Source organism: Sminthopsis crassicaudata, chromosome 1 (assembly GCF_048593235.1).
Source record: "Sminthopsis crassicaudata isolate SCR6 chromosome 1, ASM4859323v1, whole genome shotgun sequence".
In the NCBI taxonomy this organism is placed as follows: domain Eukaryota; kingdom Metazoa; phylum Chordata; class Mammalia; order Dasyuromorphia; family Dasyuridae; genus Sminthopsis; species Sminthopsis crassicaudata.
The window spans coordinates 350,540,486-350,828,843 of NC_133617.1; the positions used below are offsets into that span (position 1 = coordinate 350,540,486).

Sequence of the window (288,358 nt, forward strand, 5' to 3'; positions counted from 1 at the left end):
CTGACTCTAGCTTATTCTCCATTGTCCTAATATATTCTATATACTAAATACTTTCACTATATAGGGAAAGATACTATAATATGGCCAAAAAGACACATAGTATTGATGTGGATTAAGATTCCTTTCTGATTCCCAACCCCATGGAAGATATCGGGGCTCTCCCAGCCCCCAAAGGATCTGAGCTAACTTGGGCTGTCCCAGCCCCTATTTTAATGATCTGCTCAGGTTTCCCAACCCCCACCCCAAGCACAAACAGTTCCTTATCTAAAAACCCATTGAATTCTATTCAAATTCTAACCCTAGCTGAAATCCAGCCAGGAACCAATCTGGGACTTCACGCATGACCCCCTTCAAGATTATCAAAAGCCCCCCTTTATAAAACAGGGAAACTGGAGTCCACTCTTTGCAGGAACCCTAAATATGTCATCCTTACACCTTCTAACCTTACTTCCAAATCCCACAATAAACCTCTTTTATTAATCTAGATATTCCGGTCTGTAAATTCCTTTACAGGGGACTCTTGCACCGCTACTAGACCTCATTTAACTTTGTATCCTTGCGCTGAATCCAAAGGGATTGCAGGAGAGCTCTATCTGACTCCCTGTACCCCGAACCTGCCACTAGACCTCATTAAACCTAATTTTATTTAGATACTCCTTATCTAATTCTCATCAGTAACTAGAGTGACATTATATAGATGAGAATTACTTGAAGAAATTGAGTACCTCATATACAGATAGGATAAGCTTCCTACAAATTCAAAGCACATATCTGAAGTGGATTCAATAATTATGTGGATATTATAAGAAACAGAAGTACAATTAATAAAATGCTCATTTCTATTTTATTCATATATATGTATGTACATATATATTACATGTATAATTAAAGTAACATATACATAGATTAAAATTTATATGACTACATACATAAGTATATGATTATAGTCAAGATCTAAAGATGGCTGGGTTTGTATATGGCATAGTAAACTATCTTCTATGGGATCTAACCCATCATTCTCCAAAGGAGATTGGTTTGTGCCTTTGGAAGAAGAAGGCAGAAAGTCTTAGCTGGAAATATGCTCCTTCCTTAGTCTATCTCCAAGATGAGAATTAGGCTAGAATTATATTTACTTACCAAAAGGCAGCTATTTCTAATTTAGGAATACAATGATTTTAGGGGTCTCAGTCTCAACACTTCTATCCCTGGTTACTATTAAGGAGAAGATGGGACTTACATTGCATTGACCAGCTTTTTATTCCTTCCTACCAAATATTAGTTTCACCAGGAAAAAAAAAATTCTTGAATAGTATATACCTCTTTACCAAAATCAGCAATAAATAGGTTGGGTTAAGAAAGTTATAAAGATTTGGATAGACAGAGAATATACAAGAAATAGAAGGGAGCATCCAAGTAAATGATGTAAGCATAGATAGGAGTGAAAGGTGGACAATGGGCTGGACATGTGGGAAGAGAGAAGGGGAATGAATTATGAAGAAAGTTTCTAGAGAAGAAAAAAGAGGCTAGGATCAAGTAGAGGTATTATTAACTCCATTGAGGAGCAAGGATATTTCTTTTTTGGGGACTGAAGGGGAATGGACAATAAGTGATGATGCTAATGAATGTTGGAAGTAAGCAAGAAAACCTCAAGTTTTTTAGCTCACTCTTTGCAGGAAGTAATCTTAGAAACTATTAAGAGCTGACTTCCCTTAGGTAAGATTGTTTTCATTCCTCCTTTGAGTTGAGATCTCATCTCATTCTCAGCAGAAGAGCCCATTTATTCTTTTATGATGGATTGGTTGTTTGCTCTACTAGCCTTCTCACATTTTCAAAAGAACTCAAAGCTCTAGCAGCATAGTGAAGGACTGCCTAAGGTGAGTTCATAGGACATAATCAAGAATAATAAGGGATGGACAAGAATAGATGGGTTGCAATCTGTGGCATGGGAGGAAAGAGATAACATAGCCATTTGAGTGCTAAGTATCCTTCTTGACTTCTCTTAAGCATTTGACACTGTTGCCCAACCTTTTCTAACAGATATTTTCTCTTCTCTTGACTTAGAGATTCTATATTCATCTTGTTTTCTTCTTACTACTTTAACTACACCTTCCTTCCCACTTATGCCTCTAGAGTGGCAGCTCTCTTCTTTCTTTCTGGATACTATTCTCATTTAATGATGTCATCAGTTCCCGTGTGTTCACTGAAAAGTTTTATGCAAATAATATCTATATCTATATATTCAGAATGACCAATAGGAAATGGGCTATATGGAACTGGATATCTAGAAGGCATTTCAATTTCTTTTTTTTTTAATTTTATAATTATAAAATTTGTTTTAACAGTATATATGCATGAGTAAATTGTTTATAACATTATCCCTTGTATTCATTTTTCCAAATTTTCCCCTCCCTCCTTCTACTCCCTCCCCTAGGTGACAGGCAATCCCATACATTTTACATGTGCTACAGTATAACCTAGATATAATATATGTGTGTAAATCCAATTTTCTTGTTGCACGTTAAGTATTAGATTCTGAAGGTATAAGTAACCTGAGTAGATAGACAGTAGTGCTAACAATTTACATTCACTTCCCAGTGTTCCTTCTCTGGGTGTAGTTGTTTCTGTCCATCATTGATCAACTGGAAGTGAGTTGGATCTTCTTTATGTTGAAGATTTCCACTTCCATCAGAATACATCCTCATACAGTATTGTTGTTGAAGTGTATCGTGATCTTCTGGTTCTGCTCATTTCACTCAGCAACAGTTGATTTAAGTCTCTCCAAGCCTCTCTGTATTCCTCCTGCTGGTCATTTCTTACAGAGCAATAATATTCCATAACATTCATATACCACAATTTACCCAACCATTCTCCAACTGATGGACATCCATTCATCTTCCAGTTTCTAGCTACAACAAAAAGAGCTGCCACAAACATTTTGGCACATACAGGTCCCTTTCCGCTCTTTAGTATTTCTTTGGGATATAAACCCAATAGCAGCACTGCTGGATGAAAGGGTATGCACAGTTTGATAACTTTCTGGGCATAATTCCAAATTGCTCTCCAGAATCGCTGGATTCTTTCACAGCTCCACCAAGAATGTATTAGTGTCCCAGTTTTCCCACATCTCCTCCAACATTCATCATTATTTCTTCCTGTCATCTTAGCCAATCTGACAGGTGTGTAGTGGTATCTCAGAGTTGTCTTAATTTGCATTTCTCTGATCAGTAGTGATTTGGAACACTCTTTCATATGAGTGGATATAATTTCAATTTCATCATCTGAGAATTGTCTGTTCATATCCTTTGACCATTTATCAATTGGAGAATGGTTTGATTTCTTATAAATTAGAGTCAGTTGTCTATATATTTTGGAAATGAGACCTTTATCAGAGCCTTTAACTGTAAAAATATTTTCCCAATTTGTTACTTCCCTTCTAATCTTGTTTGCATTAGTATTGTTTGTACAGAAACTTTTAGTTTGATGTAATCAAAATCTTCTATTTTGTGATCAATAATGATCTCTAGTTCTCCTCTGGTCATAAATACCTTCCTCCTCCACAGGTCTGATAGGTAGACTATCCTCTGTTCCTCTAATCTATTTATTATCTCATTTTTTATGCCTAAGTCATGGACCCATTTTGATCTTATCTTGGTATACGGTGTTAAGTGTGGATCCATATCTAATTTATGCCATAGGCATTTCAATTTCAACATATCTAATACAAAACTCATCTTACCTTTAAAACTGGATTTACCTATACTGGTCTCCTTGATGTTTCTTAACTACAATACCTCCACTCTTCTTTTCATGTCTTTGTACCTATGTCTAGAATATACTGACTTCATCTCCATCCATATCCTTGGATTTCTTTGAGACTTGAGTCAAATGTCACCTTCTAAAGATGGCCTCTCCTGATTCTGGAGGTGGACAGAGTAATCAGGAAGGACTAGTACCTCTGGTGTGAGGGCTTTCTGAGTCTTTTTCAGAGCTGCTTATTCATCTTTGGTGTTTACCTAGAATTCAACTCATACCTGTGGCTCTAAGAAGAAGCTGTAGCATGAGCAACAGCCACATTCCAGTAAGAAACAAAGCAAAGCAAAACAAACATTTTGGCAGATGGGCTAAACCAGATTGAGGGTAACTGACAGGCTTCAAACCCTTCAATGGGTTAGAGGGATATTTACCCCACACATATGATGATTTCCCTCAGCAAAATGGGTGAATGATAACAATGTGTTCCAACTGTCATGAAGTTGACTAAAGCAGGTGCTATGAAGCACTAAGAGTTTGGTTAGACTTTGAAATCATCAAAGAAATCCATTGCATAACAGGCCATCATCACATCATCAATCATCTGGACTTTTGTTTTGTCAGTGGATTTCAATGAGACTGTTGACTTTATGAAACTCCAATTTATGAGCAAATCAAGATTTACCCTGTGGTGTCATTGATCCTCTTCTAAAATGAAGTGCCTTCCTCTCTAAGATTACTACTCACTTTGTATATGTATTTTGTACATACTTAATTATTCATATGGGTCTTCCCAAATTTAATTTAATTCCTCAATGGCAGGGCTATTGATTTTTTTGAGGGAGGAGGGTATTTTTGCCTTTCTTGATTGATTTTTTGCTTTATATACTTAGTACATAATAAAACCATATATCATAGATGCATGATTAATTATAGATGTGTTATTGTGAGTCTTTTCTAAAGGCCAACCTCTGCCCTTCTTGTTTCTCTTAAATTCCAAATCTCAAGTCCTAGCCTCTCTTTTGAGTTCTAGCTTTCTATAAGTGATGTTCCTCTAACACTGAAAAATCAACCAAAACCAGGCTTATCATATTTCCCACATACATATTTTCCTTATGATTTATTGGATTTTATCTGTGGTATTGTTATCTCCTATGTTTAAAACATTCATCTAATCTTTGGCCCTTCCTTCTCCTTCTCTCTTTATATCAATTAAAAACTTTTTTGTTTATTCTTTTCTTCCTTTTCATTCTAAATAAAATAATTTTCTACAGGCTCCTTTTATCATCACCTGATAGTTTTCTAATATGTATTCCCAAATACTTTCTCCTCCCTCCAATCTTTCATACTACTATGATGCTAATCTTCTTTATACTTAGAACATTTCAACCTTGTGGTAAAGAATAAAATCTGTAGTGGCTACCTATTAAATAAGAAGTAAAGTTGACATTCTTTTGTTTGGCATCTAGATCTTTTACTATCTCTGGTTTATCTCACTTTCCAGCTTTATCCAATATTACTTCCCTTCATGTATCTAAGAAACTATCTCTCCCCCAAATATACCATGTGCATTTTAGCTCCACACCTTTGTACATGATATCCCTCATGTCTCTTGTGCCTTTGGTCTCCCTCTTTGCCTGTTGAATTACTACCCATCCTTAAAAACCCAATTCAAATATTACCTCCTCCAGAACTCTTCTCAGATTAGTCATCAGAAAGACATTTCTCCTCAGACCTCACATAGCATTTTATTTTGCCTCTCTCTTATGAACTAATCATACAACTTTGTATATTCTAATTTTCCATGAATGTAAGGACTGTTTTGCCTAAACTTTGTATTTTCCCTGATGCTTAGGACAGTAGCACAGAGAAGATACATAATAAGTAATCCTCGAATAATTGAATAAGTATAAGATTCTATCTATGATAAGAAAGGGGAAATGACAAAACAATAATCGCATGACTACAAGAATTACTTCTTGTAGTCTGTCTTGTAGAGCTGTCTTCAGACCTCTAGAAATGGAATAGCGAATTTAAAATAAAAATTAAGATCCTGAGTTTAGTTAAAATGTCGCTAAGAGAAGGTCAGAGGGGACTGGACTTCAGAGCTGCAGCCCTTGAAATAAAGATAAGTGGAGGGGGGGGGGAGAATAAAAAAAAAGAAAAAAAAAACTTGTTGCCAAGGTTTGGAGAATGCTAAACATACTGTAGACTACTTGCCACTACTTGTTATCTAGCCCTTAAAAAAGAAGAGAGGCCATAAGTTAGTGGGTAAAGGGAACAATGATAAAGGCAGCTTTCTTCTTTATCTGATCAGGTGCTGCTAGGTAAGTTTTTCTTGGAGTTAGTAATGGGTATGTTGTTGAGGGTGGAAAGGATACTTCCAGCTATCTCTTACATTTTATAAGAAAAACCACTGCTGTAGACAGTGTTCCAAAGTCCCTTCTAACAAACTGAGGAATCTCTATTTTAGTACTGTCAAGGGTAATTCAGATAAGAGTTTAGATATGGGGGGATAGGAAGACAGACAGAGATGCAGATATCTTTAGCATAGTGCCTGGCACACAGTGGGCGCTTAATGAAGATGGTGAGAGAAGGGAAGAGAAGAGGAAGGGAATGAACATTCATTAAAGTTCGTATTTTGTGCCACGCTAAGAACTTTACAAATATTATTTCATTTGATTTTCACAACTCTGGGAGGTAGGTACTATTATTATCCCCATTTTAAAGTGGAAGAAATGGAGGCAATCAGAAGGTGTGACTTGCTGGGAGACAAGCTAGAAAGCCTTTTGACTTTATTGTGGGAGGAAAAAAGACAGAGACTATTAGAGATAGAGCTCTTTTCTCCTATTTTTGTTTATGTTTGAGAAGAAGAAAAGAGAGAGGGAGAAGAAACAAAGTGGTGTATGCAACCATGCTTTCATAAACTGTAAAAACTGGCGAGTTCAGCCACAGAGGAACACACTGATTTCTTAAACTTGTTTGCTTCCAAAGACCTAGGCTGGTGTGTGTGTGTGTGTGTGTGTGTGTGTGTGTGTGTGTGTGTGTGTGTGTGTGTGTGTGTGTGTGTGTGTGTGTGTGTGTGTGTGTGTGTGTGTGTGTGTGTGTGTGCGCGCGCGCGCGCGCGTCCCCCAGCAGCCCATCAGAGCTCAAGCTCAATATGGCTAAATCCTTCCTACTCCACCCCTATCCAAAGTCTCTTTATCAGAACCCCTCTTCTTCCAAATCTGCATCGAGAAGTCGGTCCTACTGCATCTTGCACACGGATTTTTTTTTTTCCCACGCTGCCTGTTGCATAAGGCTGCCTGCCCTTCAACCTTGCACACCTGAGAGAGGCCTGGGGGAGCGAAGCGTCCCTAGAGCTGCCAGCACAATGACATGCCAGACCGGCCCAGTCTTCCACCCGGGCCATTTAAGGGAGAGGCAGCGGTTGTGGCCGCCGGGCTCCGGGGGGCTGCAGGACTCTCCTTTTCGCTCCCCCTGCAGAGATTGAGCCGGGAAGAGGGCGGGGCTTCTTCGCCGCAGGGCGGAGTGGGGAACCGTTTGGTTCAATGAGGAAAGTGGGTGGGGGACCGAGGCGGTGGCCAGAGGCCAATAGGCGAGGGGGGGCGGGGCGGTGGCGGTGTTGAGGCGGGGCTCGGGCCCCGGTGGTGGCGGCTGGGCCACTGGGCTGAGTCGGGGAGCTGCAGCCGGGTCTGGTCTGGGGTGTCGGGTGGCCCCTGAGGACTAGGAGGAGGAGGCGGCGCCGCTGCTCCTGTAGCTGCTTTCCCCCGTGGGTAAGTGGGCACGGCGCGGCCTTCGAGGGAGGAGGCAGGTCCAGCCGGTGGTTGTTCTCCTCCGCTGGGAACGTCCCTTGGAGGAGACGAGACTGGGTGCTGTTTAGAGAGCTCTGCGGTTCTGTCCCGAAAGCCCCTCTTCGGGGCCCCCCTTTATGCATGGTGCTTGCACACCGTGCACCCGCTCTGCACCGAGCACCTCCTGCACCCTTCATCTTGGCACCTGCGCCAGCGCCAGGATGGTGCATCGGCCAAGTCTGCTGACTGAGCTGACGCTGCGTATTTGGGGGGGAAGGGGTGCTTCGGGGTCCCTCTTACCGCAGGAGGGGAGATTGGGGTGGGTGGGGGAAGAGTTGATGTGCGAAGTGTTTTTGCCGAACCTGGTCTGTCTGCATGGGCCTGAACGCTGCACCTGAACCTGTCTGCGCTCTGATTGCACCTTCATTACCCGCCCCCCCCCCAGGGGCTTGAGTACCCAGAAATGTAGGCGATGGCGTTATCGCCCTTCACCCTTTGGGAAGACATAGCTGAGACTCCTCCTATGATGAAGTCGTAGCTTCCCTGGCACAGCTGGACTGGTGCAGGCTTGGAAGGTCCAGATGCTGGGGGGTGCTACATCATTCCTTCTTCCCTTCTCTTCTTCACCTCCCCCACTCCAACCTGATCCAGAACCTCTTCCATCCTTCAAATTAAAATTCCAATGGGGACCCAGCTTTCCTTCCTTTTGAACCAGGGAAGCTGGTGATATAAACAGGATCTATAACAGCCAGATTGGGTGTTGGGAGTGGGGGGAGGGCAGAGTAAAGTGTGTGTGTGTGGAGAGACTGATACCCACTTTGGTGCCCCCTATAAAAAGCCAGTGTCTGGGGACTGGGGATGTCAGCAGTGAGAAAGCTTGAGGAAATTCTGGATTCCTGCAGGCCCTGGAGTCTGTTCTTGGGGAATTAAATAATTAAAAAGCAAATGAAGCTTCTTTCCTTTAAGCCTTCTAACATGTTCTATCTTTCTTCCAGCCTTTATGCAAATGCAGTTCTGTCTTGGTGTAGGTATAGGCACTTCCCTTTATTGCCCCTATCACATGAAATAATTCTGCTCATAAAAATTCTGCGGTAGCGGGTTATAATGGATTAGCAATAAAAGCGTCTTCTCCCGTTCCAGGCTATATTCCAAAGTTAAAACATAACTGCCAATCAATTAGCAAAAGTTGATTTAGTTTCCTCTCTAGTTAAGTAGCCTAAGGATTTAAGAGTCTAAAAATTCTTCTGAATTACAAAAAGGATTGGAGTTCTTGTAGGCTGGGGATGAATGGGGAGCTTTTGGGCTCTTTTGTGAGGGTTCCCTTTGTGAAAAGAGGCTTTCCACAAGCTTCGATGAATTTGCTCTAGTGCTAACTGCTTTCCCTTCCCACACCAGGATTATTAAGTGAATAACAATGTGTAGTTGAGAGATTTTATCATACACAAATCACCAAGTTTTTCTCAGAAGAAGTTTTTGCTTTATCTCAATTTATTTTTTCTACATGAATCTCTGAGCAAAATTTAGGTTGTATGCTATCCAAGAAAATTTTTTACAGGGCTTCCATAGCCAGAAGTTAAATTTGAGCATTTCTATATTATTAAAAGACTTCTCTCCTATACTGAAAATTGATGATAAAAAAAAAAAAAAAAAGCTAAAAACTCTGCATCCATCTTCAGTTATGTTCTAAAGCCTTTAAAATCTGGTCAAAGTACACTATTACATAACTTATGTTTGCATTTCCTTCCATTTTAATAGTCTTTTTGACATCCTCTTCTTTTGGTTAAAGGTCTTTCACAATGAGTTATGGCTGATATTCAGTTATTTAACATTTTCCTAGTGCCTGATGTGTCCAAGGCACGGTGCTAAGTGAGCACCATGGGGATACACAGAAAAATAACATATGGACCCCATTTTCAATGAGCTTGTAATACAGTGGAGAAAGATCTGTACACAGATAACTATAATATGAAGCAGTATGAGAAAGATGCCATAAGAGGAATTCTGGGGAGGGGAAAATCACATCCAGCTGATTGTATGGATTGGGAGTAATGAAAGGCTACATGGCATGGTTCATGGATCATGGAATACTTAATGTTTGACTAGGGTCTTGAAAGGGGCAGGATTTCAACAGCCAGTATGGGAAGGAATGCCATGAATGGATTAAAGGATAAAAATTACATATGAGGTGTGGTTTGTTGGTAATCTACAATCCTGTGACTGCTACTAAATCAATGAATGGTGTACCACTTTTGTCTTCTTAAAACCTGTGGGTTTTTCTGTGCATAATTACCAAAATCAATATTCATTGGAAGCTGGTCTGTGTCATCCAAAGAAATAATGCCAATTTCATTTTTTGTTGCTTCTTCTGTCAAAAGATAAAAATCTTGAATTCTTTGTATTCCCCCCCCCCCCTTTTCTTTTTGTTTTCAGGAAGGCTTTACTGCAGTAGCTACATTTGCCATGTAGGTACAGGTTTTCCTACATGCTGTGGCAATGTATTGTCCTCTACTGTCTTTAGAGCTGACAACACCCTTCTCTGGAAGAGACAATTAAAATGGAGAGCATCTTCAGGGCAGAGACTGTGGGACTTACAATTATACCTAATTATAACCAATGCTTTTGATGTATGACACAATATCGTCCCCAAGAGGCTCAGACTTAGATTTCACTGAGTCTATTCTAGATAGATTGAAATGTAGGTCTGGAGGACAGGCAGTATTGTTGCATTTTGATATGCTTAATTTGTGCCCTCACCCCGTCACCCTCTCCTCTCCTTTAATCTAGGTTTATATATACATATGTATATACATGTGTATATATATATATATATATATATATATATATACATATACACACGCATACACACACACACATTTACTATTTTACTACACCTGATAATAAATGATCCTGGACAGCTTTTCTTTACCATATTAACTTGAGGTATTACTGGGGAAGCTATATTGTTTTCCTAACAGCCCTGCAAACCCATCTTGTAAAATTGGCAAGACAACATTAGCCACCTGTGCCACCACCAGGGAGTGCCACCAATGAGAGCAAACAAGACCTATTGAGAAAGCCTGATTTAAGGAACTCTTTACTGGGCCTCTGAGCATCACTTGAGATGCATCTATTTATGTAGGGGAAAGGGTACATTCAGAAGATGATTAAAAATAGGAAAAGCAATTAAAATCAGTTTCAATTCAGTTTTATTAAAGATTCTAACATGTTGCAGAGAACAGTTCAGATACCAAGATGATAATACAAGGATGAAAAAATTAAATTTCCTGCCTGCAAGGAACTTGCATTTCTGGTGAATAAAACATATGCACAAATAAATAAATAACCAGTAATTTAAGAAGTAGAATAACTCTATTGGAAAAAAGGGGAAATTTAGAGAAAATCCATAGAGGGAAGTGGCAAATGAACTAAACCTTGAAAAAAGATGTAGCACAATTTTAAGAAACTACTACTATATGTAGAGTCAGGAAACCTGGGTTCTGACCCCAGTTCAATTGCTTTTTTTTGTTTTAATTTATGTAATCTTAAACAAGTTATTCAGTTTTTCTGAGAACCATTTTCCTCACTTGAATGATGTCTAAGGTATCTTCCAACTCTGATATTCTATGATTATAGAATCAAAAATAATAAAAAGATATATATATATATATAGTCAAATTACACTTGTGATAATTTAGCAATTTTTATATCTGACAACCAAGAACAAATCTATTATGTTAAAAACAATTGTCCTAAGTATATAAGAATTATCTAACAGGCTACCTGACTTCTTAGTTTCTCTATAAAATATTTCTGATTTCTTTCAAATGATTTCACATCCAATCCACGAAATGTTTATTGTACTAGGTACTTAAATTGTGCTAGCTCCTGGGTATACAAAGATAAAAGGAAGAACAATTCTTGCCTCCAAGTAGTTCACATTCTACTCCTATAATAAAATCAATCAAAAGACATCTAAAATCCTGGTTTCCTTGTCCTTAACAAGTTTACAATCCATTTGAGAAGAAAAGACAGAAACACACTGAAAAAAAAATAGCAATTTAGGATAGTGTGTCCTAAATACCAAGACAAGCATAGATAGTAAGAGTTCAGAGGGTCCTTAAAAAAATTTTTTTTGACACAATTGGGGTTAATTGACTTGCCTAGAGTCACACAGTTAGTAAATATCTGAGACCAGATTTTAATTCGGATTCTCCTGACTCCAGAGCTGGTGTTCTATCTACTATACTACCTATTTGTCTCAATTTCCTCAGATTATAATGACTACATAATTCATGGATTCTATTTTAGCTTCTAAAATTGATAACTATGACTGAAATAATAAATTATTGATATTAAATTTTTAAATGTTATGGGCATTTTTTGAGTCATACTATAACATATTTCAATATAATGAATATGAGGAGAGGAATAGAAAGGGGGAGGAAAATCTAGTTTTCATTATTCTACATATTTAGTTCTTGCTTGAGCTTTATATAACCTAAGTCTCTCTTTTTATATTGAACATTCTGGGACAAGATATTATAATCAATTTTGCATTAAAAAAAGCTAGATGGAGAAGAACTTAATCAAATTTTTTTACAAGTTTCTTTGGAAAAAATTAGATAGTTTTTCTGCTCTGATTCCATATTTTGGAATATATATATATATATATACATGCAAACTGATTATATGTATTCTTGAATTTATCAGGTTTTTTTTGAATGAAGGTAGCATCTTCCTTTATAAATCCTTTGCAATTAATTTGAGTATTTATTCAAAATTATTTAATCACTCAGTTATTCTTAAAACAATACTGCTGTTACTGTATACAATGTTTTCTGCTCTTCATTATTTTGGGTGATTTTTTACATGGAGTTCATCATTTCTTATAGCATAATAGTTTTCCATCATGATTATATACCACAGCTTGTCTTTTTAAAAGTAAATTATATCAAAGTGCATATGATCTAAATGGTTACTATAATAACAATTCCATTCAACTCTCATGTTTCACTTTATTCTGGGAATTTATTGATCTAAAGAAAAACAGGAACCAGGACCTCCACTTATATAGAAGCAAACAAAAATAGGTAAAGATTTATCTGGCCAGAAAATGTTTTTAAAAGAGCTTTACACATAAATAAAGTTAATACTAGAGGGTTACCATACAATCACATAACTGTTCCTTTTTCTTGCTTTATCATAAGGTGAGCATATGTATTCATAATACTGAGTCAGTCCCAATGAGGGCAAAGAAGTTCACATCTCCCAACTTAAATCAATAGGGTATATTTACATTGAATGATCCTTCAAGAATCAGCTCAGGTGCTGCTTTCTCTATGAAACTTTCCATGGTCTCTGCCCAAACAGAAATTATTCTCTCTGTTCTTGGATTTTTCTAGAGTATTTTATCTGGGTCTTTCCTTTGCTTCTATTGCACTTTACCTTATATTATACTTACCTAATGTCTTATTTCATTTAGCTCCCTAAGGACAGGGAAAGTAGTGCTTTTCATCTTTATATCCCCAGAACTTGGCATAATAGTGCACACTTGCATAGGGGAGACATTTTGAAGAATTAAATTGAATGACATGTTGAATTCCACACATTTTATTGACATGTCATAGCTATCTCTATGATATTTAGCATCTAGGTTTGGTTCTTAGGATGATTCAACTAGATTATCCCCTTTCTCTTCCCAAAGACTAACAGATATATTTTGTTGTTGGTATTAGTTGTGGTGGTGATGGTTCTTTCTGGAGGCAACTAGATGGCAGAGTGGAGAGAGCACTGGACCTGGAATCAGGAAGACTTAATTTCAACTCCTTTCTCAGACCTTTACTGTGTGACCTTAAGAAAGTCACTTAACCACTGTCTTCTTCAATTTCCTTACCTGTAAGGTAGAGATAATGATAATAGTACCTCCCTCTAAGGGTTTTTGCAAGGATAAAAATAAATAATATTTTAAAAACACTATCTACGTTAAGACATATAAATGCTAGACATTATGCAATACAATTTAATAAATATTAAGTACCTATTATGTGCCAGACACTATGCTAAGCACTAGAGATACAAATAAGGCAAAGAAAGACCATTCCTTCCTTCAAGTAGCTTATACTATAATAGGGGAGTTATAACCTATAAAAGAAAGCTGAAAAGCAAAGTTCACTGGACTTCTGAACTCTCTTTATATGAAAGGCTTTGGCAGGATTTTTGGCTCCTTCTCTCCATCCCTTCAATCAAAAGGGGTAAAAGCTACTGAGAATATTGATGAGATGTGAATTGTCAAAATTTAAGTGGATTTTCATGACAATGACTTTCCTGGTGAGAAACTTATTTTCTGGAAAGCAAAATGATGGTGTTATTATTTCTGATGTTATTTCAATTCATATCTAATAATTTTTGCTACCTAAGTCCATTCCATTTTCTGATGTTCAGAAATAAAATTTATCTCAAGTCATAATTTCTGACTACATTACTCACTGGAATGTACCCTCTTCACTAATCAAGGTATTAATGTGTTTGATATAAAGATATGTATAAACAATAACTCTTTTCAGTTCACTTATTATAGCAAAAAGAAAAAAAAAACAAAAGAGTTTTGCTATTAGAAGGAAGCAAAAATCAAGTTTTAGGAGCCAAAATATGTTTTAGTGTCAGTTTAATTTTGTCATAGAAAAACACTTTGGGCCCTCACTCTAAACTTAGTGACATTTCTTTTAGCTTAGGAAGCTATTCGTTTCCTAGCCCCTAGTGAATTAGAAATAGTAAATAAGAAACTGGATAATATTAAAAATAAAAAGGCTGAGCAATTTAAAGAAGAAATTAAAAATCAATAACTACCTAGGGACAGAGATAAATAGCCTTATACACCTGGATATACTGGAAGTATGATTTGTTAATAGCATCTAATTCAACTGCTCCATCCTCTATAACTTCCCTGGTTTATCTTACTCTTGCCAGAGTGACACCTCCTACTCCAAGGCCTATGACCTTTAGTGTGTATTACTCATGTAGCATTTAACATATTATTGGTAGTATCATCAGTATTGATACTTGGATATGGGTTATTTTCTCTATTAGATTACAAGTGTCTTGAGGACAGAGCTCAGATTTTATGTATATTTTTTCTCTTCCAGGATATATATCATGTGCAATATGTTTTAGTATATGTTATTCAAACGAATGCATCTTCATCCTATGGGGGCAACAGAGAAGGGGTTATAAATTGGAGATTGTGTTTTGGAACCATCATTTTTTACTTTAGACTGTTTATCTACCTCAGCCTCTAGTTTTTATATATAGCATAGAAGAATGAGCACCTGGGCTTAGGTGGTAGCCTCATGTAACCATGTTGTTCCTAGGGCTCTTGTACTGAATTTGCTTTCCTTGCACCTGGGAAGAACTGGGAAAGTTTTAAAATATATTCTGCTTAATGAGGAGAGATAAGCAAAAGAGATAATAGGTACTTTATTTAAAAAAAATAATTTATTAAAACAAACATTTTCATAACATAGTACAATAAAAAAGATGATTGTACGTGAAACTGCAATTTGCCATTCCTTTCAAATATACCACAAAATTATCATGTAAATTTTTTTATTTGCTTCCCTCTCCCTGAACCCTATAAATGGCCATTAGATGCAAATATATGTATGTAAATGTATATATCTGTGTGTAAAATTATTCTATACATGCTACTATTTACCAATTCTTTCTCTGCATATACATAGTGCTTTCTTCACATGTCTTTCACAATTAATTTGGATATTTACAATAGACAAAATAGTGATGAACTCAATGATTTTTAGAAAAACATGTAAGGACTTGCCCAAAGTAATGAAGAGTGAAATGAACAGAACCAAGAGAATTGTATATAATAATAGCAGTGATAGGCACTTTTAAAAGTTAATAAGCTGGCCTGGGACATTAACCAAGAGAAGTTACTTGTAGACTTTTCATCAAGTGTGCCAGAATTATAGTAAATTCTATCTCTAGGTGGTCTCAGTTCTTCATTTTTATTGACAGTTTTAGGGTATGTGCTTTGATATATTTCCATTTTGTCATTTGGGGCTAACCCCTTCTGGTACTGAGTGTTTTTTGCTACAGTAAGGGTGATGGATATGGCACTGGCATGCATGTGGGATTGGTATGAAGGCAAAGCCATAATTTCCATTCTTTCCCTTACTGCTTAATCCACCAAATAATAACTTTGCAAGGTAATGACTGAAAGTTATACTTTCCTCTTCCAAGATAAAGGCAGAATATCTTATTAAAGATAACTGAATAGCTAGGGGAAGAAAGAATGATATAGTATAATAGATGCAGCCTGACAAAGAAAATAGGTCATATTTGGCTTGGAGTGAAAAAGTCTGGTTCAAATAGCTCCTTAGACATTTACTTGTGTATGAGTATGGACAGTTACTTTATTTTTTATATTATTATTAGACTTTTATTAGACCTAATTGTCTCATATTTAAATTTTTTTAAAGTAATGCTTACATATGAATGCTTTGGAATACTATTGTGGTATTTTTTAAAAACTGAAGAGAATGCTTTAACGAATTCTAGAAGACTTGTATAAACTAATGCAGAGTAAAATGAGCAGAATAAGGAGAACAATTTATATAGTTAAACCTTTTAAAAATTCTTTGACACACTTAAGAACTCTGACCAATGAAATTATCAGCTACTATTCCAAAGGACTGATGAAATATACCTCCTGCCAGATAGGCGATGTACTCAAAGTACAGAACGATACATGCATTCTCAGACATAGCTAACACAGGAATTGGTTTTGCTTGTTTGTAACAAGCATTTATTTTTATTTTTGTTTTTCTTAATGGCCAAAGAAGAAAAATGGCAGAGAGAGGATATAATTATTAACCAAAAATATTTTTTAAAACACACAAATAAAGAAAAAATAAATATGTTGAACACTTACTTCACATGATTATTATGAGGCTCAAATGTGATTATGGACAAAAAGCATTTCATAAACCTTCAAGCCTTATGTAAATGTCAATTTAAAAAAGTACCAAGTACCTCAAACAAGGTGGACAAATGTTTACTTAAGAAGATGGAGTTATCAATTGAATAACTGAGTATGAATGTATACGGATGTAATGGAATACTGTTGTTCTATATGCTGATTTCAGAAAAGCCTGGAAAGATTTACATGAACCTGATGCTGAGTAAAGTAACAGAACCAGAAGAATATTGTACACAGCAAAATCACCATCATATGGATTATCAACTATGATATACTTAGCTCTTCTCAACAATACAATGTTCCAAAACAATTCCATTAGCCTTGGATGTCAGACACATCCAGAAAGAAGTATGGAGGCTGAATGTGCTGAAGACCATGTTTCTGGAAAAGGGGAATTAATGGAGAGGAGACACAAACACCTTTTTTGTTTCTTTGCTTTTTCTTTCTTGTGGTTTTCTCCCCCCTTTGGTCTGATTTTTCTTATACAAGATAACAAATATGGGAATGTGCTTAAAAGGATGTACATGTTTAATCTACAACAGATTTCTTGATGTCATGGGGAGGAAGGAGGTAAGGAAAAAAAGGAGGGGAAATAATTGAAACATAAAATCTTACAAAAATGAATATCAATGGACCCGCATGTGCAAAAATGTTTGTAACAGCCCTTTTGTAGTGGCAAAGAAGTGGAAACTGAGTGGATGCTCACCAGTTGGGGAACTTCTGAATATGTTATGGTATATGAATGTTATAGAATGTTATTGTTCTATAAAAAACAATCAGCAGGATGATTTCAGAAAGACATGTAAAGATTTTCATAAACTTTGCTAAGTGAAGTGAGTAGAATCAAGAGAAAATTGTACACAGCCACCACAAAATTATGTGATGATCAACTCTGATAGATCAAAAATAGGCTCTTTTCAATAATGAGGTGGTTTAGGCCAATTCCAATATACTTGTGATGGATAGAGCCATTTGCATCCAGAAAGAGGACTATAGGGACTGAATGTGGATCACAACATAATTTTTTCACCTTTTTTGATGTTGTTTACTTGCTTTTTTCCTTTCTTATTTTACCTCTTTTCATCTGATTTTTCTTGTGCAGCATGATAAATGTAGATATATGTTTAGAAGAATTGAACATATTTAACATATATTGAACTACTTGCTGTCTAGGAGAAAGGCTGTGGGGAAGGGAGGGAGAAAAATTTGGAACATAAGATTTTTCAAGAGTGAATGTCGAAAACTATCTTTGCATACATATATATATATACATATATATATATATATACATATATATATGTATATATATATATAAAGTTTTTATTTACCAGATATATGCATGGGTAATTTTACAGCATTGACAATTGCCAAAACTTTTGTTCTAATTTTTCCCCTTCTTACCTGCCCCCCCCAGATAGCAGGTTGACCAATACATATTAAATATGTTAAAGTATAAATTAAATACAATATATGTATATATGTCCAAACAGTTGTGGTTTTTTGCATATATTTCTAAAATAAAAAGCTATTAACAAAAATGAATGTTGAAAACTCTCTTTACATGTATTGGGAAAATAAGATACTATTGAAGAAAAAAATAGGAAAAAACAATTAACTATTTAAAAATCAGGAAAAGAAAAAATAAGATGGAGCTTCTGGAAGACAAGAGCCACTGAGACATCTGGCTATAAATGTATTAAGTGACAAAGGACAATGATAATAGTTGGCAATTAAAAGTATAAATTCCTTATGAGTAATGATTATTTTCTTTCTTTTGCTTGCATCCCAAGTGCTCTCATAGTACCTAGCACATAGTAGGACTTAAAAATACTTGTCCATTTATGTAGCTTTTAGTGATTTATAAACTGTTCTACATATATTATCTTACTTTTGCCACTTAGGTAGCGATTGAATAGGAGGATGAAGAACAGAGAAGAAAAACTTTGGGAGTCAAAAATGGCAGGAAGGGAAGAAAATTCAAAAAAGCAGAAAGTGTCTATAGAATGAGAAGAGAAGAAGCTGTACCAGTGAGAAAAGGTGGTCCTGAGAAATGGAACAGTGTAACTGGGGAGGAGAGGCAGAAAAAGGAAATGGGAGAGGTAGCACTGAGAGAAGCCACAGCATTGTTATCTTACCTGTCTGCCAGCTGAAACTCCTCCTAGAAATCCTCATGTCATTGTTGCTCTGGGTCAGGTTAGTTTTCATTCATTTTAGAATATTGTCTGGTTTCATGACAACTGATAAATATCTAAAACATATAACAAATATCCTACTTTGTTACCCATCCAGACCCATAAAAATAGATATGTTTCATGAAAATGGCATCCCTAAAGTAATGTATTGCCTTTATGAAAAATTTATTTTGGTGAATAACTTCATAATCAATGTAAGGTTAGATAAAATCATTGATTTAGGAATCAAAGGATCTGAATTTGAATCCTGGTTCCACCACTTAGAAGTTACACTATCTGGAACAAGTCATTTAAATGTTCTGAACCTTATTTTCCTCATCTGGAAAATGGGGATAATACTTATGCTACTCACTTCACCAAATTGTAACAAAAAATGTTTTGTAAACCCTTAAAATAATATATGAATGCAAACTTTTACTTACTGAAATCTACTTGAGGTACCCAGGGTGCTCTGATAGTAATCACTTTTGTAATGAATATATTAGTAGAATGCTGGTTGTTTCTTCCTTTTCTTTTCTTTTCTTTCTTTCTTTTTTTTTTTTTAAGATCAGAGATCTCAGAATTAGAAGAGGCCCTTTATTTTAAACAGTTTCTGAAAAAAGAATCCTCTCTATAGCATGCAGATAAACATATCCTTGTAAAGCCAAACCTAAGAAATTTTATTCATGGACAAACAAGAAGTATAAAGAATTTTGGGGGCAAACCTATAAGACTCAGTCTGGGGAAGTTACAATGGAAAGAGAAGAACAGGGCTGGACTGGAACTGAATGGGAAGAAGCAGCAGCAGTGCTATTTGGCAGCTTCCTTTCCTGTCTTTTCTTCTCTAACTAGGTTTCAAGGTCTCTCATTTTTGTGCTCTATGTGTCCTCTAAATTTGACACTCTGAACCAAATCCCCAGTTACCCCACCCTAGTTATATCCATGTGAAGTGAGAATGCTATTTTTTTCTTTCTGATATTTTTATATTAAGTTGTACTGGTGCCATTTCTGGAAGTCACCCTCACCAGACATACACCTAAAAGACACCATCACTCCTCCTCCTTATAACTGAGAATAACAGTTAATCAAGGGATGTGGCATCTGGCATTGTATCCACATTCTGCACCTCTAAATTCCCTGTCTCTCAATAAATTTTCTTTTTGCTACAGATAGGTCATTACAAACACTCAGCATTCAACTTTTTCTAGTGATCTTTTTTGTTTACATCTTTGTACTTATTTATGTTACCCATCTTTTAGAGTTCAGTTGGAAAGGCTTAGAAATGGAAGGAACAAAGAGTGGGGAGTGTGGGTTCCCTAAGCTCCAAGGGGATTTGGTGCTTGATGTAAAGGTAAACCACCTGGATTGCTTACGACCATAACTTTGGAAAAGGGTGATTAATGCAGAGGAGACATAAAGGTCAAGCCCAACAAGTGAAATATGTTGGACTAGTGATCTTGTTCTTGGAAGGCAGGTAGAAAACTGTAGATGTCAGAACCAAAACAACATCCCAGTCTATATGCGGTACCTTTCCAGCAAGGGTTAATGTGAGGATAGACAGGCTCTCCACTCCCTGATGACTTAGGTCAGCTGGGAGCTAGGGACAAACATTCCAGAGCCTGAGAGTAAACCTCTGAGATGCAGGAATGCTGTTGCTGGTTAGATCACCTCTGAGGTTTCCCAGTGACATTAACTCCCCGGTTATCTACCCATTCATTCCTTTGCTTTACTTATTACTTGATGGAAAAACAGATAGAGGAGGAGCCAGCTACTGCTGCCTCCCATCTTCCCTCTTGCAAAAATACATTGTGGCCATTAAAAAATGACTAAGTCAATACATTATATTGTTTTAAGTGTTTTTGCAATATACAATATGTATTAAATTCTTAAGTGACCATTCAAATCTTAGTCAATTCTCCTACCTGAATGCTATTAATGGGTCTGGAAACAGTGAGGACCAATCCAAAGGAAAGTGGAATTAATGTATCATAAACACAATTAAAAGTATCATAAACACAATTTAGATTTGTTAGTGCCAATTGGCTGGTGGTTTGGGCTACATAGTTACATAAGATTACAGAACATTAAAGAAAAAGAATAACATTTGAGGTTAGATTCTTACCAAGACATATACCAGCAAGAAGCTCTAGGCTACAAGTGGGCAAAGTGACTTTTAAGTAATTTTTGACATGCTGGATTTTTAAAAGAATCTTCTATCATGTGAGGGAGGAATTAACTAGAAGAAAGTCACACCTACATAGAGGAAGTAGAGAATTCTACACACACATACATTCTAAGTAAATGATAATATTTGTATAGAATTTATTGTATACTAGGCACTATGCAAAGCACTTTATAATTACTATCTCATTTGATTCTCCCAACAATGCTGAGAGATAGTTGCTATTATTATTTCCTTTCTATAGATGAGGAAACTGAGGTTAAGTGACCTGACCATCAGGTCACTTAGCTAGTAAGTATTTGAGAATGGATTTGAAACTACGAAGCTGACTCCAGGTTTGATTTCATATCCACCAAAGATACCTTAGCTTCCCTAGCTAGTCAACATTACCTGTTACTTGTAATGTAATGTATGTATATGCATATACAGGTATATATATGCATGTAGTCATTCTGATTCTGTTTTCTTCATTCCATATCCTATTACAATTTTTCCAATGTTTCCATGAACTATTAATATTTACCATTTCTTATAGCAGACTATTATTCCTTGATATTAATATACCATATTTTATTCAAACATTCTCTAATAGATGTGAGAATTGACTTTTTCTCACTTTTTTTTTTCAAATGAAAAGATTAATTTTGTTGTGTTGGTATTCAAAAGGCTTATCTCCACTTTGCATATGCTGCTCTTTCTGATTTCAATTCATAAGCTCATGACTTCTAAATTCATCTCCATGCTGCTAACTCAAACCTTGATTGATAGACACCACCTTCTTCAGCTTCCTTTCCTCTCTATTTGGAAGGATGGAGAGCAGAGTACCAAACTCCCCCTATTGTCTTCCTTTATAGAGGAAGAAACTGGACTTTCAGCTTGTTCCACTTGCATCTGCTGCTCTGCCTGCTTTCAATCCCATACAATAAGACATCTCTGAGTGTATTTCTCTCCTCCCACAAGCCTTTTCTTCTTCCTTTTGTATGTTGTCTCATCTTTAGATCATAAGCTTTTAGAAGGCAGACTTTGTCTTGTTCTTCATATTTTTTATTCTGAACTTAAGAAATAAAACAAGTATTTCCATAACAAAATGGAATAGAAAAACAGGATTGCACCTGAAATTTCAGATCCATTATGTACAAACTAGCTCTTCATTTAAAAGAAAAGTTATCATGTAATTTTTTTCCCTCTCCCAAATTTTGAGATCACTTCAATTTAGGCATAAATCTATATGTTTTTGTGTGTGTTTGCATATACACATATATACACACATGCACATATATTTCCAGATATATATTTATCAGTTCTTTTTCTAGATGCAAATAGCATCTTTATAAGATCTTTATAATTGATTTAGGTATTTATAATTGAATGACTCTATCATTTAAAAATTGTTCTTAACATATTACTATTGTTGCTATATATAATGTTCTCTTGATTCTGCTCCATTCAATCTTCATTATATTGAGGAGGTATTATTTCATCCTTTTATAAAATTATTGAGCTTATTATTTCTTATAGCAGAGTAATATTCCATCATGAATATATACTACAATTTGTTTAGCCATTTCCCAACTGACAGAAAACCTCTCAATTTCCAGTTCTTTGCCACCACAAAGAGAGGCGCACAAATTTTAGAACCTGTAGGTTTTTATTTTTCCTTTTTCCCTAATCTTATCTTAGGAAGCAGAACTAATAGTTGTATTGCTAGGTAAAAAAGAATATAAGTGGGACTGTTTTTTTTTAAATTGTATTCTCACTGCTTAGCATAGTGCCTAGCAAAAATAAATGTTATTGGATTGGATTGGATTGCCATTCTGTCTTTAATGTTCTTGTTGCATCTCTGTTGTATCTCTGATATGAATAATATAGTCACTTTTTTGTTTTATTTTAAATTGTTTTCCAGAATGGTTTCACTACTCCATAGTTCTACCAAAAAAAAAGTATATAATTGCATTTACCTCCCTCAGCCCTTTCAAAAATAAATATTTCCATCCTCTGATATTTTCACATTTTTCAAGGTTTGATGTAAAATCTTAGAGTTGTTGTACTTTTTATTTCTTTTATTAGCAATTTGAGTACTCTTTCATGTGTTATGGAATTACTATGGTTTTGAAAATGTTCATTTTGCTTGACTAATCACTTAGTGTTGTATATCTGTTTTATTTGTGACCTTTTTTTTTAGGAACTTGTGCGATATTGTTTAAGATGCTGGTCTAAGCTTATTTTCTGCTAAAATATGCAAATCTTGCATATGATTTTGCTATTCCTATCTAGAAATCTCATGATTTAGATGGATTTTGAAATTTGATGAGTCTTTTGAGTTTTTAAATTAAATTTCCATGTAATCTGCATAAGGGATAATTTTGCTTCCTTTTGTAAATCAGGGTTTATGATTTTAATTTCCTTTTTTTATCTTGCCTTTACTAAAATTTCCAGAGTTGTATCAAATAATGGGAAGAAGGGATATCCTTTTGCTTTACTTTCCTTTGTTCTGAAAGCTTTTACCAAAATATTGACTTGTTCATATATAGTTTTCTTTCTCACTATGATAAAAGGAGGAAGTTATGAATACGTAATTTCTAAGAGCTCTTATAATCTTAAATCTGTGATGCTTTAAAAGGTTATTATAATTTAAGTGGAAGAGAGATGATAAATGTATGTTAAAAATAAAGAAAACAAAGAAAAATAACATATGGATAGTAAAACATTTTTTGTGTCATCTGTTGGCCTTTGTGTGTTTACTCTTTTGCAAACTTCCAAAAAAATTCATTTTTAATTTCTTATGCCAACCCTCAATATACTGAAACCACAATGGGAAAAGTTACAATGTGGAAGGGTTAACTGTATTTCCCTCCATCTTATTTTTTTTTTTACTGTTTATTCTACTTTTGCTCTCCTCTCATCCTACTCAGTCTCAAAAGTATTTTTTGATTTTTATCTCCCCTAATTATTCTTCCTTCTATCAGTACCCCCTTCTCCAATCCATCTCCCCTTCTCCTTTCCTATATGGTAACATAGATTTCTAAACCTAACAGTGTATATATTATTCTTTTTTTTTTTTTTGAGCCAATTCCAATGAGAGTAAGATTCATATGTTCTCCCCTTCTCTAATACACCCAGGTTCTCTTTCACCACTGTAAAGGCTCTTTCATGCCTCAATGTAGCTAATTTACCCCATTTTATCTTTCTCTTCCCCTTTCTCCTAGTACATTATTTTTTTATCCTTTAGTTTTAATTTTTGTAGACTATCCTATCATATTCAATCTACACTTCTGCCCTCTGCCTATGTATATTCCTTCCAACTTCCCTAATAATGAGAAAGGTTTTAAGAGTTACAACTATTTTCTTCCCTACTGTAAGAATGTAAATAGTTTAACCTTATTTAATACTTTATGATTTATCTTTCTTACATCTTTTTATGCTTCTCTTGAGTCTCATGTTTGAACATCAGATTTTCTATTCAGTTCTGCTCTTTTCATTTGAAAGCCCTCTATTTCATTAAATGTTCACTGCCCCCCCCCCCCCAGAAGGATTATACTCAGTTTTGCTGGATAGGTGATTCTTGGTTATAATTCTAGCTTTTTTTTTAACATCCCAGAACATCTTATTATAAAGCCCTTCAATACCTTTAAATAGAAACTACTAATCTTTTGTTATCCTAACTATGGCTCCACAATATTCGAATTTTATTTTTTAATTGCTTGCCATTATTTCTCCTTGACTTGGGAACTCTAGAATTTGTTTTCAATATTCCTTGAAGTTTTCATTTTGGTATTTCTTTCAGGAGGTGAATTCTTTCAATTTCTATTTTCCCCTCTGGTCCTAGAATGTCAGGGCAGTTTTCCTTGAAAAAAAGATGCCTAAATTCTCTTTTTAAAAAAATCATAATAACTGTAGTTCAATAATTGTTAAATTATCTCTCTTAGTTCTAGTTTATAGATTGGTTGTTTTCCCCCCAGAGCAGATATTTAATATTTTTAAAAATTTCTTGATCTCATAAAGTCAGTAGCTTTCACTTGCCCAATTCTAATTTTTAAGGAATTATTATTTTCAATAAGCTTTTGTAGCTCCTTTTCCATTTGGCCAACCCTATTTTTAAGGTATTGTTCTTTTCAATGAATTTTTGTGTTTCTTTTTCCATTTGGCCAATTCTGTTTTCAAGACATTCTTCTCTTCATTGGATTTTTGTGCTTCTTTTGCCATTTAGCCTATTCTGTTTTGTAGTGGTATTATTTTTTTCAGTACTTTTTGTGTTTCCTTTACCAAGTTGTTGGCTTTTTCTTGATATTTTTTTAATCATCATTTCTCTTCTTAAATTTTCTCCTACTTCTCTTATTTGATTTTAAAGTATTTTTTATCTCTTCTATGGCCTGAGGCCAATTCATATTTTTATTTGAGACTTTAGATATAGGAGTTTTGATTTTTCTGTCTCCTGAGTTTGTGTTTTGATCTTCCCTGTCACCATAGCAACATACTTGTCAGTACTTTTTTCTGCTGTTTGTTCTTTTTTCCCAGCCTTTTAAGTTTCCCAGACTTCTAACTATATTCTAAAGTGGAGCTTTGCTTCCAGAGTGGAGGTGGCACACTGTTTTAAATTTCAGGGGTTTTGTGCAGCTATTTTAAGAGGTAATTCTTGGGACTTATGTGTTTTGTTGTTTTTCCAAGTTAGTATGATCTGGGGAAAGGTGTGTTTACTACTTTCCTATACTGTGCACTGTGAGAAATCATAGATTTTTCTTTTCTATCCTGGAACTGTGACCAGAATCTCAGTTTCCCTTTGGCCACAAGGTCTGGTATTCTAGGACTAAAATCTGGGACTCTCTCCTAAATCCAAGTTTGGGCAAAGCAACTGAAGTCTGTCCCTGATGCCAACTATGGGACTCTTGTATTCTCCTTCTGATCAGTTTTCTTACCCACTTAGGTCTATGGGTTGAGAGGTTCAGAGGACACTATATCTACCACTGATTTAGTAGCCCTCAGGATTTGCTGCTGATTTTCTAGAGCACAGCCTGCATTAAAACTCTCACCTGAATACAGTAGACCTTTCTTGCCAACCTTCCAAATTGCCTTGGACTGGAAAATTGTTTCACCCTGTACTTTTGTGGGTTCTACTGCTTCAGAATCTGTTTGGGGGCATTATATAAAATTGTTTGGAAGAGTTTTTAGAGGAGCTCAGGCAAATCCCTGTCATTTCTTCACCATCTTGACTTTGTCCCCCTCTTCCAAACCCTTTATTCTTATTTCTTACCTTAGTCTTGTCTGAAGAGCCCTAGGTGAATAACGTACTTCTCTAAGTGGCTCTAAAAGATCTCTTCCTTGGGCTACCTTAAATTGATATTACAATTTCCTTCTTAATTTTTTCTATAGGTATCTATGATTCCAGAGAATTCTTGTTCTCTGCTTTGAGCTATTTCTTTCTGAGTGGAATGGTTTGCCAGAAGAAGATATGTTAATACCTTGTCAAGAAAAATTCCATCACTTAAATAAAACCTAGGATCTTTAGTTATGGTCTGATTATATCTCATCTGGTTGAACTAGGCTGGTGGCTTTTCGTTAGCTCTTTCTAAACTTCAGTGACAGTCTCTTATTTCAAAGAGTGACTCCCATTGGTAGAACTTTTAAACAAAGTTCTAAAAAAGTTGCAACATAAAGTTGCAGTTCTCTGTACTGAGCAGCACTGTTGATTCTTAACTCATAGAATAGAGCATCCTACTGGCTAGTCACATCTTTCCCAGCACAGATTTTCAGCTTCATTCAACATCCAATTCTCTCTTCTGACACAGGCATGTGATGACTCTCACCCTACCTCTCCATAGAGTGACCTTTTTGCATTATTATCATTATACTTCTATAATAATATCAAAAATGTTTTAAGTATAATAATCAAGGGGCAGCTAGGTGGTGCAGTGGATAGAGCACCAGCCTTGAATTCAGGAGGACCAGAGTTCAAATCTGGTCTCAGACACTTAACACTTCCTAGTTGTGTGACCCTGGGCAAGTCACTTAACCCCAGCCTAAAAAAAAAAAAAGAAAAGAAAAAGAAAGTATAATAATCAATAACTTTTATTGGCAAGAGGAAAACTTGTAAGTCTAAGCAAAACAAGAAGATAAGGGGAAAGAAAATTAAATGAAATCTTTTAAAAATTTTATTATTTCCTACATAGTTCTACCATGGATATATACAGTGAAGTACTACACAAGATTATGCAATGTTTTGGGTCAAGGTGGGAGAGAAAATTTTATTAAAAGCACAAGGGAGTCAATAAGACCCCTAAAATATCCATAGTGACTGATGCTAGTACAAGGCCCTCATCTCCTAGATTTTGCATCCCTATCCCTGACTGCTTGTGATTCCACATCCCTCCTCTTTATTTTTGGAGCTACTATTTGGAATTAGGACATTCCAACATCTAGCATTTATTCCTGGCATTTGAAGTTGTTTTGTTAAATTTTTTTCCCAAGTAGAAAACTTAATTTATTCATTAACAAAATATTTATTGAAGACATATTGGGGAAGGCATTGTGCTAGGTGCTGGAGGATTATTTTTTCCATACCTATGATTTGCTTGGCATAAACAACTCATAATGAAGAAATTCTTCCTACAGGTGCAGAGCTGCAATCATTTTGCAACTTACTCTTAGATAGTTGCTTAGGGCTGAAAGGTCAACATGTCTTACCTGAAATCATATAGTCAGAACATGTCAAAGGCAAAATATGAGCTTGATTTTGGAATCATAGCATCTGGGATCACATCTTTTTACCACCTGTATAAGCTTGAGCAAGGTTTTTAACATCGCTGGATCCCCATTACCTCCATTCTAAAATGAAAAGAATAGAATAGATAGCCTTTAATGTCTCTTCCAGTTCTAAACCAATTCTGTTGCTCTAAATTCACCTTGCTGAGAGCCTTCTTGCTTTAAAACAAAAACTTTTCTAAGCCCTCTCTATTTTCTTGGTTGCTTCTTCTCTGCTCCTAGTCTCCTAATAGTCAAATAGGAAATTTATTCACAGTATCTTCTGAAAGCCCTCCTTATGAGGCATTTAAAATAAGAGAATCCAATTTTTTCCCTCACCCCTCCAAGGCTACTGTGTAGATGCTTCCTTTCAACAGCCTTGAAAAAATTGTATTCTGAATATTCATGCTGAGAGGGGGGACGGGAGGAAACATACCTATTTATGGAGAATTGTTGTGTATCCTTTGTTGTAGAAGAGACCATGACATCAGGGAGGTGATGTCATGAAGTGAAGGTGAATTGGATTTAAGTGAGGAAGGGCTGTGCAAGGTCATCTACCTTACTTTCTCTCCAATGGCCAGGTATAGACCAGATAGAAATAGTCCTAAATGCAGTGGGAGGTCTTGGTCTTTCTAAGCGAAGGTCTTCAGAGGTCTCAGTTTGACTGAGGCAATGCCCATTCAGTGAATAAGGCTAGGTAAGCAAAAAAAGGCCTCTTTCACCTATCTGAGAAATAAATAAATAAGTCTAGGAGGAGAAAACCCTCAAAGTTAATAGCCAAAACAGAAATGACTGCTGTTTACATTTGCCATGGTACCAACTTCCTTGGTGTCATGGTCCTCTTCTAGAACAAAAGAAAAACCTAACCTCTGTAAATAGAACTGCCCCAGTGGGGACCCAACTAGAATTGGTTAGTTCGGAAAGTCTCCTTCTTCTTTCTCTTTTCTCCCTTCCTTCCATCCTTTCTTCCTCCCTCTTTTCCTTCTTCCTTCCCTCTCTCTATCTCTCTTTCTTTCTCCTTCCCCCTTTCTCCTTTCATTTAAGGTATCATACCCTTATCTGCAGATATTCTTTAAAACTTTTTTAAAATTTTCTGAATCATCCCAAGATATCTTGTAATTTACTGCCTAGATTTTTTTCTTAAGAATCATGCCTCAAACTTAAATCTCTGACCTTCATAGATTGGTCAAAAATAGGTCCTAGGCCTAGTCCCAATTAGTCATTGTTTGGATCAAGATTTATTCCAGATGAAGGTAAATAGCAATCATTTCTGTTTTGGCTAGAAACCTTGAGAGTCTTCTCCTACTAGATTTATTTATTTATTGGACCAAGGGAAAGAGTTCATTCTGTGCCTAAATTTCTACCTAACTTACTGAATGTGTGATGTGGTCTCAATCAAACTGAGATCTATTAAAGACCTTAGCTGAACAAGGCCAAGGTGTCCCACTGCATCCAGAGCCATTTCTAATTGTCCTGATCTATATCTGGCCACTGGATCCAGATTGCTCTGTAGGAGAAAGTGAGGCAAGTGACCTTGCACAGCCCTCTCTCACTTCAATAGAGAAGAATTAATTTCACTACTGTTTTATTTGGAAATACAGCCCTCGCATTAAAAACACAAATCCACCTTTCTAAAAGACCGAATAGTCTGATACTTAAAAAATAATTCCAACTGATTAAATTTGCACCATTGAAAAAAGCCTGAACCAAAAGTGTTTCTTGGATTTAGGCTCAAGAATTTTTCTTCTTTTGTAGAACTGGATACATTTTGAGTATATTTAAGCTCCTGTCTCAGTTTTTATTCTTCTGAGACAGACAATACAATAGCTTTGTTTTTAAAGCTATAAAACATTTTACATTCATTATCTCATTTGAACCTGAGTACCAATCTGTGGGACAATGTCAGTACTCCAAATATTTTTATTTAAATTTAATAAATATTTCAAGATTCAAAAAGAGGGAAGCTATAAAAGCTATTGGAAAGTTAAGTGACACAGTACGTAGTGCACAGGGTCTAAAGTCAGGAAGATTCATCTTCCTGAGTTCAAATGTGACCTCAGACATACAGATCTGGGCAAGTCACTTAACCCTGGTTTCCTCAGTTTCCCCATCTGGGAAAAAACCTTATATAATTAAGCTTAATAAGGTAAAAATCAATCCCCTTTTGCACTCCTTTTCCCTTTCTCTATATTTTAAAAAAGTTTTATTATTGCTCTTTTTATGTTTTTTAAATCCCCTAGTTCCCATCCCTTTTCCTACAGGTTTAACAGAAAAATTAGCATCCTGATTTTACAGATGAGGTTTTGGAGGCTCAGAATTAGGAGGCCTTACCCACCATTACATAACATATAAATAATGAAGTCAATCCTGAAAACTTGGCCTTTTGACTCTGCTATAGCACAATAATCACAACAAGTTTAGCAATATTCTCTTTTTTATTTGAACTGTATTATCATCTGCTTTAAAAATATTCTCTAAGCTAGTTGATATTTTTAAGAAATATCTGTGGTTAAAAAAGAGTTGATATTTTATCATGTTTTACATTCAATGACCAACCTTTTATTTTCCAGTCTTACCTGTTTTCTTTCTGTTTCTCTCTTCTCTTGTTAGAAGAATTTTTCTCAATTAATTTACCTATCAACTTAGTCAGTAAGCAATTATTAAGCTGTTGTTACGTTCTAAGCTTTGTACTAAGAATTGAGATGCAAAAAAAAAAGGCAAAAACCATCCCTTCCCTCAAGGAGCCAATACAGTATGCAAATAAGTATGTATATACCAGATATATGTACACACATACATACATATATGCATACATAAAATTATAATAACTTAAGTTGATTAATCATGTTATGTAGTATGTATAAATATATATACACAGTGTAAATGGGAGTTAACGAAAGAAAAGGCTTGGGTTGGAGGGGAGGATATCAGGAAAAAACCACCAGGATATCAGTGGAATAGTTCTATGTAAAGAAAGCTAATATCTATATCTTTCCTTTTTAAGGCACTAGCTTTCATGTTCTACTTTGGGTTAAAGTTATTCATTTCATCTCCATGAGCAAAATGTGTCTTATTCATCTTTGTACTTCTCCTGGTACCTGGCATACTACTCTAAATCCATTAGATACTTAACAATGTTTGTTAAATTGCAATAAAAATAGATCTTTTTTTAAGAAAATCTTTCACAAGTGCTAGCATACTCAGCCTGGTCTTGATCCTGCTCAGCTCTTCCTATTGAGTTTTCTAATAACCTTTTCCTTGTGGCTAGAGTGTACACCCTCTACTGCTACCCTCCACTCTACTCAATTTTTAGTAATTGTAGTAGTAGCAATATGCTTTAATAATGAATGTGCTTATCCTATCGATCCTCCATCCCAAATGGCCATATTTCTTTTTGTGGCCATGTATAATCAGATGTTTATAATTTCCATTTTACCACATGCTATCCAGAAGAATCATTTCAAATTAAAAAATTCTCAAAGGTCATGAAAGGCTAACTCCAATGTTAAGCATGAATCCAGTCTATGATATATCTCATGAGAACTTACTTGGAGATTTCTAATAATACAAAACTAGGAGACATTCTACTTCATTTATGAATGGCTCTGAATATTATAAAGTCTTTTGATACTTGTATGAATGATCTCAGTCAAGTCACTTTACCACTATTGGATCCAACTTTCTCATCTATAAAAAGAGAGGTTTGGATTAGATAGCCTTTGAAGTCCCTGGACTTTTGTCAAATAAATAAACTTAATAGGGAACAAGATAGAAAGCATTTCATAACATTTAGAACTTACAAGAAAATTTAGAGATTATTCTAGTCCTTTTGTTTTATAAATAAGAAAAGTGAAGCTTAATATTACTTGTTTTGTTCCAGGTGATATCAAAATAGCAGCACTAAGAATTTGGAATTTAGCTCCTCTGATTCAAAATCCAGTGCTCTTTTTACTATACCATACATTTTCTCCCTGAATTAAACCTCAAATTTAGTATCTTCATTTTATTTCATTTCCCTGATTTTAAAATTATTTTTATTTTGATCTCTGGCCTTAATGTGTTACAGAAGCAGAATTTTGAAAGGGAAGCCTGGAGCTATCTACTTCTACTCATACTTGAAAAGCAATACCCTATTATACATTTTTAACCAGTCAGACTTGTACAACTTCAGCCGGGGTTTTCCCAGTTCTCTTTAAGCACATTGTGATCCCACTTCCACCACCACCACCACCATTCTCATTAGCTAAATAGAGGACCCAAGTACTCTTCTAGCAATCTATAGATCTGCTGACCATATGGATCTTGAGGAGGTAGTTGCAGATAGACTTTAATATTTGTTAAAGGAGTAACAAGCCTAGCATTCCCAGAAATGGTTCAGCTCTTTTTCCTTAGGAGATTGTGAAAGATCTTTGAATTATTATTTTGTTCTACTTTTTCCCATCCTCAGTTCTTCCCTATTATTCCTTCCCCAAACTTCTTTTGGTTTCCCATAATTAACGGTAAAGAATGCAACAAATATTCATAACAAGTTATCCTTTAGGTGTATGCTCAAAAATCTGAAAATAGTGCTTATAATGCTTCATTTGTGTATCCCCTAGTTTTCTAACGAGTACTGTTATCAGAATAGATCACCATGTAGAGCTATACCCATCTCCCTCTTGGTTAGGCAAATTGCATCAAATAATCCAATAGGAAAAAGGTTTTCTATTAATAAAAACAAGACAGTGGTGTCCTTTGGTCACTGCTTCTGAGTCAAAGAATAAAAGACAATATTTATCTCCATCATGAAGAGCAATTGTATGCTTTATGAAAATTTATTAGAAAGATGGATATGATGCTATTGATTTAATAACACCATCCAAATATCAGAAATGTCATCAGGGATTTAATCGCAGACCTAGATTATGGAAACATTGCCAAGTTTATTTGGTTCTTGTGAATGTCCTATTTTTGAGTGCTCCCTATTGGCAATTAGGTTGCTAGTAGACATTTCCCTAGTGTCTCACAGTGGCTAACTATTTGCTATGTGTGTATTGGTTCAGTAGCAGTAAACATAAATAGTACCTGTAGATTACAATCTAAACTTCTGATGGGGCCATAAGGAAAGAATGAGGACCTCGTCATAAAAAGATTTTGGGTGATTCTAAGAGTCCATAGGATCCTCAGTCAAAAACCTGTACTTTAGGTGTAGTCTCAGCCTTAGCTGACACCCAAGCAATGTCTGAAGGCCTTAGAAGGGGCTTATAAAATGAGGGTCCTCATAATAAATATCAAGGGCTTTTGACCAGGGGGTGAGAACGGTAAGAAAAGTATAGAGGGAGTCACTGTATAATATTATTCTTGAAGGACTATGACATAAAGATTGCCTATCAACATGTTTCCTTTTCCACCTAATACTCACATTTAGTCTTTCTCCTTAAAAGCTATCCTACTTAAATATCCCACTGAAATATCTATAATCATTCTGTGCTATTTTCCCATGAGAATCTCACATCCTACGAAAGTTTGTATCTATATCACTGTTTCCCAGTAAGTGTGTTGCAATGCTTTGTTGGGTCACAAATAAATCTTCAGTGATGTCAATCAACCAGATTTTTGTGGGTGTTCTATTTGTCAAAGAAAGAAATAGATGACAAGAATATAAATTTCTATCTGGGATTTGTTCCAAAAAATAGCTTCCAGGGGACATCCTGGGGCCAAAATGTTTTCAGCCCAATAACCTATACCTACAACCATGGGCAAGTTCAGAACAGTTAGAGGTACTGAAAGTTTCTGAATGGGGAAGAGAGATGCAACCATCTTTATTGTGTTGTATTGTATTTATTGAGGAAGAAAAGCATATCAGTACATTTTAGAAATGTTTTCAACAACAACAACAAAAATAGGAAGTAAAAAAGGATGCTCTAGCCCTCTTTCCTGGAAAAAGCAATAACCAGAATATTTCATATTCTAGCATTCTGATTAACTAAAATTTTGTGGGAGATATAGGGATGGGATAGACAAGACTTGACAAAAACTTGGATGTGATAGGAGGGAGAAAGTTTATCAAAAGAAAAGAATCAAAAATGACACTAAGCCTGAGAAGCTTGGTAGACTTGTGCCTTCAATAAAAAAGAGAGAAGTGTCTGAAGTAGTAGTAGGTATTTTAGGGATGGAATGAAAAGGGTGGGGGAGTAATAAGAAGGTCAGTTTTTCTGGAATGTAGAACATGTGAATGGGAGGGATGAGTCTGGAAAGGCAAACTGCCAAGCAGATTGTTAAGGAGTTGAGGAGACATGCACTGGGAGGCCAAGAGCTTGTATGGTGAAGCTCTTAAAAATCAAGACAGGAATTGGGGTAAAGAATAAAACTGAGCATTGAACTCGTTTGGAAAGGAGTAAAAATCGCTTAGAGAAAAAGAAGTTAGTCTAAGTGGCTAAGGGACTAAGTAATATAACTGAATGGTGTAAACCTCAAAGGAGAAGTGATTACTGAGTTGTGGTAGCAAAGGGGAAGTCTCTAATCGGTAAGAACTATGTCTTTTCTTTCTCCTGATGCAGTGTGAGAATGGTAGGGTAGGCGGGGACAGCAGGGAGAGGAAAATGAGCACCCAGTAGTATAGTGAATAGTCAAAAGTTTCAGTGTCTTCAGAAGGAATCCAGGTTTCTTTGAGCTGGTGATAAAAGTATGAGATCAATCAAAAAACATTTATTAAGCACCTACTATGTGCAAGATAGTGTACTAAGCATAGGATAAAATAGGTAGTAAAAGGGAGTTTTTAAATTATAAAGAAAGATTCCAGAGAAGAAATCCATGCTGAAGATTAAAAAAAAAAAAGTTTCTTAAAGTAAAGTGAATAGAGACAAGATTGCCAGAAAATACATAGCAAAGGGATAAAATGTAGATGATGATGGGGGAGGGGGGAGAAAGTAAATAAATGAATGAGAACACACATTTATTATTTCTATTTACTAAGTATTGTGCTGATCATTGAGAATTGAAAAGAAATAGTTCCTGCTCTCAAGGAACTTACATTTGGCTTGAGGGTAGGGAGGGGAAGGGGTGCTAACACATCCTTAAAGGATTCTAGTAGCTAAGTAATGATGTTTTAGTCTGCAAAGCTGCAGGATTTTAGATAAAACTCTAGAATATTCAATTAATACATTTAGAAGCAATGGTAATATTGATTTGATTTCAGTTCATAGAACAAAAGTAGAAAGTATATAATAGGGAGTAATGGCAGGTATACCTGATTAGAGGCATGAAAATGGTCAGAGTATGGTTGAATCTGGGGTCAGCTGTATCATAGTGAGATCTCACCTATCAGGACAGTCTCACCTCAGGGAAGAAGTAGGAATTTGCTAGTCATAGAAAGGGTACAGGAACCAACTGGTTAGATTCTCCTCCAGGATCCTGGTGAGAATAAGTGGTGGAATTAGTTTTTATAGTCCATCACTCTAATTAGTAGGGAGCGAGGGGTTTGAATGCTAGGTAGAGGCAGGAGAAAATCCCTTATAAGTATCTAGTCCCCTCAAATGAAGTAAATGTGTGCTGTTACCATCCCAAAATAGCAGAGGATGGGGCATCTTGCCTCAGAAGACACCTTGCATGATACTCAGGAATTTGATTCCCAATCAGCTTTACAGGAACAGTTGGGAAGAAGGTTATCCAAGATTGTATATAAGAAATCAATCCAGGTGATAGAAGACTCTCAAGAATGAAATTCAGAAAACAGAAAAACAATAAATTCAACAAAAAAAGATAAAGTAAAAGCTATCTAAAGAGATCATATGATCCCAAAGGGAAATAATCATCAACCAACATAGAAGCTAAAGAGACCTGTACAATCCATAGAAGCAAATGTGATTCTCTCTAATGGATGATTTATGAACATTTAGGGAATAAAAGAACCAATAGGAATCTATAAATAAAGTTTTGTTACAATAATCTCATTTCCTTTTGGACTAGGTGATTAGATTGGTTTTTCAAAGTAATGGTGAAGTCATAATATACTTGGATTTTAGTATTTTGGTTAAGTCTTTCATGACTTGTAGTTCTTTAAAAATATGTCTTTGTTGCCTTCTGTTTTGATATCACCATCATTTCTGGATATTTTCCTTACCTCTTTTTAAAACCTCCTTTGTAACAAAGAAAAACAAGTAAATGCAACTTTGAGACATTGAATCTGTTTCACAATATATGTACCCTTCTGCCTTTGTAGTCCTCCAGAAGAAAGAGATTCATTTAGTATCTTGGGATCATTGTTGGTTTTCATTATTGATTCATCTTTCTTTGATCTTTTCATTTATTTAGTCGAAGTTTACATATATGTTCTTCTAGTTCTGCTCATTTCACCCTTTATTGGGCTGTGCATATCTATCCATAGATATCTGAATTTTTCATTTTCATAATTTTACTTCATAATAATATTTCATTATATTTCCATACACAGTTTACTCAGCCATTCCCCAATCATTGGGGATGTATTTTATTTTCTCTTCTTTTTTGTCATATAATTAATTTTTTGGTACATGTAGGACCTTTCAGTTTTTAGCCTACATAAGACATTCTATTCACTTCAATACAGGGAGCATTTATCCCTTTGCACTAGATACTAGATAGTATAGATACAAAGACAAATTTCAGATCATTGGATCAAGTGAACAGGTTAGGCACTTGTCTTACATGCTTCCTATTTATTATCCAAACTGGTTGGAGCAAATCACCATTTCACCGATAGTATATATTTCTACCTTCTCTCCAAATCTACTCCCATTTTGGCATTTTTATAAGTATATAGTTCTACCTTCTCTCCAAATCTACTCCCATTTTGGCATTTTTATAATTTGCAAAGAGAAACATTTTTATCTTATTATTTTAAACATGATTTTATATGATTCTTTGTAGTTTACAATTATTCTTTTGAAAACTTTATTTTTAACTTTGCCTATTTATACATTGGAGAATAAATCTAAGAGCTATTGATTTTTAGCTGTAGTTTCTGAAAATAAACATTTATAAAGCTCCTACTATGTACCATGTACTATACTATATTATTTTTATAAATATTATCTCCTTTAATTTTTACAACAATCTTGTAAGGTAAGTGCTATTATCCCCAATTTACACCCTATGAAACTGAGGCAGAGAGAAGTTAAATGATTTATGGCCATAAAATTAATATCTGAGGCTAGATTTGAACACAACTCTTTCTGAATACTAGCCCAGTGCTCTAGCCACTATACCACTAGTTGCCTTGAAGCTGGCAAAAAGAAGAGATTTCATTTCATTAAGGGCCACTGCATCATTTTCTATAGGAGGAAACTGAGATCCAAAGAGATTGAGTGACTTGATGATGGTATTTGATTATTATATTATTATGGAGCAATATGGGGTAAATGATAAAACAGTTAAATGAATTCAGAGTTGGTTGGAAGATTGGACCCAAAGAGTATTCACTAATAGTTTTATAGAGAGAAGACAGCTAAATGACATTTTAATGAAGTGATTTCAGAACTGGTTGAATTGCTGGATTTTTTGTGTACATCAGCAGCTTTAATTGGTTTTATTTGTGTGTGTGGAGCACTGGAGTCTTGTGTGTTGGGTACTAGATGTGCCTTGTGAAAAGTTTAGCCAAAAAATATTTAGCCAAATAATTTTTCTAATTATGGAAACAGTTTTCTATTTTTAAAATTTTTTGGGGGGGAGGAGAAGTTTTCTATACATATACAACACAATTGACAACCAGTAGGTCACACAGATGCAAAGCTTATCTCATTTTTTTCAATAGTGTTTTATTTTTCCAAATACATGTAAAAATAGTTTTCAACATTCATCATTTCTGTAAAACTTTGTGTTCTGTTTTTCTTTCTCCCTAATCTTTCCCCTCCCCTAGATAGCAAGCTATCTAATATAGATTAAATATTGCAATTCTTTTAAATAAATTTCCATATTTGTCTTGTTTACAAGAAAAATCAAACTAAAATGAAGAAAAAACAAAAACAAAACACAAAGGTAAAAATACTGTGCTTCGATCCATCTTCCATCTCCATAGTTCTCTCTCTGGATGCAGATGGCGTTTTCCATCCCAATTATATTGGAATTGCCTTGAATCAATTTTGTTGAAAATCAACATTGTTGAAAAGAGCCAAGTCTATCAAATTTGGTCATCACATAATCTTGTTATTATGTTCTCTTGGTTCTACTCACTTAAATCAGCATCAATTCATAGTAAGTCTCTCCAGGCTTTTCTGAAATCAGGCTGCTCATCATTTCTTATAGAACAATAATATTCCATTACCTCCATATAGCTTACCTCATTTTTAATACCTACTTGAACTTTAAGTAAACCCTACAAATAATATGAGGTAGAGATAGGGGTTAGGGGAATTGTAGCCTAAACCAACAATAAAATTAATGTAGAAACCCTTTCCTTGTACAAATATATCTCTAATCACTATTCAATATATTGAACCAGAGAGTTTGAATTGAAAGGAAACTCATAGATCATTTGATCCAATTATCTCATTTTGTATGTGGAGAAACTGAGGCCCAGAGAAAATAAGGCATAGAAAGTTGTGATGGAACCAGGCTAGAAATTGTCTCCTGTATCCTAGGCCAGTTTTCATTGCACAGTACAATAGGTAAATCAGATGTGATGAAGGTCCTATTTTTATTGCATCATATTGTATCTGATCTCTTAGAGGTTAGAATGTGTACCGTGCTATTCTTGCTTAAACGTAAGACATTTTCAAAGATTACCACAGTACCTGGCACCCAGTAGATGCTTAATAAATGTTTATTGACTGACTGATCAACTGCCTTCCTCTTGTAAGGTCTTTGGAGGCTAAAGTTGGCTTTGTAAGTAGATAGAGTAAATAGTCATATGGTTAAGGAGGATCTCCTTTCCCAGTTAACCCAACAAGCATTTAAAGGGCTTACTCTGTGCTTTGAAAATGACCATCACACAGAGGAATGCAAAAAAGAGACTCATAGTAAGAGTGAGTGTAAGCAGACTGCAATATAAACCCCTGAGGAATTTAGTAAATGTATGATAGAGAGGGATGGTATACTGATCATGCTTCAGGGGATTGCAGGTAGAGAACAGCCCAGGTTTTCCATTGGCATCCTCTTGATATCAGGAGGAATCTATGAAAGGCCTCCAGAGTGTTACTTTTGCTTACCTTTCCCTATATCAGATTGTATAAGTCTTTACATGCATCTCTATGCTCATTCTATTCATTGTTTTTTATAATTTAATAATATTATTACATTTTCATACTGCAATTTGTTTATATATTCCCCAGTTGATGTTCATATCCTTTGATTATTATCTTTGGAGGAATGGATTGTGGTAATATGCATATGTGTGCATATTTTATATATATATATATATACATATATATATATATGTATATACATATATGTATATACATATATACTATGTTATATGCGATGCTATATATTTATACATATATTACATAGAGCATAGATATTATATGTAGTTTATTATATAGCATAAATGATATCGTATATGTATAATAATTTATATTATATAGTATATATGATATTATATATTGTGTTACATATAGTATATATACATGTAGCATATATATATATGTATATATATGTGGGTTCATGTATATGTATATAAATGTATGTGTGTGTATTTCCCAACTTCCATTTGTTCCTTTGAATGCAAGCATTCTTATATACCCTCTTGCATCCACTTCCATCTTGCTCTTTTCTTCCTCTCCCTATGCTTTTCTCTACCCCTTTGTTCTTTTCCTACTATTCCCTCTCAATGCCCACAGGCACTGCTAATGGGGTGTAATCAGGTCAGAATTGAGGAGAGAGATAAGTAAACCCATCAGGGCACTTCTCCCCCACACACACACACACTCTGCTGTAGAATACAGTGTACCATCTACTTCATTCAGGCTGCTGATTGTATAAAAGACAGAAGAACACTTTTCTGAAGAGCTCATAGCCTAAAGCCTGGCAAAACACAATGCCAAAAAATCTAAACTACAGGCAGAAAATGAAAAGAGTGTGACCATGATGGGATATGATTAACTGGTTCCTTTACTGGGCTCCAGATTGCTATGTAGCAGACCGAGACTGAATTCTTGGCCTTTTTTCTTTGGTGAGAATGTCCCAAGTGAGCAAAGCGGGTGTGCCCCTGAAGGCCAGATTTCATGTCTCTCCTTGTCCTGCAGCTACTCTCATGATAGATAATGTGAGAAATTATATTCTTCTGAGTTTTCAGAAGTGTGTGAATGGCCTTCCTGAAGCGTACCCATGGCTTCTGTTTATATTGCCTTGCAGTTAATAATAAATAGATACAATGGCTTACAAATAGACAAAGCTGGTGACTGAATAGTGTAGAAGGCTGAAAAACTTGGAAATTCCCAACAGATCTCTCAGGGGAGAGGGAGACATGGCTTCTGTGGAACCTAGCCAAAGTATGAAATTTGCTTCTTCCATAAGCAAATCTATCACAAAAAAAGTATATGTAGGCCTTGAAGAGTGGAATTATATGGCATCCAAAATACATATAGTTATAATGGTCATATTAAAAATGGTCATAAAAAGTTCATTAAAAAGATGATAAAAAATTAAAAACTCAGATGTCTATCTTGAGTACTCCCTTTTTAAAGGACCCTAAGTATGCTTACCTTGTTGGAGTTCTGCAGCAAAGTTTCATATTGGAGTTTTGCATTCATAACTACTTTGCAATCCTTTTCTCCAAATATGACTTATTTCCATGGATTTCTCTGAGATTTCTTTTTGTTATGGTTGTTATTGTTGTTATAGCCTCACCAGATTGCAAGCTGGCAAGGAATAGATTTTATTTATATTTGCATCTCCCCAGAATTTGGACAGAGTTCTGCCAGTCCTAAGAAAACAGTTAAGAAATACAAATTGAATCTGCCTCATTGAAATGGGCTGGTGTCCAGAGAGAGACCCAGTCTTTGTCATAGGGACCTGGGTCTGGGTCCTTCACAGAGAATTAGCCTCAAGAGCTTTTTGGAGGCTTGTTTGTCTTTAATCACTCAGCTTGACTTTGAAAGAATCCAAAATGAAAGTCTTCTCTTCATCTTCTTAAAAACATGGAAAATATTTGGGGAAAAAGACAGTTTTGAGGAGAGAGATGGAGTGGTCTGCCCTGGGATTTTCCAGGCGGCAGCTTTATTGCTAACCTGAATGAAATTTGATCTGGCTCTCACTCTCACTCCCACCCACATTTGACCCTTTTCCCTTTAAATGATGTTTGAGTCCAGGGTGGAACTAGGTCTCCTGGGAATGCAGTACACAAACACTGGAGAGTGCAGAGGAAGGTAAAGGGCCTTTATGCAGTCGGTGGCCTGATAGCTCTTGCTTCTCTTTTCTTAAGCAGTTCCTTGGGACTATAGGACCTTTTTGGAAAAAATGATTTGTTTTCTTCCTCCTCCTGGTTGAAAAGCAAAATGGGAGAGAAATGCAAGTAGGAAATAAGATGAGTCCTGTTATCCATGCTGGCAGCCTTTTGGTTCTTCCCTTTTTCCTCTGCCTGCTCTCGCTGCCCTAGAGACATGACAGGGGAAGCTGCCTGCCTCAGATGTTTCTGAGAGAGGCAGCAAGAGAGTAAGCAATTGATGGATAGCTGGCCAGGAGCTCCTTCTGCAACTGGCAAGGTCCCTACAGATACTGGAGAACATGCTCAATGCGTGGGTTCTGGGTCAAATTTAGACCTCATTAAAATTTGAGCAAAAAACATCAAAAATTTTGGTAATGTGCAACTAAAGAAACATTTAAAAAGCAAAGTTAAATAACAGCATGTCTGTTTGGAGGATGGTTGTATTGGGATTGGGATTCTCAATGAGGAATTCCCTCTACCAAAGGAGTTTGACCATTCCTTTGCAACTTAAATGACTTGTCCAAAATGACCAGTTCTCTAGCCATTAAACATGACCACCTCTCAACATATTAACCAGTGTAAATAAGAAATTAAGTTTAGAAAATACTTATTAGCTATATTTGTCCTCCAATAAAACTACTCATTCATATAAGCCTTGCTTATGTCTTTAAGTATAATGTTAACACCTAACACATTGGAACTACTTTGTTATGTTAGTTTTTTGAGAAAAGGGTCATTGGCCTCCATAGAACTAACAAGATGCCAAGGTTTTCTCTGAATGTACCATAGTGTGTTGTAAGAGCTCTTGGCTTGTGATTGTGTAGAGATTGGAGAAGGAGAGGAGGAGGAGGAGGAGGAGAAAGAGGAGGAGGAGGAGGAGGAGGAGGAGCAGCAGCAGCAGCAGCATGACTGGAATCTTCTTCTTCTGTTTGAAGAGTATTAATATGAAAGGAGGACTGGACCAGTTCTGCATAACCCCAGAGGGTAAAGTTTGGAGGACTGGGTGGAAGCTGCAGAGAGGCAACTTGAAGTTTAATTTACAGAACAATTTCCTAGCAAGCTGTCTAAAAATGGAAAGGGCTGCCTTCACAGATAATGAGTTCTCTGCCACTGAGATCAGATCTCCAAGTAGTTGCTGCATGTCTCTGGAATGTTAGAAAGGCATTGGGTGCCCCTGTGTGAGGCCTGAACCAGATTAAAAGTACTAAGAAATATTTAACAAAATAAATTAAAATACTACAAAATACAGATAATATTGTTATTCAGTTTGTGCCTAATTCTTGTGACCCATTTGGGGTTTTCTTAGCAAAGATATTAGACTGGTTTACCGTTTTCTTCTGCAATTCATTTTATAGATGAGGGAAACTTAGGCAATAGGGGTAAGTGATTTGCCGAGGGTGATACAGCTAATAAGTGTCTGAGACCAGATTTGAACTAAAGAAGATGAGTCTGCCCAACTTCAGGCTGGGCATTCTATTCCACTGCATTCACTTAATTGTCTCCTTTAAATAATGTTACATTTTAAAACTGTTAATATACAACCTTCAGAGAGCCTAATATACTTTAAAGGCCCCATTTCTATTTGAGTTTGACATCCCTACTTTAGCTGACAGTTGGCTAGATCCCTTCTGAGGTCCCGTCCTGCTTTGTAATCCTATGTATTATATATACAAATCCTTGAAAGAATGAGGCTTGTTCTAGGAAGTGTTAGTTATGCAATACCTCATTTATCCATGTCATTACAAAAGTAGTTGGTCCACATAAGAGAATTTACTGATCAACTAAAGTCCTTTTATTTGAATCATTTTTAGACACATTTCTAAAATATGCTCCTTTCTTTCCTGCTGTCCTAAATAGTGCAAATTAAACATAATTTGACGGTGTTTTTTGCCATTATTTACCTGTGTGACTTTAAGAAAAATCACTTGGCAGTGTCTAAGCAGTTCAATGGTATAGTGGATAGAACAATGGCCTTTGGAGTCAGGAAGGAAATCTGAGTTCAAATTCAAGCACTGACACTTTCTAGCTGTGTGGTAAGAACTTCTGTCTGTCTCAGTTTCCTCAACTGTAAAATGAGAATAATAGTAGCACCTACTCCAGACAGATTGATTGTGTGAGAATCAAATAAAATAATAATTGTAAAGCACTTGGCATCATACCTAGAATACTGTAGGTGCTTAACAAATGCTTGTTGCCTTCTAGGTATCAGTTTTGATTTGCAAAATGCAAGCAAGAGCAAGACTAGCTAATCTCTCTAAACTCCCTTTCAGGCTTAGTATTCTGTTATGAATATTTGACTCTAAAAGTCTATGATTCTGGGATCAATCTCACTGTGTTGTATGTAATACAGATGTCTTCAAGGGCCAATAAGGTAGATAGGATTCTTGATTTCCTCATCAGAAGCCAAGTCTGAGAGAGATCCACTCACTCAATTTATGAAATGGCTTTATTTTGAGCCCTGACTTGAACTATCTATCTTGGCTAGATCAAGTGCTAGAGACACTAAGCTGCACCTGTTGTGTTCTAACCAGTAGAAGTAATGAATGTGTGGTAGTGGTTGGTGCTTCCCAACCACCCTTTCCCTTTTTGGATGGCTAAAGAAGCCCTGTAGTAAGTAACTCTAGGGTAAACAAAAGGTAAACATTACTAGAAGCTCCTATTTCAGATAAAGAGGAGTGTCAGTGATAAAACTGGAAAGAGATTCTAGGGCTCTGATACCCGACCCAGTTCCTTTTCTACTTGCCCATATTGCTTTTAGAGATAATGGTCATGATAAAGACAGAGGCCATGGAAGGGAAATGGCCAACTACTGACTCCAAACAAGGAATGATTGATTTCTTCCCTTTAACTTGTTAGTCAGCAGAGGGAAAGGCACATACAAATCTTCTTTACTTTTGATTTTTCATATTCAAGAGTCTCTAGAATTCCAAAGGAGACATTAATAGCACTTCTCCATGGATGATTTAGTTTGAAAACACTTAATCATTGGTGAAAAATGGACAAACTTTATTGCATCCATGGAAGCTGCATAATACAGTGGGAAGAACAATGGATCTGGAAGTAGATGGTTCAGATCCTGCCTCCTGGGCAAGTCACTTAACCTTAATCCTAACTCTTAATTTTCAGCTATAAGGTGGAAGTATCTATTTCACAAGATAATTATGATGATAAAATTATAGATACACACATATTTATATGTATAATATTGCATGTGAGATTGTGCACATGTACATGTGCTTACACATAAGTGTATTTAGTTAGTAAACTTTAGCATTCTATAGAAATGCAAACTAATTATCTTGCTTCCCTATTTGGCTTAACCCTGGCCTTATTTCTAGAATATTGAGGCCAGAGTTAGCTTCAGAAAATAACCTACTCCAGAGAACAACTATCAATTTGTTTCCTGGGAAACCTGTATATTGCCTACTGTTTTAGGTAGGAAAGGGGACAGAGATGGTCTTTGTAAAATCTGATGACAGTGTCATAAGAACTTGCTCATTCTTTTTTAACAAAGAGTAATCTAATCTTACAGACAGCAAGCAAAAGATTGTCAGCATGCAAGATTCAATATTAAGGAATTAATAATAATAGCATTTACATAATACTTTAAGATTTACAAAGCACTTTACATATATTTGTTCCTTTCAAAAATCATATGAGGGAGGTATTATTATCCCTGTTTTATAGATGAGGAAACTGAGGCAGGAAGGTTAAGGGTCTTGCCCAAGGTACCACAGCTAGTGTCTGAGACATCTTTCTGATTTCAAATCTTGCTGCCCCATCTAGCTGTCTCAACAATTGATTAAATAATTGACATTTACCTGATATTTCCCATTTCTTTAAATGAATTCAGGTTTACAAAGTCCTTCCTTCCCAACAACTCTGTAAGGAAGTCATTCTAAGTGTCATTTTCCTAATGTTTCAGATGAAAAAAACAAGCTTGGAGAGAATTCTGACTGGATGTTCTTTCCAAGATATCATTATAACCTCCAGGAAACAAGTGCTTCATAGCTAAGAAAGCACTTCCCTTCAATTCAGGGAATGCAAATGGTATTGTCCCCTGTAGACCCGTTTTGCAACTAAAGCAATGGAGATATAGAGTTGGGTGACTTTGTCATAGTCATACAGTAGTTGTTAGAGCTGGTACTTGAATCCAGGTCTCCTAACTTTTAAGTCAGAGCATTATACCTAGAATTCTCTCCTTCCCCACCTTCACATCTTAGATCCCTAGTCTTAAGACTCATTTCAAGTACTATGTCCTTCAGAAAGCTTTTTCTCATTACTCCATTTAGTAGCTCCTACTGACATCACTTTGTATTTTTCTGTGGAATATATTCTTATCTTCTTAGTAAAATGTAAGCTGACTGTTGACAGGGAATGTTGTGTTTTTTTTTTCCTTTATATCTTCAACACCTAATAGAGAAGTTCAAGCAACATGAAAGGTGTTTAAAAATGCTTGTTGATTGTATCATTTTTTCACTGTTAACATAATGTGTACTCATTTTCTTTTGGTATTTGCAAATATCAGGAGTTTCAAGTTCTTGAGGTGAACAATCAATAAGCAGTTATATTGGGAAGTGAAGAGAGCTTTAACTTGGCACAGGCAACCCCAAATAAGTTTTTACATTGATTTAAAATAAGACTTAGGGTGCTTCTTTCTAACTGCCTCTAATTTACTTTCATGCTATTTATTTATCAGTAACATATTAGCACGTTAATCATATCAGATCATTTTTTCCTCAACAAAGCAACTGTAAAATTTTGAGTTTGGAGCCAGATGTTTTTGATTGGGAACATTCCCAAATTTCTCATCCTAGGACAAGGAAGACTCACTTTGTGGTTGGCAGTCAGTTGAGTAATCCATAAAAAGCCTCTTAGTCGTGAAGGCAAGTTAGTCCCTGCTGCTCAGTCTGAGTTAATGTCAAAATTCAAGTTTTCTGCTCTGTAACTGAGTTTTCCCTAGGTATGAGGAACTCAATGGTAGACATCAAGATAAGAAAATAGTGCTGTTCTTTGTTTTGACTACATGCCTAAAGATGGTAGGGATAATGATATATCTTTCGGTACCAAATAATGATCTGAGGATTCAGGAGTGCTCCAAAGGAAAGCCAAAAATACCTTTGTGGTCAAAAGAGCCTAGTATTTAGAACCATAACTGGTAATACTGGTGACTGGAACAATTTAGTTGAATAGGAAAGGAGGAGGAGGAGTCCCTGAGACACCTATTGATAGGGCAGATTTGGAAAGAAGGAGTGAAAAGAGGCCAGGTTGGGCCATAGAGAAGGAGGGAACATGTCATTTGGTAGTCAGGCCCCTCTAAAATAGGGTCCTAGAACTTGTTCTAGCCAATTTATAGCTCTGCTAATTCAACCTTGATAGACTTTTTGTCTGGTTATTTTCCCCATATATATGATCATTTTCATATCTTGGTTTCTTTAAATCACCATAATTTTCAAACTCTCCACTTACTCCATCTGACATATACCTCAACTGAGAACCTCAAATACTTATCTTTGTGGCAATGTCTTTGTTTCCAAGAATTTTCATTTGTTTTTCCTGAATCTTCCCCACCCTACCCCCACACCTACATAGATTAAAATCTAAATGACTGCTGGGCCATTCATCATTCCTAAATAATATTAAATATAAAAGTACACTGACATATTTGATTATGTCAATATACCTTTAATATTTAATATTATTTTCAAAATAACTCTGAGAGGTATCTGCAGATATACTTGTGTTCATTTGAATCACAACAATAGCTTACATTTATATAGCACTTTCGAATTGTAAATTTCTTGACAAATATTATCTCATTTGATCCATATAGCAACTGTACAATATAGATCCTAAGTATTTTCACCCCATTATATAGATAAGTAAAGTAAGGTTCAAAAAGATTAAATGTTTTTGTTGTTTTTCCCTTCCAAGGCTGCTTAACTAGTAGGGCCATAAATGATCCTTTGCCCAGTACTCTTTCTACTACATCAGATTGTATATACCTTGGCTTAAGCAGCCAAGCTCTTGGGTGGGCTTGGAACCCTGGCAATTTGGACTGGGAACAAATTAAGGGATGCAGAATATTTGTTTAAATCATTTGAAACAAATGTTAGATATTTGTCAAATGCAAACTCAGCCAAATCTGTCAGTCATCTGAACTGTTCTGGTTGTTCTGATTGGGTCAGAGGTATATAGGTCTGCCAAATAAGTTAACAGAGAAGTTCTCAGGCAAAGAGAGGCTTAAGAAAGATCGAAAGGCAAGGGAGTGGGGAATAGAGGGCCAGATTCCTGACTCAGGAAGAGCAGGGGTCAAATCTTACTTCTGATACATATTGGCGATGTGAATCCATTTAATTTCTTGGGACCCCAGGTACCTCTCTAGGATGGTGAGAAACAGAATAAGTCCCAGTCTGCATTGGTGCAGTAAGTTTCCTGACTAGGAATTCTCTTTTTTTAAAAAAATCTAATAATAGCTTTTTATTTTCAAAATACATGCAAAAACCTTGCAAAATTTTTTTCCTCTCTTTCCACACCCCCAGACAGCAAGTAATCTAATATAGGTTAAACATGTTCAATTCTTCTAAACATATTTCCACATTTATCTTGTTGCACAAGAAAAATCAGATCAAAAGGGGAAAAAATGAGAAAGAAAACAAAAACAAATAGCCATAAAAAAGTGAAAACATTATGCTGTGATCCACATTCAGTCCCCCCTAGTCCTCTCTCTGGATGCAGACAGCTCTCTTCATCACAAATCTATCCGAATCACCTCATCATTGAAAAGAGCCACATTCATCACAAGTTGATCATCACTTAGGGCTTCGGCTCTATACTCCTTGCTGCCATTCTGTTGAAACTAGGAGGGTATCACAACCTTCACTGAGCCTATTACAATGCATTTCTCATATCCCTTATAATGTTGTTGCTGTGCACAATGATCTCCTTGTTCTGTTCACTTCACTCAGCATCAGTTCATGTAAGTCTCTCCAGGCCTCTCTGAAATCATTCTGTTGGTCATTTCTTACAGAATAATATTATTCCAATACTATAACTTATTCAGCCATTCTCCAATTGATGGGCATCCACTCAGTTTCCAGTTCCTTGCCACTACAAAAAGAGCTGCCACAAACATCTTTGCACATGTGGGTCCTTTTCCTTTTTTTATGATCTCTTTCTGAGTAGGAATTCTCTTCTACTGATGAAATCATGGGCCTATACTAGAAAAGAGATGTTGGTGCCTGGGATGAGACTGACATGGGTATCTCCCATTATAGTCTTTTTAATATACAACTTTTCCCCTATAGAAGACAAAAAAAAAATAATAGAACTCTGGAATGTGCAATTTCCTCATCTATAAAGTGTGTGGGGTGAATTCCCACTTCCAGTTTTATTCCTATGATTCTGTTTATTGTTTCCTTGGTTAAATCTATGACTAGTAATTGTTAACAACTAAAGCTAACATTGGTTTACACCTTACTATGTGTTGGGCACTGAGCTAAGTGTTACAATTATTACCTCATTTGATTCTCACAGCTGTCTTGCAAGATAGGTGCTAATATTATCCCCATTTAACAGATGATGAAAGTGAGAGTACATGACTTACTCAGAGTCATATAGCTATTAAATGTCTGAGACTCAAGTCTTTCACAATGCTGCTCCTACTTTTCTCTTCCAGAGAAAGACTCAGAGCAGAGGAGACAATCTGGTGGCCCATGGAGGTGACGCTCCCTAAGAAGTCTGAGTCTTCTTTTGTTTGTTCCACATCCTGAATTACCTGCCATAGCATGTATAAGACCTCCCTACATCCTGTGAGCAGGCTAATCAAGAAAGTGGCCCTCAGGCACTTCCATATGGGAAAGATGCAACAGTAACTTCTCTCTTTCTCTTTTCTCCAGTAAAATGGCTGACAAAGCCAAGCCTGGCAAAGCTGCCAACAAGACTCCCCCCAAGTCTCCTGGAGATCCTGCCAAGGAGAAATCAGCTAAACGGCTCTCCTTGGAATCTGAGGGCACCAATGAGGGGGCAACCGCCCCAGAACTCAGTGCCCTGGAGGAGGCTTTTAGGAAATTTGCTATCCACGGAGACACCAGAGCCACGGGGAAAGAGATGCATGGAAAAAACTGGTCAAAACTCTGTAAAGACTGCCAAGTAATTGATGGGAAAAATGTGACAATCACCGATGTGGACATTGTCTTCAGCAAAATCAAGTAAGTCCCTGCCCCTGCTCACCATCTCCTTCTTTGGGTATAAAGTAGTTTATACTACTGTGACATAAAGATTTTAGCCATAGATCATAACTCATCCTTCTTTCCATATCCTCATAAGTAGATATGTGGATGCCCTTCTCTTTTAGGTAACTATTAAAATTCTTGGAATTCTTCTTTTAATCATCTAAAAAGAAAGCAGGTACTTCATTTTGTTCAGTGGTAACATCTTCTGAGAAGACTGACAGTGATAAGGGGGTTTGACTGTCTTTAGAATACTTGGATGAATTTGTTATTATTATTATTATTATTATTAAAAAGAGAAAAGAAGGGCTGATATGTCAGGGTCAGGAGATAATGAAGAATTATTCCTCTAGAAATTCAGTTTGAGTGTAGTCTGCCATGTTTTTTGTTTTTGTTTTTGTTTTTGTTTTTTGCTCCAGAATAGTGTCTCCTGGTATAAGAACTGAAGAATGTGGGGGAGGAAGGGATCTAGAAAAAAGAGAATGAAAAGCTTATGCAAATGCTTTTGTGTGATAGGGCTAGAATTCCTAATCCCTTGTTGAGATGTAGAATTACCAGAGAAAGCAGGTCTTGCAATACTAAATATAATTTTTTTAAGTGAGTAGGACTAAGCTTGTGATTTTACTGACATATGGAATTTCTAGGTGAGAAAACTATGAATATAGATGATTGCCTTCTTTGCATCTTAAAGTTAATACTCTTAAGAGTTGTCTAGGTCCTGATCATTGCTGGTTAACTAACTTACCTAGTGTCAAAATGTCAATTTATGCTAGAGCTGGGACTTGAACCCATCCTTTTCTATCTTTAAGGCCAAGTCTCTATCCTCTGTGCTATACCATCTCTCTAAATATCTGCTAAATCTTTATTTGCTATCATTTATTTTTACCTATCAAAACCTAGCATTTCTGATGTCCCCCATTATAAATATTCCCCGAGTTAACCAGAACAGTTGTTGAAGCAAGTCTGAATAAAAGGAGCCCAACACCAACATGAACAGTTCTTGGTGATGAGATCTGATCTGGGAGCCAAGCTTCATCATACTGACACGTAGAGTCAATGTCCTGTCCCATTTTTTCACAAGCACCTCTCTTTGGCTCTCCTTATCTGCTAAGCTTAAATAAAACAGCAGATGGATTCTTTTCAAACACCAAAGTTTATTTTTTAAGTAAAGTTTTATTTTCATTGTAATCCATCTCTGTATATTTAAGAATGTTGCAGAGTTTGGGAAATTCATACTGACTTTTGTTTCCCCAAGTGTTTTGCCTCTTATGGCTTTTCTTGTTCTCTTAATAGGATTTTTTCCCCTCAGTTATTTCACAACCATTCAATCAGCATCAAATACCAAGTACATGTGAGGCAAAGATTAGGAGGTGGAGGGGGGGAGTAACAAAGAAAAAGAATAAAACCATTCTTTCCTGTCCATGAAGAACTTACATTCTTTAAACAAACAAACAAACAAACAAACTTATTTTATTTATTGTCTTTGTTTTTGCGTTACTTTCACTAAAAATATAACTGAAAAAATATATAACTTTGTTATATAGTTAAAAGAAATAGCAAGTTATACATAATAAATATTCAGTTTCATTTGCAACCATCTTTTCATATTATACTATGTTATGGAAACTTTTATTTTATTCCATAAATTAAAAATTGAATAAATAAGTACATATGTACCTCATAAAGGGAATTTTGCAAGACAAATCAATACAGAATATGAGCTCTTTGAGAAAAAGTATGGTTTTGTTCATTTTTTTTCTTTTAATCTTCCAACATTGGCTTTTAATAATTGCTCATTGATTGATTGTTCCTGATAACATCTACAATATAAGGATTTGACTTTCCATTAGTAGATACTAGTGAGCATATAAGTAAATACAAAGTATATGGCGAGTCATGAAAAGCAAGTTCATCCTGGATTTAATGCTAACAATTGAGAAAATAAGAAGTTTATATTGTCCTTCAAATGATATTTTTTTAAATTTTGTGTTCCCACCCCTGAACTAGGGTGCACCTAGTCATATTGGGTGAAATTTGATGATCACAAGTCAAGAGTTGGAAGGGACTTTGGTGCCCATATGATCCAGCCCCCTCATTTTACAGCTAAGGAAGCTGAGGTCCAGAGAATTTAAGGACCAGCCATATTTATCTAGGTAGTAAGCATGAGGTAGTATCTAAACTCAGTCTCCAGGGGCACTAGTCTTTTCAATGCCTCCTTAAATTAATTAGCTCCTAGTTAACTTTGTTTCTTTTGATTACCTGGTATTTCCTTTCTATTCAACAAATATTGAGCACTTACTAGATGCAGAACCCTATTTTCAGAAATTGTGGGAGACTCCACATCATAGAGCCTATTTCTTAACCATCTAGATTACAAAAAACTTATAAATTCCATTAATTTGTCTTTTTGACCAATGGGGATTCATAAAAACCAACTACTAAGTTGTTCTTATTCAGTCATTTTTAGCCATGTCTGACTTTTCATGACCCTATTAGGGGTTTTCTTGGCAGAGCTACTAGAGTATTTTGCCATTTCCTCTCCACAATATTTTACAGATGAGGAAACTGAGACAAATTGGGTTAAGTGATTTGCTAGTGTCTGAGGACAGATCTGAACTCAGGAAAATGAATCTTCCTGATTGTAGGCCCAGCACCTCTATTTACTTGTCCCTTAAAACTTAGCACAAAACTTAACAAAACTAAGAACTTAACCTACAAACATATATAATAACATATTACAGAGACATGAGGATATCACAATTTTTCCTACCTGTTAATTTTCCTAAACCAATGGCAGGACTCTTTCCCACACTTAGTGAAATAGATGCTGAAATTGCATTCTTCCTTGGCAGGACATATCAAAAAAAAGGCAAACCTCCTGTGTGTTAGGACTGTACTCAGTTAAGTGTGTTCTGTTCACTGATTCTCTATTTTTAAGAGGCGTAGTCAGAACTTAGATCTGCCTTGACTTTTTGATCTGCTATTCTCATCTTGTAGATCTCCTACTAGTCTTTTTGCTTGTGTCTTGATTGAGATAAATCCATGATCCTATCCATCATGTGGCTTCTGGATTATAAAGTCCTAGAATATTCCAATATCTGCTACAATAATCTTCTTCTCTGTGATAGTCTCCCAACTCCCATTACTAATCACGATCCATTCCCTTGGACAGTCAGTTTCAGCAGAAATGATGGGATTTTCACCCATTGTTATGTGTAACAATTTCAGCCCTCTTTCGTTTCCCCTTTCTCTCACCTCACACCCTGGTAATGTTTGCCATCCTTCAGTATGCCGAAATACACTGAAAGCACATTAGAACATAGCTCATCTTGACATAGGTTTTTTTAAGTTATCTTGTCCTCCAAAACCGAGCAACTCCTTGTAATAAAGCCTTGATAGAACACAGGCTGTATTCATTTAAGTTATTTCTTTTTCCACTCCTTTTATGCCTTTTCCCCCTGAGGGGGTGTTTTGATGTGAACCTTTTTTAAAAAATAACTAGAGATTTTCTTTATGAATATCATGTGTTTCCTATAAAAATTTCATATGAATCAGTTATCTGTGTAATTTTTAGCTGTCTGAAATTTATATAAACAAAGAAAAATGAAAAGTGGAAAAATATTATTTGAGCTATTATAATTTGTTTCTTCCTCACTTCAAGTCCAAGTCCTTACATCCCAATGTCTCTTTTGGAATATGATTTTCTTAAAGGAGTCCAGGGCAGTATAAAATTATAAATGTTCAGAGCTGGAAAGAACTTTACAGATAGTCTATTCTAGCCTTTAGTAAGCACTGACTTACCAAATAATAAAATACTTTTTATTTATTTTAAATAAAAACCATTCTTAGCTCATGAACCACATGAAAACAAGCAGTGGACTGTTCTTGGCCTATGGGCCATGGTTTGCCAACTCCTGGTTGAGCTCAATTTTCTTATTTTATAGATGAGGCCCTTGAGGCTATAAAATGATGTAAATGAGGTCACAGAGCTATCAAATTAGTGGTAATCCTAGCACTAGAACTCATGTCTCCTGACTCCAAAGACATTGCTTTTGTTATTACATACCACATCACATTAGTCATTGTTAGCCATTTTCAGGTGGGACTTTGTAAATCTGAAAGCATCAAAGTTTTTACACATATATGCCTCTTTAGTTGGTGTATATATGTGCATCCATTTGAGTGTAGGTTTAAATGTGTTTCTACTTTTTTTTTTTTTTTCTCTCAACACACCGTCCTTTCCTGTGAAGAATTGAGTCATCACCTTGGTAACAGCCAAACTCTTTAGAAGAACAAGACACATTCCTCATATTCCAAAAGTACTTTGGTAGGGGGGCACTTCTCTAAATTATTGACTGAATTGTGTTTATGCCTAGGTGACTATCCATTGTTGCTTCCTATTGGTTTAAAAATAAATCAGGAAGGAAAAACAGAAACTAAACAGACTCTTATGAGACAGGGCAGGACACACCTTGTAGTAAATGTATTCCTGGGTATGATTTTAGGTTAATTATTGTAAACAACTTCTAACTTGGGTCAGCCAAACTTGGGAAAAACTAACTTCCCAAATACTCATCGTTCACAGACAAAATCAGTATAAACCCATAGCCAGAAGAATTGCGGCTTTGTCATGTATATATATACTGCTTCACTACTGTCCAATGTGGGCACGTTCTCTGCTGCTCCCAAACTAAGGGAAGGTAACTAGGTCAGCTATATTTAACTTATGCAGTTTGGGAGGAAGCAAATATATTCAAAACATCCTCATCCTCCAAAGGGATGTCACTAGAAGCTCAAATCAGTTCAGTTCTAGGGATATTTAAGTGCCCATCATGTGTAAGACACTATATTTATTGACCATGTGTACTAAGCCTGGAAAGCTTGGAAATTTAGGGTTTTTACCATGATTTGAGTCCCTTTGAAAAAGCAAGCTTAGGAAAGAGCCAAGACTTCAAAATCTAGCTTTTTTTCTTAATATTCATGTGAGCTTGGACAATTAAATCACCTAACCTCCTTGGGCCATAATTTCTAGATCTATAAATTGAGAGAACTGGACAAGAGAGCCTGTGACATCGTTTCAACTCTAGATCTTGGATCCTAGAATCCTGTTAATCCTCACTCAAGTATGTGTAGATGGTGTTTGGGGTAGGGGAAGCATGGAGGTAACTGTAGTGTAATGGAAACACTATGAGTGGCTTTAGTATAAGGTCTGCCATTATTTAGCATTTATATAACCGTGAGCAAACCAAGTGCCCTCTAGGTCTCTGCCAATATAGGGACAATGAGATACGGTATCTTAGGTCTCTTTTAGATCTAAAATTCTTTGATTCTGACACCTGGCATTTTTCAACAAGGTTGAGAGAGTTAACAAACCACAATTATAGTATCTTGGTAAGATAAGGACTAAATATTTTCACTATATTTACTTTCTTTAATAACTATTTTATTATTATCATTTATAAAATTATCTAGAAAGCCAAGATTAAATAATGAAGCATAATAATGGGCATATGTATATGCATAGATGTGTATACACATACATAAATATATGAATGTATGGTTTTATATATATATATGTATATATAATCATATAATTTTATATGCAGTTCTAGCTTTACATTATTTTGAATTTTGCAAATTCAACTCCTCAGCTAGCAGACATGTAGCTAGATCCCATGTTAGCCAGGGTACAGTTCCTGCCAGAAATCCAGAGCCACTTTGGCTGCAGGAGCATAGAGCCTTAGAGGGGTTGGGGCCCCAAAGAGCCCCACAAGGAGAAGGAGCAGTCTGCAGAAGGACCCACTTAGATAAGCAAGAACTGATTGTATATATAATATGGAGATATACTTGGTGCTGGAAGAGTTTAAAGTTTATTCTTCCTTTGTAAACTCTCTCAGACCAAAAAAATATGTAGTTCATGTTTGCTTTCCCCCCCCTTTTTTAAACCTCAATATCTTCTATATTTTCATGTAGTTATTTGTAACTTTTCATATTTGTCCCATGCTTTGTGGAGAATAATTTATCAGGTCATTCAACAACTATTGCAGAGAGGTGGTTACTAACTTTAAAAATGTCTCCATTTTATAAAGAGGAAAAAGGGATGCCAGGAGAAAGGTCATTATCTAATACATACATGCAGTTCAGTGTCAAGAAAAGAATATTTGGAATTAGAAAGCCTGAGTTCAAATCCCTGTTTTGTTACTTGCTTCCCTGCTGACCTTTAGGTAAATCCTTTCACCATCCTGGAGCTGATTTTTCTTTTCTGGAAAAAGACACTTGCTCTGAGTGAATTCTAAAATACCTCCTAATCATCTATAAAATTCAGGGAACAGAGGCGGTTGGACTCTCAAATCCCTTCTTTCTATAATATCTATGATGCTTGGTCAAAACCTCTGCCTAAACTTCTTAAGACTCACTGCTGATGGTGGGATAGTAAGTCACTTTCGCCATTTGGAGTGAAGATAATATGATAGGCTAAGTACCAGGAAAACAGTACAGTCCTACTTCTAATTCTGGTCCTCAGAGCCTGGCTCAATTCAGAAGAGGTTATTTGAACGCTGTGTGTCTTAGCGACCCAATATGTCAAAGGGGATGATGCTTAGTTGTTTATAACTGTAGCCATTAGCTTTTCAAATTGTCTATAAGTATCTATTCAAAGATGAAGGAATGATATGGATAAACTTTAAATTATAGATGGTACAAAAAAGTAAAATAAAGTACTAGCATTTATATAGAACTCTAGGGTTTACAAAAGGCTTTACAGATATTTTATTTGATCCTCACAACAACCTAGGAGGTTGGGGCTATTATTATCCTCATTTTATAGGAAGGAAACTGAGGGAGAATAATATGACATGACTTGCTCATAATTATGAAGTTAACAAGTGTCTAAGGCTACATCTGAACTCAGGTTTCTCTGATTCTAGACACATCCCTACATTGCCTGCAATTTTGCACTAGAGTTGTTATTTAGCATCTTCAATTCTTTTCCCCCACAATGTAGTATAGTTAAGATAGAATGTTGGACTTGGAGTCAAGGAAAACCAGAATTCAAATCCAGACTCAGATATTTACTACCAGCAAGACTTGAGGCAAGTCACTTCATCTCTCCCTTAATTTCCTTATCTATAAAATGGAGAGACAATAATGTCTCTGCCTCCCACAATTATTGTGAAGATCAAATGAGACAATGTATGTGAAGCACTTTAACAACTAAGTGTGATATAAATGCTAGCTATTATTTTGAGATCAGACCAATTCTGGGACATCTTTCTATTATTCTTTATCATCCCTCCTATTCTTTCCTCTTCTCTCCTCCATTTCTCTTTTCAATCTTATCTCTTCTTTGTCTTCCTGAACCTTTCTTTCCACATCAAAGCATTGTGGGGACAGGGTGTATGTGTGCCGATAAATGGAAATCATCTCAGTTCCTCTTTTTAGACCCTACCAGGTTTCCTTTGTTATGCCCTCTACAGTGTGACTCAGAGGAAGGACCCATTGGAAGAAACAGAGGCAAAGATTATTTTTAAGTAGTGGAAGCACCTCCATGCACCCTCCCACTTCTCTCTGTGTCTCTGACTCTCTGTCCCTGTTTCTGTCTCTCTCTCTGTGAATCTCTATCTATTGTCTCTTTGTCTCAGCATAGTGGAAACAAAATTCAATGGAACAAAATCTAAATAGCAGGGAATGTCCTTTGGACATCCAGCACAGCAGCAAAGTTGGGCTTTGGCAGATTTGAGGTGTGTGTGTGTGTGTGTGTGTGTGTGTGTGTGTGTGTGTGTGTGTGTGTGTGTTTACACATTTTGAAGAACAAAATATCCAAGAACAATTGTGTTCAATCTCTGTTTGACTAGCATTCCCACATGTTGCTTTGGGAACATAAATTTCTTGGTTTATTGGGGTCAGCAACTGCTCAGGGGAATTTGATACAGAAGATATGCCCTACACATGCTCCACTTGTTGGATACAGTTGATGTGGTAATAATAATAGCCCTGATAAAAATACCTTTGCTCTTATTTTAGGAGCATAAGCGTAGGGAACTCTACAAGGAAATTGTCTTAAGTACTGCCATAAAATTGCTAATTCTCTGACATTACTTGATAGAAAAAAAAAATCAAAATATTTCTGTTTATCCTGGCAGGTTACTATGGTTCCAGGCAGGCCTGGGTGACGTCATGTTTTGGATCTCTGTGAGCCTTTATTTAGGTAGTTGTCTCCATAGCAACATTTGTTTGTTTTGATGTAACTATGTGTTAAATTTTAAACAAATTTTTGTGGTTATATACTAGATTTTTATTGAAGACTACTGTTAAACTAGATAAATGCCACTCTTACCTCTCCTCCCCCACAAAGAATTAACAATATTTGAAGGGAATTAAAATCAATCAAAATTTAATATTCTGAAATTCCAGTAATCAGTATTGTTATCTGTCATCTTTGAATCGCCCCTGAAATGCAAAATGATAAAAAAAAAAAATCTCATGTGTGTGTGTGTGTGTGTGTGTGTGTGTGTATTCTTTGGAAATTTGCTAATTCTTCCTTAAGATTTTTGCAAGACAGGTGCCACTTAGCTATTTTTTTTCTTTCCCCTGTAGGAGCATAATTCTGGAGCTGGAGAAAGCAGTGCAACATTGCATCTAAAATGTTTTCTAAATCTTAGTAGATATTCATGATAGAATTATTTTCTCGTTTCTCACACAGTCTGTGGGAAGTGGGTCACTGACCATTTCCCACTTGGTATTAGGGAGGCCAACGTTTCAGAGGTGGTAAGAGTAATGTTGTGTGGTTGATGTGGTCAAGGTCAGGGAGGAAATAATAATGAAATCTAAGATTCTATGATTAAGCTCTTTTGGCCTCAAATTTTATGGCAAGTTGTATGTATTCCTATTCTGTATCTACTACTGGCATGAAGCAAGTTGCTGGACTTTTCTGGTCCTCAATTTCTCTATTTGTCAAAGGAGGGGAATAGCTTACTTGATCATTAAAGTCCCTCATGTTCTAAATCTAAAAGCTCATGATAGGACCCTGTTCAATTCACCTCTTTTAAAACAATTACTTCTCTAGTGATACTGATTTAAATCATTTAGATGGCTCTCCTCAGATCAATGCAGGGCTAAAGAAGCCTTCCCCTCACCAGATGTCTGCTGCCCACAATTGGAAGACTAGAGAACTGAACCAGATGTGTTCTACCACCACAGCTGCTTGATTGTGATTCCCTGGCAAGGATGAGGCTGGGTGCACTTCTCCCCCTTAGCCACCCGAACACAGCAGCAGTTGTTTTCTGTCTGTCTGGGGTAAATGCTAGGGATTGTTTACTTCAGACACCTGTGGGAGGGAAGGCACTTGGAAATGTGTACTCTTCCACAACAAAAGAAATCTGTCACACATGGGCTGTCACCACAAAAGCTTCCAACTTGGCCAGCCAAACTGGGGTGCTTTTGTAGGGAAAATTTACAAAAATAAAATAACTATATTGTGTCATGCAGGGAGATTTGTACACATCAACTCCCACAGGTAAATTAGTGGACAAATGGGGTTGTATAATTGAGCATGACTTCTTGACTGTTATATCTTGCTTTCTTTCAAAATAAGTTATGATTAATTTTTTTGAGAGCTGCCTATTTTCATGCCATTCACAGCAGTCAAGGTTGACCACAGGAAATGAATAGTAATTGGATTTAAAACTTTGTACCAAAATTGTCTATGCTGAGTAATTCTTGACTCTGAGAAATAACTGTCACTATATGTTGGCTAACTGAGGAAGCATAGCCACAGATTTATAGAACCTAGTAGGGAAACCAGTTCTACATTCTCATTTTACAGCTGAGAAGACTGAGACCCCAGAGTTTGTGTATACCAAGAAGATTTTCTAACAGCCTCTGGACAAAAAGCAACTAAGTTGCCACAATAGTAATTTCTTCAAGAGAGTGTTAAACATTTTTGGTCCTTGTGAAATGAAAAAAGTGCAAAGAAGGCCAGACTTTGTCAGTCTTGGAAAGAATAAGATTGGATGAAGAAGGGATAAGCAGATTTAGTGCAATTGAAGTAGAGAAACCTGTGGAATGTCATAGAGGACTATTCCTGGATGGAAAGTGAGGGAATTCATTTTTACCAGTTTTGAGTCACCTACCAGAAAAGGTGGTAATGCAGAAAGAGTGATAGATCCGTAGTGAGACCACCCACATAATGATCCCAGCTCTTCTGCTTGCTCACTTTATAAATTTAGGGCAAATCACTTCACCTCTAGCAAAATGAAGCAATGAGGCAGCTAGGCAGCTCAGTGGCTCAGTAGATAGTGCTCTGAGTCTGGAATCAGGAAGACCTGAGTTCAAATTCAGCTTCAATTACTTAATAGTTGGGTGACCCTGGGCATATCATTTAACCCTATTTGCCTCAGTTTGCTCATCTGTGAGATGATCTAAAGAAGGAAATAGCAAACCAGTCCAGTATCTCTCCCAAGAAACCCCAAAATAGTGTTACAAAGAGATGGACATGGCTGAAACAATTGAAGAACAAAATAAAATGATTGGACTAGGTCAGAATTTCTTAAAGCAGCATCTATAAACTTTAAATATATATATCGATATTTAGAATAATTGATTTTCTTTCTAAATTTATGTATTCTTTTTACATATTTAAAAACATTATCCTGGCATTGAACTGGGATCTGGGGAGGAATCCACAGAGGTTTCAGACTGCTGATCAAGAGATTCAGAGTGAAATGGTCCAGAGATGGACTAGCTCATCTCCAATATCTCTCCTATTCATGAGGCTAATAGCGTGCTTGACTAAGCAAGTGGGCTTTATAGTACCCATCCTCTCTGTGTTGTAAAATAAAGATAAAAGGACACCTTAAACTATTACACAAACATGAGACGATCTTATGGTGTCTTTCTTCTTTTTTGGTTGAAGAAGAGAGAGCCCTGAATGTAGCAGTTATCCCTTTTGAGCTCTATCAGCCAATGGGCATACATAATTCACAGTTAACCTGCCTTGCAGGCTTTAAAAGAAGCAAATATGACCAGTTCCTCTGGAATACTTCAATAATGAAAACTTCCATGCACATTTTTAGTCACTGTCAGTATAGCTTCCCCTCCCAATAAAGTACAAAACATTTGTTTCTAGGAAACAAATGTCTTTCCACAAATGTCTCATGAATCCTCATGACAGGAGGAAGGTCTGGCCACTGCCTAGTTACACAGTGACTGGAAAACCTTCTGCACATGCTTCTCCTTCCTGTCTCCTCCCCCATAAATCTGGGTCTGAGGTCCAGCCCCATCCCCACCTCTGATTTGGACTTCAGCACTTTTGAACTTGCCCGGGGCACTGCCTTACATGGGCAATGACTGGGAACTTTATGCTGCAGGTGGGCCCACTTCCCTCTCAGTTTTTCCCTGCTCCCCCCATCTTATTCATACTGCCATCCACTTGGATGGATTTGTTTGGAGCATGACTGAAAAACAAGTCCTTAGGCACCCAGTTATGTGCAAAGTCACATTTTGTACTTGGGGGTACAAAAATAAAAAATGACACTTTTCTTATCTCTAGGGAGCTTAAATTCGGTTGGGAAACTGATACCCAGCAGCATGTTGCTTATGCAGCTCATTATGTTGTATTTTTGTCACAAAAATGATGACTTGTGTGTATGCTTTGCAATACATGAATAATTTGTATAATACATGTATTTTTGTAATATATGCATAAATGTATGTAATATAATACATGTATAAATGTATATAGGAAGGCATAGAAGGAAAAATGAGGTGGTGTTTATTTACCTCTTTATTACTTAACATCTTTCTGGTCATTCTGTCTAGCTTTAAATAAATGTAAATAAATGTTAAATGACTGATAACAGTCACAAAATGAATGTTCACCAGGCTGTGTTGGAATTTTACTCTTCCTTCTGGCTGATTTTCTTTTTCCCATTGGACTAATATGTTTTTTCAATTCAATTTCTACTTGTTTTATTAATAATTTCCAAGGCATTCAGATACTTCTCTTAGCTTAATTAGGTCTTGACTGAGAAAATGTTGCACTTTTCTACTATGTGACACTTAAAAGACTTTTCTCTCTGGTTCTTTTATATTTTATTTCAAAGGGTATGTGGGCAGACTAGATTAAACTCTAGGGCAGTGACAAATTCCAAACTCTTCTACAGAATGCCAGGTTTCCAGACAATGACTGTTCTCCATTACTTCTTTGAAGGAAAATTGTAGTCATTTCAGATAAGTTTAAATTGTGTCTGGTTTATCATTGTTAGGCACTATTCTACCCCAACATGGCCTCAGGGTAGAAAACAAGCCAGAAAGATTTTTAAAATGTGAAAGCTCTGCTGTAAACTAATTTTAGTCTAGTATCAATTTAAAAAAAAAAAATTCTTTCATTCACTCCAATATTAACACCAAGAGTACCAAAAAATTAAGGTCTATGGATTCCAATGTCCTCTTTTATAGCTAAAGCCAATGTATAATGTGTTTCTTCTCCACTCATTAATTTCAAATAGGGGGGAGGGGGCAATCCTGGAGTGATCTCCTAGGTAGAAGGGATTTGAATTTATAGAACCCACCCTTGGAGATGGGTGTGTTATTCTATGATGCCCTCTAGTGGCAAACTTATAGCAATGGTAGGAGTTATATATTCTACTGAGGTGAGGTTATTGGCTATTTATTTGCTGTAGATCTTTAGATAGGAGCCAAGTTGGGAGGCTCCAAGTCAATGCTGAACAAAGATCTCACCCTTCTTTTTTACTCTCTTTCCATGTCTGTAATCATTTTTACCCAAAGTAATTTTGGTTAGTCATTTATCTGTAGTGAGATAGAGAGAAATTGAATGAGTTCATATATACAACTGGCAGGTTACCTACTCTCTCCCTCATTGTATAGAGAAGGAATCTGGCTTTGGGAGAGACTAAGTAATTGATCCAAAGTCATTTAATGATAGACCAGGGATTTGAACCCAAGTCCTCTAATCCAAATCTAGTGCCCCTTAGTATCTGGAGTTCATAACACTCTGAAACTGTAGCTATGCTTAAATGGAATTCAGTTTTATAGCCCATTCCATTGTAGAGCACATAACAAGCATGGCTGTAGATGGTGGGATTCTTAATTGGGACACCAGTGAAATTTTAGGTTGCACTTTAGAAAGGAGACTCCATTTTATCACAATTATATATTATTGAATAACTTTCCCTAGTCATAGATATAGATAGGTAGATAGATACATAAATAGGAAGATAGATGGATGATAAATACATGGATAGATAAGATGGAGAGATAGATTGATAAATAAGTAGGTAGATACATAGGAAGATTGATAGATACATAGGAAGATGATACATAGATAAAAAACATAGAAAGATAGATACATAAGTAGATAGGTATATAAAGGTAGGTAAAAAAGATACATAGGAAGAGAGGTAGGTAGATAGATGGGTGAGTATAGATATATGTATGTATGTTAAATATATACATACATATATGTAATTATATATGTATATATGCATACATGTTTATTCATTTTGCATAGTTCCTATGTTCAGTGGCATTTTTATGGTGACTCTAACATAGTTGAGGAGGCAGCTAAGTGACTCAGAGTGTTGGACCTAGAGTTAGGAAGACCTGAATTAAAAACTCCAATCTCAGACACTCACTAATTATGTGATACTGAGCAAGTTACTTAACCTCTGTTTGCCTTAATCTATTTGTTGAAGGAAATAGCAAATAACCCCCATATCTTTGGATAGCAGTAGTGTGCAAAGGTGCATGAGATCATGAAGAGTAAGACACAATTTGAAAGACTGAACAATAACAACCTAAAGAACTGGGTTTGTAGATAAACTAATCAGAAATTGGTGGATTGAAGGATGCTAGTGTAGGTGAATCTGTAAGCCATTCTAGTGGCTGCTTAATACTAAACATTTTTGTTTAATTATATGTACATATGGCTTTCCCTGACAGAATTATTTTCCTCAAAAGCAAAAACAGTTTTGATTTTTTCCTTCCTATCCCTGATACTTAATATAGTACTTCACACCTAATAGGCACTTAATAAATGCTTATTGATTGACTGATAGTTAAAAAAGGAAGTCAGGCCTTCCCTCCTAAATCTGATCCTCAGGAAGAAGTAGGACTGGTCCTACCTGACTAAAATAAAATATCTTTATAGCCAATGTAATAGCAGCAATTTAGGAATGCTGAGAAGATACCCTTAATCTTTTGAAGAAAGAAAAATTTAAATAAAAAGCAACTTATTGCTGCTGTCAGAGACAGCACTTGGGGTTGGATGAATTTTGGGGCAAACCCAGTAGGCAGCTGAGCAAAAGGTATGAAGCTGAGAGCCCACTCGTAATGAAGAACATAGGGTGTGGTACCTCACAAAGTACTCCTTTTCCTCAATATTAGAAAGCCAGTTAAACAAAGGACAATTCCAATATGAAACTGGAAAGATTTTAATAAAAGAATTTCCCCCCGTTTGGTGGTAATGAATGAATAAATATTTTGGAATATCAAATTTAGGAGAAAAAAATTTGACTTGCTATTAGTAACTCAATAAATGGCAAATGAGCTGAGAAGATAGCCCAGGTGTTTGGGTATGGAACTCTTGGCTTAGTTCTTGCCCTTGATACAGGTAAGGCTTTCTGGCTAGTAGAGCAAGGACCTGATTGTGATTTCTTGGCATTCAACCCTCATCTTTGGGCTCCAGTTCCTTTTACAGGTATGGATCCAACCCAAGTATTGTGCAGCCCATTTCTAAGCATAAGCAAAGACAAAGATAACAGTAGAGAGATTAATCCTCTTTTCATCAAAATCTGCAGCTAGAAGTAATACAAATAATAATAACTACTAATATTTATAGAGTGCTTCAGGTACTATGCTAAGTACTTTACAAATAGTGGTCCTAATAATATGGAAATATTTACATAATTGTACAAGTATAACCTATATTGGATTGCTTACTGTCTCAGGGAGAGTAAAGGAAAGGAAGGGATAGAATTTGAAGCTCAAAACTTTTTTTGGTGTTAAAAAATCTTTTAACAAGTAATTTGGGGAAAATAAAATATATTATAAAAATAAATAGAATCATAAAATGAATTTCAATATGACTTTCTCATGAAGGGAGAGAATGAGAAGAGGAGGAAGGTGATTATATAGTCATCGGTCAGGAGTTCTTAAATTTTTTCATGTCCTATCCTTTGGCAGTCTGATGAGAAGCTCATAGGTCCCTTCTCAGAACAGTGTTTTTAAATTAACAAAATAAAATGAGTAGGATTGCAAAGAAAACTGATTGCACTCAAATACAATTTTCTAAACATTAAAAGAGTAAATTACTGGAATCCCTTTAATTAAGCCTCCTTATTCTACAGATGAAAGTATTGAGGCCCAGGAAGCTAAATGTATTGCCCAACAAGACACATTTGCTTGTGGCAGAGCCAAAACTAAAGTTCAGGTCCCTTGACTACCATTCAGGTGCTAGTTCCTCTGTACCACACAATGCTTTAGTGCTTTCTCTCTTTCTCATTCTCTCTTTATTTTTCCTTCTTTTAATTGACCCACTTTATTTGCTAAGCATTTTGTCAAGCCAAATACAACTCCTTCTTTTATTTTTACTACTTTCTCTCAAAGCCTTCTAGACTGTGTGGTAGGTTTTGTTTCTATATGCTGGCCCAAGAGATGTTTCTGGGATTAAAGAGAAGGTTGCCCTTCCATCAGCCATAAATGCAATACGGCCTGACTAGTAAGCATTTTTGCCAGAAGATTCTCCTTTTAGGTAAGACTACTTTATAAATGAGGCCTTTGGGATTCTTCTATAGCTTGGCTGGATGGAACTTCATTGTCTTATTTTAGTTAAGCCATTCTAATTTATATACTATCCCAAGGCTCCTAAATTTAAGTGGACCATTTCTCCTCATCAGATTGTACTTCCTTTGTTCTGCAGGAAGTATTCCTAGTTACTGCAAGTACAAAAGACTTAACATGATCTGACTCTCCCCATTTCTTCAAACCCAGCTTGGCAGGTTAGCACATTCAGAGGTCTTAGTATATAAAATAAATAAATAAATAAATAACCACAGCTTGACCTTGAGCTAATATGTGGCTCTATTGTGTAAGTATCATGAGGACATTTTGTTTTCCTTTTACCCTTGCTCAAGGAATTTGCAGCACTATTGGGGCGACAATTAGGCTGGAGGACATTTTCATGCACATTATAAAGTATTTATCAAGCCAACTGATTCTCAGTTTCATTCTCAGGTTGCTTTGGAACAGAAATTTGGGAGTATGATTACAGGCTGGAATGGAAAAGTTCACTTGTAAATGCTAACTCTGCAGCACATGATCTGGCCTTTGAGATTGTGAAGCACATGATACAGTAGGTGAAGATTGGTCTTTAGCCAAATGAATCCCTAGTCTAACTAATTTCATTGGGAGATAGCACTATAAGAAGATAGTCACCTTTCTACATATTTTCATATCCTGACTTGGATCCTAATTGGTGAGATATAAGTCCATAAAGAACCCATTCTCTATTGCATGGGATTCAACAAACATGGGGTCCCTAAAACACCCATCTTTTTTATTACCAGAACCCAAGCCTCCTAAAAGACTTCGTATCTGTTAAAATAAAGTGAATTCTTTTTAAAGTCATCACAGGCAAAGAAGGTTGGAAACCAGTTTTGTATTTACAAATTTTGGTGACCTTTTAAAAATATATTGTTTAGGTAAGGAAAATGGGAAATTAGAGAAATGATCTGATACTCTCATATTGGAGTGAAATAGGATATTTTTAGAAAATGTATGATCTCTTTGCCCTTCAGCCACTGAAAGATATATTATAAATAGTAGAAGCTTACAAAGTGTTTATTAAGTGACTGAATATTACATCTTTTCCCATGCTTTCTCTTTCTTTCAATAAAGATCAGAAAGAATTAATGGGACCTGTATTTGAATCCTTCCTTTAGCTACAAATAGGCTAATCATTTGGCTCATGAGCCTTATTTTCTCCCATCAGTGAAATGGGAATAATATATACATATTTATTTCTATTTATACAATAATATATACATATTTATTGAAAGGAAAGTATTCTATAAAATCTTAAAGTATTATATAAAAACAAATTACAACTAGACTCAGTGGCCTGTGGGTTCAGGAAGTTACTTATTGTTATTTAATTTTTTGCTTATTTATTTATTTGTTTGTTTATTTATTGCTGAGGCAATTGGGGTTAAGTGACTTATCCAAGGTCACATAGTGGAAGTATTAAATGTCTGAGGCCAGATTAAACTCAAGTCTTCCTGACTTCAGGGCTGCTGCTCTATTCACTGTGTCATCTAACTGCCCCTTTTTATTTAATTTTTAATTTATGGAATAAAACTAGCATTTCCATAGCATAATATGGTAGAAAATGATTGCACAGGAAACTGCAAATCTAAAGTATAATTTGCTATTCATTTTAAATATACACTAAAATTACCATGTAAATTCCTTTTTTTCTTTCTTCTCCCCAAATTATTTGTAAATAAGAATTATGGATATGCTCCACAGAGATAGTACAGTCCTAGGAAAGTTACATGGGTTTCAAGAAAAAAAAAAACTTGATATATTTAATCAAATTATTTCACTTGTGCGGGCCTCAAGATTTCCTTAATCTGTAGAACAGAGGACTTAGAATACATGAAATCCAAGGTCTTTTCCATCTATGGTACCCTGAGCCTATGATTCTCAATCAGAATAATGTCTTTTTCATTAATATTTGATTTTTGCACTGGTTCTAATGACAAAGAGACCTAATAAAAACTTGTTGAAATTCACAGCAAGCTACCGGAATTTACTTGTTATAGATCTAGGTGGTATAGAGGATTAGGCTTCTTGACATCAAAGATTCATTCCTGAATCAGACTCTTGCTAGGTGAGTGACTTGAGAAAGTCATCTGTCTTTAAAATGTTTTCTCATCCATAAAATAGCATATACTTTGTAGGGTTGTTGTGAGAATCAAATGAGATAGTATTTGCAAAGTATTTTGCAAAACTTAAAGCATTATATAAATGTTAGTCGTTGTGGAAGTGTCTCATAAAGTTTAAATTTCAGTCAGCACTCATACTGATTGCATACCCAATGGAAACACATTAATTTCTATGTTTCCTGTATTGGGGTTGGGAGGTTCATTTATATCCTTGAGATATCACTGTAGCCTCAGTCAATCAATAGATATTTGCTAAATACTTATTATATGCAAAGGATTGTGCTAAATGCTGGGGATTCCAAGACATTCTTGATTAATATTCACAAATATTTCTTTGATATAGAAATTAGGCTATTTGGTGAGATGCAAAACTCTTCTTAGATTTATAAGTTTAGCTTTAATTTGGGGATACTGAATGATGATGCCATAAACATCTATTTTGAGAGTAGTCTGACCTCCATTATGGGCCTTCCTTTCCAGGTCAGTATAAAAGGAATATCTTTCTCTTGGATCAATATAAAGAACTATCAGGAAAAGAGAGAAAGTAGATTATAATTTTTTACACTGCAAGTCTGTTACAAAGTTATTGATTTTCTGTGAATTCCTGGGGAATTTTCCCACACAGATATGTTACTTATTCTATTTTAGATGATATTTACAAATGAGTTTTTAAAAGCCAGCATTGTTAATGAGCTTTTAGAAGCTGACTAGGAAAAGAAATTGTACAATAGTCAATGTGCTACGTTGATTCAAGTTTCACTCTGGGCAAAATCTTTTGTGTACAATTCCAAACAAAAATTATGGCAACATACTGACAAGGACTTAGTGTTAGAGGGAATGCAACAATTGTTTCATTTATTTAGGTCTCTCAGGTGAGTATCTTACCATGCAGACTAGACTTCTGATTTAATTTATGGGGGAAAAAAACCCACTTCATTCATGTATTCTATTGTTCTATGTCTCTGCTGTTCCTATTTCTTGGTAAATGCCATTAACACTTTTCAATTTTAAAAAAATCTTAACTGATTTAAGAATAAGATAAAGTACATAATGGTTTTTCCCTTTGGAACCATAGGATGACTTTTCAGAATTTGGTTTGTTATTTTATGTTTATGAAGAACCAATATATTATATATACAAAACTCCCCATCAAGTCAAGTTGGGAACCTGGAGACAGAATGGTACCAAGTCACACTTAGTGAGTAATTAGTAAGTAAATCCACTATAGACTTTTTTTTGGAGGGGAGAGGGGCAACAAGGAGTGGATGGAGATGCCTTCTTTGGAAGCCTAGGAAATGTTTTCTGGAAATAGCGAGTCTTGGAAAATTTGAAGAGGTGGAACAAATCAGAATAAAATTAGTGTAGCATTCTAGGAGAAAATAATATGAAATCCTAATGCAAGAAGGAATAGCCATACTCTTTTCACTAAGAACTCAAAGAAATCAAGTCTTAGAGGTTTTAGAAGTTTTTCTGTAGGCTGTAGATTTTGAGACTAAATAATGTACCACATGTAGAAGAAAGATTGCAATATCAAGGATTCTTATATAAATATGAAAAGACTAATGATTTTAACAAAAATGAATAATCACAGCACTGTGACATTTTCTGTTCATTCAGGATGATGATTGAGTTTTCCAAATACAATATGGTGATTGTTTATAAAATAGTCATTACTATTATTTTGAAAATAAAACTATATTTATATAATTTCCTAGGTTACAGATGCCATAATAAATGATGAGCACATAATGAATAAATCAAAGCCTTCTTCTAATTCACATTTAAGAGTAGCAGTTATTTCAAAAAACAAATGCAGTCACTATTTATATAGCTACTCTTCTTCTAACCAATTATTAGAGGTGGAAGGTAAAAGAAGTGTCATGTTTTTATAGTGAGAAATGCACTGATTCACCACAGCATCTGGTAAGAAACTCCTTTTCTCAAATGGACTTTGGATTACAGTCTGCTATGGAGTTGGTCTCCCCAGGTCCACCCTGAAACAGGTCCACCCATGCTGAGTTTGCTCTTGATCTAACTAAGCCTCCCTCAAATCCTTGGACTAGGGTTAAACAATATTTAGTTATGCTTGTTTTAAGTTATGTTGTTGGTTTGGGTTTTAAACCAGTCATTTCTCTTTAAATTTTTATCATACACCTTCTATTGAACCTTCCCTTGCAACAATGAAAATGTATAGCAAAACTAACTGAAACAATGATCATGTCTACTGTATACAGTATATCCCCAGTGTGATATGTCTGTGTCCATAACCCGCAACTTATCTACTTATAAAAAGAGGGATGTTTCACCATCAGTTCTTTAGATTCATGATTGTGTTGTTGTTCAGTTATTTCAGTCCTATCTGACCCCATTTGGGGTTGTAAATCCTGCAGTGCTTTGCCATTTCCTTCTCCAGTTCATTTTACAGATGAGAAAACTGAAGCAAATAGGGTTAAATGACTTGTTCAGGGTCACACAACTAGTAAGTGTCTCAAGCTAGATTTTGAAATTAGGTCCTCCTAACTATAGCCTGGCTCTCTATCTACTCTGTCACCTAGCGGGCATCATGAAAAAATAACCTTTTTTGGTGTTATCTTTCTATGACTATAATTATTGGATATATTGTTCTTCTGAATCTTCACTATATCAGTGCATGTAAATCTTCCTATATTATTCTAGATTCTTCATATTTAAGTTATATCTTACAGTATAATAATGTTCCATTATATTTGCATATTACAATTTGTTCATCCATTTCCTACTCAATACTCAACTTTCTTTCTAGTTGTTTTTGTTACAGTCAGATTTCTAGGAGGAAATTCCAAACTAGATAAGACTCTTCAAATCAATTTACATATGTATGAGCCTCTGGAATCATAAAGACCAATAAACAATTCATCTTGACATGTCAACAAAGGTACTATAAGATTTATGCTTTTCAGGGAAAAAATCTACTACTACTAAATCTACTCTAATCTCTACTCTTTTTGTTTGTCACAGCACTTTCTTAACTAGACCTCCAACCCTAACTCCCAATCCAGCTTTCCCAAGGTCAATCTGGGGAATCAGAGATTATATCTATTGGTAATACCATTTGGAATCAGCTGCTTTCACCAGACTTCCTAAATAAAAAAAAGATATTTCTGATTACCAATACTTTTGTGAGTATTTATTGTGAGTAATATGTTTGTAATTGATTAATGTGAAGCTAATTTATCTGAATTCATTCATCCTTTAGGATGGATTTCTTTTCCTTCCTTCCTTTCTCTCTTATTCTTCCCCATCAGGTGTATTTTGAGAGGATGGATGTAGGTTTTGATTGTAAAACTAATTTATATTAAAAAGTAGTAAAGAACACAACTGACCTTTAATTCCTGTGACATACTCAGCTGACATTTCTCAAAGGGCCAGTTACTTTCTCACTTAGGACTGGCCAAACTGAAGGAGTCCCCTTATTTCCCTGAAGTCATCTGGTAGATGCTACTGTTGCAACTCAGATTTATATATCAGTGGCCTTTGGTAGCCTAGGCCTAGAATATCCCACCTGGAATGTTCTCACATGTTTTTATACTACCACAAGTTAATAGTAAGCATAGATAATAGTGAAATCTAAACTAACTTAAGTCACTGTTGTGTGATCAATAACTGTACACACTCATATTTTTTACTATCTCTCTAGTGTGTATGTTTGTGTGTGTGTGTGTGTGTGTGTGTATGTGTCTGTTTGCCTGTCTATCTTTGTTTCTCTGTCTCTCTCTAGAATCCTGACCTTTTGAACAAAAATACTTGTCTTCAGAATAGGACCACAGGATAATGGTATGCATGCAGCTCTGGCTAAATGAGAAGAGAAAATAGGAGCAGGTTTCTAAAGTACCTGAGATGTTCATTGGGCTATGGTGAAAACACAAAAGTCCTAATGGATGTGAGGAGAATAATTCATTCTTGGCTCCCTAAAAGCAGAATCCAGCACAGGGATCAAACAACAATGCCTATATAAACATTTAAGAAATTAAAAGTTATTATACTTCTGGATCACCATAAACACTTCCCACAGCAGACTTTAGGGATGAATGATAGCACAGTTAATTTAGTCTTGAGGCCCTGGAATTGAGGGCTAAAGTTAAGCTTTAGAAGGCCTGATACTTTCTCCCCTTTGAAATGTTAATGCAATTTTGCTATTAATCTCAGCTTTTGATAACCTACCAGGTCATCAAAAATATAGAAAATAATATTCAGATATATAAAAATGATGTGGAAATATGTTTATTTGTTTTTTTAAATGAAGTTTAATAAAAAAAATTTAAATGAGAAAACTCAAGGATAGTTTTATTTACTGAGTTTAAAAGGATTAAGCTTACTTTAAATCTGAATTTGGTTTCTAATGAGGGAAACCCTTCTTGTCCCTTCAACTTCAGTTCTGGGACTGAGTCATACTGGGGCATGCAAGGACCTGGTAGTGCCTGGCACTGTGAATGGGAACCACTGTAAGCAGAAGGGTTTGTGTGCTCTGAACTGGTGCTGTGATGTTCTCTTAGTTTCCAGGCTTTACCCTTCAATACATTAGCCAGGAAAAGGACATGAATAGAGAAACAAGAATCTATTGAATATATTCTCATTACAGCTCCAGGAATAAATTATTTTCTAAAAAATATATTCTTGGTGCTTTTATAGTTCAGTAAATCACTATGCAGAAAGGAGAAGGAGTTGGGAGAAAAACTATTATTATTTCATTCCCTCCCAAGCACAACTAAAATACTAACTAGGCGTTATCATGCTTCCTACTTACCACCTTCTCCCCTCCCACTTTTGAGATAGATGCCATATGTTTCCCAAATCCTTATACAATGACAATATAGTATTGAAAAGAAAATGATGTTTTGGATTCAATCTGCAATTCAGCTCATATTCTGTCTCCAGCAATGTTAAGACAGGACAAATTGTGGGAGAGATGGTAGTCTTCCTGTTGGCAATCTCCAAAGTTAAAATTGCTTTCTAAATCTTTCTGGTTTGTTTTACAACATTCCATAATTTACCTAAATCCTTGTATCCATTCATATTTATTATCTGTGTTATATAGTAAAAATACTATAGCCTTCTATATAAGTCAATATCTTTTTTCTAAAACTCCCTCTTCTCAGCTGTAAGAAAATCATTCCCCTTCTAATTTCGATTTTCTTTTATGTGGTTAATTAAGTCCATACTCACCCAGTCCATATACTTCACAGATTTACAGTTTCCAAATTTGACCTACTCAACTCAAATGTCTAATTTGGAAATTCACTGGAGTCCAAAATCACAGAACTACATAACCACCAGGTGTGTGTGTGTGGGGGGGGTTGCTTTTTTTCTCTTAAGTTAGACTAGAATGTTTTTGGTTTCATTTCCAACATTCTTCTTGTTGTTGCATATCAAATGAGATCTGTGTGTAGAGTTAACAGTCTAAAACACTCTAAATCCCTTGCCTGGATCAAAGCTAATATCAGAGTTTAGTTTGAATTATTGTTCCCAAAATGTTTTATTTGCCCACATTGAAGTTTCTCTGGAAACTTGCACAGCTTTTTGAAATCTTCCTTGTTTTTCTCCATTGGCATTTTCCACTGACCAAAAGAAAAAAGCTTAATTTTTGTCTATTTTATTGCATTCTATCTCTTCTCATTCATAAATTACAATGTTCTATAAAACTGATCTCAATTCTGTTTCCAGAAGGATTCTGCTATTTCTATTTCTTTACCTACACTTAGGGAAATTAGAAATTCCTTTAGATAAATAAATGGAACGAGCAAGTACCCTTTATTTCCTGCTCTTATTTTTTTCTGTTTCAGTCTACAAATGGCAAAGCATTTTCCCCAAAACTCATAGTGACTCATTTCTTCAAAAAGCCTTTGGGGTGTCAAATTCACAGGTTCCTTCTATTTAAGTCTGTAACTACAGAAAAGAGAAACCAGAAAGATGAAAACTACCTTACTAAACCATAATTACAAAGGGTAATAGGCTCATTGAAGCTGATTTCATTATATCTGGGTCATTATAACACAGGATGAATGAGACTCTGGTTACTAACTGGGCAACTGAAAATAGAATTGACAGAGAGAACTGGGGCAGATGAGGGTGGCATTCACCCAATCAATGAGATTTCTTGCTTGTTGAATTGAAACCAGCTTCTTCCAATTTCCTTATCTATTTTTATAGTTTGTTGATATTCCACCACCACTGGCTTCCAACCAAACCCCCAATTTGCCTCTTCAAAAATAAACCAGATTGATTTGTTTTATTATTTCCCTTCAGAATCTGATTATTCATTCAGAAGATGGCATCACAGACCAACTGTCTGTGGAAAACGCTCTTCCTCTTGCACCATCTTTTCCTATGGTTTATTTATATAGTACATTTCCTGAAACCTGCTTTCTTTGGTTTTTCTCCCCATTCCTAGATACCAACAAATAAAAGAGAAGACTTGAATGAATCAGATTTTGCGATTATTCTAGATTAATAGAGTGCTAATTATTTCAATAAAAATGTTAAAGATTTCTTTAATAAGTTTGAAATTTCATGAGAGATAACTTTGCAATAGAGAGCTTGGTTTGGCTTTTTTTTCTTCTAAGATGATTAATAGGAACTTAATTTGTATTTTATTTTCAGCACTTTTATCAGATAAAAATATTTCATGCATTTGAATTTTTACATAATTTTCATCTCAGTTTTTATTGAGAACTGCCTTTTTATAGCTGCCCCTTAGCCAGATTTCTGATTGTGTTTATATTTTTGACATGATTTGTAGTGATGAACTATATCATATTGATAAGATTGTTGTCTTTTTTTTCTAATTTATCTCCTCATAATAATGTTGAAATTTACTTTTTAGAAGTTGTTCCCTCATTGAGACTTATACTTATCATGAAACCAGCTCATTTTCAGTTTATTTTTTTTGTATGTTCTGTCTTGTAAGGAATATTTTGAAATATTCATTTGTACACTCTTAAGTATTTTCTCCATGGATATAGACTATAATTCTTCTTCCTATTTTCATTCTTGCTGTAATTCTTATCTATGCTTTTAGGCGTAGTAACTGTAACTCTATAGAGAATCATCTGCCTGTGGTCATTCTCTCATTCTCTTAAAATTTCCCTTGCCCAGTATTTTTTACTCTCACCAATCTACATCTGTACTCCTTCTATGTAACTCCTGCATTGCCAGACTACTAAAATCTTTGCTTCAGGCTAAAGAAGCTTTCACCATTGGATTGGAGTTTAGAGAACCTTTACTTTCACTGCTTAAAAAATGCGGAGGAGAATAGAAATTCAAAAGTTTGGTGTTGATCCTTGGCAAATTTCTAGAATAGATTACTGAATAGATGATTTGTTAGCACTTTGAAAAGTCACTAGGACCATAGTATGTATATATTTACTAAGAAGTCATGTCAGACTAACCTCATTTCCTTTTTTGGAAAGGTTTATTAGATTAGTATCAGGCAAATGCTGTAGACATGGCAAAGCATTTAACAAAGCCTTATATGATCTCTGACCAGTTCATTGAATTCCTCTTATTTGTGAAGTATAGATACCAACCTGGCATTTGACCTCTAGTGATATCACAGTAATATAGCAGGTCTGCTAGAACCGAGTGGTAGTGTAAAGTTTGGGGGCAAGTGAACTGAAAGAGAACGAATTTTTATTAAGCATGCAGACAAACAGGTATCATAGGATAAGGAAGACTCATCTTCCTGACTTCAAGTCTTGGCTCAGACACTTAATAGCTATGTAACATTATGTAACAACTGTTAGCCTCAATTTCCTCATCTGTACAATGAACTGCAGAAGTAAATGGCAAACCATATTAGTAACTTTGCCAAGAAAATTCTAAATGGGGTCATGAAGAGCCAACTATGGTTGGAAAATGACTGAACTACATGTCAGGTACTACGCTAAGTACTTCAAAAAAATTTAATCCATTAGTCATATCTGACTCTTAGTGATCCAATTTGGGATTTTCTTACAAAAATACTAGAATGGTTTTCCATTTCCTTATCCAGCTCATTTTACAAATGAGAAAATGGAGGCAAATAAAATTAAATGACTTTCAAATTTTCAGACAAAGAAATTAAAACCATTTCTAGTCATATGGAAAAAATACCCTAAATCACTATTGATTATAGAAATGAAAATTAAGACTACTCTGAGGTATCACCACACACCTCTCAGATTGACTAAGATGACAGGAAAAGATAATGATGAATTTTGGAGAGGATGTGGGGAAACTGGGACACTAATATATTGTTGGTGGAGTTGTGAACTAATCCAACCATTATGGAGAGCATTTTAAAACTATGCACGGAGGGCTATCAAACTGTACATACCCTTTGATCCACTAGTGTCTTTACCAGGTCTCTATCCCAAAGAGATTATGATAAAGGGAAATTTTTTGTAGTAGCCCTCTTTGTAGTGGCAAGGAATTGGAAATTGAATGGATATCCATCAGTTGGGAAATGGCTGAAGAGGTTATAGTGTATGAATGTTATGGAATATTATTTTTCTATAAGAAGCAATCAGCAGGATAATTTCAGAAAGGCCTGGAGAGACTTAAGCAAACTGATGCTAAGTGAAGTGAACCAAAAGAACATTGTACATGGCAACAGCAAGAGTATATGATGATAAATTCTGATGAACTTGCCTTTTTTCAACAAAGAGGTGATTCAAGCCAATTCCAATAAACTTGTGATGGAGAGAGCCATCTGCATCTTGAAAGAGGACTTTGAGAAGTGAATATGGATCACAAAATAGTATTTTCACCTTTTTATTGTTGTTTGCCTTTTTTCTTTCTCACTTTTTTTCTTTTTGATCTGATTTTTTTGTGCAACATGATAAATGTAGAAATATGAATAGAAGAATTGTACATGGTTAATATATATTAGATTACTTACTGTCTAGGGGAGAGGAGTGGGAAGAAGGGAGGTAGAAAAATCTGTAATACAAGGTTTTATAACAGTGAATGTTGAAAACTCTCTTTGCATGTATTTTGAAAATAAAAAGCTATTATTTAAAAAAAAGTTGTGTAAGGTCACACAGGTAATAAATGTCTGAGGCTGGATTTGAACTCAGATCTTACTGATTTCAGGTCTGGTGCTTTATCCACTGAACCACTTAGTTATCGCTAAGATACTTCATCATCTTGAAAACTGTCTCCTCATAGTCCTGTTGAGGGCGGTAGCCCCTTTGGTATTCCTTGTTTGATCTACAACTTCCTTTGGGACTTGGACTTTGATACAAGATCTGGTCAAACTAGTCTGTGCTTGTACCCAGCCCCCCACTGGATCTAGCTGGCTTGGATAAAGCCCGCCAAAGATCTGGCCTTCTAGGAATTAACCTGAGCTCCGCCCATTACTTCTTCAAGCAGATAAGAAGAGCAAAGCTAGAACCATCTTTGGTTCAGAGATTTGAAAGATGCCAGCCAAGATGTTTGCATCAGAGCCGCTTTCGGCGTGTATCTTCCTCTATCTAATGCCTTTTACTAACCAGACCTTAACCTTGCTTCCAAACCCTGCAATAAACATCTTTTACCCATCTAGGTTTTCGGGCCTGTAAATTCATTTACAGGGGACTCTCGCCGCCACTAGACCTGATCTAACTTTGTATTCTTGCGTCGAATCCTAAGGGGGTTGCAGGGGAGCTCCATGTGACTCCTTGTACCCCGAATCCTGCCACTAGACCTCACTTAATCCTATTGAGGTATATACCTCATTATTAAGTATTTATCTCATGATTTGGTTCAAGTTACCTCATCATTTTGAGGTTCCCTATTACCTCATCAGTCCTAGACCATTTACATATCTATTGTTGTAATCTGTCCATCATTCTCAAAGAGAACCAATTTATCTATAAGGGAATAAGTTATGTTCTTGATTTTATCAAACACAACTGAGGAATGAATAAATGCAAAAGCATTTATTAAATCTTTACTACATGACAGGCATTGTGGTAAGCACTGAGGATACAAATATGAGCCAATAAGACATTCCCTGCCTTCAAGAAGCTCATCTTCTAATGGGCAACAACACAAATTAGGAGAAGGTCGATTTTACAAGATAAGAAGAAAGCTCACCAATCAGAGCCAGGGTCGCAAGGGTCAAAGTCAAAAGTCCTGAGAAAGAGACTATTGTTCAAGTGGTATAGTATGGAAATGAAGAGGAACTTGTTTGGTTATAGAGGATTGACTATTCTAGTGTTGATGATTGTTGCTTTATAAGATAATTTGAAATCTGGATGTCCTAACTCCCCTTCATTTCTACTTTTCCCTCCATTATTTCTTCTAAGAGTCTTTACCTTTTGTTCTTTTAGATCAGTTTTGCTATTATTATAAGTCCATAACATAATTCCATTGGTAATTCTTCTTTGATTCTGACCCTTCTTCTAACCCTTTTCAGATCCTCCATGATTTAGACCAGAAACTACAACTTAAGGACCAAATCCAGCCCTTCACCTATTTTCATTTAGCCACAGAATGATTTTTACATACTTGTAAGCCATTTTTAGTTTGAATCTGTACAAAAAAAAACCAAAACAAAACAAAACAAAAAACCAGACAGCTAGCAGATTTCGGCACTTGGGACATTGTTTGCCAAACCCTTATTTAGATGAAGAAATAAAAAGCAATAGAATCTTACAAAGGTCACAGTAGGCTGAACTCTATTTAACAAGAGAAAATTTAGGGAATAAATATAAATTTCTTCAATTGGATGCAAATAAGAAAAACTAAACAAATACTATAGATATAGCTGATACAACTAGACAGTTCCAGTGAAAAAAGAGTTTGGAAGTTTTAATAGATTGCAATAGATTTGTTGATAAAGCACTAATGTTATTTTACATGATATACATAGAAGTATAATGAGAAGAACATGGTGGGTTAGAGTCCCACTCTAGTCTAGTGTTGTCTAGTGATCAGGCAACATCTGAAGTATTGCTTTCAATTCTGAGCCACCATACTTTGAAGGGACACAGACAAACTTGAATGTTGTCTAGGGAAGAATAAGCAGCATTGCACAGGGACTCAAGATTGTCATATGAGGAACAGCTGAAGGAACTGAAAATTTTATCATAGAAAAGAGACTTAGGAGAACATGATAGGTGTCTATAAATATTTGTCACATGAAAGCAAGATAAGACTTATCCTGTGTAGTTCCAAAGAGCAGAAATAGGAGTGAGTAAAAGTTATAGGGAGATTGATTTTGTTTCAACATTTTTATACAATTTATTTTATAAGTCTAAGTATCTAAAAATAGAATGGACAACCTTGGAAGATGGTACCATTCCTGTCAGGTATAGTGATACCTGTTTAAGCAGAGTTTAGATTTTCCATTTAGGGATATTGTTGTGAGTATTTCTGAATGGGATAAAAGTCAGTGAGATGATCTCTATGGTCCCTTTCAACTCTTGTTTCTATGATTCATCTTATGCTTGGAAAGTTGTTCCTTTAAGAGCCTTTAAATTCATTCCCATTACAGTTTTTATTCCAATCTATTGAAAGTTCTTATTACAATGAAATTCTTTATCAAAAGAAAGGCCAAAATATGAGCTCAACACTAGATTTGAAATCATTGGGGTAGAGATTGTCCCCTAGTTCTGCTACTTACTACATAACTGTGGCCAATTCTCTTGACTTGGCTGGGTCTGTTCCTTTTAAAATCAAAGAGTTAGATTAGATGATCTTTAAGATCTCTTCCCACATCCAACCTCTATCCTTCACTATAACATAGAAGAATTTTTGTGAGTTTACACAGGAAAATAAGCCTGTTCAGTTAGGATAAAGGGAGCATAGGAGAGCATAGGAAAGACTATAGGGAACTCACAACACTACAATGAAAGTGAACATAAGTTCCTCTTTCTTGTCAATTACTTTACAATCATATTCCACATATATGTGTATTTTCAGTTCATTGTAGTAGGTGTGGATTGGTATGTACCCATAGTTCATCACTGTCTACATGTAAAACCATTTTTCCTGCTATATTTCTCCTCAATAGACAGCAATAATTCAGGTCAAAGGCAATTTAAAGCAAGGATTATTAACCTTGGACCCATAACTTGTTTTTTAAAATACTGTGTTAAATTTATTTTTATATAATTGGTTTCCATTGTAACCCTAAATATTTTATGTTATGCATTTAAAAACAGTATTCTGAGAAGAGGTCCATAGGCTTCATTATACTGTCAAAAGAATCCAAAACACAAAAGAGATTAAGAATCCCTGGTCTAAAGGGAAAACTAAGCATTCTATATCTCTGTATCTCTGTCTCTTGTCTGTCTGTCTGTCTCTTTCTCTCTCTCTCTTTCTCTCTCTCTCTCTCTCTCTCTCTCTCTCTCTCTCACACACACACACACACACACACATACACACACACACACACACACACACACACACACAGTCAGGCATAATGATGCCTAATAATTTAGCAAATCAAGATTATTAAAACACCACTGACCAGATGACTTACTGCATAGAAAAAATTTCCTGAAAGATTACACAGTTGTCAATCAAAGATGGGTTAGTCAGTTTATGAAAAGATTCAACATAGAGACACTTTTTTGCCTAGCAGCCATGTCTTGCTAAAGACCATATGTACATTAAAGAAGGAAGATAGGAAGACAGAAGCATTGGCCTGATCCTTTGAAGGTTACACTATTTCTCCTTGAAAAGTGAGGCCATAGAAATCACTATGGATGATTCAGGAGATTCTGATTTATCCAGTTTGGAGACTCATTCTAGTAAAATAACACATTGGTAGACTGTTCTTATGAAGCCCAAAAAAATAATTTATCATCTAGTAGTCAAACTTCTGATGATCAGAACAAAGGAGGGACTGATTTAATCTAGATGGAAGGCAATATAGAAATATCATTGATTTGGGACAGGGGTTTGTATCCTGGATCCGCTACTAAATCTATAATTCTAAGATCCAGAACACAGAGTCCAAAATAGGAGCTTTAACCTGAGATCAACCAATCAAAGGGTGGAAAGATGGGTTGCAACCTATCCTTTCATATTCAAGAATTGAGGATCTTTTCCCCAACATAGTCATGTCTACCTTCCTATCACTTCCTGTGATGTAAAAGTTTCCAGCTTGTGCTGCTTTTGAGCTTGGTATCATCTCCTTAGGGCAGACCATTAAGTCCTACCACCTGGGCACTTAAAGCAGTATCTGCACAGGAAATGCCACTGAGAAAATATCCTTCCACACATACCATATCCACCTTCCATCCTTTGCCCAATTAGTTTGTGATGGTACTAGATGCCCTGGGTATACCTTGAAAGCTGAGTTAAATGCTTAGGGTAGTGTCAGGTAAGTAATATTCCTGTTCCTCCCCACCCCTTTTCATTTTGGGTAAAGAAGGTTGTGAACAGACATGAATAGGTTGTGGTCTGCAACTTAGATCTCATGACATTGTTTTCTCTAAACCTACCTGCCCAGACATTCCCATTACAATTGAGGGCATTACCAAACTTAGAGTCAATCAGTTTTGATTGGGTTTACGAAGACAGCATCTTAGACAAAGGTGGAAAACTTCACCGAAATTTTCAATCCCAGTGTCATTCAGGAATATCTTCCAGCTATAAAGAAAAAGCATCCATCTTCAATATATAAATCATGAGGCACTTAGTTCCAAAGTATTGAGCAGAAAGGTAGGAGGAGGGAGCTAAATTAAATGTATATATATATTTTTTTTTCAATTATAACAGTAACTCTTATATTTGTATTTCACATGTACAATTTCAACTGTTATAAGACATATTTACAAAATTATTATTTTCCTTTATTTGGAGTCTACCTCCTCCAACAATCATCCATAAAATTGTAATAGTGGTTTTAATACATGTAAAACCTATCATAAATATTTTCAAATCTCATGAAGTTATTAATCTTTCACCAATAATGTCATAGCTGCCTTGTCTTGAATAGTAATTTATTAACATACATTTGAAAAAACTAATGTTCAGGATATTTTATTTATGCACAATTTAAATTCAAAAATATTCATGGTACATTCTTTTTTTTTTTATTCATTTTTCCAAATTATCCCCTCCCTCCCTCCACTCCCTCCCTCCGATGACAGGTAATCCCATACATTTTACATGTGTTACAATATAACCTATATACAATATATGTGTGTAAATACCATTTTCTTGTTGCAAAATGTATATTTTTAAAAAGGAAAAATTGAGAGACAATGCACACACACACACACACAAACACACACACACACACACACACACAAAACAACTTGGAAAACTGAAAGACCTTGGCAGTCATTTCTTCCAATATATATATTGGATGTGTGTGGTGTTTAAGGAGGACTAGTGTCCTTTGGTGTCCACCTGGCACTAAACTCTCATCTGTGGTTCTTAGAAGCTGTAACAGGACCAGTATCCACACCCTAATAACCATCTTTGCAGCTGGGCTAAACCCATTTTTGGGTAACCAACAAGGCTATTGGTGAGTTAAGGGAATGTCTATCCCAAATATGTAACGACTTTCCCTGTGGAAAAATATGAACAATTTATTCCTTTGGCCATGAAGATGGCTTAATTAGGCAATATGGAGCTCTTAGAGCTTGGTCAGATATCTAAGACACAAAGGTTATCTACTGAAGGATGGGCCATCACCAATTGTCTTAACTTTTTTCTTGCTACTGGACTTTGATGACTGGAAAAGAAAGTGAGGTTAAAAACCTAAATCCAACTCATTTATGAGTCAAGATATCACTCTATGCTGCCATTGATCCTGTTCAAAAATAAATGACAAACAATATTGGAGATATCATACATATATGTATGTGTATGTAAATATATATATATTATAGATATATGATATATTATATATACATAATATATATATACACATATATAAGATATAACTGTTATCCATTTGGATATTTTGGAATACCCAAAAGCAATTAATAATGTCACATGCCAAACAAGTAGTCATTCAACCTCTGCTTTAAAATCACCAAGGAGAAGGAACTCACTACCTCAAGAGACAGCCAATTCCATTTTAGGCAATTTTACATGTTAGGAAGTTTTTGAAACATTTTAGTGATATAATAGATAGGTCCCCAAAGCATAAAACCCTATGTAACTAGGTGTGCCAGCAGTCTAGAATGGGTTAGAAGTGTTTTGCAGGGGCTGATTGCATTGTTATTTAAACATCAAGCATACAGAAATCCTATTCATTTGGTCTGTCTAGAGATGAATTCAGTTTGAATGAACAAAAAAGGTCTGAATAATACAATATATCAAAAATAAATGCAAACTTTACTTTCAAGGACAAATATTAAATTTAAATTAATTTAAAGTAGTACTGTCAAATGGAATTTATTGGACTTGTTTTTCATAGATACTGTTTGAAAGTTCTGAAAGTTATTGAAATGAGTTGCTCTTTTGAGTAATAGATTTCTTATGCTCTTCTTTTACATAGTGAATATATTTTGCAAATCATTTTTTCCAGAGCTAAACATAAACTTCAGCCTAGATAGACTCTTAACAAAATTATCATCAATTCTACATTAGTGCATCAAAAGGAATGAAATTGCATTATATTTAAGAAAGACTGATGAAACAAATCAGTTTTTCTGCTTCTGGAATGGAATGGCACTAATCTCTATGAAGTACTTTGTTTTTAAATTGTATTTAATTTTGTATTTAATTTTTAATTGTTGACCTGATTATGACTGCTGATCTCATTCTTAAATTATCAGTTGAATATAAAACAGCTGTAGCTTTTATGACCTGAACAAGATTAGGTTTGCAGCAAAACAAATTGCCTTCCAGCCTAACACTTGAAATGCAACTAACATGTACAGAAAAGTCCTGGGAGGAAGGGAGGTCATGGAGGGAGAGTGGAAAATCCATCAACAAGAATTCTTCTGTGGGAACAAGGGACCTTCTTCTTGAAATAAGTCTAATTTAATTTTTAACTAGTGAGAAACTTTTTTTCTTGCTGCCTCACATTCATGAAACTGAAATGAGGGAGACACTCTGAGAATGCAATGTCTCATTAGTTTTTGAAGGTCAAGCCACCATTGTCACATTTTACTCATATGGACTAGTGTAAACATGGCATAGTGGGTATAAAGTTGCCCCTGAAGACAAAAAAAACCTAGGTTCACTCTCTCTTGATAGCTATATAACCCCAAACAAGTGCCCCAGGAAACTCTTTTGAGACTAGCAATGGAAGGATGGGTATTGACACCTTTAGAAGAGAAAGTTCCCAAAGAGGAAAATCACAGTATAAGGTTATCATCACACTGCTTTCCCCACTACATCCTCCCAAATTTAGGTCTAAGTTTAAGGACGAATATGGAGAGTTTCCTTCATTGGGGCTTTAAATGTTATAATTCATACTTCCCTTATTCAAGCATTGGAAATGCTCAGGGCCCACCAAGGACACAAAGGGACAACTATATAGCTCACAAGTCATTAGGAAGAAAAGAGCGCTCCAAAGTTTCACTATAGAAGCCCAGATGGAGTGGTGAAAATGGGCACTAAACTTCAGTGAGTATTTCTAAGTGTGTATATCAACATCCTCAGGCTATATAAAGACTACTCACTGAGACTCAAAAATAGTGAAGATGGCTTTGTATTATGTACATTGGGAGATATGGATAACTGAGGTAGGTATACACATTTGGCAGCATGACAGAATGCAAAGAATTGTTGGATTTGGAGTTAGGAACATCTGTGTTTAAATCTTTGGAAACTTACCAGTTGTGGGATCCTGAACAAGTTCTTTAACTTTCCTGACTCTCATTCTACTCATCTTTAAAATGTTGTTGTTTTTTTTTAAAGGCATCTAACTTTTAACTATTTTCAGGATCAAATAAATTAATTATTTAAATCTCTTTGCATAATGTAAATGAAGATAATATTGGTGGTAGTGGTGGTAGTGGTGGTGGTGGAGATTATTCAAGACCTAAATGTGCATGTATTCTCCTTTATTTTCTCACTAGTTTGAGCAAATTTACCCAGAATCTCTGTTTAGATAATTACTTTTCCTGCATTTTTGTGCATAGAGACAGATGAAGTACTGAATTCTGAAATAGAAAAAGGAAGGAGAAAAACTACATTTAATAACTCTGACTTAACAACCTCACTCAATTAGAAGCATAGATTTAGGTCTGCAAGAGACCTCAGAAATGGTCTAATCTGTCATCTTTATCTCACAAATAAATAAATTGAATATAATAATTAGTATTAATAATATTGATGTAATAATTTATATTCATTATAATAGCAGTACTAATAGCTACTATTTGAAGTATTGTCTCATTTTATTCTTATAACTACTCTTTAAAGTAGTTGCTATTATGATTTCAAGATCACAATAAGATAATAATAATGAGAATAAGTGACTGATTTAAACTAGGATATTGATGACTTCAAGTGCTCCATAATAAGTGGCAGAGCCAAGATTTGAAACTAAATTCAGTACAATACCATACTGGTTCCAAGCACAGTACACAGGAATTGCTTTGGTCAAGCTCCCCTATAAAGGAACTGTTTGCACTTCTAAGATGAAAATCTATGAAAGTCTGCAAAGAAGTATGCTAGTTGCACAATTGTTTGTGCCTGTATAAACTTTCTGCAATTTCCCTTGAGAATCCTTAGCATGAACTGAGAATTTGGACCTGGGGTCTTGTAAATAGCATAGGGGTTGACATCAAGAGATCTCTCACAAGGCTAGTTTAAGGTTTGAATGAGATAATGGATCCAAAATACTTGGCAATTTATATAAAGGCCCTTTCTGTGAGTCCCTACTATGGAATTTCTAACTATACAATCCTGGGCAAGGCTCTTAAATTTCATTGAGCTTCCACTGATCAATCATCAGAAATTTATTAAATATCTATTAACTGCCTAACTCTGGAGATTATAAAGACAAAAATAATACAGTTCTGTTAGGGGAAGAGCATGTATTTAAATAAAGCTGTAGCAAATATATATAACATATGTACAAAGTAATCTTAGGGGCAGCAGAGTGGTACTATGTATTATGGTACATATAGTGGAGTTAGGAAAATCATCTTCAAGTGTTCAAATCCAGGCTCAGATACACACTTCCCTGTGTGACCCTGAGCAAGCTACTTAGCCCTGTTTGCCTCAATTTTCTAATTTGTAAAATGAGCTAGAAAAGGAAGTGGAAAACCACTTTAGTATCTTTGCCAAGAAAACCCCAAATGGGATCACAAAGAATCAGATACAACTGAACAACAATAATAACAAAATGTCTGTTTGCTTTATATAACTTTTTGTCAGAGAAACATAATACAAAGATTTTCCCCCTATTTAACTGTTTTCCTTACTGATTTTTCTTTATTAATTTTGTTTGTATAAAAATTTTTAGGCAGCAAGGTGATGCAGTATCCAGAGTGCTGGGTTTTCAGTCAGGAAGACTCAGCTTCCTGAGTTCAAATGTGTTCTCAGACATTTACAAGCTATGTGATTCTGAATAAGTCACTTCACTCTGTTTGCCTCAGTTTCCTCATCAGCAAAATGAGCTAGAGCCAGTATCTCTGCCAAGAAAACCTCAAATAGGGTCTTGAAGAGCTAACTGAGAAATGATTGAACAATAACAAACAAATCTTGGGGTGGTAGTAATAGCTGTTGGGATCATAAAAAACATGATACAAGAGGCAGTTTTTGAGCTAGCTTTTAAAGGAAACCAAGGAACAAGGAATTCTAAGAGGAGGGGATGCTGAAGAATGAATTTGAGTCATGATGAACAGGTCATATAAAGGGATGGAGACCAAAAAGCAAGTGTCTTTGATAAATAACAGTGAGAAAAAGTCTGGCTGGAATATAGAATATGTGTAGAAAAGTGATGTATAATAAATTTCCCCACCTATAAAATAGCAATAAGATCACGTACCTCACTCACAAAAAAAATTTTTTGAGGTCAAGTGAGGTGATTACCTACATATCTATCTATCTTATCTATTTTAACTGTAAACTTTCAAGTGCCACAGAACTGGTGATAGGAACAATAATTAATCTCATTCTTATCTTTTTTGATGGGGTTCAGAAAGAAATGGTCCTGGGATAAGTAATTATCCTGTTATCATTCTTTTATACTTATTATTCTGCAAAAAATATTACACAAATGACTAAAATAACTGATTTTTGAAGTTGGATTAAAAATATTAGGCTGTGGGTCATCCTATTTTGACTCACTGAAAACATCCTTGGTATAGCTGTGGCAGTGGCCAAAACCCCAGGGAGGGCATGCATCTTCTGCTGCTCTGTTTGCTACATTTCTATGTTTTGAAAACTTTTCATTCTCTGTGGCTTGGAGATTGAGTACTTGGTATGTCAATCTCCATGACAAATATTGACCTTTATGGATCAGTCATGCTCAAGTAATTGTCTATACCAGTTATTCTATAATAATGGTCTGATTGCACTACAGTTTGCTTATGAAGTTCTGCAGGATATTTTGATGTGGGTATTTGCACTGTGAAGATCTGTTGTTTGTCAGTCCAGGAAAGACAGTGAACTTTTGATGTATAATTCTACTGATTGGGTTATATTCTCTAGGTAGTAAATTTTTACAATCTGCAATGATATATTGCTCAGTTTCTACTATTTTCTTGCAAAATCTACATTGATAATTAAGACTGGGACCCTTAAAGATCAACCTTCTGTAACTGACCTGACCCTGAATTGCTATCATAAGTAACAGCTTTTTCCACAAGTTATTAGATCCCAAATTCATGACTCCTCCACTAGTTTAATGCTTCTTTTTCAAGATAATAATGCTGGCTAATTTGCATCCAGAAAGAGGAGTGTGGGAACTGAGTGTGGATCACAACATAGTATTTTTACTTTTTTATTGTTGTTTGCTTGCTTTTTATTTTCTTTCTCATTTTTTTCTTTTTGATTTTATTTTCCTTGTATAGCATGATAATTGTGGAAATATGTATAGATGAATTGCACATCTTTAGCATATATTAGATTACTTTCTGTTCCAAGAGAGAGGGTGGGAGAAAGGAAGGATAAAAATTTGGAATACAAGGTTTTGCAAGGATGAATATTGAAAACTATATACATACATTTTGAAAATAAAAGCTAAAAAAAAAAAAAGCTAAGTATGTATGGGTGTTGTCTGGGTTAGACCCTTTGACTATTCTTGGATCTCAGCCATTTCATGGGTTCCATTATTTTTTTTTCACATTCAACAAATTCTATTGTATCGACCTGTCATCAGACTTGACTATTTTTCAGTGACTTAATATCTGCTTGTTCCAAACATATTTTTGTATGTTTTTTTAACCTATTCATCATGTGGTCTAAGAATTTCTATTAATCTTCTTCTTTGTATTTGATGGGGGTATTCATCTTTTTAAAAATGCCTTAGTACAATGAGCCCTGTGTTTTGTTGAACAAGTATTATTAACAATAATTAACAATATCAATAATTTTGCTAGGATGCATCCCAGATCTCTTAGGGTCTATTATACAATTCTAAAAGTATATGGTTTGCTATTACAAAGGTGCTAATTATCTTCTAAGATGGCTATTACAAAGGCATTAATTACTTTTTAAGGTAATTAAAAGTAATTAAAATTGTTCTTCCTCCAGTTCTGATTTAGAAATGACAGCAAATATCTTACTTATTTATTATTATTGTTATTATTGTTATTCCTGCTTTCCTGAAATAGTTATGGAAAGTGCATGTTCATACTGCTTACTGTCCAGGAGGGAAAAGAGAAATGGTCGTCTAACATTTTTCTGTCTCTTGACACTGGCCAGAAGAGCTGTCAGTAAGCAAGGAAGTTGGAATATTGCACACTTCTTTTCCTTTCCTTTCATTAACTTAATAAAATAAAGTCCCAGGAAGCAGTGAGAATAAAATATATCTGTTGCCTTTGTAGACAGCAGGACCAACAATATACCATGTAATCCAGACTATTGCCTAGCATCTATTTCTCTTGACATCTCATAAAGATGATTCCCTTGTTGCAAGGGAAATTTTCCAGAAGAATATGAGCTCAGTCAACTAGTAATATTGATTGAAATAGGAAATAGATTCTTTTCTTCTTTATAGATGAACAGATATGGGTTTTATGTATTCCACTTTTATTGAATGGTCCAATCAATACAAATCCTTGATTATCTGTGGTCTCTTATACTGTACGACTGATCAAAACTTGTTGAAAGTCCTATTTTCTCTCCCTTTCATTGCTATTATTATGTAGCCTTGACTGTACTTCCTTTGACCACTTAGCACTCTTTTTAGAATCATTGATCATAGTTTCCAAAAACAGACATAGACACCCCCATGATGAATGCAGGAGATATCTAGAATATGGTCAAACGGTCAAGAGGCAGACATAAAGGTTAGGAATAATAGAATATAATAATGGAATAGGTGAAATTTTGGTTAATCGATAGCTAGTTTAATAGTTTTGACAAAGCTGTTTCTGAGACTTTGCTGCCAGCTGGTTTACCACAACTATGTATGGGTTGTAATTCAAAATTGCTGTTCAGTTAAAATGGTGTTGATGAGTAAAAGGTTCTGGAAAGAATATAGAAAGGATAAATTGGCTCAGGTTGGGGAACTTAGTCTGGATCCATGCAAACCAGGGTTGAGTTAGTGAAATAGAGATTTACTGTAGACTGGGAGCCAAAGGCTACACTGATCCTTTGCTAGGCAATCCTTCACTCACTCATTTATTCATTCATTCAACCACCCAAGGTAAATTGAACACCCATTTTGTACCTCATAAACACTATGCTAGAGGACTGAGGCAGATAGAAAGTGCAGACAAGATGAAAAAAGCACTTGGTCTTTGGAACCCCTAGTCATTGTTTTCCATACAATTAACAGCCTCCTATCAATAGAATCACATTTTGACAAATGCCATGATAACATCTCAATCCATAAAATTCACAGTGGCCCAAAACCCATAACCACAGATTTTATGGATACAAAGAACTCCACTAGACAAAATTTCCACTAGATAAAAGTCATACACTAAAGTCCCTTCCCTTTTTTGTGTTATTGTAGCTTACTTATAGTAGTATAGCACTTTATGGTTTCTAAAGCATTTTCATATAGATAATAGTAATAGTAACAACTCATTGAAGGCTTACTTATAAGCACCTTCCTCATAATAATCCTGTTAGGTAATGTAAATATGATGCTCTCCATTTTATCAGAGGAGAAAACTGAGGCACAGAGGTAAAATGACTAGCACATGGTTACAGAACTAGGAAAGGAAGTGGAATTGGATCCCTCACTCTTAGGATGGTGCTCTTTGTATTATAAGATGCAGAAATTGTCATTTTAGTATAATAAAAGTATTTGAATACAGTGATCAAACAATATTTATTAAGCATCTACTATATTCCAGAAATAAATTATAATAAGCACTGGGAATTCAAAAACAAAAATGAAATTGGTACTGACCTCATGGAACTTATAATCTATTGAATCATTAGCATGTCTTTCAATTTGCCTTTTCAGTATTTAGAATATATACAGCATTTTTTAATTTTTTTCTTTCCGTCAAATATTTTCACTTGGAAGCCTCCCTTGCCTTTTAATGTCTATGATGAAGTCCTTCTACTGAGAACACATGGGACTTCGTGCTAATGATCACTTTGGAATCTACTTTTCTGACACTATCTCAGTACCTGATATGTAGTAGGTACTTAATAAATGGTTTCTTTCTTTCTTTTTTTCTATATTATTCCTAACCATCAATAAGGCCACAGCCTAGACTTCATCCTTGCTGAACCCACCAAAATCTAGAACTTAATTTCTCCCTCCCCACCATTACTAAAACATTCTTAATTGACAACTCTTGCTTATCCCTAGATCCATTAGACTAGCTCATCAGTCTCAGTGGCATTTCTGGTAAATTACTACTACATCACTCAGGTCATTGGATTCTGTGCCTTGCTTAGACACCCAAATGAGCTATTTTATATGCTACTTTCATAAATATTCCACACTTCTTCCTCCTTTTTTCCTTTTGCTTCCTCTTCCTCTTTCTCCTCTTCATCTTCCTACTTTTAACTTTTTTACATGTTCTGTATACTCACTGGGGATCACTCTTCCTTTCCTTTCCTCGTGCTTGATGGAACAAGAACATCATGAGACATCTCCAACCTGACCTACTACAAATCTCACTCTATGGATGCTAAGCACTCCTTTTATTCATTTCTTATGGATTTCCTTGCAGACAATTCCAACCTTTGTCTATCTTTCCACATGCCAACAATCTTGCCTGTGAACCTCGTTCTTCAGCTATCACCCTTTCTAAAAACTGGTTCCTTCCCTTTGCTTATATGTTCACCATACTCTTATCTTTAAAACTAGCAAACAAACAAATGTAAACAGAGGTAGCTTAGTAATATAAACCTCAGTGCAGTATATAAATTCTAGTTACCATCATCATCATTCTTATTATTATATAAACAAAAGCTTGATCCTTATGTCCCCATGTCTAGCCCTGCTTTCATTTTCAAATATTTTTAAGTGATTAGTCTATACTCATTCCCTCAAATCCTGTTGCATCTCAACTTCATGTCATTTGATTTAGTTTCACTGCTCTACTGAAACTTCTTGCTCTGAGACCATCATTGATCTCCAAATTAACATATTCAAAGGTGTTTTTTTCCTAATTCCTCCTTCCCCTAGATCCTTATGAATCAATTAAGATTACTGACTATCTTCATTTTGAAACCTTTTCCTGGGTTTTTCATGATAACATGTTTTCCTTCATTCCTCACTCTGTCTCTCACTCCTTCTCATTTGGGGTATTCCACAATATTCAGTCCTTAGCCTTATGTTTTTCTCCTTCAACATATTCTCTTTTAGAGAATTTATCTACATTTTAACCATTATCTCTACAGAGATGACTCCCAAATGTGGAGATAACTCCAATCAATTACCAAATCTTGTTGGGTTTTGCTTATTTTCTTTAACATCTATCCTTTGATTTCCAGTCTTTTGGGCACCACTTTATTATATCTTCCATCATGCCTCAATTATTACAAAGCCTTCCAAATGATTGATGTTTCTGATTCTAGCTCTTTTCTATCCACTCCTACTTTATCCCCCTCTTCAGAGATATTTTCTTAAATCTGTATAGTCCATGTAGGGGCCAAGTTGTCTAAGGATGGTTTTCCTTCATCATTGTCAGTATTGAGCATATATTCAAAACAATTACTTTCTATGGCTCCTTATTGCTTTCAAGATAAAGTTTCTATGCTTACCACAAAGGCCCTTCACAATCTGACCCGAGTATATATTTACTACTTTATCTCTCACTCTTCCCTTACAAGAATTCATCATTCATGCAAAACTGGACCTCTTACCTGAACCTAGCTTGCACACATCTAACCCTGACCCAAAGATGAAAAGGAGCTTTTCTCAGATAGAAAGCAAAGGCCTTTGCTAAAAGAAAGTTAATTTTCAGAAATTTACCAGTTAGTACAAAAAGAGATTTAAAATTCAAGCTTATTAATTATCAAAATTCTTTCCTTGATAACTCATTAAATCTACTAATATAGCTGATAGAACATTTATAAATGTTGTTTCAAACAGGTTTCAAACCCAAACTTTTGTCTACTTGGCAGGCTTGTCTAAAAATGTCTTGACCCTGAACTGTGATGAGGTTAGCAAGTACCTTTTGGCAGTCATTCACTAACAAAACAGCTGCAGGGCTTTTATAGTACAGCAAATAGGTTAAATAAATAAAAATTCAAATGCACTCTCTCTATTTTCTCTTATGTAGTGTCTCTTAACTGTCTTTTAACTCTGGGAGTTTAGTTAGGTCATGTTTGTTTTCCTTCTGTGAATGTATGGCATTTAAAAAATAAAAAAAAAGATGTCCTAACTCTCTAGGTGGCTAAGCAGTTCAGGATTTGTTTGTTTTTTTTCTCTAGAAACCAACTTTATTTTTAACTGCTTTTTCTTAAAATGATAGAATATTCAAGTTGCTCTGTACACAGTCCAGCTTGGTTCTGTAGAAGTCAAAGCCCTGCTCCTGCTCCTCTATATAATGGACAATGATTATGGGATCATAGGATTTGAATGTGAATCCCAACTCTGCTGTTGCATGTGCTCAAGTGTCTTTGAACAAGTAACATTTGATTTTTCAAATGCAGAATTGAAAGCCTTGCTGACATAAGGAAAAGAAGTTTCATAAATCTTTTACTTCATAGAAAGCAATTATTCATTCATTCTTTTATTCATTTAACTATTAAGTGACTTCTTAGTGTAAGGAAGGCTCTTTGTTAGAGGCTGTTAGGAGACACACACACACACACAAAAAAAAAAAAAAAAAAAAAAAACAGAAAAAGAGGTTCTCATATCATGTATTTTAAGGTAATGTGTATATACAAAAAAGGTACTTGCAAGCCCAGTCATACAGGAGCTCCTTATTGGTTTTTCTGGTAAAAGGGATGGCCTTGGCTTATTCTATTTCCCCTATTGATCTAAATCACTTATGTATGTAGACCTGAGAATTGGCAGAAACCAATGATTTTGATACCATTGTTATAATAAACTCAGAAACAAAAGGACATAATGGATAGAGGTCCAGCCTGAAAGTCAAGAAAACCTGGGTTCCAGTCCCATCTCTAACATACCATACTGACCTCTTACTGGCAAGGCATTATTAGCTAAGAATATTAGCTACAGATTAGTTATTGATCTGCATTGGCAGAAAGACTATCCTCACTGGGAAATAAAATTAAAAGACTAGATAAAGACAACATGTGTGCATCACAACTCACATTTAGATAGCATGTTATGTTTAATAAGTTCTTTCATAAAAATAGCCTTGTTTCAATCATTCTATCCCATTTTACAGATCAGGAAACTGAGGCTCACATGTCCAAGTCACATTGCGATTAAGTGTTGGGTCTTCTGATTTCAAGATAAGCTCTTGTTCTACTACATTACTCTTTCTTGTTGCACTTACTAATCATACGAGCATTTAACTCTATTGTACAATGAGCTATTCCCACTTCTTTAGTTTATACTGTAGAGAACAGACACTTGAGAAGAAAGGAGGTCAGAGTTTCAGGCTTTTTTTAATCTTTGAGACTAACGTTCTGTTCTACTATTTCCATGTAAAACAGAGTTCAAGAGAAAACGAGAGGGCCTTTATAATTGAAAGCCAGATAATTCTGACCTCTTTGCTATCTTTGTATTCTGGAGTTTAAATCACAGAGCAATTACTGACATTTATATAGCGCTCTAAAGTTGGTAGTGATTTACACAAGTCAGCTGTTGTGGACCCTCCCAACAATCTAAGGATTAGATACATTAGATACATTTATAATCCCTACTCTATAGATGATGAAATAGTGATTTACTTAGAGTGCATAGATATTAAGTGTCAGAAGTGAGACTTGAATCCAGGTCTTCTTACTTGATTCCAAGCAATTCTCCTGTCTTCTCCAGGCCAGTATAGCAATACTGGCAATAGCTGGGAGGGGAAAATGTAAGGTAATGAGCATATATTAAATATGAACTACATCTCAGGTATTGTGCTAAGATCTTTGCAAAAATTATCTCATTTAATCCTCAAAATAATCCTGTGGAAACTGTGCATACCCTTTGATCCCCCAGTGTTACTACTGGGCTTATATCCCAATGAGATCTTAAAGAAGGGAAAGGGATCTGTATGTGCAAGAATGTTTGTGGCAGCCCTCTTTGTGGTGGCCAGAAACTGGAAACTGAGTGGATGCCCATCAATTATGGGTATGGCTGAATAAATTGTGGTATATGAATGTTATGGAATATTATTGTTCTGTAAGAAATGACCAGCGGGATGCCTGGAGAGACTTACATGAACTGATGCTGAGTGAAATGAGTAGGATCAGGAGATCGTTGTATACTTCAACAACAAGACTATATGATGATCAATTCTGATGGACGTGGCCATTTTCAACAATGAGATGATTCAAACCAGTTCCAATAGAGCAGTAATGAATTGAACCAGCTACACCCAGCGAAAGAACTCTGGGAGATGACTATGAACCACTACATAGAATTCCCAATTCCTCTCTTTTTGTCCGCCTGCATTTTTGATTTTCTTCATAGGCTAATTGTACACTATTTCAATGTCCAATTCTTTTTATACAGCAAAATAACTATATGGACATGTATACGTATACTGTATTTAATATATACTTTAACATATATAATATGTATTGGTCAACCTGCCATTTGGGGGAGAGAGTGGAGGGAAGAAGAGGAAAATTGTAAAAAAAGGTTTCGCAATTGTCAATGCTGAAAAATTACCTATTCATATATCTTGTAAATAAAAAGTTATAATATTTTTTTAATCCTGTGAAGTAGTAACTGAAACTGAATCAGACAAAAGTTAAGCAATTTACTCAGAGCATGCAACTAGAAAGTAATTGAAGCAGAATTTGAACTCAGGTATTCCTAACTCCAGGCCCAGAGCTTTACCATCTGCATACTACCTTACTACATTACCCGATTTCCATTCATTCCTTTGAGTGGAAACAATCCTGATGTGCCCCTCCTGCTTCCACTGTACCATTTAGTTGGGGGCTCACTTTCCTTATCTCTCTATTTAGTTTCTAGGCTGGCTCCTTGCACAATCCATTAGGGATGGTTTCCCATCCTCAGTATTTATGTTTAGCACATTTTTTGGAGGGAAGGCAGTTGGTATTAAGTGACTTTCCAAGAGTCACCCTAAGTATGTCTGAGCTACTAAGTGTCTCAGGCTGGATTTGAATTCAGGTCCTCCTGACTCTAGGGCGGCCTCCAGTTCTACTCACTGTGCTATCTAGAAGCCCTTTTGGCACATAATCATGAAACAAATATTTTTATACTGTAGAAAGTGAAACAGAATGCTTTTATAAAGTGGGTTTGGGGGTTTAGCACCTTTGTGATTCATTCTGTTCCAGCATCTTTTAGGAAAAGAGTTTCAGACTGTCCCAGATCCTGTCAATCCCATTCCTCCATGTCTCCCAGTGAACAACCTTCTCTTGTCAGCTGGTGCTATCACCTCAGGGTTTTGCAGGCAGCAGCAGCAACAGCAGGTTGTGTTCTCTATATGTACTGCTTGCAGTCATAGAAAAAAATGGTTAAATCCATGGTTCAGCTTCTCCTTGGCTTCCTGCAAATGGAGTTTTTTTGTTAGTGAGATGAAGGAGCAAGCATCAAAGGCTGGTTGTGGATGAAATATTCCAGGTGGAGAGACAAATTTCTGTCTGTACATTTATAGCATGTACAAATGTGTAGCAGTCTCCGCTGCTTCCTTCTATCTATAAGACATCTATAAGACACAGTGGAAAGGGAATCATGAGCTCATCCTTTAGGATTTTCATACAAAGGGATGTATATACTGATGTGTGGCAGTTCTTATCACTTGGGGCTATTGAATAGAACAAGTATTTAGGATTGTTATTGCTTTTTGGCTTTAAAAAAAAAACTTCATTCCATGAGAGCTTATAGATTGTGATTTTGTGATATATATGTATGTATTTTTATGTGTGTGTATATTATATGTGCATGTATATACACACATGTATATATATGAATGTGTATATGTGTGCATATGTGCATATATGTGTATACATACACAATCTATTATATAGATTGAAATCTATATCTAGATAACTAGATCTATCAACTAATCAATGTGTATATATAAGAGATAGAAGAGAGACAGAAAGTAGAGCTAGGGAGGAAATAGAAAGAAAAAGAGATAAAGAGACAGATAGAGAAAGAGTATATATGTGTTCCAAAGTAGAAGTTAGTGAGATCCCAGACATTTTGTGTAACATTCATTCAGTCAACAAATATAGGTGTCTGCAAATGTCTGTGCTTGAACCACTAACACTTTGAGCAAAAAAGCTGTGAATAATCTCCTTTTCCCTGACATCCAGTGATTTGTCTATGTGATACTAGTCCTTCCCATAATGCAGGGCTTTATTCAGTACAAAATTAGAGAGCAGGACTTTCTTCTTAGGGGAATAAACAAAGCACCAAGAAATGTGATTTAGATGTGAGGGGAAGGAAACTCAAATAGAATTTTACTCTTTGACACAACTGAGACTTTACCATGTTCAAAATACTGGAAACTTGGACTGTGTTCTGAGTTGCTTCTACAATCACTTCCTAGATATCTCTTCACTGTGTTCTCAGGCCAACCTTTTTCCCCTCCTCCTAATTCTCCTCCATCTCTTTCTAGCACCTCTTTATGTATTCTCTTTCTACATTAGAATGTAAACTTCTTCAGATATATTTGCTAGTATTTATATCCCCAGCTCTCAACACAATAACTGGAAATAGTAAGCAGAAATAACCCAAAATGACCGCAGTCTCTTGTGGTTCATATCACTGAACATATACTCACTGCCTGGTTATTATATAATACCATCTAAACTAGGGAGAGCACACACACACAAAAAAACCATATTTTGTTGAAAAATTGACTTTATCCTACCCTACAAAGAGCACATACGACTAGGTAATTAGGATATAACTCTGTCCCTGTCCTTGAATCTGAATAAACTTCCTTCTTGAGAATTCTTATATCAGTATCAGATCACAGGTTGTCCTTAAGTTCACAAAATTTCCAAAAGCAAGGAATCATAAAATCCTTAAAGTTAGAACTTGACTCAGGGTTCTCCAATTACATTTGATAGACTTAACACTAAATTATAGAGCCAGTGGATTACCAGTTACTATTGGGTATTTGGTTGAGATCTAGAACCTAATGGAACAAGTCATTTTTGTGGGGTTATGTCCAACTCTTCATGACTCCATTTGGAGTTTTTTTGGCAAAGATATTGGAGTGTTTTACCATTTTTCTACCCTTATTTATAGAAGAGAAAACTAGAGCAACAGGGTTAAATGACTTGTCCAAGTCACACAGCTAGTGTTTGAAGAATGATGAGTCTTCCTACTTGCAGGCCACATATTCTATCCAAGATGCCATCTAGTTTTCTATGATTGAATTATATTTAATTCAACTAACATTTATAATGGATCCATGATGTCCAGAATACATTAATATTTATCATAAACTCATGACATCCTAGACTCTGAGTGATTTGAATTTAATTCATGACATCATTGGTCCTCTTTGAGAATGAAGGATGAGCAACATTCCGAGGCTCTGAGAAAAATAAATATACTGTACCTGAATTCATCAAATTTACAGTTCTTGGAAATATGATAAAAAAACAATAAAAACTTTAATAAATAATATTACATGATAACTTTATTAAGAAGTACAAAATAAAGTACCATGAAGCCCAAAAAGAGGATCATCAGAATTGGCATTTGAGATGTGTATATATATATATATATATATATATATATATTTTTTTTTTTTTTTTTTTTTTTTTGCTGAGGCAATTGAGGTTACACAGCTAGGAAGTATTGTCTGAGGTCAGATTTGAACTCAGGTCCTCCTGACTTCAGAGCTGATGCTCTACCCACTGCACCACTTTGCTGCCCCACTTGAGTTAGATTTTTAAATGGGAAGGAGGAATTTATCAAATAAAGAAAAGGATGTTGGATATCATAAGTTTAGGAAATATTGTGATTAAATATATGAGAGCAGGAAAATTGAAAAGACATTTGCAAGGTATAGGATAGGTCTCTTTAGCAAGAGCATAGACAACGTGAAAGGAAGAAATAATGATAAAATATAATAATGGAGAGTTAGGACATCACCAGACTAGAAAGGATTTTGAGTGCCAGTTTAAGGTGTTTCAACTTTGCTCAGAAGGCAATGGGAAGCCACTAAAGATTGGTGAGTATCTAAGATTTGGTAGTTAAGTTTTTAGTTTGGGTAACAGACCATTACTCTCATTGCTGGCCATGTATTAAGAAAAGTCCTCAAAGTGAGCAGATTCTTGAGTATATGGAGGGAGTGTTGAGATGAACTAGAGATTGTGTTTGTTTTATGAGCAATGATATTCTGAGATGTATTTCCAACATCTGATGTTATCTGTGTTTATGAGGAAGTCATTTGTTTGGATTTTCCCCTCTACTGCATTCCTTTTTGTCCTTTCTGTAAAATACTTCTATACTGCTGGGCTTCTAATAACCCTTTCTAGAAAGAAAGGAAAAAATTCCCTAGGAAGGGAATTTGGATATCTCGCATTTGGAATATACAAGGATGGAATAATCCTTGAGAGTGTGATATGCTAACAAATAGGTAATGCTGGTTTTAGAGCAATAGGATGTTCAGGCTAGTAGTCCCAAAATCATTTTTGCAAATGGCTCCTTGCTGGCCTGAGCTTCTAATATGGGGGCTGCTGAATTATCTGCATTTATGAATACTCCTCAGAGTCTCTGCCTCTAGAGTGGGGAGGAGAGTGAGGAGAATGACTTCCTCTCTGCTTAGAAATTTGTTTATTTTAACATTAACAAAGGGTGAAGAACTTCTTTCCAAATTTGGCCCAAGGTCCAGACTTACACTGGACCATTTTAATGGTCCATTTTAAAGCATAATGTCCCAAGAAGACAATGACTGTCAGTGTCGATTGCTGTGTATCAGTGTGTGTAGCCACTGGTTGTTTTTTATATAGAAGCTTCAGTGTTAGGAAGGAAGGAAGCTAGTTGATGGACCAACCATTGTTTCATTAGTACTATGTTTTACCCAACTAAGGTAATCTGCCATGTGACTTAATGATTACTACTATTAATAATAATTTATAATCACTGTATATTATAATACAAACCACAACAAGCCCATAAAGTACAGTGGTGCTGTAAAAAGAGGGCTAACCTTGACCTCGTGGAACGTGGATTCAAATTTTGTTTCTGCCACTTGTGTGATCTTGGAAAAGTCACTTAATCTCCCTTTGCCTCAATTTCCTTATCTATAAAATGGGGGGGAGGGGAAGGGTGACCCCTAAGATCTTTACCAGTTCTAGATCTATGCTCATAGGAAGGTTGATATTAGTGTTAGTATTGCTCCCATTTTACAGATGAAATGGGCATAGGATTTAGAGGCAAAGCCACAGTAATAATTCTCAAAGGCAGCAGCTGATATAATTATCAACAGAATGGATTTGCAATTATTGTAAAATAGGAGCTTTTAATTTTAAGGTTTTTTTTAACTTGGAAATGATTTTTTAAACAAAAGTAATAACATAATTGAACATTACTCTGTTTTTTATTTACTTTTTGCACAATTAGGCTGCCTCTGAACCTTCCTTTTAGTGATAAACACTAAAATTTTGATTTAATAGAATAATAGTAAAAATATCTTAACTAGTTTAATTTAAGAGCAGAACAATAATACATGGTTCTTGCACCCAGTGTTAGGAATATGTAAATGTCTATTTACAAAATGTCAAATAAATTTTCTGTAGGCATGGATGACAATAATAAACCTTTACATATTTTGTCAATTGAAACCAGTAACTGATGGTGATGGTAATTTTCTTAAACATCAGACTTTACTTCAATCCTTTCTTAAAGTGACTCTTCTTAAACTAGTAATCACTGCCTTGAGTATTGTTTAAATCATAGTTCATAATGATAGAGCATTATTCCATAAAATTATAACACGTGGTGCCCCATACCTGCCCTCATGCCAGATTACTTCTCTTCTTTAGGAATTTCAGTAACAACAACTTCTGTTATGGTTAACAGAGAAACTACTTCAACAGCATCCAACAAAGCAGTTCTTAGAATCTTAGTTGGGTCAGTTATTTCTTTTTCAACCAAATTCACAAAATCTCCAAATGTGACATCATAACTAATCTCTGAGGAGCTGTGTAAAATTTTCTCAATTATCAGTGGTCACCATGGGGATCTTCAGTGTCTTCTTAATTATTTATGTTTCCATTTCCAAGAAAGCTAATACAATCTTAGGTTATAGTAAAAAAAGCAGAACATGCAAGATCATAGAGACTCCTCCACAATTTGTTTAGCTATTTCCCAATTAATATCCTTATAATTAATTTCTAGTTCTTTGCTACCACAAAAAAAATGTTGTTGTGAGTATTTTATTATATATTGGACTTTTCTATTTTTTACTCTCTTGAGATGTACTCCAGAAAGAGAGAACATATGAGTTAAAGTGTATAGACATTTTATTTAAAATATAATTCTAAATTGTTTTCCAGAATGGCTGAGCCAATTCACAGTTTCATGTATTACTGTGCTTTTCTTACTGCAACCCCTCCAAGAATGACTAATTCAACTTTTGTCATCTTTGGCAATTTACTAGGCATGTGGTGAAAATTCAAAATTACATTTTTCTTATTAATGATTTGGAGCAATCTTTTAAAAATCTTTTTGAATCCTGATTCTTACTTAAAATGTTAACGATTTCTTTTAAGATTAGTTTAGCTGCTTATATTGTGCCCTTTCAGTGATGCCAGGAAAGACATGCTCCTTGCCCGCTCTCCTTCCAAATCTTTTTCATTATTTCATCCATCCCTGACATAATCTCTTATAATTAAAAAAATAAGAATTATTTGTTGAGTCAAGATGGCTCACCTATGAAAGATGCCAATTTTTCTAGTCCTGATGCACCAATTCTCATAGGAATTCTCTAGGTAGGTATACTCAATATCTAAAACTTCAACCAGTGAATGAAGTCAGACTTCTCACATTTAAAAAGATTATTACTCACATTAATATCTGAAAAATTTTCCAAATATTGTCCTCACTGAAGCTGGGATGAGATCAGTTGATTAATATCTGAAAAGGTATAGAAATGGATATGGATAAGTTGTACTCATACAACTGACAGATTTAATTAGAAACTGTGTTAAGTAATTGGGAAGTAAATCTGGATCAATATGGCATAGTTAGATTGGGATGGGGAGAAGGTTTGCAAGTTTGCAAAATTTAGATTTGGTATTCAAGGGAACCATTGATTCTAAACCGTTTGTCTTGAGCTCCAGCCCTTACTTTCTTTCGCTTACTAGGGACAATTAAATATGTAACAATAGAAGAGTTATCTAAATAAGAAAAGAAAAAAGAGAAAAACATAAGATCAGGGATGAACCTTTAGGAAAAGTCCACAGTCATAGAGCGAGAAGAGGGAGGGAAAAGACAGCAAAGGAAACATTATATAAACCAAGTTTTTCATTTTATTATAGATGAGACAACTGAAGCCCAAGTTAAGTTATAGCTTTCTTGCTAAGACCTCACAAGTAATCAGTAGAAAAATCTGGAATTAGAATTCCAATCTTTCTATTCCAATGCCTTTCCATCATACTTCTCTAAAACTTTAAAAGATAGGAGAAGGAAGAAAGCTTTTATTAAATGCCTTCTGTGTACCAAGCACCATGACAAGCCCTTTAAAAATCATCATTTAATATCAGATACTTAATACTTCCTAGCTGTACTTTCTCCCCCTTTGGATATAAAATGGTTTTTTTCCATCCTATTTATGCTAAATTTACCATTTGAAGTTCACTTTAAATGTTCCCCCTGGATACTTATCCCCTTCTTCCACACACACACACAGAAGAAGAAAGGAAAAAAAGAAATTTCATATATAGATTTGGTAAATTTCAAATGGTTCTAGTTTAGGGGCCATTTTTCTGTAAACTATTAAAAGAAGTTACTTATAATGAATATGTTCACACATGCCCATATAAATCCAGGGAGCATGCACCCATAACCATAGCATTATACGTTGTACCCATTCACAATAAACAAGGGCACATATCTTTCCAAGTAAAATCTATGTTTCATTTTCCAGGCCCCTGTCTATGCCTGGTGGCTCTGGGAGTGAGATTACTTATGCACTAGAGTATTGATAATAATTGTCTTATTGTTTTAAAATGCTTAAGTGTCTTTCTTTGTCTTATGTTTTCTATTATAAAACCAATGCCAGCTGCAAAAAAAAATACCTTGGAATAATATGTCCTTGGTACATCATAATGAATAGTTCCAACTCTGTGAATTTGACTTGTTAATTATTCAATAATCAGGTGGTGGTTCTATAAATATGCCTTCTTTACCCCACATTCCCAGAACTTTTAACACAATATAAAATAAAATTTCAAAATTTCTTCCTTTTTGCCCCAAATTATTCAAATTGACTTCTGATTGTATAACCACAATTAATTGACAGAGATTTTTGAATCAATCATCTTCATTTACTAAAGAATAATTACTTACTATATAGGAACTAGTGGCAAAATTGACAGAAATTAAATTTAACATACTTGCCAAGCTAGTATCATTTACATTAAAGTCCTTTAATTGAGGTTATAGTATTTGTTTGATTGTGAAAAATAAAAAGAGCAGATATATTTGCCAAGCATTTGAAAGATGTTTCTTAAAGTTTCCTTTCCTTTCAAATTTCAAGAGTTGAAGTTTTCCATTTTCAAAATTTTAGGATCTTTGGTACAGAAGAAAAAAGGAAGGATCAAGTGCTACAACCTCAGTTTTACTACTTTCTTGTATCCCTATCCTGAAAAGCAGAGGTTTCAAATATGTGAAAATGAATCTACATGAATACTATATTTTATGATACATGTTTGGGATATATGACTAAACATATATTATAAGGAAATTTGGCATTTTTACCAGATAGATCCTCAAATTAGATAATAAGACACTGAGAGAAAGTTTTCAAATATTTCTAATTATAAAGGAATCATAGGTAAATGCTGAGTGAGGAGAGTAAGGTAAAATGCTTCAAAAGTCAGACAGTTGGGTGAGAGGTGAAGAGGGTTTGAACCAGGCTGGTGCCCTGCATAAGTAGAGAAAAGGGGCCAGATGTGATATACAGTGTGAAGGTAATCCTTACAATTCTTGGCAACTAGTTGACTAAGAGAATAAGAGAAGGTCATGAGACTAGGAGGAAATATGAAGATAAATATTTAACAACATACTCTGGAGGAAAAAAGTAGACATGACATACTTTTAAATTTAATCTGCATTATTAATGTTTTCTCCTTTACTTTCTTGAGTTTAGATGATGAACAAAACAATCTAATTTCCAATATATAACTAACTGCTCCTATTGAAATTTTAACAATCAGTTCCTGGGATTTGAACGGCTCTAGGATGTTGGCACTGTCAACAGAAATAGAAGAGTTAGGAGAAGGGGAGGTTTTGGTGAAGAAAGAGAAAGGAATGGAGAATAATGAATTCTGTGTGTGTATAAGGCAAGCAGTTGGATATATTCTACAGGCATAATAGCAAGACTCAAATTTTAGGTGGAAATGAGGGCTGGATTTGTAGACCTAAAAGTCATCTGCATAAAGATGATTACTGAAACCTTTTAGAATAAATAAGGTCTCTTAGAAAGAAAATCCAGGGCAGGGCACTGGGTACACCTCTGCCAAAGAACAGAAAATGGATAATGATGCAGCATATTAGATTGAGAGGGAGTGGTCATATGGGCAGTAGAAGATCCAAGATAAAGCAATTTTAGAAAAACCAATGGAGTAGAGAATATCCTAGATCAGAGCTTCTTAAACTTGTTCCTCTCACAACCCCTTTTTGCCTGAGAAATTTTTACATGATCCTGGGTATATAGGTATAAAAAGTAGGTATACAATAAAACATTTCCTGATAATAAATCATAATTTTGTGACTCTCCCACATTAAGTTATGAGACCCCCATATAGAGTCATGACTCAAAGTTTAAGAAGCTTTGTCCTAGAGGAAGCAGATTATCAAAAGTGCCAAATGAGGTAGTATAGGGCACGTGCATTCTCAGAAATGTCCTATTTATGATGTCAGGAACAATATAAAGTCCAAAGTGAGTAACCTATGAGACTACTCTCCTGAAGCCTGACTCCTGAGGTAGGATGTGGCAAGTACTTTCTTACTTCCTACTGGCAATGGAAAGTTCACTCCTGTGAACTGAGGTTTTTTAGCTGGATTCCTTTGTACATACTCGGGTTTCAAAAGTGGCAAAGCTTTAATGTGCCAACAACCAACAACAATAATTATAGTTATTATGGAGAAACTTGTGGCTAGAATATGGAGAGATATACACAGCTTTCAAATAAGGTTTTTCTCTTTTTATGGTGGCTGAATGAACATTTATTTTCTATGAGGTGTCCAAAGCAGCATCCAGAGTGGATGGGTATGTACACATGAGTGTTTAACAAAAGTTTGGCAATAGCTTTGTGGTCTTTTATGTTATTTAAATGTAGCAATCATTCAACAAAGCAAATACTTAACATCTCCCTGAATGCCCTGCACTAGGATTCAGGAGAGTTGCAAAGACAAGTAAGGCTAAGTCTCTCTCCTCAAAGAATTTATATTCAAGTAGCTACAAAAAATTGTCTCAGACTGTTAGAACCAAAATAATAACATTTCATGTGGTGCTTAAAGCTTTACAAAGTACGTGTTGCAAAAAATTTGGATATTGAGGGATGCCTATAGGTTGAGGAATAGCTACAAGTTGTGGTATGTGAATTAATGGAATAGTTGTGCTACAGGAAATGTAGCAGGCAGATTTTAGAAAAAACATGGAAAGACTTTCGTGGACTGATATAAAGTAAAGAGAGCAAACTCAGGAGAATATTGTACAAGTATCAACAGCACTGATCAATGATCAACTATGAATGACTTGGTCATTCTCAGCAATACAATGATCCAAGACAAGTCCCCTCACGCGATCCATATCTAGAGAAAAAACTGATGGAGTATGATACAAATAAAGGCATACTGTTTTCACTTTTTTGGTGTATTTTTTTCCTTTTGTTCTGTTTCTTCTTTCATAATATGACTAATTAGGATATGTTTTACATAATTATACATATATAACCTATATCTGTCTTAAGGATGGGTGAGAGAAAGATAAGAGAGAGAAATTTCAAAACCCAAAATTTTAAATTAAAAAATAATATAAAAAAGGACATGAAGGACAAACAAAAAAACAAACAAAATATTTCTTTCATAACAACGCTCTGCTGTTATGAAACATGTCTTTCATTTTATAAATTCAGAAACTGAGTCAAAGAGAAGTTAAGTAACTCGCCTAAAATTAGATAACTAGCATATGGCAGTGTCAAGACTAAAGCTTCAGGGGGGCGGAGCCAAGATGGCGGAGAAGAAACACACTACTCAGTGAACGTCCTCACTCCCTCACAACCAATTAGATAAATTAAGTCTCAAAATTAGCTCAGGACTGATAGATACCACAAGGACTGGAAGCACGACTTACCAGCTGAAGAGAATCTGGAGTTTCAACAGGAAAGGTCAGTTCTCAGGGGAGGAATAAGAAAGACCAGCACAGACGGTGGGGTAGGGGCACACTGCGCCCATTGCGCTGGGAAGGGCTCTGGGATCAGAGAAGCCACTGAGGTAAAGGAATCTGGCACAGGCTGTTAGCTCTTCTCTGCTAATTATTTAGCAGTTCAGAAGAGAAAGCCAAAATATTTTAAAACTCAGATTAGATTCCCCCCCCCCCCCACCCTGGGGCAGACTCGGCACCAGGGGGTGTGGCCTCAGCTCCCTCCTGAGAATAGTTAAGAGACTGACAAGTGGGTGGATACGGCCCAAGGCAACACACACGGCCTAGCTTAGCTGGAGGGAGTGGAACTCAGCTCCAGGAAGTCCCAGAGAAGCGGAACCTTTGAACTAGGGACCGCGGTTTCTGGCAGACACTTCCAGTTTGAGCACAGGGGCTTCTCACGTCACCTGCTGCAGACATCCACTCCCCACCCGGACACATAGGCTGAGCTTCTTGCTGTCTTCACTATTCTACGCCCTCAAAGCACAGCAGTGCTAATCACCTCTGAGGCACTTCCAGGGAGGGGGTGGGGAACTCTCTCCCAGAGCTCTATCTTAGCTCAGGCGCAGGAACCGCTGCATCCATCCGGTCTGGGAGGAAGCTGGTAAAGAAGTAAATAATTTCCTACCCCAGGGACAGACCCCAAAACATTTTTTAAGTATGAGCAAAAAAGCTAGAAAAACTATAGATTCCTTCTATACAGAGAAAGAGCGGGTATCCAACCCCGAGGAAGTTAACAGCAAAGATTCAGAAGATAACAACCTAAAGGGGAACGATTCCTGCCCCCCATCACATAACTCTCTCCTAGAAGAAGCTCTTAAGAAATTGAGGGAGATCGAAGAAAAATGGGGCAAGGAAAGGGAAGTTATGATAGAGAATAACAACGTCCTGAAATTGGAGTTGGAAAAAATAAAGAATTCACAGGAGATGCAGGGAAACAAAATTAGTGAATTAGAAAAGGTTAAAAAAACACAGGAAAGTAGGATTTCTGAATTGGAAAAGATAAAAAAGTCTCAAGAAAATAGAATTTCTGAATTGGAAAAAGAAAATAATTCTCAAAAAAAAAAAATTAGGGAAATGGAAAAAAATTCAATAGAGCAAAATAATTCATTTAAAAACGAAATTGGGCATTTACAAAAAGAACTAAAAACTGTGAAAGAAGAAAATAACTCCTTAAAAGTCAGGATGGAACAAATAGAAATGAATGATTCACAGAGAACCCAAGAATCAGTCAAACAAAACAAAAAAAATGAGAAGCTGGAGAACAACGTCAAATACTTACTGGGAAAATCTATAGACCTGGAAAATAGATCTAGGAGAGATAATCTGCGGATTATTGGACTTCCAGAAAACTATGACCAAAAAAAGAGCCTAGATTCTATTTTACAGGAAATTATCAAAGAGAACTGTCCAGAGATAATAGAAACAGAAGGGAAAGTAGATGTGGAAAGAATTCATCGAACTCCTTCTGAAATAGACCCTAAAAAAAGAACACCACGGAATATTGTGGCTAAGCTGCAGAATTACCACACAAAGGAGAAAATCCTGCAAGCAGCTAGAAAAAAACAATTTAAATACCAAGGTGCCACAATAAGGGTCACCCAAGATCTGGCTGCCTCCACATTAAAAGATAGAAGGGCCTGGAACCTGATATTCCGTAAGGCAAAAGATCAAGGACTGCAACCAAGAATGAACTACCCAGCTAAGTTTAGCATCTTTTTCCACGGAAGAAGATGGTCATTCAATGAAACAGAGGAATTCTATATGTTTCTAAGAAAAAAACCAGACTTAAACAAAAAATTTGATCTACATCCACAAGACTGAAGAGAAACAGAAAAAGGTACACAGAACCCTTGAGAACTGTAACTCTGTTGTGGGTATATAAAAAATACTCAAGGATAATTTGATTTTACTGATATAAAAGAAAAAAAGGGGGGTGTAGTAAAGGGAAGGAGGTCGGTTCAGAAAAAGGGGAAGGAGTGATAAAAAGAGGGAAACTACATCCCAGGAAGAGACATAGAAAATACACCATATCTGAGGGAACTTAGTGAGGGGGAGAATCATTGTGTGAATCTTACTCTCATCAGAAGAGGCTCAAAGAGTAAATAATTAACATATTTGTTTTTCAGAGAATTTTCTCTCACCTCATTAAAAGGGGGGAGAGGAAAAGGGAAAAGGAAAAGGGGAATAAGTGAAGGGACTTGGAGGGAGGGGGGAGGGATCCTAAAAAAAAAAAAAAAAAAAAAAAAAGAGGGAGGGTTGCGCGTCACAAGGGGGGTCTGTAAATTAAATATCGGGGAGGGGGATCAGGGGGGTCAAGGGAAAAAAGCATAATCTGGGGATAATACGATGGCAGGAAATACAGAATTAGTAATTTTAACTGTAAATGTAAATGGGATGAACGATCCCATCAAACGGAGACGGATAGTAGATTGGATCAAAAAGCAGAACCCTACAATATGTTGCCTACAGGAAACACACTTAAAGCAGGGAGATACATACAGAGTAAAGGTAAAAGGTTGGAACAGAGCCTATTATGCTTCAGGTAAAGCCAAAAAAGCAGGGGTAGCTATCCTTATCTCAGATCAAGCAAAAGCAGAAGTAGATCTCGTTAAAAAAGATAAGGAAGGAAACTATATCCTGCTGAAAGGTAGCATAAATAATGAAGCCATATCAATACTAAACATATATGCACCAAGTGGTATAGCATCTAACTTTCTAAAGGAAAAGTTAAGAGAACTGCAAGAAGAAATAGACAGTAAAACTATAATAGTGGGAGATCTCAACCTTGCACTCTCAGATTTAGACAAATCAAACCACAAAACAAACAAGAAAGAAATTAAAAAAGTAAATAGAACATTAGAAAAACTAGGTATGATAGACCTTTGGAGAAAACTGAATGGCAATAGGAAGGAATATACTTTCTTCTCAGCAGTTCATGGATCCTATACAAAAATTGACCATATACTAGGACATAAAGATCTCAAAATTAAATGTAGGAAGGCAGAAATAATAAATGCCTTCTTCTCAGATCACAATGCAATAAAAGCTACATTCAGTAAAAAGTTAGGGGTAAATAGACCAAAAAGTAATTGGAAACTGAATAATCTCATCTTAAAGAATGACTGGGTGAAAGAGCAAATTATAGAAACAATTAACAATTTCACCCAAGATAATGATAATGATGAGACATCATATCAAAATCTTTGGGATGCAGCTAAAGCGGTAATAAGGGGAAATTTTATATCTTTAGAGGCTTATTTGAAGAAAATTGAGAAAGAGAAGATTAACGAATTGGGCTTACAACTTAAAAGGCTAGAAAAAGACCAAATTATAAACCCCCAACCAAAAATTAAACTCGAAATACAAAAATTAAAAGGAGAAATCAATAAAATTGAAAGTAAAAAAACTATTGAATTAATAAATAAAACCAAGAGTTGGTTTTATGAAAAAGCCAATAAAATAGATAAACCTTTGGTAAATTTGATCAAAAAAAAGAAAGAGGAAAATCAAATTGATAGTCTTACAAATGAAAAGGGGGATCTTTCCACCAATGAAGAGGAAATTAGAGAAATAATAAGGAGTTACTTTGCCCAACTTTATGCCAATAAATTTGATAACTTAAGTGAAATGGATGACTTCCTCCAAAAATATAGGCTCCCTAGATTAACAGAGGAGGAGATAAATTGCTTAAATAGTCCCATTTCAGAAAAGAAATAGAACAAGCTATTAATCAACTCCCCAGGAAAAAATCCCCAGGGCCAGATGGATTCACATGTGAATTCTACCAAACATTTAAAGAACAATTAGCCCCAATGTTATATAAATTATTTGAAAAAATAGGGGATGAAGGAGTCCTACCAAATTCCTTTTATGACACAGACATGGTACTGATACCTAAACCTGGTAGATCGAAAACTGAGAAAGAAAATTATAGACCAATCTCCTTAATGAATATTGATGCTAAAATCTTAAATAAGATATTAGCAAAAAGACTTCAGAAAATCATCTCCAAGATAATACACTATGATCAAGTAGGATTTATTCCAGGAATGCAGGGCTGGTTTAATATTAGGAAAACTATTAATATAATTGACCATATTAATAATCAAATTAATAAGAACCATATGATCATCTCAATAGATGCAGAAAAAGCATTTGACAAAATCCAACATCCATTCCTACTAAAAACTCTTGAGAGTATAGGAATAAACGGATTATTCCTTAGAATAATCAGGAGTATATATTTAAGACCGTCAGTAAGCATAATATGCAATAGAAATAAACTGCAACCTTTCCCAGTAAGATCAGGAGTGAAACAAGGTTGCCCACTATCACCATTACTATTCAATATAGTACTAGAAACGCTAGCCTCGGCAATAAGAGCCGAGAAAGAGATTCAAGGAATTAGAGTAGGAAATGAGGAAATTAAACTATCACTTTTTGCAGATGACATGATGGTATACTTAGAGAACCCCAAAGACTCTGCTAAAAAGCTACTAGAAATAATTCAAAATTTCAGCAAAGTGGCAGGATACAAAATAAATCCACATAAATCCTCGGCATTTTTTATATATCACTAACAAAATGCAACAGCAAGAGATACAAAGAGAAATTCCATTCCAAACAAATGTTGATAGTATAAAATATTTGGGAATCCATCTACCAAAGAAAAGTCAGGAATTATATGAGAAAAATTACAAAACACTTGCCACAAAAATAAAATCAGATTTAAATAATTGGAAAGACATTCAGTGCTCTTGGATAGGCCGAGCGAATATAATAAAGATGACAATACTCCCCAAACTAATCTATTTATTTAGTGCTATACCAATCAGACTCCCAAGAAACTATTTTAATGACCTAGAAAAAATAACAACAAAATTCATATGGAAGAATAAAAGGTCAAGAATTGCAAGGGAACTAATGAAAAAAAACTCAGAGGAAGGTGGTCTAAGTGTACCTGATCTAAAGCTATATTATATAGCAGCAGTCACCAAAACCATTTGGTATTGGCTACGAAATAGACCGGTAGATCAGTGGAACAGATTAGATACAAAGGACAAAAAAGGGTACATCTATAGCAATCTAATCTTTGACAAACCCAAAGATTCCAACATTAGGGATAAAAATTCATTATTCGGAAAAAACTGTTGGGAAAACTGGAAATTAGTATGGCAGAAATTAGATATGGATCCACACTTAACACCATATACCAAGATAAGATCAAAATGGGTCCATGATTTAGGCATAAAGAGGGAGATAATAAATAGATTAGAGGAACAGAGGATAATCTACCTCTCAGACTTGTGGAGGAGGAAGGAATTTATGACCAGAGGAGAACTAGAGATCATTATTGATCACAAAATAGAAGATTTTGATTACATCAAACTAAAAAGTTTCTGTACAAATAATACTAATGCAAACAAGATTAGAAGGGAAGTAACAAATTGGGAAAATATTTTTAAAAACAAAGGTTCTGACAAAGGTCTCATTTCCAAAATATATAGAGAACTGACCCTAATTTATAAGAAACCAAACCATTCTCCAATTGATAAATGGTCAAAGGATATGAACAGACAATTCTCAGAGGAAGAAATTGAAACTATATCCACTCACATGAAAGAGTGTTCCAAATCACTACTGATCAGAGAAATGCAAATTAAGACCACTCTGAGATACCACTACACACCTGTCAGATTGGCTAAAATGACAGGAACAAATAATGACAAATGTTGGAGGGGATGTGGGGAAATTGGGACACTAATACATTGCTGGTGGAGTTGTGAAAGAATCCAGCCATTCTGGAGAGCAATCTGGAATTATGCCCAAAAAGTTATCAAACTGTGCATACCCTTTGACCCAGCAGCGCTACTACTGGGATTATATCCCAAAGAAATACTAAAGAGCGGAAAGAGACATATATGTGCCAAAATGTTTGTGGCAGCTCTTTTTGTTGTAGCTAGAAACTGGAAGATGAATGGATGTCCATCAGTTGGAGAATGGTTGGGTAAATTGTGGTATATGAAAGTTATGGAATATTATTGCTCAGTAAGAAATGACCAGCAGGAGGAATACAGAGAGGGTTGGAGAGACTTAAATCAACTGATGCTGAGTGAAATGAGCAGAACCAGAAGATCACTGTATACTTCAACAACGATACTGTATGAGGATGTATTCTGATGGAAGTGGAAATCTTCAACATAAAGAAGATCCAACTCACTTCCAGTTGATCAATGATGGACAGAGGTAGATACACCCAGAGAAGAAACACTGGGAGGGGAATGTAAATTTTTAGCACTAATATCTGTCTGCCCAGGTTGCATATACCTTCGGATTCTAATGTTTATTGTGCAACAAGAAAATGATATTCACACACATGTATTGTACTTAGACTATATTGTAACACATGTAAAATGTATGGTATTGCCTGTCGTCGGGGGGAGGGAATAAGGGAGGGGGGGTAATTTGGAAAAATGAATACAAGGGATAATATTATAAAATATATATATATATATAATAAAAAAAATTAAAAAAAAAAAAAAAAAAAAAGAAAAAAAAAAAAAAGACTAAAGCTTCAGTCGTTGAGTATTCCTAATCCATTATCCTTCCTGTTGTACCCAACTCTATTCACAGCTATAATATAAGTTATCCACTCTTATCCTGTCCCTAGTGAAAAATAAAGAATATTTGGTACATGTCATTAAGGACTCACATAAAAATAATCCCATTGCCTATCTTCCCCTTTCCTTTATATTTGGGAGTGGGGTGGATGAGAATATATGTTATAAAGCACACCAATGAAAAGTTCTATATTTGCTTATGTTTTATAATTTGATGTGTCTTAAACATAAATGGCTCTCCTTATTCTAGACTCATCCCATCTCAAGTCCTTATTTGCTAGATTTTCCTAAAAGATACTAATGTAATAGTATCTTTGCACTCTATGTAAGTGCAAAGAGGGCTTGATTTGGAATCAGAATTCAGTTCAAATATGATAATTATGATTTCGATTTTTGGCCAAGTCTCTTGTCTCCCTCAACCTCAGATTCCAGCAGTTCTGCCGTCAGAAGGATCTGAGTTCAAACGTGGCTTCAAAAACATACTAGTTGTGTGACTCTGGGCAAGTCACTTAACTCTGATTCTCTACAGGAAAAAAAAGTCACATTAAGGGGATTCAAACCCAAGCTTCCAACTCCAAATTCAGGGTCCTTTCCATTGCAACGTGCTCCATCCTTGGAATATACATACATATATATATATATATATATATATATATATATATATATATATATATATATGTATATATAAAAGGAGAATTGTAATACTTGTGCCATTTACCTCACAGGGTTATTATGATAGAGTGTTCTGTTAACTTGCTAACCTTAAAGAGTTAAATTAAGTGTTGTTTTATTATTATACTTGGCACAACCTGATTGGGAGCATAAACTTCCTGCCTTTAAATAACTTTAACTCTAGATAGGCTGTGTTTCAAATGATCTGGGACAAGATCATGAACGCATGCAATGATTAGAGACTGTAAGATTAAAGACTATAAGTAAATGCTTAATCAAGTGGTGTTTTCAGGTCTTTAGAAAGAAAGAAATAATCTTTGAAGGAAAGATAGTACCTGATTGAGGGAAAGAACAATATAAGCATTCTTTCAACCAGAGGCCCTTTCAGACCCACTATTGAGATATCCTTGCTTGATCTCTTGAATCCCCTAGATCAGACTCAGGGTTCAATCTATATAATCACTTAGTATTCTTTTAAGATACCTTACACACCCCAGGGCGAACAACCACAGATTTTAATGATCATTATAATAATAGCTAGCATTTACGTAGTACCTTAAGTCACATATACTATCCTAATAATGATTCAGGGAGGTAAGGATTCATTATCACCATTTTACAGGGGAGAAAACTGGCAGAGATTGGATGACCTACTCAGGGTCACAGTGACAAAGTGTCTGAGGTAGAATTTGAGCTGTGATCTTTGTCTTCAGATTGAGCACTCTTCTAAATTTGTAAAAAGCCAATAGAGTACCTATGTAAATAGTGACATAGGAAAAGATAGCTAAGAATCATTAGACATGATAGAGCTCTCTCCTGGTGACTAACAGACTCAAATTTAGGTAGGATTTATTGCCTGCTTCCTGGCTGCACCCAAGCTACCATACAAAAGTCTCTTCAGTCAGAAGGGGCCCTATAAAGTCTCAACTATTACTTCATTCTCATTACATTTCTTTCATAGTTGTTTCTTGTCCGGTTTCTCTTGCACAAAATGGGTAGAAGGTGGGTGCTAAACTGACCCAGTTTACCAGCCCCTTGGGATTGGGTATTGTCTGTTAAGACCTCTTGGGGCAACTACCATGTGAGCAGGTCCCCTGAGGACCAAGAAGGTCCAGTTCTGATCTGACCTAAATCTATAAATTTCTGGATAAACTAAAGTGACCTTGGGAATATAGTCTATGATACCTCAGCTCTGGCTTAGTTTATGAAAACTTTAGCTTTTCTTTCTTTAGGGTATTTAGGTTCCTTATAAGGAATTGAAATTTTCTCCTTTTTCTAGGTCTTTTTAGAGTGAGTCTGGGCTATTTGATTGTCAAAGCCTGGAAATGAGAAATGGGAGTGTCTGGAGCAAGTGGATGGGAATCAGGAATATTCTCTATGATCAGCATCTGTTTGCTGTAGAACTGTGACCTTCAGAATTTGAAACACATATGTTGGGATTTTACTTTGCTTCCCAGTTATATCCTACCTAAAATTGCCATAAGTGGAGGTGTATGCAGATGTGAATGTGCATACATGTTTGGAGATATTTGCTAGTAATGATGTTGGATAACTTAACAAAAACCAACAAAACATTTTTCAGAGAGTTAAGGATTTCCTATTCTTTCTCTGTAAGAAGCTCTTGACTTCAACAAATATTCTCTGCATTGCCTAATTTGTCATTTTCACACAGCTTTGAAAGCAGTATATTTACTAATAAATGCTTTTCTGAACAGTGCTTTAGATTGTCCTTTCTTATGAGTTTATTGCAAAATTAAGTTTTTGGAAGGGCTATATGACTTCTGATAGCTGTTCTTTGCTTTAAATTTTTTTCTATAGATGCTTTATAGCTGGTTTTCACAGTTCTGGGAAAGGCTGGAATAAGGGAGATAATGTTGAACTCAATTTCTCCCCCACAAAAAAAAAAACCCATAAGGAGAGGAGGTGGCAAGAAATGAACCATGAGCCGACAGAAATTCGTCCAGATAGCAGATGGTTATATCAACAACTAGCAAAGGCCAAAGGAGTTATTTTCTATGACTAAGTTCTAGTTCTGCATCAACAACTTTAGAAATCATAAAAGCATCAATTATGAAACTTATAGAGTTCTAAGCTTCTTAAGAAATGAAAGGGAATGGGCCTCGCAATAGTGTTCCAAGACAGCATCAGGTACAAGGAATCAAGAAATTAGGACCAGAGTAGGATCCCAGGAACTAGGAGGTTATGGCATAATAAAATGGCACTCTTTTCTTCATATTACCTTGGGAAATGGTTAGCATATGTCAGAAACAGTTGTTTCCATAGAAATTTGATATAAAAGTAAAGTCAAAACTATACTGACTATGCCTGTGTTTCCCTTTTTAAAACCATGGCTGATGTTTGGAATATTCTATAATTCATAGGGACTACTAAAAAGCACAGGAATACAGGACTGGGAATCAGAAAACATTGTGTTCTCTATCCCATATTGGTCAGTTGAGTGTCTTTGGGCCCCTCAGGTCACTTCTCTGGGACTTAGTTTCCACATTTGTAAAATGAGAACGTTAACCCAAAAAGTTGTTTCCTCCTCTTGACCCAAAAAAATACTTGGAGTAAATGGGGTTCAGGATATATCCCCTACTAGTGGATCACTGACTTTCTTCTCCAATATCTTTTTTTTGTTCCAAGGTTTTAGCAAAAAACATTAGAATCATTTTTAAAGCTGGTTCTTAGAATAACTATTTACAAATCATGGTGAAATATTGTCTTTACCATTATAACAGATGTGGCTAAAAAAACATTCTTTTCTCCATACCTTAAGACACCAACCATAATTTCTTTAATGTATATATTCTTGCAGAATCTTCTCTTTGTGGACCTGGTAGGATTGGTTTTGACTTGGCGCTGATGAACTTCAGTTATTAAAAGTTCAATTAAGTTTCCATGTGGTTTCTAGCTCCAGCTTATTCCTGCCAGCTTACAATTTTCCTGTCCTTGCAGTCACCCATCATCTGCACCTGAATAAACAGCTGTCACTGAAGAGAGAGCACTGTGGGTCGGGTTAGAGTTTTTTGAATTTTTTTTTCTTCTTTGGTCAAAGTGCTTCTATAAGTTGGCACAGCAAACTGCAGTTTAGACTACAAACACCAGCTAACAGAGTAGTAAGTTGCCCAGCAACAAAGGCTCTAAATATTCCCTTTGAAATTTAGGTTGGTTACAGTAAGCTTCTCTGTAGCCAAAAGAGCGTTGGTTCACATTTTCAGTTTTTTTACACATTCACAAAAATAAATTCACTCATAAATGTTAAGAGTCATCAAAGAGCTCTATGACCCTGGCCACATTAACTTCTGGAGTTCTCAATTCCTTCTAATTCTGACATTGCAAGTTTTGAAAATGGATTGTCCCAGCCTAAAAGGTATTTTTCTAGGACAAACTGCAAATACTTCTGTTCCAAGTTGGGTTTTTAAAATCTGAGATTATGCCTTAACACAGTAAAGACAAGAAAAATATGTAATATTTGAAATAAAGATTAACATTTACTTTTAATTTTAAAAACAAATATAATTTTAAAAATAAATTATTTGGTCATTATTGTACCTATTCTGAAGATTTATGGTAAAATTCTGCAATTAGGAATTAATCAAAATCTGAAGTTACAGTGGTTACACATATAATTGGATTGTGCTTTGTTTTCTGATATCACCCAAATCTGCTGTGTCTGTGTGTATACATATATGTATTTTGAACTAGTAGTGATATCAGGCACCTTATAAATCTTTATGAAACTTTTAAAAATCTGGGAATTGTATCTTTATTTGTACAAAAAACAAGGATGTGTGTGTATGTGTATGTGTGTGTGTGTGTTGTGTGTGTGTATGTGTTTGTGTGGTGAGAGAAGGTGGGGGGACGGGGAGAAAGGGAAGAAAGGAGGGAGGAAGTTTCCTTTCTAAAACCCAGGACAAAAAGATGTCCCTACTTCTTTGAGCTTCATTCTGATCATAAAGGGAAAAGGCAGAACATAGGAAACCCAGTAAAACAGAAATAATTTTGAATCAAGAGACAGCACTTTGGGTTTCCCATTTCACAATTATAAAAAGCAATATATAAGCACAAATTAATGTGTAGTCAATGGGCAACTTTGAGAGCAAATGAATTTTGTACAGGACATCCTAGGAATTGACCAAAACTATCACCTCTGTCCTTCCACAAATTTAGACTATGGAATTTCCTATCCCACTTCCCTAGTCACTATCTCACACTAGACTTTAGCTGTTGCAATGCTATGAACCTCTCTTTATCCCTATTTCCAAGTAAGAAGAGGTACAAGAGGGCCTTATTTTGCCCTAAGTCCAGAGCCAGGACTATTATAATTAAGATTATTTATCACTTTTGATTTTCTGGGCCAATGGCCCCTTAAATATGGATGATTAGGAATTAATAATAGTACAGAGTATCTAAGTTGTGGGGAAATGAATCACAAAGCATAGATTGGAGCCAACATAAAGTAATCCAAGAAGACTTTCTGGGAGAGGTGGGTTTTTAGGAAAGACAAGAACATAATATGGCAGACATAAGAGGGTATTCTGAAGGAAAGAAAGACATGTGCAAAGGCAGAGAAGCTTAGATCTCATCTGATAGGTAACAGGGGAGCCATTGTGGGCATTTGAGGAGTGAGGGTGATGTAATGGAAATGGTGTTCCAGGGCTTGCCTTGGGTGGAGCTGGGGAAATAGAGCACTGACTTCTGACCTCATTTGGTTTTTTGTGCCCACTATTTTTCTGTTTGACTGCCCTGAGCTATCATTTCATTTTTGTGCCTATGACTATCATCCCTTAAAGTCTTAGGTCATAGACACAGAATAAAGGAATTGATTTTATTTAGATCTTTCACATTCTAATCAGGAAATGTTTTTAAACAGGATATGAAACCAGGTACACAGTTGCTAGGAGGGTGTTGTGTTTACCATTTGGGAGGAGGTACAAAGGAAATCAGCCTTTACAACACTCCAGGGCTTCTGAAAACTGGCCCTGCCAAAGTCACATACAGGTCATGTCTACACAGAACAATTACCCACTTTTCCAGTTTAACTGTCACCTTTGATCAAATTAACAAGAAACTTGGCAGATTTCTAAGCCTTTTGGAGCCCACAAACCCTACTTTGCCCAGTTTACAAAGGATTATATAAAGAAAATGGGAAGGAGGGAAGAAAAGATAAGATACTCTTTTTTAAAATTTGTTCTCATTTTTTCCAATTACATGTAAATATGGTTTTCAGTATTCACATTTATAAGATTTTGATGTCTAGATGTTTTCCCTTCTCTTTCCTCAAGACGGCAAGCAATCTGATATAAATTGTATATATACAATCGTGTTAAACATCTTCAGATAAGATATTCTTAATATTTTGGGGCACCATCATAGAAGGTCTCTGTGACTTGCCTAAATCAACACTATACCCAACTATGTGATACCTGTCCTATTATTTATATTTTCAAACATAGCTAAGCTATAGATTTTCAAAGCCATCCTTAATTTTATCATAAACATGAATCATTAGTATCAATGAACTAATTTTTAAACAAATAAGTAAAATAAAAGCTTCTTGAGGATAGGGACTACTACAATTTTGTCTTAACATCCCACTTCCTAGCATGGTGCCCAACACATAAAAGGTACTTAATAGGTGTTGGGTGATGAATAAATTGAAGGTGTATTGACAGACTACTTAATAACCTGTGCCCCTGAGTTCAAAAGCTACTGCTTCTAGACTGGATTTCCTGATCATTCAACAAGAAATTATTCAGGATTTTTTTTTGTGTAAGTGCTACCTTGATAGAAACTAAATATATGTGGTTTAATGTAGAAGGTAAGGGGAAAAAAAGAGATGTAATTCCAGCAGCTGCCTGAATAACAGAAAGAAGATGGCTGAAACAAGAACAAGAACATGAAACATGAACAAGAAAAATGTAATGTTTGGGATGTTTAGGATGCAGACAAGGAGAAAGCTTGGAAGGGAATGTGGAATAATTAGACATAAAAGAACCAGATAATTTTTGTGACAAAGTTATGGAGGATCCAGTAGCCCAGAGCATATTGGTGGGAAACTTGAAAGTAGAGATAGAAACTCCTTTAAATACAACCCTGAGAAGCAAATAGAGAGGGAATCTGGAATCTGGAGAGAAATTGGCTTTCAGAGTCCACAGCAAACAATTAGGTACAAGAGTGATAGGAGACACGGATGGATCCGTGTCTGTATGGAATTTGGGAACATCATTTTGATGGCTGATGGAGTGGATAGTGAGGAGATACTTGTGGAAAAGAGATCAACTAGTAGGCTTCTGAAATAGCCTAGATGTGAGATGATGAGAGACTGCATGAGGGTGGTGGTGGCTGTGTGAGAGAGAGGGAAGGGAGGAAATCAGCATTAATGTGGCATCCACTGTACACCAGGAATTTACAGATACCTCCTTTGTGGCAGTAAAGAAGAGCTAGGACATGAACTTAATCTTTAAGCCCCTTAGTTTTCCTAAAATGTGTGGTTTTACTGTCATACCATGCTGCTTCTCCCAATTTAACTTATCAACGACAATAGAAGGCATAAGAATAAAGTCTAGAAATATATTCAGAGTATGAGGGCACAACACTGTGTAACATATACAGGCCTTGTATTCATATGGGCTTTTGTTTGAATTCTCACACTGAAACATGTCATCCCAGTTTTTCTGTCTGGTCTTTGGACCAATACTATAGAGTCATAATAACAGGGTTCAAAACTGCCAGGTTTCAGAAAAGTATTTAAATTAGCATGGCCATATCCAAGAAAAATACCCATATTTTAATTTTTTATTAAAAAGAGAAAGAAAAATAGCATGCAAAAATGGCTGTTGACAAAACCGTGAAGCAATAGCATTTGTCTCTACTGCCCTCCAACCTTCCCTTTCCCTGCCCACCTCTCAGGTCCTATCTCCTCACTCTCTTAGCCTGTGTCCCCGGGGACTTTACTGTGCCACTCTACTTATCATTGTTCTTTGCCAGGAAGTGCCCGATTCTTACAGAAACATAAATTTAAAAGGTTGGGAGAGACCTTAGAAAATATCAAGTCCAAACCTCTCATTTGACAAATGAAGAAACAGAATCTCTGAAACAGATTAAAAAGTGAAGAAAAGATTGACCCAAAATAGCACAACTAACAAGAGGAAAAGCCTAGAGAAAGATGGTAATCTTTTGCCTCTGGAATCAGATTTCATTGATTTTCAATGCATGCATGCATCTGCATTGGTCCATTCTGTCAACACTGTCCTTCCATTGATATTCCCTTGCTGTTTAAAAGACAATTAAATTAATCCATACTAAACTATTTTTGGGGAAGCTAGGTGACACAATGGACAAAGTGCCAGATCTGGAGTTAGAAAGATTAGTTTTCCTAAGTTCAAATCCAGCCTCAGACACTTCTTAGATCTGTGACCCTGGAGAAGTCATTTTATCTAGTTTCCTTCAGTTTCCATATTTATAAAATAAGATGAAGGAGGAAATGGCAAACCACTCCAGAACATTTGCTAAGAAAACTCCAAATGGGATCACAGAGTCAGACACAGAGTTAAACTGAAATAACTGAACAGCAAAAACTGAAGTATTATCATAGTAATAACTCACATTTATGACCAATAAAGTTTAATGTGTGAACCTTTCCAGACATTTTACAGTATAAAATGCTTAACACAAAGCAATGACTCTCTAATGGTAGAATTCCAGACTATAAGTTAGGTGTTCTTAATTTTTTATATGTGGCACCGACCCCTTTGGGGATCTAGCGAGCCTTAGCTAGGCCTTCTCAGACAAATGTTTTTAAATTCATAAGATAATATGCACAGAATTACAAAAGAAACCAATTGTGTTTTTTTTTAAACTTCATGGATTTCAGGACAAGAAGGGGATCTTTTTAGGGCAGGCAGAATAAACTTTCCCAGAACTTTGGGAAGCTCCAGCTCCCTTTACATCTGAAACTATCAGCACTGTATGTAATCACAGAAGGCAATGAAAATTATTGGAATCAGTATTCTCAGCATCTTTGGGAAGAAATGGGCATGTTTTATCTCTTTTGGGTAGAAGTAGGATAGACAGCTAAGTAGCACAGTAGATAAAATGCTGAGCCTAGAATCAGGAAAACTCATCTTCCATAAATTCAAATCCAACCTCAAACATTTACTAGCTGGGTGATTCTGGACAAGTCACTTAACCTTGTTTGCCTCATCTGTAAAATGAGCTGGAGAAGGAAATGGCAAATTTTTTTGACAAGCATCTTTGTCAAGAAAACCCCAAATGGGATAAATGATCAGAGAGCTGAAACAAGTGAATAATAGCAACAGAGATGAGGACATAAATACTTTTAAGCAAATGAAGGGCCGCTATATAGAACAGATATTATATTTATTTTGCTTGGCCCCAGAGAATAAAACCAGGAACAATGGGTAAAAACTGTAGAGAAGTAGATTTAGATTAGATTTTTTAAAAATTAATTAACAATTAGCTGTATAAAAATAAATAGGTTATCATCATTGAAAAGAAAATGGGAGACTATTGTAGAGGGATGCTCTTTCAAGGATGGTTGAAAGGTCTCTTACAATTCTGAGATTTTAGGATTTGTGTGTGGCTCACAGATTTAGTCTCATTTCTTTATAATCATCCCCTTATGCAATAAAAAAGGAACAAACATGCCATTTCCCTTAAAAAAAATCTCTATTTCTAATTTGTCAATAAGCCACCTAGCAAAACATAATTTCTCTGTCATTAATGAGATTTCACCGTACTTGGAGGGTACTGCTTGTGGATGTGGGGATCTTGCTGTCTCTTTCTGTCCCAATGGATCATCTTTTCTCACAGGCCAGCTGTTTTCTGTGCCTACCACAATTTCCCCATCGTTTCATTTGTCAACAATGTTCTCCGCAGTTTCAATGAGAAAATGGTTTGACAAACACTCCTCCCTGGCTTAAGTGTTCTCTAATAAGATTCTTCTATGGATCAAAAAAGCTTGATGCATTGTGAGGAATGTCTTAACCCATGTTTTGTGGGGTTGGAACAACTCTATGCTCAATTAGAATACATTGAGCTCAATTCTCTTCTGAGTGACTCAAGATTAATAATGGGAGAAATGTGTATCTCATTTATTTATTTATTTTTTACAAAAATTTTATGCATGGGTAATTTTTCAGCATTGACAATTGAAAAACCTTTTGTTCCAAGTTTTCCCCTCCTTCTCCCCACCCCTTTCCCCAGATGGCAGGTTGACCAATACATGTTAAATATGTTAAAGAATAAGTTAAATACAATATGTGTATACATGTCCAAACAGTTATTTTGCTGTATAAAAAGAATTGGACTTTGAAATAGTGTACAATTAGCTTGTGAAGGAAGTCAAAAATGCAGGCAGACAAAAATAGAGGGATTAGGAATTCTATGTAGTGGTTCATAGTCAACTCCCAGAGTTTTTTTGTTGGGTATAACAGTTCATTATTGCTCTATTGGAACTGATTTGGTTCATCTCATTGTTGAAGAGGGCCACATCCATCAGAATTGATCATCATATAGTATTGTTGTTGAAGTACACAATGGTCCTGCTCATTTCACTCAGCATCAGTTCATGTAAGTCTCTCCAGGCCTTTCTGAAATCATCCTGCTGGTCAGAGAAATGTGTATCTCTAAGGCTTATTCGTCAGAGTGATGATACTACACAGTAAGCTGGATTTTTATGTTCTCAGGATTGCCCAACATGTCCAAATCTTTGATTGATTAGCCTTCCAAACCCTAACCTATACATCCCTCTAAATTGTTTTCTTCTTTTTCTGTTGCAGAGGAAAGTCCTGCAGAACAATTACTTTTGAACAATTTAAAGAAGCTCTGGAAGAACTCTCAAAGAAACGATTTAAAGACAAAAGCAATGAGGAAGCCATTCAGGAGATACACAAACTCATCGAAGGAAAAGCTCCGATAATATCGGGAGTGACGGTATAGAAGCACAATTTGGGGCTGGCTTTAAGGCTTTACCTGGGGGGGTGAAAGAGTGACTCCTTGAAGCTGTCCTTGGAATGTGGGGTAGAGAGAAATAGTCAGGAGAAAAGGATTTGCTCTCATGTATCCATGTCACAATTCTGAAAGGGTTAAAGTGGGAGAAGAAAAGGAGGAATCTAGGAAGGAAGGAAAAAGGGAGTAATAAACTTGGAGGGAAGGTATACTAAAGACTGATGAGAAGCAGTCACTCACTTGGTCACTAGCTACTTCCCCTTCTGATTATCCCAAAAGGATACTAAGACACTAAGGAATCTTAATCAAAACCTACTTTATCTCATACTTGAACTATTTCAATAGCCTGCTAGTAGGTCTGCTTAAATATATCAGAATAACATTTAATCTCAGATCTGCTCATGACTATGTAACCTTAGCTAAGCAAATCACTTCCCTTCCCTGACGTTCAGTTCTTTTTCATCTTGAAATGAAAAAGTTGGGCTAGATCAAGGCTGTATGGCCCGTAGTATGGCAATCCTCTGACTTAAAATGTTTTATTTTATTATTATTATGACTTTTTTGGCAAGGCAATGGAGTTAAGTGACTTGTCCAGGATCACACAGTTAATAAGTGTAAGTGTCTGAGATCTTATTTGAACTCAGGTGCTTCTGACTTCAAGGCCAGTGCTCTACCCACTGCACCAGATAGCTGCTCCTATTTTTTTTTTTTTGATGGTGGTAGCATGGTGCATTGGATACAGTAGATAGGGTGCCAGGACTGAAGTGAGGAAGACTCCTTTTTGTGAGTTAAAATCTGGCCTCAGATACTTCCCAGCTGTACGATCCTGGGCAAGCTGTTTAACCCTATTTGCCTCAGTTTCCTCATCTTTAAAATGAGCTAGAAAAGGAAATATCTTTGTTTAAAAAATAGGGTAATGAAGAGTCAATCATGACTGAATAACAACAATAAGCAGGCTATAATAGAGCAGAGGTATCAGAGACGGCTGACATCATAGAAACCCCTATTAAAATGTAATTGGGAAATATTTTTCCTCAATAGTATTTTCTTTTCCAAATATTTGCATAGTTTTCAACATTCCCCTGCAAAACCTTATATTCCAATTTTTTTCTCTCTTTTTCTTCTCCTCCCTTTCCCAGACAGCAATTCAATATAGGTCAAACGTGCAGTTTTTCTAAACATTTCCATATTCATCATGCTGCACAAGAAAAATAAGATGATTAGGGGGAAATAAACATGAGAAGGAAAAACAAACAAGCAAACAAACAACAGCAAAAGGTGAAAATACTATGATTTGATCCACATTCAATCTCCATAGTTCTCTCTCTAGATGTGGATGGTTCTTTCCATCATAAGTCTATTGGAATTGCCTTGAATCACCTCATTGTTGAGAATAACCAAATTCATCACACTTGATCATCATATAATCTTGTGTATAATGTTCTCTTGGTTCTGTTCATTTCATCTAGCATTAGTTCATATGAGTCTTTCCAAGCTTTATACAACAGTAATATGGAAATATTTTTTTTAAATAGAAGTACAATAGAACAAAGATAACATTGATATGTGGTTTTATTTATACTTTTTATGTTTCATTAAATATTTCCTAATTATATTTTAAATAAATTTTAACATTTTTTAAAATTTAAGTTCCAAATTCTCTTCCTCCCTCCCACCACCCCCATACCATCCTATAAGAAGTTAAGCAATACTTTACTGATTATTCATGTGAAATCATGCAAAATCTAATTCCATATTACCCATGTTGCAAAACACACACACACACACACACACACACACACTCAAGAAAAGTAAAGAAAAATTTTAAAGTATGCTTCAGTCTGCATCGGTTTTCTTTTGGCAATAGCATTTATCATCACAGATCCATTGAAATTATCTTGGATCCAAGTAGCTAAGTCTCTCAATATGTAGTTTTCTAAGTCAATATGCAACCTATAGGAATCCTTATGGATGGTTTGGTGGCCCCCATTTTTGTTCAAGCTTGACATCCCTGCAGTAGAGTATCCTAGCTTTTAAATCAGAGATCCTGACTCTACTACTTACTCCTTTAGGCAAGTCATTTAATTTCTTCCATCCTCAGTTTCCTCATTTGTAAATTGAGTTGTACTCATTTACTTCTTAATCTCACAAAATCTAGTCTGTGATTGAAAACAGCATTTTGATTAGACTTTAAACACAGTGAGTATCCATAGTAGTTTTTTTAAGGGAGAGGAGGAAATAAATACTGTCTATTCACAGAAGTTTGAATAATGAATTGTCTTTGTTTTGTTTTCAGTGCATTGAATATCAATTTGCTTGTGGAGAGTTTCAGTCTTTCTGCTACATAATAATCTGAAGAGGGAGGAAAAGTCCTTTTACATTCCCCTTTCTAATATCTCCCTTTTTATTAGTCACTGTAATGGAAAACCTATCTTTCATTATCTCAAGATTTTGTCCTTTTAAAAAATTTCCTTAGTTAACTCCCTAATTCTTTCAGTCATTTTTATCTCTGTGGATATGAATCTATCAGATCATTTTCTGGGAGCAGGATTGGTAAAATAAGTAATTAAGAAAGTCATGAGGGCAATGGGCATTTGAGATTAACAGAGAAACAAACAGAAGAAGAATGGATGGTGATAAAGACAAATCTAGACTTGAAATCTAGACATGGCAATTTTGCACTTCCCTTCAGGATCAGAGGACAGAGAGAGGATTAATAATTCAAACATTGAGCAAGGGGAACCAACCCAAGAGTTAGCACTAGGAGCTGATGTAATAAATGGCATAAGCTACTAAGTCTAACCTTCCTTTTACAGATAAAGAACCCAAGGCACAGAGAGATTAGATGACTTGCACAGAAATATACAGTTTATAAATGCTTGAAGTAGAATATGAAATTAAGTTTTTGTGAGCCCAAATTCTGCTATACCATTAATTCTTAAAATGTGGTCCAGGCACCTTTGAGGGCTCTGAAGACCTTTTAAGGGGATCTACAAAGTTAAAACTATTTGTACAAAATATTTAAGACATTTAAATTTCTAATATGGTAAATATTGATAGATATGATGCATATAAATAAGTGGTTTTTGAGAGGTCCTCAATAATTTTGAAGAATACAAAGGAGTCCTGAGTTCTAAAAGTTTGAGGACCACTACACTACAGTATATCAGCATTTAATGACACCACTGCCAGAGAATCTAACAAAAGATCAGTCCAAAAAAGGTTAAGTGCCTGGGTATTTTGGAGTAACCCTCCTATTTCATTTCCTAGCATCTGTGAATCCTGAAAAAGGTGAAATAAAGTGTTTGTCTCAATGTTAGAAGATTCACTTTAGTCTTAATTGACCAGATTACCAACAGAGTAGTAAATTCTAATTTCATCGTTGAGTTCACCATGTCCTGGTTACTTTACCCTGTTTAGATCGTCACCGACAATTCAATGAGTAACATTCAGAAGCTGAGGGAACAACAGAATTGTCCATTTTATGAGCTAGAGAGTTTTCTGTTACTGGAAGTATTTAAGCATCAGTTGAATAGGTAGTACACACATTGCAGATAAAGAAGTTGAGGCTGGAAGGCTAATTGAATTTGCCCAAGGTCACATAGGACATCAGGATCTGGATAAGAACCCAGATTTCCTTCCTCCTACTCCAGTATTTTTTTCCTCTGCACTATAAAATATCTTCCAAAAAATAGGACACTCTCAGATTAGGAAAGACCTGGTTAGTGTCCACAACCAAAATCATTCAAAGCTCCATGTGGTTTATTTTGCTATATAGCCATACACTGTGGCCAAATGGAACCCAGCCCAGGGTGAATTTGGAATAAAGCATTTAAAATTAATGTAGAAGTGTGCTTATGGTTGCTACAAATTTCTGAGAATGAAATTTTTTGAAGTAAGCTGCATAAGATATACATGACAAGAAATCAAATTAATGGATTTTCTAGGAAGCACTTTTTTTCTATTCAATGGATTTATTAGTAAATGGTCTTTATAGGCCATTTTCGCTTAGCATTACATTTACTAACCATCTCTGGCTATGTTTTTTTCTAAAACTTATTTCTATGCCATAAACATATGTGTGTGTGTGTGTGTGTACACACATGCACATACCATATATAAATATGTATAAACACATATATACCATATGTTTGTCATATTTACATATATATATAGAAGCTATTCATTCATTTTTTTAAAACAAATTTTTGTTTAAAAATTCTTTTCTTTTTAAATCTTGAGTTCCAGATTCTCTCTTTCCTTTCTTTTCCCCTCCCACTCCATCCTCTATCCACTAGGAGGGAAAGCAATATATCAATTATACATGTGAAATTATGCAAAATATACCTCTATATTAGCCATATTTAAAAAAAACAAGGAAAATAAAGTGATAAATGTATATTTCCATTTGCACTCAGGATTCCTCAGTTCTCTCTCTAGAGATAGATTATTTTTTTCACAAGTCTTTTGGAATTGTCTTGATCAGAGCAGCCAAGTTTTTCAGTTGATCATCATTATAACATTTCTATTACTGGGCTCAGTGATTTCCCGATTCTAACTTCACTTTGCATCAATCCATCTTTGTCTTGTCATGTTTTTCTGAAACCGTTCAATTTGTTTATGGAACATTTGTTGGGTACCAATTATGTACCCAACTTTTCCCTGAGTTTGCCTTTTGCCTTTCTTTTCTCATCACTCCTCACTCTAGAACTTAAGGTCTAGCACTTTACAAATTTTAAAAGTGCCATATAAATGTCAGTTGTTGTTGTTGTTGATGATGATGATAAGCCCAGGCAGGACAATAAATATTAATCCTTGCACTAGTTTTCAAGAAAGAAAAGCTATACCTAAAGTGACTTGTGAAATCAATGACTTAAAGAATGATTTTTTCCCCTGAGGCAATTGGGGTTAAGTGACTTGCCCAGGGTCACACAGCCAGGAAGTGTATCTGAGATCATATTTGAACTCAGGTCCTCCTGAGTTCAGGACTGATGCTCTTACCACTGCACTACTTAGCTGCCCCTAAAAGAATGATTCTGCAGTGAATTTAGCAAGCACTTATTAAACACCTACTATATGCCTGGCACTATGCTAGATATTGGGGAGACAAACAATAAATATTAAATATCATCAAGGAACCTGTACTCTATTTGGGGATGGAGGGGAAGGGTTTTAATTATACTTTAGATCCAGTTCCCTTCTCATTTTATTTTTATAGGGCATTGAGTATTAAGTGATTTATTTGGGATGGGACTGAAACATCAAAGGGAGGAATATGGATGTTTTAAAGTAGTGATGAGGAGTACAAGGTTTTTGTATAATTATTCATATAGAGTCAGCTAATTCAAATATCACTTGTCAGAAAGGATTTTATAAGTCCAGGATTTCTATTGTTGCTTGTTTGTTTTGAGCAGTATTCACCAGGATATTCTTTTTTTTTCTTTTCTTCTGAGGCAATTAGGATTAAGTGACTTGCCCAGGGTCACACAGTTAGGAAGTGTTAAGTTTCTGAGAACAGATTTGAACTCAGATCCTCTTGACTTTAGGACTGGTGTTCTATCCACTGCACCATCTAGCTGCCCTGACTTAAATTATTCTTAAAGACAAAATATTGATGTAATTCCTAAAAATCTAAATAAAGATAATATATAATAGTAGGTACATGAGAGACAGACCTGATGGAGCACATAATTGTTGTTGTTATTTGGTCTTTTGAATTGTGTTTGACTCTTTGTGACCCTGTTTGGAGTTTTCTTATCAAAGAAACTAGAATGTTTTGCCATTTCCTTCTCAGCTCATTTTACAGATGAGGAAACTGAGGCAAATAGGGTGAAGTGACTTGCTCAGAATCTCACAGCTAGTAGGTGTCTAAGGCCAGATTTTAACTCAGGAAGATGAGTTTTCCTGACTCCAGATGCAACACTCTACATACACCAACTCCAGATGCAACACTCTACATACACCAACACTCTATCCCCTACACCATCCAAACCTTGCAAATTCTGCACTTTGGGGAAGTACAAGTTCTGAGCTTCTATTGAGATTCCACAGAATTGCTATCATTCAGTTTCTAAAATCTATGACTTCAGGTTTGGGTTGGGTCCAGAGCTGAGGTTGTTCTTGGCCTTTGTCTCTACTTCTAACAGCAGAATATATAATCAATAAATTTATGCCATTGTTCCTAATACCACTCACTATTCCTTTCACATGTTTTAAAATGCTCATTGCTTAGGTTCCAAACTTATTAAGAGATATGGATTGTCTAATGCAATCTATTGAAATCTTGTCTACTCTTTCCCTACTGCCCTGGAAGGCCCTTGAGGTAAATCTTTAATGAAAAGAGGGATTTGAACAGACAGAAATAAGTGGGGCATGGAGACTGACTGTAAATCAACACATGTTATGTTCATTTTTTTTTCCTTTTTCTTCTGTTTTTTTTTTTTTTTCCTCTCATGGGTTTCCCCCTTTTGTTCTGATTTTTCTCTGCCAACATGATTCATAAAGAAACGTGTATAAAAAAAGATGAATGTAGGTATATAACCAGAAAAAATAATGCAATAATTTAAAAAGAAAAGAGGGGAGATATACATCCCAAGCAATAAGACCATATGAGAATAAATATCTCCTCCACCCATTTCTATTTAATTTCCTCTTTTCATTAAAGATTTAGCGGTAATGTCTTCCCCTCTTCTAAGGAGTTTTTCTAGAACCCACAAGTTAAAGCGATATCCCTCTCCTCAAAGTTATCTTATGTTCTTTCTTGGATCTCTTTTATGAAGATCATATTCTTCTTTACCTACATAGCAGTTAAGTTCCTACAATGGATAGAGTCAGGAAACCCTGAATCTGGCCTCAGACCCTTGCTAACTGTGTGAACCTAAACAAGGCATTTAACCTTTGTCTGTCTCAGTTTCCTCTCCTGTAAAATGGGGCAAATAGAATCTATCTCATAGGATTGTTTGTAAAGATTAAATGAGATAACATAAGGGCTTTTAAAACCTTAAAATTACATGTATACACACACACACACACACACACACACATATATATATGCACTAGCTATTAGTGCTTTTATTGTTTATTACTATTGTTATTGTGTACTTTGACCTTCCAACAGATTTTTGACTTCTAGAACAAAGATTCTTAATCTTATTTTTTATTTTTTAAATTTTATGCATCCCTTTGACTAGTCAATCTAATGAAGGTTATGGATCTCTTCTCAGAATACTATTTTAAATGCAATAAATAAAATACATAGAATTAGGGGGAAAAAAACGATAATATTGGAATAGTCATCAAAATATATATATTTTTTTAATTTCATGGACCCTAGATTAAGAATCCCTGTTCTGGAGAGTAAGACCTGGATTGTATGTATCTCTTTAGCCCTACTGACTAGCATATTCCTATATGCATAATTAAATTGAATGGGTTGAGATGAAATGTTTATTTTTATCTCATTTTTCCCCTCTTTCTCTTCCACCTTCCTATATCCCTACTACAGAAAGCCATCTCCTCTCCAACTGTGTCACGACTTACAGATACATCCAAATTCACCGGCTCCCACAAGGAGAGGTTCGATCCCTCTGGCAAGGGGAAGGGCAAGGCAGGAAGAGTGGACTTGGTGGATGAGTCAGGCTACGTGCCCGGATATAAGCACGCGGGCACTTACGACCATAAAGTCCAAGGAGGGAAGTAGGAGTCCCTGCGGAGCACAAGCGAGCGTTGTCTGGACGGCGATGGCACACTGTTCAGGTTGGCATGAATGCGAAGCTGATGATGTTGGAAATCGTTTTCAGGAACTGGAACTTATTCTACCACCTGCTGGGGTCCTCACAGCACAGGGCAACACTTCTTTACATTCCTCATGTTTAATGTGGGCAAAAGCAAAGGGGAAAAATGAGTCTCTGAGCTTTAGGCAAGAAACCAAATGGAAAGGCCTTTTTTTTTCTTTCTGATCCACACCGTATCAGTAGCACGAAGAGGCCAAAAACATTCCCAAATGTTCAGTGTTGCATCAGGGGTGAGAGAGGGTCTCCCCTTTGCCCCTCACTTGGAGTGTTCTCCTGGCCTGCTTCACATTTGGCAGGACGCCTTTCAGAAGAAACATCTCCTTGAGTGGGCTGGGGTCCAGCCATACCTGATTCCTTTCTACTGAGTCCACTCTGCCCTCGGAGAAAATGCTGAGCATTAAACTGGGAAGTCAATGGCTGTTTTTCCAAAGAGACTTCCAGAGATCCATATTATTACCTATTTGTAAGCAGAGGAAGTTTCTTCCTGGAAAGCCAGAGAGAATGTAGCTCCTGAATGATTAGTAGTGAGCAGGGAAGTAATAGGGCACATCTCCATATCTTCTACCCCTTATGTGAACTGTACCCACTTTAATCCAAAACACCAACTTGTAAAAGGATAAAAACAGCCAGACTGGGGGTGGAGGGATGGGGGAAAGGGAGCATTTGGAGGCAATTAGAGTTAATCTACTAACTAGAACTATAAAGGTAACTAAATTGAGCCTTAGGTGGAAAAAACCAAGATTGAAGGATGGCCACCATTTGTTTCTAGGCTTACACTGCCACATAGTGGGTGACAAGGGCATTTGGGAGTCTCATGTACATTGTTTAACTATGCTAAGGCTAAACCTAACACTGCTGAGAGGTTTTGCCCACAATTTGGCAGACACTGCCATGCTGTGTATTTGGGGGCTTTAGGGGGGAGGGAGGGAGGATAGGGGTCTAGTACATGTGAGCACAACTCTACACATCTACATGATGTTTGCTTATGTGCTAGCTCTGGGGAATGAAGTTTGAAATCTCAAATAACAAAGTCAACCAAGTAGGAAGAAAGTTTTCTGAGGTAGGACAACGAGAACTCCCCAGTTTACAAAAAGCTAATCATCCCCTCCCCTCTCCTCCCTCTCTAGAACCACAGGAAAAATTGATTTTGAAAAATAATTTGAAGTGAAAGTCTTCTAATATTTGTGAAACACATGAGCAATTTATGAAAAGCATTGATTCTCTGTATGCATCATAGTGTGCTCATTTCATATTACTTAATATTGAAAAAGAGTGCTTTTATGTTTTATATCCTGGAAACAGAAGTCCAGAACAAACCCATTATTTGTCACTGCTTTTCCCCTTTAAAACTAAAACCAACACGTTAAGTTCCAAAACATGGAATGAAAATGATTTTTTTTTTAGCCTGGGTATTTGCAGTTGACCATTTAAAGCTTTGCTTTTCCTTTTGTGAAATGGAGTTCATGCATTAACTTTAATAATATGTAACTTTGGCTATTAAAGTTTAATCAACTTTACAGTCTCTCTCTGTTTGTCCCTTTTCCCATTTTGGATTCAGTACATCTGTACTGAAGGCATCTTTCAGAGTATAATCAGGATGGGATTATGTGTGCTGGCTTTGCATACAAAGTCATTAATACCCTCCGGTATTGAAAGTATCTAGCCAAAATCAATCTCTTCCCCACTTTTAAAAAATTATTGAAAAGTCTTATTGCGCTCTTGCTCTGATTCTCTCCCTTCCTGTATCTTCCTCCCTCTCTCCCCCCACATCTTTATCTCTGTGTCTCTTTCTCTCCCTCTGAATCTGTCTCTGACTCATCCTCCCACTCTGCCTCTCTCATTTTTACACTCATACTCTCATTCTCTGTCTCTGTCTCTGACTCATTCTCCCCCTCTGCCTCTCTCTCTGTTTTCACACTCTCATTATGTCTTTGTCTCTCTGTCTCTCTCTCTCCCCCCTCCCCCCAACAATTTAGTCTTGACTGATTTTTCCCTTGGAAGCTTTCTTTATAAACTTGGCCTCTCTTGAACTCTTCCAATCCCTAACAGGACATGAAACCAAAACAACAAAAATAAACAAAGGAAAGAAGTCTTTATTAGGCCCCAGATTTTTTGTTTGGATTTTATTTTGTGTTTGCGAGAAAAGAGAAACATAACCACAAGTCCATTTTTCAGCATGCCCTGAGTGCTGTCTTGTGTTCGGATTTCCCAACCCTTTACTATCACTATTATCTATTCAGATTTCTTGAAATTACCAAGATATTTTTGTGAAGGTATGACAGTCTTAACATCTTTGTTATTTCTTTGTAATTTTATATTAAACAGGGTCCCTGCCTCATTCACAAACCATAAAAAGTGTCTACAAACATTTCCACCTACATCCATACTCAATATTTGTACCTGAGGTAACATTTTTCTTAGTATTACTACATTTGCCAATTTGTTAAAAATGCATGTTTGTTTAGGTCTCAGGAATCTAATCTTTGTATTCAATACCGTCTTAGTCATATATTTATGCCTTTATATAAGATGTGACTGAGGTTTTGCTATGAGCTGAGCATTATGTGGAGATTTAGATAACTTGGGGCTAGGCCTCCCAAGAGTGAATTTATTCATTTGCTAGTCAAGCATAAGGGCAGGGAAAGCTTTGGAATGTTTCTTCCCCACCCACCTAAAGCTTGAAAGTCTGAAACAAAAACTCCATGTTTGCTGTTGTTGGTGCTTTTTTTTTTTTTTTTTTTTTTAATAGTTAGATAGACAGTGCACTGAATATCTCAGGATCTAAGGATCCTGCTACCTAACCAGCAAAGGAACCATTAGCTGATAGCGTTTAAGTAATGTTTCACTTTTGGCCATATAAAAGCTGGAAATTGATGGTTTCTATGTAGTATTCTACTTAATTTTCACAGATAATGTAATAGAGTTGAGATACTGAAAAAATTGCTGCCCCAACCTTCCCACAATTATCCCATAAGTCAGTACATCCATTAACTTTATTCATTCACTTCACATATTCTTTCATCCACAAGGTCAACAAAAATTATGCTACAAACCTACTGTGTGCAAGGCACTAGGGGAAATGGAAAGATATATGATGTAGTTAGTTCCCGTACCCCCAGAGTTAACTAGAAGGGTAAACATAAAGCACAAATCACTTATACGATTATGTAAATAAATTCTGCTTAGGATACTAGATATGTCAGCTGATATTGAGTTAATTGATTCAACCAATGTTTCTAAGAACTAAATTATGCTAATTCAATTTTGCCAGGCTTTGTTTTGCTTTAGCTTATGGTCCTAGGATCTGGGAAGCAAAGTTTGCTTTTCACTCAGGTTTAGCCCATGCAGTTCAGTGTATTTTATTCAGTTAAAAGATTTTAAAAGACTTCTAATCCTCCATAGCCAGCAAAGGAGCTGCTGAAAATACCTGCTCGTGAAAAACCAATGCAAATTCCTGGGCATTTAAGGGCTTGGCTGAGGTGAGGCAGGAAATAGAACAAAGAATTTTTTTTTTTTTACTCATTTCCCTTGTATTATTATTGAGGCATTTATACTTCCTGGTCTTACAGAAACTAAAAGGAAATGAGAGGGAAGTTTATTAGCTAGCAAAGAATCTTTTCGGTTGAAATAAGATGAGATTCTCTGAGCTGCCATTTCATATACTCACAGGATTAAAAATAGAGAAGGAACGAACCTTAGAGGTCATCACATCATCTTACCGATGAGGAACCAGAAGCGGTTTTAAGTGACACTTGTCCATGATCACATAGCTAGTAATTATCTCATTTTCCCCCCAGAGGCAACTGGGGTTAAGTGACTTGTCCAGGATCACACTGATAGGAAGTGTTAACGTGTCTGAGGCAGGATTTGAACTCGGGTCCTCCTGACTTCAGGGCTGGTGTTCTATCCAATCCACTATTTAACTGCCCCAAGGATCTGCTTCTATTTTTTTTTTTTTTTTTTTTGGTAAGGGTCAAAGGATTTGAACCCAGGTTTTTTTTGTTTTTTTTTTTTAATCTCAAATCCAGTAATCTGTTCACTACAGAATGCAGTGGAGGTTTAGAAGAATTATCAGAATAATGAATACCAAGGAAAGCAAAAATATTGGCTTGCATTTTCAGGTCATTTCTGGTTGAAGCCTGAGAGTTCTGCATTGCTTTTTAGACTAGAAAAGCAGACCCACAACTCCATAATGGCCTTTGAAAGTGACTATGTTAAAGATGAGGATCTGTCACCTGTTCATTGTAAACCATGAGACTTTAAATACCTTTAAATTTAACTTAAGTAGCTTTAAATGCCATGATGTCACTTTAGAGACTGAGCTCAGAAGTTTACAAAAGCCCCATTTGAGTTTCAGAGGAAACCCCATGATTTTGGGAGGGGGATAAGAAGAGAATGGGGTACTGTGCCAGAACTATATGCCACTGTTAATGCTGTTGTATCCCCCCAGGGGAATATCCATAGCAAAAACTTTTATTGGCCCTGTTCTTTAAATACAGTGAATATCTCCTATCATACAAACATATATACAGAGTAATTGCACTTCAGACACTCTATGGATCATTTGGAACTAAAAGCAAAATTTAGCCAGAAGACATGAAAATACAGCTGCTTTCATTCATTATAAAGTAACTGGTGAGACTTTGGAGTCTGTATTGGCTGCACCATTTGACTTTTTGAAGCAACAGCAGCTTCTCTACTATTATTTTTCATTGTTTCCAAGGACTCTTTTGGCAAAAGCACTGGCCAATTCCCCCTGAGATGTCTAAAAATCTGCTATAAGAGCCTGCAGGGATCTTAGATGAAGATTTGAGGTTAACTGGAGGTCTCTGATTTTAGTAGTTGTTTGTAATCATAAGGACAATGCTCTCCCTGCTTGCAGTGAAAGCATGAAATTAGACATCTCATAAAGAACCCTGGGAATAAAAAGACAAAATATCTTTCTCCTGGCTTTCCTCACAAGTCTGGACCCACATGTTAAGAGCATCTTTAGCTAATAACTACCTAACAAACATGTTTTTGCAAAAATCTGAAAACTGATGGTGTATTATGTTGATAGGTAGGTTCAATAAAAGGTCTAAAACCCACATATTCTCTGTTACACCATTCCCCATACTTTCTCTTATAGTCCAATGGCTATAACCAATTACTTATAATTGATGGGAATGATATCCCCATGGTTATCTGAGGAGGAACTCCCATTTGGGGAATAGAAAGTGCTTGTTTGAATGTTGATCCACTTTGGAAAAGAGGAATAGTTCCCCCACTTTCCCTTCAGTTTATCAACCATTCTACAGGAGGAGGCCAAGAGAGATGGACCATGTTTTTTTTCTTTTAGATTTTTTCAAGGCAAGCTTCTATCCCAATCAGGGTCTGCAAAATAGCCAGGGAAAAGGGAAATTTTTATGCAATGGCTCAATTTTTTTTTCTTTTTTACATCCCAAATAACTGGTGTAAGCAGTTTTCCTGTCCCATTAAATATTTCACAGAACTTTAAAGGTGCAAAGCCAGTCATCTGTGGGGGAAAAATTTTAAAAGAATCTATGATATGGCTTATCCCCAAGGAAAAAGACACATTCTTCCTTTAGTGATAATTACTATAAAGAGGACAGAATTCAAGTGGTCCCCATACCTGTCTTCTCCTTGAAACTTCTTTTATCCACAAAATCCTGAAAGGAATAGTTTTTTTTTTTTTTTTTTTTTTTTTTTTTGCTGAGGCAATTGGGGTTAAGCGACTTGCCCAGGGTCACACAGCTAGGAAGTGTTAAATGTCTGAGACCAAATTTGAACTCAGGTCCTCTGACTTCAAGGCTGGTGCTCTATCCACTGTGTCACTTAGTTGCCCCAGGAGTATATTTTTTAAAAAGCAGAGTTATTATGTCCTGATTTAGGGTAGCAGTCCATTGTCCTGAATGATGAAACTTGAAATTTGTCCTAAAAGTAGAATATGGCAAATATGATAAGCTAAGGAATAACCACAAGTCTAATGCTTCCAAAATTTGGTGAGCCAAGATCAATATACTGCTCTGCAAATGAGTGGTTCTCCTTCAGGGAAAAAAATAGACCTTTAGGATATCAAGATTCAAACCACTTAATTATGCCTCTTAAGGGATAAAGTCCTTTTACCTCCTCAAAAGTGAATTAACCTTGGGGGCAAGGTAAGGAAATTAAGCAATTCATATTAACCAGGTACCCTCTAGAGAATTTTATAAAATTTGTTTTCTAAAAATTCTTTTTCTAAAGGTATTTTTGATAAGAAAACAAGTATGTTTTCTAAACTCTTATCTAGGGAAAAAACATCTCACTTTCTCCCTCCTATTTGAAATGCTACAAAAAGTAACAGAGCAATGTGGTCAATGGAAATAAGTTTGATCTGAGATGACTCATTTAGCCCATTTAATTCCATTTGACTATATCCTAAGACTGCTCAAGAATTGTTCCAGCAAATTAAATAGGTGTTCCTTTTCTAGTTCTGCAATCTCACCTGTACTATAGATAATATGCATCTACTACTAGTTGTCTTTTCCTTCTGCTGAGAATAACAAATGTTATTAGGGAATGGAGGTATTGGATTTCTGTTCAGTAAGCAGTCGTTATGGCCTGCACATTCAACTATAAACATAATCTGGGCTTTGTGATGATTTCTTTTGGTTTAATACTAAGATATAAGTTGATTTCCTTCTAAAACTTATTTGATCAAAATGATTTTCAGGTTCCTCATTGTTTTGGTTTTAGATAGTCCTTATTAAAGCTTTAATGACATTTAATGACAACTTGCTATTAAGGATTGGGACTGAAGTTGAAAGTCAGGACTGGATTTCCTCCCTTTAACTTTACTAGCTGACTGAGGCAGCTAGATGGTGGAGGAGATATAGAGTGCTGGACCTGGAGTCAGGAACACATGAATTCAAATCTAGCCTCAGACACTACTTATGCAAACCTGGGCATTTCACTTCACCCGGTTTGCCTCCATTTCCTCATCTTATGAATTGAAAAAGAAAATGGCAAATCTACTCCAATATCTTTAAGATCTTAAGATCAGATCCCAATGAAAAATGACAATGACAATAACTGTATGACTGTAGGCAAGTTGTATAAATTTTTTAAGTCCTGCTTTTTTTCCACCTTTAAGATTAAGGGATTTGACTAGTTAACTTCTAAGGTCCCACCTAACTTTAAATCTTTAAATGGCTATAAAAAAAGATTCATTTTATTCCCTGAAAACTGATTCTCCATCATTCAGGCTGGCCACAGAGATAAGTTATGGTGAAAAGTATGCATAGAAGAAATGACATTTTACCAACTAAACAGCCTGAAGAATATGAGAATGTCTACAAATGCAGCCTTTAATTCTTCTAAACCAAATATTTCAGAAGTTTATCTTCCACCAGGCCAAATTATCCATTTAAGTATATATAAGAAACTTTCTTTGATCATGTGTAGCTGAGGAAGATGAGTCTTTCCTTTCAAAAGTAATTTTTAACCAAAAAAAGCTAGCTTTGGGCATATTGACTTATTTGATCAGTCATATTTCATTATCTGCAACCAAGATGTGGGTAAATATTCTAGTAAGCATCACAACCCAGAGACACTATTTAATTTTCCTAGTGAGTTGTCCATTGGGCTTCATCATGTATATTAGACAAAGAATCTTTGCTTGGATTTGGAGTCTATGTCCCCAAAACATGTCTGTGTATTTTCGATTCAGTTTCTGAATAATGTATATAGCATATAACCAGGATGTTTGCCTTTGTTGCATGGTTTTATGCAATGCCAATTAGCTTTTCTTAACCAAAGTTAAATGATTAAACTTTTCTTTGCTGGGATTTGGGATGGCAGAGGAAGCTACACAGTTTATACCCCGAAAATATTCATTTTAAAGACAATAATTTGTCATGGAAAGGGAGTGTGTAGGAGGGTGCTATCCTCAAGAGGAAAAGGCAGAAGGGAGTTTTTTCATAATTGCTGATCATACAAAATTATTTATGTTTCTATTTAAGTGCTTTATAAGATAAGACACATGGTCAATGCAAAGGAGATAGGTTTAGCAGATAGGTACCAAAATCCAAATTCTAATTTTACTATAAATGTAAAATGTCATAGCAAGAGTTATATATATTTATACAAGAGTATTTTTCAAATGTTCTAATGCCTTTAGTCTTTCAAGTTTTGGACAGATGAAAGCCAAGAAATCAGAACTTGAGCAGCACCAAACGTAGCTGTGTCCTTCCATCCCTGGGTTTCCCCAATTGCTGTCTTGAGCTGTTGCACTGTAAGCCAGGTTCAGACTGTGACATCCCAATACTGCCTGGATAGACCCGAGCCTCAGATGCCAGTTTGCTATTCGGCAGCTGGGATCCAGCTTCCTGGAATAGAATCTGTTACCACTTAAGGTTTTAAATGGCTGTTGGATATCTTCTTTGAGCTAAATGTACCAATAGCCTCAGCAAATTTTACCCAACCCTACATCCCAACTCCCACCAAAAAAGTTGCCATGTGCTTTTCTGTTTGCCTCTTGCATCTTAGGTTAACATTCAGCTCCACTGTGAAGTTTTCGATCTATTCAAAAGCCTTGGGGGGGTTAAAGGGACACCCAGCTCTAAACTGGCAAAATTGTTTTCTACTGACTTACTACTGACTGCTTGCTTACATTGTGCAAGTAAACAGCTTAAGCTTTTAGAGCTGGGGAGATGGGTACTCCTCACTCTGGCCTGTAGTGGCTAAAGGAACACGACAGCACTGGTACTGAACTTTCTGGATTGTGGCAGCCAGATATCCTCTAGAGAAACTGGAGGGTCTGATCCAAGGGCAACGGTGAACTTCCATCTTGAGAGGGAAGGGCCTACTGAAGGGCAAGTACAACTGGAGGCACTGTACTAAATTTGACCCTCTTCATTGAACTGCCATCTTATCCTTAGGCTTTGGGGGATTGGTAGGGGTGGGAAGGGGAAAGAAAACTTAAAAGAAACTTGAAAGGGATCACATACTACTAGTTTGTACTAAGTTTTTCAGGAAAGGGAAACAAATTTATATATATATATATATATATGTGATATATTTTTACACTGTTTTATTAATGCTAGGAAGTATTAAATGTTTCACTTTATCTGTATAAGTCAAGACAATTATTATGGACATTGAAACTTTGTAAATGCTGTCACTAACTTCTAAAAATGCATTAATTGTGAATAAGCTATATTGTCAAAATAAGCATTGCTTTTCTTGATATATAGCTTTCTGGAGCCAAGCTGATTAAGCCTCAAGTTCCAATGCAGCCATTATCTGTCTAGAAAAGGCTTGGCTTGCAAAACTTTATTATATTGTATGGATGTTGTTTCTTCTGGAGGATTGCAATTCATGTTGTATGTTTTTGCTGTTGATTGTATACAATTATCTGTTCAGTTGGTAAAGTGATTAATAAATGTGTTAAAATATGGGACTGTTTGTCATTCTTAAAATGATCCTTGATGTCAAGTCATCACTACCTTATAAGCAAAGAATGTAGAAGTCAGTAATATTTATATAGTACACCATCAAAAAATCTACCACCCTTCTCTGGAATCAGATAGGGCCAAGTAACTTGTCAAACAATTCTTGATGAGCTGGCAGCTAATCCCCTGAGATTTCTACACAGCTTGAGAAAGTGGAGTACCTCTGCCCTCCCCTCTTTTATTTTCATAAATTTTATGGAATTTTATGGGAAATTTAGTTTGGCCAAGTAAGTAAATCATTATGCAAAAATAAGTCCCCTCAGATGATTGCTTTGCATAATAAACTTAGTTCTTATAAATTATACCAGTAACACAACTCTACCAAACAGAGATGACAACAGAAAGAAGGTGTTAAGATTCATAAGGAGAATAAATGCTTTCATACAAATAGAAAAGCATAGCAAAACTGGAAATTCAAACTTGCAAGGAAGGAAATAAAGATAGAAATTATTGGACAGATATTACTTGCCCATGGTTAGGCCATGCTAATTTAATAAAACAATGCTATTTAAATTAATTTTCATATCTACTACCATACCACTCAAACTACTAAGAGATCACTTTGTAGAACAATTCAAAGTAGTAATAGAATTCATTTGAGATGGAAAAACAGAGGGGAAAATAATGAAAAATGTAAAAATCAAAACTAAAAAAACATTATATTATAAAACATTCATTATCAAAATTATTTTGTACTGGTCAAAAATATTAAAGTTCTTTAATAGAAAAGACTAGATAATAAGACCAAGAAGTAATAAAATGCACAGTGTTTGACAAGCCTGAAAGACAACTACTAGAGAAAGAACTTTCATATGACTAAAACTAATGGGAAAATTGGAAAGCAGTTTAGATGAAAATAGGATTAGATAGGATTTTGCAATTGTCAATACTGAAAAATTACTCGTGCATATATCTTGTAAATAAAAAGCTCTAATAAAAAAAATCAGACAAACTGGGAAACATTTTAATGATCTATTTAAGAACCAAATAAGCAGAATCAGAAAGACAATTTACATAATGACAACAATAATGTTAAGGAAAATATCTGAAAGATTTCAGAATTTGCATCAATGCCATGAAGAATCATGATTTCAGAAGAATAATTATTACACTTGCTTTCTGCTTCTTGGAAGTGATGTGATCAATTAGTGGTAGAGAAAAAACATTTTCAAACACAACCAATGTTTTGAGTTCTTTGCCTAGACTTTAATTATATGTAGAATGATTGCTCTGCTTGGGTCAAGGGGGTTAGTGGGAAGTGACATATTTAAAAAATATGTATCAATATAACAAAAATGCACAAAAGAACATTTTTAATGTTCAGAAGTACATAATAAACTAGCTAAATTCATTACTAACGTTAAATTTAATATACACTTAAAAGAACTGTGTACATAACAAAAGTTCATAGTTTCATATACAATCTGGTTTTGGTTCTTTTCTGTATTTCAGTGTTAGTTGATGATCAAATTTACATCTGTGGGAAGATAGAAAATTGTACCTACCTTTCCTAAGTGCAAAGTTGCATTGTTTTGGGAACCAAAACTGTAAAGTGAAGAAATGACATTGTCAGTGTTCCTTACTAAATTCTCACTTACAAAGAGTATTGACTTTTCATAGTATTGCTGAATGTACTCCTTTTCAATCTTTTTTTCCCTTAGATCTGGGTAAAAAGATTGACAATTACATGTCTTATGACCTCAGATTTAGTCACCTATGTTATAAAGTATAGATGTTAACAAAGAAATTTAAAAAGCAGAAATATCTGATAGAGGGGTCTTCAGAGAGGCTCTCTTATTTCCTTTCCATAATGCCAATTGTCCACTTTTTTCCACATTGTCTAGATATCCCCAGGGACCAATTTAATATTCAAGTTAATTTCTCGATGCCATTATTATGACTTTCAAATGCCCTTGATAAACTCAAAGCTTACAATTATTTCAAATAAATATTCTACATTTGTACAAAATCTTAATTGGGCTTAGTTAGCATGATCTAAAGAACTCTGCTGTTCTCTACCTTGATTAGACAACAACTCTAGGTCTGAATACATTTTAGGAAGGTCTTTGACTAAAGACTGAAGACAGAAAAAAGTGATCAGAATAATAAAAGGACTCAAAACCATTCCATAAAAGATCATCAATTTTAAAAATTAAGTATGATCATGGTAGAGAAAAGTTAGAGAAGACATGTTATCCATCTTCAAAAACTTGTAAAGCTATCAAATGAAAGCGGCAAGTTTATTATTCTATTTGGCCCCAGAGAACACCAATAAGCAGAAGTCAGAATTTATTCATGATATTTATCTGAACTTCCATTTATCTAAAAATGTGATGTTCTGCCTCATTAGATATGGACTTCTTTCACAAAGCTACTCAAGGAGAGGCTACATTATTTGTCAAGGACATACAGAAGAAAAAAAAATCACTGCACTGGGTAGACAGTTGGACTACATGCCCTTTATAAAATGTCCATCCCAACTTAATTCTAAGATTTTAAGTTTCTCTGACTTCTATTTTAGTTCTCTTTTCATTATACTTAGCTTCCTTCTACCAGTCATTACCATCAAGATATGAAATGAAGTTCCTAAAGCCAAATTTTAATCACACACTTCCATTTCTTTCCAAATTTTATTCTCCTTTACCACATTAAAAATAAAGCGGCAGATTCTTTCAAAATTTTAACTGTTAAATCACTTGAGAAAATCATCAGGTACACATGACGCTTTGGTTCATATATAAAGCACAACTTCATTTGAAGCTTGAAGTTAATAGTCATCACACTTTCACCAAAGTAATAAAACATATTTATCTTGGAGTCAAGCTTCAATTATAGACAACAGCAGCAACAAAGTACACATAGCATCTAGGATTAAAAGACACTTCATAAATTATTATGTTGCTGAGAATCTTGATGCTGAATAAAGTGACTTGGCTTATGGCTTATGCAAGGTCACACAATAGTAATTAGCTAATACCTAACCTTAGGTAAATTGCCCCCAATCCAAAGCTCCTTCTACACACACAGTCTCCCTGTCTTAATTCTTTCTAATGTGGACCTGACCCACACTGCTTAGGCAATAACTTTAATGTAGTAAAGTTAGCTTTTCTAAACTTTTTTACTTCTCCGTCTTGTTTTTCCTGCATGATCAAATGGACCTGCATATTTCACTTCTCTCATGAGAATGAGGTATCACTGACCATTCATTGCTCAACTTTTGCAATAATGGGAAGAGATCAGATGATTATTAAACAAAATAAAATTCTGAGGCTGTTCTCCATAGCCATTCTTCTCCACAAACCAACACCAAGGCAAAAAAGTATGATTGATTCTGTCCTCTTCTCAGATAACTTCTTCCAAAGCAGTAGCAAATAAGAGAAAAAGTTATTTTCAAAGCAGAAGCAAACCTTTAAGAGCTTCCCTTTGATCTCGTTTTGGGAAGAAAGAGAATGTAAAGGAGAAAACATAAGAATACCAGATTGAAGAGATGTAAAGGTTCTACAAACCTTTACATGTGAGAATGAAAAAAAAAAAAAAAAAAAAGAGCTGGAAGGGACCATAGATATTCAACCCATTCATTTTACAAGTAAGAAAACTAAGGCAAAGAAAAAGTACAGTACTTTGGTGCCAAAATTGAAAAGAGATTCAGTCTCTTGATGTCCTTTCCAAATTTTCTCCCCTCATAGCTGTAAGAAAATCTCTATTTGAAGTGTATGAAAAGTGAAACAATTATTTGTCTCTGTTTTAGGAACATTTATTTGGGAGGGGTGGGGAGAAGATATCTGTTCAAACACTCTTGGAGAGCGTTTTAAAATAAACACAGGGCCTTCTAACATGGAGGCAGATAGATGCTGCAGTGGACAGAGTGCTAGGCCTGAAGACAGGAAGACTCACCTTCCTCAGCTCAAATCTGGCCTCAGACACTACTTGTGTAACCCTGGACGAGTCACTTAGCCCTCTTTGTCTCAGTTTCCTTATCTGTAAAATGAGCTGGAAAAGGAAATGGCAAAGGACTGAACAAGTAAACAACACAAATAGCCTTCAAATCATTCCTTTAAAATTAAATGCATACAATAGATATAAATAAGAGGTATACATAAAATGAAAGGTAAATTTTATCATGTGATCCATTTAAAGCTAAAATGCTAACTATAAGTATTAACTAAAATTTAGATAATTTTGCCTTAAAAATTTGAAGCTTTTAAAATTCTAAAAAATAAAGAAAAATTTGTTACCCAAATGTTAATACTTTTTATAACCAACACTTTAGTTTTAGATAGATCAAATTTATATGATAAAACAGTACTTTATTTTGTGGATATCTGTTGTTCACATTTATATTATGTGACTAGTAAGGCCCTTTGCGTAACATATACACATCATTATGCCCATTTTATGGGATCACAATAAAGGAGAAATCATTAAACAGTGGAAATAGCAGTTAATTATAAGTTACTAAAACTGAGTTGCAATCTCTGCTGTCACAATAATTTCAGGAATTCACTTAAATTGTATGGCTCTCAGTTTTCTTAGTCACAAAATAAACAAGTTGGATTAATTGGTTTCACGGCCTTTAGTTGTAAAATTCTATGACAAAACTTTTAAATGATTTTACTGGATCATTGTTATTTTTGCTTTCAAATTATATCACTGCTCATAGATTTTTAGCAAGAATGCAACCTTCAAATACAATAATTTTGCTATAAGAAAACTCAATTCACTTAATGATTTAGTTTCCAAAACATCATTATAGTGAAGAATGAAGGCAGCCTACAGGGTTTTATTTATGTTTTCTTCTTTTGATTATAATTAGAAATTTTTTTTTCAATATGGATGGTTTCTTAAATTTTAAAGTGGATTCTTATTATATTTCAAGCCAAAATTTATTCCTGTAAAAAATGCACCTCTCATTTGTGATATGAAAATTATAGAACTCAATGAGATTTTCCCTTATAGATACTTATTATATCAAATGACAATCACTATTTAATAATTCAGCAGTTTTAGGTTACAGATAATAAAAGCCCATTCAGTGTATTTCTGAATATTGAAGTATTAATGCTCAATCCATCTTAAGAAATTTTCATGCCTGTTCCTTATTTACATGCTTAGGATTTGATTTTCCCTAAAAGAAAAAACTCCTTTTGATATTTATAACTTGGTATTTAAGATGATATTTAAGAAATTTAAAAAATAAGTTGTTTCCATACATAAATATTTCCAAAAATCAGAAAATAAATTTGTCTTAGGGAAATCTTTCCTGAACAATTAAATGTGAAGAAATACAAAGATCAGAGGTAAAAAGTTTCAATATAATTTAAAAATATAGGTACAAAAATATGAACTGAAGAGTTAAAAGTACTCCAACATTCCACAAATATTAACTACTGCTGAGGTCAGAGTTGCAAAGAGGAAACTGAGACATTGTCTTTTTCAACTCATTATAACTCCAGTGTAATTGCTCAACTTCAGCCTTGTGTCGAATGCGGGTCTGAGTAAGTTCTTGCAAAAGATGTTCATTAGTAGAAATCAAAGAACTGCAAGAAAAATAAAAAAAAAAGAAATCACTTATTTTTTTTTCTCTTTTAAAACAATGTGCTTAAAATTAGAACTATATAAAATTCCTCCAAAAATTCTAAAACATTGCAAAATTACCGTCTTTTCCCAAATTCATTTAATATGTCTCAAAAATTAAAGTTTTAGTTAATTATTTTACTTTCCAGAAATGATTCATTAATAGAGTTTTGAAAATGGAACAAAAGGAACAAAATCATTTCCCTCAGATTAACATTACTACCCACATTACCACCTCTGCAAAAATAAACTAATTTAGCCTCAGACCAATAGCACTCTTGATTACATCTTATTAAAATCTCTTTAACAAGCTCTTGAGTGCCTTCTCTTTTTATTTTATTAAATCTTTTTATTTTTCAAAACATATGCATAGGTAATTCTGCAACATTAGCCCATGCAAAACTTTGTGTTCCAGTTTTACCCCTCTTCCACCCCTCTCCTACAGATGACAAGTAGTTTGATACATGTTAAACATAGTAGAAATATGTTAAATCCAATATATGCATACATATTTATACAATTATACTGCTGTACAAGAAAAATCAAATCAAACTAGAAATAAAAATGATGAAAATAAGATGCAAGCAAACAACAACAAAAAGAATGAGAATGCTATGTTGTAAAGCACACTCAGTTCCACAGTCCTCTCTCTGGGTGTAGATGGCTCTTTTGATTACATGACCATTGGAACTGCTCTGAATCATCTCATTCTTGAAGAGAGCCATGTCCGTCAGAACTGATTGTCGTATAGTCTTCTTATTGCCATGTATAATGATCTCCTGGTTCTGCTCATTTCACTCAGCATCAGTTCATGTAAGTCTCTCCAGGTTTCTCTGAGATCATCCTGCTGGTCATTTCTTACAGAACAATAATATTCCATAACATTCATATACCATTCAGCAATTCTCCAATTGGTGGGCATCCATTCAATTTCTAGTTTCTTGCCAGTACAAAAAGGGCTGCCATAAACATCTTTGCACATGTGGGTCTCTTTTTCTCCTTTAGGATCTCTTTGGGATATAAGCCTAGTAGAAACACTACTGGATCAAAGGGTATGCACAGTTTGATAACTCTTGGGCATATATGTTCCAAATTGCTCTCCAGAATGGTTGGATCCATTCACAATTCCATCAACAATATATTAGTGTCTCAGTCTTCCCACATCCCTCCCCCAAACATTCATCATTATCTTCTCCTGTCACCTTAGCCAATCTGAAAGGTGTGTAGTGGTATCTCAGGGTTGTCTTAAATTGAATTATTCTGATCAATAATGATTTAGAGAATTTTTTCATATAATTAGAGATGGTTTCAATTTCTTCATCTGAAAATTATCTGTTCATATCCTTTGACCATCTATCAATTGGAGAATGTCTTGAATTCTTATAAATGTGGGTCAATTATATATTACAGAAATGAGGCCTTTATCAGAACCTCTGACTGTAAAAATTTTTCTCAGTTTATAGCTTCCCCTCTAATCTTGTCTGCATTAGTATTGTTTGTACAAAAGCTTTTTAACTTAATAGAAAATAGATTGAAAATTATCTATTTTGTGATCAATAATGATCTTTAGTTCTACTTTGCTCACAAATTTCTCCCTCCTCCACAGATCTGAGAGGTAAACTGTCCTATGTTCTTCTAATTTGTTTATCATTTCATATCTTTATAATTTGTTTATATCTAGATCACAAACCCATTTTGACCTTATCTTGGTATATGGTATTAGATGTGGGTCAATGCCCAGTTTCTGTCTAGTTTCTAATTTTCCTGCAGTTTTTGTCAAATAGTGAATTCTTATCCCAAAAACTGAGATGTTTGGGTCTGTCAAAACTAGATTGCTATAGTCATTGGCTATTTTGTCCTTTGAATCTAACTTATTCCACTGATTGACTACTCTCTTTCTTAGCCAGTACCAAATGGTTTTGATGACTGTTGCTTTAAAATATAGTTTTAGCTCTGGCACAGTTAGGACACCTTCATTTGCATTTTTCCCATTAATGCCCTTGAAATTCCTGACCTTTTGTTCTTCCAGATGAATTTTTTTATATTTTTTCTAGGTCTGAAAAATAATTTCTTGGGAGTCTGATTGGTCTAGCACTAAATAAATGGATTAATTTAGGCAGTACTGTCATTTTTATTATATTTGCTTGGTCTACCCATGAGCACTTGATATTTTTCAAGTTGATTAGATCTGACTATATTTGAGTGGAAAGTGTTTTGTAATTGTGTTCTTATAGTTACTGACTTTGCCTTGGTGGGCAAACTTCCAAATATTTTAGATTATCTACAGTTATTTTAAATGAAATTTCTCTTTGTATTTCTTGCTGTTGGACTTTGTTGGTGATGTATAAAAATGATAATTTATGTGGATTTATTTCATATCCTGCAACTTTGCTAAAATTGTGGATTGTTTCTAATAGTTTTTTAGTTGATTCTCTAGGGTTGAGTGCCTTCTCTTTAAGAGGAACCACACAAATCCATGGAAAAAAAGATACTGTGCTAGCAGCACATGTATAACTTGTATATGAATAAATTAATATAAGAATCCTTCATTTCAGCAGGGAAAGATCACTATCAGTTGGAGGTGGCATAAATGAGAAAAAGCATCATGAAGGAAAAGGCATTTCAGATGAAGGCAGGGCAAGGATTTTGAGAAACAGATGAGGATTAAGTGAATTCCAAGCTTCATAAAACTACTAATTTTCCAGATTGGCTACAATGTAGCATATATTAAAGAAAATAACATCATATAAGGCAAGAAAGAATGAGGAGACTGGATTATAAGGACTCTAAGATCACTTCTGGCTCTAAATCTATGAGCTATGGTTTGGGCAACTAAATGGAAGATGGACTCAATACAGTTGATATATGTAATTAATTAGTCTAGGCAACAGAAGTAGGAAAGTTTGGAAGAGACAAGTTCTTAGACCAAGGAGAGAGAATCAATTCTGTTTCAAGGATACAGAGTTTTAATATCAATTTTAATTTCAGCCAGGACAAAAGGTCTAGTATGAGTGGACAATACAAGACTAGAATTTGGGAGAGAAATTAGAACCACAAGTAATTCAGCATTCTCCAATTGATGGGACATCCCTTCAGTTTCTAAATCTTTGCCACCACAAAAAGAGTTACAATGGATATTTTTATACTTATTGGTCATTTTTCTCCTTAATTTCTTTAGGGTCTACACCTAGTAGTGGAAATGCTATATCACCTTAACAGCTTTTAGGTTACAGTCCCAAACAGCTTTTCAAAATGGTTAGACGACTTCACAACTCCACGCACAGTTCAGTATACCTATTTTCCCAGAGCCACTGCAGCACCTAACATTTTCCTTTTTAGTCACGTTAGCTAATATGGTGGTTATGAGGTAGCAACTCAGAGTTGTTTTAATTTACATTTCTCTAATTTTTAGAGATTAAGAGCAATTTTTCATGTTATTGACAGCTGTTTGTCTTCTTTTGAAAACTTCCCATTCATAACTTCTGACTATTATCAACTGGTGAATCAGATGGCTCTTGGAAAAGTTCTTTATGGCTAAGCAATCCTAGCTATGTGATTTTACATACAACTTTCACATCAAGCTTACTTCATTTGTCATCCATCTCAGTCATTTCTCACCTGAAAAAAAAAACACACTTCTCTCCTTACAATAAACAAATCTTTTAACCTTCAAATACTACATACGGCTGGTCTGGCTTCCAAATGCATGCTGCACTACAACTGTAGGCCAGGAAGAAGAGGAATGCTAGACTTTGCTCTCAAATTCTTTTGAGGCTTCCTATAGCAGCATTCCTACCTTTGGTCTGAGGAGGGAAGGAGGACGGGCAGTGGAAAGGAGAAAATTTATATCCTAGACTTTTAAGAGCTACCATGCAAAAAAGCCACACACACTCCAAGGACAAGCATATACCTGCACTATTTCCAACTCAGAAATTTTTCCAGTATTTCTTCATCCTGATCACTAATATGATCTTTTAGCAGTCTATTATTCATTTCTATTCTAAACTTTATTTAATCTAACCCCCAAAATAGACTTCTTGTCAAATTCCTCTTCAGATCTTTAAGGTTTTTTTGGCATGCTATTCTAATTTACAACCCAAGTTCTTTTCATCATTTCCACACTAAAAACTATTTTTAAAAACTGAGTCACCATGGAATTGGCAAAAATACTTTATTTTATATATGGAATAATCTTAAGAGCAGGAAACAAAAGGAATAAACAAGCATTTTTCTGGCTGAAGAAATAAAAACAGCAAAATATTTCAAGTATCAGTAAGATAATAAACTAGAAGATTCCTTATATGCATATTTTTTAATTCGTGAAAGTGAACTTCCAGTTTTAATTTCCTTCCCTAAGAATGTTAGTTCTCTTTATGAATCTCTAAAGTGTGCTGGTGTATAGGTAAATGGATAATTATGAGTAGGTATATGAGGAAGCAGAAAATGCAGTAGGAAAATAATTTAACTTCCTCTTCCCCTTTGACTTTCTGACATCCCTTTAACCTTCTTCCATCACTGCACTTCTCTACCTATATTATCCAATTGCCCTTCCCTCCCCTAAATCATCACCAACACTCAGCTACCACACTTTATATTACATAATGTTAAAACTAAAAGGATCATAAGCTGAAGTGGAAAAGACCCCAAATGGGACAGTGAGAAATATAATCTTGAATCTTTGTAATTAGAAGTTTATTATTAGTTCTTCACTCCCTTACTCTAGATGTGCTGTCCTGAGAGACCTGAGTCCTTGACAACCTGATAAGCTTAAAGAAATATACTCCTTGCTGCTGCCTGAGAATGACCCCCTTAGAGTGATAACTTTTTTTGCCTCCTGTTTAGAATAGAAATTCCTTTATTATGGCAAATGTAACAAGAAACATTTTGATGTCTCTCTCTTCTTCCTATAAATATGTGACCCTGAGACCACTCATTTGCTGACTCCTCTGTTCTGGTGGGGTGCAGTCCCTAGCTAGCAATAAACGCTCATAAATTTTCATTATTTTGGCTGCTCTGTTTTTCTCTCATCTGGGTACTTCAAAGACATCAGAATTTTAATTTAAAAGGATTTTAAGCGATCAGATTTACTTCACAGGTGAGAGAGTCTGAAGCTCAAAGATTTTAAATATTAACTAGCCAGGACCAAGAAGAGAATATAGGTCTCCCAGCCATAACCCTTTTCACAATATCAAAAAACCTCCCAATGCACTCCCTCCTAAGATTTTGTTATTAACATTTTAAAATCATACATTCCTAGCAATAATGTACCTGTGACTTTCCTGAAGCATCTCTGTCAGTTCCTGAATCTTGGCATAGTGTTCAAGATGTTCCTTTAAGTTATCAATTTCACTGGATAACTCCTGATTATTGTTTTGAAGTTCTAAAATAGAAATGAAATCTTTTTAGTATTAAGTTTTATCATTTGTTTCTATAAATTGTGAATTTAAAGTTAATTTTTAGAATTTGATAATAGTTGTACTCCAAAAAGTAATTTGAAAAAAAAAATTCCATACATAGGTCACAAAGTTAACTAAAAATAAATGTGAAAATAAACTTGCTCATTAGATCAATTTTAACAACATCTGTGTTTCTTAAAAAAAAAAAAAATTAATCAGCTAAGTAGCATAGTCAGTAGGATTTGGCACACAGGGCCTTGAGTCAGTGAAATTTGGTCTCAGACATTTGGCACTTATTAGCTGTGTGATCTTGGGCAAATCACTTCACCCTTCTGCCTGGGGGGAAGGGCAGAAAAAAACATGACCAATATATAGAGATATTATAAGAAAATCTGAACATAAACCAGAGGATTCATGGGATACATACACTATTATCAGTGTATACTACCAGTACTCTCAAATTCCTCACTCTCTTCTTTTTATTCAATTCGATAAGCATCTATTATGGGCCCAAACACAAGTACTTAACTTCAAGAAGTTTGCATTCTCAGTGGATAGAGCACCAGCCCTGAATTCAGGAGGACCCGAATTCAAATCTGATCTCAGACATTTAACACTTCCTAGCTGTGTGACCCTGGGCAAGTCACTTAACCCCAGCCTCAGAAAAAAAAAAAAAAAAAAAAAAGTTTGCATTCTACTTAAAATTAATGAATTCAATTATACTTGATGCTCCCAGTCTAGAACCTTCTGCCCCTGATCCTTCCAGTGGACATGCTCTGACAAGTCTTCTCAAGCCTGCTCTCCACTCCCTAACTTTACTTTGCTACTCAGCAATTTCATATGGCCTAACTGATTCTCCATTTCTATGTGGCAGTTTTTATTTTTCCCAATAGACTTTCCAACCTGATCCCTACAGCAGATGTTCCAAATTTTCTTAAACCTTCCTTCCATATCCACCCCCTTGTTCTCAGCAAATGACCTTAATTCCTATTTTGCTGTATTAACCTCATGGCGAGTTCCCTTCTCCACATTTTGAAATCTCTCAATATTTTCAATGTCTCCATCTTTTCTGTTTAGTCTCAGACAGGGTGTCCTTCCTATCAAAATCAACATTTATTCAATCATATTCTCCCAACCTTCTTCTCTTCCTGGAACTTGACCTATGAGCTGTGTTTCTTCTATGTGCAAAGCTAGATGCTAGAGAAAAAGAAATGATATTAAAAAAAGTACTGAAGGGGGAGGGATACTATTCCCTTTACTGAAGCTTGTGTTTCCTTTATTGAAACTGTATTTCCTTTTGATCTGTGATCCCTTTTGGAGTCTCAGCCCCTCCTGGTAAAGGCATATCCCTCGAGATAAGTTATCTTTCAGGAATGCCAGAGCTTTGATTCAATTAGAAATCCTGGTCAAAAAGCACCCCTTTGAAGTGTTGTTAATTCCAATAGATCTGGGCTGGAAACTGATAAGCATCTAAGCCTGGGAACCTTGGCTCCTGAAGCCCCAAGACTCCTTTAAAAAAGGCAGTTTCTGGATTCACTCTTTGCAGAGGGCCAAGCAATTTGCTAGGACCCTCTGCCCACTGAGAAGGCATTCTCTTCTCAGCATAAGATTCAAATTCCCTAATAGGGCTCTGCCACTATATAAGTCAGTCTCTTAGCAAACTGGTTTCTATCCAACAATAAACTTTCATTTCTGCCATTAATAATTTGGGATAAGTGAATTCTTTCACTTTAAACCTGTGGCTGACCAAAAGGAGGATTTTAACAACTCTCTTATTGCCATTTAACCTCATCACCACAAAGAATCAAGGGGGTACAAACCTCATCAAGTATCTATCCTCCAAGAGCCTATTTTTAAAAGAAAAGAGTAGGAGAAAGGACTTTACCCAGACCTTTAAAAAAAAAAAAAAAAAAAAAAACACTAGGTTTTTGATGATGACTGGAACGTAAAAGAATTCTCCATGGAAGAAGTAGTATTTGAGTTCTATAAGGTGGAAATGATGAACAAATAATGGTACATGTAAAAAATGACCAGTGTGAATGCACAGAAGAGGAAGACAGAATGTTAAATTCTGTCTGGCTGGAATACAGTGGGCAGTATAGTCTTATAAGGGTGGAAAAGTAGATTTTCATTAATAAGAGAAATTTTTAAGAAGAAATTTGAAAAATGAAAAGCCAGTGAGTTTTTCATACTTAGCAGGATGAAGCTTATTATAAAAGTTATTATCTCTAAAGAGAGAGGAAGAAGCATGGTATGCTGAATAGACACAGCTTTAGAATCAGGAAGAGTTAAATTCCTGTCTTTAATACAAAATGACTAGGATCTTGAGCAACTTCCTTAACCTCCAAGTGCTTTAGGGAACTCTCTAAAATTATATACAGGCTGCAAAAAAAGTTGAGAATCTTTCTTCAAATAGAAGTTCTTTACCAATGAAGTTACAAATACAGTTCCTTTCCATATACTTGTTTCTATCTCTAAATACTTCAAATAAGGAAAGGCAACATACTATTTATTAAGGAAGAAAATAACTTTATTTCTTCCTTAGTCCTGTGACAATGTCCTTCTCTATCATGATCAAAATTTGTTCCCATTGTCATAGCAATCAGTTGCTGTCACCAGTTCTACTTTCTTTTCTGTTTATTGGGAAGGGTATGTTTCACAACTTCTCCATTTTACAGCTACCAAATTTAGCTTAATCCCAACTCTGTTGGGTTCATTTGCTGACTAAAGTAATGCTTCTATTTTCCCCCCCTGCTCTCATATCTATAGTTTAATTGCTCTAAGAATTATTTATTTAAAACACATTGGGGACTTGTTTCTTATAACCACAATTCACAAAATGGCCTTATAATAATAAACTTTATAATTTAAAAAAATTAGTACATTTTTATACAAGGAATAACCCAACAAATTTTTAAAGTTAGAGCAGCAGACTTTTTTCCATGCTTCCTCATTTATGACTGGTATATATTATCAGATGTTGTTTCTGCCTTTAGAAAGCATGTTATCTTTCCTTTAATAGATTATATTTGAAGTCTTCTGATCAGTAGAAGAGCTTCTATTATAAGGTATGCTATAATTTGGGGAGTGTATCTTTGGTCAGAGCCAGAATTAGAACTGAGGTCTTGATTCTCCATCTTTGTTTTTACTACAACTGATTTTTTGCTGCAAATGGCATCTGCATCTTCTAAGATCTAGTTAAACTATATAGTTATATGAATAACAAAGAATACAACTGGGTAAATATTAAAAATATACTCATATTTCTCAGAAATTCAATTACATATACCTAAGATTATACATACCCTCAAGATTGTGACTATTACAAATGAAAACATTATCTTTAACTAGTCCTGAATATACATGTTAATTGAAATTACATTACAAGGGACAATCAGTTCCAAATAAAGGCTATCAACATTATAGATTAGCAGTCTGCTAAATAGTGTTTACAGTAAAGTTTTGTGATTTCTTGATATATTTGTGATTTCTTATATTTATATATGTGATTTCTATATATTTATATTACCATGCATTAAAAAGATTATGAAACAACCTCCAGCTAAAATGGAAACTTGAAAAGTTGAAGAAATCCAGCTCTCTCAGCTTTACCCCAAAAGATATCTGAAAAGGGCTCCCCAAAGAAATGAAATGAAACAAATGCAACCTCTCCCATTATCTTCTCCCCACCCTCGCCAGAGCTTATGTCTGAATACTTTTATTTAACAAAATAAAAAGAGAACAAATCAATGAACTGGGTATATAACTAAAAATACAAGCATGTACTCAACTTCCCCCCACCCAAATAATCCTGAAAACCAAAATAATCCTGAAAAAACAACAAATCAAGCCACCTCAACTACACATAAAAACTAAATTCTGAAAATCAAATGAAAAATTAAAAGCTGAAACATGACCCAAAACTGTTGGAATGCTAGTGCTTTGAGGTTTATTATTGTTACTTTGCTGTTGTTGTTGTTGTTTTTTGGGGGGAGGTTAATCTAACTAAAGACAAACCACTTGTTCATCTGATCTTCTTTAAAAAGAAGAAAACCAAATCAAATTGCCAAAATGAAAAGAAAACAAAGAACTCTTAACAAATCAAGAATAAAGGAAATGTATTGTCCAATTATATGACAGAAATCATTTTAATGAAACAAATGAGTATTTACAAATCTACAAAGAGCCCAAAAAATCAGAATAGAGAATTTAAATAACCTAAATTGTAATGAAATAAATTAAGTCAAAATTAATCCACAAAGAAAAAAAAAAAAAAAAAAAAAAGAACCATTAGGACTTACAAAGCAAATTCTATTTAACATTGAAAGAAAAATTAATTATATGAGTACATAAGTTGTTCACAACAACAGTGAAAGATCTACAAAATGCCTACCAGATTTCTTATATTGTAAGACTTTAAGAAACAAATCTACAAACCAATATCTCTATTCAATACTGTTGTAGAAATATTGAATGAAATATTTAAAAAAAAAGATTCTGCAACATATTAAAAAGTATGAAATATAACCTGACTGTCTTTACTCCAAGAATGCAGAATTGTATAAATTTGGGGAAAATATATGTAAATCTAAAAGATCATATGAATAACAGACAACAAAAATTACATGATTGTAACAATACAACAAATCTTTTTGATATTTTAAAATATCTGGATATGTTAAAAATTAGGAAGCTTAGGAATAAATGGGACTTTTCTTTAACATGACAAATACTATCTCTTCTTTTTGTGGAAGCAAAGAATTAGAAATTGAGGGTATGTCCATCAATTGAGAAATGGCTGAACAAGTTTTGCTATAATATAGATTGTGATGGAAAACACAATCCATGCATTTAAGCATGTTGTGCTACAAGAAATGATTAGTATGCTTTCAGAAAAATCTGGGAAGATCTATATAAACTGATGCAAAGTAAAGTGAGAACCAGGAAACATTGTACACAATAACAGCAATGTTATAAAAATACTCAACTGTGAAAGACTTAGCTGATCAAGACCATGATTCAAGACAAGTCCAAAAGATCAATGATAAAAAAAAAAATGCCATTCAACTCCAGGAAGAAAAATTAACTCCGAGTGTAGATTAAAGCATACTTATTTTACTTTCTTTATATTTCTTGTTTTGTTGTGTGTGACTTTTTTTCTTAAGGAATGAGGGAGGAGTGGGGAGGAATAAAACTTGGAACTCAGAATTTTAAAAATGAATATTTAAAGTTTTTATAATAATTGGACAATATTTAACAAAATATTCAAGAAGTATTTTATAAGAATGTAATTATTGCATTATAAAGAATATTAAAAAGGAACAAATTCAAGAAAATCTAAACTGATAGTGATCAAAACTAGAAAAACTATTTACATAATGACCACAACATTATAAACACAACTCTGAAAAGACTTAACTCAGATCAATGATCAATCACCATTCTAGAACACTGTCAATGAAGCATGCTGTCCTCAGTACAGTGGTGATGGGATTATAGGTACAGAATGAGACTAAAATTCTAGAAACAATTCAAAAAATATAGATTTGTTGTGCTTGGCTATAGTTACTCTTTAGAAGGAAAGGAGGAAATTTGAGGGGAGAGATGGATGAGGAATGATCGAACCCCCCCCCAAAATAAAACCCAAAAAAAAAACTATAAATAAGATCTTACCATACTAAGTTTAATATATATTAAAAATAAATATGTAATACATTTGTACTTTCATATATAACCTTTTAGAATTGATAACTTTAAAAAAATTGATTAAATCCACATTAAAAGTCTTTTCAGAATGATGGCACCCACCATGGCTTACAAATCAATGATACAGGTTTCAAGAACACAGGATCAACTCCACAATACTAGGAATCATCAAAGCATAAATGTGTTGTAGGATCAACTTACCTTAATACAAGGAAACAAGAGTTAGGGTAAAAGAGCATATCTCTGGATAAAGAAATTTTAGAAATGAATCTGTCTCCTGTGTTTCAGTGCTGGAACTGGTATTATTTAATATTTTTAGAAAAGACTGGGAAAATGGGGAATACACAATGAAAAATTTAATAGCAAAAATTTTAAGCTAAATGGGACTGATTAAGCACTTCAAAAAAAAGGCTATTAAGTACGCAGAATGATTGGAAGATGAGTTTTGATGCAACTATAGTTTTATTTAGAAAAAATAAGTATGAACCATATTTAAATGAGAGTATGGTCTAAGTTGACAATTAAGATCCAGAAAAGGGATACAGGAATCTTTATAAATTGCTCTGAAGATAAAGTGCTACTATGACCAAAACATCTATAAAACACTATCAAAAAAGAATTTAGAAACAAAAATTTTACCCTTGTCCAAAATCTTTATATAGTTGGACCTGCATATAATTCTAGTATTCACACACACACACACACAAAAACATGGGCAGGAAGTGGTCTAGGAAAGGATAACTAAAATAAGCAAAGTGTAGGACTAGTAAGATAAAGAGAAGTTGAGGTACTTTTCTGGCAGATAATGACAAGAAATAGTTTGTGATTAATATCTATAAAATAGAAATAATATTAGATGAACATAAACTTATTTAACAAATATGGGAATATAAGAACTTAATGGAAAGAAGACATTTTGGGACAAGTAAAAATATAAGTTGGTAGTCATAAATTTATCAGATTATTTCAAGAGAATAATCGCTCCCAAATATAAGTTAGTTGAAAGGGAAATTAAAATATGTTTGAAATTGATAGATCCAATTGATTTAGTTTTTCTGTATTTCAATTTTTAAAAGGATTAATCTCAAAGTCAATGAGAACTAAATGACATTAATTTTGGTCCTGTTCTTTGTTCACTAGTTTCAATATACAGAGCTAATGCTGAACTAACCAACAAAATTAACTACAGTTAACTACATTTTAATCAAACTTTGGCCTAAGATATCTAGAGATGGTCAGTTTTTCCCAATTTTCCCTATAAAATTCCCATTATTATTGGGGTGAATAGACAGTGTAGATATACAGAAAATACTCTTCAGTAAATTTTGGGAAAGTACATGGAGGGAAAAAGGAAAACCTGGAAAAATAAAAGGTAAAGAATATCAAGGGAATTCAAGAGGGAAAATTAAGAAAATGTAGTCTAGCCACACCAGATCTCAAAATGTATTACAAAGTAGTAATCATCAAAATAATCTGTTATTGACTAAGAAATAGAATGGTAAATCAGGGGGATAAATTAGGTACACAATATACAGCACGAAATGATCACAGTAATCTTTGTTTGATAAAATGTAAAGATCCAAACTTTGGGGACAGAAACTCAAACTCAATATTTGACAAATCTGGAAAACTTGGAAAGCAGTTTATCAGAGACAACTAGGTAGTGAAGTGGATAGAGCATCAGCCCTGAAGTCAGGAGGAGCTGAGTTCAAATCTGGCCTCAGACACATAACATTTTCTTAGTTGTGTGACCCTGGACAGGTCACTTAACTCCAACTGCCTCAGCCAAAAAAAAAAAAAAAAAAAGAAAGAAGTTCTTCAGAAAATATAGATCAACATCTCACACTGTTTACCAAGGTATTGTCAAAATGGATACAAAATGTAGACATAGTGGGTGAAAACATATGCAAATTAGGGGAGCAAGGAATTATTTACCTATAGATCTATGGATAAGGGAAGAATTTATTACCAAATAAGAAATACAGAGAATTTCAAGATATAGCTAAATTGGAGCAGCTGGGTAGCGCCATGGATAGAGCATCAGTCCTGAAATCAGGAGGACCAGAGTTCAAATCTGCCCTCAGACACTTATCACTTACTAGTTGTGTGATCCTGGGCAAGTCACTTAACCCCAATGCCTCAGGGAAAAAAAAGAATTATAAAATAGCTAACTTTAATTATATCAAAATAAAAGTTTTTGCACAAACAAAATCAATTCAGCCAAAATTAAAAGAAAAGCAGAAAATCGGGGGAAAATTTTATTGCTCTCTGATATTTCTCTCAGATGCATAGAGAACTGAGTCAAATTTATAGAAATACAACTCATTCCCCATTTGATCAAAGGATATTAACAGGTAATTTTTGGAGAAGAAATCAAAGCTTTCTATGTCATATGAAAAAAAGGACTAAGACACTATTGATTAGAGAAATGCAAATTAAAACAACTCTGAAATTCTCTGAAATTCTATCTCATACCTTTGAGATTGATTAATATGACAGAAAAGACAAATGATAAATGTTGGAGAGAATATGGGAAAATCAGGAGACCAGTGTGCATTGTTGAAGTTGTAAGCTGATCCAAACATTTTGAAGAGCAATTTGGAACTATGCCAAAATGACTATAAAACTGCATATCCTAGATTTATATTCAGAGATTTTCTTTTAAAGGAAAGGGAAAAAATCGATATGCACAAAAATATTTATATCAGCTCTTTTTATAGTGGGTAAGAAATTGATATTGGAAATTGAATGGAAGCACATCAACTCAGGAATGGCTGAACAAAATGTGGTATATGATTATGACAATACACTATCATGTTAAATGATGATCATGATGCTTTCAAAAAGAATCTTATAAAGCTTTACATAAATTGATACAAAATAAAGTGAGCAGAACCAGGAAAGTATTGTATACAGTAACAGGAATACTGTCCAATGATCAACTATGAATGATTTAGTAATTCTCATCAATACAAAGATCTAAAATGAATCTGAAGAGCACATGATGAAAAATGCTATCCATCTCCAGAGAAGAACTAATAGAATTTGAATGCAGATCGAAGCATCTGTTTTTTGATTTCTTTATTTTTGATGAGCAGGCTGATTTCAGAAAAGCCTGGAAAGACTTAAATGAACTGATGCTGAGTGAAGTGAGCAGAAACAGAACATTGTACACAATCATAATAAGATTATGTGATAGATTAGCACTTCTTCACAATATAATTATCCAAGATAATTCCAAAAGATTTAGGATGAAAAATGCCATCTGCATCCAGAGCAAGAATTATGGAGACTAAATGTAAACCAAAACATAGTATTTTCTTTTTTTTTTTTTCCTTTTGATCTGATTTTTCTTGCATAACATGACAAATATGGAAATATATTTAAAAGGATTGTACATGTACAACCTAAATCAGATTGCTTAGGGAGGGAGATAGGTAAGGTAGAAAGGAAGAAAAAATTTGGAACACGAAATTTTACAAAAATTAATGATGAAAACTATCTTTACGTGTATTTGGAAAAAATATTACTATATTTGTAAAAATGTTATTGAGAAAAAAAATTCCTTTATTTTTCTTGGTATTTTTGGTCTATGTTTTCTTTGAATGCACGCACATGTATAACCTTTATCAAATTGCTTGCCTTCTCAATGACAGAAAAGTGGAGGAAGATAAGATAAAATCTGAGATTCAAAATTTAAAAAAAACCCAAATATTAAAAATTGTTTCTAAAAATATTTTTTAAAAAAGAAAAAAATAATCTCTCATTTCTTCACTTTGACCTCTTCTTTCTTCTTTTCAAAAAATTTTAACCTTCTGCCTGCTTTTGAACACTTATGCTTAACTACATCATTTCAATAGAGCTAACTGCGCTGATATTATCCTGAAAAATAGTAGTATCCATATACTATTAATATACTTATAGACACAATTAAAAATGACATTAAGCAGTGTGTTTCTACATGCTGTTTTTTAACTTCTCTTGCCATATAATTTCAAGGCATGGTTCTTCCCAGATGAGTGTGTCAGTATGATATTATTTATGGTATTTAATCTTACCTGTGATTAAACATTAAAATCCAACTTATTAAAGACTAAATACTAAAAATAATTAAAATAAATATGGTAATGCCAAAATGGCTTCTTATAGCTAAGAAATATGGTTGAATGAACTTTAAACTCACCATTAATCTGCATAGTTAAAAAAGCCGAAGACTCTCCCTGTCTGGCATCTTGTTCCATATTTACCAAACGTGATTTCAAACTGTTATTTTCTTCCAATGACTTGCCTAATTGTTGTTTCAAGGTATCCTAATAACATAAAAATACACAGATAACAAAATTGACTAAACTGCTCTTAGGCATTAACAATATAAATATTATAATTTCTGAACCTAATGTCTTTTCACTATGCATATAACCCTCCATATTAAGGCATTACCACAATCAAATAATAGTCACTCCCTTCATAGAACTCTTTATTTAGTAATAAGGCATGTATTCAAATATAATAAACATTTGTACGTCAAAAATTCATTTAAAGTATTTTGTAAACAAGATACAAATTTGAGAGGCAGGTTACTCATGTCTTCATTCAAGTCACTGATAAAAACACCAAGAGCAAAGTTCCCTCCAGAATACCATCTACCATATTGCTATTGTTGAATGTGACAATATGAGGGCCTAGGGACAGACATATCAGAAGTTGATATGTGATGGCAGAAATGATATCTAGATCATCAACAGAAAAATAATTTTATCAAAATAGTAGATTTGTAGATACCATATACCCTAAGGTAAAGTCAAGGTGGGGACTTCCGGCCAAGATGGTGGCATGGAGGCAGACAGCTGCTTGAGCTCTGCGTTTTCTCTCAGAACTTACTTCATGACAAGCCTCGGAGTTAATGCTTGACCGAGAAAGAAATCCACAAATAATCACCCAGAGAAGACATCCTTGAAATTCACCAGAGAAATTCTGTGTTTGCTCGGGGGAGGGTCGAACAGACTGGGCGCAGACTGAGGGCAGGCAAGCCAGAGCGAGACAGGCAGCTCACACAGCTCAGACTGGAGGGGGAGGGGTAAGATCTCTGCTGTTTCTGTGAAAAAGCTTTTACCCCAGTGTGGATACTCCTCCTTGGCAGCAAGCCAGGAGCAGCCGGAGAGGGTGTAAACACCGGAGGTGAAGATTAAAACCCCAGAAAGCCAGAGTCTCTCAGAGCCCGGCCACCCCCAACCCCCACCTGGACTGACTCAGTGCGTTCTCAGAGCCTCAGAGCACAGACTCAGTACAGCCATCGCCGTCCTGTTAGTGCATCACTGCTGTCCTCCCCCCCAGTCTGTAGAGGAAGCCCATTAACACCATCCAGCCCCATCCCCTGCAAAACAGACCAATTGTTTCTCTTGTCAATTTGTTTTCTTCGATTCCCGCTCTGACAAAATGAACAAAAAATTCAAAAGGGCTCTAACCATTGACAGCTTCTGTGTGGAGAGAGAGCAGACTTCAAACACGGAGGAGACTAAAAACAGAGTGTCCCCAGAGGAATCCCCTAAGGGGGATATGAGCTGCTCCTCAATACAAAAGAATCTCATAGAGGAAATCAAAAAGGCTCTCACAAGAGAGCTGGAAGAGAAATGGGAAGCTTGGCAAGAGAGCCTGGAGAAGTCATCCCACGCATTTAAAGACAGAGTGCATAAAGAAATCAAATCATGGAGAAACAAAATTAGTGAATTGGAAAAGGTAAACAACTCCAAGGAAAAACAGGATTAGTTAAAATTAGTTTAAAAAATAAAATGGATAAAACGGAAAAAAATTCCATAGAAGATAAAAACTCAATTGGACAATTACAGAGATATAAAAAAAGTGAGTGAAGAAAATACATCATTGAAAATTAGACTGGAACAAGTAAAAATGAATGACTCAAGGAGAAACCAAGAGGGAGTCAAGCAAAACCAGAGAAATGAAAATTGAAAAGAATGTCAAGTACCTTATTAGAAAGACAACAGACCTGGAAAACAGATCCAGGAGAGACAATTTGAGAATAATCAGACTCCCTGAAAAATGTGAGGAAAAAAAGAGCTTGGACACTATTTTTGAGGAAATTATCAAAGAGAACTGCCCAGATGTTTTGGAACAGAGGGTAAAATAGACATTGAAAAAATTCATCAATCACCTACTGAAAGGGACCCTAAAGTCAAAACGCCAAGAAATATAGTGTCCAAGTTAAAGGATCATCAGACAAAGGATAAAATACTGGAAGCTGCTAGAAAAAAGCAATTCAGATATGGAGGAGCCACAATAAGGATAACCCAGGATCTAGCAGCGTCCACATTAAAAGAACGAAGGGCCTGGAACATGATATTCTGAAAGGCTAAGGAACTTGGTATGCAGCCAAATGCTTGGTACCCAGCAAAAATGAGCACCGTTTTCCAGGGAAGAAGATGGACATTTAACGAAATAAATGAATTCCATCTATTCTTGATGAAAAAACCAGATCTACATAAAATGTTTGATCTTCAAATACAGAACTTAAGAGATTTCTAAAAAGGTAAAAAGAAATCTTGAGAACTATACTTCTGTTATAAAAATATGTAAAGAACATATGTATAATTTGTCCTGGAAACTAGAGATAGAAAGGAAATTATATCATAAAAAAGTGTAAAGTGGTGGTACTACATCTCATGAAGAGGCAAAGGTAACTTATTATATCTGAGAGAAAGAAAGGAGGGAGATGAACATAGTGTGTATCAATAGACACATTCTATTTATGGTGAAACTTCTTCCACTTCATTGAAAAGTGAGAGGGAAAGAGTAAGCTAAGAGGAAGGGAATATAGAAATTGTGAGGAAAAGGGGTAAAATAAGGGAAGTAACTTTAAAGTGGGGGAGGGATACTAAAAAGGGAGGGCTGTGAAAAGCAAGTGGTGTTCACAAGTTTAATACTGGATAGAGGGGTAAGAGGGAAGGAAAGGAGAAAAGCATAAGCAGGGGTTAACAGGATGGCAAGCAATATAGAATTAGTCATTCTAACCATAAATGTGAATGGGGTAAACTCCCTCATAAAGAGGAAGCAGTTAGCAGATTGGATCAAAAGTCAGAATCCTACTAAATGTTGTTTACAGGAAACACACCTGAAACAGGGTGATACATTCAAACTAAAAGTAAAAGGGTGGAGCAGAATCTACTATGCTTCAAGCAAAGCCAAAAAAGCAGGGGTAGGCATCCTCATCTCAAATCAAGCAAAAACAAAAATTGATCTAATTAAAAGAGATAAGGAAGGGCATTATATCCTGCTAAAGGGTAGCATCAATAATGAAGCAGTATCAATATTAAACATATACAGACCAAGTATGCAGCATCTAAATTCTTAAAAGAGAAATTAAGAGAGCTGCAAGAAGAAATAGACAGCAAAACTATAATAGTGGGAGATCTCAACCTTGCACTCTCAGAATTAGATAAATCAAACCACAAAATAAATAAGAAAGAAGTCAAAGAGGTAAATAGAATACTAGAAAAGTTTGATATGATAGCTCTTTGGCGAAAGCCAAATGGAGACAGAAAGGAGTATACTTTCTTCTCAGCAGTTCATGGAACCTATACAAAAATTGACCATATACTAGGACATAAAAACCTCAAAATCAAATGCAGTAAGGCAGAAATAGTAAATGCATCCTTTTCAGACCACAATGCAATTAAAATTACATTTAATAAAAAGCCAGGTGAAAATAGACCAAAAAATAATTGGAAACTAAATAATCTTATACTAAAGAATGATTGGGTAAAACAGCAAATCATAGACATAATTAATAACTTCACCCAAGAAAATGACAATAATGAGACATCATACCAAAATGTGTGGGATACAGCCAAAGCAGTAATAAGGGGAAGCTTTATATCTCTACAAGCCTACTTGCATAAAAAGAAGAGAAAGAGAGGGCCAACGAATTGGGCTTACAACTAAAATTGCTAGAAAAGGAACAAATTAAAAACCCCCAGACAAACACAAAACTTGAAATTCTAAAATTAAAATGTGAGATTAATAAAATTGAAAATAAAAAAACTATTGAATTAATAAAACTAAAAGTTGGTTCTATGAAAAAAACCAACAAAATAGACAAACCCTTAGTAAACCTGATTTAAAAAAGGAAAGAGAAAAAGCAAATTGTTAGTCTTGAAAATGAAAAGGGAGAACTCGTCACTAATGAAGAGGAAATTAGAACAATAGTTAGGAGCTACTTTGCTCAACTTTATGCCAATAAATTCGATAACTTAAATGAAATGGAAAAATACCTTCAAAAATATAGCTTGCCCAGATTAACAGAGGAAGAAGTAAGTAGTCTAAATAGTTCCATCTCAGAAAAAGAAATAGAACAAGCTATTAACCAACTCCCTAAGAAAAAATCCCCAGGACCAGATGGATTTACATGTGAATTCTACCAAACATTTAAAGAACAACTAACTCCAATGCTATATAAACTATTTGAAAAAATAGGGATTGAAGGAGTCCTACCAAATTCCTTTTATGACACAGACATGGTACTGATACCTAAACCAGGTAGATCAAAAACTGAGAAAGAAAACTATAGACCAATCTCCTTAATGAATATTGATGCTAAAATCTTAAATAAGATATTAGCAAAAAAGACTTCAGAAAATCATCCCCAGGATAATACACTGTGATCAAATAGGATTTATACCAGGAATACAGGGCTGGTTTAATGTTAGGAAAACTATTAGTATAATTGACCATATTAATAATCAAATTAATAAAAACCATACGATCATCTCAATAGATGCAGAAAAAGCATTTGATAAAATCCAACATCCATTCCTACCTAAAATCGCTTGAGAGTATAGGAATAAATGGACTATTCCTTAAAATAATAACGAGCATATTTTTTAAACCGTCAGTAAACATCATATGTAATGGCGATAAACTAGAACCTTTCCCTGTAAGATCAGGAGTGAAACAAGGTTGCCCACTATCACCATTACTATTCAATATAATACTAGAAATGCTAGCCTTGGCAATAAGAGCCAAGAAAGAGATTCAAGGAATTAAAGGAAATCAAATTATCACTCTTTGCAGATGACATGATGGTATACTTAGAGAACCCCAAAGACTCTGCTAAAAAGCTATTAGAAATAATTCAGAATTTTAGCAAAGTTGCAGGATACAAAATAAATCCACATAAATCCTCAGCATTTTTATACATTACCAACACAATCCAACAGCAAGAGATACAAAGAGAAATTCCATTCAAAATAACGGTCGATAATATAAAATATTTGGGAATATATCTATCAAAGGAAAATCAGGAATTATATGAGCAAAACTACAAAACACTTGCCACACAGCTCTTTTTGTTGTAGCTAGAAACTGGAAGTTGAATGGATGTCCATCAATTGGAGAATGGTTGGGTAAATTGTGGTATATGAAGGTTATGGAATATTATTGCTCTGTAAGAAATGACCAGCAGGAGGAATACAGAGAGGCTTGGAGAGACTTAAATCAACTATTGCTGAGTGAAATGAGCAGAACCAGAAGATCACTATACACTTCAACAACAATACTGTATGAGGATGTATCTGATGGAAGTGGAAATCTTCAACATAAAGAAGATCCAACTCACTTCCAGTTGATCAATGATGGACAGAGGTAGCTACACCCAGAGAAATAACACTGGGAAGCGAATGTAAATTGTTAGCACTACTGTCTATCTACCCAGGTTACTTATACCTTCGGAAGCTAATAATTAATGTGCAACAAGAAAATGGTATTTATACACATATATTGTATCTAGGTTATATTGTAACACATGTAAAATGTATGGGATTACCTGCCATCGGGGGGAGGGAGTGGAGGGAGGGAGGGGATAATTTGGAAAAATGAATAAAAAAAACAAAAAAAAAAACACTTGCCACAAAAATAAAGTCAGATTTAAATAATTGGAAAGACATTAAGTGCTCTTGGATAGGCCGAGCGAATATAATTAAGATGACAATACTCCCTAAAGTAATCTATTTATTTAGTGCTATACTAATCAGACTCCCAAGAAACTATTTTAATGACCTAGAAAAAATAACAACAGAATTCATATGGAACAACAAAAGGTCGAGAATTTCAAGGGAAGTAATGAAAAAAAAAATTAAATGAAGGTGGTCTAGCTGTACCTGATCTGGAATTATATTATAAAGCAACAGTCACCAAAACCATTTGGTATTGGCTAAGAAATAGACTAGTTGATCAGTGGAATAGGTTAGGTTCACAGGGCAAAATAGTGAATAAAAATAGCAAACTAGTGTTTGACAAACCCAAAGATCCCAAATTTTGGGATAAGAATTCATTATTTGACAAACTGCTGGGAAAACTGGAAATTAGTATGGCAGAAACTAGGCATGGACCCACATTTAACACCACATACTAAGATAAGATCAAAATGGGTCCAAGATTTAGGCATAAAGAACGAAATCATAAATAAATTAGAGGAACATGGGATGGTTTACCTCTCGGACTTGTGGAGGAGGAAGGAGTTTGTGTCCAAGGGAGAACTAGAGACCATTATTGATCACAAAATATAACATTTTGATTACACCAAATTAAAAAGCTTCTGTACAAACAAAACTAATGCAAACAAGATTAGAAGGGAAATAACAAATTGGGAAAACATTTTTACAGTTAAAGATTCTGATAAAGGCCTCATCTCCAAAATATACAGAGAATTGACTTTAATTTATAAGAAATCAAGCCATTGTCCAATTGATAAATGGTCAAAGGATATGAACAGACAATTTTCAGATGATGAAATTGAAACTATTTCCACTTTCATATGAGTGGAGAAATGCAAATTAAGATAACTCTGAGATATCATTACACACCTGTCAGATTGGCTGAGATGACAGGAACAAATAATGATCAATGTTGGAGGGGATGTGGGAAAACTGGGTCACTAATACATTGTTGGTGGATTTGTGAAAGAATCCAACCATTCTGGAGAGCAATCTGGAATTATGCCCAAAAAGTTATCAAAATGTGCATACCCTTTGACCCAGCAGTGCTATTCCTGGGCTTATACCCCAAGGAAATACTAAAGAAGGGAAAGGGACCTGTATGTGCCAAAATGTTTGTGGCAGCCCTTTTCATAGTGGCTAGAAACTGGAAAATGAATGATGTCCATCAATTGGAGAATGGTTGGGTAAATTATGGTATATGAATGTTATGGAATATTATTGTTCTGTAAGAAATGACTAACAGGAGGAATACAGAGAGGCTTGGAGAGACATCAACTGATGCTGAGTGAAATGAACAGAACTAGAAGATCATTATACACTTCAACAATGATAATGTATGAGGATGTATTCTGATGGAAGTGGATATCTTCAACATAGAGAAGAGCTAATCCAATTCCAATGGATCAATGATGGACAGAATCAGCTACATTCAGAAAAGGAACACTGGGAAATGAGTATAAACTGTGAGCACTGTTTTGTTTTGTTTTGTTTTTCTTCCCAGATTATTTTTAGCTTCCGAATACAGTTCTTCCTTTGCAACAACAACAACAAAATTCAGTTCTGCACATATATATTGTACCTAGGATATACTATAAGATATTTAATATGTATGGGAATGCCTGCCATCTAGGGGAGGGGGTGGAGGGAAGGAGTGGAAAAATTTGGAACAGAAGGGAGTACAACAGATAATGTTGTAAAAAAAAAAAAAAATTACCTATGCATATGTACTGTCAAAGAAAATGTTATAATTATAATTTTTTTTTTAAAAAGTCAAGGAAAGATCAGATTTAGAGGATTTCAGAACACAAGCAAAATTCTAAATCCATGCATTTTAAGTGTTTGGTGTCAGCCACAAAAACTTGATCAAGAAGTACAGTCTAAAGGTCAGTATCTAGAAGCTCAAGATTGGGTATTTTTCCTCTGTCCTGTGACTGAGATCAATTTGCTTTTATCTGGAGAGGTATCTCCCCCCATAGCTGAACTTTTACTTCACACTGTCAAGAGTTTAATGGGCAGAGATCCCAATTCAGGAACACGTTCACATACACCTTTATATTGAAAGTATAATAGCTAACAGTGATGGATGAGGTAGAATGGATGATGGTTCATATGACTGACTGACAAGGGGTAAAGATCAGACCAAACAAAATTCAGGGGTCTTCCCTTTCAATTAAGTCTTTAGTGATACACTAGATGGAGAAAACCCAGATGATTCCAGATATAAATCACAAGTTACTAATACTTGCTTTCCTATAGATAAGAAGAAAGTTTAAAGGTTTATAAGACTCTGTGTTATAGAGAATCTAAGTCTACATTTGGCTATTTTAATGGCTCTAATTTATTAAACTATTCTTAAGTCTGACTTTTTTGAGGGGAAATTAAAACAGGTTGTAGATTTGCAAGATTTAAAGTGGATTTTCCAGTAATACTTATCTTTAGATGCATATGATCTTAAGAGTTCATGAAGATTTCTGGTACCTGAAGGTACCAAGGACTGACCAGATTAAATCACTAGACTTTTGAAGCTATAAACTTTCAAAAGTAGCTAGTCATTACATTATGTTCAAGAAACAATTGCTTTCATGCTATCAGACTGATTGCTACTAAAAAGATCACATTGGGTGGGACACATGATTATCCTTAATCCAGAATTACCCATCATAAGTTTAACAATCCCTTTAATAAGGTTGGGTAGAGCACAAATGGTTTCCACTGTGAAACAGAAATGGTACATCAAAAACCATGCTTGATGCAATGCTTTTTAGATATTATTAGTACAGTGAGATGGTATAATAAAGCACTGGACCTGGATTCAGGAAACCTGAATTCAAATTCTATCTCAGAAATTTGATAGCTGTGTGACATTGGGCAAATAATTTAACTGTTGTTTCAGTTTCCAGAATTGCAAAAAGGGAATAATAATGGCACCTACTTATCAAGGTTGCTGTGAGGATCAAATGAAAAAAGATTTGTTAAGTGTTTATCAAAGGCTTGGACATAGCAGTTGCTATATGATGTTATTACTGGTATTATTAGTATTATTATTGGTATTATTAATAGTATTATCAGTATCTTTCATGAACAACTTGTGACATTGCTTGAGGTTGAGACCTTTTAATCACCATTCTTGAGATTTATTCTTGTTTATCAATGTCTTTCTTAAACACAAAGTCTATCCCTTGATGGGTACCAGAAATGACTGTCATAAAAGCAAAAGGCATTTAAAAAAAAAACAAAAAACTTTTAAACAAAATAAGAGAAAACTGTAAGGCCTAGAAAGTGCAATATGAACATCTAACTTGAAAATGGATGGCAAGAAGTCTGTATAGAGTCAGGTCTCTAATCCAGAGCATTTAAAGAATGATTGACCTAGATAATTAACTTCTTTAACAAAGTACTATTTCCTATGCAGTTGTACAAATTCAGAAAAATGGTCGTCTTTTGCAGAAATGCAAACAAGTAAGCTGTTAGTATCTATCAGTATCTACTTTATCTACCTCCCACAAAGGAACTCAATTTTTCCATATCTATGCCAGGAAGCCATTGAGAGGGAAGAAAACCAATATCTGGAATCCTCTGGAAAATGGGATACATTTTCCCACAGAAATAATGGTACATAATAGTTATGATTGAAAAAATACCATTATATAAATATATCAGGTAGAATATGAGCTAAACAAGCTTTTGTGTACTGACCTGAGAAACTTATTGCGATTTATATTGTATCTTTAGAGAAATGTGTTCCAAGTTACACAAACCAATTTAAACAAGCTTTTCAAATATAATCCTTTCATAAGTTAAATGTTATTTGAACTTCAATGTAGTCAGACTTGGAAATAATGCAATAGAATTATAACTTCCTGTGATATTATTCTTCTATTAATTATTCTTCTCTTAATGCATCCAATCATTCACCCCACACATCTAAGAATTAACATGCATAGCTCACCATCTCCTGAAGTGTATTATTTAATTCCAACATCAGCCCACTAATCCTTCTATTGTACTGCTGTTCTTGTTCAGCAAGATTTTGTAAGGCTTCACTTTCTAAAATCAAGTGATTAATTTTTTCATTCATGATTGATGAATTGTCTTCATTGGATACGGATGTTTGCATAGAAGACAAAACATGTCTTGCCTGACCTGAGATTAAAAAGCAAGTGTGAAAGTTATTTAAGGATGAAAGATCAATATCACAAATGTATTTTAAATATTTCAGGGTACTTTTTAAAAAAACAATTCTACTATAAATGGAATATTGCATAAATACTAAATTTTGCATAGCATCATCTATAACAGAGTGTGTTAACACTGATATATATGGTCAATGCAGAAAGCAATCTATCTACATCTGCTTATCCTTACATTTCTTATTTATGCCTCTCTCAAATTTTCCAGAGAAGATCTATCCAGAACATTAGGCATGTAAAAAAAAATTTTTTTATGGTTACCAACATTTTGTATATCCATCTTTTATCCTTACTCTTATTTCATGACAAGCTCACCCCTTATTCTAGTTATGTCTTTAATGCTGTCTTTCATGCTATTTCTCTCAAAAGCATACTTCATAATATATTTCTACTAACAACTATTATGGCTCTCTATTATCTTGTGTGTCAATAAAGATCTGCACTCATTTGAATTTTGTGGCCTTTCATGAATGACAGCTATATTGTATCACTAGTACTTTTTTTTTTTTTCCCTGAGGGTAGGGGGAATGAAGGGAGGGGCCCTGCAGCAATCAGTTGTAAATTGACCAGTGTCAAACAACTAGTAGTTTCTGAGGCTGGATTTGAACTCAGGTCCTCCTGATTCGAAGGCCAGTATTCTATCCACACCACCACCTAGTTGATCTTGCATCATTAGCATTGAAAAGAAGAGGTTTTAGGTTAGGAAAATGTTTGGGATAATTGAAAAACACTGCACAATTTCTAATCTGTTCTCTTCTTCCTATTTAACTGTAGACTTGGCTCACTATATAATTGCTGAGCCATTTCAAGATACATGTTCTAGAAAACTATTTTGTTGAAGATTATAAGTTGTTATGTTAACAAAAACCCTAAAAATGTTTGTAGTATTTGAACCAGAGACTCCATTGTAAGCCCCAAGGAAGCCTTGGATAAGAAATTTATGCCATAATATGGGCAGTGTATAAAGTGCTTATTCACTCCACTTCTCCTTTATGTATTAGATCATATCTATTCAGTAAGTAAAGACTTCAGTGAGGTGGAGCTTGGGATAAACTGGGACTTGATATAGTCAGCACAATGTCCTTTACATTTAGTAGCATCTAGAGCTGCTCACACATTTTTAATCCATACTCCACACAGCCACCAGTGAATTGTAGAGGCCTGACCTTCTTATACCCCTTCAAGATATTCATAAGCTCAAATATAATTTGGATTCAAATACTCTTATTACCTCTGATGTTTTTCTAGTATTACTGTTACAGGTATTATTTCTAGAACTACATTAAGTAACAGTACTGATAATAGATATTTTTATTTTGTAGATTTCTAATCTTCATTATATGTAGTTTTGATAAATATTACTTATCCTTATTTCTATACTTGCTAGTGTTTTTTAAAATAAGTTTTTATTAATATCTTCTGTTTCTTCCATCAACATGGTAATCCCAAGTATTGCTCCCTTCCCACAGAACCATCTCATATCAAACAAGATTAAAAAAAAAAAAATCAACACAACTGATTATATTGAAAAAGTATGAAAACATACAATGTGTAACATTTGTATACTTCTCACACCCACAAAAGTGTGGACTAGAGTGTCTTCTCATAAGATTTTCTTTTGATCTTTTTAATTCTATTACATTCATTTTTTTTTTCTGTATATGTTGTTCAATTTACATTGTTGTAGTTATGTGTATGCTGTTTTCTTGGCTTAACTTACTCACTTTGTATAAGTTTTTGTAGATCTTTCCAAGATTCTCTGTATTCATCACATAAATCATTTTTTGAAGCACAGTAATACCTTATTACTTTCATATACCACAATTTGTTTAACACTTCCCCAATCAATGGACATCTGCTTTGTTTCAATTCTTTGCTATCACTTGCTATCACAAAAAAATTCTATCATCAATATTTTGGCATACACAGGAACTTTATTCTTTTCCAAGGCTTCCCTATGGTGTAAGCTCAGTAATGGAGTCTCTGGTACAAAGGCTATAAACATTTCTGGTGTTTTTGTTAATACACTAAAACAGATATTGTTTTGTCAAAAGCTTTTTCAGAATCAATTTAATTAAGTGAAAGTATCACTTTATTATTAATAGGGACTATAAGTACTTGAAAGACAAGTTAACTGAATTGTTTGGAAACAGAAAATAAAATTATATTAATGAAGTACCTCAATGTACCCCTTTCAGACTTAAAAAAAAAAAAATCAATTTTGTAACCCCTCATGGCAAAGTATCTTCTGCAAAGCTTTTCTTAGACTAGTTATGCTATTACTCTCTTCTGGGTTTATATTTGGGTTTCTTTCAGTTCATGATTACTACTTTTATCATGGTCAATTTTTGTAAAAGGTTCAGGTATATGTAAAGTAATTTCTGCTCCTATTCAGTAATCACCAGGGGATCCATCACCTCCAACCTTTTCTGAAGTTCTACTCGGGGCATTAACTTCCTTTTTTCTATTGTTGTTATAGCAGTACTTAGACTTTCTTGGTATAAAAGGAATGCATTTAATATTTGCATTTATTTTTTATGGTGCCTTTAAGTATAATGTAGTATTCCAGCTTATCTTTTATCATGTCTGTTGTTACTATTGCTCTATTTTGTAATGAAGATTATTAGCCCTGCTTTGAGTTGACTTGTATTTAATTTTTTTCCTAGATATATAAACATATGACAATTTATATATATATATATATATATATATATATATATATATATATATATATATAGTGTGTATATGTTTAAATTCTGCATATAGAAGAGTTCCTTACAAGAAGGAAATACATCATTCACCCTATATTTGTATCCTCAGTTTCTAGCATAGTCCCCTAACAGATATTGGGAATTTATTTAACAAATACTTGTTCACTGACTAATTTTTTTTTTTACTGGCAAATTCTTTTTACCTTCTGGTTCATTTACAAGACTATAAATTGATATGTTCCAATTCCAGTAATACTGACATATAGTTTCTGGACAACAATCTTATTTTTAGAGTAACAAAAGTTATTGTTTATATATGGCAACAGTACCTTCTGTGCCCTTTTCTGCCTCTCTACCATGACCTCAGAATGAAGAGATAAGCACTGCACAGTACTGAATTACTTTGTACTCTTGTTTCATTAGTTGATATCACAAAAGTATTCATCATTCTATAGTTAACCTACTAGTGATAAGCACTTCTTACCTTAGCTAAACTTAGTCCACAGATTTATTACATTACTTAATTAGTCCATATCTGAACAATCCGCAATTTGGCAAAACCTCTATGGATAAAGTCTTGGAAATTACAGAGCAATTCTATACCAGAATGAATCATGGAATATAAATTTCATGGATGTAAGAGCAGTAGTCATAATTTTAAATAAATAAATAAATAGAGTAAGAAAGGAAATAAGCACAGGTCCTACATGAAATATAGATTTGTAATAAGTAAACCTTAGCATAGTTTTATGGCTCTTCAATCACCATTTGGCCCTATCAGTCTCCTCAAATGTCTCATAAAATAAAAATGTACATAATATCTTCACTTATAGAATACAATTTTGTGAATTTGAACAATAAATCCTTCAAATGGTACCCCCCAAGGAGCAAGTAGAATTAATGTGCTTTTAAGAATCCAACAATCAAATAATTATATGGTCTGGCCTAAAGCTGGGCTTGTCTATTCCCACAATTATATTAAGCATTATGTTTGCTTCTTTTGTTTTTACTTACAAATAAAGTTCTCATTGGATTGTAGAGATTTACGACCATTCCAATATTTATCCACTAAGTCCAAAAGAGTATCCAACAGTGCTATTTCAAACACATCCTTATTCATTGTCTGTGTTGCTGAATGAGATTTCGACACCTGAATTGGAAAGTAAGATTATGAAATTTTTTATTTCATGAAAAACCAAATGTACTATTATAAACTAATATTTAAATTATAGCATTTATTGTTAAACTTGTTTCTCAAAAAAAGTGTTCTCTCTAGTAGCTGATGCCACCAAAATCGTTATTACTATATCACTCTAGTTATGGGGAAGTTTTTTGGCTTAAGATGACTTCCATAAAGCCATGATATAGACAGAGAAGAAGTTATACCTCCATCCTATTTTATATAGTCACTGGAAATTCTCCACTTCTTTTTATAAAGATCATTTGAAGAAGCAAAAATGTTAAGCCTTAGACAAGGGAAAGGTAAAATAACCTTTACCAGTTGTTTAAAATGATTTATCTTCTAAGAAAGGCACTTCTTTTAAGAACCTGTAAATATTTGCTGTTTTTCTACACAAGCATCCCCTATCTATTGGTGCTATTAATGGCTTTGAGTTGAAGCCATATGGGGAGGGAGTCAAGGCAAGAACAGTGGTCATAGGCCTATAGGACCTAATTTAAATTCTCAACAGAAAATCAAGTTTTTGGTCCCTGAAAGACAGGAATGAAAGAAAAGAAAGGCTTAAGAAACTGAGTTAGGGAAATCCAAAACTTTGAGACATTTGTATTTTAGGGCTGGGAGGAGGGAAGTCTGTTTCTTTAGTCACTTTTCACGATAACTGTCCCAAATTCTACTGTAATACACTAAAAAATATACCTTGAAATGTCATAAAATCATAGGATCAATGAATTAGAGTAGAAGGAACCTGAGTATTCAATTTATCTATTTCAATCTCCTCATTTTGTAAATGAAGACTGAAACCCAAAGAAACTAAGTCATTTACTCAAGGTCAGAAAGGTAAATCAAGAACAGAGTCAAGATTCAAAGTCAGATCTTTTGATTTCAAATCCAAGAAGAGTTAACTAATATAGTGAAAACAACTTGAAACCATGTGAAAAGAAGCAACCAGGGATTTTTTGCTTTGAAAAAAAAGAATAGAGAATGAAACCTAAGGGGCAGCTAATAATCACATGACTATTATGTGGAAGAGGGATCACCTATGGCAGCTGGTTCTGTTCTATCCGACCAGAACATATAAATAATGGAAAAAGAGAATTTAGCTCAACAAAAGGAAATATTTCCTAAAAAACAGAACTGTTCAAACATAGAATGATGACAATGATAGTAATAATTCATGTTTACATAGCATTTGAATTTTTAAAAAGTGTCTTTGTCAGACCAGTCATATAAGGAATACAGTAAAAGTATTATTATCCCCAGGTTAATTTCTAAGTAACTAAAAATAGTGAGTGGCAAAGCTTCAAGGGTTCAATATACTTACTGACTACAAAAATCATGCAATATAGTGCTGCTGCTTGTGGAACTGCTAAAGGAGCAGAGTTTCCCATTGCTGTAATTGTTGTTATTCAATTGTTCGTCACTTTTCAGTTGGGTCCAACTCTTCAAGACCCCATTTCTTTGGGGGAAGGGAGAGTTTCTTAACAAAGATAATAGAGTAGCTTGACATTTCCTTTTCTAGTCCATTCTATTATGAAGAACTGAGGCAAAAAGGATTAAATGAGTTCCCCAGGTTCATACTATAAGTGTCTTGAGGACAGATTTGAACTCAAGAAGATGTGTCTTCTTAACTCCAGGCCTGGTGCTCTGCTGACTGTACCAACTAGCTGACTATTTCTGTTACCAAAGGTCTTTAAGTAAAAGCTGGATGACCACTTACTGATGATGCTGTATAGGTGATTCATTTTTTGGTGAGGAATTAGACTAGTCACGTGAAATTCTCTTTCAATTCTAAGGAGAACCTGACACCCAAAAGGCTCTACTAAATGAACTTAGGTACAATAAGTACTAGAAATCGACTGGAAGGGGTAACCAAATTCCTAAGTTAAAGTCAATGAGAAATAGCCTAAACTTTTACCAGAGTAAAAATTTATCTAGCTAACGGAATCACCTGATCATAGGATTAGTTTTGAAGCTAATAGATCATTTCCCCTCTCATTTTATAGAAACTAAGGCCTAAAGTTTACATAGAAGTAAAGAGTAAAGTTGTAAGAGCACTGTTTTCTCAGACTAAGACAACTATGTTCAAGGATACAAATGAGTCAAGGGGAAAAATATCAACAAAAAACAGCCAAACCCCAGGGAATACTACTGAACAGTGGGGGCTAAGGCATTCCTTTTATAACTGAACCAGTCTTTGCAGGACTCTGACAGTGACAGAGATGACTCTGCCATCATGTGGGAGAAATGACTGCATCACAACTTTGACCATAAGGGATTCGTAAAAGCAAATACTAAAATCACCTATATAATCTCTATTATTATACTTCTCTTTTAACAATTTCATACTGGGGGCGGCTAGGTGGCGCAGTGGATAGAGCACCAGCCTTGAATTCAGGAGGACCCAAGTTCAAATCTGGTCTCAGACACTTAACACTTCCTAGCTATGTGATCCTGGGCAAGTCACTTAACCCCAGCCTAAAAAAAAAAAAAAACCAATTTCACACTGTAGGAAATATTTTGAAGCAGAGGAAGAAGTTTCTAAGGAATATATAAAAGCATCATAACAAAAACTAATTTTTAAAATGTTTAGCAAGCTATATTATAGAGCTAAATATACGTTAAGTTAACATTAAATATTTAATGACACTTAAAGGAAAACAATATTCTATGGTCAATAAATAGAAAAAATGAACATTTAACATCCAATGATTATAAAATAAAAATTTAAGAGTCCTATTGAATAAAAATATTTCTGCCACAATTATCACATCTTTTGGATTACCTCTTTGAGAGATGCATTTATGTTTTTAGTCCTTGACTGTTCAGATCTATCAGGCTCAGATCTATCAAAGTTAGAAAAGCTTTTGTCATTTTTTCTTTCGATTTCCATTTTTCTTTCTACTTCTTGATTGAAAATACTCTCATCAGCACTGGGTAATCTATTACTTCTTTCCAAAAGATCCTGACAATTCTCTTCCTGAATTGACTGCAATCTTCTATTAAGCATTTTTCTTTTATATATTACTCCAGACGTAGCTAAAGTTTTTAGCATCTTTTGAGCTGATGTAACTTTCTTCTGTTCAGGATTATTGAATGGTCCCTCTATACCTGTTGATTTTATAAAGTAAAGAGCAAATGATTATATTCCCTAAGACCATTAGTTCTGGTTCTAGTTCAAATTAACATCATCATTCAAAAATAACAATTAAAAGAAATTAAGGCTTTAACATTTGTACTAATAGAATGTTCTGTTTTCTTAATAAAGTTTTATGTTCACAAATCTTTAGTATATGTAAAAACTGAGAAATCTGAATGATACAAAAATTTATAATTAGTTTCACTATGAAAATACTTTTAATAAGGTATATGTTTTAACTGCAATCTTGATGTCTCAACTCAATTTTCACTTATTCTAGAGATCCAATTCATTGTCAAGCCTTTTTTGACTTTCAATGCTTTCTTTAATAGTTCTCTTTGTCTTTACTTACAGTTACAAGTCTAGTTCAGATTCCCAGCATTTCTTGTTTGCACTATTGCAATAGCCTCCTAAATGGCCCTTCTGACTCAAAGTTTGCCCTCACTTTAATCTAATGATCACTCAGGAGGCAAGGGGTTTTCCTACAGCAAAGATCTGGACATATAACCCTGCTCAAATCAAGGGACTCCAGTGGCTACCCAATTACTTCTAAGATCAAATATAAACTTCTCTGTACAGCATTTAAATTTCTTTGTTAGCTGAAGTCTTCCTAGCTTGAGGCCTCTCACACCTTACTTTCTACAAAGTCTATGATCCATTTACTTGTGCTTCTTGAAAACAATATTCTTCCTCAATTGCTTGTGGGTATACTGAGCTAATATAATAAAAATGACACCTACTTAAATTAATCTACTTATTCAGTGCTATACTAATCAAACTGCCAAAAAATACTTCATAGAGCTAAAAAATTTATAATACAACATCTGGAAGAACAAAAGGTCAAGAATATCAATGAAAATGAAAAAAAAAATGCAAAAGCAGATAGCCTAGACATACCAGACCTAAAACTATATTATAAAGTGGCAGTGATCAAAATCATTTGGTACTGGTTAAGAAATGGAGTAGTGGATCAGTGGAATAGATTAGGTACACAAGATGCAATAGTTAATAAGTATAATAACTTAGTGTTTTATAAACCCAAAGATTCAAGCTTATGGGATAAGAACTCACTGTTTAACAAAATTGCTGGGAAAAGTAGAAAATAGTTTGACAAAAACTAGGCACTAACCAATATCTAATATCCTTTACCAAGATAAAGTTGAAATAGTTTCATGATTTAGACATAAAGGCTGATACTTATATAAGCAAATCAGGAGAACAAGGGATAGTCCACATGTCAGATCTGTGGAGAAGTGAGGAATTTATGGCAAAAGAACAACTAGGGAATATTATGAAATACAAAATGGATAATTTTGATTACATTAAATTAAAATGTTTTTACACAAACAAAACTAATACAGACAAATTAGAAGGGAAACAGAAAACTGGGAAAATACCTTTACAGTCAGTATTTCTGATAAAGGCCTCATTTCTAAAATATACAGAGAACTGACAAATTATTAAGAATATAAGTCATTCTCCAATTGATGAAATGTCAAAGGATAGGAACCAACAATTTTCAAATGAAGAAATTTAGGCCATTTCTACTCCTATGAAAGAATGCTCTAAATCATTACTGCTAAAGAGAAATGCAAATTAAGACAGCTCTGAGGTACCACTTCTCTGATTGGTTAAGATGACAGGAAAAGATAATGATAAATGCTGGAGGGGATGTGGGAAAACTGGGACACTAATGCATTGTTGGCAGAATTGTGAAATGATCCAGCTATTTTGGAGAGTAATTTGGAACTATCAAACTGTGCATATCCTTTGATGTAGTCTCATCACTGAATCTGTATCCTAAAAAGATAATAAAAGAGGGGGAAAGACCCACATGTAGAAAAATTGTAGCAGCTCTTTTTGTGGTAGCAAGGAAATTCACCCATAAATTGTGAAATCACTGAATGGTAAGTGAATGTAATGGAATACATTATCCTACAATTCTTGATGATGAGCAGACTGATATTTCAGAAAAGCCTGGAAAGATTATATAAACTAATACTGAATGAAATGAGCAAAATTTAGAGACGCTGTACACAGTAATGCATCAACTGTGATGGACACAGCTCTTTTAAACAATGAGATGATTCAAGGCAGTTCCAATAACCTTGGAATAGAAAATGTTATCCACATCTAGAGAGAGAACTATGGAGACTGAATAGGTATTGAAATACAGTATTTTCATTAATTTTTGTTTGTTTCTTTCTCTCTCTCGGGTTTCTTCCTTTTTGGTCTAATTTTTCTTGCACAAAATGACAAATCTATAAATATGTTTAAAAGAATTGCACATATTTAACCTATATCAGATTACTTGCTGTCTTGCAGAGGGGGGCAGGTAAGATAGGAAGAAAAATTTGGAAAACAAAGTCTCACAAAAACTAATGTTGAAAAATATCTTTATATGTATTTGGAAAAAATATTATTGAAAAAAATTTTTAAAAGAAAACAATATTCATCATTCATCTCTGTGCCTTTTCACTGACTATTCTCTATGCCTAGAAGGCTCAGCCACCTCAACTCCACCTCTTTAATTCCCCGAACTTCCTTCAAGACTCAGCTCAAATCCCACCTTCTGAAGGCTTTTCCTGGTCTTACAGATTAATGCCTTCCTTTTTCAGAATACTTTCATGTATGCTTTATAGTTTACATAGACACTTAAGAGTTTATATGCTGTTTCCCTTATTAGAATGTATAATTATTCCTTGAAAACAAGGACTCTGAGTTTCATTTATTTATTTTTGTTTTTCTTTGCATCCCTATCTTTTATCACAATGCCTGGCAAATAGTAAGCATTTTAAAAATACTTGCTTACTGACTGGTGCACTGCACATATTGGCACATTTCTACATCTTGCTGAAAATTTTGCACAACTGCCTTTTCTCCCTATTTAAAAAATTTTTGGTTATAAAAGATTGCTCTTAACTAGTTTTCCTATCATCCAGTCTAAAGATTATGCAAGCCCTGAAAAGCTTAATTTTCATCCTGTCCTTCCTCATCTTCTCCCTCCACAACATCTTGGTGAGGGCTTCCTATGACCTACTATATACAAGGCTACCTCTAAAAAACTTTATCCATCTCCTCATTTGAACTGTCACTGAAATCAGAGACCGCGTACTAGGGAACTTTCTTAGAACCTAAATCTACAACTAAATCCTCACGACCTAACTGATGACACATCCTGGGAACCATTCTATCTTGATCAGATGATTTCAGTTATGCCTCCCTTTCCTACCCAGTCAATTAAACTCCTCATCAAGCTTTTTCCCACCATGCATGTGCCCAGGGAGCCATATTTTTCTTCTAACCCCTGCTTCCTTGTTCTGGAGAAAGAAACAAATTAAAACTGCTATTGTTACTAAAAAGAAAGTAATGATCTCTTCTCCAATGTCTCTATTTAACATCAGTATAAAATTTTCAAATCAAAATATCCCTCCTAACACTACTATCATTACTACTATATTAATTTTCCTAACACTTCTATCCTTTTATATATTGTCTCATATTACTATATAAATTCCTTGAAGTTGATGACCACTTTCATATTTGTTTTTGTATTCCCAGCTCTGGGAATTAAATTCCTGGTGAGAAAATGGTCTCTTCAGATTCTGTTCATTAACTGCTCTGCAACAAACTCTTAGAGAATTGACTAGGAACACAAAGAAGTTAATTAGTCAATGATCACTTGACTATTCAATTTCTGAGTTAGATTTTAAGAGTTATCAATAATAGGCCTAACTGAAAGGGAAAAAAAGACCAAAGAGTTAATCATTTCTATATAAAAAAGTTTTCAAAAAAAACCCCAAAAACCAAAACAAAACAAAATTCTATTAAGAATATCTAAGAGCCAGGAGAAGAATATAACAAAGTAAAATAAAACAGAGATTAAATAAATGAAATGATAAAAAAGAAAATATGAGCCTGAGTTTAAAGCAAAATGAAAATTGGAATAAATAGTAGTAATAGGCCTTTAATGTTATAATTCTGTTTTATGGAATATTTGTAGAAATTTTGTTGTGTGGTTGATTTGGCAGTGCCAAAATAATTATAAATGCATCTATCATATGGAAAAATACAATTTACTATAAAATATGTAAGGCATAAATGAAAACAGTATTATTAAAATGGTTAGAAATTATAGTAAAATTATTTTAAAACATTTGGGATTCCAGTTGTTATTAAGTGTATTAGTGAAATCTTCAACAAAATTTAGAAATCAAATTAAGCTAAATGTATTTTAGCTTTAAAACTAGAAATTATGTAACATTGAGCAAAGATAATCTTCTGGGCAATACAAAAAATAATCGAGCATTTTAAGTTCAAAAATCTTGGGATTTAATGAACTTTTAAATTATTAAAATATTTTATTCCAGTAGGTAGTGCCATGGATAAAGGGAGAAAAAATAACATAAACCAACTAATCTATGGAAAAATAATTATTCAAAGTATGAAGTTTATTGAAACTATGAACTTGATAGTATGATAATCCTAGACATCAATAAATCAATTACTAGTTTGAAACTCTAGCTTGTTATAAAAGCATACTATTTTAATATTAATCTAAAAATATTTTTACTATAAATTGTTAATCTTCAAAATATTGAGAATTTTAGCACATACATATTATAGAGAAAAGGGACTAGAACTAGAATTTCACAATTCTAGGGAACATCTGATGAGGAATATCTTACCAATGCGAATCCCACCTTCTCTGTAACTTATATACTCTTAGCTGCTTAGAGAACTGAATGGGTTAAGTGTCCTGCCCTAGGTCAGACAGTCCAGAGGCAGGACTTGATCCCACATCTTCCTAACTTCAAGGTCAGCTTTCTATCCACTATGCCATAATGCCACTTATCTATGAAAAGCTACATAAAATTATGCAAAATAATGCCATGAAAGAGATTTCAAGAAAAGAAAAAGATAATCAAATTTTAATTGCACTATAAATTCAAAAGGAAATAAAGAAAACAATTTGCAATATGATAGCAAATTGAGATATATTTTATATATTATTATGTAATATATTTTATATATTTTTTCAACACAGTGAAAAACATAAGGATTACTACAGCTGTAACACATACATTCTTAAAAAAATTTTTTTGTTCAAATAAAAATTTTTCATTTTTAATTTGATTACCTGAGGTTTGAAGGTCAAAATGACTAGGACATATATATTTATGCTGACCTTCTATTTCATCTTGACATTTTAAATTGGGATGTTCATGATGTTTATCATCCAGAAAACTCACTTTGCTGCTGCTTTTTTTCCTATCATAGCCTCTTAAGTTATCTTCAGAGATATTTGGCAATGATTTAGGACTTAAAAGATGTCTAGAACCTATTTAAAAAAAATAATAATGTTATAAAAATAGTTTTATCATACACAATAACAAATAAAATTAATTTTCTTTTTTTTTACTTAATTGCATTTTTCCAATTACAAGTAAAGTTGGTTTTCAACATTCATCTTTAAAAGATTTTGAACTTCTCTTCCCTCCATCAAGAAATCTGATAAAAGTTGTACATGTACAATCATATTAAACATATTTCCATGGTAATCATGTTGTAAAGAAAGAAGCAGTAAAAAAGGGGAAGACTAAGAGAAAGAAAAAAAGCCAAATAACAACCAAAAAGTGAAAATAGCATGCTTTGATCTGCATCCATACTCATAGCTCTTTCTCTGGATAATGACAGTACTTTCCATCATGAATCTTTTGGAAATGTCTTGAATTATATTACTGAGAAGAGGTAAGTCTATTAGCGTTGATCATTACACAATCTTGTTGCTACTGTGTACAATATTCTCCTGTGTATTGTATTGTACTGTGTACAATATTCTCATTTCACTCAGAATCAGTTCTTGTAAATCTTTCCAGGTTTTTCTGAAATCTATCAGCTCATCATTTCATGATAAAGAATAATATTATTCCATTACATTCATATACCACAATATGTTCAGCTATTCACCGGATATCTCCTCAATTTCCAATTTTTTGTCACCACAAGAAAAGCTGCAATAAATTATTTCATACATTTCAAGCTGACAAAAATTATATATTTTCCTAAAATGTATCAACTATCTAACAAAATTCACTTAGGAAAGTCAGTTTAGTTTAATAATCTAATACCTAATATTTTAACAAATTTCTATTACCATATTATCATACTATTACCACAAAATGGATCGACTGAACAGAAAATTATTTTTCAAACATAGGAAAATGTTTGATTTCAAGTGTAATCTTAAAATGGAACAATTTCATTTTCATAATAAAAATGACCAAGTCTATAGTCTCAAAAACCTTAAAATTACTTAAATTCAAAGATTTAAGTTCTATAAATTGATATTCTATGTTTTCCTCATTGAGTCATAGAATATATCTGGAAGCGATGTTTGAAATACTTTGCTTCTAATATGTTTATTTTACAAATAAGTAAACTGAGGCCCCAAAATGAAAAGATTTGACAAAATCATATACTTAGTAACTGGCAAAACTAGGACAACATAATTCTCTTAAGTTTGAAATTCGGAAAAAATTAGTTCATTCAAAATAAAGAATGCCTGGTCTATAAAATGAACTGACGTTCTTATAGTAATGATAGGTAAATTCAAAATGTACACCAGTGTTTTTGTTTTGAAATTAGTTTTGAAAATTTCCCAAAGTATACTTTTTCTAGCATTCATGCTATAGCAAAATAAGTAATAATATAGTAAAATTAACTAAGTTCATTTTTACCATTATGTCAAATCAAAACCCTTTTCCCCCCATTACGTACATAAATAGAGATTATAAAAACAAGCTATTTCCATGCCAATCATCCAGTATCAAACAGGTACATGGAATCAAGGAAGAGAATTATTGAGGATGATGGCAATGAATATTCCTTCCATTACATTGTCCTTTCTCCACTCTATTAGCAACAGAAACAGTATTCAAGAAGGAAAAATATACCCATATCCAAACATAATCATAGCAAGATCTGACTGATCAGATTTTTTTCCCCAGGTCTGAAACCAAATTGGAGGTTTAGAATTATAAATCTATTATAATTAAAAATTACTAAAGAAATTCTTCTATCATAATTTACTGTAATATATATTTACATAAAGATAAGTATTCTCTGGATGCCCCTCAATTGGAGAATGGTTGGGTAAATGATGGTATATGAATGTTACGGAATATTATTGCGCTTTAAGAAATGACCAGCAGGATGAATACAGAGAGGCTTGGATAGACTTACATCTACTAATGCTGAGTGAAATGAGCAGAACCAGAAGATTATTATACATTTCAACAACAATACTATAGGAGGATGTATTTTGATGGAAGTGGATATCTTCGACAAACAAAAGATCTAATTCAGCTCCAATTGATCAATGATGGACAGAACAGCTACACCCAGAAAAGGAACACTGGGAAATGAGTATAAACTGTTTACATTTTTGTTTTTCTTCCCAAGTTATTTTTACCTTCTGAATCCAATTCTTCTTGTGCAACAAGAGAACTGTATGGTTCTGCACACATATATTGTATCTAGGATATATGATAACATATTTAACATGTATAAGACTGCCTGCCATCTAGTGGAGGAGGTGGAGGGAGGGGAAAATCGGAGCAGAAGTGAGTAGAAGGGATGATGTTGAAAAAAATTACCCATGCATTATGTACTGTCAATAAAAAGTTATAATTAAAAAAAAAAAAAAAAACATAGAAAAAAAAAAAAAAGAAAAATTGCAGAGCTCACAGATCAAGGAGAATTTGCAAGCCACTTGAAAGAAACAATTCATCAGGGATGAAACAAGGATGCCTATTACTACCACTATTATTTGATATGGTACTAGAAATATTGGCTTTAGCAATAAGAAAAGAAAAAAATTAAAGGATGGAATAGTCAATGAGGAAATAAAGCTATCACTCTTTGAAGACGATATGATGATATACTTAGAGAATTCTAGAAAATCATCCAAAAATCTACTGGAAACAATTAGCACAGTTGCAGGATATAAAATAAACAGATCATCAGGTCATCAGCATTTCTATATACTATTAACAAAGCCCAACAGCAAGAGATAGAAAAATTCCATTTAAAATTACTGTAGACAAAATAAAATACTTGGGAGGAGGGATGTGCCTGCTAAGACAAACCCAAGAATTATATGAACACAATTATAAAATACTCCTCAAATAAAATCAGATCTAAACAAATGGAAAAATATCAATTGTTCATGGATAGGCCAAGCTAATAGAATAAAAATGACAATTCTGCTAGGAAAAAAAAAAAAAAAAGATAAGCATTCTCAGATATGCTAAGTTGTAAAATAATTTCCTAATTAACCTGGGAAGCACTCCAAGAAATTGTCCCATGATAGTCATCAAATTTCTTCTTGTGATAATACAGGAAGAAGGATGAAATGCTTCACTATAGATCTATTTCTTTTCAGCATGCTTCCCTGTCTCTTTAACCCATGTGTCTATTGCCCACTTAATATTTTGATAGATAAAGAAGATAACTAGAATGTTAAGAATTCATTAACTATATGTGTGTGTATACTAGACATTATAGTTTAAATATCTAAAATGATAAAATTCTTTATATAATTATTAATTGATTAAATAACAAAATTATGGTGAAGTTCTGCTTTAAAAATATGTAATTGATAATTAAATAAATATACAGTCCTTAACGATTTATAAACAAATTTATAAATGAAGCTGCTTTAAAACAAAAAATTTAAATCACAGCTTCCAATATTAAAATGAGGAGTCCTTAACTAGAAAACTAGACCTGAACAAAGTCTTTGCTTTTTAAATACCTCACATAACAGAAATGCAAGAAATGTAAATAAATCCAGCTTCCAAGGACCAGGGAGAAAATATTACAACAGAGGGATTACTGAGAGATTTCTTTCTAAAAATACACAAGAAGACAAGTGTGAAAAGGCAAGCAAACAGAAGGGATGATGGAGAAAAGACCTGAAATACACATTTTAGTCATATACAAACAAAATAAAACTAAAGGAATAGAAAATTTTTTTACTATATACAAAGTAAATTTTAAAAGCAAGAGCTGCAATTATGCTATCTGACAAAGTAAAAATAAACATTCAAAACATAAAAAGGGATAAAGAAGAAAACTATATTATGCTGAAGGGAACAATATATAACAAGCCAATATCAGTATTAAATTTATCTGCATAGACACTAATTCTGATAATAGTTCAGCAAAGTCAGCAAAGGCTACAAAATAAACTTCTAAAATTTAGCTTCATTTCTAGAAAATAGTAACAAAATCCAAGATATGAAAATAAAAATAGGAAATTCCTTTCCAAATAATAACCACATAATAAACAAAGATCTGGATATTAATCTACTAAAGCACGCAAAATAACATGTACAGATTCAATTCTAAAGTGTCCCTTTAAAGCAATGCACTAAGTAGAAGAGTTAGCAGGGAAAGAAAATAAAAGATATACATAAACACTAAAATAAGGATGAGGAGTAGAATTTATTAGAAAACATAAAAGTAGGCCTTTGATCTCAGACAAAGTCAAAGTTTTAATCAAGAGAGAAATGTACATTATGTCAGCCATATTAATACTGTTTTAGAGCATGTCTACATATATGTAAATACATATATGTGCACATGTCTGTATTTATATGGGTATGTATATGTATGTAGATATGTATGTGAGTGGGTGTGAATATATATACACATGTATGTGTGTGTATATATATATATACACATATATATATATATGTATATTTGATTATGTGAAACTTAAAAACATCTGTATAAATAAAATCAATACACCTGGGGGAAATTTGTGTATCAAAATTTTGTTATCTAAGATATATAAACTTTACTATGCATTAAGAAATGATGAATGTGATGAATAGAGGAAAAAACATGAAAAAATCTGCAAGAACTGTTTCAGTGTGAAATAAGTCGAGCCAAGAAAATGTATACACACTGGGTATAAGGTAAATGGAAAGAACCATATACACACAGACACAGAGAATTGAATGCTGCAAAAATTACAGATAACAAGTGTGAAAGGAAGATTCTGGAAAGATGGTGTAGGAGATCAGAAAATTTTAAAGTGTCCAGATGTCCCCCACAAATAAATCAAATTTGCACTTCAGGGCCAATAAGACAATGAAAAACAAAGAAGACAATTCTGTAATTAGCAGAATTAAAGTCCTTATCAGCTTGAGAAGAACTTCAATTCTGCTAGTTACAGAATATGGTTTACCTTCTCAATCAAATTCAAAAAACATTTATTAACCACTGTGCTAGGCATTAAAGAAACACAGATGAAAAATAATATAAACCTTGTCCTATGTGGCATCTTCTTGTAATAAATTTTCTTTTAAATGCCACTTGCTATTTCTCTTTGTCAGAACTTGGAGCCCTTAATGGTCACCTTGTCTTACTCCCTGATTTTACAAATGAAGATACCTGAAGCCCAGCCTGGCAGTAAGGGTGTAGACCTGGGTTCTCCCAAATGCAGTCTCTTCCTATAAAATCATGTTGTTTTAAAAAAAAATCACCAATTATACAGTATGTGTGACACAAACCATAGCCAATATTCAATAAGCAATAGTCACTGTAAAATACCTTGCAAATTATGAAATTCAGGTACAGCACAGTTTTTTTTATTAGCACTTGTAATCCCAGGAGGCTTACTTAAATCCATTTCACATTCAGCAATTAGATTTAGGACAGCTTCATCTTCTGCATCCATGATTGAACACTTCTTTGTTAGGGAGTCAATATATTTTGCTCTAGAATGTCGATCTCTATCAAAGAAAGCAAAATTATTTATTATAATTTTATAACAGCACTATTAGGGCAACTAGGAAGTACAGTAGATAGAGCACTGCACTTTTAGTTAGGAAAATCCATCTTTCTGATTGAAATCTGACTTCAGACACTGACTAGTCACTTAACCCGGTTTGTCTCAAAATCTGTAAAATGAGCTGGAAAAGGAAATGGCAAACTATTCCAGGATCTTTGTCACAAAAATCCCCAATAGGGTCATGAAAAGTTGGACAAAATTGAAACAATTGAACAACAATCAGCATTGTATTCTATAACAGCAGTATCAACTATTCTGCTGCAACAACCAAAGTAAAGTCCAAACCAGATTAAATGTAAGTGGGAAATAATTAAAATAAATAAAAGTAACATATAATACGGATGTTATTATATGGTTTTCTAAGTCAATATGTAGCTGCAGGGATCTATATGTAGGGCTTACTGGCCCTATTTTCTAATTGAGTTTGATACCACTCTTCTATAGCATAAAGATAGTGTCTAGGTATAATTATTAAAAAAATAAAAAAATACCAATAAGTGATATCTTATTGCTTACCTTCTCAACAGGTGGGGGAGGGATTCAAGAGGAATTCAGAACTCAAAATTTTAATGTTAAAAACAAATAAGATTTTTATTACTTTTGTTATTATCTAGTATTAATTTGAAAAGTTTTTTTTGCATAGCTGATTCAGTTTCATTGATAAAGGATCTTCCAAGTTATTTTCTAAATTCTATAGTTATTTGATCATTCTTAAGCATGGGAAAATCTAAAAACATTACAAAGGTAATTTGATTTATACTACATTCATACAAAATAGCTTAAATACAAAGCTGGCAGCTTATAAAGTCCTTTCCTCAAAAGACTCTTTTGAGGTAATACAAGTATTACTATACTACAGTGTTTTTATCTATTTAATATTCCTCATATGAAAGTATTTTGGAACATATGATACTCAAATATTTTATGCATTTACATAGTATTTTCAATGGGATTTTCCTTTTACTGGTTTCCTGTTTTTTTTTTTTAAATTTACTTCATTAAAAATGGTAACTTTGTTGATTTTTATAGAATTAATACCAAATTTGAGAAGTTATTTCAACAGTCATTTAATCTAACCTATCATCAAAAGGAATCTCTGCTTAATATGCCTTACAAATAATTAACCATTTTCTGTTTGAAAACCCGATAGATAACCTCCTGCCTCTGAAGCAAACCCATTTCACTTCTGGACATCATTAATTCCTAATGTTAAGTCAAAATTGGCTTCCTGTCCCTTCTACTCATAGTTCCTGTCTCAGCCCTATAAGGCCAAATAAAACAAATCTAATGCCTTCTCCTGATGAAGACAGTTAACACATCCCTATGAGACTTCTCTTCTCCAGGTGAAACCTTCCTAGTTCATTCTATTAATCTGAATGTTACTAAAAGAAGGCTCTTCATACTTGCACTTAAACAGTAGCACCCACAACTGAATATAATTGAGCACAATACTCCAAATGAAAGAGATGTGACACGGGCTGAGGATAATGAGACTATCAATTCCCTTTTAGGGAAGGATATGCAACCTAAATAATCATAAAGAGAAAAAAAAGCAATAAAAATTATATGTAGATATTTGTATATATGTATGTATATACAAATAACTATATACATACATACATACATATATTGTGTATCTGTACACATATACACAAACAGATAATACTGAGGGGAAGGGGTGTGTCTACAGAAAAAGCCTTTGAGACACAGTTTATGTTTAAAATTACAAAATATAAACACATAGAAGGAATTTTTTTAATGTTATCAAAAGTACTTGAGAAATTTGAATATATAATTACACTAATTGCTTTACTAAGGCTGCTTCAATATCCTTGCATCTCAGTTAAAAATCTAACTTGGTAAAGGCAAAGAATTGCAAAGATTTCATTTAAAATATTTTTACACTTACATCCCTTAGTGCTTGTTTCTTTGCTTTATGGCTCTCTATTTCTGTATCAGCATCATACTTATGATTTTTCTTCCAATTTAAGAGTGAATCTGTAGCATGGATATTAGTTGCTCTTTATAGATTTGATTGAATTTGGGACTAGTAGTATGGATTAGATTGGGGTTTTTGGGGGGGGGTGTTCTTTATCCAAAACTGAATTAAAATATTTCTCATTATTACTTTGAATTATTTTATATTTTTGTGGATATCAATCTAGTGTATCAGTATCATATTTGTCTTCTAAAAAGGAGTTTAGTAGAATACTTCTGGTAATTCTTTTTAATTTTTTCTGTTTGACATTTACTATATATGTGTGTGAGAGACACACATACACACACACACTCTTTGCTTTTTCACTCTCCCTTTTTTTAGTTGAATTCACTAAAGATCTATCAATATAGATCTTTAAAAAGTGGCTTAATTTTATCATTTCAAATCTTTTAACTTTCAATTTTATCTTCTAAATTTGATCTCTGCTTGTTTTTAAGTTAATCTTTGTTTCAAAGTTGCACATTACTAATGCTCTGTTCTTATGTATTAAATACTATCTTATACATATATGTATTTCTTTGTATATGATCAAGTTACATAAAGATATCTACCTTGTAATTTTGAGAAACATTTATATTCTTTGCTATTCCCATCCAACTAATACCACAATTATTTTTAATCTAATTTTCCAAATCTATTTGTTTTCCTTTCTTGTTCACGTCTCTTAGATTTACTTAGTTCTGAATGAGGAATTTTTTTTTATAATTGCTGTGCCATATAATCTTTTTGTAATTTGATTTTTCCTTTAAAAATTTAGACACTGCAATTATTTTGTGCATTTATGTGTAAGTATATACACTTCTAGATTTACTTAGTTCTGAAAGACAAACATTAAATGCTTTTATAATTGCCACCATACTATCTCTTTGTAATTTGAATTTTCCTTTAAAAATTTAAATACTGCAATTGTTTTGTACATTTATGTGTATGTTTATATACATATTGTTTCACTGTCTAGGTGATTTAGAGCATGACGCAATTTCCCTGTTTTTTTCCCTCTTGATTTTGTCTTACTGAAATCATGATTACAATGCCTGCTTTTTATAATGCAATTCTACCATTTTATAAATCTCTTTAAGATTAGCAAAACACTTTACACATTTGATTTCATCTTCACTACAACTCTGTAAGGTAGGTGCTAGATGGTCTAGATTCCTGGTGGCTATAAGAGAGTTATTAAGTATCCCCTTTAAATCAGCTGCAGATTTTAGGAGTGAAAGAATTCACTCATTTCCAAATTATTAGTTGCAAAATCAAAGCTTTTTGTTAGAAATTAGTTTACCGAGAGACTGACTTCTATAGTGACAGATGTATGGAAAATGAAGTTTTGCACTGAGAATGAAGTTCTCAGTGGATAGAAGGTCTTGGCAGCAAAGGGAGCTACCAAGGTCCATCTGCAAAAGACTTTTGTTGAAGGAGGCTTCAACAAAGAATATTGTGTCTTAGTGAGGGGCTGGGACAGCCAGAGCAGTTAAGACCCGTGGGGGCTGGGACAGCCCAAATTGGCTCATCTACAAGCTGGGTTTCAGCTTGAGCTGGAATTTGAATAGATCTTTAATTGAATAGCATTGGAATTCTTTTGCTAAGGACTGACCCAACCCCACCTAGATAACAGAATGAAACTATTTGTCTTATTTCCCTCTGGTAGTGTCCCTCACTGAGGAAGAATTGAAGGAGATTCAGAATTAAGATTTTTCACTTCTATCTTTATTAAGCTAAATTAGTTTGATCAGTGTTTTTTTTTTTTATAGAAAATTAATCTCTAAACTGACCCTAATTTATAAGAAATCAAACCATTCTCCAATTGATATATGGTCAAAGGATATGAACAGACAATTCTCAGATGATGAAATTGAAATTATATCCACTCATATGAAAAAGTGTTCCAAATCACTACTGATCAGAGAAATGCAAATTAAGACAACTCTGAGATACCACTACACACCTGTCAGATTGGCTAAGATGACAGGAACAAATAATGATGAATGTTGGAAGGGATGTGGGAAAACTGGGACACTAATACATTGTTGTTGGAGCTGTGAAAGAATCCGGCCATTCTGGAGAGCAATTTGGAACTATGCCCAAAAAGTTATCAAACTGTGCATACCCTTTGATCCAGCAGTGCTACTACTGGGCTTATATCCCAAAGAAATACTAAAGAGGGGAAAGGGACCTGTATGTGCCAAAATGTTTGTAGCAGCTCTTTTGTTAGTGGCCAGAAACCGGAAGATGAATGGATGTCCATCAGTTGGAGAATGGTTGGGTAAATTATTGTATATGAAGCTTATGGAATATTATTGCTCTGTTAAGAAATGACCAGCAGGATGAATTCAGAAAGGTTTGGAGAGACTTGCATGAACTGATGCTGAGTGAAATGAACAGAACTAGAAGATTGCTGTACACTTCAACAATACCATATGAAGATGTATTCTGATGGAAGTGGATATCTTCAACATAAAGAAGATCCAACTCACTTCCAGTTGATCAATGATGGACAGAAACAACTACATCCAGAGAAGGAACACTGGGAAGTGAATGTAAATTGTTAGCATTACTGTCTATCTACCCAGGTTACTTATTCCTTCGGAATCTAATACTTAATGTGCAACAAGAAAATTGGATTTAACACATATATTGTATCTAGGTTATACTGTAACACGTGTAAAATGTATGGGATTGCCTGTCATCTAGGGGAGGGAGTAGAGGGAGGGAAGGGAAAATGAATACAAGGGATAATGTTATAAAAAAAATTACTCATGCATATATACTGTCAAAAAAATATATAATTATAAAATTTAAAAAACTAATAAAAAAAAAGAAAATTAATCTCTATCTTCTCTGTTTTTCTCTCAACTCCTGTAACTATATGCTAGCCTAAGTTTTATGAATTTAATTAATTCTTTTTTTTTTTTTTTTTTTTTTTAATCATTTTCCTCTTCCCTTCTCCAGCCCAAATAAGTTTGGTTCAGAATATTCCCTATCCCATCCCCATCCACTCCAATTTAACTTGAGTAATATTCATTTAGGACACTTTTAGCCAAGAAACATTTACTCTCTCCCTATTCTTATTTCCTTTTCTTTCTATTCTGAAATTTAATGTACGTTTATGCTTTGTTTGTTCTATGTTCCTCACACAAAGTAGGGCTTTCGAAAGACACAAACTTTGTTCACTTTCTGTGTAGTTTATTAATATGATTGCCTATTCCATTTATTTCTTTCCTTCCCTTCAAGGGTAAAATGTGATTCTAAGAAACAATACTTAAAGTGCACTCTTTTGAAACTCAAAATGGGCAATTTATCACTTCCCCTCCCTGACCTTTTTGCAAGGATATCTCAATGACCTCTACAACTCCCCCTCCTAATAAAGAACTTAGCTTCTTTTCATACATATTCTTGTCCACATACACTAGGTTCCCCTATTCTCCTGCCTCCCTAGAGACATTTTAAGGTACCAATAGGCCTTCACTTACCCTATCTAACCAAAGCAAGATGGGAGCTCCTCTATGTGCCCCAATGCCCTCTATAATATAAATTTTAAGAGGAAATGTAGGGTTTTATTCCACATATCATTAAATTTTCTCCCTTGTCCCCAATTCCTTAGGAATTTTTGCACCTAGATATTTTCCCTTTAACTTCCACTCAAAGCAATTTTTAAAATAATCTCATCTTGACTAAGATGCATATAAGCATTAATTTCACTACTTAAACCTTTCTGTTAACCATAGCTAGTCCCTCATGTTAAGTGACTGCATGTCTTAGTTCTCACCACTTAGTACTTCACCTTAGTTGTTTTTTTTTTTTCTTTCAAGGCAGGATAGTGACTTGCCCAGGGTCACAGTTAGTAAGTGGCACAAGTGTCTTAAGGTCACATCTGAACTAAGGTCCTCCTCTCTCCAGGGCTGATACTCTATCTATCCACTGAGATACTTACTTGCCCCTTTACCTCCTATTTCTTTTAAAGAAATGACTCAGACTACTCCTTTTTGTTTAAAGTGCATTGTTATTAGTGATTAAGGTTTGATTGTGTAGGATACATTGTTTTGGGGAGCAATATTTCTTTTTTATTTGATTTTTTTACATACAAGTTTGTATATAACAACATACAACTTGTTTGACAAATTTGTATGTGATAATTGAATGTCTTTGCTTTTGCTTACTATGTGACATTTGTAATTTGATTTTAAAATTCTAATTGTTACCCATTACATTTCTTAATTTAGGGGTTTCTATCAGTGATCTGTGAATTCAAACACTGCAACTTATGATTTGTTTTCGATGTCACTGGGTAATTTCCTTAAATTCCAGTCATTTAATCATCATGAATTTCTGAGATCTAATATTTTAAAACTATTTTTATTCATTTTTTAGGTAATTTTATTTTAATGAAATGATGTTCTATTATATACAATAACAAGATTATGTGATCAACTGTGATAGACAATGAGTGATTGAAAGCAATTTCCAACAGACTGATAATAGAAAGAGCCATCTGTATGCAGAGAGAAAATTATGGAGACTGTATGTGGATCAAAGCTAGTATTTTCACCATTTTTATTATTGTTATTGTTTGCTTCTGATTTTTTCCTCTTTCTGATCTGATTATTTTTGCACAGCATGACGAATATGGACATATGTTTAAAAGAACTATACTTGTTTAACCCTACATCAGATTTGTTTGCTATCTTGGGGATGGGGGAAGAGGAAAAAAAAATTTGGAACACAAGATTTTGTAGGGGTGGATGCTGAAAACTATTTTTGCATGTATTTAGAAAAATAAAATACTACTGAAATTTAAAAATTAAAATAAAAAAATTTTAAAGATAATAGTATTCTTACTATATTGTTATATAATTTAATTCAGTTACAAATTTTATTTTACCCTGTATTTCTGACGTCCATATTTGCCATTCTCTTTTTCTGGAACCTTTACTTTGAAGTTCTTCGTTATGTGTTCCAATTGGCTATCCTAGTTTTTCTTATGACCTCTTTTTTGAATTTGATTTCCTGCTACTGTTCCATTTTTATTTTGGGGGATCCTATGAAATTTATTGTCTCACTGGTGATTTTTAGTTTACTTTCCTTTACAGCAATATATTTATTGTGTTCTAACTTTCTGGATTGTTTGCTCATTGCTACTTTTCTCTCCATAATTCTCACTGCTAAGTTTTCTCCCTGGGGTTAGGCTCATAATCAACATATCTTTCTCTGCAGTTCCAGGTAACAAGATTACTCAGTTTGGTTCCCTTCCCACAAATTGTCACTAGGTTTTTTTTTTGTTTGTTTGTTTGTTTTAACTACAAAAAATTCCCTTGGAAAGGGAGACCTTTTTGTAACAAAATCAGATTACATCCCTACCAAAGTGTAAACTCTGAAGAGCCCCTTCCATTCTGGATGACTTGTTAATGATGTGTGTTTCCCACTTCACCCCACCTTAATTGCCAGTTGCCTTATTTCTCTATTATGAGGCTGAACAAATTCAAAGCTCTCCTATGTTAATGTGGATAGTGTGTTAAAAAAAAATATATATCTGTCAAGAAAGGATAGGAAAAGCTATTTCCACCAACACTTCATCATTTGGTCACACTGGCTGTAGCTGAAAGAATAAATATGTGACCCTCCTCTATTATTTCATTGTGAAATACAATAGTATTTACCTTAGGGGTGATATTTCATATATTTTCTTACTACTTATTGTTCCATTTTAATTTTAATGACTATAAGTGTATTTCTTGTGAAGAGGTAAAGAGTAGCAGTATCACTAAAAAGTCACTTACTCTCCCATTCCCAGAGGTTTAATATTATTATCATTATCAGCATTAGTGTTTAAAATATTGCTTGTTTCTGGTCTCAGCTTAGCAAAGTCACTGATTCTCTGGACCAGACTGTCTTCAACTGAAGAGGATGATTACTAAATTTAAATTCTATGACTAACTATATAATTCATTCTGTGATTCCCAAGTAAAAGAAAAGGTTAAGCTAGCTAATAATAATTAGGTTTTAATCTTATCAACTGAAAATCTTTAATCCATTTGTCTATAAGGATAATAAGTATAAAGTTAATAAATGTTTATAAGAATGACCATGAAGTTCTTTCTGATTCATTAAAAAGTAAATGTGCTTAGCAGTTTTTTATTGCATTCTTTTTTTCTGGAAATTAGAAATCTATGCAGATAATATAAAGTAAATATTTCCAAGAATTAAAATCTGACAATTCTTTAATCATCTTGAAAAATAGGGATTATCATATTTCCTGCTAAGGGATACTACCATAATAAAAGCAATCCCCAAACCCTTATTTATATTCCTCTGTATACTGGGATTTTCCCTGGGTATAAAAAACATTCATCAGATTACCCTCTTAAGCCAGAATCACAAAGTTAGAGTCAAATTTATCTTACAGGCTTATTTTAGTTTCTAGCCAATTAAAGAATAGTTGCATGAAATCCCTTAGTGATGAATTCTGTTTAATGCTGGTAGTAATTGGGCACTCCTTCACAAACTTTTCATTATGGCCAGTTTAACTGTAACAGATTTCTTCCTTATATTAAACTAAAATTAAGAGCTTCTGTCATTCTCTATTAGTCCTAATTATGTTTGTCTCAGACAATTTACTTTTGTCATTTTTGTTTTATATCCCCAATACCTTGTATATAGCAGGCACATAATAGAAGCTTACAGAATATTACAGCCTTTCAAATATCTGAAAGCAGTTATATTTTTCCTTTTAGTCCTCTGTTTCCCAGAATAAGCATCTTTCATTCAGTAAGTCTTTATACAAAATGGTACCCCCTGCATTATCCTCTGTAAACATATTATTTGTCAGTGTCCCTTTTAAAATGTAATAACTAGAATTTAACACAATCTAGGTGTGTGATATGACCAAGTACAAAGCAATCATCACTTTAGGATTAAAATACAATTCTGAGATGTTACTATATATCCTTTAAATTGGAAACTAGCTTTAAAAAAAAAAAAGATGAATATTGTTATGGTACTATATTTTTTAAAAATATGGCAATATAAAATTATAAAAAAATTTCCTAAAAGGTAAAATTTGTTTCATTTTTAGAATTTGCAACTACTGCTCCTAGCATAGTGCCTGGAACATGACAGGAGGGATACAATTACAAAACTACAAAAATACAACTAGGATTAGAGAGTGTTTCTGAAAGGAAACAAAGACTTATGGTGTAAAATATCCATGGAATAAAATAGTCATAATTATAAAAGACTGGAAATAACTCACAAATTCAACAATTGAAAATGACTAAAAAAAGAGAGCTTATTTAAAAAAAAAAAAAAAACAAACCAGCTACTATTAAGAAAAAAAAAAAGATGAATCTAAAAAAAGAACTATGGAAAAACTTATTATTAATTGATGTATGAAGAATAAAACATGAATATATAATTATTTTAATTATATAAAACAGCAACATTTTTCAAAATACAGAAATTCAGGATGGCACACAGAAGAAAATTATCTTCTATAATTAGTGCAGTTTGTGGATTTCTTTAACTTTTTATTTAAAAATCTGGTTTAGAAACTAGTTACTAAGCTTTGAATACATTTAAAGACAATTTGCTACACAATAAAGCCTAATGTATACAGAAACATATATATATATATATATATATATATATATATATATAAAATGTGTATCACACAGCTTGTCTCCTCAATGAGTAAGAGAAGCAATGGAGGAAGAATTTGGATGAGAAAATTAAAAAGTAAATGATAAAAATAAATGTAATTTTTAAAAAAGAATATATATATATGTTTTAACTTGGTTCTAAATTTTTCTGACACTTCAAACTTAATTTTCTAAATATTCAAATATCACTTCTGTTCATACCTCTCTGCTTTATTTTTCAATGAATTTGGAGAAATCTGTTTCAATTCATATGTTTCTTCCATAGAAAAATGTGAAAGAGATGCTTTTCGTTCACTCTCTCTCACTAAACGATTATCTAGGGGAGAAAAACCCACACAATCAAATATAAAATTAGTAAGTACAAAATAATTATATAAAAGGTAGTTTGATAGAGAAGGCTGAGGGAACAAGAAAGGCTTCATAAAGATGTCTGAACTACATTTTTGGGAAAAAGAGGGGCTCTATACTATAAGATGAAAGTAAGGAGTGCATTCAGTCACATGGGACAGCCAGTGCAAAGGCGCTGAGGCAGAATGGAATGGCACATATAAAAAACAGAGAAAGTCAGTTTGACTGGATCAGAGAATAGAAAAGAGAGTATGGTCTAATGAGGCTGGAAAGATAAACTGAAATCTGGCTAGATAGAGTTTAAAAGATGACTAATGAAAAGGAAATTGGAAGTTTATCCTAATTCCAATCACCATAGCCCAGCTAGAATGTTATACTACATTCAACAGTTTAGGAGTTCAAAAGTTTCTTTGAAAATCTAGACAATTAGTACTAACTTTATTCAAATCTAAATTTATGGAACATTGGAAGTAATTGGAACAAAACAGAGATTTGAGAAATCAACTATACAGATGTCTAGTGTACTATCACTATATCTAAGAATAATACCATATGGATGTTAAGAAAGTCTCATTTTTGATAAGGAAATAGGTTGATACCTAATATGACAGAACCTAGAGAGAACATAACTAGGCTTAACTAATTCTGGTAAGTATCAAAATCTTTTGCAAGCATTTTGACCTTTCCAATACAGTTCTGAAGAACATGACATTATTTTCCTCAATTTAGCTGGGAAAACTAGGCCAAAAAGATCACATCTTATCTTTCTGATTCACAATTGCACTGATCCCACAAGTTTTATAGCAGATAGGATTAATTTTTAAGACCTATAGTCAATTCTATTTTTTACTTAAATGCTAATTAAAGTTTTTCTTACAGATTATTTTATATAGCATGTACTATAAAGAAAGCAATTTCTTACTTGAAATATTTTAGTCCAAAGAAGAAAGCAACTGTCTTTTATCTTTTCGAATGTTATCGGTTGATTCATACTACATTCTGCACATGATAATTGTGGGAAAAGTACAAGGATTTTGTGAGTTATTACTTCTAAGTATGGGGAAATTTTTTTTTAATCTTTTATGATTTCAAATGTCATACTAGGTACTGTGGTCATGAATTAATTAAATATTTAAGTTAATTTAAGTAGATTAAAAATTAATTAATTAATTAAAATAAATTAATATTAAATTAAAAGAGTGAGCTTTACTCACTACTATCAAATCAAGAAGTTCAATCTGATGTCTATTCATATACTCATGCCACCAAGAAACATGGATAAATACAAAGGTCCAAATAGGTAGATAAAAGTAAATTCATTACAACAGAAAAAAAAAATGCAGGTCTGAATTGATCAGTATCAACTCATTCATATATAAAAATTATCATTCCATTTTTGTACAGTATAACCATTTAGAAAAAAATAAGTCTTAATGATTTTAGTCTCTCGTACCTAACTGTCTGAGTCTTGGAATTATATACACAAGAAAAAGACGATAATCAGGTTCATTCTTAGCTACAGGATTCAGTCGCAAATCCACATCTTTCAGTTCAGTTAATTGATGAAGTCGAAATACTTCTGTTAGCGAGGAAATATTATTGTAGTACAGATTGAGATTTTCTAATAATGCTAAATACTCAATACCCTGTTAACAGAAAGAAAAAAAAAGAAAGCAAAATTGTTTCACTTCTTTAAAAATATTCTAGTATATTTTCAAGTTATATGGAAATAAAATAAATCACTAACAAAGATTTCCACATAAAAATAAAAGCCATTCCTGTTGAACAGAAAGTCATTGCCAGAATGGGAAAAAAGACAAAATACTATCATTGTCATTAAGGTGGATATCCAAGAAAGGGTTTTGACACTACTGGAAAATTCAGTGTATCAGTCTTCATTTAAAAAAGTAACCATCTTGCTTTTCAATGTATGTTTAAATATTTTTAAGAATCTTATTAGGAAAATAAAATTAGGGTTTAAGTTTATTAATATTTTAAATTTATGCAAAGGAAAATTATTCATTTTTTCATCTAAGATCTCTTCTTTAAGATATATTATCTCAATGAGAACCAGAGAATATCATTTCAGAATTTAAGACAAAAATGCAGTACAAAATAAATAATATAGGGACTCCATTTTATTTATTGGTAAAGGAAATTATATTTTTAGCTAATTTTGTTTTCTGGTGCTTTAAATTGAATAGCATTCTTTCAAACAAAAACAAACCAAAAATTTACCTCCAGACAAACCAATGAGTTGCGTGAGAGATCTAGAGACTTTAAACACGTTAAATTCTTCAAAGAATTTCCTAGATGAGTAATCTTTTCTTGGTAAGTTCCAGGAATAGATAGTGATTGAAGTATACCTAAGAATAGAAAATTTGATTACTTCTGTCTTAACTTTAAAGCAAAATGCCAACTACACTTAAGTATTCCATTGAAAGATCCATATCAATGACATGAACACTCTCCCCAATGGTTCAGATAACACACTATTTAAACCTTACCATACTGTATGTATCATTTAACTATTTTTAAAGAATTTTTAGGGTTTTTCAACCCAAACAAGTTCTGATTATCTGTGGATATCACAACTGAGAAGTCACAACATAACACAGTGCATTGATGTCAAAGATGACGCAAAAGAGCAAGAGTGAATAGACACTACAAAAAAAGGAAATATTTTTATTTGACTTTAGAATGCATCATACATCTTTTTAGTGATACCTTTCTAAAAGGTGTTTAATATAAAATAGATTTGCTTTTCACTGACAACAACAAAAATAATGGCACATTGAGTCTAAGTACCAAAAGGGAAACCTAGAATTAAAAATGGATAGAAGCATCAATTTTCAGATTTATATACAGGAAAATTCTTTATAAAGTAACTTCAATTCTCATTCTTGCTATTCTCTCAGAAGCTTCATACACTATTGAACTTACCTCATTTCTAAGCACTCTTACTTCGGTTGGTCCCAAAACATGTTCTCTTGGTTTTCCTACCTAATCCTCCTTTTCAAAATCCTTTGCTGAATCATCATCCATTTGCCTCCCCTTCAACAAAAGCATAACCCCAAGGTCGGGTACTAAAAGCACTATCTTGGCTTCTGTAACAATGTTTCTATAGGAAAAACATTCCCAATCACTAGGTCAGGACAGCCACACAATTCCCCAGCCATCAATGCTTATGATCCTATTCTCTCTTCCTTGTAAGATACTGATAATAGCAAGGACTGAACTCTTTCATGCAAGCTCTTCATCCTCTGGCTCTTTTTTTTATTTACTTACAAATATGATCAGGTCTTCCCAAAGTTAAGAATACTCTCCACTCAACCATTCAAATCCATTTAATTCCTACCTCAACTTTCACTATATCAGAAACTGGGAAAAGCAGGTTGGTAACAGATGGTAGAAGGGCATAAACCCTAAAGGAGGTGTTTAAAAAAAAAATCATCTTGGTAATATGTTGGAAATATAACTACATTAGGAGCTGGAGGATCTGAATTCCAATCCTCTTTTTGTGTGACAATATTTCTGGAACAAAGTTTGAAATCATTAAAAGAGGCATGGAATTTCCCAAAAGCAATCCAAATCCACTTTCTTCCCATTTACATAAAATTACATATAATTCATATCCCAATGGGTTCATTTTGTATTGTCTGTCATACACACACACATACACACACACATAGTTTTATATATATATATATAAAACTATGTCAAAATTTTGGAAAGCAGTAATTCATCCACTTTTTAAAAATCATTTACAATGAATGGTGAAGCCAAATTTTTAATTATTGCCTATATTGAATTATTATAGATATTTTCAAAATTCTGTAGTGTTCCAGGACAAGCAACACAAAATGCCATCCACAAATGTTATCTAGAGGACTTTCATCAAGGAACATGTTTTTAATTTGGAATCTGTGGGGCATCTTCTTCGTGACAATGGAGAACACCATGAACAAATACATGGTAATACATAAATTTCTGTATCAAGCAATGGTTTTGATAGCTTCCTTTTGTGAAACACATGGACATGCCTATATACTACTTCTGACACAAGGCTATTTCAGAAGTGTCCCCTAAGCAGTCTAGATTTAGCAGATTTCCCTACCTTAGTTAGTTCCTTGTCATCTTAAGTGATGGAATCCATGCCATGCATACATTTATCATTGCTCTCTTTTGTTGCTTTTAATTCTGTAGTTTTTGAGAATGGCTATTACTATAAGGAAATATACCAAAAAGCTTCAAAAGAGTACATTTTCAAAGACTGCTATAGGTGAAATTCAAGTTTTTTTTCAAAGACTTACAATGAAAATTGATCAATCAGCACTGAAGTGCAAAAGCAAATGAGAACAAAAACTAATGCTCCATTAATAGCAAATTTTTGTTGAACTGACTGATTCAATCCCAAAGTAAAGCCTTTCAGAGGGACTAAGAATTTTATGAGGTTGTTAGTGATTAATATGCAGTATTTGATCAACTTCAAAGATGGAAGAACAGGGAGAATAGAAATATTTAACAGTTGCTAACCATACACCTTCATATATTTAAAAAAATTTTTTTTGAAATGGGCAAGAAAATATAAAGACTGTAGTACTAAAAATGGAAAGAAAAAGAGGTAATTTTTACTGATGAAACTCACTTTTTTCATTCCCAGCTACATTAAATCTCTATCAGAAGCAATCCTTATTTGCCTGTAAGATCTGGGCATTTACATCAAACTGCAAAACATCTACACATACCCCACCCCACCCCCAAAATAAAGTATTTTAGAGATTTTTTACTTCTAATGGTTCTGGAAGACATTCTCATTGAGGAATAATGAATCCTGACATACTGAAAAAAAACTGTCTCCAAATCATAAAACACAGCTAAACAACTTCACTACACATCATAAATAGTTAATAAATTTATTTAAAATATGGAGATAAAGATGTTTTGATGGTCTGGGAACTTGCCAGATTTACACTCCAGTGAAAATCTACTAACTATAACCAACATTAGATCTGGAAAAATAGACTATTAAAAATATCTAATGTGATAAAAGCTGAGGTTTCATGATGAATTTTTTAAAATGTCACAATGTTATAAACTCCATGCAAAATCATATAAAACAAGTGAAATGAAACAAAAGGACATATTGCATACTAAATATTTTTAAACATGTAAAAGTTTTAAGGTTTATTATATAAATTAATAAAAATTATTTTATTTTGTTCCAGTTAATTTACAGACCTCCATACAGGTGTTTTATGCTTTGCCTGCTACTTCTGATCAATGGGTTGTTGAACATGGTTCTTTCTATTGTTTAAATCATTTTAAGGAATCTTGACTAACTTTGATGATCAATGGATGGGAAAATACCATCTTAGAAGAGATCTTTAAAGATGGTGTTTACTTCTACTGGATATGTAAAGCTTTTCTGTAACAACAAGTACAGAAAGATTTTGTATTTCCTATATCTTTCAGTCAATTGATATGGGAAAGATCTATTCGACTGTATATCAAGCCCAAATCTGTCTCATTTTAACTTCTACCTAAATCTTAGTTCTGCCCTGTGGTATCACTTGGAAAAATTCTAATCTCTTTCCCACATTAGAGTACTTAATTAAGGTAACCTAATATATGCCTCTATCTCTTCTTTTCTAAACTAATTCCCAGTAATTTCAAATAATCCTTATAATACACGAACTGGAGGCTTTTCACTAGTCTGGATATACCTACCTGGATCCAGTTTATCAACATCCTTCCTAAAAATGTAGTGTCTAAAACAAAACAAAATACTCTAGCCATGGTCTGACCTGGACAGAATATTACCAAAGTATTACTTTACTAATCCTGAACACTATACAGCTTCTTAATCTAGCTGTAATGGAATAATTATTTTCTTATAACTAAAACCTGCTTTAACCTACTTTTCCAATTAATCCAATTAATACATTCTAAATGCTGTCTACAATTTAACTTAATGCAAAAAGATGCTAGTTTCTTTAAAAGAAATGAAAATTTGCAAAGTTGCTATACAATGTTTAAACTCTTAAAGACCACTACTTAAAGACCACTATTAACTCCTCAAGCTTTCAGATTAATCTTTCTTTATACACTATCATGTACACATCATGAGTCTTGTCTGAGCTAGGCAGCTGAATTGCATAATTGTGTTTTAAATCTTTCTCCCAACCAATATCCAGTATCTATGTACCCCAAAATGAGCACCAATTATGTGTCCCTGAATGTCTCCCCTCCCCTCCAACTAGTGCCTCTGACTTCATTAAAACCTAGGAAATTCCTGTCTTCATTATTACTTTGGGTTCCAATGGCCTAAAAAGGGAATGAATTCACCAGCTGGCTTCAGCCTACAACGGCATGAGTGCCACCTCAGAACATTCACATAGTAAACCTTGTAGTTCACCCAAATCAATAGAACTTTTCCAGATGAAGTGATGTCTAGCCACACCTCCCCTTTTTTGTACTGCGATGGAAATTTTTGTAATCTAAATGTAAGGCTTTACATTTATCCTTATTAAAGTTCATCATACTCAGCCAAGTGTTCCAGTCTATCAACCTCTTTTTAAATTCCATCTAAATGAGTTAATTATCCCTTCCAATTTCTAGTTATCTTCAAATCAGATAAAACATTCCACCAATGCCTTTACTGGCATTCAGTTGTTATTTGTATCTGTCTCTTTGGGACACAAGGGTTTTCTTGGCAAAGATAATGGAGTGGTTTGCCACTTTCTTCTCTAGTTCATTTTACAAATGAGGAAACTGAGGCAAAGAGGGTTAAATGGCTTCCCCAGGGTCAAACAGTTAAGTGTCTGAGGCCAAATTTGAACCCAATGTACCTGCACCAACTAGATATTCCTCCTGAACTTTTACCTAAGTTAATGATAAAATGTTAAACATAAGAAAATTCCATTGAAAACTTCCTTCTAAGAAGTCATCAACTTATTATTGACCACTCTTTCAGTCTGGTTACTCATTCCTTTCCAAAGACTGAAAGGCAGCAGATAGTAGTTTGGACCCTACCCTTGGGAATCAGACACGTGAGAATCAGGAATATCTGGATTTATATTTCACACTTGGGAACCATCAGGAATATCTGGATTCAGATTTCACACTTGGGAATCAGGAAAATCTAGATTCAGATCCCACACTTGGGAATCAGGAATATCTGGATTCAGATCCCACACTTGGGAATCAGGAATATCTGGATTCAGATCCCACACTTGGGAATCAGGATATCAGGATTCAGGTCCCACACTTGGGAATCAGGAAAATCTAGATTCAGATCCCACACTTGGGAATCAGGAATATCAGGATTCAGATCCCACACTTGGGAATCAGGAATATCTGGATTCAGATTTCACACGTGGGAATCAGGAATATCTGGATTCAGATCTCACACTTGGGAACCATCAGGAATATCTGGATTCAGATCCCACACTTGGGAATCAGGAATATCTGGATTCAGATCCCACACTTGGCAATCAGGAATATCTGGATTCAGATCCCACACTTGGGAATCAGGAATATCTGGATTCAGATTTCACACTTGGGAATCAGGAATATCTGGATTCAGATTTCACACTTGGGAATCAGGAATATCTGGATTCAGATTTCACTTCAGAAACTTATCTCCTGCATAGAACAGTAGGTGTTTTGTAAATGCTGGTTGATTGTATCTCCTAACAGGTGCTTCATCTTTAAAATGAGAATTTGACTCAGTGGCCATAATAAACTTCCAGAAATTATTTTCTTTCTTCCTAGTTAAGGGCAATTCATTATAGAGAAGCCATATAATGCACTCCAAGAATTCTTCTAGCTTTAAATCTATCCTTTTAAGATTCTAGATTAATGAAAATCACCGCACTAAATGGACACCAGGGCTTTGCCAGTCAATGAGCTTCTAATAAACACCAAAGGGTTGCCTAGTCTCACTTTTCAGAGGAGCTACACTTAGAAACAAAGCTGGGTCCTCTTCTACTTTCCCTTAGAAGGGGCTGGCTTGCTCAGCTGCACTGGGTGGTTATGGCTCATTTAACAAAAAGCATTTTGCCCAGAAGAAAAATTTAAAATTTTACACTTAAAAATCTAAATTGGTTTGAAAAATGTATTAAAATTAAAATTTTTAATTTTTTAAATTAAAAAATTATTTATGATTGTTTTATTTTTAAAAATCGATGCTTTTTGTTCAAAGTGACTTAGAAAGTACTTCAGGACTTTTTAGCCCGTGCTTAGCCTGCCCTTACTAAATCAGCTCTGGGTGTAGAGGAAGCCGGGAGACACTCTAACGGACCCGCGTACTTACCGCCCCTTTCCACCCTGTGGTAAGTAAGAGCACCACAATTCTCAGTGCAGCCACCGCTCCGTTACAACCGCCTGGGCGGTATCGCTACGTATGGGACCGTCAGGCACGGCGGGGCAGGGATGTGGCCGGGAGGGGAGCTGCAGCTGGGAGTGGGCTGAGTGCGGCCGTACACATACGGAGGAGGGGATTGGGGGAGGGGGGAAGTGTGTGAACTAGTGTGTCCGGCCCCGCCCCCCAGGGCTCTCCCGCGGCCGTTTTAACCCCAGGGGCTCAAGCCCACCCGGGGCTGACGGAGCAAGGTCTCCCAGCGCCCGGAGCCGCTGCACGGGATAGAAACGGGAGGTGGTTTCCCGGGCTCCTAGGCCGTTAGGAGTTAGTGGTTACCCAGGTTACCCATATCGCGATGGCCAAGGCCGCTCTTCTCCCGGATCCTCTCCTCCGACAGCACCAACTTAAACGGTGACGCCATTTTTTTTTCAAACCTAGCGCGCCTGCGTTGTCGCCTGCGCAATGAGGTTTCGCCTGGTGCCTGGGAAGGAGCGTCGGGAAGAGTGAAGCAACGCGCTGGGTCTCCTGGGAGAGGCGGGTCTAGGAGCTTCGCGGGGGGCGGGGAGGTGAGAAAAGCGCCTAGGGCCACGGGTTCGAATCCCCGCCGTCAAATTTCTACCAGATTCGCCTTAAACTTTACCTAACCTTTCCGGGGTTCACCGTCCTCACCTGTGAAATGAGGCGTGGGACCCGAGCAGCGAGTCCTGAGAAGCGCCTGTTATAAATGAAGCAGGCCCCTTCTTCCGGTGATTTATTAGGTGAGCTCACTTGAAGACTTACAGGTGCACACCAAATAACGCAGTTGCCTTTGTTTTCTCCAGGTGACGGTGGTGAGAGGAGAAAGGGTGGGAGAGCCACTAGCAGCGCGCGGAGGGGGGCGGGAAAGAGGGGAAGAAAAATCTGGAAGACGCCAGGAGAGAGAGCAGCATCTACGGAAACGGGAGGGAAACAAGGGATTCTGGGGAGGAGGGAGAGGAAGAGAAGGCAGTTGGGAGAGGAAAAAGGGGCAGGAGGGAAAGAAAGGGGAGGAAAAGAAGAAAGAGGAGAAGGAGGGGCGATGGGGGAGGGGAATGAGAAGAGGAAAGAAAAGGGAGGGGGGGAATGAGAAGAGGAAAGAAAAGGAAAAGGGAGGGCTAGGACGAGAGGAGGAAAAAAGGGAAGGGGAGGAAAAGGAGAAGAGGGATGGAGGAAGAAGAGAAGGATAAGGAAGGAGTAAGAGTGAGGAAAAGGGAGCAAGAGGATGTAGAGGGGAAGGAAGAAGAAGAGGGAGGAAAAGAAGATGGAGAAAAGAGAGGTAATGAGGAGAGAAGGGGAAAGGAGGAGAAAGTCAGGGAGAGGAATTAGAGGAAGATGCGCTATAAGGGACAGTTGGTACTTGTACAATGTGCCTATAACATAGGAGTCACACAAGGGAGTTGATGGGGGCTGTGGCCCCTTTAAGATAACTTGTCTGATCCACAACTTCCTTTGGGACTGACCTTTGATTACCAGATGTGGTCAAAACCACCTTTTTGTATTCTTAGGGGAAAGATCCATATCTGAGCCAATTTGGGTTTGTGCTCAGCCCCCACCGGATCTGAGCTGGCTTGGGTTTTCAGATCTGCTCAGGTTGCCCAACCCCCCACCTGGTGGGTTCTGGCTATGGAAGAATCAACCTGGGCTCCACCCAGTTGCCCCTTCAAGCAGATAAAAGAGGGAAGGTGAAATCATCTCTTGACAGAGTTGAAAGATGCCAGCAGCCCTGCTTTGCATCACAGACTCTCTGTCCCACCACTTAGGGTGTATTTCTTCCTCTGTCTAATGCCTTTTACTAACCAGACCTTAACCTTGCTTCCAAACCCTGCAATAAATCTTTTTTATAAAGCTATGTTTTCGGCCTGTAAATTCATTTACAGGGGACTCTCGCAGCCATTAGGCCTGATTTAACTTTGTATCCTTGCGCCAAATCCAAAGGGGTTGCAGGGGAGCTCCATGTGATTCCCTGTACCCCAATCCTGCCACTAGACCTCAATTAATCCTAATTTTATTGAGGTATAGACCTCATCATTAGGTATTTACCTCATCAGAGTCATTTCTAACAACCTTTTGTAATGCTGGAGAAACTGAGGCAAGGTAAAGATGAGAGGTGTTTAATATTTTATTAGAGGGAGAATTTGGCCTGGGAGAAAACAGGACCAGGGTTGACCCCAGCTGGCTGGATCAGACTCTTGTCTCAAAGTATCCAGCCAGGAGTAAGGGATTCCAGAGACTCTTATAGGGTTCCACTGATCAGGAAACAAAGGCAGAAAGGGGTAGAGCACTGGTGGAACTTCCAGGAAAGAACCAAAAATTCAGTTCTGACACATTAGGGGTGAAGAAGAATCATAAATTGTAGGGGCCAGGATGTCTGAGGCAGAAGATACCCAAATACTGAGACAAGCAAACTGGAGTTTTATGACTCTTTGGGATGCTAGTGATCAGGGCTCCCAGCCCGAATTATCTCAGTCCTAATGCTCAGGGGGGGGGTTGTCACCAAGGAGACTGAGGCAGAACAATTTAGGGAAACTGAGGCATAGCACTTGGAGTGGAGTTTTGAAGTTTTTTGGAGCCAGGTTGTAAAGGACCCTTCATAACTTAAAAGATTTCCTTCTGACTCTAGATGCTTTAGCTTTATATGATAAAATGCTTGAACAAATGCACAGTGGTTATATAGATCTCTTTTGTGTTTTCCTGTTGTTTTTCAGTCTCATTCAACTGTTTCTGACTCTGGGATTTTCTTGGCAAAAATAGTAGGATCGTTTGCTCTTTCCTTCTCCAAACCATTTTACAGATGAGGAAACTGAAGCAAATAGTGACTTGCCCAGGGTCACACAGTAGGTATCTGAGGTTAGTTTTGAATTAGGTCTTCCAGATTTTCAATTTGGTAGGCTCCCAATTGCCTACAAATCAAGCGTTCAAGAGCTTTTACAATCCGAGGCAACGTAATATACTAGAAAGGACTAGATAGGAAATCATAATGCCTGGGTTACTAGCAAAATCCTGTTACTGTGTGACCTTCTTAGGTCTTAGTTTCCTTTTCTTCACAATGAAGAGATTTGCTATTTACCCTCAAGTACTGTATTCTCCAGCCCAGTTGCCCAGGTGATCAATTAAACTGGCACTCTTCCTTTGTTTACAGTTATGCCTAAAATGTTCTCCTCTCACCTTGTTCCCCAACAGTATTTTAATTCCTTGCTATCTTCAAAGGTGACATCCTAAAACATCTTTTCCCTCCTTTTCACATTCAGACTTTAGTACTTTGCATTATTTTCATTTCTTAAATATGGGTTACTTGCATATTTCAAATTCCCCTACTAGACTAGTACTTTGTTGACCCCCTTCTTGTACTTGATATTTTGTATGATAGTTATTTGAGTATCTCATCTCCCACTCTGTCCTATACATTCCTTCAGGACAAGGCTTCTATTTTTTTAAACTTTCTATTTCTCCAAGGAGCCAACACAGCCCTTCTTGTATAGAATACAAGTTAACAAATGTTTCTTGAATAATTATATTAAGCATTCTCCACTAATTGTTCGTGTGACCCTAGATAAGATCCAATCACCTATCTAACTTTTTTAAAAAATTATAAATATGGTAACAGTTGTCGCTTTTGCATATTAAATAGAAAGCTTACCTTCAGGTCAAGATGACTTGAGTTCAATCAGGTCTTGTTTCTGATATATTCTAACTGTGTAACTGTGGGCAAATCGGTCAACCTCTTAGTGTCTTAACCATTTCTCTAAAACTCTTAAGTTAATAGATATTAGTGGAGGAAGGTTCTTCACCAAACTAAGCCAGTATTTACCTCATTATTAATTGATTTCAATGAAAGATGATGTAGATGATAACGATTTTTAAATTTTTTTTTAATTTAGACAACATAATACAGGGTGTAGAAGGGAAAAAACTGAGAATCTTATACTAGTCAGATAATTCATGACATTGTATCATATGGAAAATACAACTTGCATATAGGTCCCTTAGAAAGTCCACTCCAGACACATAGTACTCTATAGGTCTCTATCCACTCAAAGTTATAAATTAAAGGCCTCCTTTGATATAATTACATTTATTTATTAGTCAAATGAAACCATTATAGTTTAAAGAAAAGCTATTATTGAGATAGTATAATAAGAAAAGAGCAATAAATACTAATATAGTAACAAAGAACTGAAATTAAAATAATGTTCAACAATTAGTACCACATCATTATGTCATAAGAAAATGAATATGAAGTATTCAGAGAAAAGAAGAAAGAGATAAAATTCACAAAGTGAAGTGAGCAAAACCAGGAAAACTGTAGATAATGACTACAACAATATATACATTTTAAAAAATTAAACTTTATGATGTGTAATTATTATGACCAAGTCTTTCCCCAAAAATGAAGAGATGGAAGATAGTGACCTGACAAGTGTACAGTAGAGACCTAGAGTCAATAGAACTTGGTTGTAGTCCTTACTCTTACACTTGATCAAATGATCTTCAGCAAACTATGTAACCTCTAGAAGCCTCAGTTTGCTTACTTGTAGAGACAATAAAACTTGCACTACCTCATAGTCTTGTTGTGAGGAAAGTGCTGTACAAATATAAGTTATTATTACTTGCTATCCATACTACTTTAGCAAATTTTAACAGATTTCAGCAATATTGAGGCAATAATTGTTTTTTTATGCTGCATGACTGATTACTTCAAAAATTCTAAACTCACATTGTGTGGCCTCATTTCCATTATTCTGTATTAAGAGAGTTCAATCTCATAAGAATCATTAACTTCTCACTGCTAGCACCATTGTCAGGATAGTTTGGTTGGTATCTTATCAGACATCAGATGCAAGTTTGTCTGAATTAGGAACAGACAAAACTTCAATGTGGTTTCATTAACTTAAAAACAATTAATTAATGCCCTACCCTTTTCAGAGTCTAACAAAGGAAGGTCAAAGGCTTTCCATGGCTGCCATCCAAACTCAAAAGTATCAAAGTGGCTTGTCTCGCTCACTCCTATACCAAAGAACATCAAAGTCCTTTCCTCCTGCAAAGTCCAGCCAAGCCATAAGGTTTGCAAAGGCAATCACAGTACAAGCAACTCCATTATCTATAGAAGCCAAATGGAGTTACAATCTAAATCCTGTAATTCTGCTGCCATGGATACCACATCTATTCTGCATCTGGGAGAGTTCTGACGAGGAGAGATAGAGAAGGACTTTGATGTTTCTGCCACCCGATACTCATGGATACCATAATGACATCACCAATTGATGTTTATTTTCTAGGCATTGGAAAGTACGTGAAGGGAAGAGCAGGCCAAAGACCTCTGCAGAGATTCCATTTTTATCACCAACTAACTTCTCTCACTTCCCCCTCCAATCAAATTGTATTAAGATCAACTGCCTACTTCATCCTTTATAATGGTGATTGTTATTCAACAGAAACTTAACTGACATGTATTAAGCCACAGTAGTTCAAGGTATTGTGTAAGTCATTGTGCCAGGAACTGGGAAGTTATAGAAGCTACCTCTATTTAATTGAATGAGAATTTAAGGATTAACAAGGACTGCAAGAGTTCAGGTAATTAATCTTTTTATCTTCAATTCAGTTATCCCAGAAAGGTACTAGTTTGGCTTCATTCAGAGAATGAATTTTGCATGTGTATCAATAGTAAATATTGATGAGGACATAGATTTAAGTAATCTTAAGAAGTCGAATCAACTGAGTGACTGCAAATAAAAGATGAAAGAGAAAAAAGTTACTTTAAAATTGGGAACGTGGGTAATTGGTGTGGTCACAGATTAAATAGTGAAGTCAGTAGAAAACAAGTTTGGAAATAAGACATAAAACTTGGTTTTGAATATGTGAAATCTAAGGCGCTAGTAGTAATCAATTGCAGATGAACATTAAACAATGAGAAATGGTGAGATTAAAGCTAAAAGAGAAAGATCATATAAATTGTTTCTCATTTTACAGAGGTATGACCTTTATTCAAGGTCATATGGCTAGATGGGTGTCCAAAGCTCAAGAAACAGATCAGCAATGGAAATAAAAATTTTGGAATCATCTACCAAGAGATAGTAGTTGACTTCTGGGGAATAAATTAGACTGTCAAGAGAGATGGAAAAAAAAAGAGAAAAGTGATGATGATCAAGGACTGAGGAACCTTTGAGGGATGTTATAGACCAGAAAAGGAGACTCAGAAGAAATAGGGAGAGATACCTATTTTTCTCAAACTATATATAAAAAAAAAAGAATGGCTTCAAAGACTCTTCTTGATAAACCTATATGATAACTGGATTAACTATTAGAGGGAATTTAATTTTATTGATATCTGAATCCATAAAGAAACTCCACATTGAAATATTGTTTGTCTGATTCCCAGCTTGTGGATGGAGAAGGTACAGTTTCTTTCAGTTCTCCTGAATCTGGGCTCATCTGAAGCCATCAGCAGTCTTACAACATTCAAATTGAGCCTCCACCTTCATCATCATCTTGCTGCTCAAGTTTGACCCTAGTGAAACTAAAATGTTTTTAAAGTGTGCTGGTGATGAATATCAGTTCCACATCTGTTCTAGCCCCCAAAATCGGTCTCTCAATTGAGTTTGTCTCCCTAAAAGGTTGGTATTGATGTTGCCAAGACAACTGGTGACTAGAAAGAACTAAGGATCACGGTAATGCTTACCATTTAGAACAGACAGGCCCAGATTGAGGTTATATCTTCTTCCTCAGCCTTGATAATCAAAACTTCCAAAAGGAACTTCCTTGGGATAGAAAGAAGGAGAAAAATATTAAACACCTGAGAAACATCAATCTCAATGTGATCATCAGCATTGCTCTACTGATGAGTCACCAATCCTAGCAAGACACCACTCTGGAACTATTAAAGTGATACTTGGAATACATTCTGTGGGCTACAACAATAAATGGCAGACATCCTTATGATGTCATTGGTGACATCAGTAGTAGTATTTTGGAATGCCAGCCAATTAGAAGCTACAAAAGAAATTATTGCAATACGTTTACATTTTATTATAAACAAAGGCTCTTCATTTTTCCAGCTGGAAAACTTTTCATGACAGAAACATCATGCATCCTGGGAAATAACTGTTAACTTAATTTCTTTAGTCATCTTGCTCTTCAATAACTTGGCTACATTGAAGGAAGCTCTTTGTGGGAAAGGGGGGGGAGGTTAGAGAGCAGAAAAGTTGTTGACACATCTTAGCCATGGGATTGTAAACTGAAAGATTAGTTGGACAAGCCAACATTGGACATGAGCAGACTTTGTCGTCTTTGCTGATTGATAGGAAAAGAAGATCCATTTGCCTTAAAACTTTGAATATGGTATTTGGGGGAGAAGTAAGGATATTCTCAATACAAACTCAAGACAATTCAGATAGTGCCAATAGTAGCAAGGAATCAAGAAACTGAGAAGAGAGGTTCTAAAGAAATAACCCTCAGCTCAAGATTTTTGCCCAAATAGTATGGGTTTGTGCTAGGATGGTTGTACATGGCCAATATGTTTGCATACAAATTTTGTTTTTTATTTAAAAAGATATTCTACCTATTATTGGATAATGAACTTCTCCTGCCTTTTATCATTTAATCTTTCCTTTTCATCTTTTCTTTATATTTTACCTTCCCATATTAGTTTATAAGCTCCTTGAGGATAGGGACTTTTCTTTGTAACCCTAGTGTTTATTATAGTAACTAGTACAGAGTAGGTATTTAATTAATTTTTATTGACTGATTCTGCAATTGTCACTTTTAATAGGTTAATGCAGGCTTTTATTCCTAGGGTTTTTATCATCATAAGTCTTTAAACATTACTATTTATCATCATTTTTGAAATCTATGTTTTTTAGCATGCTAAAAAAATTCTCAGTGATTCCAGGTTTCTTTAGGATGAAACACAAAATCATCTGTCTTGAAAGATCTAAATTTTCTTTTGATTTATACTAACTTGTGCCTAAACTTTAAACAAAGGACCCTTTTTCCCCTTCTTAAACTATTTCTTAAATTAAAAATCAACAGATGTTCTTTATCTGAATAAACATTGATGAGCTGCCAACACATCATTTTGCTAGCTAATCTTTCAGAGAAATGAGTTGATGAAGAGAAATACATGATCAGGTGCACCTCCTAGTTTCTTACAATAACTTTAATAAGATTTTTTTAATTTTCAAAAAACCTATTTTTTCCCCTCCCACAAAAAAACAAAACAAAACAAAACTCTTAATTTGTGTATAGCCTCATAATTATTAGCCTCCTCACTTCTTGAGACCAGTTGGAAATATTATCTATGCTATTATTTTGGAGACTAGTCACTAAATTTTATTAGGTCTTAGTTTCCTCATCTGTATGGTGAAGATTTTTGACTAAAGGATTTAGCTGTATTGGTCCCATCTAAATATAAATCTATGATTCCATGTCCTGGATTCAACTCTCAGCTCTGCTACTACCTGTGTGACATTGAGCAAGTCACATTAACTCTTTTGACCTTTGTTTTTTCACCCATAAAACAAAAGGATTAGACTAAATGATCTAGTCCCTTGATCTTAAGATCAAATCTTTAAAATTATTTGCTAAACAATGTAGAAGAGCAACTAATATATAAATTCTGAATTCACTGAGTATCTAGGTTATAGGGTACCCTAGAGAGCCAGTCCAACCTCTTTATTTTCTATGTAAAAAAATGGACACTTAAAGGAGTTAAGTGATTTGGCCACAATCTCACAAGTTTATCAGCAGAACCAAGGCTAGAACCTGGTTTTTCTGTTGAACCTAGGGTACTATGGTTATATGCATAAACCCTATATTAGGTAAAGATATAATCTGGAAAATTTATTTCAAATAATTTATTTTAAATTAAGTGTATTATTAGGTATTAAATTAATTTTATTAAATTTGTATTAAATATTAAAACAAATTGAAATTGAGATTTTATTTTAAATATTTTAAAGATCTTTTATTGCTAAAATATATCTGTAATTCAAATAGCTATCTCCTTATTTATTAATTTCCCACCTTCCTATTTTTACACATATATATGTGTACATATATATGTGTACAAATATATGCAGTATTTCTTTTAGTGAGACAATACCTAAAATCTGCAGAATTAGAAGAGTTGGAATCATGTGCTTTAGACTTAATGAGAAACTAGCTATGGGCACAATTGGACGTGAAAAGGAGAGGAAAGGCCCAATGAAGCCCTCATTTATTCTCTCTATGCACCATCATCTAATACCTGTTCTTCAAGAGGAAAATATTGTTCATATCTACATATCTGCCTTGATATAGAACTCTGCTGCCATAGTCATCTCCTGAAATACCCATTTTCTAGTTTATATCACATCATTTAATGTATGGAATAGCCCACCTTATAAGTTAGTCATTTCAGAGCAGCTAGGTGCTATAGTGAATAGAGCACTGACCCTGAAATCAGGAGAATATGGGTTCAATCCATTCTCAGACACTTGACACTTAACTAGCTGGGTGACCCTGGGCAAGTCACTTAATCCAGATTGCCTCACAAAAATAAATAAAATGAAATAAGATAGTCATTTCCCTTCCCTCACTGATAGTATTTAAATAGAGATTAGAAAACTATTTTCCAGTAAAACAGAAAGGATTATTTGCAGAGCAGGAAATTGAACCAGATATTCTAACTCCAAATTCTTCCAGATTCAAAATTCAATGTTTTGGTTTTTTTTTAATCCAAAAGTCAAATTATAGTTGTGTGTATTTCTGTGTATCTAGTTTAGAAAGCAAATCCTGTAAAGGCAAATAACACTCCTTGCTTAGAATAACTTGCATTCATAATTGCTTAATCTAATGCTCAAAACTCCTACTCTGATGCCTTCTGGGGCAATGGAGACGAGTATAGATGCTTTAAGGCACTGATAGCAAAGTATCAACTGAGGCAGATTATACTGTCCCGGAAAGGTTCCAGTTGCTATTCCAGTGACAGACTAATCTAATTAGGGAGAACTTCATCAACTGCAGGCTAGCCATTAGGTGACAAATTCTTTGTTCATGGACCCCTATGAAGAAGAGAAAAATATAAAATGTCCTTTTATCTTGTTCCTCCCGCTGTCACTGGTGACAGAGTGATGGGAAAAAAGGAAGAAGATATTAAGAATCATGTAGATTTTAGACCATCTCTAATATGGAGATCCTTGTGTAAGGATCTTTCCCTTAGTATGATTGGATATCATTTATTTGAAAAGGAGCAAATATGTGTCTGCTCCAGGGAGACAACACTAAAAATATGGAAATTGGCTTCTCTCTTGCTGAGATTCTCCTGATTGACCTGAAGATAGGAAGACTCATCTTCCTGACTTCAAATATGGCTTCACACACTTACTACTTGTGTGATCATGGACAAGTTATTTAATCCTGTGTGCATCAGTTTTCCAGTATCCACTAGCCAGTAGTAGTGCATATTTCACATGTCACATTGAGTCCTCATTAAGTAAAAATGTAATCTAGAGTGGTAGATATGTAAACTGTGAAGAGCAGAAGTAGACAAGTGGTATTGTGGAGACAGAAATTATAAACTTTGGCAGCTGACTAGATAATATGAAGTGAGTCATGAAACTAAGGTTGTGAACTTAGGTGACCGATGGTTTCCTTGCAATAGTCAAGTTAAGCAAAAGAATGAATTAAAGACAGAACAATAGTAACTTCTACTTTGTATTTGAAAAATTCGTTAAGTTTGAAATAGCTATAGGATGGGGCAGCTAGGGTGGTGCAGTAGATAGAGCACCCGCCCTGAATTCAGGAGGACCCTAGTTCAAATCTGGTCTCAGACACTTAATACTTCCTAGCTGTGTGACCCTGGGCAAGTCACTTAACCCCAGCCTCAGGGAAGGAAAAAAAAAAAAATAGCTATAGGATTAGTTCAAAATGTCTAAGAGGGAGTGTGTGATATAGAACTGGAAATCAGGAGAGACATAATGTTGGCTATATAGATCTGTGTATAGTTTGCATAAAGATAATAATTAAACCAATAGAAGCTAAAGTGAGCAGCAGGTGAGAATGTATAGAGAGAAAAGAGATGGAGGCTTAGAACAGAGCATTGAGTTACACCATAATTAACGGGAATGAAGTATATGATTAACATTCAAAGGATACTTAGAAGGAACAAGCAGACAGCTAGGAAGAGCACCAAGTAAGCAAAGCTATGAAAACCAAGAAATAAAAGACTTACCAAGGGGAGAGAGACAATCTCAGTCAACAATGCCAAATGATACAGAATGATTAAGATCGATGATAATTGATAAAAGGCAATTAGATTTTACAATTAAGAAATCATGTTATTAAATCATCCTTTTAGATAATGCTCTTGAAAAATATTAAATTTGTATTAATGTGCTATTTCATATTTCCTCATATTTTCCAGTAATCATGTTCAGACAAGTAACTACTATAAAGTAAACCCCGTAAGGATTTGTCCCCTCCTCCCTCTAAATACATACTTTTTCAGTATCATATCAGAGGGCAGGAAACAGTGTGCTCTTGAAAAACCAATTAACCATACATTTATGCTTGTCTAAAAAAATTTTTACTTTGGATCAAATTTATTTTTTAGATATGTGGAACAATAAGACTGACTCACTTATTTGCAATTCTGTGGGCTTTTTCTTATGTAACCTTTGAGGTACATGTGACAGCTTTTAAAGCTGGCTTAATGCTGTGTCCTTGGTTATTCTTGTATTATATAATGAATTAATTCCTCCTCAACTCCACAGGATCATTGACTTCTTAGATCTTATTGGATTACTCTTCCGACCTGCAAATGTCATTAAGAGGACCTTTTAAAACTTTCTCTTACACCTCTTTTAATCTCTCTTGACCCCTTAATTTACCCACACTTAAAGCTTATAATTTTCCATATTATAGATATTTATTTATCTACCTGTTGAACTCATTACAACCCCGTATGAATTTTGTAACTAAATATACCCCTTTCCTTTTCCATTTGGGAGAAAGACATTGATAGAGGATACATTGTGAATGTTCCCTTTATTTATAAATGACTGTGATAGATTGGTAACTACCCTGTGGCTACCTGCTATTCTCTAGGAATCAGGAAGTTCTAAGGAAAGGTATATTATCACTTCTGATGCTAATTTGCCAAGGAAGAAGACTTAATTGACTCTTATTTTCATTCACTTAGTATTTTCCATAGTAATATAACTTTCTATATGTTACATTAATTTCCCAATAAATCTTCATATTTCCGAATCATTTCACTGTTCACTGGCCAACTAGCAAATTCACTGCAAAGATGAAATCAATATGTCTGACTGAATTAATTAGTATTTGTCTTTTTAACATGGGCATTTCAAAATAATAGAAGCTTATGTATGTATAGCACTCTCTGGGATATATATGTATATATACATGTATAATATGTCTATTCATTTGACCCTGTAACAATTACAGATTAATTAAATTATTCAAGTATTATTTTCATTTTATACATGAAGAAAATGAGACTCAGAAAGGTCTGTAATGTGGAAGAGGGGTAAACCCAGAGGAAGACAGGGAGAAAACAAGCATTTATTAAGCATTTAGCAACAAGTTTTATCTTGCTATTATTATCCCCATAATTTGAAGAAACTAAGGCAAATAGAGATAAAGTGACTTTCCCAGGGTCTCAGCAAATACTTGTGGCACTCTAAGTTAATAGGAAGAATGAAGCGTTACTTAAAAAAAATTAAATGAACTTAAGTCACCCAGAACAGATGAACTACATTCAAGGGTACCAAAAGAATTAGTAGTTGTGAGTGATTGCTGAACCACTGTCGTCTATTAGAAAATGTTTTGGACGTGGAGCCAGGGACCTTTTGACTCTTCCCCATGATGCTTACTACCTACATAACCTTGGAAAAATTCTTCTCTGAATCTCAATTCCTTCATTTTTAAATGGAGGGTGCATAGATCCAAGATGGCATAGTAAAGTTAGGGACTCATCTGAGCTCTCCTCCAAACTCTTCCAAATAATTTTAAATAATGACACTGAACAAATTCTAGAGTGCCAGAACCCACAAAAATGCAAAGTGAAACAATTTTCCAGGCGAAGCAGTTTAGGAGACCAGCAAGAAAGTTCTGTAGAATCAGGGTGAGAATGGAGTGCAATCCAGCACAGGCCATGCCCACACAGCCCCATCCCCAGAAAACCAGCAGAAGGATTTTGAGAACCACTGAATCTGCAGTGGCAGCAGCAGCACCTGGGACTCTCTGTAGAGAAAGACAGGAAAGGGATTGAACAACTGGTCAGAAAGAAATTAAAGCATCCTTTTTGTCCATTAAGACAGGTTTCTGTTGTTTTGTCCATACTTTGATCCAGATCACAGTCCTGGGTGACAGTCCCAGGATGAGGAGGAGCTCTAGCATACCATTGCTTGCAGCCACAGTGGAGCAGGGACCCTCCTCACAGTGCCAGAACAGAAAAGAATGCTTATAGTCACTCACAGACCAGAACACAGGCCAAGAGAGCAGTAACCACACCATTCCTTAGATCATTCCACTTTGTAAGAACTGAAAACTTATAGGTCCCTAGAAATATCTCTGAAAAAAAGCTTGAAAAAACCCTTAGGCTGGAGGACAGTGCACTCTCCATTCTGGAAGCAGAACTCTAACAAAGAGTTAAAAATTAAATAATAAACTGGGAAAATGCATAAAAAGCAGGAAAAAAAAAAAACATTCTGACCGAAGAACGTTACTTTGGTGACAAGGAAGATCAAAATACATGCTCAGAAGATATTGAAGTCAAAGCTCTATCCAAAGGCTCCTAAAAAATATGAATTGGTCTCAGCCCATGGAAGAGCTCAAAAGGATTTTGAAAATCAAGAGGTAGAAGAAAAATTGGGAAGCGAAATTAGACTAATGCAACAAAATAATGAAAAACAAATCAAGAGGTTGGTAAAGAAGACACACATACACACAAAACTGGAGAAAAGTAACATCTGAAAAAAAAACAGACTAAGACAAATGATAAAGGAAGTACAAAAAGGCAGTAAGGGAAAAAATGCCTTTCTTAAGGCTTCTTAGCAGAATTAGCCAAATGGAAGGCTTTCCATAGGCATATGAAAAGTGCTCTAAATCATTTTTGATTAGAGAATTGCAAATTAAAACAACTTTGAAGTACCACTTTGCACCTTATCAGATTGGCTAATATAACAAAAAAATGAAAGTTAGTAATGTTGAAATGCATGTGAGAGAATGGGGACACTAATGCACTGTTGCTGGAGTTATAAACTGATTAAAACATTCTGAAGGACAATTTTGAGCTATATCCAAAGGGTTCTAAAATCATGCAGTAATACTACTACTATATTTCAAAAGAGATTAAAAAAATTAAAACTAAAAGGACATATGCCCAAAAAGTATTATTACATCATCTCTTTTCTGGAGACAAAGAATTGGAAATTGAGGGAATGCCCATCAGTTGGGAAATGGCAAAATAAATTGTTGCATGTGATTATGATAGAATATTATTGTGCTATAAAATATGATGAGCCATATGCTTTCAGAAAAACCTGGAAAGACTTTTATGAACTAATGCAAGGTGAAATGCTCTATGTACAAAGTAACAGCAATTTCGTAAGATGATCCACATAACTATTCTCAGGAAGACAATGACCTAAGATCACTCTGAAGGATTTGCGATGAAAAATGTTGTTCATACCCAAAGTAAGAACTTATATTGTTTGAATACAGATTGAAGCATATTTTAATTTCATATTTCTTGAGGGTTTTTTATTGGGGTCTAGGTTTTTTTTCACAATATGATTGTTATGGAAATATTTTGCATGACTTACAGATGCATAATGTATATTGAATTGCTTCCATTCTCAATGAGGATAGTGTGGAAAAGGAGGGACAGGATATAGAACTCTAAAAAGTTTTTTTTTTCCTTTAAGAATGTTAAAATTGTACATATAACTGGAGAAAATAAAATGCCAAATAAAAAATAAGAAAACAAAAAAATACTGAAATAAAGCTATCGGATATGTCCTTTAAGGTCCCTTCTATCTCTAAATCTATGATATTGCAATTAGAAGATTGAAGATAAACAAACAAACAAAAAAAAAAAGATTGAAGATATTAGAGGAATTACAGGATTGGAGAAAGGGAAATACTCCAGTTTCAAAAAGAAGAAAAGAATGGAGCCTGTGAACTACATACCAATGAGCTTGACTTCTATTCTTAGAAAAATTCATCTATTAAATAGATCTAAATCTATTAAAAGCATAGTTTTCAAAATGAGAAAAGATATTGATGTTACACAGTAAACATCACTGCATGAAAGACATGTCATTTATTTTATCTTTTTTAAACAATTGCTTGACAACTATAAGAAATAACTTGTTAATATGGGAGTCATTCTCATATTAGCTCTGTGTATAGTCATGCCACCAATTTGTTAGAGCACAGATCAAAATTAATATAAAACTAGAATGATAATGAAAAATAAAGCAGAAATTAAATAACCACAGTGTAATTTTTAAAAAAAGTATTGATGTCAAAAATTGAAAAATGAATGGATGAACAAGCCTTAACTAATTAAAACAATTTTCTAGAGAAATTTAATACACTGTTAGACATAGAACACACACACACACACACACACACACACACACACCATATATAATCTGTACACAAGAAAGAGGACACTAAAGCTTATGAAAAAAGAACTCAAATCTTACATTTAATTTTTAAAAGTGACTAAGAATATAATACAAATTCAAGGTTTATTTCTCATCCCTACAAAAATTTTATAAGAATAATCTATGCATGCATAGAAGACATTCTTAATGAAAAAACAAAAATGGAACAAATAAGTTTTCTGAAGTTATTTTCTATAGCGGATCATATCTTTTTAGGAATACAATTGAAAGCTTCAGAGCATACAAGATCCCATTGTATTTATTATTTAACAATTTGATTTGGTGGAGCAATATGTCTTCTTAAAGACCTTAGTGCAACAAAATATGTCCAATTCATACTAGCATGATCATATAAAAATTTCTTGAAGGATGTAAAAATAGAAATCACTTTTTTTAAACCATGTCTCTGATCACTAATATCAAACAAGATATATAATAATGAGACCAACACATGTGACATCCTCATGGAGAACTGTCCATTGTACAGTAGTCTGAATAGAATAGAGATTCTCTTCCTACCAGTCTGACTGCTCTTTCTCAGTCTCCTTTGTTGTATCTTCATCCAGATCCCACCCTCCAAAGATGAGTTCCCCCTAGGGTTCTGCCCTGTTTTCCCTCGTCTGTTTTCTGTCTCTCTTATTTCACTTGGTGACCTCATCAGCTCCCATGGTTTCAATTATTATCTCTGTTCTGATAATTCTTAGACCTACTTATCTAGCCCTTAACTCTCTCTTGTCCTCCAGTCTTCTATATTCAACTGCTTATTAGACATCTCAAACTGAATGTCCCATAGATACATTAAAGTCAACAAATCCAAAACTGAATTCATTATCTTTTCCCTCAAAAACTCCCCACTTCCAAGCTTCTTTGTTACTGTCAAGGATACAATCATCCTCTTAGTCATTCAGGCTTGCCATCATTCTTAACTTTTCACCCTCTCTCTGTGATCTTCCATATCCAAAATGTTTCCAATTCTTGGTGATATTGTCATATCTGTTACATGTGTACCTTTCTCTCCTCTGACATTGCTACCACTTTGATGCAGGTCCTTAACACGGTTTCAAGACAAGTTTGTGGTCCATTTTCCACTCAGGTATCAAATTAATTTTTCTAAAGTAAAGATCTGACTTTTATCATCCCACCCCCTTATATAATAAACTTCAATAATTCCCTATCATCTCTAAGATAAAATATTAAATCCTATGTTTGGCATTTAAAACCCTTCATAAAATTATCTCTTTCTACCTCTCCCATTTTATATCATGCCTGACATGCCCCCCTTTCACATATTCTACAATATAGTATAAGTGACCTTGCTGTTCTCTCAAATAAACACTCTTATTTTGCATATCTAAGCATTTTCCCTGGATATTCATCATACCAGGAATATTCTCCCTCATCACTATCTTCTGGCTTCTGTGATTTCTTTTAAGTACCAATTAAAATTCCACATTCTATGAAAAATCTTTTCTGATCCCTTTTAATATAAGTACCTTCTTTCTATTGATGCTCTCTAATCTATTCTTTAGGTATCCTATTTTGTACATAGCTGTTTCATGTTTTATTCCCCATTTTACCATGAGCTCTTCAAAAGTGGAGACTATCTTATTTTCCTTTGTATCCCCTAGTGCTTAGCACTGTGTCTAGCTGTTATAGTAGTATTTGACAAATTCTTATTGATTCATTGACTGGCTGATTATAGATGAAGAAGTCTTCCAGATATTCCTTATAGGAAAAAAAACCAAATCAACCAAAAATTCCTATTCTCAATATCACATGCCATTGAATAGTCAATCTATAAAGCTTAGGTGTTATGTCTAGACTTTGAACAGGTATTGAAAATGGACAACGAAGTGGGCCCAGAATCTCCCAGGATCCTCCTAAGAGGAGATTATAAAATAGTGTAGCTTATTAGTGATCTCAAACCATTCTGAGACAGAGATCCATCTTTTAAATACCAGCATTCTTCTGATATTGTTGCAAGATTTCAGGTCATGGAAAATCACAATCTCCCAGAAATTGAAGTTGAGTAGCACACAAAAGCAATGGAAAGACATGTGGTGAGTGCAAATAGGCTGCATTACAACAAAAGAATTGTGCAACAAGTAAAACTAATGCAGACAAGATTAGAAGGAAAGCAGTAAACTGGGAAAAAACTTTTATATCCAAAGGATCTGATAAAGGCCTCATCTCTAAAATATATAATTGACTCAAATTTATAATAGTTGAAGCTATTCTCTAATTGATAAATAGTCAAAAGATATGAACAGACAATTTTCAGATGAAGAAATTAAAACTATATGTAGTCACACAAAAAGGTGCCCCAAATCACTATTGAGATTTTAAAGAAGGGAAAGGGACCCATATGTACAAAAATGTTTGTGGCAGCCCTTTTTGTAATGGCCAAAAACTGGAAACTAAGTGGATGCCCATCAGTAGGTGAATGGCTTAATAAATTATGGTATATGAATGCTATAGAATATTATTGTTCTGTAAGAAACGAGCAGCAGGATGATTTCAGAAAGGCTCAGAGAGGCCTACATGAACTAATACTAAGTGAAATGAGCAGAACCAGGAGATCATTATACACAGCAACAAGAAGATTATACGATGATCAATTCTGATGGACATGGCTCTCTTCAACAATGAGAGGATTCATACTTGCTCAGTGATGAAGAGAGTCATCTATACTCAGAGAGAGAACCATAGGAACATAGTGTGAAACACAACATAGCATTCTTACTCTCTCTGTTGTCATTTGTTTGCATTTTTTTTCCCCTCGGTTTTTCTTTGCCTTCCTTCTTGATCTGATTTTTTTCTTGTGCAGAAAGATTACTATAAATATGTAAAAATATATTGGATTTAACATATATTTCAACATATGTAATATGTATTGGACTACCTGTCAGCTAGGGCGAGGGGTGGGGGGAAGATAGGGAAAATTTCAAACAAAAGGTTTTGCAAGGATCAATATTGGAAAAATTATCCATTCATATGTTTTGTAAATAAATAAATAAAATTTTTAAAAAAGCTTTACTAAAAAAAATACTGATGATTTTTAAAGAAAACTAGTTATACAGTTACATGAATACAGTTACGATTAAGAATCTCTAATATACATATTTTCTAAGTATTTATGATTTCAAGTCTCACATTCTGTGATCCAACTGCCAAGTAGCCATTGATCCTTGGAGGACCTGAGTATGACTCCTTTAACTATGGGCAAATCTACCAATTTCTATGAACTTTTGTTTCCTTTTCTATAAAATGGGATAAATAAAAACTTCTTTACCTGGCCAAAAAATATTGTGCAGAAGTATCATTATAGATTGGTTCAATGTCCAGATCCCAGCAATTGTCATTAATGACTCACCTTAGATGGAGTTCTTGAGTAGAATGCCCCATGAATCTATGTTTGATTATGTGCTGATGAACATTTTTATTGGTGATCTAAGTTAGGCAGAGTTGGTATACTCACCAAATTTGCAGATGACATAAACCTGAGAGTAAAAGCTAAAATACTAGGTGGAGAGTTTGGATCAGAGATTGGCAGACTATAGAATGCATATGGCCTGAAAGATAAAAATTGTTTCTTTGAACACTGAGCCAAATCTAGTAAGATGAAATACACTTCAGTATTTTAAGAGTCCTTGGATGAATTTGTGGGCACAACTGTCTTTAATGTGGGCATGTGTTCAAGACATGGACCACAACCATCAGTATCAACTTGTAGACAACTTTTATTTAAATGATCCTGTCCTTTAAGGAGAACATTAGGGAATCCACCTAATGTACTAAAAGAGCCCCTTCTGATCTCTTGAGATTGCATGTATATCAAGGAAAGTATCTATCAGTTTTACTTAGCTCTAATTATATTATTGCCCCTTCTTTTTTTTTCAATCTTAAGTGTCTTTGATAATATCCTTCATTCTGTTTTCTATTTCTTAAGATACTCATCAACTTACTTCCCTCCATAGGTATCAAACCTCACCCCTAAACATTTGTCTTCTATCTTACTTCCCAAGCAGAGTCAAAAAGAGACGTTTTTGCACGTTAAGCAAAAGGCATGAAATGTGCCATCAAATCAGATTTTCCAAATCACTGAGAATGGGAGAAAGTAAGGATGGAAAATTATTAAAAATAAAGTTAAGGAAATAAAAGAAACAATAGAGAAAATCCTGTCCTCCCCAGAAAAAGAAGTATTTAACTCTCATTCTGTGTTTAGCAGTTGGAAGTATATTTTCTCTGATGAATGATAAGGAAATGAAAGGGTCAGTTGGCAAGAGTGCCATCAATAGATATTGAAAACAACAGCACCCCCTTTCTGAACCTTTCTCATTCAAACTAATTTTGGGGGAATATATTGGAAACTTATAAGGAGTAATGAGTATGAGTGAGAACAGTATATCATATGCTAGAGTCAGCAATTCCTCAAAAGTGATATGTCAAGTATTCGTTTATTTACTCTAATTTAAAATGTTCTATTTTATTTAATTATATTGCTGTTCCTCTGTTTCAGAGACATGAAATAGAAACATGAAATTATCATTTTGTTTCAACTACAAATATAAACTGACTGTATTTTTTACTATATTTCTAGCCACTTCTCTGACTGGAATAGACATATGTGTTTTTTCTGGGTTGGAAGAAAGTGTATGTATAATTGGTGCCTGATAGACGCTTATTTGAATTCAACTACATCGTGATTTTTGCCTTCACTAAGATAATTCTCTTAATAACCCAGCTTCTTGTCACTTCATCACTCTGTGAACTGAACAATAACAAAGTGGTCCAAGGGATTACGCAGGAAGGAAAAGACCAGGTCAGCTTTATACACATGTATATCTGCAAGTAGTTGAACTAGTGGTTGGAAGAAGTGGTTTGCATCATGCTAGTAAATACTTTATTTCTCTTGCCAAATGGCTGGCAGACATGTTCATAGCAATTCATACCCAACTTGAAGCCTCACTGGCCTCAACCATAATGCTAAAGCTCTCTTTTCCCAAACTCCCCCACCCATCTAATGTCTGTGTCAGCAGCATGCAGGAATGTGTGATCATCACATTCCATGGTAATGCAGAAACTAGAAGGAGCTGCATCCAAGCATAAAGATGCTGACATTAGGCAATGAGTATCTGTGAGAAATGCTGCTGCAGAAAAAAGTAATTATATTCTGCATTTTTAGGGCAGCCTCCAACAACAGGAGATCAATGTTAATTTAAAGATCCATTAGTTATTTCATCAATTCATCTTCTGGAATTGAAATCCAGCCTCAGACACTTGCTGGCTGTGTGATTCTTAGCAAGTTACTTTAGCCCTGTTTGCCTCAGTTTTCTCATTTGTAAATGAGTTGGAAAAGGAAATGGCAAACCACTCCAGTATCTCTGCCAAGAAAACTCCCAATAGGATCACAAATAGTCAGATATGGTTGAAAATGACCCAATAATAACAACAATTCTTCTAAAGAGAGTTCTGAACAAACCAGATAGCATAAAAGTGAAAGTGAGAAGGAATGGCTTTGAGAAAGTACTCTGAATTCTAACCCCCAAGTCAACTTCTATTGCTCCTTGTTGTTTCAGTCAGATTAATTGGATGTCCAGAGTGTGTTTTATGGTTTACATGGGAAGCATCTAAGAAGTTTACTGAGTCTGTCATGGGCTGCTACATTAGCACAATAGAACAAGAACCAGATCAATCATACCACTGAGGAAAATAGCAGAGATAAAGGAGTCGCCCCCATCTCCCATCCCCAAGCTCAGGTGCTTTCGTGAACCAGAAATGTTCATATGTCATCTAAGCTGGTAACAGTAGGAGAGAAAAGTGACTCTTAGAACTATTCTGAAAGTCTTCTGTACTTACATAGCAGAGAAGCCTTGGGGAGATATCACCTGCCTATAAGCATGTTTGCCAGAGTTTGCTATCCCTTCTTGTTGATATTCAGTCATTTTTCAGTCAGTCAATGTGGCCCCATTTATGTGTGGGTTTTTGGAAATTATACTGGAGTGATTTGCTATTTCTTTCTCAGCTCATTTTATAGATAAAGAAATGAAGATAAATAGGATTAAGTGACTTATCCAGGGTCACACAGCTAGTAAGTATCTGAGGCCAGATTTGAACTCAGGAAGATGAGTCTTCCTAACTTCAGGCCTGGCACTCTATCTACTCTTCCACCTAGCTGCCCATTGCTATTCTTAAGCCCCTCTGTTTCAGTATGGTCCAGCTAATAACCTCCAAATCTTAATTTTTCATTTATTTTATGGAATTCCAAAAGTTCTTGGTCTTTTACCAGCTATTGTGCTCCTGATCTTTTAATGACATTCATCTTTAGTCAGTATTCTGCCATGATGATTTGCTATCTCTTCCAGATTTACTATTCAAGGAGCATCTCTACTTTGTGGAAATTTTCTGTCTTCTCCCTTTCACTTGACTTTCACAAACACTTGACTTTCTCAAAACATTCTTAGGTAAATGACAAGACCCATGAAACATGGTGAAATGGCGATTGCTAAGAACTCAATCTTTTACCCTTCATTTCTTTTATATAAGGAAAATCTCTTGCCTAATCATATCATTTAGAATATGGTTTAACTAATAGTCCCTGGGTCAAATACTGGTTAATTGAAGTGCACCAAGATGTATTTGTCACTATCATCAATTCACATCACTGTTTTTGAAGACTTTAAGGACTTTGTATGGTTGTTCAGTTGTTGAGTTATATCTAACTTTGTGACCCATAACTATATCACACCATCCTGTCCATGGGGTTTTCATGACAAAAATATTAGACTGATTTGCCATTTCCTTCTCCAGTGGATTAAGGCAAATAAGGTTAATTTGCCCAGAGAAACATAGCCAATATGTGTCACAAGAATTCTTCTTCAGCATAAAACTAGTTCTTCACATTGCTGCTTCTAATAATATTTACTCTTTTTTTTTTCTTTGCTGAGGCAATTGGGGTTAAATCACTTGCCTAGAGGTCACACAGCCAGGAAGTGTGAAGTTAATACCAAATTTGAACTCAGGTCCTCCTGACTTCAGGGCTGGTGCTCTATCCACTATACCACTTAGCTGCCCCTTCTAATAATATATTTTTTTAAAATGTGATTCTAGGCAGTTTGAAAAATCTAAATGTAATCCAAACCTTAAGCCTGTTGCTATGGTGCTTTCCTCATTGATTGAGATCAGTACCTCATAGCGGAATGGAATTAAAGAAATTTGAAGAGAAAAGAGATTGTCTTTTCAGATTTTTCAGGCTTCCATCTTCAAGAGCAAGATGGAGCACTCCAACTTCTCTTCAAGGTTATGAAGGGAGAAAGACTGAAAAAAAGCCAACATGTAGAATTTTTATTATATCGTTTTTCTTAGCTTGCTAAACTAGATAGAGCCACTGTCATATAGCCTAGATATTCCCAATTTCCCTTGAGTGTACTAAAGAACCCTGGGTTTCAGACAATCGGTAGTTAGTAGTACATAATTTCTAATAAGTAAAACAAATTCATCTGAAGACTAGAAAGTAATCTTTGTAATGAAGCTGTTTCTATTTCAAAGGACTTTTTTAAAAAGGCAATTATATTTCAACGAATACTATAAAACCTTCAGTCCCTTTATTTCCTCCTTGTTTCAGTCAAACCAACTACAAAACTTCTAAGTCATTCCCCCTTACTTCATAATTTTTCCACTAAAGCTTCCTACGTTTTCTCTCACTCACCTAACTTTGTTACTTTCTTACTAATTGGCACTCCTCAGATCAGAGGCTGATTTTTTTAACCCAAGCATGAAACTCTGAGTTTATGAGAACAAGCATGAGTTCAAAGAGTCAATTACATGGGTATAGGACAAAAGAAAATTGACTATACATCAGTTCTTGTGGAAATAATCTGGGTTTTTGTTGTTTTTGTTTTTTTTTTATAGTGAGAAAGTCACAATTTCCATGAGCTTTAATTATTTCACCTATCAGATATTTAAAGAATTAGACTGCATGATCTCTACAATATTTTCCAATTCTATGGTACATTTGTATTATTGCCAGCACTGTAACAATTCTGGATATATAGTAGATCCTCAATAAACACTTGTGTAATGGGGGTCTAGTTAGGGGTACTTCATTCTCAGAGAATGCACAAAATGTTCTGCTTGTTTCTGGCTCTCTGAATCTTCCTGAGCTATCTTGGGGTTTTCTGGCTAAATTTCTTTAATTAAAAATAGGGCCTTAAACCAAAATCAATCTGATTCTAATTGGCACCAATAGGTCCTAGGTCAAGCCCCATTTGGTCATTATTTGGGTCCTGATTGACCCAGATTGAATATAAATATCAATCATTTTTGCTTTGGCCAGAAACTCTGAGTATCTTCCCCTTCCAGATTCATTTATTTGTTTATTTAGATTATTTTGGACTAGGTGAAAGAGGAGATTTTTTTAATCTCAATTGCTACCTAGCCGCAATCAAACTGAGAACTATTGAAATTAACTTAAAAAGGCAAAGGTCTCCCATTGCATTCAGGGCCATCTCCAGTGGTCCTGATCTATATCTGGCCACTGGACCAGATGGCTCTGGAGGGGAACGTGAGTCAGGGGACTTTGCACAGCCCTCCCTCACTTAAATCCAGTTCACATGCATAACACAGCATCACCTCCCTGATGTCATCGTCCTCTTTGAGAAAGAAAGACAAACAACAATGATTTGGCACCTCCTGAGTTTGGTAGTCCAATATCGATTTAGTGGTAATAAATGAGAATCCAAAGCCTTGAAGACCACAATGCCTGGCCACTATTGCCTCTGGCACTGTGCTCATGCCAACAGTATCAGCTTCCAATTTCTGTAGGAAGCAACATTCTCCCATAATTTCAAAGTTGAGGTACCATACTATAGGTACCTTTCTGCACTGTTTGTTCCTGATCCATTTGCATACATTTGCCATGGGCCTTCTGTCTTGGAATCTAGTTGTAGGTGTCAGACATGGGAGGGAAACCTCTTATCACTGGAGCCTCTAAGTGGATTCTGCCCACTGAGGCCTGCAAAGTTATGATATCAGATTAAAAAAAAATGCCTAATTTCAAAGTCAGAGTTCAGCCTTTATTGATGACTATTAAGCCATATATGTGAACAAGTTGGAAAATCCTTACAGAGAATGCTACCTTTCAGAGTGAGTAACCTTCATGCGTCCTCAGAAAGCATTTGTCATTTAAGTATCTGAATACCAGGCACCCTACATGTGCTTTGAGGGAAGTTGAGTATCTCACTGTAGTCAAAGGTCTGGAATAGGGTCCGTTTAATTTTCAACATCCCCTCTTCTCACCAATCCACAACCACAAATTACTGAGATCTGGGGCTGGAGTTTACTATGGGACAAAAGCCTTCCAGCCATCATCTCATATTCCTTTTACTTGAATGCATTTCCCATGGCTCTCTTGCAGTATCCTGCTAAACATTATTTCCATCTCCTCATCTCACTCTGCTCCACTGAGTTTCAAAGACCCCAGTCAGCAAGGACTTCACTAAATTAGGATTCTTTTTCTTTTTCTCCCTCAACTTGTCCTTCTTTCAAACTTCCCAATTTTTGTTGAGAACATCACATTCTTTAAATCAAAGCTTAAACTGTGGACTGCAATTCCATGTAGAATGACATAACCTAAAATAGTCACAAAATTATGGTTTATTATCAGTAAATGTTTGATTTGTGTACCTACCTATTTTAAATACCTATATACCTGGGGTCCTGTAAAAAAAAATTTGGTGAAAAGGGGACACAATTGGAAAAAAATTTAAGAAGCCCTGCTTTAAATCACCAGGTTCACAACCTCCTTAGCAGTTGGTTCTCATTTGCACATACGTAAAATGGTAGGTTGGACTAAATGACTTCAGAAATCACTTCTGGCTCTAAATCTATGATGCTGTGTTCAAAATCTTTTCTTCTGTGGAAGGCATCCCAGAATTTTGCTCAGCTGCAATAGCTTCTGAGGAGTCAGAGTCATTTCCATGCCACAATGAGACATCAGAACAGGACTTCATTGAACCATGGCTTTTCATATTAAATAAATTACTTGTATTCATCTCCTATTCTTTCTTTTTAACTCTTTTCTATAGCTAAGAGAAACACAACTGAATTTGATCTAGGGTAGTGAGATATCCGTGTGAATGTATTTTGATTCAATAGCAGTTTTAGTTTTAGGAGTGAATTGAAATAATTGTCATAAGAAATTTAAGAATTAGGAGTGAGGAAAGGCACACCTTACTAATAGAATCATGTGAATGCAATTTACAAAGCAGAATAAATGTAAAGAGACCTTTAAAGCCCACATAATGACAATGGATTAACCAGAAGACAATGCAAAGGTTATCAAAGAAGGAAATTCTGCTCACTAATCTAAGGATTACATGAATAGGATGCAATATTTGTTCATAAGCTCATGGGAGTTATGGCATTAGCTCAAGAGTATCCCATGATTGGTCTCATTATCCTGAAGTCTTTGTTTGAATTTTGACAAAGAATTCATGTTCTTCAACATAAGGGTTCAAGAAATATTTTTGTATAAGCAATTTCCCCCCTATAAATAACCTCTTTTTAGGTATAATCACAGTAACTGGACATCTTGGTCAAAGTATGAATACCTTTGTCATTTTCAATGTATAATTTTATATTCAAAGACTGTTATTTTTTTAAAACTGGCAATTGACAGGAACATTCAGAAAAACCAAATGCATGGTTTTGAATGGAGTACCAAATAGTAACTAAGAGTAAAAGAAAGAATGACCTACCATTCAGCTCACTCTGTTTCACTGACTCAACATAGAACATGTTCGAAATGATGGAATTGTATAGTTGTTACTGGTCACAGAGGCATCCAAATGCTTCTTTCTCTTAAGACACATCTCCTAAGATCCATTGATTGGAGGAAGGACATGATTGGGGCAGAAATTTTCTGAAAACTTACTATGCACAGCACTTAGTGCTGTGGGGAGATATACCTTGTACTTCTAAGTCGATAGTATGCTCAATAAGACTTAAATACACACGTAAAAACGTAAATAATGATATAAGATGTTAAGAAATTCCATAAAATATTATATGAGACTGTGGGTGTGTCCTCTGAGGATAGATAATAAGATTTAGAAAATCATAAGAGGAAATGGGCAGGATGGAGGTTGCATAGGTTGGGAAGGGAATCCAGGAGAGGGATGTCAGGACTCAGGAGAGATGTCCAGAGGAGATGGGACTTAAACTCGGGATTTGAAGTATGGATAATAGTTGGATAAACAAAAAGAGAAATGAGAGGATATGGAGGAAGAGGAACAGCATGAACAAAGGCAGAAATGTGAGAATGATGAGCAGTGAATGTTTAGAGGACAATAATGAGTTGTCTGACTAGAGTGGAGAATATGTGAAATGATTCATTTGTATATGTATATATAGGGGCACTTATAGAGATTTTCAAATATAAGGTGAATAGTTTTTATTCTATCTAGTTATCTAAGAATGTTCTTTACTGGGGAGTAACAGAGTGAAATCATTCTATAAGCCTTATGTCAAAAATGATATGGTGACTCATCTAGGACATCATATTTCTTCCCCAGTAGTATTTTATTTTTTCCAAATACATGTAAAGATAATTTTCAATATTAATTTTTGTAAGACTTTGTGTCCTAAATTTTTCTCCCTACTTCTCTTCCCCCTCCACAAACAGCAAGCAATCTGATATGGGTTAAATATATGCAGTATTTTTAAACATTTTCATATTTGTCATGTTGTGCAAGAAAAAAACAGACCAAAAAGGGAAAAAGCTATGAGAAAGGGAAAAAAAATTAAGGTGAAAAGACTATGCTTTGATCTCAGTCTCAATAGTTCTCTCTCTGGATGTGATTGGCATTTTCCATTTGAAATCTATTAGTATTGCCTTTAATCACTTCATTGTTGAGAAGAGGCAAGTCCATCACAGTTGATCATTATATAATCTTGTTCTTATTGTGTACAATGTTCTGCTATTTCTACTCACTTCACTCAGCATCAGTTCATGTAGGTCTTTCCAGGTTTTTCTGAATTCAGCCTGCTCATTATTTCTTATTAAACAATTACCTTCTGACCTAGCTGTACCAGACCTAAAACTATATTATAAAGTAGCAGTCATCAAAACCATTAAGTACTGGCTAAGAAATACAGTAGTTGATTTTGTACAAACAAAACTAACACAAACAAAATTAGAAGGGAAGTAACAAATTGGGAAAACATTTTTACAGTTAAAGGTTCTGATAAAGGTCTCATCTCCAAAATATACAGAGAATCGACTCTAATTTATAAGAAATCAAGTCATTCTCCAATTGATAAATGGTCAAAGGATATGAACAGACAATTCTCAGTTGATGAAATTGAAACTATTTCCACTCATATGAAAGAGTATTCCAAATCACTATTGATAAGAGAAATACAAATTAAGACAACTCTGAGATACCACTACACACCTGTCAGATTGGCTAAGATGACAGGAACAAATAATGATGAATGTTGGAGGGGTTGTGGAAAAACTGCGACACTGATGCATTGTTGGTGGAGCTGTGAAAGAATCCAACAATTCTGGAGAGCAATCTGGAATTATGCCCAAAAAGTTATCAAACTGTGTATACCCTTTGATCCAGCAGTGCTACTACTGGGCTTATATCCCAAGGAGATACTAAAGAAGGGAAAGGGACCTTTCCTTTTTGTGGTGGCTAGAAACTGGAAAATGAACAGATGCCCATCAATTGGAGAATGGTTGGGTAAATTATGGTATATGAATGTTATAGAATATTATTGTTCTGTAAGAAATGACCAGCAGGAGGAATACAGAAAGGCTTGGAGAGACTTATATGAACTGATGCTGAGTGAAATGAGCAGAACTAGGAGATCATTATACACTTCAACAATGATACTGTATGAGGATGTATTCTGATGGAAGTGGATATCTTCAACATAGAGAAGAGCTAATCCAATTCCAATTGATCAGTGATGGACAGAATCAGCTACACCCAGAAAATGAACACTGGGAAATGAGTGTAAACTGTTAGCATTTTTTTGTTTTTCTCCCCAGATTATTTTTACCTTCCGAATCCAATTCTTCCTTTGCAACAACAACAACAACAAAATTCATTTCTGCACATATATATATATTGTACCTAGGATATACTATAACATATTTAATATGTATGGGAATGCCTGCCATCTAGGGGAGGGGGTGGAGGGAAGGAGGGGAAAAATTTGAAACAGAAGGGAGTACAAGGGATAATGTTGTAAAACGTTACATATGCATATCTACTATCAAAAATGTTATAATTATAAAATTAATTTTTTTAAAAAAAGAAATGCAATAGTTGATCAGCAGTTCATGGGACAAAATAATCAATGACAATAGTAATCTAGTGTTTGACAAACCACTATTTGACAAAATCTGCTGGGAAAACTGGAAGTTAGTATGGCAGAAACTAATCATTGACCTAACACCATATACCAAGATAAGGTCAAAATGGTTCATGATTTAAACATTAAAGTTTGATATTATAAGCAAATTAGAAGAACAAAAGATTATTTGCCTCTCAAATCTGTGGAGAAGAAAGGAATTCATGGCCAAAGAAGAACTGGAGTTCATTAATGAACACAAAATAGATAATTTTGATTATGTTAAATTAAAAAGGTTTTGTACAAACAAAACCAATGCAGACAAGATTAGAAGGGAAGCAATAAATTGGGGGAAAATTTACATTCAAGGATTCCAATAAAGGCCTCATTTCTAAACTATGTAGAAAACTGACTCAAATTTATAAGAATTCAAGCCATTCTCCAATTGATAAGTGGTCAAAGAATATGAACAATTTTGAGATGAAGAAACAAACTTTCTAGTCTTATGAAAAGGTGCTCTAAATTACTATTGATCAAAGAAATGCAAATTAAGACAACACTGAGGGATGTCTACACACCTGTCAGATTGACTATAATGACAGGAAAAGATAAGGACTAATGTTGGAGGGGATGTGGGAAAACTGTGATACTAATACATTGTTGGTGGAGTTGTGAAGTGATCCAACCATTCTGGCAAGTAATTTGAAACTGTGCCCAAAGAGCTATCAAACTGTACATACCCTTTGATCCAGCAATGTTTCTAGTGGGATTATTATCCCAAAGAGATCTTAAAGGAGGGAAAGGAATCCATATGTGCTAAAATGTTTGTGGTAGCCCTTTTTATATGACAAGAAAATGGAAACTGAGTGGATGCCCATTGGTTGGAGAATGGCTGAATAAGTTATGGTATATAAATGTTATGAAATATTATTGTTCTATAAGAAATGATCAGCAGGATGATTTCAGAGAGGCCTGGAGAAACTTATATGAACATCTGATGCTGAGTGAAATGCACAGAACCAGGAGATCATTGTACATGGCAACAAAATTATATATTGATCAATTCTGATGGACATAGCTCTTTTCAACAATGAAATGATTGAGGCCAGTGCCAATGATCTTGTGATCAATCTGCATCCAGAGAGAGCACTGTGGGAACTGAATTTGAATCACAACATAGTATTTTCACTTTTTTGTTGTTGTTTGCTTGCATTGTTGTTTTCTTTCTCATTTTTTCCCTTTTTGATCTGATTTTTCTTATGCAGCAAGATAATTGGGTATGTGTACATATTTTGAATTTAGCATATATTTCTACCATGGTTAACATATATTGGACTACTTGCCATCTAGGGAAGGAGGCAGGGGAAGAGGGGAGTTTGGAACACAATAGTTTTGCAAGGGTCAATGTTGGAAAATTGTCCATGCATATGTTTTGAAAATAAAAAGCTTTATTAAAAAAAAGTTACCTTCATATACCATAACTTATTTAATCATTCTCCAACTGATAGGTGGGCATCCACTCAATTTCCACTTTTTTGCTACTACTAAAAGAGCTGCTACAAAGATTTTTGCACATATGGGTCTTTTTCCTTTTTTTAATTATCCTTTTTGGGATATAGATCCAGTATAGACACTGCTGGATCAAAGGATATACAGTTTTACAACCCCTTGAGCATAGTTTCAAATTGTTTTTTAGAATGAATGGGTTTATGTAAAGGGTCACAGACAGTGGGGGAACTCTGGGTGAGATATAAGACCTTTCAGCATAGAGGGAACCTGCTAACAATGTCTGGTTCCACTCCCCATCTCCCCTAAGGGCTCTTGGCCTTCCTGAGAAGTCAGGAGGCATTACAACCTGTGTTGTGATTGAAGCAGAGTGATACCAGGTAACAAACTACATACAATAGCAAGTTGTTTATGTGGTCCCACACGTGCAGTATATACTTGGCCCATGCTCAGTGTTGTTTTTGTTATATAAGGGTATGAGGATTATAAAAAGGGGGAAGTCCTTGAAATAGACTCCATTTTCCCACTATCCTCAGGAGTCCCGCCTTATCACTTCTCCACTAGGATGGTATATTTTTATCACCCCAGTGTGGGGGCTGTAGAAAGCATGGTATGTTTTGTCACCCCAACTTGGAGGCTCTAGAAAGCAGGGTACAAAAAGTTTATTTCATAACTCCATCAACAATGCATTAGTATTCTAGTTTTCCCATGTTCTCTCCAACATTTATCATTATCCTTTTCTGTCTTCTTAGCCAATCTAAGAGGTAGAAAATCACATTCCTAACAACCTAAAATCCCACTCAGAATATTCCTCTATTGAGCAACTCAAAATGCTGGCCACATTACCCTCCCCCTAAAAGGAATTTTAATTAAAAGTTTTAATTAAAAACAAACCATATTTATTTGCAAGGGACAGTTCAAAGAATTCCAAAGCCTCATTATAAGCAATCCCTCAATGTCATTTGCAGTCCCAGGGAAAGTACAAGTCCAACAGAAATTTGCCATTCGATCTTCTCCCTGGTCTGGCCAATTTGCTTTGATAGTGAACATGCATTACAGTACATCCTCCAGTATGCCTCTGAGCTTGGAGTTTTCCTAATGTTGAAAGTACTATTCTCTGGTGGCTACCAACTACATAATACTTAATACATGCTTTTTTCATTCATTCATTCAGAGATGTCTGAATTTTATAACCGCATTATCTTCAATTTAGTGTGGGGATAGTGAGGTTTACATGCTATTGCCACAAAACGACATTGCTTTAAAGTGATGCTTTTTTTAAAAAAAAATTAAGGAAATTATTTCAATTTCAAAAATTAGAGTATAAAGCAGAAGGAAAGAAATGGAAATTTTTAAAAATAAACAAACAAAACATACAAAAATTGTATTTGTAACTAGAAATTTCTGTTTTCTGGTTGTTAAAATAAACAAAAGATATGCATAATAACTTAATGTGATAATCACAAAATTACCCTCTTTTACTTTTGTGACCTGTAATGTCCAGGCTAGCTCACTGAAAGGCTCCAAATCAGCCAGAGTCAGGATAAGCAAAAGTCCTCGCCCCACGTTGGTCTCCAATGCAAAGTTCTGTTGTCTCTAGATTGCAAATTGTTCTCTTGGGGGCAGATTTTCTTTTCTGTAAATCCTTTTCTATGGGAGCAGGTTTCTTGGGGACCTTCTGGAGGCAGCCTTGGCTTTAGTTCCTGTCAGAATGTCTCCAGCCAGCTTCAGTCATAGCTCCCTCTGAATCCAAAGTCTCCAGCCAGCACAAAGGTACATGTGGGAATGAATCAGACTCTGCCTCCAAGAGTGTGGGATTGTGGGTTTCCCAGAATTTAATCCTAGATGTGAATCTCACCGAAGTCCATGAGCAGGCTTTTCCTTTAGACTTGTGAATTTGCTGGACTTGCAAATCCACGAGAAGTCTTCTACTTGACCCAATCCAGACTCCTTCCAGACTCTTAATTTCTTCCAGACTGCCTCTCCCCACTGAGTCTTGGCTCCTTTTATCCTCCCAGAGAATGGGCTTATGGGTACTCCATGAGATTGTGGGAACTCCTTACATAATCAATGAGCTAGCTCTTTTAAAGGTGTAAACTCCTTTCAGAAGTCTAATGGTGTAAACTCCTTTTAAAGGTGTGAATTCTGAGTTAGAGAATTGTTAAATACCGACTTACCACCTAGTAATAATCCTAACAGTGACCTCCTTCTGAATTTCTTTTCTGTGTATTTAATGTGGATGCTGTTACTGTTGTCTTAATGGAGCTATAGCCAATGTATGTGTGTATATTGGTGTATATCTGTGTATATTGGTCTTTCGGCTCTATGTTACTTGATATATCGCTTTAAATATCTTTGATCAGTGACTAATTTAAAAACTAATAAAATGATTAATATAATTTCTTATGGGTAAACAATATACATTATATTTACATATCAAAATTTGTTCAGCTATTCCTCAGCTAAAAATAATTCTCAGTTTCTATACAATAAATAGTGCTCCAAGAAATATTTTTATGCTGGCAATTTTTCCCCCTGCTTTATTGCTAATTAAATTGCTAATATAATATATTATGTTGCTTTAAAAAATAATTGTTAGTGCCAACCAGTAACATTAACATGCCTATTTTTCCATACCCAGCCCAGAATTTAATTGTGTCATGTTTTATTTTCTTTGAGAATTTAATGAGTGCAGCAAACAGTGGGTCAGTTGTTATTAATTACATTTTTTTAATTTTTAAAGATTTTGAATGCTTTCTCATGTAGTTGTGTTTTTTCTCTGTGAAATGCCAAAAAATTCTGCACAAGTGTATCCACTTAAATATAAGAAAATTAATTCCTACTTTGATACAGTTGTTAGTTCCTCATAGACTTTGGATGTTAGCCTTCCATCATAATATTTAATGATACTTTTAAAGATTTTTTTCTCCCAGTGTGTGTTTCTTTTTTGTTGTGAACACAGGATGTTTTGTTGGGCAGAATTTTTTCCCCTTAAATATATATAATCACATTTATCATTTTTGTTACTTAAAATTTTGTGAAAAAAAAGTTACATTATCACTTAGTTATTTTTAAATAATTTAAAGATATTTATAACATTGATCCATATGTATGAAATGTGTAATATATAATGTGAGACAGTTATCTGCTCCCATTTATCACCAGATTGTTATTCAGTTTCACCAAGAGTTTGTGGTGATTAATGTATAGCTTTCTCTAGTACTTGAATTTTGAATTTATTGAACCCTCCCCAGGCTATTCCTCTTATTTGATTCTAGTTTATTCTAATCAATGTGCAAAGTCACTAGCTTCATTCTGTCTTCCAGAGCCGGCTGGGTCCAGTGGCCAAGACTAGATGTAGAAGGTCAGGGTTTTGAGTCTGGAGAGCTGAGTTCATGTTCCCACTTTACAACTGACACAGGACGATATGGGCCTCAAAGAGCCTCAATTTCTTCATTAATAAAATGGCAAACCTGTATTAAATGATCTCTATCTTCCAGTTTTCTATGACTCAAAGTTCTAACATTTGTTGATTTTCAAATTCTTCAAAAAAAATTTTTTTTACATTTTCCCTGATGGTAAAGCTTGCTCTGGAGTCAAGGAGAGCTGGGTTCAAATTCTACCTAATAGCTGTGTGACATGGGCCAATCACACAACCTTCTAGTAGTTTCCTGTTCCACACACTGCCTCCTCTAGCCCCATGGGACTGTTAATGACAAGTTATTTGTATCTTTTGAAGAAGCACAGACTACCACTTCATATCCCTCTCTTTCCTTTTTTCTCTACTCTCCCAAGAAATCTTTCCCCCCCCAAAAAAACCCTGTAAGGTCAAAGATTTAGAGCTAGCAGGGACCTTTGAGGTCACCTAATAGCCCCTCATTTTAAAAATAAGAAAATTAAACCCATAAAATATAGTAACTTGCCCAAAGTCACAGAGATATTAAGAAAGTCAGAATTTGAACTCAGGTTTTCTGACTCCGGATACAATACTTTTTCTACATCACCAATTTCAAGTGAATTACACTAGAAGAAATGTGTATCTAATCATTAAGGGCCGAATAGAAGCCCAAGGAAATATTTTCAATTCAAATAAATTATAAGTGAATTCAACCATGAAAACAAAGTGTCTAATCTTAGTTCTTGATGTTGTGAATAGTGAAAAAACAGATTTCTTTTTTAAACTTCTGTAATTCTGATTTCATTCTAATTTCCTCCACTCAAAAGACATGCCTTTGGCATGCCTGGAAAGGAGATTTAATCCTGTTCCCAATATTTTTTGCTTGTACTTTTTCCCAACATATTTCTGCCAAATATTTAAAGAGGAAATAGTCCCTACCCTACCTGAACATCATATCCCTTTTATATTCTGTTCTGATATAGCAAGTCACCTATCATCAGAGGCATTTGTAAGTAGAAGCTCTTCCTCCAAGCCAAGCCAGACAGAGGCTTAACTTGAAAAAACAGCTGGCTGTTTGCCACTGCCTCAAGTGACAAAGGGAGAAGATAACTAGTCAGTACAGACTCTTGTACCTCAGCCCAGCTGCCTGTCCTTCCCTCCACTTTATCTGTCCTGTTTGTTCCGGAATAGACACAGACACAGACACACACACACACACACACACACACACACACACACACACACACACATACCACCACCACCACCACCATTACCATCACTTCCTCATCTCCCTGGAGTAATTACTTCACTCAGATCTTGGGCTATTATGGGGCCACTTTCTTCTAAATCATAAACTTTAAGTTAGAAACTTGAAAGAAAAGTCTTTCATTTCTTTCTCTTCTTTATCTCTCAGTTTCTTTCCTTCTCATTTTCCTCCCTCTCCCTTTATGTTAATTTCAGATTTTGATATTTTTGGATTTTTAAAATTTGTTTTGCTATTGTAGTTTTGGAGCCTGATGACATCACATCTGATTTAAATCTGGCATTTATATCTATTAGCATCATATGGTTCTGTTATTCTGTAGTTTTTCCTTTGTTTAAATCACAGAGACATTTTCTCACATAATGTCCTAAACTATGGTTGTCAGACTTTCTTCACATTTTTGGGAAAGATTCCTATGACTCTCAATATGTTTTTTTCTGAACTCTGATCCCTGGTTTCAACACATTTATTAAGCATTCCCCAGGTTAGAATGTCATAAGGTTGATCAGTAAACAAGCATTTATTAGACACAAGAAGCACTCTTTTAGACCTGAAATATGCATTAGAAGTTATATAATGCAACCCATTCATTTTAGAGATGAGGAAACTAAGGCTCCAAGAGGCTGTGACTTAGCCAAGATAGAAAGTGGCAGAGCCAAGGTCTGAATATAAAGGTCCTTTGAATGGTTCTGTCACTTTTTATCTTCCTTTAAAATAATTCTACTTGTCAATGAGGTCATATTTTCGTTTATATTTTCCAGACATCTCCCTATGATGGAGTTTTCTTATCATTTTTGTCCTGTTCCTTCTTTATTGAAGTCCTATTCCATTTTACTTATATCTAACCCTTTTTTACTGATGTTGTCAGCTTTTTTTTTTCCTATAGTATATTTATTATTAAATTTGTAGGTATTGTCATAGATTTAGTTTGTTTCTGAGGCAATTGTTTCGGTTATTTCATCATTTTTTCCATATGTCCCCTTTCTCATTAAAAAAAAAAATCCATGTTATTAATTCAATGTGTTTGTGCTTTTTCCTGTTTGCTCATTTATTTGACATTTTCCTTTACTTAATAGTGACTATGCTTTAAAGGGATTTGGTTAACCCTCCCCTTCATTTTCCACCTTTTGGGAGTCATTTCTATGTCTTCTTGTAGAAGATATTAGAAAGCTAGACTCTTGAGAATGATCAATGCCATGTTCTCCAAAGTTCCTTTAGTTTCATGCCTTGTGTAAAGCAGGTCTTCCTTATCTCAGAAAAATTTAGGTTCTTGTTGCATAATAGCTTTGCAGAATTTATGTCTATTGTATATTATTATTTTACAATTAGCAAACAATAAACGTAATGAAACCTTGAATTCTGTACTTTTTCATCAACTGTGTAACCGTATATGTAGTCTGCTACAGAATATCAATCATGAAAACCTCATTATTCCTTGTAGTTATCATTCAGTGTTATTACCTATTGTCCTTAATTATTTAAACATGGCTTACTTTTTCATATTTGGCATCCTAGATAAATATTAAATTATCATCACAATTACTATGCAAATATATGGTACCTGAATATTTCTGTTAATTGAATAATTCTATGAACCTTTGTCTGAAAATGAAAATATGAGAAAAAGACTAGAAGCACATTGTCTTCAAGTATTTTTTTTATTTTTTTGATCAAGTATAGTTGTCAAAGCATAGGTTGACTAAAGTCTCTATGAAAAGTTTTCCACATGTTTTAACATTGTTAATATTGGCTTTCAAGCAATGTTAAGAAATATCATATATAGCTAACATTTTTCTTTTTGAAAAAAATTTGTTTTATAAAATACCAAAATGATTCATTAGATAAAATCAATATTTCTATATACAAAAGAAGAGGCTTATACATGAAACTCCAGGTATTTACATAGATTTTCCTTTTGTTTTTCAATTTCTATAAATTCAAAATCTAATTTTCAAATCTCACCTAAAATTTTCAAAAAGCTTTTCCCTTTAAATAGGGTGGGTGAATAGGATACAATGTCTAATGGGTGTAAGAAGAAAGCAGATAATTTCATAAGGTACCATATGTAGATTTAAGAAGAGAGTTCTAACATTTAATGAAAACAAGCTAAACAAAAAGGCATTGAATTTGTTATGATTAGCTAGAAGAAATCTGATGACACAGGAATTGGAAGCTATTTAGAAAAAATTAAATAAAAGAGAAGTAGAAATGACCCCCACGGAGATAAATGATGAAAAATAACTAAAAGGGCTTACATTTCTGGCATAAAGAAAATAATATTTTGTAACTGGAAAGGTTTCATTTCATGTTCTGGGAAACACAGTTATCAGACTGGGAAGAGAAAATATTCAGAATAAGAAAACCTAAAAATAGTGTGCACTTAAGAGCATGCTGTTACAGGTTATGGAAAAGAAGATAAGAGGACTAGCAACAGAACCAAAGAGTCAGCAAAATTCTCCTCTTGTACCTCACTGAGATATGGAAGTGATGCTGGCTTCTTAAAGGGAATGCTGGTGAGGGGAGATTAGCAGGTCCTTTTCAGTTAAGATGATTCCAATTATTGGCAAAAATTTAATTCACTGTGGAATGAAGCTTGTGAAAGCCTCCAGTATCCTCATCAGTGATTCTTTCTATATAGATGCATGGATGATTCTCATAAAAAAATACCAACAGATAAGAAAGGAGATATTGCTAATGTTCTTTTGATCACTCTCTTTTGTATCTAAAATCTATGGTTCTTCATACTAGTGAAGTCACAGATTCAGACTTTAAAAAAAAAAAAAAAAAAAGTAAAATCTCTTATTTGTGATTTCCAGGAGCCAATATGGCAGAGTAAGCAGTAAATTATTCCAACTCTCTTATATTTACCTCTAAACAACCATAAAATATCGCCTTAAAACAATCCTGGAACAGCAGAACCCAGCAAAAAAACAGGGTGAAACAATCTTTTAGCCCAAGAACTCTGGAAGATTGGCAGGAAAAGTCTGTCTCACCTTAGTAATAGGCAAGCACAGTCCAGTACAGGAGAAGCTCAGCAAGTCAGCAGTAGTCCCACCTTAACAAACCACTGGGAGATTCTGAGCACCCGTAAAGTAGAGCAGGGGAAGGCCAACACCAAGACTCCATCAAATACTTAATCATAGCCGGGGGAATGGACAGACTCCAGCTTTGAAAACTGCCAAGTGCTTCTGCTTTGCCCCAAGCAAATGGGCAATTTCTAGAAGCCAGACCCTCCACCTGCTTCAGATAGCAAATAGATAGCTACCAGTGGCCAGACGGTCACATGTTTCAGTGTAGGCCTAGGGAAATACAAAAATACACTAGACACCAGATGAGAACCCTGATTCAGCACCAGCAAGCTGCCAGACCCTTTTATAGGCACCAGTAGCACCAGGCACTTCCCCATCTCATCACCTCAGTGCAGCACCAGACACAAGGGTTCTCCATGGACCCCAGGGCAACAACATTGCAGCATTGAATAAATAGCCTGCGGTTCCTGGCACAAATGCTGGAGACAGTGCCCCTCCACCTCAGGAGTAAAGCTCAAATTTAAAAGAAAGGGAAAAGGCCAAAAAAGATGAACAAAAAATATCTGGCCATAGAAAGTTATTATGGTGAAAGGGAAGAATACACCTATCACACCAGAAAGAGATTTCAAAATAAAAACTCCAAGGAACATTGTAGATAAATTTCAGAAGTATCATATTTTTTTAAATTCATTTTTCCAAATTATCCCCTCCCTCCCTCCACTCCCTCTCCCTGATGACAGGCAATCCCATACATTTTATATGTGTTACAATATAACCTGGATACAATATATGTGTGTAAATACCATTTTCTTGTTGCACATTAATTATTAGCTTCCGAAGGTATAAATAACCTGGGTAGATAGACAGTAGTGCTAACAATTTACATTCATTTCCCAGTGTTCCTTCTCTGGGTGTAGTTATTTCTGTCCATCATTGATCAACTGGAAGTGAGTTGGATCTTCTTTATGTTGAAGATTTCCACTTCCATCAGAATACATCCTCATACAGTATTGTTGTTGAAGTGTATAGTGATCTTCTGGTTCTGCTCATTTCACTCAGCAACAGTTGATGTAAATCTCTCCAAGTCTCTCTGTATTCCTCCTGCTGGTCATTTCTTACAGAGCAATAATATTCCATAACAGAAGTATCATATTAAGGAAAAAATACTGCAAGTGATCAAAAAGAAAATTCAGATATCTGGGAGCTACAACCACTTAGCAGATGCACAATTAAAGGATTAGAAATTGTGGAACATGATATTCTGGATGGCAAAAGACTACAACCAAGAATCAAGTATAATACTTCATGAGGATAGGCGGTGGGAAATAGTTATTCACTGAAATACAAGGATTTCAACCTTTTATGAGACAAAAAATAGATAACTCTGTACCTGAAAGTTTTCCGTATAGTGTAAATGGGAGGTAATCTTAGAGGGAAATTCCTAGCAGCTGAAGAGGAAGGGAGCACTATAAAAGCTCTCTTACTTAAAGTGGTATTGAACTGGGTCTTAAAGGGAACTAGGAGGTGGTGGAGAACTCCTCCCAAGTAGGGAGGAAATAATGAAAAGGTCTGGGGTCAGGAGATAAAATTGCAAGGAACAGCAAGAAGGCCCATGTTACAATATTGTATAGGACATGAAGAGAATTAAACTGTAATAGGGGGCAGGTTGGGAAGGGCTTTAAAAGTCAAAGAGACTCATCAAAGTTTATTAAAAAGAGGCATGATGTGGGTCCAGTAGGCTCTTTAGAAAGATGCCTTTGATAATGATGAATGTTGGAGGGGATGTGGGAAAACTGGGACACTGATACATTGTTGGTGGAACTGTGAACAGATTCAACCATTCTAGAGAGCAGTTTGGAACTATGCTCAAAAAATTATCAAGCTGTGCATACCCTTTGACCCAAAAGTGTTTCTAGTGGGATTATATCCCAAAGAGATCTTATTTTTTTAATTAATCTTATAATTATAGTTTTTTGACATTACATATGCATGGGTAGTTTTTTTTTAAATAGCATTATCCCTTGTACTCACTTCTTTTCCGAATTTTCCCCTCCCTCCCTCTACCCCCTCCCCTAGATGACAGGCAGTCCCATACATGTTACATGTGTTACCATATATCCTAGATACAATATATGTGTGTAAAACCAAGTTTCTTGTTGCATGGTAAAAATTGGAGTCAGAAGGTAAAAGTGACCTGGGTAGAAAGACAATAGTGCAAACAGTTTACACTCAATTCCCAGTGTTCCTTCTCTGGGTATAGCTGATTTTGTCCATCATTGATCAACTGGAACTGAATTAGATCTTCTCTATGTTGAAGTTATCCACTTCCATCAGACTACATCCTCATATAGTATCATTGTTGAAGTGTACAGCGATCTCCTGGTTCTGCTCGTTTCACTCAGCATCAGTTTCTGTAAGTCTCTCCAAGCCTCTCTGTATTCCTCCTGCTGGTCATTTCTTACAGAACAATAATATTCCATAACATTCATATACCACAATTTATTCAGCCATTTTCCAGTTGATGGGCATCCACTCAATTTCCAGTTTCTGGCCACTACAAAAAGGGCTGCCACAAACATTCTTGCACATACAGGTTCCTTTCCCTTCTTTAAGATCTCTTTAGGATATAAGCCCAGTAGTAGCACTGCTGGATCAAAGGGTATGCACAGTTTGATAACTTTTTGAGCATAGTTCCAAATTGCTCTCCAGAATGGTTGGATTCTTTCACAGCTCCACCAACAATGCTTCAGTGTCCCATATTCCCTCCAACATTCAGCATTATTTATTCCTGTCATCTTAGTCCAAAGAGATCTTAAAGGAAGGAAAGGGACCCACATGTACAAAAATGTTTGTGGCAGCCCTTTTTGTAGTGGCTAGAAACTGGAAACTGAATATATGCTCATCAATTGGAGAATGACTGAATAAGTTGTGATATATGAATATTCTTGTTCTGTAAGAAACAATCAGCAGGATGATTTCAGAGAGGTCTGGAGAGACTTACATGAACTGATGCTGAGTGAAATGAGCAGAACCAGGAGATCATTATGCATGGCAACATCAATATTATACAATGATAAATTCTGATAGATGTGGCTTTCTTCAAAAATGAATTGATTAAAACCAGTTCCAATTGTCCAGTAATGAAGAGAGCCATCTACACCCAGAGAGAGGAATACAGGAACTGAGTATGGACTACAACATAGTATTCCTACTCTTTATGTTATTGTTTGCTTGCATTTTTGTTTTCCTTTTCAGGTTTTTTTTTCTTTCTAGATCCAATTTTTCTTGTGCAGCAAGATAACTGTATAAATATGTATACATATATTGGATTTAACATATAATAACATGCATTGGACTACCTGCCATCTAGGGGAAGGGGAGGAAGGAGGGGAAAATTTGGAACAAAAGATTTTGCAAGGGTCAATGTTGAAAAAATTACCCATGCATATGTTTTGTAAATAAAAAGATAAAATTTTTTAAAAAGATACCTTTGGTGGCTAAGTGGATGGATGTATGAAAGCAGACAAGGATTTGATATAGGGGAACCAGAGATCCAGCAATTGGTCTGGGCATGAGTGTCAGAGTAAAGAAGAAGACATAGAAGATGTTATTAAGATTAAAAATACAATGAAGGCAACAAATTGGATACATGGGCATAAGAAAAGAGAAGAATCAAGGATGTCACCAAGATTTTAAGGATGAGAGACATATGAGCATGTTTGAAGGGACCAATAGATAGGAAGAGATTCAATACTAGATAGAGAGAATAAATGAAGCAATCTGCTAGAGAAGAAGGGAGGAGATGAGATCAAGAATAAGTACATGTAGAGGTTGGCCTTCAAAGGGACAAAATCCACCTCTTCATCAGAGACTGGAATTAAGGAGAAGACTGGGAATATAGTCAAAGCCTTGTAAATTGAGGAGGAGTTGAGCAAGGGACCTCAAAGCCTTAAAATGAGTTAGCAGCCAAGCTACCAGGAAGTAAGCAAATTAATAACAGGTTTCTTGGCTCCCAGTTATAAGATCTCTATACTTCCTGTCTCGTATGTGATTAGAAGTGACAGTAACCGCAAACTACAAAACCACAAAAATTCTAAAACCATGAAAAGCAGACATGTTTATCCCTAGTCTATATCCTTTCAGTGAAATGAATTTTCCTTGATTATAGAGCCCTACTGAAGATGAAGTTGTTTTCAGATGGGTTTCTAGCATTGAATAATAGAGGAGAATGAGATACAGTTAGACTTAAAATAATGAGTCAGAATTCTAGAAAATCTATCCTTATTGATTAAGTCCTAGGTGATACTTATTATTTTATACAATTATTACCATGGTCTTAAAGATTTGAGGCTCTTTCTGATCTCACCAACTATATAAGCACAGATTTGTTTCCCAAGTCTAATGGTATTGAATGCTTATCATATGCAGTATAAATTAAGCAATGGGGGCACAATATGAGTGTATAAAAATAAATATTGTCTTTAAGAAGAGTAATAATCTAATTGGACAGAGAAAATATAACATAGTGGATAAAATACTGATTTACAGTGAGAAAGAACTACACTCAGACTAAATTTATAGTCATAGGCAAGTCACTCTGTCTCTGAGTTTGTTTTTCTTATTAGTAAAATGGAATTAATACCTTCAGTCCCCAGAGTGCTATTGTGAGGAATAAATGAGATAATATATGCAAAGTGCTTTGTAAACTTCAAAGTGGTATACATATTTTAATTGCTATTAAATGAAAGAGTTCCCTGATCCATAGAAGCAGACTTGCTCTGGAGCTAGCTCTGAACTCCTCTTCTCTTTCTCTACTTAAAGAACTGAATTTAGATATTTTTGATTCCTAAAGCCTCAGTTAGGGTGAATCACTCTATCTATAATAAGTAGGTACTTTATCTACCTGTGTGAAGCTGTATTTTCTGCTTGAATCAGCTTGCAAGAACTGATTATTAATTTTTCAGTGTGAGCATTTACACCTCAGAAATAAATTGTTTTATTAATTGCCTGAATTTAAAAACATAGTAATGTTTTTTTTTTAAAGTTAAAATGCATATTCAATAAACTGAGAAAACATCTTTACAGTTAAAGGTTCTGATAAAGGCCTCATTTCCAAAATATACAGAGAATTGACTCTAATTTATAAGAAATCAAGCCATTCTCCAATTGATAAATGGTCAAAGGACATGAACAGACAATTCTCAGATGATGAAATTGAAACTATTTCTACCCATATGAAAAAGTCTTCCAAATTATTATTAATCAGAGAAATGCAAATTAAGACAACTCTGAGGTATCACTACACACCTCTCAGATTGGCTAAGATGACAGGGAAAGATAATGTGAAATGTTGGAGGGGATGTGGGAAAACAGGGACACTGATACATTGTTGGTGGAATTGTGAACAGATCCGGCCATTCTGGAGATCAATTTGGAACTATGCTCAAAAAGTTATCAAACTGTGCATACCCTTTGATCCAGCAGTGCTACTACTGGGCTTATATCCTAAAGAGATCTTAAAGAAGGGAAAGGAACCTGTATGTGCAAGAATGTTTGTGGCAGCCCTTTTTGTAGTGGCCAGAAACTGGAAATTGAGTGGATGCCCATCAACTGGAAAATGGCTGAATAAATTGTGGTATATGAATGTTATGGAATATTATTGTTCTGTAAGAAATGACCAGCAGGATGAATACAGTGAGGCATGGAAACACTTACATGAACTGATGCTAAGTGAAATGAGTAGAGCCAGGAGATCATTATACACTTCAACAATGATACTATATGAGGATCAATTCTGATTGAAGTGTCTATCTTCAGCAATTACAGTATCCAAATCAATTCCAATTGATTAGTGATGAACAGAACCAGCTACAACCAGCAAAAGAACACTGGGAAATGAGTGTGGACCACAACATAACATTTGCATTCTTTCTGTTGTTGTTGTTTAATTGAATTTTTGTTTTTCTTCCCAGGTTATTTTTACCTTCTTTCTAAATCCGATTTTTCTTGTGTAGCAAGACAATTCTATAAATATGTATACATATATTGTATTTAACATATATTTTAACATGTTTAACATGTATGGGACTGCCTGCCATCTAGGGGAGGGGGTGGAGGGAAGGAGGGGAAAAGTTGGAATAGAAATTTTTTCAAGGGTCAATGTTAAAAAATTACCCATGCATATGTTTTGTCAATAAAAAGCTATAATAAAAAATTCATATTCAAATTAAAAGTATATCCAAGCATTTCCATCCCACTTCACCAATTTTTTTCTTACAGCTTATTGTTAAACATTTAGCAGCACACCTCTGCCTGGAAATCATCCTTGTTATCAGTGGAAACTAACAATACAAATTACACCCTTTCAGAGTAAAGAAGTAATCTTAAGTAAATCAGGACTGGATGTCATCCATAAAGCAAGTTAGGGAAATTCCAATAATGCCAAGCCTCTGGATGATGAATTTTTTTCATCTTTATTCACTCTTCCACACACATACTCCCACTTCTTCTCCACCCCAAAGGGCTGAAAATGCTGGTTTCCTCTCAATACTGGGAAAATGCTTCAGTATCCACTGTAGTAATGCAGCCCTATAACCTGAATATATCTACTCCAAATGACTGTCAAATATGAACTCCTCTGAATACTAGGACCCTTTAAAGCAGAGATTTCTAATGCATGTGTGTGTGTGTGTGTGTGTGTGTGTGTGTGTTACCCTTTTTCATTGGCTTCTGGTTGAAACATATGGTCTTCTCAGAATAATGTTTTGAAATGCATAAAATAAAATAGGAGTATAGATGAAATAAACTATATTAAAATACAGTTAGGTTAAGACCCTGGATTAAGAATCCCTGCTTTAAATTCTGGCTGTTGTAAGTTCTGCTTAGTTAACTCAAAAGTGAAATCTCTTATCATCCTCTCAAAATAAACCCCATAATGATGACAGCAACTATGATTATCCCTATTTTGTGGATGGAAAAATTACTCTCCCTTATTGGCATAGCAATTTAGTAACCACAGTAAGAATGAAAAACAAGATAATTCCCTCAGAAAGGGAAGAACTAGAAGCAGAGCTTACAAATTAAGAACACCATCCTATTCTTCTTCATGCCCTTCTCTGCAAATACCTTAGAAAGACAGCCATAAATGTGAATATATATATACATATATGTATTTGAATAATTAAGCCTCTTATATGAAGTGATATGTACATATTTTTGCATTTATCCAAACTGGAGACTCCCAGTATGAAAATTCTCTCAAGTCAGATCCTTGATTTGTTTTTACTAATAGGTTAGTTGCTAGATCTAGCAGGCCACAGCTTCAGGTCAGGAGCAAAAAGAAAGTATTATTATATGACCTTTCTGCATTGACAGGGTTAGGGCAAGGTACCCTAGCAATCTGGAAAATCCCTAGGAGATTTTTGGCCTTCATGTGAGAAGAAGTCTGAATTATTATAGTATTAAAAAATAAAACATGTTGATATTGTACAATGCTATACATATATTTTATGTATTTCTGAGTTTTTATACTTTTTCTGGGTTATCTGCTAGCTTTCGTATGTTGTCTGTGACTTTGGCAAAATTCTCCCTCAAACTCCCATTTAATTTCTTATGCCAACTCATGATGTATCAAAACTGAGATGGGGAAAACGAGTTAAGTATAAAGTGATTTTTCTCAGGCTCCCAAGCTCATGGACTTCATGAGCTGTCTTCATGACAACTTAGTCTTCAAAGAAGAAATTTTCTGATGCAAATTCAATTTAATGACCTTGCAGGTCCCTTCCTGCTCTGATGTTTCATAGACTTTGTTGCTCTGACAAAAGGGGGAAAAAAGAATTGGAAGGAGTATCTTAGAATTCTGTGGGCAGCTAGATGCTAGATGGACCAGTGGATAAAAAATCATGTCTAGAGTGAGAAAGACTCTTTCTGGATTGAAATCTGGCCTCAGACACTTATTAGTGTCTGTTTTGCTGGTCAAGTCACTTAATCCTATTTGCTTCAGTTTCTTCATATGTAAAATTAGCCAAAGAAGGAAGTAGCAAATCACTCCAGAATTTTTTGTCAAAAAAATTCCAAATTGGGTTATGAAGAATTGGATATGATGAAAACAACTGAACAAAATAGAATGGTATGCATCAGCTCAAAAAGGGAAGAACTAGAGTCAGAGCAAACAAATTAACACCATCCTATTCTGTTCATGCCATAGTTTCCAAATACCTTAGAATGTATGTGTGTGTGTGTATATATGTGTGTATATATATATGAATAAATAAACCTCTTGTATGAAGTGATTTGTACATGTTTTTGCATTTATCCAAACTGGGGACTCCCAGTGTGGAAATCCTCTCCCCAAGCCAGATCACTAACTCATCTTTAATTTATAGAATTAAAGCTGTGAGTTCTCAAAGCCTCCTGGGAGCTGCCAAGACCCTTTAAGGGAGTCTGAAAGAAGAAATTATTTTTATAATATTAGTAAGACAAAATTGTCTTACTAAATTATTCCTCTCTTTTCCAATTCTTTGTGAGGCTGGCTTGTCTTTTTATACTTCAACCAAAACAGACTGAATATAGAAGCAAGGATTAGAATTCAGCTATTATCTATTAAACTAAATAATAGAGATTTGTAAAAATATGTAAAACAATGCCACTCTTCTCACTAATTTTTTGTTTTGGAAATTAGTTTTTTTAAACAAAAATGTTAGACATGTAAATATTTTAAATGCTTTATTAAAATGTTTTAACTCATAATGTATTTGTTATTTTTATTTTAAATGAAAAAATATTTTAATTGTTTTAATTGACATGTGATACATGTCCATGTGAATGTGTGTATACACATATGTAAATGTAATATATAAAGCCTACACAAAACAAAAGCTCTTTGGGTTGATATAATTTCTTAAGACCAAATAAATCCGAAAACTTCCCCAAAATTACGGAGTTGCCTAAAGTCCTAAAAAATTGGCAGTCAAGAATTATGTATTAAGCATTTATTATGTGCCATACAGAGTATTAAATGCACAGAAAAGAGAAAATACAGAAAAAGTGACCTTGCTTACAGGGAGCTTACACTCTAAATGGATCATAATAATTTGTATTTGTTCTGTAAGGTAATAATAAATCTCTGGAGTTTATGGGGAAAATGGAACAACATGAGACCTGGCACTTTGGCAACTATATGGAATATGGACTAGAGTTGGGAAAAGATGAGGCAGAGATCAAATAGAAAGTGAGGTGAGAGGCAATGGGGATCTGATCTAGGTTAATGACTATGAATGGGGAGCATGGAAAGAATGTGAGGATTGTTGTGGAGTTAGAAAGAGGCAGCTAGGTGGCTCAGTGGATAGCGCACCAGCCCTGAAGTCAGGGGAATGTGAGTACCAATCTGGACTCAGACATTTAATACTTCCTAGCTGTGTGACCCTGGGCAAGTCATTTAACCCTAATTGCCTCAGCAAAAAAATAATAAATAAATAATTGGCTGGATCTAAGGATTGGGTTAGAATGAGGCCCTCATTTATACAAGTCATAATCTTGGTTTGTGGGAAAAAAAAGCTCAGAGATTTCTGTGAAGTAACTCAGATCTCAATTTAAGGTTTCTTGGATAATTAAGACCATAGATCTTAATGCTGGCTCTTTTTTCCTTTTTCTTCTCTCTCTCTCCCTCTCTCTCTCTCTTTCTCTCTCTTCCTTTCAGTGGTATGGTGGGAACATTAAAATCAAGGGGAGAAGAAAGGGAAGAATGAGGCAGTAAAATAGATAGCTATCAACTAGTGATAAAACACGCATACACACATGCATATGTACACATACATGTATGTGCACACACACACAAATCTAACACTCTTTTAAAACATCACTGTGCACATATTCGTTATGTTGAGCACAATCTGGTCCTCGGACCTGTTCTTGGCAAACACCCAGAGATTTCTAGAACCAGTTGATAGCAACAAGTTAGTTAGAGAAAGGCAACTTCTCCATACGGGCCAAACAATTGATCTGTGGAAGAGGAAGAAAAAGGCCACTTCATTATTTTGGGGGTGAGAGGAGAGGAATATGGAAATGGGACAAGTTCTTCTCCCAGGACTAAAGAAATGGATTCATCTCTACTTCTGTTAGAGGAGAATGGAAGGGACATAGACCTGATATCATTTGATAGTTGTCTTTGGTCTCTAGGAAATGGAGAGGGGAAAGGTTATCCACTTGGTAAATTTCTTAGTAATTGGAGTTTTTTAATCTTACTTTCTTGGAAAAAAATCTGGAGAACAGAGGAAAAGTATAGAAACCATGACCTCAGGAACAATCTATTCTGATATATATCTTGCTTAGTTAGCCACTTCAGTAACTTGATCTATCTCCATTAGACTTTCCTGAGGCCATGTCAAAATTGTTATGTATGCATATCTCACTTTTTGGATGATTTAAGCCTATGATTAAAAATAATCCTCTCAGTCACTGAAAAACAGTGTTGTTTTTCAGGAGAGATTTATAGGAACTGATGCTAAGTGAAGTGAGTAGAATCAAGAGAAGAACATAATACATAGCAACAAGATTATGTGATGATCAATTCTGATGGACATGGCTCTTTTCAACTGTGAGGTGATTCAGACCAGTTTTTGTGATGGAGAGAGCCTACACCCAGAGAGAGGACTGTGGGGACTGAGTGTGGATAACAACATAATATTTTCACTTTTTTGTTGTTGTTTGCTTGCATTTTGTTTTCTTTTTGATCTGGTTTTTCTTGTGCAGTATGATAATTATGAAAATATGTATAGAAGAATTGCACATGTTTGACATATATTGGATTATTTGCTATTTGGGGAGGGGTGGGGCAAAGAGAGGAAGAAAAAAAATTGGAACACAAGGTTTTGCAGGGGTGAATGTTGGAAAACTATGCATGTGTTTTGAAAATAAAACTATAAAAAAAGAAGAGTTATCAATATTTTAAAAGTTTTAAAGAATCAAAATCAAAAAATCAAAATTATTTTTTCAGAATTTTATAACATTTATACCTCTGAAATTATTAAAGCTTAAAATTGAACTAAGCCTTTTGGGGCAATCTGTATGTAAATATATACACTATATATGTATCTTTATGTGTATTTATATGACATTGGGGAGAGTGTAGCAGGGCAGCTCTCTATAGCATAGCTAAAGCACCTGCAACAGATATAATGCTAGAAGCCAAGATCAATTAATCAACAAGCATTTATTAAGTACCTACTAAACACTAGACACTGTGCTAAATGCTATGGATATAAATAAAAATGAAACAGATGCTCCTTGCAAGGAGCTTACATTCTTTAAAAATATATATGTTACTTAAAAATATTTATGTAATTTATATTCTTATAATTAATCATATATATGAGTAGACGTGAGAAATAAAGGATAATGCTAAAGTTTCAAATCTGGGAGAATTGAAAAAAGATATTAAGGCTCTCAAAAGAAATTGAGAAGTTTGGAAGCAGGGAGGGTTTGGAGTAAAGATGGTAACTTCCATTTCAGATATATTGAGTTTAAGGTGACTAGAAAATATCTAATATAAAACATTTAATAAGCTGTTGGAGCTCAGGAGCAAGAGTAGAGCTGGATATTTAGATCTAGGGATAGATAGATAGATAGATAGATAGATAGATAGATAGATAGATAGATAGATAATTAAGTCCATAAGAGTTGATGAAGTCAAAGAAAAAGCACAGAAATATAAGAGTTCAGGACAGAACTTTGGGGTACTGATCACATCTCCCAACCATAGGAGATGTACTATGGGGTGACAAACCAGCAAAGAAGTGTGAAAAAGGGACAGACAGGTTCTAGTGGCTGTGTCATGAACCCAAAGAAGAGAGAGAATTTAATAGTGTCAGATGTTATGGAGAAATAAAGTAAAATGAGGATCAAGAAAAGGCTTTCAGATTCAATAAGACATCAGTGGTAATTTGGAAAGAGCAATTTCAATCAATTGATACCAGAAACCACATTACAAGTGTTGAAAAGAAAATGATAAGGGAGGAAAAGCAAATGAGCACTTTTAATAGTTATTTTATTTTTGTTTTTTTTTTTCCTGAAAGTTTGGTAATAAAAGGAAGCAGAGATATGAAACAGTCACTTGAGTTTTTTAAAAAGAATGGGAGAAATATGGATATGTTTAAATCATCAGGAAAGAGGACACCTGGGTCATAATAGAGAACTGCATATTTTTTCTAATCTCTATGACCTTTCAAATCTCTCCCCCCAAAAAAAATTATATATAAAAGCTAAAGCAAATTTAATTGTCTTTATGGTCTAGAATGTGCAGAAAAGGTGGGAAAAGACATAAATTAGTGCCTAACCTGAGGTCACATATCCCTTTTCCTGCCACTCATCATGCTGCAAGAACCTGATTCTTACACATGTAATGAAACTCAACCCCACCCTTCAGTACTCCCTTCCTTTTCCAATGCTATGGAGATAGGGGCTCTAGACTAAAGAAGTCTGCTGAGACTTCAAGTAGTCAGCATGGCATAGCATTATGTGAGGCTAAAGATTTTTGTAGAAGAGCAGAGAAATAGAGGGAAAGGGGAGAGATATATGTTTGGGCTTGAAGTAGAACTCAACTCCACACTCCAATTCACTTCTCCTTTCAGAGGCTCAAACTTCAGATGACAGAAATTAATCATGGAGCCAAGCCAAAGAACTAAGGAACAAAGGGGACAAGACAGGATCTATGGATGTGGGGATTAGAGAAAAGAGGTCTTTGAAGTACTCAACTGAGGGAAAGCCAAGCATCCAGTTGGGGACAGTCCTGTGTTCCCAAAGTCCTTTATAGCAGAGACCTGGGCCGGTGAGCCACAAATTGCCCAGTGTGGAAGGAAGCTGAGATACATTGAAAGCTAGCCTCTGAGGAAACTGCCACCGGAGGAGAGGGAGTCAGAAAGTGAGCAATAGGGGAAAATAAGAGGGGGAGGGAGAGACTGAAATTGCCAAAGAGCTCAGAAAAAAGAACTCGAAGACTTTGAACACAAGCAGATAAATCAATAGGAAAAAAACCATAGGTTGATTTGTGTGTTTGGTCCTCAAAAAGGAGCAAAATGACATCAGACATCACTGTCAGAATCAAGGCATGACGTTTATGACGTTTAAGTATGAGTTCAGAAGGCCCTTCTAGAGGTCATGCACAAATCTGGACCTTGTTCTCTAAAATTGTATATATCTCTTTTTTTTTTTTTTTTTTTTTTTTTTTAAGCTACTGTAATTCTGCTTTGCTCATAGACTATAGCAACTGCTTTGATGTGGGCACACCTTGCTGGACAATCTTGTGCTGGTGTCTCTTATAAGTCTCACAATTAATTCTAAATTTCTTCAGAGAGACCTAGAAAATGTCCTTGTATCACTTCTTCTGACCTCTCTGTAAGCACTGGCCTTGCATGAGTTCCCTGTAAAGCAGTCTTTTAGGGAAGCATACTTTTGACATTTGAACAATGGGACTAGCTCATCAGAGTTGTGCTCTTTGCAGTAGATTTTTAATGCTTGAGACTTAAGTTCAATAAAGGATCTCAATGTTTGGTACCTTACCTTGCCAGAATCTTCCTAAGACAATTCAAATGAAAGTGATTTAGTTTCCTAGCATGGCACTAATGTACTGTCTAGATTTCACATGTATACAACAATGAGGTCTGCATAGTGGCTCTTTAGACCTTCAGTTTGATAGGCAATCTAATATCTCTTCTCTCCACACTTTCCTTCAGAACCTCCCCAAAACTAAGCTAGATATGGCAATGTGTGAGTCACACCTGGAAAGTAGACTGCCAAGGTAAATGAACTTAACCACAGTATTCTAAACTTCTCCATTTGTTGTAACCAGTGGTTCTACATAAGGATGATGTGGTGCTGATTAATGGAGAACTTGTTTTTTGTAACAGATTCCATCCATATTTTGTTGCACCGCAGCTTCAGAGACTGCATTGTTTGCACTAATTACAAACAAAAAGTCATGTTCCAAGTCTCCTTTCACTTTAGTCTTGACTTGTAACTTTTCAAGTTAAGCATCAAGGTCAGTATGGTAGCTGAACTTAATGCCATTTTTTCATAGAAAACATCATGCTAAAAAATATGGAAGCAAGCACACAATCCTGCTTTACTCCATTCAGTGACTAGGAAAGTGCAAGAGTATTGTCCATCACCCAGAACCCAGGCAAGAATACTGTCATGAAACTCATGAATAATACCAATAGATCCTCTAGGCAACCAAGTTTTGCCATAATTTTTCACTAGCCTTCACAACTGACAGTATCAAAGACCTTCAAAGGCCTATCAAAGGCAGCAACTGTTGCATTCAGACCTCTCTGTGACTCCTGGCATTTCTCCTAGAATTGTTGAACAACACCATTTCAACCATTCTTTGACCCTATCCAAAACCACACTGGCTCTCGGGATAGATGAGAACATTAACAAAGATAGCCTCCAGATCTAGTAAATGAGTTCAGGCATCAATGAATATTTATTCATTTAAAAAAATGAAAATGATCCAATATTTGGCCACAGTCCTCTTTGGAATTTGAGTAGAACATGTAAATGTTTTTAAAAAGAGAAATGAGAATTATAAGAGTTGAGTTTATGGGCTGCAAACCAAAAATAATTGTCAGGAACAAATTTTAAAAACCCTGTAATCAGCAATGGCATATTTTGCCAAATAAACAAATGAGAAAACATTTAACTAGGAATACAAATAAATAGAAGTGGCCAATTTAGGGGAAAAAAGCGATAATATTAAAATAAAATATGTTCATTATTCAAACAAAACATATTGTTCTTTATTTTTGTAAATAGTATTTTTCCCAATCACATGTAAAAATAGTTTTCAACATTCATTTTTATTAGATTAGATTCCATATTCTTCTATCTTCCTTCCATCCTCTCTTGATAACATGATAAACAAGCTGATATAGGTTATACATATTTCTGAGTAGCCACACTGATGTCAAGGAAAGGATTAAAGCTAGTACAATGTTGAACCTACCAAAAGTCCCACTTACTCTTTGAATATGCATCTATATCACTAGAGATAGGAAATTTGGGAACCAGAACCAACTCTTAGTGCTAATTTTTTCCCCTTACAAATTTGTTTCAGTCAGCATCTTCTAGTCTGTCTTTGCCTCTTTCTGTTTGTTTCCTGCCTTACTGTTTGTCAGATTGATCATTCCTCCAATTTGTTTATCTTGTATGGAGTTGTGGAACATAGGAAAGGGCAGGCCACACATAAAGAGAACTCTTTTTTTACTAGTTCACCATCTTGCTTATATTCTTGAATTCCCTCTTCCTCTGCCTGTCCAAGAAAGGTTTTTGTTTTACTCCTCTGGCTCATTTTCAATAAATACTTTAGCTTGGATATTCTCCAACAAGGGGGAGGAGCAAAAGAGCAGAAAAGACATTACCTTTTATTTGCATTTGAGTCCTCTCCATATCATTTAATACAGAGTTCTGAGTAAATAGTAGGAAGTTAATAGTTGTTGATTAATTTTTATTTAATTTCAGATTGTATGTGAGGATATAGATGCTAGACTTATCATAAGATCATAATTTAGAGTTGAGAGAAACTTTAGCAGTTATTTAGTCCAGACTATTTTATAGATAAGGGTTCATTCAGAGTCCTATAGCTGACAGCCAAGATTTGAACTCAGAATATATGGCTCTACTGCTAATTTTCTCCTTCATCAACTTTGAATTATAGGATTCATACTGATTTAAATATGAAGATATTTTAATAGAAAAATAACAATTTTTTATAATTTCTTTATTATTTTTTTTATTCATTTTTCCAAATTATCCCCTCCCTCCCTCCACTCCCTCCCCCCATGACAGGTAATCCCATACATTTTACATGTGTTACAATATAACCTAGATACAATATATGTGTGTAAATATCATTTTCTTGTTGCACATTAAGTATTAGCTTCCGAAGGTCTAAGTAACCTGGGTAGATAGACAGTAGTGCTAACAATTTACATTCGCTTCCCAGTGTTCCTTCTCTGGGTATAGTTATTTCTGTCCATCATTGATCAACTGGAACTGAGTTGGATCTTCTTTATGTTGAAGATTTCCACTTCCATCAGAATATATCCTCATACAGTATTGTTGTTGAAGTGTACAGTGATCTTCTGGTTCTGCTCATTTCACTCAGCATCAGTTGATGTAAGTCTCTCCAAGCCTCTCTGTATTCCTCCTGCTGGTCATTTCTTACAGAGCAATAATATTCCATAACCTTCATATACCATAATTTACCCAACTATTCTCCAATTGATGGACATCCATTCAACTTTCAGTTTCTAGCCACTACGAAAAGAGCTGCCACAAACATTTTGGCACATACAGGTCCCTTTCCGCTCTTTAGTATTTCTTTGGGATATAATCCCAATAACAGCAATGCTGGGTCAAAGGGTATGCACAGTTTGATAACTTTTTGGGCATAATTCCAAATTGCTCTCCAGAATGGCTGGATTCTTTAACAACTCCACCAACAATGTATCAGTGTCCCAGTTTTCCCACATCCCCTCCAACATTCATCGTTATTTGTTCCCGTCATCTTAGCCAATCTGACAGGTGTGTAGTGGTATCTCAGAGTTGTCTTAATTTGCATTTCTCTGATCAATAGTGATTTGGAACACTCTTTCATATGAGTGGAAATAGTTTCAATTTCATCATCTGAGAATTGTCTGTTCATATCCCTTGACCATTTATCAATTGGAGAATGGTTTGGTTTCCTATAAATTAGGGTCAGTTCTCTATATATTTTGGAAATGAGACCTTTGTCAGAAGCTTTACTTTTAAAAATAGAAAAATAACAATTATTTTGGCTCATATGATTTTGTGTTATTTCTCATGCCTAGCAAGAAGGAAACTGTAGAAATCTGTGCTACACTGGTTAGTATTAGTATTACATACAAAATGCTGGAGAGCAGAGCCGAGGGACTATGCCTTTGCAAAAACCCCAAATAATTTAATTGCAGCAAATGTTACGTAGAATATTTAGTTATTGTTCTAGAAAATGGAGCCCTGTCCCAACAATGAACCTGGAATGTTCAGCTAATTATTATCATTTAGTTATTTTAGAGAAAAGTGTTGATAATTAGACAGACCAATAGAGATAGAGGGACTGACAAAGACAGAGAGATCTTAGTACATTACAGTATAAAACAATTCTTTGTGTTGTAGAAGGATTTGAATCTTTGATAACACTAGAATCATGTTAAATCTTGAACTCATGGGAGTCAGAAGTGGAGTAAAAGTTTGAAGAGCATTAAAAAGAAAGTCTAGGGGCCAGTAGGTGTTGCAGTGGATAGAACACCAGTCCTGAAGTCAGGAGGACCTGAATTCAAATTTGACCTCAGACATTTAACATTTTCTAGCTGTGTGACTTTGGGCAAGTCACTTAACCCCAACTGCCTTAGCAAAAAAAAAAAAAAAAAAGCAAGCCTAGTTTCATTTTCCCAAAGCAAGGCCATCTACTTTGTCCCCTTAGGGTGATAGGGGTATCTTTAAGGATTTGGGGTCTCTCTTTTTATAGCACTGTCATTTTTAAAGCAAGAAAAATAAAGAAAATGATAAAATTAAATATAAATTTGCACCCAGAGTTCATTAATTCTCTCACAAGGTGGATAGCATTTTTTTATCATGAGACTTTTGGAATTGTTTGGATCATTATATTGATCAGAGTAACTAAGTCTTTCAATTGATTACCTGTTGCTACTTTGCACAATGACCTCCTGAGTTCTTCTTACTTTGCAGCGTTTCATAGATGTCTTGCTATATTTTTTTCTGAAATCACCTGTTATTATTTCTTATAGCAAAACAGTACTTCATCACAATCATATGTAACAACTTGTTCTGTCATTGATGAGTTGTCCTTTGATTTCCAATTCTTTGCCATCACAAAAAGAGCTGCTATAAATATTTTTGTAGATATAGGAGCGTTTCCTTTTTCTTTTATCTCTTTAGGATATCGATCTATTAGTAATGTTGTTGAGTTAAAGGGCATGCACTTTTATATCCATTTGCCCATAACTTCAAAATGTTCTCCAGAATAATAAGACCAGTTCACTACTTCAATGTTCATTTGTGTATTATTTTCCCTTCAATGTTTGTCATTTCTGATATGTGGGAGGTGGTACCTCAGAATTATTTTAATTTGTATCTATTTAATCAGTAGTGATTTAGAACATTTTTATATGACTATTGCTAGTTTTGATTTCTTCTGAAAATTTCCTGTGTAATACATCCTTTGACCACTTATCAATTGGAGAATAGTTTTTTATTTTTATAAATTTGACTCAGTTTTATACTCAGCATATATTTGACAAGTGCCTTTATCAGATAAATTTGCTATAAGAATTTTTGATATTTCATTGACTTTAGTGTCTTTTAGCACAATGTAGCTTCCCTGATCATCTCTTAATTAGAGCTATTTTTGTTTTTGCTTTCTCTGAGGTCATGATCACTACCCCTGCGGTTTTTACTTCATCTGAAGCACAATAGAATTCAATTCAGCTTTTTATTTTACCTCCATGTGTGTCTTTCTGTTTCAAGTGTATCTCTTGTACACAAGACACTTTTGAATTCTGGTTTCTAATCCATTCTGCTATCTACTTCTTGTTTTATGGGTGAATTCATCCCATTCACATTCACAGTTATGACTACTAACTATATATTTCCTTCCATCCCAATTTCTTTTTCTTTTTTCTCTTTTTATCCTGTCCTTCCTCAAAAGTCTATTGTCCTTCTAACCATTTCCTCCCTTAATCTTCCCTTGCTTTTATCATACTGCCTTTTTTCTCTTATCCCCTTTCTCTAGTATTTCCCTATTAGATGTTAGATTTCTCTACACTACTGAGTCTGTATGTTTGTATATATGCATGAGTACACACACACACACACACACACACACACACACACACACACACACACACATACACATACACACACACACACACACATTCTTTCTTCTTAGAATCAATTCTGAGAGTTGAGGTTATAGCATTGCCAGACCCCTATTTTCTACTTCACTGTAAAAATTTTCTTTGTCTTTCTTTAATGTAAGAAAAAAATTCCCCATTCTACCTCACTCATTCCCTTTCTCATCCCTTCATTTTTTTTTTATTTTTGGAGATCATACTAACATAATCAATACACACTTGTGCCCTCTTTCTATATAAATTCCTTTTAACTGACCTAATAATGATAAAGTTCTTAAGTATTACATGACTCATCTCCTACAGGAATGTAAACAGTTTAATTATGTTAAATCCCTTACGATTTCTCTTTCATATGTCTAAATGTCAAATTTTCTATTTAACTCTGCTCTTTTCATTAGGAATGCTTAAAGGTCCTCTATTTCAATTAATTTTTTTTTTTTTTTTTTTACCTTTGAAGGATTATATCAGTTTTTCTGGGTAGGTTATTTTTGATTGTAATTCTAATTCCTGGCCTTCTAGAATATCATATTTCAAGCCTTCTGCTCCTTTAATGTGGAAGCTGCTAAATCTTGTATGATCTTGACCATGAAATCACAATACTTGAATTGTTCTTTCTGGTTGCTTGAATTTGTCTGTAATATTTCTGGGAGTTTTCATTTTGGATCACTTTCAGAAGGTGATTGGTGCATTCTTTCCATTTCTATTTTATTTGCTACATCTAAGATATTGGGGCCATTTTTCTTTATGAATTTTTAAATATATATATATATATATATATATATAAAATGTCTATGCTTTTTCTTTGATCATAGTTTTCAAAAAGTCCAACAATTCTTAGCATATCTCTCTTTAATCTGTTTTCCAGGATAGTTGTTTTTTCTGATGTGATATTTCATGTTTTCTCTTCTTTTTTTTCATTCTTTTGGCTTTATTTTATTTTTTCTTGATATTTCATAGAGTTATTAGCTACCTTTTTCCCAATTATAAGTTTTAAGGATTTTCTTCAATGACCTTTTGTACCTCTTTTTCTATTTGGCCAATTCTGCTTTATTTATGGATTTCTTTTCTTCAATCAATTTCCCCCCTCTTTTACCATTAGGTTAATTTTGTTTTTAAGGTATTTTCTTCAGCATTTTTCATGCCCCTTTTAGCAAGATGTTAATTGTCTTTCTATAATTTTCTTATTTTCCTTCAATTTTTCCTCTACTGCTCTTATTTCTTTCGTTAACACTTTCAGGTATTCTGTTTGGCTTTGGATTCAATTAGCATTTTTTTAGGCTTTGTTTGTGGCTGTTTTCACATTATTATCTTTTGAATGTATGTTCTGCTCTTCTCTGCCACTCTAGTAACTTTTATGATCAATTCTTTTTTGTTGTTTGCTCAAGTTCCAAGCCTACTTCTTGACTTTGAAATTTATATTAAAGTTAAGCTAAGCTCACTTCACCTAAGGATGAGGAGGTTCTTTTTTTTTTTTCTTGTGCTGCTGCTTTCTGATCTAGTTCTGAGGGCCTGCAAGTTTTTAGTGCTTCCCAAGGTGGTATGATGCTGGGAAAGGTATGGTCACTGCTCTCCTTTTCTGTGCTCTGACCTTTACCAGGAAAAAAGCCCTGGTTCCCTATAGCTACAAATACTAGCTCTCTATTTGCTTTGGAACTTTGACCAAGGCCCCTACTTCCTTGTGATCAACAACCAGCACTCATTTCCATTCTGGAACTGCAACTCAGAACTGTGTATGTGTAATAGAGTTGCTAGTCAGTGCCAATTGTCCTTTGTGCCAGCAGAGAGTCTCCTATAATCACTTTCTGACCAGCTGTCTAATACCTTTACCATATGTAGGCTAAAGAATGAAGGACTGGTTCAATATTAGGAAAACTATTAACATAATTAAGTATATCAATAACAAAATTAACAAAAAACATATGATCATCTCAATAGATGCAGAAAAAGCATTTGATAAAACCCAACACCCATTCCTATTAAAAACACTAGAGAATATAGAAATCAATGGACTTTTCCTTAAAATAGTCAGTAGCATCTATTTAAAACCATCAGTAAGCATCATATGTAATGGTGATAAACTGAAACAAGGTTGCCCACTATCACCATTACTATTCAATATTGTATTAGAAATGCTAGCTTCAGCAATAAGAGATGAAAAAGAGATTAAAGGAATTAGAGTAGGTAATGAGGAAACCAAATTATCACTCTTTGGTATATTTAGAGAATGCTACTAATAAAAAGCTATTAGAAATAATCCACAACTTTAGCAAAGTTGCAGGATACAAGATAAATCCACATAAAACATATCTAAGCTAAGGACTCCCAAAGCTACTTCTGTGATCATTCTGATTGTTCTGGCATGTGCTTCAAAAAAGACCTCTGTCCTATATCAAAGAAGTCCCTGCTAACCTCCTAAGTTTTCTCAGGCTAGAAAAATATCTCACCCTGACTTTTTTGGTTCTGCTGATCCTAAATTTGATTTGAAACAATATCTTAAAGTTGTATGGAGGAGCATGTTGAGAGAGCTTAGCTGTCAAAATTAAAAGAAAAGTAAGAAAATTGAGGGAGAAAAATTGAAAGAAACTTCCTCTAATAAAGGTCTCATTTATCAAAGATATAGAGAATTAAGTCAAATTTAAATAGAGTCATTTCCCAATTGATATATGATTAAAGAACAGGTAGTTTTCAGAAGAAGTCAAATCTAGTAGTCATTTTTAAAAATTCTCTAAATCACTATTGATTAGAGAAATGCAAATTAAATAACTTTTCAGGACCTCCTTACAACCATTAGATTGGCTAACATGATAGAGAAGATGAATGACCAATGCAGGAGGAGATATGGAAAAATAGGTATTCTAATGCATCAATTAATGTTGGGAGAGTTGTGAACTGGTCTAACCTTTCTGGATAACAATTTGGAACTATGCCCAAAGGACTAAAAAAAACTCCACATACACTTGGACTAATTAATACCTCTAATACCTCTGTATCAAAGAAAAAGGAAAAGAACCAATATGTACAAAAATTTTATAGCAACTTTTTGTATGAGATTAAAGAATCAGATTTTGAGAGAATTTGCCCATCAATGGGGAAATGGCTGAAGTAGTTGTGGTATGTAATTGTAAAAGAGTATTTGTGCCATGAGAAATGACAAAGGGAAAGTTTCAGAACAACCTGGAAAGACTTCTATGAATTGATATAAACTGAAGTGGCAGAACTAAGATATATATATATATATATGTATATATATTAACAGCAATATTGTTGTGATGCAGAAGAAGAAAAAAAAGCAGAAGCAGAAGAGAGGATGAGGAGATCAAGGAAGAGAAATATTCATACACACACACAAAAACACACACATATATAATATTTATGTGTTTGTGCATATATATATATATATATATATATATATATTCAAAAGAGTTTAAGAGATTCTGTGCCCACAGAGCTTATGACCTCCATTAATGTGCTTCTCTTTAATAATCATTTAGTTAACACTTTCCCTGCCCTCCCCTCCAACATTTCTTAGCTGGTCTCCCTGAATTTTTTCCCTGCATAGCCTACAAATTGCCAGGGCTAATTCTCTCTGGAATCCATTGATAGCTTCTATGTTTCAATAGATCATGCTCCTCCAAGCTGTCCCAATTGCTTCTTAGGAAGTGTCTCTGTAATGTTCTTCTCTAAAATATATTGTTCTCTGGGTACAGGTCTCTCGGGGAGCTTCTGGGAGCAGCCTTAGTTTCAATTCGGTTTAATAATCACCCCAAATGCAGCCAGGAGCTAAAAGTTCAGATCCTTTATTGTCTCCTTCAAAATATCCCAGTTAGCTTTCTTAGAGGCCTATCTCTCTCCTTAGTCCTGAGAGCTCTTGCTTCTAGTCCTTTGTATCTTCCTGCTTCTGCCTCTAGCTCCTTCTGAATCCAAAGCCCCCAGCCAGCACAAAGGTGGAAAATGGAATGAATCTGACTCCACCTCTGAGTGTGGGCTTGTGGGTCTGGCCCTGAGAGCTTCTTGCTTATATGCTGTCCAATCATTACATCACTAGAAAACCATTATTTGTTGTAGGATTAAATCAATGCTAAACTAGATTTAACTATTGTCTCCTCAATTCTACTCAGTACCTTGTTTCAAGTTTTGGTCCATAACATTTCCTTGTAGGATCAGATCAATAATACTGAACCATGCTAAATTAGATAATTATTATCTCTATCAATTCCACTGTCTTAGTGCCTTTTAAGAATTATAACATCTCCTGCTTTCTTTTGATTTTAGAACATAGGTAGTCATGACCTCCCTGACTTCTCAAGGAGGTGAGAACCCCCAAAAAGAAGGTAATCACACCTTCCCTGACTGCTCAGAAAAGAAGTGAAACCACCATAAAAGGAGGTTATCACGCCCTCCCTGATGTCTCAGGAAGGGAGATGAAAACACCAAAGGAAATAGGAAATCAAATCAGATTAGCAGGTTTCTAAAGGGGCTCACTTGAAACAGGTATACATAAATCCATCAATATGGGAGATATTACAGAGAGGCTTGGAGAGACTTACATCAACTGATCCTAAGTGAAACGAGCAGAACCAGAAGATCATTATACACTTCAACAATGATATTGTACGAGGATGTATTCTGATGGAAGTGGATATCTTCAACATAGAGAAGAGCTAATCCAATTCCAATTGATTAATGATGGACAGAATCAGCTACATCCAGAAAAGGAACACTGGGAAATGAGTGTAAACTGTTATTTTTACCTTCTGAATCCAATTCTTCCTGTGCAACAAGAAATTTGGTTCTACACACATATATTGTATCTAGAATATATTGTAATATATTTAACATGTATAAGACTGCCTGCCATCTGGGGGAGGGGATTGGGGGAGGAAGGGAAAAAATCTGAACAGAAGTAAGTGCAAGGGATAATGTTGTAAAAAATTACCCATGCATATGTACTGTCAAAAAAAAGTTATAATTATAAAATAAAATAAAAATTAAATAAACAAAAAAGATATGGGAGGTATTACACATAATTACATAAATTACATAAGCACATAGCAATATAATACAGGCTAGTAGTGATGTAACAAATAACATGAATCAACATGAGGATTTATACATGTCCATAAGTCCTAGAAATAGTCCAAAAGGAATCCATTTCCATTAGTTCATGTTCCAGGAATCCAATAATTCCTGCAAGTTTTGAAGTCCTCCAATAGTCTTCATCAACAATTTTTCATCTCAAGGAATCCAATGATTCCTGCTGGTTTCCAAGTCCTGCAACAGTCTTATCTTGTATTAGGGAATCCAATCTTGTATTAGGGATTCCTGCAGATTTTGTTCTTAGGTCTTCTCCTTTGTTTCCAGATTTTTCTCTTTTTCTGTCTCTCTCCACCCTCATTGGCTCCCATCTGTTTCCTCCTCCATCTATTTCCTTCTCCATCTGTAGGAATACAAGCAAACCCTTTCTCCCAAAAATTAACCTATCTAATTCCCTTCTATTTACCACTTTCTAGATCTATCCTCATCACCTGGCAATTGCATTGGAGCTGTTTGCACTGGACACTGCCCTGTTGGTTTAAAAAGCCTGTATTCTCTCCAATTGTAATTCCTCTCTGCTATCTGATTGCTTTTCTGTTGGTTGATTATGTAATCCCTTTCTGCCATCTGATTGCTTTTTAGCTGATAGATCACATCAGAGTCCTGACCTTCTAAAGACTTTTATATATCTTGGGGCTAGGCCCTGCCTCTCATTTCCCTGGGTCAATCTACATTCCAAGGCCCAGTGGAAGGCCTTGTGGCATTTTGGACGTAAGGTTTTAGGTCTTCTCTCAGCCTGTCTTCTCATTCTATCTCCATATTTACACTGAGCTCTTAGATGTCCAACTTTTTCACATTGAAAGTATCGACGAGTTTCTCTAGAAGCCCCTTGCCAAGAGGCACTCTGTCTTCTCATGTTCATCATAGTCTGGGTGTAATAAGCATTTGTGCCCACTGTGGCACAGCGTCTTATGATCTCCTCTAAAGGAGCATCTTTGTGTAGTCCCCATATAATTCTTTTGCAAACCTCAGTAGCACTTTCTTTAGCCATTTGTCTGATCATTATTTCTATAGCTGCATTTTCTCCAATGGTTCTTGTTACAGCTGTTTGCAAAGTCCCACAAAATCTGCAAAGAGTTCATTGGGACCTTGCTCTATTTTTGTGAAGGCTTCCCCTCAATCTTTTTGTCTAGGGAGGGAACCCCAAGCTTTTGTTGCAACAGTTACTATCTGCTCATAAGCTGTTGTGGAGTAATTAATCTGTTCTGAATTCTCTCCACCTGCTAGTTGGTCATAAGTGATTTGTACATTAACTCCTGTTTGCCTATTGTGTCTGGCTTGAATCCTACATAATTCCTGATACTCCAAAAGCCACAACAAGATTTGTCCAGGTTCTAAACATGTCCTTGCTATGGATTTCCAGTCACTAGGGATTAGGATTTTGTAAGACAAATTATCTAGTAACATCTTAACATTTTTGCACATATGGGACCTTTTTCCTCTTTTATGATCTCTTTGGAATATAAGCCCAGTAGAGATACTGCTGGGTGAAAAGGTATGCAGTTTTATAGTCCTTTAGGCATAGTTCCAAATTGTTCTCCAGAATGATTGGATAAATTCACAAGTCCATCAACAATGCATTAGTGTCCCAGTTTTCCCATATCCTCTCCAAATTCATCATTATCTTTTACTGATATCTTGGTTGATCTGAAAGGTGTGAAGTTGTACCTCAGAGTTGTCTTAATTTGTATCTCTAATCAATAGTGATTTAATTTCCTCATCTGAAAATTGATTTATCAGTTGGGGAATGGCTTGTGTTCTTATAAATTTGAGTCAATTCTCTATATATTTTAGAAATGAGCACTTTTTACAGCCAGTATTCCTGATAAATATTTTCCCCAGCTTTCTGCCTCCTTTTTAATCTTGGCTGTATTGATTTTGTTTGTGCAAAACCTTTTTAATTTAATGTAATCAGAATTATCCATTTGGCATTTTATAAGATTCTCTACTTCTTTGACCATAAATTCCTCCCTTCTCCAGAGACCTGAGAGGTAAACTATCCCTTTTTCTCCTAATTTGCATATAATATCACCCTTTATATCTAAATCATGAGCCTGTTTTAGCCTAATCTTGGTAGAGAGTGTTGGGGGTTGGTCAATGCCTAGTTTCTGCCATACTATTTTTCTAGTTTTCCTGGCAATTTTTGTAAGACACTGAGTTTTTACCCAGAAGCTGGAGTCTTTGGATTTATCAAATATTACATTACTATAGTCATTGACTGTTGTGTTCTATGAACTTAATCTATTCTTCTGATCCACTTCTCTATTTCTTAGCCAGTTCCAAATGGTTTTGATGACTGCTGCTTTATAATATAGTTTTATGTATGGTATAGCTAGGCTACCTTTGTATTTTTCTTACGTTAATTCCCTTGAAATTCTTGACTTTTTGTTCTTCCAGATGAATTTTGTTATTATTTTTTTCTAACTATATAAAATAATTTCTTGGCATGTCACAGAATAAGTAGATTAATTTAGGTAGAATTATCATTTTTATTTTATTAGTTCAGTCTACCCATGAACACTTGATATTCTTCCAATTGTTTAGATATAACTTTATTTGTGTGAAAAGCATTTTGTAATTGTGTTCATATAGTTCCTGGCTTTGTCTTGGCAAATATTGTCCCAAATATTTTATATTATCTACAGTTATTTTAAGTGGGATTTCTCTTTCTATTTATTGTTGCAAAGCTTTGTTGGTAACATAGAAAATCCAATGATGTATTGGTTTATTTTACATCCTGCAACTTTGCTAAAGTTATTGTTTCTACTAGTTTTTAAGCTGATTCTCTAAGATTATTTAACTATATCATCATATAATCTGCAGAATGATAGTTTTGTTTTTCTCATTACCTACTCTTGATTCCTTCAATTTGTTTTTCTTCTCTTATTACTAAAGCTTATATCTCTAGTACAATAACAGTGGTGATAACAGGCAGCTTTATTTCACCCCTGATCCTATTGGAAATGCTAGATTATCATTCCTGAAGAATTAACTTGTAAATCCATCTGTTCCTGGAGATTTTTTTTCTCAGGAAATTCATTAATGGCTTGTTCAATTTCTTTTTCTAAAATGGGACTATTTAAATAATTTATTTCCTCATCTTAATCTTTTTTTAAAATCCTAAAATCTTGTTATCTCTGTTACCTGCCCTTTCCTGTGATTTCAGCAGCTGAGCTGGGGAGAAATTCAACCACCAAGAGCATACTGATCTGATTTACAAATTAACTGTTTATTAATATTAATTTCACTATGCTTTAAATTGTCTGAATTACATAATTTCAGTTGTCCTATCACTTGTATCTGCAGCCAAAGTCTGACTAAATTTTGATGAATTTTTCAAGTGAAAAGTGGTTAGGCATATAGGAAGATAATTGAGAATGTATATGTAATGAGACTTTCTAGCATAGACTTTTCTGCCATATTGACTTGCATTGGTTTCAGTCTCTTCTTTATGATAGTATACTTAAAGGTAACAGGAGGTAAGGTTATGTCCTTTATCAAATATCCACCCCACAGGAATAGATTTTTACTTGTCTAATATGTACAAGATATCTAAAAGTCAATATTTTGTTTTGAACTAGGTACACAATATATAGTAATATACAGCATGCAAATGATAGCCTTGGGTTTTTGTTTCTAGGTAATTTCATTAGCCCTAATTCTATTCAATATTTTTTCCATTAAAAGGCAGCACCCATTTGTTAAGATAGAAACCACCCTGACACCGAATCAATTAAATCTGTGTTTCTTCCTCTGTTTTTTATTTTACATAAGATACTGAACCCAATTTCCCATTGGATGCTATCATCTTCAAAGAGCCATATAACTAGGAAACTCACTTACCTGAGAGTTACCCAATCTGATTTCCAATTCCAGTTCAGTCTAGTTAGCTGTGTGATTTTGAGCAAATCACTAAACATTTCTAGACTTCAATTTCTCCATATTAAAAAGAGGTAATTCCTTCTGGTTCAGAAAATCCATAATGATAATGATAATAATTTACCTTTTTTAAAACTTAGCATGTTTTGTAATTTGAATGTCATAACATCTCTGTAAATTATGTGATAGAAGTATGATTTAGTCCTACCTAGGGTTTGTGTATGTGTGTGTATTTTCCGTGTGAATTATTTTTATGTCCACATCTCTCTAAAGGCAACTCTTAGGAAAGCATGAATAGATATCAGGAGAATCTTATCCATCTCTCTAAGGGAGACTTTGTCTCTTTCCAGGAAGTCTCAAGTTCATAAGGCTGCCCCACTTTGTTTTCCTCAAAGAGAGAATGCATCTCTATCTTCCCATTAACCAAGTGTTGTTAGTCTATGGTAAATATGTTATAAGTTCAAATTGTACTCCAGGTTGATATACCTTCATAGAGAATGAGTGTCCCAAGTGACATCTGAGCACTTGACAATTTTCCATCAAATACTAGTTAAACAAAGATCATCATCTACAATGAATAGCACTATATAACATAATCCAGAATGAATAAAAAATATAGCCATTCATCCAAGCTGATTACAAACAAAAATAAAATAAGTTATATAGATTAAAACAATGAAACTAAACTACTGTGAGTGGAAGAACTAGATTAAAATATAAATGAGAAATGTTTAATAAAATGTGTTTTTTAGGTCACAATGTGACTAGCAGGGATCTATTTCTATTTGAGTTTGACACTACTGGATTGGACTATATCAGACAATACACAGAGTAAAGGAACTCTCCCATTTGGAGTAATATCTCTCACCCAAGAAAAGTCCTGGATCTCACTCAAGAAAGAAATACCCTGAAGACTAATGTGTTAGGCTGGGCATAGGCTTTCTCTCTTTCCTGAAGAATGCCTGAAACTAAGCTCTATATTGGGAGCCAGAAAAACAGTATCTCTCTTTTCTCTTATCAGCTTTTTCCCTCAGGCAAGCATGGAGCATTGATTATTCTCTCCTGCAACTAGGAGAGTGTTATATAAATATGATGTTCATATCTCAGTCCTTATTCTACTCAATATTATTGCAATATTTGATAGCAAGCTATTTATCTCCCTCTCCTGTGGAATACTTTCTTTTCTCTGGGTTTCTGTAGTACTATTTTTCTTGGTGAATTCATTATCACTTAACTGCTTCCTCTGCAACTCTTTTGCTGGCTTCTTGTTGATATCATGCCCTCTAATTATTATCACTATGTATGTGATTCAAAGATATGTGTATATTTATAGACATAGGTATTTAAAATCTCCAGCCTCATTTTGAGCCCTGAGTTATACCTATTTGCAGATGGAAAATTTGAGAGTCAAAAAGTTTATAGTGACTTCCAAGGATCAGATAGATAATGAGAAACACAGATAAGATTTCTGACTACTCTCATGATCCTGACTGTATAGAGAGCTTAACCATTGTCCAGAAGTTAATTCAGTTAGAACACCAAGTTGTTAGAACAATGATTAAAATTTATACCAAATTAGAAGAAAGAATAAAAATGTGGAAATGTAATATATAGCTAAAACTGTTGCAACCTGACCTATTTAATTAAGCTTTTGATTCCCCCTAAAACAGGAAAATAAACAAAAATTAGATATTAACACAGATTATCACTAATTTCTAGGGAAGTTTAACTGATTATGAATCAATAACCACAATGAAGAAGCTAAAGGAAGGTAGAAATTATCTGAATAGCAAACACTTCATCTTCATGAAGAGAGATAAAGCTGCCAAAGGCAGCACTGGTTTAGCATGTAAATCCATTTGTGAAAACTTGTTAGAAGATTTGTTTCATAAAATAACAAAAAAGTGGTGGATGGTGAAAATCTTATTTACAGAAAGTTTCTTATGAAACTTAATTATGTCAGATCATCCCAAAAATACTTAAGGATAAAACTGAAACAAAATATAATTGGACAAAGTAATAGACAAAGTAATTGGACAAGCTCAATCAAAATTTTTAAAATGCATTATTATTTCCATTATTATAATGAATTCTCCACATTTAGAATCTAGGAACTCATAGTTTTTAATGTGTTATATGCTCTGTAATCCACTGCTTTCTCTCTCTAATCTTCAATCACTTCTTATCTAATGATTCTAGTCTTATTGTCTTCAAGCATAGCTGAGTCTTTCTCGTTATTAAAAAAAAAATCTTCCTCAGATCCTCAAGCTTTCAATCTGTATTACTCCTACATTTCTCAACAAAACTTATGGAATAGTTATATACTTTTGATTTCTTCATTTTCTCTTCTCTCACTCTTCAGTCCTTTGTGATATTCTGATTTCATCATTCAATTGAAACCGCTCCCTTCAAAGTTATCTGTGCTCTCTTAATTGTCAAATATGATATTCATTTTTCAATCTTCATCTTATTCATATTATTGCAACACTTGACAGCAAGATATTTATCTCCCTCTCCTACAGAATACTTTCTTTTCTCTGCATTTTTGTGGTGCTAGTTTTTCTTGGCAAATTCATTCTTACTTAACTGCTCCCTCTTCAACTCCTTTGCTGGCTACTTATTGATATCATCCTCTCTAATTATTATCACTATGTACATGATTCAAAGATATATATGTGTAGATATTTAAAATCTCCAGCTCATTTTTCCCTCAGAACTTCAGTCTCACATCACCAATTACCTATTAGACATTTTGAACTGGATGCCCAAGAAATAATCTCAAGCTCAAGGCATCCAAAACTGAATTGATCATTTCTCCTTTCTTCCAAGTTCTTTACTTGTGAGGAAGACAGCACCATCTTTCTAGTCTCCCAGGTTAATGATTTCTGTATTATCCTCAACTCCTTACTGTTCTTCACTTCACCTATCTACTCATTTGCAAAATCTTACTATTCATCTCTTGTATCTCTCTATTCACAGTTACCACCTCAGCACAGACCATCACTGCTTCTCAATGACCTTCTAGTCTTCTTGCCTCAACTCTCTCCTCCTTCGCATCCATTCTACACAGCTACAAAAATGATTTTCCTTAGGAATAGATATAACCTTGTCATTCCCCTTCTCAATAAACTTCAGCAACCCTTTATAGATATGAGAATAAAATATAAAATATTCTATTTAGCTTTTTTAAAAATTATTTTCAAAACATATAAATGGATAATTTTTCAACATTAACTCTTACAAAACTTTATGTTCCAAAATTTTTCCTCCCTTTCCTTCACCCTTCCCCCTAGATGATGAGTAATCCAATATATGCTAAACATGTTTTTAAAAATATGTTAAATCCAATATATGTATACATATTCATACAATTATTGTGCTGCATAAGAAAAATCAGATCAAAAAGGGAAAAATGAGAAAGAAAACAAAATACAATCAAACAACATCAAAAGGAGTGAAAATGCTATGTTATAATCCATACTCAGTTCCCACAGTCCTCTCTCTGGGTGTATATGGCTCTCTTCATCACAACATCATTGGAAGTGGCCTCAATCATCTCATTTTTGAAAAGAGCGACATCTATCAGAATTGATCATCATTTTTGTTGCCACATACAATGGTCTCCTGGTTCTGCTCATTTCACTTAGCATCAATTCACATAAATCTCTTCAGGCCTCTCTGAAATCATCCTGTTGATTGTTTTTTATAAAAAAATAATATTTCATAACATTCATATACCTTAACTTATTCAGCCATTCTCCAACTGATGGGCATCCACTCAAGTTTCCAGTTTCTTGCCACTACAAAAAGTCCTGCCACAAACATTTTAGCACATATGAATTCCTTTCCTTCCTTTCAGATCTCTTTGAGATATAATACAATAGAAACATTGCTGAATCAAAGGCTATGCACAGTTTGATAGCCCTTTGGGCATAGATCCATATTTCTCTTCAGAGTGGTTGGATCAGTTCACAACTCCACCAACAATGTATTAGTGTCCCAATTTTCCCCACAATCTTTCCAACATTAGTCCTTATCTTTTCCTGTCATCTTAGTCAATCTGAGAAGTATGTAGTGGTACCTCAGAGTTGTCTTAATTTGCATTTTTCTTATCAATAGTGATTCAGAGCACCTTTTCATAAGACTAGAAATGATTTCAACTGTCTCTTCATATCCTCTGACCATTTATCAATGGGAAAATGGCTTTTATTCTTATGAATTTGAGTCAATTCTCTATGTATTTAGAAATGAGGCCTTTATCAGAATCCTTGAATGTAAATTTTTGCCCAGTTTATTGCTTCCCTTCTAATCTTGTCTGCATTAGTTTTGTTTGTATTTAACTTTTTAACAATATAATCAAAATTATCTATTTTGTTTTCAATAATGTGCTCCAGTTCTTCTTTGGCCACAAATATTTTCCTTCACAAATCCAAGATGTAAACTATCCTTTGTTCTTCTAATTTGCTTATAATATCACTCTTTATGTCTAAATCATGAACCCATTTAGCCCTTATCTTGGTATATGGTATTAGGTGTGGGTATCAATGCCTAGTGTCTGCTATACTAATTTCCGAATGTCCCAGAAGTTTTTGTTAAATAGTGAATTCTTATCCCAAAAGCTGGGGTCTTTGAGTTTGTCAAGCATCATTTTACTAAAGTCATTGATTATTTTATCCTATGAAATCAACCTATTCCACTGATTGGCTATATTTCTTAGCCAGTACCAAATGGTTCTGATGATGATGACAAATGCTTTGTATTATAGTTTTAGATCTGGTATAGCTAGGCCACCTTCTTTGGCATTTTTTTCATTGATTCACTTGAAATTCTTGATCTTTTGTTCTTCCAGATGAACTTTATTGTTATTTTTTCTAGATCTGTAAAGTATTTCTTCTTTCCTTTTTCTAATCAAACTAACTAAGGTTTTATCTATTTTATTGTTTCTTCATAAAACCAACTCTTAGTTTTGTTTATTAATTCAAAGTTTTCCATTATATATAAGATGTGTAGGGATGGAAGGGCAATCAGAACTAGGATGACTGCTGGTATAATTGTTCAAATGGTTTCAACTTCTTGAGCGTCTATAGTACTGGTGTGGGTTAATTTTGTTGTAAGTATTAGAATAAGGACATAGAGGACTAACGAGCTAATTAGAAAAACAATTATTAGTGTGTGATCATGAAAATATATTAGTACTTCTATGATAGGAGAAGTAGCATCTTGAAAGCCGAGTTGCATAGGATAAGGCATGATAAGATATACAGGATTTAAACCTATAATTTAACTATGGCAAAGTTATGTAATAATTATTACTAATATCTTTTGAGAAAGTCATAAAGGTTATGGGGTTGACTTGAACTCAATTTTTGGGGGTTCGATTCCTTCCTTTCTCGTTTAGGATTTAATGAATACAGATTGCTCAAATGTATGATAAGGGGGAGGACAACCATATAATCATTCAATATTAGTAGTGGTTAGTTTTACTAATCACTCCTTTTATTTTCAGAATTCCAAATTTGGTATTTAATTGGAGGGTTTTAATTTGTTCTTTTTCTAATTTTTTTTTTAGTTGCAAACTCAACTCATTGATCTTCTCTTTCTCTGTTTTATGCAAGTAAGCATCTAGAGTTATAAAATTTCCCCCTAATAACTACTTTCGTTTCATCCCACAAATTTTGGTATGTTGTCTCATTATTGTTATTCTCTTGAATGAAATTATCAATTATATCTATGATTTGTTGTTTCACCCATTCATTCTTTAGGTTTAGATTATTTAGTTTCCAATTAATTTTTGGTCTATTTTCTAATTTCCTTTTATTGCATGTAATTTTTATTGCATCATGATCTGAAAAAAAAATGCATTTACTATTTCTGCCTTTATGCATTTGATTTTGAGGTTTTTATGCCCTTACATATGGTCAATTTTTGTATAGCTTCCACGTACTATTGAGATAAAAAATATATTCCTTTCTGTCTCTGTTCAGTCTTTTCCAATGGTCTATTATATCTAACTTTTCTAGAATTCTGTCTACCACCTTAACTTCTTTCTTACTTATTTTGTGATTTGATTTATCTAGTTATGAGAAAGCAAGGTTGAAATCCCCTACTAGTATAGTTTTGCTATCGAATTCTCCTTGCAGCTCTCTTAACTTCTCCTCTAGGAATTTGGTTGTTATACCACTTGGTGCATATATGTTTAGTACTGATATTACTTCATTATCTATGATACCTTTTAGTAGGTTGTAGTTTCCTTCCTTATCTCTTTGAGAACTATTTTTGCTTTTGCTTTATCTGACATCAGTATTGTTACTCCTGCTTTTTAACTTTAGCTGAAGCATAATAGATTCTGCTCCAGCATTTTACCTTTTCTCTGCTTTAAATATGTTTCTTGTAAACAACAAAGTGTAGGATTCTGGCTTTTAATCTAGTCTGCTATCCACTTCCATTTTATGGGAGAGTTCATCCCATTCACATTCACAGTTAAAATTACTAACACTCTATATCCTCTCATTTTTATTTACCCATTATGCTTTTCTCTTTCATTTCCCCCTTTCCCTCCTCCCCAGTATTTTGCTTCTGACCACCCCCTCCCTCAAATAGCTCTCCTCTTTACAGCCCCTCCCCCCTTTTATACTTATTCCTTTCTACTTCTATTCTATTAGCCTCCCCCTTTCCTTTTCCCTTTCCTTCCTACTTCCTTATAAGATGAGATAAGCTTCTCTGTGAAGCTAAAATGTGTTTAATATTCTCTCTCTGAGCCAAATTTGATGAGAGTAAGATTCATACAATGCTCATCCCCTCTCTTCTTTCCCTCAATTATAGTAAGTCTTTTTTGCCTCTTCATGTGAATAAATTTACCCCATTTTAACTCCATTTTTCTCTTCTTACAGTAGAATCACCTTTCTTCCTCTAGTTTCTTTTTTATATCATCACAATAAAATCAAATTATACCTATACCCTCTAAATATACCCATAATAGAGATATAGATCTCAAGACTTAAACATATCATCTTCTTTTACAGGGATATAAACTTTTTAACTTTTAAAATAAAATTATTTTTACTTTCCTTTTTTACCTTTTTATGCTTCTCCTGAGTTCTGCATTTGAAGATAAAATTTTCTGTTCACCCCTGGTCTTTTCTTCAGAAATGAAGGAGCAGCTAATTGGTATAGGGGGCAGCTAGTTGGTGTAGTGGATAGAGCACCAGCTCTGAAGTTGGGAAGAACTGAATTTAAATCTGGCCTCAGACACTTAACACTTCCTGGTCATGTGACCCTGGAAAAGTCACTTAACCTCAATTGCCTCAGAAAGAAAGAAAGAAAGAAAGAAAGAAAGAAAGAAAGAAAGAAAGAAAGAAAGAAAGAAAGAAAGAAAGAAAGAAAGAAAGAAAGAAGGGAGGGAGGGAGGGAGGGAGGGAGGGAGGGAGGGAGGAAGGAAGGAAGGAAGGAAGGAAGGAAGGAAGAAAGGAAGGAAGGAAGAAAGGGAGGGAGGGAGGGAGGAAGGAAAGAAGAAAGAAAGAAAAAGAAATGAATGGAATTCACCTGTTTCATTGAATGTCCGTCTTTTCCCCTGAAAGATAATGCTCATTTTTTCTGGATAGTTGATTCTTGTCTGCAATCCAAGTTCCTTTGCCTTTCAAAATATCAGATTCCATGTCCTTTGATCCTTTAAAGTGGAAACTGCTAAGTCCTGGGTAATCCTGATTGTGTCCTGGGTAATCCTGATTGTGGCATCTTGACATTTGAATTGTTTCCTTCCAGCTGCTTGCAATATTTTCTCCTTGATTTGATAATTCTGAAATTTAACTATGATGTTCCTTGGAGTTTTCATTTTGTGGTCTCTTTCAGGTGGTGATTGGTAAATTCTTTCAATGGCTATTTTACCTGCTGCTTCTAGGACTTCAGGGCACTTTTCCTTGATGATTTCCTGAAAGATGATGTCTAGGCTCCTTTTTTCATCATGATTTTCAGGAAGTCCAATAATTCTTAGATTGTCTCTCCTAGGTCTATTTTCCAGGTTAGTTGGTTTTCTGTTGATATATTTTACATTTTCTTCTGTTTTTTCATTTTTTGGTTTATTTTACTGATTTTTGAAGTCTCATTGAGTCATCTGCTTCCATTTCTTCAACTTTTAGTGGATTATTTTCTTCAATTAGCTTTTTTTTAATCTCCTTTTGCATTTGGTCAATTGAACTTTTATTTTTTATTTATTTATTTATTTATTTATTCATTTTTCCAAATTATCCCCTCCCTCCCTCCACTCCCTCCCCCCATGACAGGTAATCCCATACATTTTACATGTGTTACAATATAACCTAGATACAATATATGTGTGCAAATACCTTTTTCTTATTGCACATTAATTATTAGCTTCCGAAGATATAAGTAACCTGGGTAGATAGACAGTAGTGCTAACAATTTACATTCGCTTCCCAGTGTTCCTTTTCTGGGTATAGTTATTTCTGTCCATCATTGATCAACTGGAAGTGAGTTGGATCTTCTTTATGTTGAAGATTTCCACTTCCATCAGAATACATCCTCATACAGTATTGTTGTTGAAGTGTATCTTCTGGTTCTGCTCATTTCACTCAGCAACAGTTGATTTAAGTCTCTCCAAGCCTCTCTGTATTCCTCCTGCTGGTCATTTCTTACAGAGCAATAATATTCCATAACCTTCATATACCATAATTTACCCAACCATTCTCCAATTGATGGACATCCATTCAACTTCCAGTTTCTAGCTACAACAAAAAGAGCTGCCACAAACATTTTGGCACATACAGGTCCCTTTCCGCTCTTTAGTATTTCTTTGGGATATAATCCCAATAACAGCAATGCTGGGTCAAAGGGTATGCACAGTTTGATAACTTTTCGGGCATAGTTCCAAATTGCTCTCCAGAATGGCTGGATTCTTTCACAACTCCACCAACAATGTATCAGTGTCCCAGTTTTCCCACATCCCCTCCAACATTCATCATTATTTGTTCCTGTCATCTTAGCCAATCTGACAGGTGTGTAGTGGTATCTCAGAGTTGTCTTAATTTGCATTTCTCTGATCAGTAGTGATTTGGAACACTCTTTCATATGAGTGGAAATAGTTTCAATTTCATCATCTGAGAATTGTCTGTTCATATCCCTTGACCATTTATCATCAATTGAACTTTTAAATGAGGTGTTTATTCATTGCTTTTTTTCCATTTCACAAATTCTGTTTTTTCACTAATTGGTTTCTTTTATATATACATTTTATAAAGAGTTATATGCTTTTTCCATTTCATCAAATCTATTTTTAAGGAGTTTTTGAAAGATAATTTCTGTTTTTCCTCTTTTAAGCTCTCTTGCAAAGTTCTCCTTTCCTTTCCCCATTTTTCTTCTATCTCTAAGGTCCTCTTTTAATTCTTCCAAGAGAGCCTTGTGAAATGGGGACCACTTCATATAATCCTTTGGGGCTTCGTTTTCTTTTAGGATCCTCAGAGTTTGAGGTCTGTTCTTTTCTTTCTCCATAAAAGCTATCTATGGTCAGAGTTCTTTTTGCTTTTTTGCTCATTTTTAAAAAGGTTGAAGTCTGCTCTTTGAGTAAAGGGGTGATAGATGCTTTAGTTTGTCCTGGGTGTGCTGATGATGATTTCTGGTGCTGGTAAGTGTGGCCAGGTTCTGCATTTTTGGGGGGATTCAGAGGCTCACTATTTGCCTTTTGTTTTTGCTATGAATGTCTCATATCTAATCTGCTGATCCACTGGCTTGTAACTTAGACAAGCCTCCCAGTAGATTTCCAGTGTTCAGCAACTGCAGCACCCCGGCTACTTGTTCTGTGTCTGTGCTTGGCCACCACCACCCCATCTCCCCCCCGCTGATTGAACCAGATCTTTTCTGAAGTTCTTCCAAAATATCTTCTCCTGGAAATTTGTTACACTCCAAATAATTGTGGGTTCTGTCACTTCAAAAGCAGTTCAGAGGCCTGACCTGGTGTTGACCTGAGTGATACTAGGAGGAGCTCATACTCTCCTCCATCTTGGCTCTGCCCTCCTCTGTTTAGCTTTTAAAGGCCTCTACAGCCTGTCCTTAATCTCTTTCCAGCCTCATTGAAAACTTAGTCAACAATCATTTATTATTATATGCCAGGAATTGTACTATGAACTAGGGATACAAAGAAAGGTAAAAACAGTTTCTGCATTTTAATAGAGTAGACAACATGCAAATAACAAAAAAAGCAAACAAAACAAAACAAGATAGATATAGTGTAAATGAGATTTAAAGAAGGTTCTACCTATATAGTAGAGATAAAAGTGAGGAGGAAGACTTTCCAAGCATGGAGGAAAGTCAATGAAAATGAACCTTCTACATGATCCTAATCCTAAACTGCCAGGCTCATCATTCCAAAACTAAATTATATTTCATTACTTTGTCTTTATTTGCATTTGTTCTGTACATGTCATCTTCTCCATTAGAATTACAAGCTTTTTGTGGATAAGAATTGTTTCATTCTTTATATTTGTATTTCCAGAACCTCACATATAGTAAATACTTAATAAATGTTTGATCATAGATTTATTGCTATATGATGAGTAGAAATGTCTCTAAAGAAACCAAAAATAGGGAACAAATTGGTTATATACATCTTAGATCTATGTCAAAGTTTACCCCATTTTAAAGATCTTGAAAGATTGGTTCTCAAGATGATTAAAATAGGAGAGGATGCTCAGAAAAATTAGTTATTATTATTATTATTATTATTATTGAAGAAAATGCATTAAAATCTATTTTTCCAGGTTTATTAAACCTTTAGGAGAATAAACTATACATATATCAAGGGCATCCTAGAATGAGCAGGAAATAGGTAAACTTTTGCAAACAATATTCCACAATAAAATATCTATTCATAGTTGTCCAACTAGGAGAAAGATCCAAAGATATAAGATCTTATTGTGCATATATGGTATAGATTCCCCAAAGGTATTTGTCTTGGCCTAGCAAAATGCTTCCACCAAACATATATAAAAATCATACAAGATCCTTTGAAATATGGGACAGAACTAATGTTATTGAGTAATGTTCTAATTATTATCATGTGAGGCAAAACAGGGAATCATGTATTCATAAATGGTAATTGTCTCAGCCATAACAGATGCCCAGTATAGAGTCCAAATGAAAGAAAGAGTCCTCACTGGTGGTGAAATCTCTTAGATCTTGCTATTTGTCGGCAGCATTGTACTCATTACATCCAGATGCAGATCATTTCAGAACCTCCTAATGAGGTCCATAAACAGTCCAAAGATTTGAATCTATATAAAATCAAATGGATAAAGAATGCATACCATGAATGCTGAAGCAATTGGATGGGCAGCCTATAAAGTTCATCCATTAATGGTCCTACAGATGGACAAAGAACTGGAATACAGATTTGAATAGGAGAAACAGATCACATTAGATAGTATTTGAGACCAGGGTTTTTAGTGAATCTAATCTTGAAACAAAATCCCATATATTTCAAACCAATATTATCTCGATGATACCAAATGGCATTAAATCAAAGTTTTAGAAATTGATAAGAGAGTAGAGTATATGGAGTTTATGGAAAGAATTGTACCCAGGCATGAAGGATATGTTTGAGGCTTTATGACCACTCACTCTGATGCTTTCTTAAAACTCATTTTGGGATAGATAGTCCTCTGTAAAGAAAAAATTTACTTCTATATATCATTAAATGTGAAATTAAGGCAACTTGCAGCTTCTCTGAGATTATGTATTTCTTTTGCAAAGAGTCCAATAACAAGAAGAGTGTTATTTGTATCCAAAAACTTAAATCTCTGTGTTATCCAAAGGATGATAGGGACGAGCCAACCATAAAAGAATAGTTCACCAAAGTCATAAAAGATAACAAAGACATATATGACTGAAAGAAGAAGTAGGTTCATTACATAATAATAATGAAATATTAGGACAGACCAGAAGAAATCAGGAAATCATAAGAAGGACCTGGGCAAACAGGGCAGGTCTCTTTGGATAGTGGATTGCAGGAACACTTTGATGATAGTCGCTCAAGATGAGAAAACAAGAATATGTTGTGATCTGTGCTATTGGTGGATAAGGTGCCCACATTGATGAAAGCATAGATCTATTGAAATATTGAAATAGTGACATAATGGAAGAAGGCTGGATTTCCCTGAGTCCTCCTTTCCCAATTGTAGCCATATCAGGTGAGGCAAGACACTCCCCTTTTCCATTTCCTTGTCTGTAAATTCCCAGGGATTGGACAATATGAATTCTGAGCTTTATTCCAGTTCTACATCCTGTGAGCTTATCTGCAGACCTAACTTGGCACTATGGTATACAGCATCAAACAGATCTTTCCCTCTGAGAGACTGATTTGCAAACATCACATAATATTAACCACTGGGAATCAGACTGGCCATGAGAACTGTCTAGACTCAGATATGCTGGTCACAGCAAACCTCTACATTTAAAAAGGAGGTCTTGGGAGCTAAAGAACTAAGACATCAGAAAGGGATCAAAAAGAGAGAACGGGAGGAAGCAGGAGAGCAATGGATAAAATTTAATGGATTGTAGCCAGTCTGGGTAAGATGTCTAGATTCATGGAAAGACACAAAATTTAGGTTTATAGAACCATGCTAGGAATAAAGTTGGAAACTGAATGCTTATAATCACATTCCAAATAGATCTTGGGGAAAGGAATTTTTAAAAACAAACACACACATCCTCAGCTCTGCAGAATGTGGGGAAGCTTGACTGATGCATGCTCCTTTGCACTGTTCATATGGTTAATAGGCAGCATTAGTCCGGAGGGATTCATCAGGTGCAGTTTGGGACAAGAACTGCCCAATTCTACCTGGAATAACAACGGCAGCAAGACCAGCAGCAGCCAAAGGCTGCAGGTGCTGACTTTCCAGTGGCTCTCGGTGCATGTTCCTTTTCTCATTACCTTCTGGATCCTGGTGGCCATCACAGCACTCATTGGTAAGCAAATGAGATAGATCAGCCAGAGATTTCTGTCTTTGTGGTGGTTAAACCTCAAAAATTCTTGTCTTTCTAGGACCAATCTTTAGATTTACTGATATTAAAGACGGTCTTATTTCATTTTGTAAATTTCTCATGCATAATGTTTTCATAATGTATATGATTACCAAAGAAATGACTCAACATACTTCTCACCTTCAAGTTCCGGTTCTTCAGCAATATTCTATTAAGTACTTTATGTTCAAATTTAGGCTCAGTAAGGATTTTAGGAAGAAGAATTGTAAAATGTTAAACTGTCATGGCAGAACACTAATTGAAATTGAAGTCAGTGCCAAATATAACTCAGAGAATATTGTAAGTAAAATGCAGCCTTATTGATTCCATGCACATTTGGAAACTCAATCGGTCTTTTTATTTCTTTCTATGGTTTCTTTGGAGACCTGCCTGAATCAATAGAAGATACTTAACAATAATTAGTCTATTAGTTATTAGGTGATAAGTAGATACCTTTAAATGATTTTGTAGTTAATCTCACTGTGTCTATTATATATATGTACGTATATGCATTTTGAAAATTGTATATATTTTCAGTATAATTGGTATGTAATACACATTATCGATATAATCTATAGGAAGTAAGTTGTGTATTCAGGATCTGCATAAGGATTTATGGATCTTCTTGTAAAAAACTGCCAATTCCCTAGGACACTGAAAACCATTGGTCTATGAAAAACTCTAGACAAATGAGTACCTAACATTTCTAGGAGAAATGTTTGGTCTATGTATTCTAATGGTACAACTAGGAAACATGCTGGGCATCTTTGAGGGTTTTTTTTTTTTTACATTTAAATGGGACCCTTGTGACTGAAAAATATTGATAATCATAGGTTTATACAATGCAACTGATTCAAAATCTTAGGATCAATCTGGTTCTTTGGGTTCTATTGTAATCAAAACTATAGCAATAATTAATCAATCAGTGACAAGCTAAAGTGAAGCAAAAATGGTTGTATCTCTCCAGTACCAGCAAAGCCTGATGGGTAAACCATTAACAAAACTACATTTTGTATTAATGTTTGTAGAACTAGAGATTTATAATATTTGATATTACACCTATAGAATTCCATGGGAATTGACTATATTGTTTCTTAAGGCTACATTTTCCAACAGTTCTTAAGATTGCATCATTATTTGTCAGCTCATTCAAATTAGCCTGAACTTAAAGACTAGAAAAGTATAACCAGAAAATGATTTGGATAAGTTGAATTTATTAGATCCTGTTGATTTCAGTTCTTCCTCTCTACATTAGTAATGCACATTTTTTGTCTTCTCCAATTGAAAGAGGTCCTCTTTCCTCAAGTGGCAGGATTTAGCCCCTGGGCAATCAGAGTCTGGTCAAGAAAAATAAAGTAGAATGTCCAATTTGTGGAAAGGTCCCTGGAGAACAATGGAAATTATATGAATTTGTAGGTGAAACATTTCCAGATCTAACGTCTTAAAAAAAAAAAAATAGCTGTATAGCTACAGCAGAGTTTGTAAAAAAAAAAACAAAAACCAACAAACAAAAAAAACTATTGTTAGTTCCTATCAGAAAGCAAAAAAATTATAGTATTTTTTTTAGTGTCTGTTTTTTCTACTTGGATGTCCACAGAATCTGATTTGGAGTCTTTCTCTCCATCTCTGACTACAGGTTGTCTCTGAGTCTTTTTTATTTTTTTAATACATACAAAGATAATTTTTGTCATTCATCCTTGTAAACCAAATTTTTGTGTTCCAAATTTTTCTCTCTCCCTTCCTTATTCCCCTTTTCCCTAATCCCTCTTATCCTGGACAGCAAGTAATCCAATATACGTTAAGCATGTGCAATTCTTCTAAAAGTATTTCCACATTTATCATGCTGCACAAGAAAAAATCAGATTAAATGAGGAAACAACAGCAAAAAAGGTGAAAATACTATGCTGTGATTCACAATCTCCATAGTCTTCTCTTTGGATACAGATAGCTCTCTCCATCACAAGTCTATTGGAATTGTCTTAAGTAACCTCATTGTTGAAAAGAGCCATTACAGTTAATCATCATATAATCTTCTTGTTGCTGTGTAAAA

The 288,358-nt window shown here is 34.8% G+C and overlaps 2 protein-coding genes, 2 long non-coding RNA genes and 1 pseudogene across 8 annotated transcripts; 2 read left to right on the forward strand and 3 right to left on the reverse strand.

The window, feature by feature from the left end:
• The first annotated feature begins 7,394 nt into the window (after positions 1-7,394).
• On the forward strand, positions 7,395-132,002 carry TPPP (tubulin polymerization promoting protein). Its single transcript, XM_074279200.1, has 4 exons — positions 7,395-7,526; positions 48,904-49,215; positions 122,526-122,679; positions 130,199-132,002. The coding sequence occupies exons 2-4, from the start codon at positions 48,908-48,910 to the stop codon at positions 130,391-130,393; spliced, it is 657 nt and encodes a 218-aa protein (XP_074135301.1). The 5' UTR covers positions 7,395-7,526; positions 48,904-48,907; the 3' UTR covers positions 130,394-132,002.
• Positions 11,234-115,821, reverse strand: LOC141549569 (uncharacterized). 2 transcript variants are annotated; one of them, XR_012484381.1, is made up of 5 exons: positions 115,493-115,821; positions 100,844-100,911; positions 27,571-27,711; positions 18,675-18,787; positions 11,234-13,437 (listed from the first exon to the last, which is right to left on the reverse strand). It is a non-coding gene; the product is annotated as an uncharacterized LOC141549569 (long non-coding RNA). The 2 variants fall into 2 exon arrangements; XR_012484382.1 differs by lacking the exons at positions 11,234-13,437; positions 18,675-18,787; positions 27,571-27,711 and adding an exon at positions 87,561-95,353.
• A 13,267-nt stretch (positions 132,003-145,269) lies between the features above and the next one.
• On the reverse strand, positions 145,270-223,408 carry CEP72 (centrosomal protein 72). Of its 4 annotated transcripts, none has more exons than XM_074279198.1 (12): positions 223,318-223,408; positions 200,980-201,107; positions 200,195-200,387; positions 198,595-198,709; positions 188,502-188,683; positions 183,019-183,219; positions 177,525-177,850; positions 174,577-174,712; positions 170,611-170,804; positions 160,838-160,964; positions 150,821-150,932; positions 145,270-145,515 (listed from the first exon to the last, which is right to left on the reverse strand). In XM_074279198.1, exons 1-12 carry the CDS (start codon positions 223,358-223,360, stop codon positions 145,359-145,361), a joined length of 1,914 nt encoding a protein of 637 aa, XP_074135299.1. In that variant the 5' UTR covers positions 223,361-223,408; the 3' UTR covers positions 145,270-145,358. The 4 variants fall into 4 exon arrangements, with proteins under 4 accessions (XP_074135299.1, XP_074135298.1, XP_074135297.1 ...); XM_074279197.1 differs by lacking the exon at positions 223,318-223,408 and adding an exon at positions 207,452-207,709; XM_074279196.1 differs by lacking the exon at positions 223,318-223,408 and adding an exon at positions 207,443-207,592.
• Positions 207,511-219,883, forward strand: LOC141549570 (uncharacterized). Its single transcript, XR_012484383.1, has 3 exons — positions 207,511-207,864; positions 212,401-212,695; positions 213,092-219,883. It is a non-coding gene; the product is annotated as an uncharacterized LOC141549570 (long non-coding RNA).
• A 7,958-nt stretch (positions 223,409-231,366) lies between the features above and the next one.
• Positions 231,367-232,200, reverse strand: LOC141549976 (purine nucleoside phosphorylase pseudogene; annotated as a pseudogene).
• Positions 232,201-288,358: the final 56,158 nt, after the last annotated feature.

Excerpts from the sequence above, each read along its gene's own strand:
- CEP72 (XM_074279196.1), bottom strand. The coding sequence starts at position 207,527 with ATGGCGTCACCGTTTAAGTTGGTGCTGTCGGAGGAGAGGATCCGGGAG. Across the intron at positions 201,108-207,442 it reads TCGCGATATGGGTAACCTGG|GTATACTTCAATCACTATCT; the intron begins GTAACCACTAAC and ends TTCTATTCTTAG. Across the intron at positions 174,713-177,524 it reads TAAATGCATCTCTCAAAGAG|GTGTCGAAATCTCATTCAGC; the intron begins GTAATCCAAAAG and ends TTTCCAATTCAG.
- TPPP (XM_074279200.1), top strand. The coding sequence starts at position 48,908 with ATGGCTGACAAAGCCAAGCCTGGCAAAGCTGCCAACAAGACTCCCCCC. Across the intron at positions 49,216-122,525 it reads ATTGTCTTCAGCAAAATCAA|AGGAAAGTCCTGCAGAACAA; the intron begins GTAAGTCCCTGC and ends TTTCTGTTGCAG. Across the intron at positions 122,680-130,198 it reads CGATAATATCGGGAGTGACG|AAAGCCATCTCCTCTCCAAC; the intron begins GTATAGAAGCAC and ends TCCCTACTACAG.